Consider the following 285,658-nt stretch of genomic DNA (forward strand, 5'->3'; position numbering starts at 1 on the left):
CCTGTAAGGTGTAAAAAAAATAATAATAATAAAAAAAAAAAATTTAACCGATTAATCGAATCGAATCGAATCGTGGTGTATTCTTGAGTATCGAAAATAATCGAATCGTTGGGTCAGGAAATCGATACTGAATCGAATCGCCATGATGGATGTGATTTACACCCCTAAAGGACATGCACAAAAAGGTTCTTCCTTTGACTCCTTGATGCGTTTAAAATAATGTATGCGTGATTAATGATCTAAAGGGATTTGAAACATGTATCTTGCTGATACATGTTTAAAAGCAGGTGTCTGGTTTTGAGAAACCTCCTCTGCCATGGCGTAGTAATATAACCAACCAGAGGGTGTCGCAATTCAGTATTATCAGCCGTACAGTTATCAATGCTGTTTTAAGGTCTGGGCCTGGCAATGAATTAAAACAGTGTTTTGTTTTGTTTTTTTTGGAACGTTGGCGAGGCGGTAGCCTGAGTTTGGTGAGGCGGCCGCCTCGCCAAGATGGTGCTGCGGGAAACACTGCAATACTAACATTACGTTATCACACCGTACTCTCAGTCACCCAGTAACTTAGCCTGTCAAATTCTAGCTAGCAGTTACTAGCGTAAACAAATAGGCGCTAACGTTAACGTGTATTAGGCTACTTCAGTTGGCTTACTTAAAAGTCTATGACTTACCCTTCATGTGACTCGACAGCGCAGACTCGCCCATTGTGAAAAGCTGCACATCTTTTTTGCAGACTTTACAAGAGGCAACTCGTGGGGTTTGTCCCCGTTTAATGCATAATTTGTATTTTTCATCTTCCAGTCAACGTTCATTGACACGACAACTTCCCGGCATGGTGCAGTAGTGGTTTCATGGGGGCGGAGTCACACATGGAAATAGACTGGCAGATCTCAGTCACACATAAGCGGGCAGGTTTAATTTTCGGGCTCTCCAACATTTTCTTTCTCCATTTAATAAACACACGATTCAGTTAGATAGGTATTTGTTGCGAAAGAAATAGTTACAATTTCAAGCATTTTCAAGCATTTCATCCAAAATATAAGCACTTTTCAAGCCTTGAAAACACAACGTCAAAATTCAAGCATTTTCAAGGATTTCCAGCACCCGTACGAACCCTGAGCCTAGAGACTTGGGTAACTGTTGGCTCATTATATATGGAATGTGTAGTCATCTACTGTAGTTCTCATATTTCACAGTTTTCAGCTTTGTTTCACTGGAGACCTGCACAGGCTGCAATGCCTCTAATAGAAAATAACATATTACCCAAGAATCATGTGGTTAATTAGCTCTATGGACAACTCCATTACTTCCTGAATTTAAGGCAGCACTTTTTTTTCTTTGTTTTTGATTACTGGATTAAATAATTTATATAGATATTTCTGGTCATTGTGTTCATGATTACTGAAGTGTAACTGAGGTGAGATTTTGACCAGGAGTAATCATATTTTAGTGATTTACAAATGGAACAACATAGAGGTGAACGCTTTTAATAAATGTTAAACAGCTTGCCAGTGGTGTGAAATAAGCAGACTTCTTCTTTCTGCCTGTTGACTCATTGAATCGGGCCTCCACTAGTGATGGCTTTTCATAGTTCTTACGCTTGCGCTTAATTCCCAAGTGAATCCTACTCAGAGTTGATTAAACTAACTTACACCAGCCACAGTGAAACCAAATACTCAGTTTCCAACAAACTCAGACTTGAGTCTGAGTTTGTTAAAACTGATTTGTGAAATGTGCCTCTGAAGGCCCTAGCAGCTTTAGCTTCTCCTTCAGTAAATGCCTGTCTTCATACTGTACTCTGAGTTCTGCTCCTGGAATCAAATATTTTGTTTTTGTCACCTTTTCACACACACTTTCACACTTCACTTAGAAATTATAATCACCTTAGTCACAGATGGCTACTTCCATGTTTACCCTCTGTGTACATGTGCAGTATTATACCTCCTTTGTTGTCGATATATTTCAAAGGTTTTATTTACTTACAAAAAAAGCCTAACACACACCATCACATTATATACATATAATGTGATGGTGTGTGATGGTACATATATATACATTATATATACTTATTAAGATAAATACATAAATAAGAGTGCATGCATTATACTGTGATGCTCCACGGTCCTACCGATCACTACTTTCAAATAGTAAAATAATAAAAAAAAAAAATCTAATCAGTTGTATTCTCTCTCATGGCTCTTATCTCAGACTTAGACAGCCCACAGACTTAGAACTGAGCCCTGTGGGCTAGGCCCGCTCCTTTTCTTACTTTACCTTCTTCCTCTCGGCTCTATTTTTAGAAAACATGGGATTGCCTTTCACTGCTATGCAGATGACACACAGATATATTTACAGCTAAAGAATGTAAACTCCACCTCTCTTTGGTCTCTGTTTTTATGTCTTGAAGATGTGAAGGCCTGGGTGGCCCTAAATTTTTAAAACTCAATGAAGACAAGACAGAGGTAATGTTCTTTGGCAGATCCACTGCTGATTCCTTGACCAGTCTTGGCTCCTTGGCTCAGTACGTAAAGCCGGTTATTACTAACTTAGGGGTTAAGATGGATGCTGGTCTTAAAATGGAAGCGCACATCAGAGCCGTTATAAAGTCCAGCTTTTTCCACTTAAGGCAGCTAGCCAAAGTAAAACCAATTGTATCAAAACAACATTTTGAAACATTGATCCATGCATTTGTGACCAAACGGCTGGATTACTGTAACTCACTTTATACAGGGGTCAGTGACTTGTAAATTTCCCAACTTCACAGGGTTCAAAATGCTGCTGCACGTCTTTCAACAGGTAAACGAAAATTTGACCACATTTCCCCTGTTTTAGCTTCCTTACACTGGCTGCCAGTACATTTTAGGATTAATTTTAAAATTCTTTTATTTGTTTTTAAAACTCTTAATGGCCTTGCCCCTTCTTATCTGTCTGAGCTGTTGCATTCTTATACACCCTCCCGTTCCCTCAGGTCAGCTGATCAGTTGCTTCTGAGGGTCCCAAAGACAAAATGCAAGCTCAGAGGAGACCGTGCTTTTTCTGTAGCAGCTCCTAAGCTGTGGAATGATCTGCCTCTGAGCATAAGACAGGCCTCTTCTCTTGCTGTTTTTAAGTCCCTTCTTAAGACTCATCTTTTTTCCTTGGCTTTTGGCACAATTTGAGAGGTTTTACTTTGTTTTATTCTCTTTGTATACTAATTTGTATTTTACACTCGTTTTTTTCTTTTTTCTTTTATTTTTTCTTTTATAATTTTATTGTATTTCATGATTGTGTACAGCACTTTGGTCCTGTCCGGTGCATGAAGTGCTTCATAAATAAAGTTGGTATGGTATGGTATGGTACTTAGACAGATTTATTTTGTCATTTTGTATACACGAATGTAAACATAAAGAAATTTCATTTAAAACATCTCAACTGCAAAATATGAATAAATGAAATAAAATACAATAATCTATGGCACACAGACAAAACAATACTTCTTTCAAAGAAAAATCACATCTTGTACAAAGAAATATAAGCTGACCCAGAATTCAGCCAGAGGTTCTTTAAAAAAGGAATTTATTAAACAAAAAGCAGAGGAATACCAAAAAGGACAGAAGAATCAAAAAGACTACAGCATCAAGGTGTCAGCAGTGGCTGACTGCAGCCAAAATAAAAGGATCCTGGATGGAAGGAGAGGGGAGCTGATCCGACAGGTGACAGAGACGGACACGCTGCCGAGCGAGGGTTAAGTGGGATCTGCACGCCAGGCACAGAATACACAGGTAATGTTGCAGTAAAGTAATGCTTTGAGTGTTAAAGTAACACTTTGAGAGTACATTTGGTTCCACACTAATTCAGAGTGGGACCAGATATACTCGTGATTGTTACTTTAACACTGCAACATTTACTTTGTACCGCAAGGTGAACAGTCGGCACAGTCAGGGCAGAGATCTGCACCTGTAAGTAGCGCCCTGTCTTGATCAGAGTATCATGCAGATCCCACCTGCCCCTCGCTTAGCAGCATGTCCGTCTCTATCACCTGTATGATCAGCTCCGCCCCTCCCTCCATCCAGGCTCCTTTTATTTTCCCTTCAGTCAGCCTCTGCTGACAGCTGCACGAAGCTGCTGCAGAGTGCAGTTAGCTCACTCCGACTCCTTAGACAACTGACTTCAGCCCAGCTTGGATTGTTAAAGGGGAAAAAGCAAAACCCAAAACAATCCAAACATGCAAAGCACAACAAAAAATGTAAATAAAAGAAAAACACAATCATGTTTTCCCCTGGGAATGTAGTGTTGGTGCGTGCAACACAAACACACCAACACTACATACCCCACAATGCAACGGGAAATCACAACAGCGAAGTTTGGTTATATTTGTGATAATTCGTTGTTTGTGGAGAATCTGTCGAAGAAGGCAGCCATTGGTGTATTTACTTGACAGAGACAGCTTTTGGGAATTGGATACGACAAACGATAGTCTAATCACAGCTTACAGACGCAGGAAACAATGACAGATATTGAGTTTCATCACATTGCTAAGCAGAATCATCACTGGAAATCATGTGGCACGGTAGGGAACCTAATATTTTTATGAATTCCTGAAATTTCATGATTACGTAGGCTGGCTGTAAGGAGATGACAAGGTCTGCTCATGCACTCTTTGTTATCTGAGAACCGAGCTCGAACTGAACCGGGCTGAGCCCTACTGTTGGACTAGTATCAGTTTAGCGCTGTTCGCTTGTTTCTGGCAGAGTCTGGTACAGTTTTGCGTGCCATGTACACTCAGCAGTTATTTTGGTTAACATGCTTGGACCGATGGCACTTATGTGTGCATGGCAACACACATCTATAGAGATACACCCTGTCATGTTGGGATTTAGATGTCTAACCCACATGCAGAGAACACTCAGGAGACAGAGAAAAAGTTCAAAGGTTTATTTGCAGAGTTTGCAAATGTGCACTGGAACTGGGTTGGTCCGACTGGTCACGGGAGGATCACCACTAAGGAGAACAGAGAGTTTAGAGGATTTCCAGGGATTCAGTAGTTTGTCAGGTGATTGAGTTAATACCTGCTCTGGGACGGAACAGATCAGCAGGAGGGGGGTAACCCTGAGGGTCCAAAGGTTTGTCGGCAGGCAGAGGGCTGAGGGCTAAGGCAGAGACTGACCGAATGCAGGCAGGCAGATTCCAGACAGTTTCTGTAGGCAGAGAGAGAACTGGATCAGGCAGGTTCACGCAAACACAGAGAAAAGATCAGGCAGGTTGGCTCAGGTCTAGCTGTACCATCACTGGCTAACACTCTGGCACTGGAGTGTGAGTCTCCGCCTCCTTAAGTAGGAGCCTCCTGATGAGCAGATTGAAGACAGGTGTAGCAGTCAGCTCATGCCCCCAGGAGATCTCGTGCGCCCTCTGGTGGAGAAAGTGGACAAACCTCCAGATCCCAACACACCCCCCACACACACACGGTTGTGGGTTTCTTTTTATACAGGCGGGTTTACAGTCGTTTTTTCATTACTTACTTTTCATTGACTTACATTCATTTTAAATTTCCCTTACCCAGACCCTTATCCTAATCCTGACCTAACCCAAACTCAAAGAACACCTGGGTGACAGAACAGTTTAGTACAATGACAGAACTGAAGAACCTTGGAAACCATATTCTCAAGAACAAACAGAAGATTCTTGGGACACCTAGCTGGGGGTGGTTGAGTCTTATGACTTTTTTTGAGTAATGCTTCTATCCTGGTTAGGGAGGGCATTGGTGGGAAGTACGTAGTCAGGGGGCTCAGAACCAGAAGAACGAACAGATGATTGGTAAACTCTCGAGAGGGCATCCGGTTTAATGTTCTTTTTACAGGCCGGTAGGAGTTCATGATCCCCGACATCATTGTTCTTCTCAAAGTCAATGAGGTGACGAGAAAAGAAGACACATGGGTGTAACCGGGCATCATCTGCACACTTCTCTGCTTTAACAAACAGTTTACATGGAGTAACCTTTGAAGTACCCCACAAACATGTTGGATATGGGAGGACAGGTCTTTGGAGTAAATCAAAATATCATCAAGTTAGAGAGGTCTAGTCTTGTGCATAAACTGATTTGCAAAAACTGATTTGTTAAGCATATCCCTTAAGACATCATTAACTAATGCCTGGAAAAACTGCAGGAGCATTTGTGAGCCCAAATGGCATCAGTAGATATTCATAATGTCCAGAAAGGGTATTAAAGGCAGTCTTCGCCCTCCCTTATATGAACCAGGTAGTAAGCATTCCCTAGGTCAAATTTTGTGAACATGGTGCTACTTGAAGTAGCTCAGGGACAGATGTCAGGAGAGAAAGAGGATACTTATTCTTGATAGTGATCTCATTTAGGCCACAATAATCGATGCTGGGTCTAAGAGGTCCATCCTTTTTGCCCACCAAAAGGAACCCTGCACCTGCTGAGGAAGAGGACTCTCTAATGAGCCCAGCTTTCAGGGCGTCAGAAAAGTACTCATCCATAGTCTCCCTCTCAGGACCAGATATGGGGTACGGCCTACCCCTAGGACGGGTGGATCCTGGTCGTAGTTCGATGGCACAATCATGTTGTCAATCAAAACAAGTCAGCATCTGCTCCAGAATCAATGAAAACAGGAAACTGCTCTTGACAGAATTTAAGAAATTGGACTGTGCTCTGATTGTGAGGAGGATTCTTTGACCTTAAGTTTGGACTCAGTTAAGACTCCCTCGGCTTTAGTGAGTCTGTCCTTTTAACGGACAGCCAATGGCACGATGATTCCTCTCACCACATTAGAAACACAGGCAGTCTCGGAACCTTCTCTCCCTTTCTTCGGCAGAGAGCCTGGTCCTACCCAACTGCATGGGTTCCTCTGGTAAAGCAGCAGTAGATGCATAGGCTTGTGGCATATTGCATGAACTGACCTGGACAGTGGGGACCCTTCTTTGATAGAAAGTAGACTTCTCTCTTCTTTCCCAAAGGCGTTGATCGATCTGAGAGGCCAACTGTTCCAGACCTTTGAGGGTCTTGGGAGGATTACAGTAGAAATCTCCACCTTAATATCATCTGAAACGGCCTGACAAAAAACATCAAACAATGCCTCCTTATCCCAAAGACAACTGGACTTCAAGGCATGAAAATTAATGATGTAGTGGGTCACTGGTCGAGAACCCTGTTTGAGAGAAAAAATTCTCCTTGCAGCCTCCCTCTCTGGATGAACAGGATCAAAAACTATCTTCATCTAATTAGAAAAAATCAAAAAATGAGTCACAGCTGTCAGAATCATTCTCCCATTCAGATGTGCCCCACTGCTTTGCCTTACCTGATAAAAGTGAGATGGTATAGACAACCTTGGCACATTCAGAAGGAAAGGCTGACAGCTGTAGCTCAACAAGTAGAGAAAACTGGGTCAAAAAACATTTGCACTGTTCAGGATCCCCATCAAAAACGCTCTGGAAGGAGAATCTTAGGTTCACAAAAAGCACAGAAGTTTTTCCTCTCCACTGTCACTACAAGCATGCTTGGTGAGAGGGATTGCCTTCAAGTCAATGAATCAATGCAATTAACAGTTTTTTCTTAGATAGAAAACTTTGAATCAATTTGACTATATGATGTGGTTGAATTGTATAGTGCCTTGAGATGACATGTGTTGTGAACTGGCGCTATATAAATAAACTAAATTAAATTGAATTGATCGCACCCACTAAAGTTGTCGCTGATATACACTACCGTTCAAAAGTTTGGGGTCACATTGAAATGCCCTTATTTTTGAAGGAAAACCACTGTACTTTTCAATGAAGGTAACTTTAAACTAGTCTTAACTTTAAAGAAATACACTCTACACATTGCTAATGTGGTAAATGACTATTTTAGCTGCAAATGTCTGGTTTTTGGTGCAGTATCTACATAGGTGTATAGAGGCCCACTTCCAGCAACTATCACTCCAGTGTTCTAATGGTACTATGTGTTTGCTCATTGGCTCAGAAGGCTAATTGATGATTAGAAAACCCTTGTGTAATCATGTTCACATATCTGAAAACAGTTTAGCTCGTTACAGAAGCTACAAAATTGACCTTCCTTTGACCAGATTGAGTTTCTGGAGCATAACATTTGTGGGGTCAATTAAACGCTAAATATGGCCAGAAAAAGAGAACTTTCATCTGAAACTCGACGGTCTATTCTTGTTTTTAGAAATGAAGGCTATTCCATGCGAGAAATTGCTAAGAAATTGAAGATTTCCTAAAACGGTGTGTACTACTCCCTTCAGAGGACCTATACCTACAGTATATACAGGTGCTGGTCATAAAATTAGAATATCATGAAAAAGTAGATTGATTTCAGTAATTCCATTTAAAAAGTGAAACTTGTATATTATATTCATACATTACATACAAACTCATATATTTCAGATGTTTATTTTGTTTAATTTTGATGATTACAAATGACAACAAATGAAAATCTCAAATTCATCATATCAGAAAATTAGAATATTGTGAAAAGGTTCAAAATTGATGGCCCCTGGTGCCACACTCTAATCAGCTAATTAACTCAAACCACCTGCAAAAGCCTTTAAATGGTCTTTCAGTCTAGTTCTATAGGCTACACAATCATGGGGAAGACTGCTGACTTGACAGTTGTCCAAAAGACGACCATCGACACCTTGCACAAGGAGGGCAAGACACAAAAGGTCATCGCTAAAGAGGCTGGCTGTTCACAGAGCTCAGTGTCCAAGCACATTAATAGAGAGGCGAAGGGAAGGAAAAGATGTGGTCGAAAAAAGTGTACAAGCAAGAGAGATAACCGCACCCTGGAGAGGATTGTGAAACAAAACCCATTAAAAAATGTGGGGGAGATTCACAAAGAGTGGACTGCAGCTGGAGTGAGTGCTTCAAGAACCACCACACACAGACGTATGAAAGACATGGGTTTCTGCTGTCGCATTCCTTGTGTCAAGCCACTCTTGAACCACAGACAGCGTCAGAAGCGTCTTGCCTGGGCTAAAGAGAAACAGGACTGGACTGCTGGTGAGTGGTCCAAAGTCATGTTCTCTGATGAAAGTAAATTTTGCATTTCCTTTGGAAATCAAGGTCCCAGAGTCTGGAGGAAAAGAAGAGAGGCACTTCATCCACGTTGCTTGAAGTCCAGTGTAAAGTTTCCACAGTCAGTGATGGTTTGGGGTGCCATGTCATCTGCTGGTGTTGGTCCATTGTGTTTTCTGAGGTCCAGGGTCAACGCAGCCACATACCAGGAAGTTTTAGAGCACTTCATGCTTCCTGCAGCTGACCAACTTTTTGGAGATGCAGATTTCATTTTCCAACAGGACTTGGCACCTGCACACAGTGCCAAAGCTACCAGTACCTGGTTGAAGGACCATGGTATCCCTGTTCTTAATTGGCCAGCAAACTCTCCTGACCTTAACCCCATAGAAAATCTATGGGGTATTGTGAAGAAGAAGATGCAATACACCAGACCCAACAATTCAGAAGAGCTAAAAGCCACTATTAGAGCAACCTGGGCTATCATAACACCTGAGCAGTGCCACAGACTGATCGACTCCATGCCACGCCGCATTGCTGCAGTAATACAGGCCAAAGGAGGCCCAACTAAATACTGAGTGCTGTACATGCTCATACTTTTCATGTTCATACTTTTCAGTTGGCCAACATTTCTATAAATCCTTTGTTTTTATTGGTCTTCAGTAATATTCTAATTTTCTGATATGATGAATTTGAGATTTTCATTTGTTGTCATTTGTAATCATCAAAATTAAACAAAATAAACATCTGAAATATATGAGTTTGTATGTAATGTATGAATATAATATACAAGTTTCACTTTTTAAATGGAATTACTGAAATCAATCTACTTTTTCATGATATTCTAATTTTATGACCAGCACCTGTATGTGCCCACTAACTAATTACAAGATAGACATCTCTGAAGCTAATTCATGGATATACATTGATTTAACAACTTAATTTGGTCACTTATTTTCTGTCATTTCAAGGGAGCTGTTTCATGAGTTTAGTATTCAAAATCATTCTATTGAAACATGGTTGAAAAGCAATGTTTTACTTAAATTTCTTATTTATAGATATCTTTTATTTATTCTTAATTTTGTCAGATTCAAGTTATTTCTGTGACCATTGTGCATTTTCTTTCATTAAACAAGGGGTATCAACAATTATATCCGTGTGTATTGACACTCAGTTTTCTTCCATAGAAATAAACATCTGAAGAATCTCTTCTCCTCAGTCCTTTATTTTTTGTAAAACAATGTACTGCAAAACCAAATGCCACACAAATAAGACTTCCTTATGAAAGAGATCCCTCATCCTCCTGAGGGGTGCAGCATGACCCCTCTCAGTGTGAATGCTACACTCTCATGTCACTCTGACTTGTGCTTGAAGGAGCCAGGCGTCTTTCTGGAGGAGATTGTTAAGTAAGGCAGAATTATGGTTGAACAAGGATTATCTGTTCCTTGCCTGCTATGAAAAAGTAAAGCAAATTAAAAACACCACATAAGAACGCTCACATAATTACTTCTTCGGTGAATAAATGTACATCATTATTATGTTCAGCACATAATATTTAACAGCAGAAAATGATGCCTTTTGTGGGGTAAACATATTTAAAAGATAACGTCAGAAAAAAAGAAAATGAGGTGCTTTAAAACCATGCTGTTTAAAAGGTGTTTGCCTTGCAAAAAATGTTACTCTTACTTAAAAATACTGAAGGGGTGTAAAAAAAAAAAAAAAATGTTGTTTATTCGAACTCAAACAAATAGCAAATAGTAACAGATGTGATGTTCCATTGGAAATATATTCTTCATCTTACCTTTACAATGATGCAAAAAGATTATTGTCCCCAATAACTAGTGATTTTCTTTAGATGTGGCTTTTCAGGCAGAAATTGCTTGAAACCCTCTGGGCTTATTGTTCCATATAAGATGTGAATCGCTGCAGCCCCTCTGTAGCAACCATGGAACCCTTGGCTGGTTCCCTGATTAATTCTCTCCTTACCATGCCTGTCATTTAACGTGTACTGCCTATTCAAAGAAGGTTTAAACTTGTCATTTTTGTCAAAAACCCCATGTATGATCTTGTCCATTCTGATAACAAACCTAAACGATCCTGTCGGTTGACTTTTATCCCCTCCATTCCTCCATTCTATTCATGCATTATATATTTATGTCAGATATCACATTAAAAAAGGATAACTAGAGGAGTTTTGATAGGACAACATATATATGGGAAAATCTATGGAGTTATCAATCTGGGTAAAATTATGTTTTCGCAATTGCATGGCTATTGCTTAATCATTAAAGATAGATTTTAATTAATTGCTCTGAATGACTTATTAGTAGCTTTCTGTTTCTTAATTTAAATAAATATAAAATCCTACATCCAGTATTCTGCTCAAAAACACTGTGCAATGCTGCTGTATGAGCAAACATTGTTTTTTTTTCATAAATGAATGAAACTTGGCATGGGGGGAGGTAACCTAATGGAAAAACTTTCTTTTTTTCCCCCATCTTATTTTGAGTTAGTGTGCCACTGTCAAAACAAAACTTTCAGTCTTGATCCAAAAGCCATCTTCCCATTTTGTGACATAGCATGCACTCACTGCACCTGAATGAAAACTCTTTACCTTAAACTGCAAATGGCAAATAGCTGAGTTTATTCTTCTCTTTCAGGAAGTGAAACGACCCTAAATTGTCTGACAAACACTGAAGTTTATGTTATAGCCAAGGAATTCTTACCCTTACAAATTTATTTTCTTATACATTCTGTTTTCATAGAAGGCAGTCACCAGTTATTAAATGTAAAGTATATATTGATTTTAACAGAGTTTCAGAAAATCATAACAGATTTTAAAATGTTTAATAAGCTCATTGCAGTATGACTGTTTAACCTTCAGTTTACCTTTACAGTACTTAGAAAAAAAAAGTGCTGGTTTGCACTACAATGTGATATTCAGAGAAAACAATATAAACACAAATTAGCACAATGCACAGTGCAGCACTCTGTCGCTGATATTGATTTTATGTTGATTTTATGCTCTCTGCAGACTATGTTCAAATGTGCAGTCCATCTTGTTAGATTCATCTTTACTCAATAGCAAGGATATGAAACTATGAAAAAAAAAAAAATCAAAAATAGATATTGTTTTACTGTAGAATCTGTCCCTAACTGTGCCAGACCTGCAAACCTGCTGATTTCAGTGTGGACGGCTTGTGTTTTCTTCAGCATTTAGAAATATAGCAGCAAGCCACATTGTTTCTTTGTTTTGTTCCACGTGCAGCACATCAGGGGAAGGGCTTCCTTGGTCTTAAGGCTCCGACCTCCAGTCAGCATCTGAAAGTTCTGAAAACTCAGAGAGAAATGATGCAAACGGACTTGAAGCAGGTTGCTTTTAACTTAGCCATTAGGACTTAGCCTCTGGTCAGTTTGCAGAATACTGTATGTCCACGAGGCATGAGCAGTGATGGTGGCTTCCATGATGGTTTCCTCTCCGATGTGAACCTCCTTTTTGTGGCCTCGTCCAATTAAAGAAACGTTCCCCAGTCACTCCAGTTTATTCTCTTTGACATACACTGCTCAAAAAAATTAAAGGAAGACTGAAAATACACCAGATCTCAATGGGGCAAAAAATTATACTGTTTATTTATACTGATATGGACTGGGTGATATGTTAGGAACAAAAAGATGCCAAATCATTTGATGGAAATGAAAATTATCAACCTACAGAGGGATGAATTCAAAGACACACAAAAAATTACAGTGAAAAAATTATGTGGCAGGCTAGTCCATTTTGCTAAAATGTTGCAGCAACTCAAAATGGTATTCAGTTAGTTGAATGGCCCCCACGTGCATGTATGCATGCCTGACGACGTCGGGGCATGCTCCTAATGAGACGACGGATGGCGTCCTGGGGTATCTCCTCCCAGATCTGGACCAGGGCATCACTGAGCTCCTAGACAGTCATAGGTACAACCTGGTGGCATTGGATGGATGGAAACATAATGTCCTAGAGGTGTTCTATTGGATTTAGGTCAGGTGAGCGTGGGGGCCAATAAATGGTATCTATTCCTTCATCCTCCAGGAACTGCCTGAATACTATCGCCACATAAGGCCGGGCATTGTTGTGCACCAGGAGGAACCCAAGACCTCTGCACCAGCATAGGGTCTGACAATGGGTTCAAGGATTTCATCCCGATGTCTAATGGCAGTCAGGGTGCCGTTGTCTAGCCTGTATAGGTCTGTGCTTCCCTTCATAGATATGCCTCCTCAGACCATCACTGACCCACCACCAAACCGGTCATGCTGGACAATGTTACAGGCAGCATAATGTTCTCCACGGCTTCTCCAGACCCTTTCACGTCTGTCACATGTGCTCAGGGTGAACCTGCTCTCATCTCCTCCATGCTCTTGAGATTGTGCTGGGAGACGCAGCAAATCTTCTGGCAATGGCACGTACTAATGTACGTAATGCCATCCTGGAGGAGTTGGACTGCCTGTGCAACCTCTGTAGGGTCCAGGTAGCGCCTCATGCTAACAGTAGTGACAGTGACCCTAGCCAAATGCAAAACTGGTGAAAACGAGTCAGAAAAGATGAGTAGGAGAAAAAAATGTCAGTGGGCTCCACCTGTAAAACAATTCCTGTTTTGATGGCCGTCTCATTGTTGCCCCTCTAGTGCACCAATTTCATTAACACCAAAGCAGCTGAAACTGATTAACAACCCCCTCTGCTACTTACCTGACCAAATTAATATCCCAGACGTTCAACTGACTTGATGCTATATTCTGATTACAAGGGTTCCTTTATTTATTTATTTTTTTTGAGTACTGTAGTTTCCCAAATACTCTATAGGCATCAAAATCTGGTCATTTAACCTACATGAGGCCAGAAAAAATTGATTCCCTGAGAACTTTTCGTGTTCACCAGTTATTTATTTGTTTGTATTTCACGGAGGAGAGCTGGAAATAAAGCAAGACAGTAGAAGCGAGTCGCACAAGAAAGAAGAATAAACAAGGCACGCCTTGACAAATTATGCTACCTGGTTGTAGCCTAAGGTGTAGGTGCAGCCCATCCTGAAAGAGGGACAGCCGGTAACCCGTTACCATGAAGGCATAAAAAAACTGGATGACTCTTAAATCTCTGCATCTGAATGCAGACAAAGCAAAAGTTAGTCTTTCGACCATAATCTTGAAAAAGGAGCTAAATAGTTACTTCATTTGGATGGGATTAAATTGATCTCAGATAATAAAATAAAAAATCTTGTTATTTTTTTATCAGGACCTGTCATTTAGAATATTGCAAAAATTGGAAATATCTTATCCAGAGGTAATACTGAGAAACTTGTTCATGCTTTTTTATCCTAAATCTGGACTATTGTAACTCTTTACTATTAGGAAGTCCACCAACTTTAGTCAAAAGCCTTCAGCTGATACAAAATGCTGAAGCCAGAGTTCCTACTAAAATGAAAAAACTAGAGATCTCTTCTATCCAAGCCTCTATTATTGTCTTCCTGTTAAATCCAGAATAAAATTTTAAATCCTCCTTTTCACATATATACGTAGCCTTAAATGGCCACACTCCATCTTACATTAGAGATGTGATTGTTCCTTATGTTCATAACAGATAACTTTGTTCTCAATTTGCAGGTTTACTAGTTGTTCCACAAATTTCCAAAAGTAGGAATAAGAATGGGAGGCAGATATTTTAGTTATCAGGCTCCTCTCCTGTGGAACCAACTACCAGTTTTAGTCCATGATGCAGACGCCCTGTCTACTTTTAAGGGTAGGCTTAAAACTTAGCTTTTTGAGAAAGCTTGTAGTTAGAGTGGCTCACGTTATCCTGAGCGATCTCTATAGCAATGCTTCAGTATCATTCTACTTTATTCTGTTTCTATTCTCCTGTTCTGCAGAATTTGTTAGTTCAATCTCTAAAATTATTCTCACTGCTTTTTCTCACAGTAGCTTATCCAGTCTTTCCTGTTTGACACTGAAACCATCAGTGTCTAGAGAGAAATAATAGCTGTGCTACTGCCATAAACAAATTTTTAAACAAATTTTTTAACAATTTTTTTAATAGATGCTGGAGCTTGGCCAGTGTAGTCCTGTTTTTGTTACTGTTACTATGACTGACTTCAAGTGCCGGGCTGCCAGGCTGTGTATTTCCAGGACGGGGCCACTTGTGGAGCTGGTTGACAGTTGCCTTTTGGATCTCTGCTTCTTTCTGCTTTTGTCTCCATGAATCCCAGTCGGCCTCTGCAGATGGCTACTGACACTGAGCCTGGTTCTGCTGGAGGTTTGTTCCTGTTGAGTGGGAGCTTTCCTCTCTTCTGTCACTACAAGCATGCTTGGTGTGAGGGATTGCTTTTGAGTCAACGAGTGATGCAATCACATGTTTTCCTTAGATAGAAACTATGAACCAATCGGAATGTATGAATTGTCTTTGTAAAGTGCCTTGAGATGACATGTGTTGTGAATTGGTGTTATGCAAATAAACTGAGTATGCAGTTGGGCTTTGATTCATAAATCACATCTGTATATAGCATATAGCTGATGCAAATAAAAACATTGAAAGTGACTGAATTTCCAAACATATTGTCAATATGTGCTCCATGAAAATAATAAATTGACTCATAGTGCAGCTATATGTAAAACAGAAAAACTTAAAAGTCTAACAGCACTTCAAACATTAGAAAAATAAGTGATTCATACTAGATTTTTGTCACCCCCATCAAACTTGTAAACAGAGGAGGACATATGCTTTTGTAGTGAAAAAGAGACTCTATATGTCTTTGTTCATTTGTTTTTACATATGAGTTAGGTCCAAACAGTCCAAAAAGTTTCAAGCTCAAGGGTTTCCTAGAGTGTATGTGCTACATTTATGTCATGAGATAGTGTCTCTTAAAACCATTTATAATTTGGATTACTTTGTGTCATCCAAACAATTTAATATACAGGTGCTGGTCATAAAATTAGAATATCATGAAAAAGTAGATTGATTTCAGTAATTCCATTTAAAAAGTGAAACTTGTATATTATATTCATACATTACATACAAACTCATATATTTCAGATGTTTATTTTGTTTAATTTTGATGATTACAAATGACAACAAATGAAAATCGCAAATTCATCATATCAGAAAATTAGAATATTACTGAAGACCAATAAAAACAAAGGATTTATAGAAATGTTGGCCAACTGAAAAGTATGAACATGAAAAGTATGAGCATGTACAGCACTCAGTATTTAGTTGGGCCTCCTTTGGCCTGTATTACTGCAGCAATGCGGCGTGGCATGGAGTCGATCAGTCTGTGGCACTGCTCAGGTGTTATGATAGCCCAGGTTGCTCTAATAGTGGCTTTTAGCTCTTCTGAATTGTTGGGTCTGGTGTATTGCATCTTCTTCTTCACAATACCCCATAGATTTTCTATGGGGTTAAGGTCAGGAGAGTTTGCTGGCCAATTAAGAACAGGGATACCATGGTCCTTCAACCAGGTACTGGTAGCTTTGGCACTGTGTGCAGGTGCCAAGTCCTGTTGGAAAATGAAATCTGCATCTCCAAAAAGTTGGTCAGCTGCAGGAAGCATGAAGTGCTCTAAAACTTCCTGGTATGTGGCTGCGTTGACCCTGGACCTCAGAAAACACAATGGACCAACACCAGCAGATGACATGGCACCCCAAACCATCACTGACTGTGGAAACTTTACACTGGACTTCAAGCAATGTGGATGAAGTGCCTCTCTTCTTTTCCTCCAGACTCTGGGACCTTGATTTCCAAAGGAAATGCAAAATTTACTTTCATCAGAGAACATGACTTTGGACCACTCACCAGCAGTCCAGTCCTGTTTCTCTTTAGCTCAGGCAAGACGCTTCTGACGCTGTCTGTGGTTCAAGAGTGGCTTGACACAAGGAATGCGACAGCAGAAACCCATGTCTTTCATACGTCTGTGTGTGGTGGTTCTTGAAGCACTCACTCCAGCTGCAGTCCACTCTTTGTGAATCTCCCCCACATTTTTGAATGGGTTTTGTTTCACAATCCTCTCCAGGGTGCGGTTATCTCTCTTGCTTGTACACTTTTTTCGACCACATCTTTTCCTTCCCTTCGCCTCTCTATTAATGTGCTTGGACACTGAGCTCTGTGAACAGCCAGCCTCTTTAGCGATGACCTTTTGTGTCTTGCCCTCCTTGTGCAAGGTGTCGATGGTCGTCTTTTGGACAACTGTCAAGTCAGCAGTCTTCCCCATGATTGTGTAGCCTATAGAACTAGACTGAAAGACCATTTAAAGGCTTTTGCAGGTGGTTTGAGTTAATTAGCTGATTAGAGTGTGGCACCAGGGGCCATCAATTTTGAACCTTTTCACAATATTCTAATTTTCTGATATGATGAATTTGAGATTTTCATTTGTTGTCATTTGTAATCATCAAAATTAAACAAAATAAACATCTGAAATATATGAGTTTGTATGTAATGTATGAATATAATATACAAGTTTCACTTTTTAAATGGAATTACTGAAATCAATCTACTTTTTCATGATATTCTAATTTTATGACCAGCACCTGTACTCACAAAAGAGGGAATATTCAAAGGGTGCTGTAAAAAAGTCTGAGAAGCATACACACATATGACAATGCTTTTCCTCTTAATATTGAAAGCCAGAAGAAAAGCTTTTCCCTCATGTCCAGACTACAATTTAATTGACATGAACCAGGCTCCTTTTGTTACCATAAGCTTAAAAAGGTTACAATGTCTCTTTATTTGACTTATTCAAATTAATTGTTTTTTATAAAGTACTCAAAGAAAAAAAAAAAGAACCCTAAATATCAACTTTTCAATTCAATGCTAAGCAAAAACAGCTCTTTTTGATTAAAATACTTGTAATCCTAGAAAAAATACCCTGGTGTTTTTCCTGTTTTTCCATATTTAGAGTGTTTTTACTCCTAAATGTTACTCCTCTCTTCCAAAGCTCCAATTAGATACACAAACAAAAACAAAGAGTTTGATTTAGGCACCAGTTCAGAGCTAAATTCATGACTGAAGTACAGCTAAACTGTTTTGTTGGCCTTTCGACACAGTTTGGTTTTTGTAAAACCACATGACTGTTTTAACAAAGTTTTTACTAAGGCTGAAAATCAGCTTTGAAATCAGGACTGGGTAGATCAAAGGACAAAGGGCTGCCGAAGCAGAGTGCGGGGAGCAACGATCATCACCACTGTTTACATCCCATTGGGACCTAATGCTACTGAAGTATCAACAGAGCTGCATGACACCATTAGTTCACTGCAGGTAAAGTGAAACTAGAGTCAGTTCATTAGATTGTGGGGGACTTTAATCACTTGAAAGTGACAGATTGATTAGCTGAGAGCTCGAGGTGTTAAGGACAGATGAGGTATTAGCAAAATGTAGGATCAATTCACCATCAATGGTCCGCAGCGCGCGTGGAAGGGCATCAAATGGTCCAAGGGCTACGACATCAGAGATGCAAAATGTTCAAGGGACCCTTTATTGCCAAATGCACTCAAGAGGTTCTATTCCCACTTTGAGGATCCCAAAACTTATATCACCACCTAGTGACACACCCCTCCATGTGATCACAACAGATGTGAAGAGGACCTTCTAAGCAGAGATGGCAAAAGTACTCACTTTCCGTACTTGAGTAAAAGTACAGATACTTGTGTTAAAAAATACTCTGGTAAAAGTGGAAGTACCGATTAAACTTCTTTACTCAAGTAAAAGTAACAAAGTACAGGCTTGTAAATTTACTTAAAGTATAAAAGTAAAAGTAGAAACCACTTTTTTCATGCCGTTGCCTACATTTTAAATGGATGTCTGCCAATAGGACTAGATCTCCGTTGTGTTCATTTTCAATCATCTCGTCATCCATGCTACTATGCTAACGCCACCGCCACCAAGCTGCAATGATTTGCCGCCAATGAATACCCCCGAATCTGTCGATTCATCTTGTAGTGGTGCGTCAAATGCAACGTAGATTCCCATCCAATTAGATTGAATTTGGTATTGATGACGTGAAAAATAATAACGGTAACTCCATTGAAATGATTCAAAACTGAAGTAACGAGTCAATTTTTTTAAATGTAAGGAGTAGAAAGTACAGATATTTGTGTAAAAATGTAAAGAGTAAAAGTAAAAAGTCGCCATAAAAATAAGTAGTAAAGTAAAGTAAAAATATCAGAAAAATCTACTTGAGTACAGTAACAAAGTATTTGTACTTCGTTACTTCCCATCTCTGCTTCTAAGGGACTGTGAAGCCTAGTCTGAGGTGTTGGCAGACATCTTTATGTGTCCACTGTCACTGGAATCTAGTGGTTATAAAGTGCTTTGAGGGGATAGTCTTAACCTACATCATGGACAACATCAACTTATCTATGGACCCACCCAGCCCTCCACAACTCCTACGTCTTCTGTTCTTTCTTAATTTCTCCTTGGCCTTAAACATGATCATCTGACAGACCTTAGTACAGAAGCTCTCCTCTCTCAGATGAAGTCCCACACTGTAGAACTGGACCCTCGACTTTCTGTCTGAAGATCTCACACCATCTCATCTCCTCCTCCATCACCTTCACAAAGGGTGGATGCTGAGCTCCCTCCTGTTTAGTCTGCTGACATACAACTCCCCAGAAAGACAAATGTCAAATGTCTGTAGATGACACAGCAGTAGTTGGATGCATCAAAATTGATGACGAGTCAAAATACAGAGAGGAGACTAAACACTTGTCGGAGGGGTGCAGAGACAATAACCTCTGCATCAATGTGAAGAAGACTAAGGGTGCAGAGTTTCAGAAGGGACAAGGATGCTCTTCACACCCTGTCCTTCAGAGGGAAATATCTGTGAAGCAAGGGCATAGGTTTACAATTTAAATAGAATAACTTTATTTGCTGGATCTTTAATGTATTATTTTGCTTTGTTTCATGATACAATTCAATTCAATTCAGTTTATTTATATAGCGCCAAATTCACAACACATGTCATCGCAAGGCACTTTACAGTTCAACCAGATCATACAATCAAATTGATACAAAGTTTTCTATCTAAGGAAAACCAGTTGATTGCATTGACTTATTGACTCAAATACAATCCCTCACACTAAGCATGCTTGTAGCGACAGTGGAGAGGAAAAACTCCCTTTTAAGAGGAAGAAACCTCCAGCAGAACCAGGCTCAGTGTGAGCGGCCATCTGCCGAGGCTGACTGGGGTTCAAGGAGACAGAAGCAGAGATACAAAAAGCAGCTGTAAAAGGCGGCCCCGTCCAGGAAACACACAGCCAGGCAGACGAGCTCCGAGCCAGCTCCCATGTCAGAGGACGAAGAGAGCAAATCCAGCCAGTCACAGTCAGAGAAACAGGACCACACTAGAAAACAGGCCGATCTCCAGCATCTACTGTATAAACAATTGTGTTGATGGAAGCAGCACAGCTGATGTTTCTCTCCAGGATGGCGTCACAGCCAAACAGGAACAGACGAGGCAAAGCTACCCTGAGGAAAGGCAGAGAGAGTAGAGCGTTAGAGATTGAACTAACAGATTCGGCAGAATAGGAGAACAGAGAGAGAATGAAGCAGAATGATGAAATGGGGGGTCCCTATATGTCCTCCAAAAGTCTAAGCCTATAGCAGCATAACTATAGAGATAGCTCAGGATAACCTGAGCCACTCTAACTATAAGCTATATCAAAAAGGAAAGTTTTAAGCCTAGCCTTAAAAGGAGACAGGGTGTCTGCCTCACGGACTAAAACTGGTAGTTGGTTCCACAGGAGAGGAGCCTGATAACTAAAAGATCTGCCTCCCATTCTACTTTTAGAAATTCTAGGAACCACTAGTAAACCTGCAGATTGAGAGTGAAGTGCTCTGTTAGGAACATAAGGAACAATCAGATCTCTGATATAAGATGGAGCTTGGCCATTTATGGCTTTATATGTGAGAAGGAGGATTTTAAATTCTATTCTGGATTTAACAGGAAGCCAATGAAGAGAAGCCAGGATAGGAGAGATATGATCTCTCTTTTTCATTTTTATCAGATTCTCTGGCAGCATTTTGGATCAGCTGAAAGCTTTTAACTACAGCTTGTGGACTTCCTGATAGTAAAGAATTACAATAGTCCAGCCTTGAAGTAACAAATGCATAGACTAGTTTCTCAGCATCACCCCTGGACAGGATATTTCTAATTTTTGCAATATTCCTCAGGTAAAAGAAGGAAATTCTAGAAACCTCTTTGATATGGGATTTAAATGACAGGTCCTGATCAAAAACAACACCAAGATTTTTTACTTTATTATCTGAAATCAGTTTAATCCCATCCAAATGAAGTGACTGACTAATCAGCTTCTTTTTCAAAGACTCTGGTCCAAAGACTATAACTTGTGTTTTGTCTGCATTCAGAAGGAGAAAGTTAATGGGTTAGCTTCATCTGGATTTATAGACAGATATAGCTGGGTATCATCAGCATAACAGTGGAAATTAATCTCATGCTGTCTAATAATTCTACCGACTGGGAGCATGTATAAAGTACATGCTCCCAATCGGTAGAAGAGCATATGAAAGATAAGAAAGGGTTTTACCTCTGTTTATATCTTTGAAAGAAAATACAGAATAAATCCACACATAACAGACATATTTATACTATATTTGGTTAAATAGGCAAGTATTTACCTTTTGTCTTAGTTGCTGGTAAGTACAAATGCAAACCTTTTCAAAGTGAAAAAAAGTTCTAATTCCATATTCATCAGATGCTTCAATCAATAATGAACGGCATCTAGTGTGTGTAGTTCTTAGAAAATTTGTATAAATGTAGCAAGAAATGTTGCTTTTCTCTTTAAACAAAATGCGTCCTAATACTCACATCAAGCATAAAAAAAGCATGCATATTTTTGCAGGTATCTAATATGCATTATCCAGTGACCTCAGCTGAATGGCCAACATTCCCTTTCTGTTCAGGAAAGCCCATCAGCATCTCTACTTCCTCAAGAACATGGAGAGAGCTGCACTGGGAGCTCAGTCCTAAGAAATTACTATTGCCGAACGGTGGAGAGCGTTCTCTTCACCTGTGTGGCACAGCAGCTGCACTGTTGCTGAGAGGGTGAAGAGGATGGTTACTTTTGTACTAAAGAATGTAGGGAGCAGTCTATTCTCCACCTCGGACCTCTACACATCAAGATGCAGGGGGATGGGAGTTTGCATCACGATGGACTCCAGGCATTCTGCACATAGACTGTTAGAGCTTTTTCCCTCATGCAGGTGGCTAAGGACCATCCAAAGAGAGACCAACAGGGTCAGAGAAGTTCCTACCCTGCAGCCGTTAGACCACTGAACTTAAGCTGTGCTTAATTCATTTTCATCTTTTTATTAAACTTTAATTTATTGAACTGGGATCCCAGTCCAATATTGAAACCGCACACATGCAAATGTGATCAGGTATGACCATTGCAAATCCTTTAAAAAAAAATCTAAACGATTATTTGGATTGTAGACTTTAACCTAGCATGTTGGGCAGAATCTAAAGCACCTATTGTATCAAACTATTTACTTATTCAGTCCCTATGGCATTTTTGGATACACACATAAGAGGATGTCTCAATAAAGTTTTTTATCTGAATCTTAATATTTTGCATCAGAAAGTTGTAGAAAAAGAGGTTAGGTGACTTTTAACATGGCAGGTATGGTAGAGTATTTCCGAAGAGGAAGAACTAATGGGATTTTCTTACACAGCAGTCTCTCAAGGTCACAGTGAGCTGCATCTAGTTGGAAGAGAAAGCCTTTTTGATTGCAGGGTAGAGGTGGATCAAGACAGACTGGTTTAGCATTAAACAAGGGAAACAATCCTCAAATTACACATCTGCAGAAAAAGCAACACTTGGCTTAATCATTGCGCTTCTATTTCCATCTCCTTATGACCACAGTATTCCCGTCTTCCTATTGCTGTTTCAGGCAGGCAAATGCACCCATACAATAAACCCAATCATTTCAAATTAGGTTTTATTCTAGTGGCTTCCACAGTTACCGGAACCTAAACAAAGAACTTTGGCATGTGTCTGAATTAGAGTTTTGTATGATGGATATGCAGCCCACAAATCTGCTTCATATGTATGATGCTAAAATCTTCAAATAAGCAAGAGGTTCCTAAAAAAGTTCCACATTAATAATATGATTAGGGAGGAGTCCATGCTTAATATAGTGGTGGGATGTACAATTAGTAATGTCATTTTTTATTAAAGTTTAAGGTAACTTGAGGAGTTTTTGTTTATAGTTAAGGATGACCAAATGTGATACTGTAGGTATATTACACTTAAATGGCCAGTGTGAAAAGCTCACAGTAACAAAGGGACAAAGGGAGGACCTTGAAAGAACTGTAGAAAATGCAAAAGGGGGAAATAAAAGTTTTCCTGACGTTTCGTAACATATCTATGAGGAAGAAGATTCTCTTAACTCATGCATTGTAGATAAGAATCTAAAAAATATAATCTGACTTTCTGCCATCAGCACTGTTCCAGAACACCTTTTGGACAGGTTCCTAATTGATCAAAGTGAAGTCAAAAGCCTGACATTGTTTTACGCTAGTCTTTAAAGAACTTGCTAAGGGTAAGTATTGCATGCTTGGTCAGATTAACCTGGAGTTTCTAGTGTAGGGCAGGGATTAAGCATATTACCCATGTACCGAGACTTTGGTCCTCAACATGACCATCACAGGTTTGAATCACAGCCTTGCAATATTTGTTACATGTCATGGGATGAACATTTTAGTGTCTTATTCTCTAAATATAAAAAGTCCATAAACTGATTGCCTCTGCTTTTTAGAAATTCAATTTTCTTGAAATTGCAGTTATTTTGCAAATGCATTTAATTGTCCAGCTCTATTAAATACATGGTCGAACATGAGATTTTTATACTTTTAGTTATTTCCTGTCTGTCAGCATTATAATTTATTCTATTCTTACCCTATAGAAATCTAGATATATAACTTAATTAGATAATATAGACAACCAGGAGTTATTTAAAATTCTTCTGGGGTTTACAGTCTCTTATTTTTTCTTTGAACTAATCTGGCAGAAGCATAAAATAATAAAATGTGTAAAGCTTCTAGATACGTCAATGATTAAACTTTCTTTCCCTATGATTAATGCAAATACTACAATGTGAACTAAACTCATTCACAATGCTCAAAGTAAAAACTATAAATTTGCTAACATATATAAAGTGGAAAAAAATTTAAAGTGAACCTCCAATCATCTAGGATATTTTTTATATATAAGTAAAGAACCACAAAACATTTTTAACTTGAACTCCTCTAGTATTTGAGCCTGGTCCCCAATTTGAATAACATATTTATTTTTTAGACTGCTGAAAAAATTTTGAAATTGGAACTACTTTAAAACAATTGAAGAACACATTAGAGTAGTTATTAGCTTCAACCTCCAAGAAAAAATAATCTGTATGTATACACAGTTAAAACTTTAAGAAATGTATTTACAGCAGGTAAGATATTAAAACCCTTTAACAGAAGCTCACTTTAAGAAACTTTGGAACTGTTACTTTAAAGTGTCCTAAGCTAGCTTCCCTTTTGAACCATATGAAACAGCCCTTGCTAGAAAAAAAAAATAATTAACCTTACAGTGTTTCATTTTGACTCAAAATTAATTTTGTGTTTGACTTTGGTATGAAAGACATTTTTAATATGTTTAGGGGTGAGGATTTCATTGGTTCATAATCTCCTTAACATCTCATACAGAGAAGTAATTTTAAAAAGTAATAAAACATTTTCATTAATTAAGAGAAAAAACTTAGCAGGTTTGTGCTCTATTGTTTAAGAAAAAAAAATCCAGCTCACTAGATAAAAATAACCCTGAAAACAACAGAGCTGAAATGTAACATATAATTGTCATAGTTCACAGTCTTGCTTGACAAAACTTACTGCAAACAAGAAAGACTGGATGTGAAAAAGTTTCCTTCTAGCCAGACAATGTTTTTTTTAATAGGAAGTATCTGTGGTTGTCTTCAGTCACAGTATGTGTTGTAAAGTGAAAACACATTTTAAACTGTATTAAAAAAGTAATCTATCTTAAGTCAAGTTACATGTTTTGGTTGTTCTCATGGATGGTATATTTCTTAAAATGGTTGCATAATGTTAATTCTTTTTTATGGTAAGTTTCACTCTGACTATTTGTGCGTTTGAAGTGTCTGGGGTCAGTTTGCACTCTCTGTTTCTCTCATTTTATTTCTGTTACCTGTTATTGCCCCTAGATGTCCTCAGTACCTTTTTATTGAAATCTTTTTTTTAATCTGTTGCTTATCACTTTCCACAAACTGCTTTGGTATTCCAATTGTTTTGCAGACCTGTGTTATTTTCACCATTATATTTTATATTTTTTGAAACTCAAGCTTTGTGACATTCTGGTTCACGAATTAGCAGCTTCAACATCTGTGGTTCTGGTCTTGAGAAAACAAAATAAGGTTTAGTTTCAGTTTAACAAGTGTCAGGTACTGAAGTCACAGGCCTCGTATCTGCGTCTTGAAATATCCGGAAAGAAACAATGTCTCTTTCTCAGATTTTGCTCTCAGCTACCACAGTTCTGGCCAAAATGATCAAAATGAATAAAACAACTTTTATGGTGCTATTATTGAACATTTCAACTTCTTTTACTGTTTTTGTTGCTGTTTTTTCTAAATTTTTTTGATAGCAGGAAGTAGTTAAAACATATCTACTGTAGATGTTCTCGTAGGTGAAAGCCTTACAATTCAACATAGTGTTATTAAGGTAATTACACTCTACAGCTGCAGTGTATTTGGTCACATGTATATGTAATTTTTATTTTTTATTTTTTGCATATATCAAGAAAAAATAAAACTGGAAAAAAACATTTTTATGTTATTCATTTATGTATGTTATTTTTGTGTCTATTGATGAAAAATAATTTCTATTGAGTGATACATTTTTCCACACATCAAATGGCTAAATTAATGCATCACATCAGGTGCAGATTTTCAGATCCTCATTACATTTGGTTCAGGGGTTGATAACATAAAAATGAGTCCAGAGGTAAAAGGAGAACATTTAAACTGGAAAAAAACGCATAAAAAAGGGTATAAGTGCTGAAAACCTAAGTTGTTTTCCCTTTATGTACAGCAAATTGGTGTCTTCTCATTGAAATGTGCTACATAAATAATCTTGCCATGCCCTACAGCAGGTTTTATTGTTGACTTCAAAGTGCATCGCAAGTTACAATTACATAGCTCTAAAAAATATATATATATAAATAAGGCCACACAAACAGCAGGTAGATTATAATCAAAGAGCAGATTTTGCAAAAATATTTTTTGGACAGACCCATCGAAAATATAATTGTGTGGAACCAAGAGGAGAGGACATTTAGCTGCTGTTAAGCATAAAGGTGGAAGTGGCTTTGTTTGGGGATGCTTTGCTTCTGCAGAACCAGGACAAATCAACATCATAAATAAGATTACATGTTGTCATACTGATATATAGTATATTGTCCCCACTTTATCCGGGAGCAGTTGTGGGTGCATCAAACTCAACTGTCACCTGTTGCTCTGAGAAAGCCTGAGATGTTCAAAGGCTAGCTCTCTCTCAGATGGCTCTTGGCTGCCTCCTCCTGGATGCACCTCTCCATGAAGGCGTCCAGTGGAGATCCAGAGCAGATACCTCAGCAGACTCCTCTTAATGTGGAGGCAAAGCAACTATACTCCATACCCCATGGAGGATGATGCCTAATTCTCAAAGCAGAACTGGAATCTACATAGGACTGACTGAGATTTAAGAAATGAAATGTGTATAGGATGTGTATATTCATCATTAGTAAAAATTGTCTTAGAAGGCTGGCATTCGAAAACTAACTTGCATGATGCACATGTGACAAACCGTGGCTTTATATTATCAGGTGGCATAACTGTTGGGTAACATGTGCAGTTTACACATTTAAAAGATATACCTGGATTATTATTTCCACACAGATTTATAAATAAAAGACATTTGATCCTTTTGCAATCATTGTTTTAGAGCTGCTACAAGTAGGGATGCACATATTCAAATTTTCCACTTCTGATCCTATCCCCATCCTAGAATTTGGGTATCTGCCACTACCTATACTTTTTTTTAATGGTAATCTCATCATATTGTTTTTTGTTTTGTTTTTTCACAGTAGTTGAAAAATCTGAATTTTTATTCACATTCAAGCCTCAAAATCAAATCAGACACTAAATGTGGCCGTGACCTACAATGGTGACAAGCTTTTTTAAGCAAAATGGAAGATAGAGAAAATATTGTTGACAAAGTCTTATGGTTTTCCCTTCATGGATTTCAAGTTTTTAGTTTTCAGTTATTAGTAATTCTGTTTTGTTGATCTTTGGTTTATTTTCCATTTTAAAGCAGTATTAGGTCACTCTCTGTTGCCCCCTTGTGCCTATCTCCTTTCCCGTTCCTCCCTTAGGGTCTCTTCCATCCACATCTGCTCCATATCAGTTGATTACCCCAGTCTCTGTTCTGTCTCCAATACATACTCTCTCTGTGCAGTTCTTCAGTGCTGGTTCCTTGTTGTTAGTTGATTCCTTGTCTCTGGCTCCCCAAGTGAGATTTCCCTGATGTTTGCTGGTTTTTTGGTTGTCAGTATGTTTTTTTGTTTTTGAATGTCTGCCTCAGTTTTTCTTTAAACCTACAAGAACGCATTCCTGCCTCACTCATCTCTCCATTTGGGTCCTTAAGCAACCTCACCCCCCTCGTTGACACAAAGGAACAAGGGGGAAATGCTTTTCATGTTTTTTTTGGTTGTCTTTTCAAAAAGCTATTTAATTTAGTCCTAGAAAGATTGTTTTGTCATCCTACCTCTTGCACAGACAAACCAGCCACCTTCTCCCCTTGTTCTTCTTGAGCTCGGTCTGCTTCTACCCAGCTCCCGCCTCTCGCCACTCTGTCTCCCTGGGGAACTTCCCTGCAGTACCGCTGTCCTCATCCCATCCAGCATCAGCCTCTCCCTCCCCTTCAATCCTCTGTCTGCCCAATGGACATGTACGATCTACAGCAGTGGTACCTTAGCTTCAGAGGGGGAGCTAACACGATCACACCTTACCTTTGTTGTACAGGTGATTCCTCCAACAGCAGGGCCTCAAACTGAGTCACAGATAGGCAGATGTATTGCTAAAAGTGACCGTAAACAGCTAGAATAATCTAGATCTCATCATGAGATGCAGAAGAACCTCGGGTCCATTCCTCAAATCCTTTCCAAAGTCAGCAGCCAGAAAGCAGAGCAGCCGCCAGAGAGACTCTAGAAAGATTGCTTCTGCAAACATATTTATTAAACATTTAAAGAACGTTTCTTTTAGTTGGTTCTATTGATTACTTATATTTGTCTACTTTTTTCCTAAATATATTTTTCTTATCACCTGCACATTCTTTACATAGTTTTTTTCTACTTTTTTATACTGTGCAGTTTAACTTTTACATCTTTGTTCTTTTCATTTTATTTAGCCTTGTGCCACTTTGTCTTATGTCTCCTGTCTACTTGTTTGTACTGCTGTCAAATCAGAATTTTCCGGCGTTGGGCTGTTCAAGTATTTATCTTGTGTATATATCCCCAGATGTAACATGACACACACCTTTTAAAATGTTCTGCCTCTGTCCTCTCAGTCCTTACAATGTTTTCCAGAAAAGTCTTTGGGATCATCAAATATTTTTTGACTTATATGAATGTCCTTGTTATTGTTTTTTTTTTTTTTCAGCTGTGGTTTTGAACTTTAAAGTCTCCTACTGATGTCACTTGGGTATTTGAGTGTTGAATCATGAACTGCAATCTAAATTGAGACAAGAGACGTTGAAGTCATGTAGACGTTGTTTTGAGTTGTTCTGCAACCTCCTGGATCAGTCATTAATCTATTCTAGGAGTAATTTTTTGACTGGCTATTCATGGGAAGGGTTACCACTATTCTATGTTTTTTCCCTTTTGTGGATAGCCCTCACCGCGATATGCTGGAATGTGCAAGAAGTGGTTTTGTAACCCTCTTCTGACTCATGGAGTTAGTGAATTTAGTTCTTACCTATTATTGAATTTGTTACTTTTGGAGATGTTTTGCCCACTTCTTGTTGTTGAATAAGTCCTATTTAAGGGATTTTTCTGGTTGTTTAGATAGGGTGGTCGTCAATCTTGGTGTTGAGAGTAAAGATGAACTGATGTCTGTTTTTAATTAAAGTTTATTCTTATTTTAACAAAGTGCATAAATATGATTTCATTTCTTTTCTGGGGAAACCTAAATTCTATTTAAATTAAATAACAATAATAAGTATAATTTCTTTCTTTTTACTATCATTCTGAGAAAGAAATGGTTTGTTTTATAATCTAGAAGATACAGCAGGGATATGTTTATTTATTTTGGTATGAGCATGTTTGGAGTAAGCCTCCATTTGCTGCAGATCTTTATAAGAGTTTCAGATCCACTATGATGCATCTTAGTTCATTCTCTTTTTAAGCCCATCCTCTTGAAGGTCTGAGTTTTATTCCAGTGAGAGCAAACAGTTACAATGGCCATGACCGGCTGCCAGACAGAAACGTCCTCGATAAAACTGCCAACAGCAACATCTAACACCTGCTACACGAAGAGGGTTTTTTTTCTTTTCTTTTTTACATGTCTGCTCTGTACTGATTGGTTTTATGTTGTTGGTTCTTGATCTTCTGTTGTTATTCCCATGTGAGCAAAAAAGCTACAATTGTCTAAATTCAGGAGGAAAAGGCAGAATGTTATTTTGGAGTCACAAATACAATTCAAAATTATTTTACATCTAATTATTAAATAAATGCTAATCTTCCCGTTCCTCTTTGAGCTGCTGGTGGATGCAGATACAGGGAGGAATGTGTGTGTGGGCGTGGGTGTTTCAAGGGGTGGCGCAAGGTTTCCAAGAGGCACAATGCCAAAGTAAGACCTGCTTCTGATAGAAAAAAAAAGAGAAATCCATTAAATTAAACTTCCAAGGCTAAGACAAATCAGCAGGAGGTTCAGGAAACTTCTAACATCTTTGGCAGAGTCCGAAAGAGGTGTTTCCTTCCTTTATTTTTATAAGTAAAATACAGCACTGTCATAGCAAATTTATAGCAAGGGGAAGCTAATCCGTTCTTACTTTGCAGTCATAAAATGAAGGATCTGACAAGCCCTGATGCATTGCAGATTTTACTGCTTATGTGACAAATGATGTACGGCTTGCTATCTGCAAACCGTTCAGACTCAGTATATAAGGTGACTTTAGTCATTTTAACCATTTTTATTCCTTCCTGTGCCCATATGAGACTTAAGTGGTTGTTCCACCATCTAACTAAACTAAAGTAGTCATACCTCTTGAATTAGTTTGTTTTTACTCACTTTACAACAACAAACTTTAATTTATCTTAAAGAAATTATGTGTGGAACATAATCAGCTGAAGGATGCACTATGAAATTTTATTCTTCCCACTGAGTAAATAATAATATTGGATTTACAGCTGCAAATCTTTTTGGGATATTTCTCAACTAGGAGTAACCTTTTTATAAAAGGGCTCAATATGGAGGAAGAAGAGTCTCTGTTAATGTTAGTCTTTAGCTCTTTTCACAGATTATCCGTTTTATTAAGGCCTGGAATTTGACTGTGACATTATAACAGCTTAAGGGGCTTTAAGATGAGAACTTACATTTTTACTATGGCTGTATGTTGAGGATTGTTGTGTTGCTCAAAGATTAATCTCTAAAGTGTTTTCCTTCTTTTTATGGATTGTAGTAAAAAATGTGTCATCAATTTAATCATCAAAACTAACCAGCTCCATGACTTACTGAAAAGAAAAGATCCACCATGATATACGTGAAGATTCTCAGTCATCCAGGTAATGTAATTTTTTTTTAGTCTGAAATTAAAGTTGTTTCGCTGTGTCTGGGGAGGGTTGGCCTAGTGGTTAGAGCAGTGCTTGTACTCTGAGAAGGTTGCAAGTACCCGTTTCGATCCCCACAGCCGGCACTGTGGGTCTCTGAGCAAGACCCCTAAACCCACCCTGCTCCCTGTGCTCTGCACAGTGGCAGTCCACTGCTCCACTAGGGGATGGGTTAAATGCAGAGAGTTAATCTCTCCATTGTGAGATCAGACTTAGACAACTTAGACAATCGTCAAGCTTGAAAAATTAGTCTAAAACAAGTCTACAGGAAATCCACACAGCGACCAGTACCTCTGTTGTGACTCACACCACCCACCGGAACACAAACTAGGAATCATCTGAACCCTCCAGACATGAGCAGAAACCATTCCCACCACCAACAGAGGGAAGATGAAAGAACAGGGAAATATCAGGACATCTCTGAAGAACTGTGGTTATCCCAGAAGGGCTTTTCTAAACACCAACAAGAAGAGGTCTACTGAGAGGGAAGAAAACAGAGGAAGGAATATCATCATTACCTATATTGCTGGAGTCCCTAAGGATTTTCAACCAGCACCGGATCCCTGTGTACCGTACTTCAAACCCGGCAACACCCTGAGACAAAGCTGGTTTTACCTAAGGACAAAACACCCAGGAAACAAGACCGACAACATTTTTTACGCCGTTCAGTGTAGTGCAATGCACAGACCGGCACATTGTAGAGACCAAGCAAACGCTAGACAGGCACATGGCCCAACACAGGAGGACCAACTCCTCAGGACAGGACTCAGCTGTTCACCTACACCGGAAGGCTAAATGACACTCGTTACGGGACAACTATGTCTATATTCTTACAAAGGAAGAAAGATGATTTGAGTGAGAATATTGTAAGTGGGATTTAATATAATACAAGTATGTGAATAATTCCATCTGAAATGAATAAAAATTGTTTTTTAAATTGAAATTGACTTAAATCGAGTTAGATATGTGGTGGGTAATGTTTGGTTTATTGAAAGGGTTTTATCTGTCACTGTGTAAAGGGGCTTGGCTAACATTTAAGGACATATTCTAATATATCTTGAGTCTTGGGGACTTTAAATCCGATACAGTACTGCTGTTGAAGCTCCTTAAAAATATAAAATAAATAAATAAAAATAAACAGCAGTGAGAAGTTAAGTATTCATTCTTTTCCTGCATTGTGTGTCAACTCTCGTGGAAGGCTGGACCTGTATGAATTTACAGCCAAAACTCTTTCGGTCTCCTTATTTTTACAGACCTCGAAGGATCCAGTCCAGATAGACCGGGTCCTTGGAGGATGCAGCCTTTAAAATCGAACACACCCCATATATCAACCTACGGAGGGTTGATTAGTTTTAAGATGGAGCATTTGTTTAGCATTCGTGGATCTTTTCTTTTCAACACGTTTTGTATTTTAGGTCCAAAAGTTCATTTTTAGTCGTATAATAAAAAAATATCCTGTTCTTCATAAGACAGAAAAAAAATTTTCAGAACTTTTTTTTTTAATCAACAATAACTTTCTTACTGTAACTGTTTAAATGGGTTTGTATTTTGTTTGTTTTTATAATGTTTATAAGTTTTGTTTACTGTGCTGTGGATCTTTGTTACTTTTCCAAAGTTACTTTCACTGCATTTCTCATTAATAGTCTGCAGTATCTGCCTTTTAAAATCAATGTATCACGTTTCTTTCTCTTTATAATTATGAACCGCCTTGTGTTTAGTTTAGTATGAAAATCTAGCATAAAAATACAAGGTGAACATGATACTTTGCATTTGCAGCAGTTTATCTGACCAGTGATAGATGTCTGAGACAACATCAAGGTAAAGAAGGATAAAAATAGAGACATCCCTGACCTACATGCGCTGCTTGGTAGAAGTCCAAGGCTTGGCTCCATGGCTCATTTTGATGTAATATCTGATGACTTTTGCCAAATTCATGTTTCCAACTAGTGTTTCTTGGCCTCTTGAGACCATTGGAACATCTACAATACATGACAATATTTCCATGATGATTTGTTTGATAAATGTGTTAACAGTAGCCTGCTGCCTCACAGTCCATCACTGAAATAGTCATCACATTATAAAAAGAGTGACAACACTGTTTGTATGCTTTATTTAGATTTTAGGGCTGAATGCAGACATAAAGGAGAAATTCACTCGGAACTCTTGTGGTTTTCACAACGGCACATAAAGATATTACACTGAAGTGGCCCTGTGTGGCTTCTGTCTGTTTTATTAATTTCATTCAAAATAAATTATTTCTAGGATAAAAACATACAAAGAAAAAAAGCAACCATCAAAAGGAACAGGTATGTTCTTTGCATTTTGTGACATTTTAGTGCTGAATAGTAGAATTGTGCCAATACACTACGTACTTAAATTAAGACTGGAGGAAGAAAGTTATTACTATGTTGTTATCACACTGAAAATTGTTGGCTGGAGGCTGGGGACTTTGAATCTTAAGATCCACTCATCTTATTTTTTAAATTTTATTTCGATATTTTATTTATACTGCTGCTATATTTTTGAATAAAATTTACATTCATTTTTGGATTCTTTTGTTTTTCCAATGTTTGTTACTTGTTGAAGCCTCATACAGTCTGCAACACAAAAATAAAATATTACTATAAATTTGCAGCACTTGTTCCCACAATTTGATATTTCGATATATTTTTCTCCAATCAATACTTCATTTTGTGCACCATATACAATTAGAAAATACAGGAAAAAAATATTAATAAGCCATACAGTTTCATCATTTTTAATATGGTCATGACTTATAATAGTTTTTGACACTTCAGATTTTTCACTTGATGTTGCAGAAAGATTAGTAAATGTGATGAAGACTCAACAAAGAAAAGCATTCAACCTGGACTTGTGATTAAATCTGATGTTCCTGTGAAGCCCCATGCTTCAGCATGGTCAAAATTTATATAAACAGCCTTTAATGCAGTTTTCTGATGTTAAATTCTTCCTTCACAATATCTATATAATGTAAATTACAAACCAAAGTTAATTTTTGTTAACAGATGTACCAATTCTGCATTGTCTTAAACCCTGTGTTTTAAATAGAGAATACATTTTAACTGAGGCCATAGCTTGAGTCAGAATTAAGCGCGTATCTCAAAAATTTTGAAAAAAACAAATAAAGACCTCCTATGTTTATTTTTAAGTTAAGTTTAAAATCCAAAGCCACTACAGCACCTTTTAGATACAAACTAAACTGAATGGTTAAAAAAAAAAAAAAGATAAATCATTTATTTTACTACGTTTTTTTTCTCCACAACAGGTTATTTAATCTGAAATTACATATTTAAGAGTGACATCAGATCCACCTGAGGATGCAAAATGTAAATATCTAGAATGTAACATGATGCAGTTTCTATTATTGATGTGACTTCCCAACCAGGACGGCACGAACCACACTCATTTTTTTCATGGTGTTTAAGGTTTAGAAAAGTGTGGACATCCTCTGTAGAAGCTAATAAAGCTGGCATCTAAGAGTGGACATTTTGAGGATTCTGGACTCAAGTTAATCATGTCTAGATGAAAATCTGAAATACTCAGACTGATGGAGCCTTAACTAAAAATTTCAATTCAATTTCAATTCAATTCAGTTTTTTTTTATATAGCCTCAATTCACAACACTCAATGCACTTTACATTTCACCAGATCATACAGTCAAATTGATTCAAAGTTTTCTATCTAAGGAAAACCAGGTGATTGCATCGACTCATTGACTCGAATGCAATCCCTCACACTAAGCATGTTTGTAGCGACAGTGGAGAGGAAAAACTCCCTTTTAACAGGAAGAAACCTCCAGCAAAACCAGGCTCAGTGTGCCCAGTTCGACTGGGGTAAAAGGAGACAGCAGCAGAGATATTTTATCCAAAGCATAGATAGCTACTTGAAAATAAACCTTGAGATTTCTTAAACCATTTATTCTGTTTAAAAAAAATACTAAATTAGAACTTTCCCCCCTTAATTAGCATTAGGAAGGCTTATTTTTCAGGGGTGGTTAGCTTAGCAGAAAGGGGCACTAAGCCAAGCTGGCCTCCATCATTCATGCAAAAACCAACATTCCTCCTCTCCTGAATGGGAATGATGATCACTAAACTGCCATGGTTTATTCATATTAGTAAATCTACTCCTCAGTGATGTCTGTTCTGTGACATTTCATAACAAACCCACATAATACTATATTCCTAGTAGTGTTGTTACTTGGTAAGGCTACATTTTAATACAGGTTCAATGTTTAGCCTGTTTTTAACATGTGCTTGTTCTGACTGATGTTCCAGTTCTCTTTGTAAAAGGATATTTGAAATCTTTCCAAACTTGTAATGATTAACAACCCCCTGATATGAAAAGTTGTACATACTTATCAGTAACTTTTCAAGCAGCTTGTTAAAGAAATAAGATATAAATACATTTTTACAGATATGTCCCCACCTCTGTCTATCCTAACCTGAGACTAAGACATATTTGTGCGATGGTACCAATAATGGGTAACTATAGCCATTCTAGGAAGAGGAAAATGTCATCAAAAAGTAAATCAGCGAGAAAAGTCCTACTCCATAAAATCAAACAATAATGAAATAAAATGGAAGCTATAATTTGCTTCATTGTGTTTCTGGTCAGTATAGCACCCTAGGTAACTTTCTGGCCATGTTTTTTACTAGTAATGTGTTGTTGTTTTTTTCAATAACTCTTAGGAATTGGCTTTTAGTGATCACAATTTAGTCATTTTAAACATATTAAAACTATGTCTGCATCTCTGCAAATCTTTTTTCAAAATATTTTTTTTTTATTGCTATAGGATCTTTAAATATTCTCTACTTTTGTACTGGTCGTCTGTTTGTTTTGGTGACAATGTTCATACTCTGGAGGTTTTATGAACATTGCTGTTTTTGCCACCCCCTTCAAAACTAAAACTATGTTTCTTTAGCACCAAACATTTCACACATAACCATAAATGTTGCATTTATTAGCTTTAAACTAAGTCCGTCTTTATTCTTTATATTGTGGTTTTTTTAACGAACTGAGTTACTGAAATGAAATGCCTTATATATTCTAATCTCCTGAAAATGACTATATTCAGAATTTTTGAAAAATAACATAATGATTTTAAGCAATTTTAAATAATTCATTTAATTTAAATATTGTCTTCTAAAACATCAGTCAGGCCATGGTTAAACACAGGATCAGCAGCAGTGTTCCTTTATTTCTCTTTTTTCTGATGCACCAAATTTACCACCAGCATTTTTCTTCCCTTGATTCCTGCACACAAGATACATTTGGGTGTGGCTTTGCTTAATTATACATTGATGCCTCATTTAAATGTGAGTAAGCTGCATCAGTTTACAGTAACACTGTCAGTTTGGAAGGGCACTTTTCTGGAGCGTACTTCTAGTTTCAGATGTGAGTCTAAGAAAATCACAATCAACTTTTGCTTTAAGTTATCAACATAGAATATCTATGTACTGCACAAGCTAAAGAAAGATATTTTGACATTTAGGAAAGGAAATTTATGCATCATATGATATACATTATTGTAAATGTGAGTTTCTCTTTCTTTTGTCCTGGATATGATGGGACTGAGCAACAATGTAGTTGTGTTCTGTGACTTTTGTCACTGACTCACCCTTCTCTGATGAAACTTTAAAAACCTTCCTTGGTATTTAGGATGCTCTGAAAGTTTCTGTCAAAAAAAAAAATCACATGGTAATTTGTTTAAGAACTATTAAGGCTGCAACTTGATGGGGATTTTGAAAAAAAAAAAGAAAATGTGACTGTTTGACCTACTTTTAGAGGAAGTGAAAAATGGCTTCTCTCTTTTGACCATGGTACCGGTTCCAGTGGGTGGAAGTGTAAACACAAGCAAAGCTAAACATATTGAAATAAACATTATTTAAATCATCCTTAACCACATTCCACTGGCCAGCCAAAGCATTATGTAATGTTCTGATATTTTTATGGATGTCTTAAATTTCATGATTACAGAAGCTGACTGTAATGAGATGACGGGATCTGCTCATGTGCTCTTATGTGTTACCTGAGAAAGCCTTAACTGAGCCTCAACTGAAACCCGTCGAGCCCCACTGATGAACTTGTTTAGCACTGTGTGGTTGTGTCTGGCATGGTCCAGTGCAGTTTGAGTGCCATTTACCCTCAACAGTTTCAAAAGGGTAGTGTAAAGGCTGATTTATACTTTGGAACTAGGTGTAGGTGTTGCCTCCGCCGTATCTAGACCCACAAGCGCAGACCATGCTCAAAATTGAGCATAAATCTAAAATGTCTTCATCAAGCTCACTGCAACACACTACTGCGGGAGTATATCAAGCCCTTAAATGGGAATAGGGATGGCCGCACCCACCTGTGAAGGGTGGAAAAGAGCACCCAGATCCCCACCCATGAGGGGCCCAGTTAATGAGAAATGTGGGTGAGGGGTAGATGGGCACTTCAATCACAGTTTTCTCCAGGTGAAGCTTTACTTCTTTCAGATTATAGCCAAGGGAAATATCTGGCAAACCAAAAGAGAAGTCAATGTATCAAAAGTTATTTACGAAATTTTCGGAGCAGGAACAAATAGATTTGTATTCAAAATCAAAATTTACCAGGTCCTTGCAGGTAAAATCCTCTGCGACAGAATAGAAAGACAAAAAAAAATAAAAAAATACTTATAGAAATTATTTTCACATGTAGAACTACCACTAGTTGTAGTTTTAAATTATAGAAACAACACTCATTATTAAGGCAAACTGATTTAATTATTATTAGTAGTAATAATCTTCACTATTGTTCTCTCACATCTAAACCAAAGACATTTGAACCTGTAAGTAATTAGTTATGGTGTACTGGTAGAAAGAATATGGGAATTCTGTAGATTAATGATCCATCACCAGTGGAGACTGATCATACAGAAAATTTAGTGATTTCTGGAAATGTTATTAAAACAGAGAAAAGAACTGCAAACATTATAAGAATTCAAGTTACTGATCACAATGTCTGTGCTCTGACAGGACCCCTTCTCCCCCAGTGCCTGTCTCCCCAAAGACAATTTCTACAGTGTAATTCACACCCTGGCTTTGTGCCAATGTAGTCAAGCTGATGTCTCATATTATCTGTGTGAACGTGTTACATTTGAAGTCATTGTGCGAATCTCCACACATTTTTTAATGTTTTTCCTGGATTCAAAAAAGTGAATATGTGATTAGCTGCAGTGGGGAAAAAGGGCCCAGTTCTGTGCTATATGCATTTGTGTCTGTAATAAAGTTTTCTACTCAGATCTGATCAATTCATTAAAAAAAAAAACATATGCCAAGATTTTTTATTTTTTTTATTTTAGCATCTGTTTTCCTTTAGTCCCCTGAGATGGTTTTTTTTTAGTTCAGTATCTGAGGTTTAAAATGTTACCTATCCTTACAAAAAAGCTTGTCATGAATGCCCTAAGTCCTTAGGAAGTACTTGAATATATACTGCAGCATTAACGTTATGATAAGAGTTCTGTGTTCACCAACCCACCGCTACCTTTATTAGATGCATATTAGCAAAACTTTCTGTGGTGTCACCCCTAATGGAATTACACCCTGGATGGCAAGCTATGTGCATCTTATACAAAACTGCCACTGCTGGTGAATGACAGGCCCCTTTGCAGTACTACAACACATGACAGATTTACTTGATATTTCCCTGACAAATGATGCTTGTAAAGAAGAGTTTTATGAGGAGCTTTGAATTCCCCCGGACAAAGACCTGCAGGTATGCATGCCTGCTGCCTTACTCAAAACAAATCTCTGTATGCACAATAGTTTTTACAAGATTGGTGGTTGTTAAGCATTTTATTTTCAATAGCTTTGCTCACAACAGACTTGTATTTTGCTAAAAGCTAAAGGTTTAACTCCATAAACAGAATCATGCTTCTCTTCTGCAGCTGCAGGAGACCAGCCGTAAGCCGTAAGGAAAAAAGAATACTAGTCTTTTGCTTAATACCGTTAAAATGCCAAACTTCCCTAAGAGCGTACGTGTCAACTACATTACTGCACTGTAGGGTGTTACATAGTTTCATAGCAGCCTGGCTTCCTTTAATGCTCAGGGACATTGGACTTTTCCTATCTCTTACTTTGTGCAGTTTTTGGTGAAAAAAAATAACCAGAAATGATCCCAGTGACTAAACTAGTGATTATCTCTGGTTGATCTTGGGGTATTTTTGAAGCAGTTGTTGGCATTAACATGCAGCCCGTGTAACACACACAAGGGGATAGTTAAAGAGCAACAAACTCAGAGAATGCTGCCTCATTGCAGGACTGCAACAATGACACAAAAGCAATTGATGGCTTTAAACAGCTCATTTAAAATCATGCAGGATTTTCTACCAAGTCCTTTTAAAACCACCTGCCAGTCCCTCTGTTTTATGGATGCGTTTGTGAGAGCAGATGTCCATCTACTAAATACACCATGCAAACTATTTTTGTTTTCATCTCACAAACTTATTCAGAATGATATGAGAGAGTTGAATTATTTTGTGTACATGAAATTAATTTTGTTAAAATGTTTTTTGTAATGTATTAATTACATAAACCCAAAGTAGATAAACTTTTTTTTTTGCAATCAAAGCAATTGTGCTTTAAGGTGAGCCTGACTGTTCTTTTTTTTTTTTTAAGCCTTTAGCAGGTTATGCCTCAGCAAAGCTTACCTGAGCCTGCCAAAGTAAAGCAACCCCACAACATGATACTGCCACTCCCATGTTTTAACATGGAAGTGGCAAGTCCCAAGTTTTCAAGTCCAAACTCAGTAAGTCCCAAAGTTTGAATATTTTATATAATATATAAGTACTTAGAACAAAAAAAAAAAAAGTCTGACAATCTATGTATGACTTTTACCTTTCTTTCCAGTCACTGGCTTAGGTTACTCTGACCTGCTGCCAGGATCGGATGCCCTGGCATTTTTCCTTTTTTTCTTTTTCTTTTTAATTAAGTAAAAGGATGAGCAGTCTTGGAGAAGAAAATGCAAACAGGATTATTGATTACTAATTTCATTTATGAGTCAAACAATGCAGCCACATTCTTAAAATGAAAAAGCTTTTCTGAAAATGCTTTTCATTTGAAATATGGTAACGATTTGCTTCCATACAATACGAGCCCAAAACATTTTCATAAACCACCTGGATATACGAAATCTCGCCCAATTTGAACCAAAGTCTATTGATCTCTTAGGCCATAAATCCAAAGAAAAACTTTTTTACCATAGACGGCCATCCTAACCTGCCAGAGTAGGAAACATCCCAACCTGGCAACAGTGCACCAAAACATATTTTTGCAAAAATATTCAAACATAAATTTGACAAATATAAGAGGAACATCTTAGTTTGGTTTAAAGAAAGCATTTTAGTTTTATTATAATCTAGTTTATTGCGAGGATTTTACAGTTTGAAGAAATAGAAAATTACACCATATGACAACCGTGACAAAAATGTGCATGACAAGGAAGGGCTATACATACTGCATGCATCATTTAGGTGGTTAACATTGTATTACTTAGTTATTTACTGTCACAATTAGGTGCTTCAGCCGGAGAGTGAGTGTTGGGGCCAGTATGTTTTAAAGAGGGCCGGCCCTTGCACACTGAAATTAGGACCGGCCCACCGGATAAATGCCCGGTATAACAGATTAGCAGTCTGAGCCTGCCTGCTGCACTATTAGAAAGCAGTGCAGAGGTCCACTTATTTGTTAAGCAGGAGTCTCACTATTCGGTTTTCTTTTCGGGTGCAAACTGAAATCTAAACTAGTGGAAAATGTAACATGAATATTTCTTTAAATTTATTAAAAATATGAAAAGATAGTTCATTGTTTGGAAAAAGCTGAAATGCTTTGACCCTATTTAGATATTCAGTATGCAAACTATAATTATAACTGAACCTTTTTGGAGGCTATTACATGGGATGGTGTCCTACATTCTTTTCGTTTGATTTGCTGGGTAACCAAGCCTGTTTTGGGCATCCTTCTTGTAAAGCATTCATATTTGTCAGCTGTATTTAAAGTTTGTTACCATTTCAAACCAAGATGTTTGCCAAAGGGAAAACCAAACAAAATGTCAAACTGTCAGGATGAAGGAAAGTTTAAACATAATACTTGTTTAGAAATATCTGGCAAACTATCTGAAAACAAGCAGGCAAAAAACAAAGAATGTTGTAAGCAAACAGTCGAAATTGAATAAAATGTTTGAATTTAAACCACTATTAATACTCAAACAGAAGAAAGCGACCTTAGGAGAAGCAGTCAATGACTTCAGATGATTTAATGTAATTGATACTGAATCGAGTCTAAAGAAGAGGAAAAATGATTGAGGCTAAAATAAAGATGACACTGAAGCCACTTTTTATTTTCATGCAAGTTGTGAAGTCATGTATCATGGGTGTGGCTGTCAGAGCATGGTACAAGTGGGACTGGTGGTACCCCAGCACCCAGATTCTCCTGATACTAATTGTTGCACATTGGATAACAGTGAATATGAATGAATGAATGAATGAATGAATGAATGAATGAATGAATGAATGAATGAATGAATGGGAATTTATTTCAGACGATTTTGATAAACAACAATAAATGAATCAACCAAATACACACAAAAGAAAGTAGTTAACATCAACCAAATCAAACACCAATTTCCAAACTAACTAAATTCACCTGAACATAAATAGAAGCAAAACCCTCCACCAAATAAGCCTGTCGGTATATACAGCCAGAGAAAGGACATTGATTAAAGTAAACGGTCTGAAAAATAGATAACATTAGGCAAATAAATTAGTTGGTTAAGCATTTAATTCTTTAACAGTTTCTTAAAGTATGCAGACAAGTAAACTAAATCAGGATGCCCAATGAGAACCTGTGATTTCTAACATATTTTAACATATGGTTATTGATTAACAGCATAATTTAAGCAATAATGACGACTTTAAGGCATATAAGTAGACATTGAAAAAACATTTAAATGCCTGTTGTCTAAATGCTGGTTAGTCAGCATGAGGATGATGAAGGTTTGCTCTCTCTATACATCTAACATGTAGTCTGGTGTGCTGACTGGTAAAGTGAGAACCAATGAAAGATTGGTCTCAGGGCTTAAGAAAGAGGATTTAGTGGCTCATTAGTCTGGGAATGTTTTAATTGAAACGTTGAGCTTGAATAGTCAAAGGCAGCTCTACGCAAATGGTTTTCTAACTTTGACTTAAAGTTAGTAGAACCTGCTGTTATAAATATTGATAACTATTGTGGTGCTAGGTGCCAGCAAAAAAGAGTTAGTTACAGTTACTAGTTCATCCAAAAAGTAACTCTGTTAATTTGTTGATTACTTACACCAAAAGTAATGAGATACTGTGAAAAGTTACTTTTTATTCACCTTTTAAGACAGAAATTCTTTAAAATTAATTCATCGATGTTCTTATAACTTTAACTTTGGTGTTGCACAAAATACAGAACAGAAAGTACATTTTTAACACTGTTTAAGTCAGGCCAGTGAAAAATTTGAAATAAAGAAGAATATAAAAAAGGGGGTGAGGGGTTCGTCTCTATTTTCCTAATTGCTCCTGTTCTGTCTGTGAGGGCCTCAACAAAGCAGAGAGACAATGGAAACACATGAACACACACAAGTAACGAAATAACCATCAGGTAGCTGCATCGGAGTCAATTTAATTCAAAAGAACTGAGTTAAAATAACAGTTATTTTCTGACAATAGCAACATTGTTCATAGTCAACCAATTGTTGAAAAGCAGTTTAAAGAAATATAATATCAAATTTAACATTATTAAGCTGATATACCCTCACATTCTTAATACTGTAACACTGTAAAATTTTTGCTATACACACCACATATGGTGCAAATAAGCAAAATATTGTTACTCAGAATTTTATATGAGGTTTGTCTTTAAACCCTGCACAATATGTTTGGTGTTCTTGCCTTTTCAATTAGAGTAAAAACCATGGACTCAATGGGAGCTTTAGAGCGAAGATTGTAGCTACATATGAGTTCTTTAAGGGACCTGTTGTCATGATCTGGCCTGTTTGCTCTCCCTTAATTAGTCATTCCTTTCACCTGTCATTTTTCCCTCCCTGCCTCAATTATAATTTATTCCCCTCACCTGTTTCCTCTGGTTTATATTCAGTTCAGCCTGAGAATTCAGTGCCAGATCATTGCTTGTCTTTCTGTCAGTCTTTCTGTTCAGTTTTATTTTATGGTTCATGTCCTGGATCCTAGCTGCCAGTGGAAAGAGGGTTTTAGTGTTTGTCTCGTCTCCTGATCGTCCACTGTTCCTCCCTTGCGGAGTCCTCTGGGTTTTTGGCTCAATATGTTGGGAGGTTCAGTTTTTATCCAGTAAGCCTGGCTCCAGGGAGGAGACCAGTTTAAAGTCCTGCTTCAAGTTCCGGTTCTATGTCCTGTCTCGGCTACCCTCTTCCACTGAGCCTGCCTGTTTGCACCTGATCCTGTCTGCTTCTGTGCGTGACCACCTGGTCATGCTTCTGGTCCCAGTCAGACTCTGAACCCTCCTGGGAGCCTGTGGATGCCTGGAAGTCTGGATCCTGCCACCTGTTTCTGTTCCTGCCTGATCTAGATTCTGCCTGTTCTGTCTGTTCAGGATACCTGACCAGGTTCGGCTTCCACCTCTGGGACTGCAGCACTTGGGGACATTCTTGGTCTGGACTGTTAAACCAGGTAAGTGACCAACTCAGATAATCTTCTGTTAGATGATCGTGGTCACTTACCTGTGTTTTTTTTTTCCACTACAGAGTGTCTGTGATCGGGTGGTGCCCCACTCCCCATCCTGCAGTGTCCGCAAGCCACAGCTCCGCTTTTGCTTTGTTTTTTTAATAAACGTTTTGAACTTTCCTACTGACTGTCTCTCCTTGAATACTGGGTCCATCTGTCCTCAGTTCATGACACCTGTAGATATCTCAAAGTAATTTTCAATCAGATATGCATGTCTCTAAAAAAAATTCTACAAGTAGAGGGCAATCAAAAAATTTGCCATCAGGTCCTGATCCGGCCATCCAAGCAATGTCATCTTGATAAATATCTCCAAAAACCAAGAAATGTCAAGACTGTCTCTAAAGAAGGCTATACTGTTTGTGTTAAGGTGTTTGAAGAGATAATATGAAACACATGCCCAAGTCCCTGTTCATTGAAAGTCTGCAAGGATGATTCATTTTTCTCTTGGCAAAACATAAAAGCCAGACTAGAGTTTGCTAAAGAGAATCTAGAAAAGTACAAGAAGTATTTGAATAATTTTGTTTGGAAAGATGACATGTTGACTTTAAACCAGATACCAAATTCCACGAGAGAGACCTCGTAGCAGAGGTTAAACCATAAAGTGGAAGTGTAATGGTTAATATAATTTAATTTCCACCGTTTGACAGGACAAAGATCCAAATCATACCAGTAAATTCATCAAATAACCCAGATCTTCAACTGAATGTATGGGAGGTAGGGATACCACCAAAGGAACTTCATTAAAAAACCCTGAAAAACTTTAAAGCTCAAAATTATAATAGGGGCAACTTATACTCAGAGACTGGTAAATGACAAACCCTAGCTATTACAAGTATTACAGGTAGAGCTTCCCAACTTAATTCCCAGCTAGAAAAAAACGTTTCCCTTCATATGTATTCTTCACTGGTAAAACAGGGTTATTTAGTGGTGTGTACCTATGATAAAATGAATATCCTATATTTTTATTTGTTTTTATTCTATTATTCTCAGTGATGTCAACTTTTCATTTTACAGTGCATCTTTGCCAACCCAACAATGGTGGCCTATCAGGATGTCGGTTTGTGGCCAAAATCATTTAACTGATCAATCAAATTGAAAAATACTTTTGTTATTAAAGATGGTTTTAACTCCATCCATCCATCCATCCATCATATGCTGCTTCTTCTATCAGGGTCACAGTGGGACCAGTGCCTGTCTCCAGCCAGACTTTCGCAAGGCAACACAGAGACACACAAACATGCATCACACTCACACTTATAAACAGTTTGGAGAAGCCAGTTAACCTAACAGTCATGCTTTTTAGACGGTGGGTGGAAGCCAGAGTACCTGGAGAGAATGCATGCATACACAAGGAAAACATGCAAACTCCATGAAGGAAGATCCTGAGCCGGGAATCAAACCCAGGACCTTCTTGCTGCAAGGAAAAAGTGCTACAAGCTACTTGTAACTAATAGTCTTTTACACGTTGTAGATATCGATAGCTGTAGGCAGGAAGGATCTAGACGTCTGTCTTGCAGTGCATCTGGAAAAGGATATTCAGGGTTAATATTGTTCTTAATTTAGCAAAGAACTAATCTTTGTGAAATCAGCTTAAGATGTTCTAGAAGAGATTCTTCCTTATCAGCTTGTAGGGCTTTTTAAAATAATTTGCTATGATGCTGTCACCCCAGCAGTTGATGGCAGAAGAAATCACACTCTTCACAACAGACAGCGGAGTATCTTGGAGTATCTTTTTACAAACACTGAAGGACTTAAGGTTCCTCAAAGGGTACAGTCCTCTCTGGCCCCTCATTTAGACAGCTTCAAAAGTTGTATCTCCAGTCGAATCAGGTGAACACTCAGGTATCTGTACTCTTCCACCACCTCTACTTCTTCTCCAGTGATGGGGTTTGGCTTTTTTCTGTTTCTTCTGAAATCTGCAGCCATCTCACTTGTTTTGTTCCTCTTCAGGATAAGATTATTGTTTCAAAACCATCCCCATCTGATGCACCCCAGGACTGCAACATCATCTTAGAATTTCTGCAAATGACACGACTTTGTCCTACACTGGAATTTGAAATAAAAAGACTCTACTTTTAAAGTAAATGCTCATAGACAAAAAACAGGCATTGGCTTTTCTTACTTCCTGCAGCAGTTATTTGTGCTGCAGTGCTCACACTAGCTGGTGCATAAACATGAATAGGTAAAGATTTGTTTTTTGTTTTTTCCTACCCTAATAAAGTGATGCAGCTTAAAGAAATAAAAAAGATGCATGAATCACTTATTTAAATTAGAAAGCAGAATTTGAATATCCATGTTTCTAGGACTTTGATAAGCACAAATTTTTCGTAAGCTAGAAATTATAAATTATATTCCTTAATAATGTAAAAACAGCATATAGTTAAAATGCTATTATAATGATCTGTTTCATAAAACTTGCCATATGTTCCTGAGGCATCATATGAAGCCACAGAGGGATGTTTTCAAATTAGTAAAAGCCAACTTGCGAAGACTGTAGCTACAGCGGTTAGTTTGAAAACAATTAAACACAGAAATGTGTCTTACTAGCTTAAAGTGCCTTTACTTACAGCCATACATCCCTCTTTGATTAAATCCCATTAAAAAGTATTTGTTGCTCTACAGATATATTTTCTGTTTTAGTCACATTAAGATGTTTGGGCTCTCATAACATCTTAGTGTGATATCAGACAAGAATTGCTTGAATAATTGAATAATACCACCTAATCTAAACAGGACTTAATGGACAAAACCTAAGAGAAAAATAGAGAAATAATCTTTAAATAAAATCAGCAGAGGTAAAAGCTTGTCAAAGCATCACATAGGAGGAGCCACAATTAATTAGTGATGTCTGGGCTTCAGGCTAGACATCACTAATCTGCATGTAATTCTAAACAAAGCCTTAAAAAAATAAATATATTATTTCTGCTTTTGAAAGTGTGTATAATTACATTTATTTTGCTGATAAACAGGCCCTACGTATTAGATTTATAATTTGTCAACCGTCACTCTGTTTTGGTTGTGAATAACAACAGCCCAAATTGGATTAAAGCAGACATTCATTATGGGAGACTAATATGAATAGAGTGTTTTGGCAAACAGACCAACACAAATTGTGTCCGTCAATTCTAATTCAGAACATCTTTTGAATGAAAATGCATCTAGTCTGACTTAACTTGCATTGATTATTATCATCATTTGGTTAACCATGTTTTTGTCTGCTTGGTCTCCGAGCTGAACTCTACTCGTACGACTGGGTCAAACATTTTAGGCATTCTCCGCAGAGCTTCTGTACCTCTACACTTTTCTCAAGCACAATTTTCTTCTTTATATATGAGCCATAATGCAACCAGCCTCTGAAGTGGAATGAAATCCACACATCTCCTCTGCATTTGGATAACATTTTTTCTAAATGCTAAATCAAAAGTACTTTTTTGATCCCAAACTTAGATGTTGTAAATTTTATTGGCATTTCTTCAACAAGTTGTAGATGTCAATAGCTGTAGGCAGGATCTCCTGTAACGGTCTGCCTTACAGCAGCTCTGGATATCCTTCTGAGTGGAAACATTGCTGTATGACAGATGTCTGATGTAGGTTTTTCCATAATATTGCTAACATAAAGATATTCAGCAACCCTCTGCAGCAGTAAAGTCTGCTCTTTCCCTTCTTGCAGATGGCTCCACAGCTGTATCTCCATGCAGACCAGTCTGTTGTCCAGGTGAACTCCGAGGTATTAATACTCCACCACCTCCATTTCTCTCCTATTATGGTTATAATGTTTGACTTGTTTCTGTTTCCCCAGAAAATCTTTTTCTTTCTTTCTGTACTCAGCTTCTTGATCATCTCTAATACACATCGCTTGAAGCTGAGTCCAACACTACTCCAGAATAAAATAATTTGTCCTCTTTATAGCCAGAGAAAACTACAAAGTTTTACTTCTTTTTTTTTTTTTTTCAAATAAACCTACTATGATTACTACAATTAGTAATAATTTCTTAACTATGGTTTGGGATACGGCCACATCTCCAACCCACCTCTCATTATCCCCATACATTCTTTACCTTCCTATAAATCATTTTCAACCCACTCATTCACTGTTTTATCCCTGATTAAGAGCCTTTTCATACCACTCTTCGCCATTAATCCCATCTTTGATTATTTTAGTTTTCCTCCTCCTCCTCTTCTAAACCATTATGCATACATCCTTTTTCCATATTTATAACCCTTTCCCTCATTCTCTTCCTCCAACTTTTATCCTCCTTCTCGTTATCTACAATTTCTTCTTAAAATTCATCCTCCTCATCGCTCTGTCCCTGATCTTCCTGACCATTTTTTTATTGGCTTGTCTCATTATTCTCCTTCTCATCTCTATTTATGATCCATTCTTAAACTCATCCTGCTTCTCTGTCTCAATAAAACCTTTTTATCTCAGGTTGTGATTTTAGATCTAGTAAATGCCTGTCTTGGTAGCCTCTGAATGATCTTTAACCCTAAAGGCGTTTAAGTTTCATCCTATTGTTGCTTTTGAATATAAATCTGCATATTAGCACCAAATCCCACAGCATAAGGGCATCCATACTGTGCTTCTGTGCACATGGTGTGCTTTTTTTCCTCACCACAGAGCTTTATTTTACACCTAAATGAAAAAGAGCTGGTTTGTATCTGGAGGTTTTGCAAACTTGTCTCATGCATATTATTTTCAGTTCCACTATTACCCTGTGTCCTATTGTGCAGCATATATATATCATGTTCAAGTGCCAGCTTCAAACAGTACAAGATCAGCCAGAGACTATGCAAATGTTTGTTTAGCTGTTTGCAAAAAAAAAAAAAAAAAAAAAAAAAAGAACTTGCCTCCTTTACAGCAGTGCCACATGTTTGGTGTAAAACTGCAGTTTTATGACTGTAAAAATCTTTTATATTACCAACCACTGAGATGGAAACCATAAAGATTTCCCCCCCCCGACATATTACTGTGTCATTTTTAATAGTGGAACAGTTCATCTTCTCCATTTATTTTGGTGATATCTTTTTTAATTTTTATTGCGTTTTTCCTTTTTTTTGTCTTCTTCTTCCACTCTTTGGGCTGCTCTCCTCAGAGGTCGCCACAGCAGGTCACCTGCCTCCATCTCCACTGCCAGTGTTTAATTGCAATGTACCTTAAGATGACATGTTTTCTGAATTGGCACTATATAAATAAACTTCAATTAAATTATAAACTATAATTTAATTATAAACTGATTTACTTTAAAACAGAAAAGCTGCTCTCTTGTCGTGACATTTCCAACAGAAATTTTATGTGTTTTGAAACAGCCCAACAATCATCCATTGATCCCTTGATACTGTAATAAAGCATCAACAAATCTAATAGGAGAAGATCCATACATGAATTGATGGTAATGTAGCTACAATGTAAGTGGTGCAACTATGATAATAATAATTCATAATAATAGTAAATCATGTAATCAGATCATTTGAAATTGACTTTAAAAACATGCAAACATTAGACAGTTTCGTGCGTGGTAAAACTGGAAAAACCCTCGTTGAATATTTATATCCTGGTTATTTCTCAGTAATCTTGGCAGAAATATTGCCATGAGCAAAACATACAAACTAATCTGGTGACGCTCCGGAAAAAATGGCATGCACACATGAAAGCCTGGTGTAAAACGACCGCAGGGCAGGGAGCATAATCCATGATAATAGGAGACTTGTTTTGGGTTTAGTCTCTTAGAAACGCGTTTCAAACTATCACTTCATTAAAGCGTTTATGTATTGGCTGTAAATTAAGAATCATCCATTGACCTTTCTGGTCGTTAAATAACACACCAAGACTGTTTTAATGCTGCTGACTTTTATCAAAGCGCATCCGAGTTACTCCGACTCTCAGTTTAGGAGGAGTTTGCAACTCCTGTTGCTCTGTGAGAGTTTTACCAAAAACGCCTTGCCCACGAAGAGATACGGCCGATCCACATTTCCAGGGGATCCGCTGGTGATTTTCTGTCGTGCAAAGTCCAGTCTCGTGGCCAAGTGAACTCTTTCTGGGAAATGAGCCAAACCGGTCGACAGTTATCCTGCAGCTCAGTTTGGCCCCGGGTTAAGAAAATAAAGGCAAGCGACGCAGGGAACGGTGTCGGAATGGCGCAAAGAAGCGGAGAAAGCTGCGCAGGAAGCGGCAGGTTTGAGGAATCCGATAATAACGCCAGGAGCTGCGGCTCTATGTGCGTTAATCCGCCCGCCCGCGACATGGAGACGCGCTGCTGTCAGACAGCTGCTGCTCCTCAGGAGGAGTTGTTGAACGCTGACAGCCGCTCCTTTTCTGCGTGCGCCACAATCTCAGAGACAGCCAGAGAGCTGTGCAGAGCTGTGTCCGTGTCTTTGGGTCTCGCCATGGAGTCCAGTGACATGAGCGACATGGACGCCGCTCTCCCCCCATGTGCGCCAAATGACCAAATCAGCGGAGAGTATTTCTTCGGGGTGGACGCCGCGGCTCTGAGCTGCCCCAAAGTCCAGAGCCAGATCACTTACAGGTGTCCCGACCGGGATGAGCGACCGCTTCACGGCCACAAACCAGCCGCAAAGATGTTTAAAAGTTCAGAGACGCCTGCGCATTTTCCTCACCTCGCCGGCCGGACGCATGCGAACGCGCAAAACTTCACACCGTGCGAGGCTGATGCTACGGATCACCTGACGGCCAGCCGCACCGTCGCCTGCCCTTACGCCCAAGACCACTTAGCGCAGTACAGCCAGGAGCGGCACGGCAGGTCCGCTTACAACCCGCAGGAAGGAGCGCAGGACTTCGGGGAGGCTGCGGAGAGCGAGCCCGGCGGATATCACCCGGAGCAGTACAGCGTTAAAATCAAGTCAGAGGGAAATGAAGGCTGGGGGTCGTTCTGGGGCGGCGGGTACACCTTTAACAAGAGGTACAACACGCACCTGTGGGGGTCCCGGCAGTGCATGAACGCATACGAGTCTGGAGCGAACGCGGCGTTCATCTGCAGCCCGTACGAGGCGAGCGTGGTGCGTCCGGAGCAGTGGTACCCCGGCGGCATGCTGAAGACCCCCTATCCCAACACCGGGGAAATGAAGAGTCAAGTCGGTGAATGGCTGGATGTAGTCTACAACGACACCAGGTATTATTATCATTATTAATAATAATATTTTTTATTATTATTACATCTTCTGATCTTATTAAAAATTACATTTCTTTTTTAGTTTAAGATTTCTGCTCACTCTAAGTCATAAAGATCTATTAAAAAAATTAAATTAACTATATAGGCCTATTTGAGCTTGCTGACTAGGTGATCCATCAAATCACCCAAAAATGTGTTCTATTTAAGACCACGCGATCTGAGCAGCTGTTTTGGATTGTCAGGATGTAGGAATTAGTGAAATGACAGCTTTGACAAACTGTTCAAGTTATATGCTAAAAAAAAGAAAGAAAGAAGCAAAAACATGATCCAGAGTTTTAGAGTTAACTGAAATAGAAAAAAAAGTATCCTATTCACCATGTCAAAATAATTTGAGCACCTTTGGTGGTCTGTCCTATTGTGAACATTCTCTAGGATGATTAAAATAATGGTTTTAGTAAAAAATTAAAAAAAAATATTTAAATCTGAGTCCACAATAAAAAAAAAGCGCCAGTTGATTTATTCCTAATTGAATGGATCTTATCTATCATATGTCTAATTTAAAACCATGTAGCTTAACCAAGGCTACATGGTTAGGCCACTTCATGTCTGTGACTGACATTAAATGGCCACAAAAGAAAAAAACCTTAGAAAGCATCAAACCTATAATGAGACAATAACATGTGTTTCATCTTAACTTGCATCCTGTTTATTCCTTGCAGACAGCTGTTTTTAGTGTTGCAGTTACATTCCAACTACACGTGTGTCTTCCCATTAGAAAACCAGACCATTCTTAATTTCTGTAAGGTTTTTACAGCTTTAACTCTGTTCACACAAATGAATTAGAAAACAATGAACAGATAGATGCTTAAGCAAAAAAAAAAAAAAAATCAGATATATATCTGAGTCACATAAATATGTCCTTGAATAAAGATTTGTTAACATCATAAAAATCAGTCAGCATGGGATGAATTCTTTTTGCAAAAGAAAAAAAGGGAAAAGGGGTTTTATTGCCTAGGCTGCTTTACCATTAGAGATCAAACAAAAAGATGACTGTTAAGTCTCGTAACTCTGCTGCTCAGGTGATAATCATTATTATCCAGGGATCCGATCCTTCAGCAGCTCACTCAAACAATATTCGCTAAAGGCGGAGAACACATTCAGAGCAATATAATCAGCAAAAAAAAGTATTTCATTGTATTAAGAGGCTGTGTTCTTTTAAAAGTCAACCAACCAAAGACGGGGAAACAGTAAAAGGTTACATGCCTTAGATGAATTCTGATGATCTAGCAGTTTAAACATCCCAAATCCAGTAATTTGCCTGAATTTTTAGCATTATTAATGAGGACTGGGCCATAAATGCATTCAAATACAAAGATCCAGAACAATTTTGAGGTTGTTTCTAATTGTCTTCCCTTTTTTTTTTCTTGTAGGGCAATATTTTTATTTATTTATTGAGAAGATTTTAGGGGGGAAATCTATCACTAATATGTTACATGTTTAGTTTTAAATGCATTCATTATTTTAACTCAAAGTTACATCCCGGGTGTCCTCCTGTGATGTAGTCTGGTTTATAACTCTGAATGAACCAGATGTGGGTATGGGGACCGACTCTAGAGTCGTATATTACACAGCCGAGGGCTTTTCTCCAACCGTTCGAGTTCACTAAAGGTAATGACTCAGAGTTTGAACTCTGAGACTTTGGTTTTTCTTAGAAACTCTGCATGAAGGTTAATCATGTTTTTTTGATTTGCCTTTTATTTGAATGTTTTGACTGCAGAGGGCGACAAGAAACATTTAACAGATCTCTCTCAGTGTGGTGTTTTTTTTATTTGTTTGTTTTTCACTTTATTTTTTTTAACATTGTCTTGTTTAAACTAGGAGGTCATCTGAGTTCACCAGACGTTGCTATGGTTTAGCGGTCTGATCCAAAAATCTGTTTACTGCAATACTGCTATTTCATGTGGTTAAACATTCAAATCAACACTAACATTTTCGTCAAACTCCCTTAGCTATTCATTAACAAGTGCAGCAATGATCTGCTGTTCATCTGTATAAAAGCTACCCTCCTATGTATCTTTTCTTTAGAAAAATAATTGCCAAAATTCCCACATCACATAATTCAAAGCAAGCACTAAGTTTTGATTTGAAAGAAAAATCATCTGCAGCAGGATAATTTGCATTACACAGCCCCATTTGTTGTTGAAGACATGAGTATTTAGTGCAGAAGAAGCATGTTTCATAAATTTTCTGGAAATTTAAACTGTTTGATCCATTTCATGGAATTAAAGAAACAATTCGTCCAGAGGTGAGGCTTAATAGAGCGTGTGGCTGCCAGGCTTGTAAGTTGGAAGAAGAGTAAATATAAAGACATGACTGCTTGTACAAGGCATGGGATATCTTTATGTTCATAGATATCTGGTATTTCCACTGGGTGGGAACAGATGCTTTCCAAGCTGTAATAAAAAGAAAAGTAAGAGTCGGACACCTGGAAATGAGCTGCGTAAATGTTTTACAAGTAGTCGAGATGGTTGTGTCTCATGTTGTTGCACGGAACAATGCTACAAATGTTTTTTATTGTAATAGGAAATGCTAAAGATTGCAGGTAATATTTTCAGCAAATGCATGTTTCTAAAAGATTTGATTTAATTCTGCATTCAGCTTTTACTTGGAAGTGGAAATACTCAAGTTACATCCTGAAAGCCCTGAATTTCAAGTGGGAGAGTTGTAACTTTTTAACTAACCCCAAGATCCACTCTATCTCCAAACAACAGCTGCAATAATAAACTGTTTATTAACGCTACGTATTTTTGTGCCCCACCTGTTAATGAGCATGTTTAAATAAAGATCATGCCAAGTAATGGACCATTACAATATGCTATTGCTATTTGAAAATGTATTGAGGGTTATAGTGTTTTTTTTTAAATCAATTACATCCAATGTAAGGAAAATACTGTCACTGCAACTCATTCTGCTGCTCTTTGTCAAAAAACTGTAGGGTTGTCTAGAGGCAGGGGGAGTAACTTAAGATGCATTCATGGTCTGATCCTGCAGTTGGTTTGTTTGTGTCTTATTGGCTGCTCCTTTTAGAGGTCACAATAACCAGTTATTATGATTCATTCAGACATGGAAATGTTTTTGGTGAGGGTTACCTTCCCAACTAAACTGAGATTTGAACCCAGGGCCCCTGTATGACAGTAAAGATTTAAACAATTTCTACGTGGGGACTTGTTTGGTCCAGTGATTGGTAAAAGGTAGAAAATGTACCATTTCTACAAGGCCAAACCAACTGCAGGTGTTACTAATTGTCTGGGGGGTAGTATGGCTGCAAAGAGATCAAAATAAAACAACAACCAAAAAAAAAGCACGAAGATGAGAGTCTGCCTCATGGGGTTTATTTTGGTAATTCAGCCTTTAAATCTCCAACTGTCCTTCTAATTGCTCTTATGTCAAATCCTGGCTTTCTGTTTTTGGTGCATTGGGACAAGCATGCATTCACACTACACTATGAGGGTGTTAAAAAATGTTCCAAAGGTTTGGTGTGGAATTTCAGAAATCTTTAGTAAGATGAATCTGCAAGTATTCTTTGTCTGCTGTAGTCCCGAGTGAACTTTATTTATCAGCATTTTTATGAGGGACTTAAATCTAACCCTGAAAAGACAAGCAAGGGACATGTGTAAGCAGGTCTAACTCAGGCTGCAGGATGGTTCAGCATTAGGAGAAAGAAGAAGACAGAGGGACAGATTATGCACTGGAGGACACATGTTTGCAAAGCAACACTACTCTACTGCACTTTAGACCAATTAAATAAAAGACATTCTGTAATCACAAAAACATAAGATATAGATAAAAAGTTAAAAATAGATTTTGCCTTCTCAGATTAAAAGACAAAAAACTACAAGATGTTCAATAAAAGAAGAAGCAGCCTATTGACAGTGAATTTGACATGACTATGACAATAACAACATTTATGTAGAAAACACTAATGGAGCAGGTAAAATCTTTGCAAATGAATGGGATAGAGTTTCCATTTTTTAAGGGAGGGGGGCTTTTGTTTCTTAAATATTTAACTTCAGGCAGGAGCCACACTAAATTCTCCCGAGGGCTTTGAAGGTTCCCTGGCGGCCTTTTCCCCCAAATACTATAAGAACTTTTGCTTTTGATTAAAAAAAAAATCTGCTACTGATCCATAAAAAAAACAACATATACTTCTACACAAATCCCACTATTGTTCCATCTTTTAAACCACTAAATAAGGAGCCACTATCCCTAATCCTTGGCTCACTGTCGCTCATTTAAACCCATTCTCATTCAAATATTTTTTTCTTTTGCATTTCGAAAGTTTCTGTTTGATTCAAGTACATTTTCCTTTTTGTTTAACTCACAGTTTCTGTCCTGTTTTGGTTGTACCTTTGTAAAGTATGTGAGAACCACGTCAATGCAGCATGCCAAATATGAAAACACTGCACTAATGATCTAGAACGAAGTAAAAAATTCATAAATCAGGAGTATCTTGCCTTAATTTGAGCAGTTCAATCAGTTTATTTGCCAATGGAATGAGTATTTTTACTCTTCAAATTAGAAAATTAGATAATATTCACTTAAAATTTGACAATAAAATTGTTTTTTCATATTTTAAATTTAAATGTTCTTGTTCCATTGGCAGAGCATCTCACTTATCTCCTCAATTCAAGAAAAATGCACTTATTTTAAGAAAAGAATGACTTATTGAGATTTCATTTTTATGCAGTACAGAGAAGGTAGTGAAAATCATGCTCTGATACATACATTAAATCCGACTGAATCTGTGCATGGAGTTGCACACACCTGCAGGCTTTATTAATGTAATGCCTCTACAATAACAGAGAAAACTTTCCTGTGGTATAGAGCAGAGTCACTTTGCGTCCTGAATTGTCTCATAATCATCCCTGAATGCTTGTAAATCTAGAAACTTCAAGGATGGACAAATCTTAAATGCTCCATTTTTAAACTCATTATCAAAAGATTCAGAAAGTGGAGGGTGTTCTTCTATTGAAAAAAATAAGCATTAAGATTATCCCTGAGGTTGCTAAAAAGGATTGTTGTTTTATTTTAGATGAAAGAGTTGGAAACATGACTGCTTAGCCACGACTGCTTCCTGTTTTTAAACAACAAAACACTCTGTGGTTGATGTCATCCTGGATTGTCTCTTCTTGGAGCTATCATGTGTGCATTGTTTAAGAAATGGGATTTATTTACAGCAAAATATCCCTGTCAAGATAATAAAAGGGAAGTTTAATGCGTCCAAATAGTTGCTAAATGACAATCACATATCTTGTAATTTTCTGGGAATCAGGACGCTTCATCTTTGTCACCTTTACACTGAACCGTTGTATCCATCTGGCACGTTATGTCTGTGTTTTCTCTCTTATCGCTACCTTCAAGGCTGCAGCCGACCCAGCCTTACCCACATCTCATCCCAGGGCCACAGTGCGGGCCCTGCGGGCACTCCAAGCCTTCTTTAAATCATGCCCACCTCAAACACAGACAGTCATCCATATAAGTTGCACCTTGTTTGTGGTAAGACATTGGGAGTTATATTAGGTGTTTTGTGGTGCTCAGCTTTAAGCTTAATTTGTCCTCAGTGGGTGATACTTTCACAAGGAGAGAAACATGGATTCTGCAAACAATAGTGTTTATTTACAAAGGAGAAATGAAAAATTACTGGAAAAAAAGGGAAGTTGTGCATCTACTCATTGGGAGATCACTGCCCGAAGTTGGTCACACCCTTGTCTATTTTTATGTTTGTCTGCAGGTTTGAGGCTGGCAGAGAGCACATGTTCCCCATGGAGTTCTTCTTCCCGCCTCAGAGAACGTGTCTGATTTGCTCCGATGAGGCATCTGGCTGTCATTACGGCGCGCTCACGTGTGGCAGCTGCAAAGTTTTCTTTAAAAGAGCTGCAGAAGGTAAAGTGTTAAAGTTCTTTCTTGGATTCAGAATTTGCCGAGGCACTAAAACACTCCACACGGTATTGACTTGCACACGGAAACCTGCTTGTGATTTATTTTTTTCTATGGTCGACATCGGGAGCTTTCTTCCATTTCTGCTGGAGCATGTTCAGGTTGTTCAGCTAACCCGTGGTTTCTCTGTGTAATCACACAGGTAAGCAGAAATACCTTTGTGCAAGCAAAAACGACTGCACCATCGACAAGCTAAGAAGGAAGAACTGCCCCTCTTGTCGACTGAAGAAGTGCTTCGAAGCAGGGATGACACTTGGAGGTAGGACAGGTTGATGGACTAAATGAGATTCCATCTCTTTCCTGTGAAAGTTTTATCCATTATATGTGAAAAAATGTAATCATAGAGCAAATATAATGTGAACTTCTATTTTAGTGAGCTTTTATGTTAAAGGTCAATATAGAGTGGTCTGTAACTATGAAAATAAAAAGATATAGAGTGCACTCATAACTTCTTTTTCCTATTTAATTAATATTAAATCAGACCAAATGACTCCTGTTTTTGTTCATTTAAATTTGTCAAATCATTTGAATTTACCAAATGCCAGAATAATTAGAGAGGCCTTTTTCTTAAGTTTTAAAAAGCCCATTCCTAAAAATCATGAGATTGTTTGTTAAAGTTTGTCCCATTCCTCCTGGATAAAAAGCTGCATAATTGAGTCAGGTTTGTTGGCACATGTTTTTCACACACTGCCTCTCTTTATCTGCTCCTTCATAAATTTGGTGTTTAGCTCAGGGTCCTGTTCTATTTGGAAGACCCGTTTGTTCCAAGGCTTTAACCATCGGTCTAGGAACGGGAATGTTTTAATTTGAAGGTTTGTAATTCATTGCAGATCTCAATATTGATTTTTTGTTTTTGTTTTTTTATAAACACTTAAATGAATAGACAGAATCCTTTATGAAATTTGATTTTTTACCACCTTTCATATATAAATATCAAACCTGAGAACTTATAGTATAAGTATAAGTATATGTTATGGTTTATTTTAAACATGGGTATAATTTCACAATAGATCTTTATTTCTTACAACCTCAAGAATTTTTTTTTAAAATATGTCTAGTTTTTGATGCTGTAGTTACCTAAAGAGTACTGCGAGCTCCCACTAATGGTTAGCTACCTTAGTTTTGCTATAGTATTATTTACTAGTTATTGGATAAATAAAAGAGAGCAGCTATCTTGACTTTTACATTAGCAGTGATATTGAAGTAACTTCATTACTTCACCTCAACATCTGTGAGAATACCTGTAAATATACATTGTGTATAGATGCTGCTTCTTAAAATATTTATCTTTTTCTGGCATTTTCTGGCCCTTCTGAAATGAATAATTTTTTTTTTTTACAAATTGTGCCAAACTATGAAAAACTTCAGAAATGTTTGACAGCAAACTGCTTGAAGATAGAAGCTCTTTTAGACTTTTTGGCTATTATTGCACAAGTCAGCTCTTTTATAATGTATATAATTTTAATAAATTATAATTTTTTTTGTTTCCCATTCGTGATCAGTAACAATATGTAAGGGTTTATTGTGTCTTGCATGTTGAAGCAAATTCTTTTAAACCAAGGGAACAGATTATTTGAGGGGAGCTGAATTTTATTGCTAGCGCATTTTTAAAATGTTTAATTGATCACAGCCTTAACTTCCACAATCTGCATTCAGCAGATCGTAGCTCCTAGCTCCTCTCCCTTCTCCTTTCTTGGGGTCAAAGGTAAAAACACTATCATTGGTAGGAAAGGAGCTCCTTTTTGCTGTACCTAATTCAGACAACATTTAGCCTTCTGGACATTGTTAGGTAATAGATGGATGATTGTCAAACTGGGACTACAGCAACTACAGAAAGAACTACAGGTCCCAGTTAGGCTAGGAATTGGTAAGATTTTCACAATTACGATTCTCTTATCGATTCTGTGAAACAATGATCTTGGTAAGTGCACGATGACATTCGTCTACCTTCTCCTGGGACTTTCTACTCCTGCCTGCCTCGGTGAAAACAGAAGGCAGCGAATGGGAGCTGCCAGCCTCTGAGCCAGCCAGGCTACACGTCTCATCACAGACATCTAAATCTAATGGAGAAGGCATCTGTTTAATGAAAAAGGATTACTGTACAATTTCAGGAAATAAACTAATCTCCCCCTGATTTAAATAAACGAGCGTCACCTTTCTCTCTCTCCCTGAACTGCGGAGCAACTTCGTAGCATGTTTAATAATCCCAAAGAGAGGTAGGAAACTGGTTTACTTCTAGAAATGGCATATGAGTTACTAGGAACCACATTAAGCACAGCCAATGATATAAAACTAGCTATTTACCACCAGAGTTGACGGCGTTCGTTAAAATGTATGCCATGTTGTGTGTGCAGGTGTTTCTGCATAATTGCCACTCTGCAGTGATTGCAAAGAGCCTCGTTGCCATCTTTCTCTTCCTTAAAATGATGCCAAACTTTTGATTGCTTTACTCGATGGAACGCCATTTTTTAATGTTCTGCTTTTCCAGACTTAGGCCTGGTCACGTCGTACTTGCTTACTGAATGCCGTGTGCGTAACTTACGTAAAAAGCGTGACGTAAGTCATGCTGCCCAGCGCTAGGCTCTGGTGCTGCCTGGAACCGTTAAGAGAATCGTTAAGCGAGTTGCCAAACGGTGCCATGGAATTAGAACACGCGGAACCGGTTCTGAACAGGATTCCAATCCCTAGTCCCAGTGCTAAATAAACTATCGATAGGAAGTGCCCTGCTTCGTTTTCCAACCTCCTTCCTTGCTGCCAGTACTATTCGGATAGCACTTAACATGGCAGCCGTTGACTGACATTGGCATTGAGAGTAATTACCGATGTGTATTCAGATGGAACCCCTATCTATGGATGCATCTGCACTTCCTGTGCTTTTTTCTTCATTGTTGTTCCTGAGTTACTGCTTTCAATCAGTAGATTGAATCTAAATAATTATTTAAGTCGTGAGACCTCCTTTGCATGAATTAGCCTCATGAAGAGGGTTACGCTAAGCAGACTTGTTATTTCTTTCATTAAAGTTAAGTCATTGCTGTTCAGTCGCTTTTTCTTGGGTTACTGGGTCAGTGGAATCGAAACTTGGAATATAAAAAAATTAAATCAAGAAATTCTGGGAGAATCTCGGTTGCAGTTAATTCTCTAGACTCAATCCCCAACCTTCCTGCTGGCTCATGTCTTGAAATATTGCTTTCAGTATTTCCACATAATTTCCTTTTCTCGTGACTTTCAGCAAAAAGTCCTTAGCCGCCTTAGCAACCCCCACCCCATCCTGGCAATATGAAGATGGTTATGTACAGGCATTTCAATCTTAGTTTCATCATAGCACTGATCATGCCTCCAAAGGCTATGGGTTGTATTCTTGATGATATTTTCAGACTGTACTGTAATCCAGCTTTTTGTGTTCCAAAAGGAGTCAACGCTTCCTCTTTTCATTCTATTTCAGCACAGGATTTATTTCACTGCGCTCTCAGCAGCTTCAGTTAGCATTTCCACTAGTTATTTAGCTTTTGTTCTGGGGTTAATATACCCATTTCACACAAAAAAACACTCATCCTTGGGAAATAAAACTTTTCTTGGTCTCCACAAGATGACAGCTGGGCATTCCTGGGGTTTTTCATTTCAAAAGAAAGCATTTCAGTTGTCTTCAATCAACAAATGTGCTTCTAATTAAAAGTATTTATGTGAATTAGTAATCTTAATTCATCCAAACTTCTAAAGTTTAAACAAAAACAAAAAAAAGGAAAAACATTTACCTTGTTGTTTTTGCATTCAGTAAATAGAAATTATTGTCGTATTCAGTAAAATAGCTTCTTCTCCTGCTTTTAGTATATAAGATGGTAACACACACAAATAAGACAGTAGAATGACACTACTCCATACCTAAGCATAGAAGGGACACCTCAGCAGGATTAAGTAACTTTAAAGCGATTATAAGTGGGAGCCATGCAGTGAGACATACAGCTTTAAAACGCTAAATAATGCATATGCCTATCTCTGTCATTGTGAACCCACCCTTCATGTTGAAAATCTACTGAGGTTTTACCAGCTTACCCGCTGTGACCATATTATAAATATAAATGTCTAAAAAGTACTATAAAGACCTTAACAGATGCTGCGCAGCAGTTCCTAAATGAACAAAGACCACTACAAAGAAAGTGAAGTCCTAAAAGTGAAACTATTAGTGGTTTTCCAAGACCAAGTACTTTATTCTCTGCACTGCACATCTCTGCTGGTTCTCTTCAATTGCAGCATCATCACAATAGGGGATGTTACTGATAATCAAGCCCCTGGCTGAGCTGCCATGCAATTTAGACCTCTTCCATTCACTTCTCCTTACTGTCACCCAGACCTGTTCGTCAAATTAGTCTGTAAAGATTGACATGTAGTGGACTAATTTTGGTCTTGTGTTCAATTTTCACTCTCTGCCATTTTCTCATTCAACTAACGGTGAAAATTGTGCTGGAGGCACAAAACTGACACGAGACATGTGAATTAAAGCTACAGACATGCTGGTAATTTCACCACCAGTCACTGACAAACCCTGTGGAGGGAAAATGTGATCTAATGCTGTGATTGTAGTAAAAAGGCGGCCCTTTTCCAGTTTTGGCTTGAAAGATCCTTTCACTTATGTTCTCATCATGGATGTATAATTGACTCCCAGCATTTTACCGGGAAATTTAAGGATATGAAATTGGGAAGTGACAGCTTTAAACGCTTTGTGTGAAAAAGATTTCTTATTTAATAACACGGAAGGTTAATAACTTAAAATAAGACCCCTGATCTTTTGTTGGTTTCGGTTCAATGAATTATACACTGGATAAAAATGTGATCCTATCATTGACAGCTCTGGTTTCTGTCTGAGGATGAGCAGAAAAATCTTTTATCATCATTGCCATCAGTTTTAGACCAAGGCAGCGATTTTAGGAGAGATGTCTGAACTATCATTTTAAAATTTTATCTAGAAAATTTTTATCACTTCCACATCTGCTGAGCAATAAAAAAAGTTAATGCAAGATGTGCATATCAGCTGTTTTTTTTTTTTTTTTTTTTTTTTTTTTTAGTGTCTATATTTTATAGATATCTTCATCCTTCTATACATACATACAGACAGACAGATAGCTTATAAATAAATAGACAGACAGACAGACAGACAGACAGACAGACAGACAGACAGATAGATGATAGATAGATAGATAGATAGATAGATAGATAGATAGATAGATAGATAGATAGATAGATAGATAGATAGATAGATAGATAGATAGATAGATAGATAAATAGATAGATAGATAGATAGATGGATAGATAGATAGATAGATAGATAGATAGATAGATAGATAGATAGATAGATAGATAGATAGATAGATAGATAGATAGATAGATAGATAGATAGATAGATAGATAGATAGATAGATAGATAGATAGATAGATAGATAGATAGATAGATAGATAGATAGAAGTCCCTTTGTTCATAAATAGATCAGCTTGTGTACGATTTCTGTCTAACAAATCAGCTGTTCTGTTAAGCCTTCAGTGGTTTGGCCTTAATGGAAAAGTGGCAGAATAGTAAGCCATTGCTAAAAGAAAAGTGCAAGAAATCCACTTTGCTGTGCACTGGGCACTACAAGCACATTACAGTTATTCAGTCAGATGAAATCAAAATGTAAATAATTGACCCTTAATTAAAAAAAAATGTAATGCAAGCAGTTCAAAACTAACACTGCTCAGCCCCCATTTAATGGTTTTGCCATGATAAAACAGGGTGGATATGCAATCATACTGTTGGGATGCTTCTACTTTAGCCGGACATGAGATTTGGACAGAGTGGATGGGGATAAATAAAGGTCTATCCTTAAGACTGGGATGGAGGAGTACTTCCCGGAAGAAAACTGTGTTACGAAAGGGACAAAATTTGTTAAGGTATAAGAAGTGTTAAGATCTCCCCTTTGGATCCTATATAAGTATGTGTTAAAACCCCAATCCTACATGTTAGCTTTAAATCTTTTAATTACCCTCAATGCTTTTCGTTTAATGGTCAACAAACTACATTGTTCTGTCAAAGCCCTGCAGTCTGATTGCTGTCAATGTTTCTCATTTTCAAAACAATTATGATGTTAAATAGTTATGTCGTGTTCTGAAGCTACTGTGCAGTTGCTCCTCTGGCTCTAGTCTAAAAATCGCGAGATTGATAAGAGTTTTGCCAAAAACAGCTTAATGTGTGCCAGTTTGTGTTTATTTAAAGAACTCTTAAATCCACATCTGGTTACTCCTTGTGTCTAACATTTATTAGCTCTTAGCTCATGAATTATTGCTTAATCATTTGGAGTTTGGGTTACCTTTTAAAGATCTGGTTTTAACATTCATGTTTGTCTTTCAGATTCAATTCTCACTGTTGACTTTAAGGTTAACGTGGAACTGTACAGTGCAGAAAAAGTGTCCCACTGTTGACCAAATTGTTTCTGTATAAAAACGTTTTTGGTGTGCGTTTTGAATATAATTGTCATTTTCTTAGTTCCGCTTCCTTGCTTCTATCCCCCGAGCTTCTAACATAAAAGAACATACTGTAAGAGCGTTGTAAATAAATCCCTACATTTTTACCTTTTAGTGGATTAACAATCCACTTAAAGAGCACAGGAAGTTGGAAATACTATAGGCCAATCTGACATTAATAGGAATAACAGAAATAACATTGATCCAACTTTTAACCTGCCCTTAAATGCTTAACCAAAGAAAACCCTGGCTATATAACCTTTCCTATTTCTTTGTTTCCTGTCTGAATTATTACCCTTAAAAGATAATGTATACTCAGCGTCTCTCCATATCGCTGTTAAGAAACATCTGCAACATCTGCATTTAATATAAAAGCAAGATGTCACAGCATTTGCTGTCATAAGAGACAGTGAGACAGTGTCTTACATTTGAGAATAAACAAAACTCCTCCAGCTAAAGGGAGATAAATCAGGAGCAATACTATAAGAGTCTCTCCAGATGAAAATGTCCAGCAGATGTTTGAGCTGGCAACAAGTTCCTAAAACATCATTAATGCAGGAGAAAGAACTCTGGTTTTGACAAGCTGAATTGCTTTGTGGTGTTATGAATATGGATCACTGCACTGTGGTTTTCTTTTCTTATAAATGCAAGTTAGGGTTAGGATCATTGCTTTCTTTCTCCTTGTAAACTAATTAAAAAGCGTTATGTTATAGAATGCTAGATACATTTGTTATCTAAGGTGAAAGAATGAAAAAGGTTAAGTTGGATCAAATTTCTGCAAGCAAGTCAGGTAAAATTTATTTGCATTCATTCAAACCTAAGATAATATGGCCAAAATAAACCAATTACATAATTTTTCTTGCTATGAAAGCAAAGACCAGCAATTTATCCAAAGAAGAAATAAAACGTTGTCATAAAATGTGGCAGCTGAAGGTAAGGTTTTTCTTTACAGTACACAGTGTGGGCCATCAATTTTTCAAAATGGAAATTACCAGTTACACAATTACTATTATTTTCAATATCTCTTTAACATAAACTGATAAATTTTTTTCTTTGCAAAAAATCAATTGTTACAGAATTTTTGCAATAATAATAATTAGATTATAAAAACAGACCTGTCATTTATTGCATCCCAGTTTTACCAATGCAAATGTAAATGTGAAATTTGTTTCACTCTACAGAGACTTTAACTGTAACTGTCTGCTTTAGTAAAGTGAGACTTAAACTGAGCTTTTTTGCAGCAAGTAATTCACATAAGTTTGGTGTCCATAAAAATATGTATAGAACCTTGTTAAACTGCATGACACCCTGAACTTTTTAAAATACTAAAAGAGTAAAAACAGCAAAAGAAAGACTATAAAGAGCCCTATACTCTTTTTAATGTTGCTTGAAAAAATTCTTGCATGACTGGAGAATCGGCCCGAAAAGGGCAAAACATTGTACAGTATATGCCCAGCTTTAAGGGTATGGTAAAAAAAATTCCAAGTCTGCAGCTGTAATTCAGAGAGTTTGATGGCTGTCCTATGGGCAAACGAAGGGGTGGGTGGGTAATAAAGAAATTAAAAAAAAACATGTATTTCCTACTGTAGATGCCCACTGAATAAACCTACTAATATATAATCAAGTCAAGTTTTTAAAGGACAAGTTGAGTCAAGAGAACATATTATTGTGGTGTATTCAAGTTTTTTGCTCATGTTTTGAAGCAACGGATCGCTGCTAATAGCAACACTGTTTTTTTTCAACCAACAAAGCTTTCCATTTTTCACAGCTTTTCACTTTCTTGTAAAACTGATCTAAGTAGTAAAAAATGACGGGGTAAAAAAAAAAAAACAGAAAAACATCTAAGACAAATTTTCAAGAGATTAAGAGATAAGATTATGAATTTTGAATGTGTTTTTCTAGTCACAATGAACACTCACAGCACTTAACACTAGAGTCACATTAACTTGATTGCAATCAGTTATGCTTGCAGTGCACATAACAGGAGGCAATGTCTGGAATGCCTTGCCCAAGGGTCAACTTACACCAAGAGGATCTACAATCAAACATAGAACTTTTGGATTTCAAGACACCTGCACTAACCGCTTGTCATTTGCCAAGGTTAGAGAGGAACATGCTTCATTAAGCAACAGTCATTTCCAGAAAACAACACCTCAAAATGTAAGAATTAGTGTTGAGTTTGAAACTTTATATAGTAGCCCATAGAGATAGAGTTGATTCCTTCCCGATATAATTTCAACCCCCCACCCCCATGCAGGGGTTAAAATATCTCACCTGGGCAGCCACGCCAAAATACGCCCCTAAACACCCCCCCCTTTCAGAGGCATAGCCCAGTATCAGGTATTGCAGGCTAACAAAGAATCCAAATGACTCCGCGTTCCTAAGGGGAGGACCCATTCTTCTGGTTCAATTTGCATGTTTTCTAATCCAAAATAAGTTTTTGGGCTACTGTATAAAGCTTCGAACTCAACGCTAATTCTGACATTTTGAATCGAAAAAGCTTCCTGGATGGGAAGCGAAACATCTTCAAACTAGGGAACCAAGTCCTGTGGATTGTTTTTTTTAAACCTTTTTAGAATGTCTATGGAATAAAAAAAAATAAAAAATTCTGAATGTCCATGTTAGTCATCTTTAATTATATGTTTAAGTAGAATGTCTGCCTGCCATGGCGTTTCTGTTCTCTAGTTGCTTCCTTGACCCTATGGATTAGGCCTGTTGTTCTATTTTCATTTGGTATTACTTCTGGTAGATTTCCTCCCTGTGTTTCTCTCTACTTAGATCCAGGTCATTTACCTGAGTGAAGTTACCTCCACCCCTCCTTCCTCAAATCAAACGAAAATGGTCTCAAATGTTTGTGCTACGTCTGTGGTGGTTGGTTAAGAACAAGTTTCCAGTTCTGTTTTAAAGTTTTTAACAAAGGCTCAAAGGTCAAAAGCTTTACCCCGCCCCCCACCCCCACACACACCCACAGTAGCCAAATCAAACAAAAATGGTGGCAAGTATTTGTGTTCATAAATTTAAAACAAAAGCAAAAAAAAAAAGACACAAAAAAAGACGACACAATTCATTGACTATTTTTGGTCAGCAATTTAATACAAATGCTCATTACCCTCCTCCTCTCAGCTCCCTCTGCATTATTTTTTCTAATTCATCAATTTTTTGTTTTCTTTTTCTGATCTTATTAATACCACCTGTTCCATGGCTTTTTCCACTGTTTGTAATATGTATAAGCTCCCTGGTTGCCGGTCTTATTTAGTTCTTCCATTATGCTCCCTCATGCCTAATGCCCAGTTTTTGGTCACTGTTCCATGCTTTTGCTGTATTTATTTTTTATTCTATTATTAAGAACCTGTGTTTGCCATTTTGTTTGTTATTGGTTCTCCCAAACAAACATAATTGTTAGAAATTGATTGAATAAATTATCATTTTTTCTGATGTAAAAAGATTGTAGTTTATTTTGTTGCAATATTCAGTGGAGAGATGGTGTTAGGGCACAAAACATAGCTTGTAAACAAAAATAGGGTCTAGTAAGAACAGTTTAGGAACCTCTGGCGAACAAAACAATCAGGATGATTGTGCGAGATGTTTGGGTGACTGATCAGCACATTATTAACAGCTAAATAGATTGAAGTAAATTACTGTCTTGGGGGAAATGATGTGTTCTATATAAACTCTTTATTGGTCATCATTGGAAATTTTTGGGAAAGAAACATAAATTCAACAAAAGAGCCTAACAGTGAAATTACTCGAATTTTCACACTTAGAAGCCGGGAAGAACTCAACTTACTGGCCCTGACCAACTATTTAGCCCTGAGATATCTGTTTTGGTAATGGTATTTACAAAAGCAATCAATTAGCCATGGTGCATAGCGACTGGCATTTGGAGGAAATGAAAAGTGTCATGTGGCCTGATGAAGCCTGTTTTTTTCTAGTTCTAGGACAATGGGCACATTAAGTAGGGCATCTGGCTTTTTCAAGGGTTTTGTGTGAAGTGTTTGGTAGTGATCATGTTAAGAAAGATTATGACCTTAGAGAAATTAGGAATTCACGGATAACCAGGAGTACCCATCATCATGTTTTTTTTTTTATCGCAGACGGTTTAGGATTTTTTTTAGCGTGACATTACAGATTTTAGTTGGGACCAAACTAAAAGACAATGATATAGTGAAAATTATGCTTCTTTTTTTGAACACTTTCTAAGCTGAACTCCATTACTAAAGCCAGAGTTTGCAGGGATCATGGTCCACATCTCATTAGTAGAACATCTTTATGAAGCTCCCCTAGAAACCTTTGAAAGACGTAGATTCCATTCCAGTTCGTTTTAACAGGTTTTTAAATTCAATTCAGTTTGATTATATAGTGGCATTTTACAACACTTCTTCTCGAGGCACTTTACAGATACAGTTAGATCATACAGTCAGATTGGTTCAAAGTTTTTCTAAGAAGAATTAGCTATTTGCATCGACTCTTTGATTCGAAAGCAATTCCCTCACACAAAGCATGCTTGTAGCAAGAGATGAGAGGAAAAACTCATTTTTAACAGGATGAAAACTCCGGCAGACCCAGGCTTAGTGTGAGCGGCCATCTGCCGAGGCCGACTGGGGTTCAAGGAGACAGAAGCAGAGATAGAAAAAAAAAAGCAGAGACAATAAAGATGACTGTCAACCAGCTCCACAGGTGGACTGGTCAAAGAGAGAAAAGCCAGACAGATGAGCTCCGAGCCAACTCCAATGTCAGAGGATGAAGAGAGCACATCCAGCTAGTCACAACCAGAGAAACATGACTAAACTAAAAAAACAGCCCTTTCACATTTTCCCAGCACCATTCATCACTCATCTCTGCAACAGAACCACAGTCCTTACCTGAAGAATGCGCATCAATAGGACAAAGCATGATTTATTTATAGTAATTTAAGTCAATTTTTCACAATTCTGAGAAAATAGCATGAATAATATGAATAAAAATAACTTGGCCTTGTTTCGATAGAGGTTGTGATCACCTTGTTTAACCCAGAGGTAATTTTATCATTAGATTAAACATTACCGTGTCCCTCGGGGGGGTCCTTTGGGGGGTACCACGGGAGTATGGAGTACCAGGCCCTTTAATAAGGGCTGTTCGGTCTCTGTAGGACCGGTGTCTGAGTCTGGTCCGCATTGCCGGCAGTAAGTCGGCCTCTTTTCCGGTGAGGGTTGGACTCCGCCAAGGTTGCCCTTTGTCACAGTTTCTGTTCATAACTTTTATGGACAGGATTTTAAGGTGCAACCAAAGTGTTCAGTGGATCTGTTTTGGTGGCCTTAGGATTGCATCTCTGTTATTCACAGATGTTGTGGTTCTGTTGGCTTCATCAGGGTATAATCTACAGCTTTCACTGGAGCGGTTCGCAGCCGAGTGTGAAGCGGCCGGGATGAGGATCAGTGCCTCCAAATCCGAGACCATGGTCTTGAGCCGGAAATCGATAGAGTGCCTTCTCCAGGTTGGGGAGGATATATTGCCCCTAGTGGAAGAGTTTAAGTATCTTGGGGTCTTGTTCACAAATGAGGGGAAGATGGAGCGGGAGATCGACAGGCGGATTAGTGCTGCATCTGCTGTGAAGCGGGCACCATACCGGTCTGCTGTGGTGAAGAGAGAGCTGAGCCAAAAAGCAAAGCTCTTGATTTACCGGTCGATCTACGTTCCTACCCTCATCTATGGTCATGAGCTTTGGGTCATGACCGAAAGAATGAGATCCTGGATACAAGCGGCTGAAATTAGTTTTCTCCGTAGTGTGTCTGGGCTCTCCCTTAGAGATAGCGTGAGGAGCTCAGTCATCCGAGGAGGACTCAGAGTAGAGCCGCTGCTCCTCCACATCGACAGGAGCCAGTTGAGGTGGCTCGGGCATCTGGTTAGGAGACTCCTGGACGTCTCCCTGGTGAGGTGTTCCAGGCATGTCCCACCGGGAGGAGGCCCAGGGGGAGACCCAGGACACGCTGGAGAGACTATGTTTCTCGGTTGGCCTGGGAGCACCTTGGGATTCCCCCAGAAGAGCTGGCCCAAGTGGCTGGGGAGAGGGTCGTCTGGACCTACTGAAGCTGCTACCCCCGTGACCCGACCCGGGATTATCGGAAGAAGATGGATGGATGGATGGATGGATGGATGGATGGATGGATGGATGGATGGATGGATGGATGGATGGATGGATGGATGGATGGATTAAACATTACATTTGTCTGTCCATATATCAAGCACTGCTTTATACTTTTTAAGGTGTGTCTTATAAAGTATAGAGCAGTGCTTTATACCTTATAATAAAACCTCTAATCTCCTTCAAATAAAAAAAAAATACAATTTAACGTTTAGTTACCTGTTTATTTTACTGTGTAATAGGGTTTCACATTACTTTCAATAACGGGTAATAGTTTTACCTCCAAACAAAACTTTAAGGCTTTAAGATATTACATGTACATCATAATAATATATATATATATATATAAAACTTATTTAACCTTATTTATATTCAACCAGCATTCAGATGACAATAGCAACTGGGGGGAGTGGCGGCCTAGTGGTTAGGGCATTGCGCTTGGAATCCAGAGGTTCTGAGTTCGAGGCCCACTTCCACAGACTGCCACTCTAGGTCCCTGAGCAAAGACTCTTAACCCCACTTTGCTCCCGGGGCGCCAAACAATGGCAGTCCACTGCTCCCCAAGGGGATGGGTTAAATGCAGAGAGTTAATTTTGTTGCTCTGTACTTGTGACAATGTAATGACAATAAAGCGCTGGGGAACTTGACAGCATTTTGTAGGAAAGACTTCGTTTTCACAAGTAATATAAAGTTGCTTCAAAATCCGAAGATTAGGAGCCACAAGATCTGTTCTAAATAGGGATTAGAGACATTACGCCTAACCTTTCTTGCTTCTCGCTCTTTCTACCGGACCTTTGAACAAACTGCTCCTCGTAGCAACCCAATTTTTATTGCAGAAATATTGAAATAATGATGTCTAGAATCTGGAAACTAAAGAGACCTTGAGATCATGCAGAGATAGTAGATAGACAAGGCAGTGCACATTTTTGTGTGTTTTCTTTTTTTTCTTTGAAAAATCAACCATTCCAAAAAGACTGATATGTTAAAGATGTTGATTATAATCGTGATGAGTCTGGTAAAGGCACAGAAAATTTGCACCTGCTGAGGAGAAAATTGGAGATCAATTTTACACGTGGAATTTGATCTTGCAGCAAATTGGGCTCGTAATAGATCACTCTGCAGTTCTCTCACTGTGCAGGTAAGCTGTCCACAATGAGTCTGACTCCACATATAAGTTTTCTGTTCAGTTAAGACACACCTTGACACTTGATAGTATTTCATTTTTCTAGGTTAAAATGTTATACCGAATTTGCATAAGAAAAAAAAGAAAAGAAATTTGCCTTAACCAGACTTTTTGGTCCTTCTTTGTGTCTTCTTTTCGCCTTCCTCTCGTCTACGGTGAGCTGATGTTTAGCTTAACCAAACCGATTCACACTCTGCTCTGCAAAGATCACACAATTGTCTGTGTCACAGTTGGAAAAGACCTGAGAAGATTTTAATTAACTATTTGCACCTGAGATGTTTGTCATTGGATCAGAGAGGAAAATGAAAATCTTATATAATCTGCAATTTTCCTTTGAAAGATTTAGTTTGTGCCTGAAACGAGCAATTCAATATTTATCAAACCAAACAACTGAGCCACCTACAGCTTTATAATGAGACAATTTTTCACATCTTCTTCTAGAGGAATTGCATGATAATGAAAGGTTATTTGCCCCTTTAATTAACTGATTAGTTATTTAACAATGTATAATAGGAAAATTCACCTATTTCATTGTTTTTAAATTCTTCAGCAGATTGTTTTTGAATTATATCAGAAGGCTACGGCCATTTTCCTCTACTTGGATTTAGAAGCATTAGAACAACAGAAGTGGTTGTTCGTAACTTGCCCCCTGGACATAGTAACCATTTTTATTTTGCTGTTATTTTCATTCATTCCGAAAAAGACAGAAAACAAAAAGAAGCTGAATCTGTCTGCAGTTGGTAAAAAAGCTGTCACAGATTGCATGTGGTGAATCATTGTTAGTCATGAATACTTACTTGTGAATGAGTATTTTCCAAATGCTAAGCATCTTGTTCTGTTATTCCCATATAGCTCTTACATAATGATAATCCTCTTTATTGCAAAAAAAAAAAAAAAAAAAAGTGAAGTCCAATTAGGTTCTTGAGTACCGGATGTCATTTTCAACCAGATGCTGCAGGATTTTTTGAATTTTTTGGAAATAATTTGATTCCTGATTATAGCTGGAAATGGAAAACACTGTTTTTTTTTTTTAAACAAACAAATGTGCCACTGTTTTTCAAGCCTTCGATACATGCAGTTCAAAGTCTAAAGGAGTAAAAATGTGGGACTGAAGTGGTCAGAGTTTTCGCTGATAAAGCTTTTAACAAACATAACTGACAGAATGATGTTTGGGCCTTCTATTAGATGAGGCCCATCTGTTCAGGAGGTTTCGGGCAAATTAAATATGATTAATTACCTGAAAACATATTACTTGATCCCTACTGTGGATTGATAAAGAAAACTGATAGTTCTTTTAAAATTACTTTAAAGGCCTTACAGTCCACAATCGAAATATAGTTTACTAAGAAATGGAACATGCTGTTTTACGATAAAAAAAGAAGCATAAGACCAGAACACAGATGTGCAGGAGGCAGGATCTGGATTCAAACTGATTAGTTTAAAGACAAATCCTAGGATAAACAACTTACAACTTTCTTTCAGTAGTATAGATTTTCTTGGCACCCTTCTTTAGGGTCACATTTATTAAAATTTGCCTCTAATATTGAATATTTGCAGATATATCATAGCATTGCTGTCTGAGTACTTGCTTGGCAGTAGTCAATAAAAAAACAACGTATGTGTGGCAGTCTAAGAGAAGGAAAGACATAGTCATAAATACAATTAGAGTGAGAAAAATTGAGATTGTGGAAATAAATGCAAATAAGACATTTGTATTTATAGTGAGATTAGGCGAAGCTTGGACCAATAAGTATAAAATAATGCATTTAAACATGTCTGTATCTGTATGAGATATTTATTTTTCCTTCTGCTTTAATCCTCAAAGCTATTCAAACTGACATTTTATCTTCTAATAACCAAAACTAAACCATTAACCATGCCTTTTTGTAGTACTTTCTGGTGACACATCACATGCTTGTCATAGCAGCGTATTAATAAAACAACATCCTAGGCATGCCGTATGAAACTTATTTGCCAGAGGATAGGAATTAATGCTAATTCAAATCTCTGCAAATTAAAAATAATTTTTGAGGTAATGCCATGCATAGCCACCCATGGAGAGATGTATTACTGTGTTAAACAACAGGTTTATTTCCTGTGGTTGTCATTTTAACCGGTTCTACATCTTGAATCGTGCATCTCTGCGGCTCCTCCAGAGGAGGCGTGTTGGCTACTGTTTTATTTTTAATCTTTGCTTTGATTTATGCTTAAACTAATGTATTTTCAAATGACATGATGTGGGATACTCAGAATTGAGATAGTGTTTTATAACCCTACCCCAAACAAAACTTTCCTTTATTCAGCTGTGCTGTTTGAACTCTGATTTTCCCAAAAATTCTCTGAGGATTTCAAAGACTAGCTGAGTTTATTCTGAAAATAAGTGAATGATTTGCACATAAATCTTTAAAAGTTGCAACAAGGGTCCTGTTTCTTACTTTACAAACACCCCATATCCCTTCTTATTCTATGGCAAGAAGCGATACATTTAAAATTTGGACTACGGAACATATCAGAAGATAGGTTGTGAGTAAGTAATAGGGAAAAAAGACATATAAAGGGAGATAACTATTATAAGAGATAAAATACTTAAGAAAACAATACCTAAAAAAGATATTTCTAAACACACAAAATACCCTAAAACCATGGCAAACTATTTATTGCAAGATTGTGATTTTAATAGGAAAGATATGGGTGGTTTCATCATTCTGGTGGTAAAATCCCATTACCAGTTTTGTTCTCCACAGTTCACCAGTGTGGCTTTAACTCTTAAATAAATAATACTAATATATTATTTGAATTAAAAAATGTCTGTGTTTAAAATGCAAAATCTGTCACATTATTTTTGATCTGAATTTAGATGGCTAAATTTAGGTCAAATTCTGCGGTTTGAAGTTTTTCCTGTAAATTTGTTTCTTTTCATAAAACAATTAAGCCTACTGTTCTTCCTTTTTCTGCTTGTAGCAAGAAAACTAAAGAAGATTGGACAACAGAAGAGCCCAGAAGAAGATCATCCTGTACAGGAAGCAGCAGAAGTACCTCCCAACATGTCTCCTAAATCAGGTCCGAACATGAACTCCCAGATGGTCTTCCTGAACATCCTTGAGTCCATTGAGCCTGAGGTGGTTAACGCCGGACATGACTGCGGCCAACCAGACTCAGCTGCTGGCTTGCTCACCAGCCTGAATGAACTGGGGGAGAGACAGCTGGTCAAAGTGGTCAAATGGGCTAAGGGATTACCAGGTAGGACACAATTATTCATACAGAGATTGTTATGTAGTTAATTGTTACCCTTGGACAAAGTTCTTTACCCAGGGGGTATTACTGAAATTATCGACATTTGGCTTTGTGTTTTTTAAATGATCACTAAGACTGAATAACACCACAGCTGGGAATCATGAAATACATTTTTTAAAGATCCATGTAGTAATCTGTGTATATTTACTCTTGGACATTTAATTCCTCAGTCTCCTCTCATTCTTCCTCTCATAATCCCTCTTCATTTATCACATTTCTGAAGCTTCCCTCTTACACACTGCAAAAAACCATTTTTTCCCCTTTAAATAAGCAAATTTTTTGTCTTGAATTGAGACAATTTGCCAATAAGATAAAACAATTTACACCTAAAATTAAAAATAAAACATCTTCAGTCCCTTATTTCAAACACATTACGTGTAATCATCTTATTTTAAAGGAAAAGTCCGGTCACATTCAGAATACAAACTTCTGAAAATACTTTAAGTATGAAATTATCACATACTTTTCAATAAATGACAAGTGTTTTTAATAAAGAGTAATTTCATTTAAATTCTCTTTACCGGAGACATCCATGTTTGTCAAAGAACACTACGGCCACCTACCGGTTTATGATGTCATGGTGCGGTATCGGCTGTTAAGCAAGTCCCAGTGCCGCGCTGGTGTTTGTCACAATGCGCTATTATCCATGATGGCGACGACCATCGCAGATCAGAAGCAGAGAGTAACGGATTAATGATATATTTTTTGTCTGGCCAGAAGTTCGATGGCAACTCCTCCCTCTTAAAGCTGTCAATCTAACAACAAGCCCGTGGAGGATCATAAATCAGAAAGGTGAAATAACCATTTTTTCCCCCCACTTTTACCCGATGTATTACAACATCCAACTGCCATGCACATGGGCAATGTCAGTTTAACTATAGCTCTCGTAAATTTCAATGGTAAAGTCCTCCCCTGAAATCTTAAATAATTGTGGTTGATTGCAGATGTGTCTAGTAGTTCCCATTGATTTTTCTTGTAACGCGGGGAGAATGACCTTTGGCTTACCGCACCGTAACGTCACTGCTGGAAGATGTCATTATATTTGGGCAAAAATGGCCATTCCAGGACTCAATGATCAGAAAGAATTTTTTTCTTATTTTTTTTTTACTGATGAACGTTAAATTAATTAAATCACTGTGAATGTATTAGTTTTAGGTATAGATAATTACTCACTGGTTATTCCTCGCTGACCTGACTTTTCCTTTAAGGGTGAAAATACTCATTTCATTGGCAGATCATCTTTTTTACCTACTCAAATTAAGGGTAATTACACTTTCAAATATTTTTACTCATATCTAGACCGTTTTTGCAGTGCAGTGTGACCAATTGTCAGGATTTGTTTGTGGATTGTTGACCCAAAGCAGAGGCAGGAAGGCAGAGGTGAATTGTAAATAGATTTAATGATGAGTAACTGAAAAACAAAGTCCAAATGAATAGGCAACCAAGAATCCAAAATCCAAAATGAAAACAAAGTCCAAAAAACAAACATGAAACCAGGAGTCCAAAAATCAAAAATTCAAAACATGAAAAAAATAAGAAGAAAACAAACCAGAAAACCATGGAGACATCAGGGAATCAAACTCAATGAGGAAGGCTCAGAGAGACGAAGTGGAGGAAGATTGAAGAGGTTTGACGAGGACTCAGCAAAGAGGAACTGAAGAGAGAGGGCTTTTAAAGGAGACCGAGACAAAGAGAGGACTAATGAGGAAACTGGGAGCAGGTGTGCACAGAGCAAGAGAGGAAAAGAGCTAGGGAAAAAATGAGAACATAAAAGCGCAGCAGAGGGCAACAAATAAAAAGCTGGAAGACTGGAAATAACCAGAAAAACACAACTAAATAATAATTAAACCCTTTAAACAAATAAACCCTTTAAGCAAACATGGATACTCAAAGAAAACAAAACAGAACCAAGACTGAAACAGTAACTAAGAATTAATCAGAGAACACAAGAAAAATAAAAATTAAACCACTAAAAACTAGAAAACAAGGAGTAAAGCAAAAAACTGTACACCCCAAGATAACATAACAGAACCAAGACTAAGACAGTAACTGAGAAAAAACCATAGAACACAATATACTAAGAATTAACCCACTTAAACTAGAAAACAAGGTGCAAAGCAAAACTAGATACTCAAAAGAAAAAAACATAACAGAAACACAAACCTGACACCAATATATTTACATTCAAACTTCAACCAAAACAAATACTGCATTTATTTCACTTTCCTTGCACTCAGGCTATGCACAATTTGGTGTTATGTGTGCTTCTTCCCTTGCGGGTATTTTCTTCCACTGAAATCCTTCCCCTCCCTCACACTTGCTAAATATGACAATATGACTCCAAACTTCCTTTTAACAGAATATATATATGTCATGATCTCAGCTAGGTCTGAGACAATTAATTGGATTAATTGTGATTAATCAATTATTGAAATAATCGTCAACTAATTAAGTGGAGTGTAGAGACTGTAAAACATGCCTTTAGCTGACAGAGCAACCCATTTAGACCCGTAATTATACCAAGATTGTAAAAAAAATATATAAATATTGTGAATTTAAGATTTTTTTTTTCATCTGACAGTATACTCTCGCCAGAATTCCTCAGGTGAAAAAGTTTGGGTTTCATCTGGTTTATTTTCATAAAGAATCTTTCGCTATCCAATTATTAATGGATTAATCAAAAAAAAGATTTAACAGATTAATCGCTTTCCAAAATAATCGTCTGATCTACCTGAACCTATCTGCATATAACCAGCCTTCAGACCAAACATCAGTGCCAGATTATTTCAAGCCATTGGTGAGATCTATTCCAGCATTCTTATTCCCAACTTCCTGCCTGTTTGCCTGACCTGACCTGTCCCTATTTCTGAGCCTGCCTCATCCCTGTCTGACTTGACTGCCTGCCTGTTCTGTCTGACCCTGATCTATTTGTGTGCCTGCTCATTGTCTAACCTGCAACTGTTTCGCGACCTCGTCCTGGATTGCCCTCTGGTGCTTCATTGGACTTCTCGTCACCTGGCTCTGACCCTGGCCTTCACCCCCGACTATGGATTCTGGTTTGTCCTCTTGTACCTCCTGCCTGCTATTGTCTTGACGGTTCTGACCTTCTGCCTGATCATGGATTATTGTAACTCGGCTGGAGTTAATCTCAGGGACTTGCTGACCTGTGACAGCAACATCAGTGCTACTGTCAAACGGCTCAAACCTAACCTCATGGTTCTTTCCACACTGAGGACTAAGAGAAGGTTAGTGACCATTATGTTTGTGATTGATGCACATCTTAAAGCTAACCTGGTTACTAACCCTCTGTCTCTGTTTCCAGAGGTTCCTGCCCTAGTCGCTGAAACTACCTGAAGCGGCTTTGTTTTAAAAAAAACTGTTAAACTTTCACACTGGTTGTCTGGTTTGAATTCTGGATCAGTCTGTTCTGATCATTACAGAATAAACTGAGCCAACATGGACTCATCACCACACAATCAGTTGTGAGCAGGTGTAGAACAATCCATTTCACAACTTGAAACTGGCATCCATGTATTCTTATCCCACTTACATGGCCAGGCTTTACCCATTAAGCCACTTCCACATATGTTCGCCTCTGTTAGCACGCCACTTCATGTTGCTCAGGCTAGTCAAGAGCCACACCTATCACTGTCTGAATCATTCACATGCTAACCTGATCAATGCAGGGCTTTACTCACTCAATGTGAAATTGACTTTGAGTCACAGCCTCCGTGTTATCCCTCTGAACGCTGTAAGATCGCCTATGGGATGTCCCTATTAGCTTCCGAGTGCCAGAGCAACTCTAGCATCTGTCACTCTTACCAGGCTTTCTCTCAGGAACTAGTGCGTATGTTCAGCCCTGTTTTACCTTGTTGTGTTGTCCATCTAACAGGGGAACAATGAGTGGTAGAATACATCATAGACTATCATCTCTTATCATCTGACAGTTGATGGAACAAAGACACCTTGATGGATGTTTTCATCATAGGACTGAACAAGAGGATTAACGATGAGTTGACTTTCTAAAGACTTCAAAGCAGCTAGAGGACCTGGCCACAAGGATCGACCTCCGGCTCATGGAACGTTGCAGAGAATTGAGGCAGATGACATCAACCAACTCCAGACCGATCACACCTGCACCAGCTGATGTTTCTTCACCCACCCAGGGGACTGAGCCGGAACCCATGCAGCTTGGAAGGACACGTATTTCCAAGGAGGAGCGTTTTGACAACATCAGCTCAACTTATGTCTTTGTTGTTGTGGTGATGGTCACCACATTAAGAACTGCCCGTTAAAAGGCCAGCTCAAAAGAGGTGGGGGAGAACTCTACTGAGTCGTACTAAACTGTCTATCTCCCCAGAGTTGTTACCGATCATTCTTATTTTCCTGCTAAGTCTCAAACTTTTTCCGCATTATTGTTTGAGGAGCACATACTGTGTTATATGGATGAGGGACTTGCCAGGCACTTAGGGGTAAGCTTCTTCCCTCTCTAGCCTCCCGCCAAGTCCTTGGACTAGATGGTAACAATATCTTGATACCCACTGTCTCTGAAGGCAACTCAGTCTTCCTCACCATCATCGGCCATTTCTCCAAAATGGTCCATCTGGTTCCGCTGCCCAAACTTCCCACTGCCAAGTAGATGGGAAACATTCTGGCCAGAGAGTTTTTTTGCTTGCACGGTCTCCCTATGGACATTGTGTCTGACAAGGGTTGCCAGTTCGAAGCTCAGTAGTGGAAGGAGTTCTGTGCCAAGCTGGGGATCTCTGTCAGTTTGGTGTTGGTTTTCCACACAAAGACTGATGGGCAGACAGACAAGGCCAACCAGAAAGTAGAGACTAATATGTGCATTTTATGTCATCATGATCCAATGAAATGGGCACACCAGCTGCCATGGATCAAACATGCCATAAACTCTTCTCCATCCCGCACCACTGATCTCTCTCTATTTTACTTTGCGTATGGGTTTCAACAGCCAGTGTTCACTGTCCAGGAGAGGGATTCTAAGCTGTCGTCTGCCCGACTATCTGCCATGAGGTGCCAGCGAGCCCGGAGAGATGCTAAAAAAGACTATTACGCAGATGTCACCAAGGCCGTCAATTGTCTGAAGATTCCTGCACCTGATTAGACTTAGACAACTATTGTCATTTTGTTAACACATAGTGTATACAAAACTAAATTCCATTTTGTATAGCAATCAGACAGTAAATGAGCAGCATCTTATCAGTGAAACAAAATTTCCATTTCATAGAGTGCAGCTGTGATCAAATGCAAACAGTATGGAAGAAAAAACATGGTGCAAAACGCAATCATATGGAAGTTCAGAGCATTTCAAGACAAATATATATGGTGCAAATATGCAGTATTTTGGTTTGGTGTTATCAAAGTGATGCAGAGTCTGCGACTTGATTTAGAGATTTTTTCTAACAGTTCAGCAGTCTGATGGCAGTGGGGGAAAAGCTGTTGCAGAATCTGCTGACACTGCAGCGGACAGCAGGGAGAACAGTCCATGGTGGGGTTGTGAGGGTTCACTAATGATGTTACGACCTCGGGACACACAGCACCGGGATGAAATGTCTTTAATAGAGGGAAGAGGAGCCCCGATGATCCTCTCTGCTGTTCTCACCACTCTTCTTACTTTCTTCCAGTCTGAGGTGCTGCAGCCTCCACACCACACAGTGAGACAGCTGGTCAGAACGCTCTCTATGGTGCTTCTGTAGAAGGTCGTGAGGATGGATGGGGGCAGGTGGGCTCTCCACAGGAAGTACAAGGGCTTCTGTGCCCTTTTGACCAGTGAGGTGGTGCTTATAGTCCATGTGAGGTTGTCTGTAATGTGCACCCCCTGGAATTTGGTGCTGCTGACCACCTCTGCACCTAAGCTGTTGATGAGCACTGGAGCGTGGTTGGGTCAGTTCTTTCTAAAGTCGATGATGATCTCCTTAGTCTTCACCACGATCAGGATCAGGCTGTTATCTCTGCCCCAGTCCACCAACTGCTCCACCTCTCTGCAGTCATGATCGTTGTCGTCTCAGGCCCACAATCGTGGTGTCATCTGCAAAGTTCACAATCTGATTGGTGGTGAATCTAGGGACGCAGTCATGTGTTGTCAGAGTGAACAGCAGGGGGCTCAGGATGCAGGCCTGAAGGGAGCCTGTGCTTAGGGTGATAACGCTAGAGGTCTGTTTGTGAGGAAGTCTGGCAGCCAATTGCAAAGGGGTGTATTAAAACCCAGCTGTTTCAGTTTGCCTATCAGATGCTGTGGGATGATGTTGAAAGCTGAACTGAAGTCCAGGCACAACATCCACACGTGAGTGTTCTTCTACTCCAGGTGTGCTAGGGTCGGTGTGCTAGGGTCAGGTGAAGAGCAGAGGAGATTGCATCCTCAGCGGTTCGTTTCTGTTGGTAGGCAAACTGGAATGGGTCGAATGTTGGGGGGAGACTGGGGACAATGTGTTCTTTAACCAACCTTTCGAAGCACTTCATTGTGATGGGAGTCTGTGCAACAGTCCGGTAGTCATTGAGTGAGGTGACCTGAGGCTTCTTTGGGACCGGAATGATGGTGGCAGACTTAAAGCATGTTGGCACTAGGGATTGGTCCAGCAAGGTGTTAAAAATGTCTGTAAGGACACCAGCCAGCTGACTTGCACACCCCTTGAACACCCAAGTATGCCGTCTGGGCCTGGGGCCTTTCATGGGTTGGCTCTCTTCAGAGTCTTCAACACATCAGCTGTGTCAAGACTGAGTGACTCCTGTACCAAATGTGGAACAGCTTTCACTGCTGGAGTGCTGTTGAGTGTCTCAAACTTTCCAAGAAAAGTTGTTTAGCCCAGGTAGGAAGTCAGCATCAGCTACACCCACCATAGGGGAGGGTGTGTTGTAATCTGTGATTGCTCGTGTTCCTTTCCACATCCTCCTGGTGTTGCTGGCATCGTGGAAGAGATCCTCGATCTTCCGGCTGTGATTCGGCTTTGCTGATGTGATAATTCAAGTTGGCACGGGATGTCCTTAGTTCCTCTCTATCACCAGACTTGAAAGCTGAGTTCCGTGCTCTAAGCGATTTCTTAACTTCCCCATTCATTCAGGGTCGTTCGTTGGCCCAGGTGGTGATGTTCTTAGTGGTGCTGAAGTCCTCAATACATTTATTGATATAGGCTAACACAGTCATGGCATACTCATCAATATTAATCTTGTTTTCATATGAAGCTGCAGCTTTGAACATGTTCCAGTCAGAGCATTAGCTGCGGCCTGTATGCAGGAATTAACATGACAGATAGGTGATCTTATGACCCAAGATGGGGGCAGGGGAATGCTCTGAATGCATCTTAGATGTTAATGAAGGCTTAATCCAGAGTGTTCTGTCCCAGAGTTGCAAAGTCCCCATGTTGGTAAAAATGAGGGAGCGAGGTCTTCAAGTTAGCCTGGTTAAAATCCCCAGCCATGATAATAATGCCCTCTGTGTGTGCAGATTGAATCTCAGAGATAGACTAGTAAAGAATCTTCATGGCCTCTTATGTATTAGCGGTGGGGGGGACACAAACAGCAATGATGCTAGCCACAGTGAACTCTCTGGGGAGATAGAATGGTCTGCGGTTAACAGTCAGAAACTCGAAGTCGGGAGAGCAGAAGCTGATGACCGATATAGCATTTTTACACCAGTTGTTGTTTATATAAACACAGAACCCCCCTCCTCTACTCTTACTGCTGAGTTCGCTGTTTCACCTTCTGTCCTTCATGAAGGTTTGGCTCTCTACTAAGGATCTGCCTTTGAGAATTGACAGTCGGAAGCTGGCACCTCATTTCATCAGCCCATTTCCTATCTTCAGCTTCCTTGCACCATGAAGGTCCATCCGACTTTCACGTGTACTGTGAAACCAGTTCCCTCCTCCAGATTTGTACCTGCCTCCAGACTCCCCTCCAACCACCCAACTGATCAATGGTGACCCCGTCTACAATGTTAGAAGCATTCTGAGGTCCAGGATGAGGGGGCACCAAATATATAGTAGACTGGGAGGGATACGGACCGGACAAGACCCTGATTTGTGAATTTTGGAACATCCCGATCAGCCCAAGTGGTTTTAGATCCCTCCCTTAAGGTTGGAGGGTCTGTCATGGTCTAGGCAATGACGCACTGATGCAGGTGTGATTCCTCACAAGACACATCTGCTCAGCTCCGCCCCATTCTCACTACTACTCATCTGATCCACCTACAACTATCTGTATATAAACAGCCTTCATACCAAACATCAGTGCTAGGTTATTTTTAAGCCATTGGTGAGATCTATTCCAGCATTCTGACTCCTGACTTCCTGCCTACTTGCATGACCTGATCTGTCCCTGTTTCTGAGCCTGTCTGAACCCCATTCTGACCTAACTAGCTGCCGGTTCTGCATGACCCTGATCTATTTGTGTGCCTGCCCATTGCCTAACCTGGAACTGTTTTTCGACCTCATCCTGGATATCCTTCTGATGCTTCATTGTATTTCTGATCACCTTGCTTTGACACTGGACTTCACCCCGACTACGGATTCGTGTTTGTCCTCTTGTTCCTCCTGGCTGCTATTGTCTTGACGGTTCTGACCTTCTGCCTGATCATGGATCATCGTAACTCAGCTGGAGTTAATCTCTGGAACTTGCTGGCCAGTGACAGCAACATTGGCGGTACTGTCAACCTGCTCAAACCTAACCTCATTGTTCTTCCCACACTGAGGACTAAGAGAAGGTTAGTGACCATTATGTTTGCAATTGATGCACATCTTAAAGCTAACCTGGTCACCAATCCTCTTTCTCTGCTTCCAGAGGTTCCTGCACTAGTCGCTGACACTACCTGCAGCAGTTTTGTTTCAATAAACTGTGTCAAGCTTCACACTGGTTGTCTGGTTTGAATTCTGGGTCCACCTGTCCTGTTCTGATCGTTAAAAGTAATGTATATACTATATGCAGTATATATATATATATATATATATATATATATATATATATATATATATATATATATATATATATATATTAGTGCTGTCAAAATTATCGCGTTATTATCGCGTTAACGCGAGGCTATTTTAACGGCGATAATTTTTTTAACGTGAGATTAACGCTATGTGGTTTTATGGTACAATTTTCCATTTACATCCCGCTGCAGCCTGCGGGAAGACGGGGCTATTTTCCCCCAGTCTATGCATTTCTCATAGGCTTCGAGAGCGGAGCTCCTCAAGGAAAAAAGACGCTCATACACTGGGTGACGCTAGTGCCTTTTCTTTAAGCCCCACCACCAACAAACAAGTTGAGCGTCTGGTAACTAGTAGCAACCTGAAATACGCTGAGAAAACAGATTACTGAGGTGAAATGGAATCTGCTACGGCACTATTGCTGTCTGTGTACGCCACAGGTCGGTATCGTGTGTGTGAGTGGGTGTGTGTGTGTGTGTGTGTGTGTTCTCATTTTTGTTAAGAGGCTGAAAAGTAACTTTCTAGAGCATAGACTACCTCCATCTAGTAATGTCGGTCTATTGATTTTGATGTATTGATTGAAAATTGTTCATTATTATCTTGGTTAATTAACATCTAATGTTAACTGTACTACATTTTATAGCAGTAGGGTAAAATGCTTGTCTTTGTTCAAAAGACTGTATTAACTGTAAAGACTGTCTTTTACATCAGCCTGTTTTCAGGGCTACATATTTGTTATTTTTTGCTACATGCCTCCCCATCTTCTTGCCATATGTTTCTATGGCATAAATCAGTGTCTGTGACCTGTTTTCATTTTAAAAAAAGAACATTGGCACAAACCTAGCCTGTATGTATTTATGTCATCGAGAGTATTTAAATGATTTTCAATCAGAAAAAAAATTTGCGATTAAAATGCGATTAATCGCGAGTTAACTCAGGCATTGATGCGATTAATCGCGATTAAAAAAATTTAATCGATTGACAGCACTAATATATATATATATCAGTGACAACTGGCCAATGGAGGGCGCTAGAGCTCTCCCCCACCCTGATTAAGACATTAAAAATATAATTATTTTTTGTATAATCTAATTTGAAATGAACATTTATAATATTTCCAAATATATTAATATATATTTCTTAGATCTGCAAGATACATATTTGATCTTTAATGAGTAGTAAAGCGTCATTCAATTTTTCGTTGGATTCATGACGTATTTCCCCCCTGGGGCATAGATATCTGTGTCCATTGACCCTTGTTAAAAGTTCTACATGCACAGTAGCTCCTCTGCAATACAAAGGTATAGAAGATTTTATTTTGAATTTATAGCCCCCCATGGAGAAAACTCCACCAGCCGCCACTGATATATAGCCTATGCTAAACCAGGTTAAGGTTGAGGTGCTACGATGCAGACCATGGTACATGTAATGGATCTCATAGATTGTTGTTTTGTTTTTTGTTTTTTTGCTGTTTGGTGAGATTCTTGTGGCTACAGCCAAAGCAGCAACTGAACACAATGCTCATAGCAGCGCCAAGAGCCCCATAACATATTTAAAGGCTCCAAACAAGTGTGGCCAATTTTCTGCCTTAGTATGTTTCTGGCAGATACAACTTCACATTCTCTGATAACCGATATGGGTCAATATACATGGGTCATGCATGTGGGATTTGATGCCACCATTCTGAATTTGGGTCCATATACACTGACACCTCAAATACAAACTGCCATTACCACTCTACAGATTTTCTGTGCATGCTTAAGACAGTGGGGAAAGCTTCATGGGCGTACAGCCGTAAAATTGAACAAGAAGCACATAGAGCTCTCATTGCCACTCAAACCAACTCTCTGGTTGCCTGTAAAAACCAAACCACCAAACTAAAATGTCAAGTAGTTTTATCTTTGATTTGAAAGCACAATGTCCAACACTTTTTTTTTTTTTATTAAAATCAGTTAAAGTAACAGAATTCTTATAGATACTATTGATTTGTGTATTAACAAGAATACACTGAGGTTCAAGACATCGCAGTTTATTTTTAGTTTTCTTAAAATGTTTTTTGCATTTTAATGATGTGTTTCATTTTGTCTCAATGTTTCCTATCTACCCCCCTCTGTGACAACAATCCTACATTTTATAGTGTTTTCTCCACTGTGTAGTATATTTATGTCTTTAATTGCGAGCCTTACACAGCAAACCCTACAGGGTGCCAACCAAATTAATTATGTTTTAGCTTGCTCAGTAATGTAGTACAAATTATTTAATGTTATGTTGTTTGGATTTTTCAGTTGATTGAATAATGCCAGTTACAGTAAGAACAAACTGTTTATTCAGCTGGAAGTAGCTCAATAACATTCTTTGCTAACATTACTCTGGTTATTTTCAAATACTTGTATTTGCCAAATTTCTATTATTTTAAAGATGCACAACCACATATTTTCATAGTTTTTACGTAAAAAGCAAGAAGCTCTCAGGGAAAGGCTTCATGTGTCACCTAGAAAATTCTCTTCCATTTGAGTTTATTTTTGCTTTTAACTAAACTTGCAAGGAACAGCTTCTACAGGTGCTGGTCATAAAATTAGAATATCATGAAAAAGTAGATTGGTTTCAGTAATTCCATTTAAAAAGTGAAACTTGTATATTATATTCATACATTACATACAAACTCATATATTTCAGATGTTTATTTTGTTTAATTTTGATGATTACAAATGACAACAAATGAAAATCTCAAATTCATCATATCAGAAAATTAGAATATTACTGAAGACCAATAAAAACAAAGGATTTATAGAAATGTTGGCCAACTGAAAAGTATGAACATGAAAAGTATGAGCATGTACAGCACTCAGTATTTAGTTGGGCCTCCTTTGGCCTGTATTACTGCAGCAATGCGGCGTGGCATGGAGTCGATCAGTCTGTGGCACTGCTCAGGTGTTATGATAGCCCAGGTTGCTCTAATAGTGGCTTTTAGCTCTTCTGAATTGTTGGGTCTGGTGTATTGCATCTTCTTCTTCACAATACCCCATAGATTTTCTATGGGGTTAAGGTCAGGAGAGTTTGCTGGCCAATTAAGAACAGGGATACCATGGTCCTTCAACCAGGTACTGGTAGCTTTGGCACTGTGTGCAGGTGCCAAGTCCTGTTGGAAAATGAAATCTGCATCTCCAAAAAGTTGGTCAGCTGCAGGAAGCATGAAGTGCTCTAAAACTTCCTGGTATGTGGCTGCGTTGACCCTGGACCTCAGAAAACACAATGGACCAACACCAGCAGATGACATGGCACCCCAAACCATCACTGACTGTGGAAACTTTACACTGGACTTCAAGCAACGTGGATGAAGTGCCTCTCTTCTTTTCCTCCAGACTCTGTGACCTTGATTTCCAAAGGAAATGCAAAATTTACTTTCATCAGAGAACATGACTTTGGACCACTCACCAGCAGTCCAGTCCTGTTTCTCTTTAGACGCTTCTGACGCTGTCTGTGGTTCAAGAGTGGCTTGACACAAGGAATGCGACAGCAGAAACCCATGTCTTTCATACGTCTGTGTGTGGTGGTTCTTGAAGCACTCACTCCAGCTGCAGTCCACTCTTTGTGAATCTCCCCCACATTTTTGAAGGGGTTTTGTTTCACAATCCTCTCCAGGGTGCGGTTATCTCTCTTGCTTGTACACTTTTTTCGACCACATCTTTTCCTTCCCTTCGCCTCTCTATTAATGTGCTTGGACACTGAGCTCTGTGAACAGCCAGCCTCTTTAGCGATGACCTTTTGTGTCTTGCCCTCCTTGTGCAAGGTGTCGATGGTCGTCTTTTGGACAACTGTCAAGTCAGCAGTCTTCCCCATGATTGTGTAGCCTATAGAACTAGACTGAAAGACCATTTAAAGGCTTTTGCAGGTGGTTTGAGTTAATTAGCTGATGGCAGGGGCCATCAATTTTGAACCTTTTCACAATATTCTAATTTTCTGATATGATGAATTTGAGATTTTCATTTGTTGTCATTTGTAATCATCAAAATTAAACAAAATAAACATCTGAAATATATGAGTTTGTATGTAATGTATGAATATAATATACAAGTTTCACTTTTTAAATGGAATTACTGAAATCAATCTACTTTTTCATGATATTCTAATTTTATGACCAGCACCTGTAGCATGCGACCATTGTGCTTGATTGTAAAAGCAGGTTATGTTTGGCTGCAGGCCCGCTTTATTAAGCGGAACAGAAATGGATTTAAAAGTTTGCCCAAATACGGATTTCAAAGAGTTCACATGCATATGTACAAGTGGGGCTATGTATCTATATAGTTTCGGCCTTTTTTCTCTAGAGAGTGCCATGTTTGTCCAGTTGTTTTGAGGAAAATTACAGGAACTCAATCAGATTTTCATTAAATATTCAAGTTTATATATGACTTAGCAATTCAATTCAACTCTTTCTTAATCATTTGATTGTACTGCCTGTTGTAGTTTTAGTCTAAATGTCCAGTTTAACAGTGAACCTCACACATAGGTTTTCTTGAATGATTGTCCTCCCCTAGTCTTTTCCCAACTGTTCGATTCATGTGGAAGAAAAGTTCCCAACAACATGATGCTGCCACCACCATGTCTATAAGCAGGGATAGTCTTTATAGATTTATGGGTAAAGTTAGTTTTTGTGTTTCCTGTTTGACAAAAATGTTCTTCTTGTCTAATCTAACCAGACCACCCCCTTCTACACTATGTATTTGCTTGACTAATGGCAAATTGTTAACCGATTTATGTAGTGCATAACAGGCAATTTTCCTACCAACACAGTCCCCCAGATGAGCTGTGGATGCATGCAGCTCCTTCAGAGTTACCATGAGCCTTTTGGCTGCTCTTCTTCAAGAGAACATGCTCTTCTGTCCAGCCTGCTAGTTTAGGTGGACGAATATGTTTCAGCAGGTTTGCAGTTGTGCAATACATTTTCAAAGTACTGTACTTCTCTGTAACTCTTTCTCTGACCTTTGTGGTGTTCCTTGGCTTTCACGATGTTCTCTAACAAACCTCTGGGGCTTTTCCACTACAGCTGCATTATTAATTTTAAGATTAATTTTGACACAAACATGGCTATATTTACTAATTCTCAGTAGATTCTCAGTAGAAACATAATAAGTGCGTCATATTGTTTATTTTGGGGTATCAAACCGCAGTTTGAATCATGCTATAGTATACTGTTCCTTACTTGTTAGCTTTTTCTTTCTACCTCTTAACTAGATCCTGCAGGGGAATCTTGGCCAGAAGTGTAGTAGTTCCTATGAGTTTACTAGTAGAAAAGATTTCCTTAGCCATTCAGTATGTGATGAGATGAAGATGGTATATTAGAGGTTCCAACTTATTTCCTCTTTCTTCTTCAATTTTCCCCACTGTTCTTCTCTTTTCACAGTTTTGTGTTCATCCAAAACCGTCTCCATTTGTTGGAGGCAATAGGCAAGCAGTCAAAGTGATCCTGCCCAACTTTCATGGCTAATTTATGCAGGAATGAAGACGTGACACTAATGCACTAAAATCTGAGACAAATGATGATTACATTTTCATCAGCCAAAGAATTAAGATACAGCATTACAGCATTAAAATCCACCCCTGGAGGATTCCAATGTTTTTGTTTTTTTGTTTGTCTTGCATAGTAACTTGTTGAAGTTGGAGAATAAATAATCTAAACTGGTTTAAGTATGTAACTGGACTAGACATTAATAGGTAGAATACGTGTAAAGAAGGTGTAACAAGTATTTCTTAAAAAAAAAATACATGACTTAAACATGGTCCTTCAATAATCTTTCTGTTGACCTGTTTTTATAATGTTCCAAAACAATAATTGTTTGCAACGTTTGTCCTAAGGTTTCAGAAATCTCCATGTGGATGACCAGATGACTGTCATCCAGCAGTCGTGGATGGGGGTGATGGTCTTTGCTCTGGTATGGAGGTCCTACAAGAACGTCAATGGCAGGATGCTTTACTTTGCTCCTGACCTTGTCTTTAACGAGTAAGTAACAGTTTTTCACCCAAAAGTAAAAGCTCTGAAAATTGTCCATAATTATCACTTTTTATCAAAGACAAAACATGAATGCTGTGTTACAAATTTCTGGGAATTTATTCTGTTGAATTAAAAAGATTAAATATGTGGCATGAAGATTTTTCTATTAAATCTGCAGCCAGGAGTAGAAACTAAGTGGGTGCGCCTGCTGACTTGTTAAAGTCAAGTCTCATCTTAACAGCTCAAACTGAGGATGGAATTAAAGGTTGTGGCTTTATCCAGGTTTAGAAGATGGTGTTTGTGAACAGCCTGCCAAATAAAGATATATAGGAGATAAAATGTTCATAGAAAACACTATATGTTACACATCTGTGGAAGAAATATTAGAAAGAAGCTCAAAAGTTCAAGAGTTAGCAGAGGGGGATTTGACAGTTTGCGAAAATGTTTTAGGACTATTATTATTTCCATTCATCTTGGATAAAAAGTTTTTTTTATAAAAGTACATATTAGGTACTTTTTCTACATGTACATCATACATTGTTGTTTTCTATTGATTTCTATTAAATTCTAATATACTAATCGTTAAATACTGATTAGTATATCAGAATTATTTGCTAATTGGCAGTGTTTTTATTTATCGTCTGTTTTATAAAAACTACCAATTAGATACTGTAAACCAATATATTAATGTTTTTGCTAACTATATTGTAGTATTTTACGGAAGCCGAGATCGGCCGTTCTCCACTTTTTTTTTTCTTTGTCATCTCGAGATAATGACATAACTACATATCGCGTTATCACGGTCAGATAAGATAATAATTATCTCGTTATCAAGAGAAAACAGTTATTGATTTCTCAAGATAACGAGATGATTAACCTGTATGAGTAATGAATGAGGCTGGCCAACAGCCTTGGATTCCCAGTCCATCCATGCCTGCGGTGCACATAGTTGTCTCTCATTGTCAGGTTGTGGTGGATGATTGGATTGCATGGAATATAGTAGAAACAAATCTGCCTGCCTTTTTAATGAGAATCTTAAATCTGGACTCATTTTTGGGGTTAATGCATCTTATAGTTTTTACAGGCATAACACCGGTGCTGTTCAGAAAACACCCAGTGCTAAGGCGCCACAGGCATAGGTCTAATTGCTTATGAATCACAAGTGTAAACAAATCATCAAACCAACAACGTTGCCTCGTTACCTTAAAGTTAAACACGGGATTCTTTACAGAATTACACATAGGCTGCCATTACTTATACTTATAAATCCTCTCTGTTGTGGTATTGAAGGATGTAATCAGTTTTAACACACACCAATCATCTTGTTATCATGAGAAAATGGCTTTTGTTATCTTTAGATAATGAGAAAATTTACTTGTTTTCTCAAGAAAACCACTGTGAAAGAGTATCAGAGGGACACAACTGCTCACGGCTTCCATAGTTTTGATTCATGGCTTACATTTTTTATTTATTTTTTTATTTGTTTTATTCATCTATTAATTAAATGAAAGCAGCATAACGAAACCTGTGCAGTTGACAACTGAAATCATGAAGGAAAGAAAAGGAGCAAAAATAAGTAAAAAAACGTATATTTTCTGCCCTCATTTTCAATAATGGATTACTTATTCAACTCCGATAATTACAGCCATACAAAAATAAAATAAAACAACAACAAGTTCACAAATACACAGAAAACACGTAACAACAAAACAAAAATTAAAAACTATAATAAGTTCATAAAGGAATCATAGACAACATTCGTGTCATCTTTATACATTTGATCCCCTTTTTAAGCCTTAGTTGATCTCCTTATAGATATTGCTGATGTCATGCTCTATATTATCACATTGTTCATTATAAATATCAAATACAAGGAGATGATCACTGACTGACATCCATGATTGAAATTCCTCCTTATAACATTCTATACTCTTTCCTAATATTGACAAAAATGTTGTAAATAATGGTTCCACTACAAAATGTAATTCTAGTTGCTTTGGTTATCAAAGGAGAAAAATCTCAAGCTGTGCAATGAGTTCATGAAATGGCCCCAAAGTCTCCAGATGAATCTGTCAATCAGCCAAGCAGCAGAAAATATCACAATTTATTTAGAGCTGAACTAGAATACATACTTTCACAGTTTGCAATTTACATAACAAAAGACAATTAATTTTTGTTGCACTAAAACCATACCTAAACATTGAATAATAGACTAAGGTGTTCATTAGGGTTTTAGACAGTTTGCTATTGGTCTGGACCTTAATGAGCTGTCACAGACGAGTTTCCACAAACAATGAACTGCAATGATGTTGTACACTGGTCCAACAATTCTCAAATGGTAATTAAGAGACAGATTAAGTAATGCAGAAGACAATTACTTATAGTTTAAGCTGGATATGAGAAGAAAATGCAAGGCTGATGCTGAATTTTACTGTTAACTCACATTTTCCTCACAACTCCTTTTTTCCATTTTATCCTTGGAAATTTTTTTATGTTTTCGCCAATCTCTGTGAGCATTAGGGTCTCTGTCACTAAAATCAACAGCAGATGCGGACATGTAGCGCTGTGAAAGTTAATCCAACTGGCCAAATAAATTATTTGACGGCTCCCGTTAATTCATGACACTTTAAATAATATAGCCTGCCAAATGTTTCTGTGATTTTGCACATAAGAATATTGCAATAGGTGTTCTTTATAGTGCTGACAGCCCTGTTTAACTTAAACCAAATTTATAAATCCTTTAGGAAACTGTAGTTTTACTCAGCATTATAAACAGGATGTTTAAACACAGCTGGAGAGGGTTCATAGTATCAGCTAAAAACAGAAGTTGTGAATCCAGCCCTGTTTGTTGAGCATCTAGTAACTCTATTTTACAGCTGCTAAAACAGTCAGTGGTAGAAATAAAGAGAGCTAAAGACGACCGGAACCAGCCTGAATTCCTTTTACACAAACTGCCAACACAATCATTACAACATATCTTAGGGAAACAGCCATAATTTATGAGAGCAAGAGCTTTTTAGTGGGAGGTTTCTCCTCAGATATCAGGCTTTTCAGAGTTTTTAAGTCTTATCCAGACAGAATGTTTCTATCCTAATATAAACACATGTAATGTACAGCATGTGGTCCACTTAAACTTGAGATGGATAGTCACCCCACATTAATTTAGGAATTTCATAGCCTGGTTTGTATATTTATGGTGACTATTAAAAAAGACCAATGGGAAAAAAATCTAGCAGTATTTTAAAATTTATTGGTTCAACAGGTTGTGCTTTTATGCTCAATAAATAAAATATGTCCCACAGAAGTAGACCCCCACAAAGAAGGAAGAAAGTCCGTGTTGTGCAGATTCCAGTATTTTTTATTTTACTATACTTGCTGAACCTTAGAGGCTTTGATGCAGTCTTCTCTGTAACTCTATAAAGTTAGAATTTTATACCTAACTGCGTTTTCTCTCACTTTTCGACATTTTGTCTCACTACACCCCAAGCCTCTGCTGAAAGTCGTGCAAACTTGTAAAGTGAAAGGAAAACAAACACAAGGGGTGTCCGGATACAAGTTTTTTATTTTCAATACAATACCGACGTTGACCTGATACAATATTAGTATGGATCATATCAGGCTTGATCAACTAATATCACTAAAATAAGGGAAAAAAAGTCAACAAAAAAGGTATGAAAACGTCTGACCCATTTAAAATTAACCGATAAAACTTTGAACAGAAGCAGAGTGTTTCGATCATAATGAAAATAATGATAGAAACGGATATATCTATCTGATATTAGTTTTAAGGCTAATATCAGACATGATCCTGTTTTAATATTGGATTGGGACATCCCTAACAAACATATTCTCATTATCGGTTCGTATGAAATCGTACGAAAAGTTATGCACACTATTTCGTACGTTTTGGACGTTTTTCCTAAAAAAAACCACATCAGTGCGCATGCGCTGGCAGACAGAAAAAAAAAGCAGATCCGCGGACGGACGTAAAACTGGGAAAAACAGTGCAATCATCACTTATTCATGTCTCTAACTACGTTGCTTTCTGTTTAATATCTTAGGGTTAGGGTCAAGGTTAGGGCTAATTGTTATTTATATTCTATATTCGTGAATGGTGCGTTAGATGCGAATGTGCATACGACGAAAAAAACGTCCAAAACGTACGAAATTACGGTGCATAACTTTTCGTACGATTTCATACGAACTCATAATGAGAATACACTGCCCTAACATATACACGTTCTTCTAACTGCACATCAAACTCCAACCTGCTGGTGGGTATCAATTCATATTTAGAATGGATCTTGAATATAATCACTGATAGTAAAGAATTGGTATATAAGATAGAGATATCTTTGGGAGAAATTAAACAAAGTTTTAAATAATCTTACATGAGGTGGAAGGAATGAAATTAACTATGAGCAGAGTTTATGAAAACCACACCGCGATTGAAAAGCAAGTGTGAGGTTTAAACACAGTGTAGCTGTCTCACTGCAATGTGATTGGTAATTGTGTGCTGAAGTTGGTGTCTTCCTGGTGCTACGAGATCTGCCTGTTTTCCAGTGTAGTCCTGTTTCTCTGACTGTGACTGGCTGGATGTGCTCTCTTCATCCTCTGACATGGGAGCTGGCTCGGAGCTCGTCTGCCTGGCTGTGTGTTTGTATTTCTGCTTCTGTCTCCTTGAACCCCAGTCGGCCTCGGCAGATGGCCGCTCACACTGAGCCTGGTTCTGCTGGAGGTTACTTCCTGTTAAAAGGGAGTTTTTCCTCTCCACCGTCGCTACAAGCATGCTCAGTGTGAGGGATTGTATTTGATTCAATGAGTTAATGCATTCAACTGGTTTTCCTCTGATGGAAAACTTTGAATCAGTTTGACTGTATGATCTGGTGAACTGTAAAGTCCCTTGAGATGACATGTGTTGTGAATTGGTGCTATATAAATAAACTCAATTGACTTGAATTGAATTGCTACGTTTCGCTACCAGACCATACCATCACCACTTACCAAATGGCTTTGAAAATGTGGAAACAGCTGCGTTTTCTACTTCTACAAGTTATGCTTGGTCCGTTTCCAGCTTGACATCATTTTGTCATCATGAATGAGATGCCTGATATTCGCATAATTTTGATAACTTCTTTGTTTGCCTGTTCCATAGTGGCCCTTTTCTGCCCACTGCCAGCCACCACAGAAATATTATACTCTTTCTTTCTCCAACTTTCTTTTTTTATGACCCTAAATAATAGCAGCGCTAATGGCCAATAAATCATGGACGAGTGTCCGATTTCACACAAACTCCTCTTTGGTCATAGCGTTGTTGCTTGTGTTGCATTCATCAGAGCTTGGAAATTACAAAACTTCTTATCATTTAATTACATAGGAAGGCTCAGTTTTTTATTATTTCCTAAGTAAAAAAAAAAAAGATTAGCTTGATGAGAATCATTAGGAGTTAGAGTCGGGAACGTCCAGGCCAGGCGATGCCACTGGTCCACACCTGAACGTAATTCAGAATCTGGAAAAAATGTCTTTTGACAAATAATAACTATCTAAATTTAGTGTGTTTCTTTCTTTTTTTTTTTTTTTTTTTTTTTCCAGAATGCAGGAATAATCTTAAGATGTCTTAATGTGTAAAGCTGGTATACAACAGACTTAATGTTGTAAATGCAGCTAATTGTTTTTCAGGAAACAACTAATGCAATTTAACTTTTAAAGATTGCTTTATGCTAGTCTGACATGCACTGAAGTTAGTGGTGTGAGCTGATCAAATCTAAGGAAAAGGCTTTGAATACTTTAAAATGACTGTATATTGGTTTTCAGAGAGACAGAGCACATTTATCTTTCATTTTCTTTCAGCTGGATTTTTTCGCGTGACATTTCTATTCCAATTACTATTTCATCTCATTTTGCTTTTGTCTGCACAGCTTTATAAATGTGAATGAAGTTTGTAATAAAGACTGAATAGTTTCATTTCAACAAAGCTAACAAACTTTGACTGTAATGTATCTGGTGGCTTGTTGAGATGAGGTGAACACTGAAAATTCTGTCATTTCTCTTTCACTTCATGCGAATGATAGATGATGGGACAGTATGGTAATACTGTGTGTGGTTTTAGCCTTTTTACACTAGATGTCAAAGATTACAGTATGGGAACCTGTTCCTGTAAATTTGATTCACAATCTGTGATTGGTATGGGTTTAACCTCTGACATGCTTTCCTTTCAACAGTTATTCATTATGGAGAAAATGTCCTAACCTCTTGTAAATTGAGCCATTCCCATTAGTCGCTGTCTCTCACTCTCTGACCTTTTTACTTCTGCAGACATCGGATGCAGATCTCCACCATGTATGAGCACTGCATGCGGATGAGACATCTGTCCCAGGAGTTTGTGCTGCTGCAGATTACACAGGAGGAGTTCCTCTGCATGAAGGCCCTGCTACTCTTCAGTATCAGTAAGTGTTGTTGTTAGCTGACTATCCACACCATTTACACCCATACAGATTTCTCATCATGCAGCTAATATTAATATCAGACAAAGTTATGCCTTTACTATAGAATCAATGAATGAATAGGACAATTTTTTTTCCAACCACCAAATCATGTCTTAAAATAAAGAAATTCAGCAATAGATAAAAAAAAAAACAACAAATTTACATAAATCAGTATGACAAACATTTCTGCAAACCACAGTGGGAATCATTTTCCAATAATTGGAAAAAACACAGAACAGCAGTAAACCTTCCCAAGATTGTCTGGAATACCTAAATTACTCAAAGAGAGCACCAATAACTCATATACTGTAGGAGGCTGTAAAAGAACCCCAAAAACATATAAAACAGTGCGGGCCTCATGAGTTAAAGTCAGTGTTCCTTATTTAGACGTTAGAAAGAAACAGGGCAAGGATGACATTCCTGGGAGAGTTGTGAGACACATCTGAGCACCTCACAGAGGTGTGCCGTTAGATCCGTGCCTCGAGGGGCTTTACTCATAGATGTTTTATGAATAGTCCTGCATCTCATGTAGGAAGACATTTGGTAATGCATTTAGGTTAATTTAGGCCTCAAGTTTAAACAATAAATAAAAAAAAAAAACATACAGATTTGCTTCTGTTTACTTTATACTGCCTGATCAATCTAACCTAGCAATGAGTCAAAGGAAAAATTAGATATTGGAAAAGGATAATATCCTCAGAGGTGGCATAGCGAATGGACTAGTTGGGACAAGTTTGCAGTCTTTAGAGGTGCAGAACGGCCGTTTGACACGGATCAAGGCCTGCCTCGTTCATTACACTGAAAGCAACACTGAGTGCTTAAACAGTAGGGAACATGGCTCATAAGAGCAGTTACTTAGTCAGCAATGGGGGAAGCCTGATGTGCACCGCAACAGGTGGAAGCAAAGCGGCAAAAAAAAAAAAAAAAAAGTAAAAGGATAGCACTTAAAAATGTGAATGCTGGTTTACAAGGACTGACTGTATGTTACAGAAAATCACTTTTCACCCATCAAGACAAAACGTGTAGGTTTACCCCAATGAGCAGGATGAAGGTCCTTTCTGAGCTTTTTAGCTTGATTTACATCGTGATGTGATGTGGGCTGTCATTTATCAAGTCTGTTGACACAAAATGGCCTGAAACTTGCATGCGCCACGTTCCACGCAAATATTGTGATCTAATAAAACAAACTTTGCTCGACAATTGCGTGAAAACAACTGAAGGCCGACTGCATCATTATTCCTGTCAGACATTCTATTTCACTTTACTTTACACACTATGATTTCAACCTGGAGAGACTCACACAGAGAAAAGCTGCAAAAGTATTCATTGTATGTAAACAGGTACTACAATCATATTCTTCAAAATATTTCTATCTAAGGAAAACCAGCAGATTGTAAGGACTCATTGGCTCTCTGCAATCCCTCACGCTGAGCATGCATGTAGCGAAAGTGGAGAGGAAAACTCCCAGGCTCAGTGGGAGCGGCCTTCACCCGAGGCCAACTGTGGTTTGAGGAGACAGAAGCAGATAAAGACATTAGTGAAATAAGTTATTTGGCGCTCGACCCCCCGGCAGAAGACTTTGATACTATGAATGAACATTCGCTTGGATGAGCAACCTCGAAAAGGATGAGAGTAGTCTTCCTCTAGAGCCCGGACACTAGTTGTAGAATAAGCCAGAGGATGAGTGAGACTGAGAATATTCTGAGAACGGGGGAGGAGATGGGGCGGAGGTGGGTGAAAGTTTGCTTGTTTGCGGGTGAGAGAAGCTAGGCCAGGAGCTGGATAAAGGGGTTCTTGAAACATGATTGGCTTTGGAGAAGGTGTGGCCCCCAGTTGATTGGATGGAGCTGAACAAGGGACATCATAGGTGGTTCAGGTGAAGGGGATAATTTTCACTTCAGGCTTCATTTAAAATCTTTTCTATATATCAGGTGTTTAATAATAATAATATATATACAGTATTTCAAAAATGCCATAAAATGCTGACAAGAAGACAGTAAAACGTAACATGGTAATGAAAACATATTTAGAACAACAATTTTTTTGTGTTTAGAAATCTCTCAGCATAGTTAAAACAAATATGTCTGTTTTTAGATCTCACCATCTGAATAAGAATAATTAAATCAGCTTTGTACCAGTTCCTGTTATTAAATGGAAGAAATTATGACAATGGGGCGCCAGGAGTTAAACGCTTTGATTTGCATGTACATTTTTAAAGGGCGATTGATAAAGTTGGACTTTTATTTGACTCTCAGTGAACATACAGTATTTTATCAAAGTTGTAGGATCAAGTTTTTTTTTGTTTTTGTTTTTACATCTATTAGGTAGAAAAGTAGTTTAGATTGGTATCTTAATATTATAAAATTTATATTAATCTGCCTCTGCAATTTTTTTTTTTTTATAAACTGTTTCGCTCAGTCCCACTTTTCAGCTATGAACAAAGCAATAAGGGCCAATAGGATTGCGTGTTTAAAACCCATTCAAACGGGTTTTCACACACAGAGCATATCTTTAAGGAAGGCGAAAAGTGATTTGTTAATAAAATCAAGTTCCCGGCGGGTACAAACTTATTTTACTGGTGTGCCTTTATCAATAAGCAGATCAAATTATGGGCGGGGATATGCAAATGAAACATTTAACAAGTCCAGAACGATTCTTTTAAATCTGGAAAATCAACTGTGGCTGAAGTTCTTGCATCATTTTGATCAATTCAGAAAGTCAGGTAAAAATATTTCTGCACTAAATATTACTGTTGCCACAAAGGAGGCATTGAAACAATGATAAATGATGAAGAGAGATTCTGTATATATTTGGGCTTTTATAAATAAGAGTATTGGAAAAATATTAATGAAGAAAAATATGTGCCAACTCAAATGAATGCACCGGAACAGCAGATGATCTTCATAATTAACAAAATAAAACAATGACTGATATTAAATATTTGGCATATCTACAAGAAAAATATTATTAACAGTCACCGGAAAACCTCTGAGCCTAAAGTTGGTGGTAAATCCAGCTGTTTAGAGTGTAATCTGCTTTCAATCTAATTTTTGTTTCTTTTCTTTGATGGGGTTGGTTTTGGTCAATCAACAGATAAAAACAACATTACCAAGTGTTATGATATTTAACATTACATTTGAACTTTTGTCATTTTCCTTTCTTTTAGTTTTCATAGCACTTTGAAATAGTTTCTGGCATCTTTTCCGTTTGATGCCATTTTACTATTATATATATATATTTTTACTATTACTTTATTTTCTAATAATTCTTGTTATAATCACCTCCATCTACATGGCTCGGAACCTCATCTTTTTTTACAGCCACTCACAAACTGCCAGTAGAACATGTGATACATTAATTTCAACAGGGTGGAACAAACCCGTTTGCTCAAATTATTATTCGTGCGAGTAATGAGTGCAGGTCACCCCCATGCACTTATTGCATGCACAAAACAAAATTAAAATAATTACATTAATTATGCGGTTTTGCACAAATTTTTTGGAAACTTTAAAGATCAGGCCATGGCATTAAAAAATAGTTGTACACCTTTGACACTTAACCAGTCATACAAATCCAGCCGATGCTGACAACTGGTACATATCCTCTATTATATTTAAATTAGGATACTTAGAAATGGCCTTACAGCCACTTAGGGCCTGGGCTAAAGCCCCCAGTGTTTCAAAACCTGAAAAGCGTCCTTCGTCTCAGATTTAGCAAAAAAAAAAATAATAATAATAATGATCTCCCAATGAGCTTAACGATTTGTAGAAAAATAATAATAGCAAAGAGACAAAAGTGGAGCTTTTTAAAGGTGCACACCTAATTTTATTTCTGAGAGGAATTAAAACAGCATTATACATAAATGTTTATGTTTTTGATGATCTGAAATATTGAAGCATTGCCACAAGCAAAGTGAAAACAGAAGAAACCTGTGAGAAGGCATTTCTTTATTTGATCTTCATGCAGTAGATGAAATGCAACCTGTGGGTCTGGTTTTATTTTTTTACAGTTCCGGTGGAAGGTTTGAAAAGCCAGAAATACTTTGACGAACTGCGGCTCACCTATATAAATGAACTGGATCGCCTCATCAATTACCAGATGACCACAAACTGTCCTCAAAGGTTCTACCAGCTGACTAGGATCCTGGACTCTCTTCAGATGGTAAGACCAAAGTCCTTCAGGAAAAAGAATGGGTGCAAATACTCGATAAAAAACAAAAAGGGGGAAAGAGCTGTGACTGAATATCATTAAGAGATTTTATGGCAGCAGATGCCAAGGAATCACATGAAAAACATGTGAAAGCAAGCAGGATCTGCTAACTTCAAATGAATCACACCTAGTAAATTTCATTTACATGACATAACCAGTTGCGTGCTTTCCTCTCTTTCAGACCGTAAAGAAGCTCCATCAATTTACCTTTGACCTGTTTGTTCAGGCTCAGTCGCTTCACACCAAGGTCAGCTTTCCTGAGATGATCGGGGAGATCATTTCTGTGCATGTTCCAAAGATCCTCGCAGGTTTGGCCAAACCCATCCTGTTCCACAAGTAGAAGGAGTGTTTTGTTTTTTTCTCTTTTCATCTAAAAAAATGAATTAAGTGCCGCCTTCATGAACTTTAACAAAGGCTGTGAACTGTTCCCCAACATCTTCGCTCTGATTGTTTTCAGGCCTGTCCTGTTAACGCTGTTAAGGTTTTTTTTGGGGGGGGTATTTTTGCTTCACATTTTGTACATAATATTTTTTTTCTGAACTGTTCTGGCTTTTATCTAACGAGCTGAAAAACCTCATCTCCTGACAGCTCACCAGTTTGTAATTGGAGTTTGCGTCTTCTACATATGGAGAAAATATGCTGTTTCAGATGGTTGTTTTAAAATGAGATTAGTCACAAAGTTAAAAAAAAACAAAAAAAACATCAACACTGAGCTTTTTTACTAGTAATACGAATCAGAATATATATCCCAACAGGAAACTGGTTTATAAATGATACAAACATTAATACCAGGCAAAAAATATGTATAAAAATAACAAATCAACCTTCTTTTGTTGCAGCCAACCATCAAAACCTTGTTCATAATCCAATAATTATTTTAAAGTGCCACACTTGCTCCTTATACCTCATGCAACCTCTGTTGACAATAGAAGATTCCTTTTTTTATTTCTGACATACAATTTATGTTACTAACATGCTTAAAGACTCAGTGAAGAAATGTTTTAATATTCCTGGTAGAACCCACCAATGTTAATAGCAAATAACAACCCCCCCGGACCCTACCCCCCACACCCACCCCACACACACACACAGACACACACAGGATCAGTTATTGCACATTTTTGTCATTTGTTTCACACAAACTTTTGTCTGGAATAAGCTTTTATTTTTTTGCCATGTTGAAGTGATGGTAGATATTAGCCAATTCAAAATTATTAGTCTTTTTTTTTTAATTAACAAATGGTCCATTTGACTATTGCTTGTTATGTTGACCTTGTCAGCTTAAGATGCCGCTCTAAAGAGCTTTAGAGCTCTTCTGACATTCACATCTGTTAAATACAATAGTAACATAAACTTCAGATCTTGTTTGGCTCACATTAGATCGTCTTACTTCCAAATAAACTCATTGGTATCCCCTTCCCATCTGTGATTCACCATCTTTAGAGTACTTCACATTGTTTTTCTTTCCTTTTCCTAAATTTTATTGCATTAGATAGGGATAAACGCGTAATAAACAAGTCAGCATTTCTTTTCCACAAATACTTTAGGTTTTACAGCATTTTAAACACAGGATTTTTTTTTTTGCCCCACATGTTCATGGTTGTTATTCTTGAGATCTGTCACGTCTTATTCGGATGTCATCAGGAGACATCAGAGGTTATGACCGTTAGCCTCGAAATGATTCAGTCTAAATTTGCCGTTGTTGAGGTTGTCATGGTTTGGTTGTGGCTAGAGGACCGAAATGCAGAGGCAGGGAGGCAGAGGTGAGTTTCTTGTGGATTTAATGAAGTGTTAACAAACAACTGAGGCAGGTATCCAAAAATCAAACGTGAAAAAAGTCAAACAAACCAGAAACCATGGAGACATCAGGGGAAAAACAATCACGGCGAGGAATACTCAGAGAGACTGAGTTGGAGGAAGTTAGATGAGGAACCAGCACTCAAGAACTGCACAGAGATTGTATTTATGGGAGACTGAAACAAAGAGAGGGCTGACGAGCAGATTGGGAGCAGGTGTGAACAGAGCAGAAAAGGAAAGGAGCTAGGGAAAAAGGAGAACACAAGAGGGCAGCAGAGGGCAACAAATAAAAACCTGGAAACTGAAAATAACCAGAAAATACAACAAAATAAGAATTATACCACTAAAACTAGAAAACATGGAACGAGGTAAAACTGAATACTCAAAAGAAAACAAAACCAAGACTGTGACAGAGGTCAGAGTCTTGTTAAAAAAACAATGAGGTGTTTCCTAAAGGGTACAAATAAAACAGAAACACTAACACTTTACGTCTTTGCTTTACATAAGTCCAAAAAGTTTGCATTTAGGCTCAATAACTGCGGAGATATGAGTGACTTATTTAATTAATGTAGCAAAAATAAAAAATAAAACATTTGGGCTTCACATATGAAGTTGCCTTTTTTCCATTTTTAACATACACTATGAAACAGGCCTTTGAAATAATGTTCTATAATTAGAGTTTAGATTATTCTAAATATTTTTACTTTGAGTGTATGCTACTTGAAATTGATTTCAATGATCTTTACATGTCTTTACCAGGAGTATTAATAAGTATGAAGAGTGTTGCATAACATCTTTACAGCAATGTTTAACATAAGTCTTAAATCTACCAGAGCGGTCAAAAGTATTTTAACACCAGTGTATAGGACTGGCTCAAGAGTTGAGTCCTTCAATAGAATAGAAAGCCTTGATGGTGCATTTTCTAAAAATTGAATACATTTTATTTGCACTAAAGAAAACCACTAAAGGAGACGATAAAAATAACTATGCTATAACAGTTCATATTGCTGATTTAAAAAGTTCCTGCTGGTAAATAAGACATTCCTGCCTAATTTTAGGAGCAATACCTCAGTGTCTGACATCACTCAGTAAATATTGGTATTATTTTTGATAAGCTAACTAAATGAGAACATAACAAGAATATGAGCCCATTCAGCAGCTATTATGCTTTTTAGTTTGTACCCAACATGGGACATTAAAAGTATACTGTTGTTTACAGTTATTCTGAAATTCGCTTTAATCATCTGAAAACGCTGTTGTAAATGGTCAGGGTGGGGGAAACGCAGTGCTTCATGGTTTTTGGCTTGGATTTTTTTCCAGTACCTTAAGTAGGGTTCAGCAAAATTGAAAAAATATGTAAGACATTCTTTGAAACCCAAGACTGTTAAAAAACATGTTTGATGTGTTAAAATATTCAGAGTAGCATCCCAGCTGTTGTCATAATGAGTCTCATTCATTAAAAGCTGGTGTGGATTTGGGTTGAGGAATGATTGAAGAACCCTGGGATTTAGGAAACTGTGCGTATGCCTGGCCAATCCCAACGTACCAACAGACGGGTGTTTATTGCAGATTTATTTGTTTACCCCTTAAAGGGCAATTTCTTTAACAATCTGGATTTGCAGATTGCTCCCCAATTTATCTATAGTTTAGGTGGCCTTCACCACAGCATATGAGACATAAATGAATGTCAGGTTGTAAAATGTTTTGTTTACTCTTGTTTTTAGGTCGGCAAGCATACAACTTGGTCTTTTAGCTGAACTCCCATAAACTTAAAAAGAAAAAAAAAACTTACATGTATTACACCTTTATGCAATCAACCTCTCTGATCTTTAGAATAAAGTAATGAAGGAAAATATTAGACATAAGCTGCTCAATTTTGCACTATAATGAAATAATTATCCTCTGACACAGCTTGATTTAGCTGCTGCTCCCAAAAGACCAAAACAAATCCACCCTGGTAACTGTTTTTGAGGTAGTTTGTAGATTTTTTTTAGCTCTTACTGGTTGTTTTTCTTTTATCCCAGAACATGTTTACAAAAAGGAAAATAAAATGGTTATTGATGCCATCTGTTTGAAATCTGTGGAATATGTTATTGAATTGATTAGACCTACCTTTCCAATAAGTTGTGCCTTTTTACACAAATTACGATGCAGCCGTTGCTGCAACTGAAACTTTTTGTTTGTTTTTTTTCTGCAGTCAGTCTGTCAGTAAACAGTAGATATTTTTAGTAGATCATGACACAGCAAGAACTAAACAAAAAGTAATGAACAAAATATAAAAGGGTAAAACAAAGTGATAAGAATTGTTACAGAACAATGTGCACACACCTTTACAATCAGTGCTGTGATAAAAAAACGTTAAAAGTGTTGCATCCAGCACAGATACGTGGTGAATTAGAACAGGCATGGATCTGAAATGTTGCTGTTGAGGCCTCAGCTGGGGTAACTGATCTAAAGCCAAAACCAAGCTGAAGCTGGAAGCTCTCAGATGGAGAGTATGAGGGACCTTGACCAGTGCAGCTGAACCTCTGGGGATGAAAACTGATAGATGGAATGAGTGGAATGCCTTTAAGATAAGCCATCCCAAATGCTCAACTTAAACAGAAAATGGCCAATCAAATGCATACAAGGTTTCATATTTTGTTTTATCTAAAAGCAACTCAAGCAGTGACTGACAAGGCATTTTGTACATACAACTCGGTCAAAGTAAATCTCAGTAGAAATTTAACTGAAGTATGTATTTATATAAGTCATTCTTTTTAAAATTCAAAACCATTATTGTAGTTTTTATCTTCTAGAGTTACAGTACAGCTTCTTTTCTTTCTTTTTGTAGAAAATTCAATTAACAAAAAAGGAAAGTCTTATATTATTGCCATGAAGTACACTGATGGAAAATACAGTGGAAGGAAAATTGAGCCAACGAAACATCTAAAAGCATGAATCAATACAAACTTCACCGTGGAGACCTAATTACTGGCATAAATGAGACTTTTTTTTAAATTATATTCTTATTTACTGCTGTGCAACTTTATGCTGAAAAAAATAGGATTACAATCCAAGGTGGGCAAATATATCCAGCTTAACTGCTTTCATTTATCAACCCACATGTATAACAGGTCATAAGTACTCTATAACGTCAATGTTTCAGCTTATTTTGCAGTTTTTAGTGTTCTAAAACCAGGACCCTGTAAATGAAACACTTTTCAGTTCCACTTTAAATTTTCTAAGCTAGTCGTGCATGCCTTATGTGTTTTTATAAGCATTTCTGTAACTTTTAGCTTTATGGACGCTCAGACATCCATACAGTATCCGTCCAGTAATCTATTTATTGTGCTCTTACTGGTTGTGTCTTCATTGTTCTCAATACCAGATATTCATGAGAACACGTTCTTATGAAGAATGTCCAGAGGTGAGAATGACAAAGTTTTACCTTTTGTTTTGGGGTTAGATTCACTGAATTGTCGAAGTAAATGGTTGTTTTATTAAAATATCTGTCCCAAACAAATGTGTTCTTTTCATTAAAGGTCTGATTTAATGTTATGCCTACATGAGAGAAACCTGATGAGGATTCTTTTGAAACATGTGTTGTTGTTTTTTTTTATAAAAATGGCGTCAAATGGAAAGATGCCAGAACCGAAGCAACAGAAATGGACCGATTACAGAATTTCCTGGATGCACTATATTGTTAGGATTTTTGCAACAAATAGCTGTCATAAATTTGCTTTTAATGCTGTTTTAGCTTTGTCATGTGTAATGCAGGCGGAAATGGAGGCATAAACTGTGTATTACAAACAAGCGCCTGGGAATGCATGTGGAAACCTTTAATACAAATATGGTTTTATCAGTCGGGGAGGGAGGAGGGTTCGTATTTTTAATAGTTGGGAACTGCCCACTGTACTGCATTCTGACAAAGCTCTTTGTAAATGCTTTAGTAAATGTATATATTGATGACTTTATCGTGTTCTGGTGTTCATACACTTTCCAAAGAAAGCTCTTGTATGATTTATATCCTTTGTGACCTGTGTTTTTCAGCATGTTTCTTTTCTAAAACGTAAAGTTGCATCACAACCTGAAGTCAATTAAAAGAAGTTGGTCTCTAAATGTGGACTCTTTGTATGTTTTCATCTGGAAGCTTTTCCACTCAATCCAAACTGTAAAAGTAGATCCATTTCACGAGCCATTAAAATCCAGAAGCCGCTGCATTAGTGAATAGAGTGCACCTGTCTGTAATTTCACCACAGCATAATTCCCTTTAGCTGTTCTTTAATGGCCATAGAGTATTATAAAGAGCAGCAAACACAGCAGACAAGTCAGAGATAAAGTTGTTTAACATTTTTACACCATCATCTGAGAGACCCAGAGCCCAGTTGGGCTAATCTGTCCACAGGACAGCTGTTCAGTGAAAAAACATGTTGGCTTTATGAGAGGGCTGCAAGAATAAAGTTATTTCTAAAATAAATAAGAAGTTTGAATTCTGCAAAAAAACACACACAAAAAACAGTAAGGAAGGTGTTCTCGTCAGATGAGACCCATTTGATTTACACACAACCCTGACTACACCCTCCTAACCATAAAACATTGAGCTGGAAGCATCTGGTTTTGCTGAGCTGTGCCTGTTTTACAATTAGCATCTTTCTAGATTTGCAACGCTGTTAGAGATGTGCTAAAAAGGTGGTTCTAGGATACATTGTTTTAGTAACAAATTGAAAGGACCCAAAAAGATTATTCATGGGGTGTGAATATTTTTGCGGCTAACTAAATGTTTAGTGAATCTAATTTATTGGGTGTTTATTGATAAACACTGACCCCGTGAGAATAATTAAGCTGTTTCAATCAATGTTTTTATATCACCAGCTTAGCATGTGCTCCTTTCTGATAGCCACATTTGCTAAATGCACTAAATGCGCATTCACTTTACCCAGTTCAGTGGCGAGGTAAGGAAGGGAAGGATATCAGGCTTGCGTTGGCAGTGGAGTCTGGAATGTGGAGGAGGAGTGGATACCAAAATAAATCCAAAACCTGAATGCAGGCAGGATCTTTGAGCAGACTGATGCAGAATGAGGCTGTAAAGTAGTGTGCTGCTGGTTTCCCTGTCTAATTTTACGCTTTGAACAGTCAACACCTCGTGAAGCCACATGAACAGCTCAAAGCTGGCTGGATGCTTTGGGAGGATCTTTGTTCCAGTTGGTCTGTACAACCAGGTGTCCTGTGTGAGCAGCTCTGCCTTGGGCCCAGATAAAAGATCCTCTATTTCGATGTTCTACTGATAAACTCATTCAGATTTATTGTTTTACCCCAAAGGATAAAGACATTACACTCGTAATCCCTTTTTCACTCTGGCGCCACCAAAAGCCATTAAAGGCGGGATGGACATAAATTCAGTCTCAAAATCGTCATTGTAATGATGAGCGTGCAAGCATGTTGGCACTGGCAGTCTCTGTGAACACAGCCATCTATTTTTATGGCCTAAAGAAGAGGCTACCACATTTTATTTCCAAAAGTAGCAAGAAATCTGCATCATTTAGTGTGTTTGCATGAGTTTCTGTACTGTGCGGTACTTAAAGGCCAAAAGCATTGTTAGCAGACAGATTCAGGTTTTTTAGACTAATCCAGTCTGGCAACCTGAATCTTTCACAAGTTATCATTAATGTTAAATTATGTTAAAATTAAAAATGAGTAATATGGTAATACAAGTTGTTTTTCCAGTTATTATCCAAGTCAGAGAATCAAAGAGAGCTGAGAAAATTATATCCCCAATAATAATTAATAATGTTTCAATAGACTTAACTGTGAAGTAAGGTGGTGGAAGAGTGAGGCTATGGGACTACCTCTCTCCAAAGCAGTAAAAGGGAATCTTCCACTGTCTAGGCATGTTAAACAAAAGAATTCAACTTATGCAAGAAGAGAATTGGATCAGCTATCTGTCTTTAGACAAAATAGTAACACAAAACATATGATTTAATCACACAGAGATCGTTTGAGGCTTTTCTTCCTGTAATTATTTAATATAAGAGTGTAACTTGACCTTTATTAGTTGAAACTTTCCTAATTTTTATTGTTTAAATAATGCTGTTAAACATTTTGTTTCAATACATTTATCAGTTTTTAACAGGAAAACTTATTAGAGGGTTTGGCATTAACACCTTTTTGAATAACTCAAGCTTTTTACAGATTAAATATACTCTAAATAGAAATTCACAACAACAGGAAAACATTAATTCAATCTAAAGCTTTTAAAGCTATATTATTTACTTCATCATATTTTTACTCACAAATGTGGCCCATATAAGCAAAGATTCTAGGCTTATTTGTGGCCAAACCAAAACAGCTATAACTTTGTTAAGTGTCTCATTTGAAGCGACACTAAAAATCACACTATGAAAAATAAATAAATGGCTGTTTTTTTTCAAACCTCAGCAAGTATATCTCTCCCTACCAGCAAAAGCAAAAATACTTCCAAGATGGCTTGCACATGTGGGAAATGGGTCTACCACATTATTTTACAGGCCTGTAAAGACTGAAAATGACTTGAGCTAAACTGAGCCTGGCAAATCTGAAAAGCAGCCTAACTGATAAACGACGTAGAGGTTGTGAGGGAATCAAGTGAAAGGACAAGTGGACCTTTCAGCAAAGACATCAGCACATGATGAAACAGCTCTTCAGAAAAATAAACTGTACCTCTGAGTCATTTGAAGATCCTTCTCTGTTCATACTTTATTTTCTAAAAACAATTTCAATTCGAGTCATCAAAAAACAAATGAAGTAAACATTAAGAACAGAAACAATAAGACATTGGAGTGCTTTTCTCACAAACTCACATTCTGCATGATTACATTGGATGTAATTCTAATCATTTCACGTAAAAGAAACATTTTGGGGAGTCTCCCCCACAACCTGACATACCTAAAGCAGGTAAGAAGTTAGAAAATACACACAGGGTACCCAGTTTTTCTATAAAACTGTCAGTAAAACAAAAAAAACCCATCATAGCTTCTCGATTAATTAGATTTAAAACAGAATTTTTCCCCAGCTTTGAGCCAGAAGTTAAAAGGTTTCTCATTATTGCCCTTTCAATGATGCATGTTTTAATACTGACGAAAAAAGAGAAAATTAACTTTCTCGCCTAAAATCGCACCAAATAACTTTGATTTATAATTTTATAAAACATATAAAATAATACATTACATTACTAATTGACTACGGTTTAGATCACGTGTTCGGATCAGCTACTTCACACTGCTAAGACCGACTGTTAGCATTGCAAGTCATATGTGGCTACTTTATACAAGTAACAGCGGGGGGAAAAAAAGGAATTAAAGCGAATCACAACTGTGAAAAGGAGTAAATGGGATGAACAACTCGACACTTGTGGAGAATGACGACCAAACGGAGGCTGTTGTTCTGCCAACAGTGTTTCCTTACAACACCACTCACACCTCTGATATTCAACTGGAACCCAAGCAAATCCATTGAGCTCTGACAGAAGTTACTTTCTCTTACAATCAAATTTTCTCAGCAGGGACTCTCCTCTGCCCGCTGTGCAGCTATGTGTCGAGGTTCTCCACCGTTCCACATTTTTAACTTCAGTTCTGGGGGAAACAAAACAGACATGTCTCAAGTATGAACAGAAGGCTGTATGTTTTGCAGATTATGAGATAAAAAGACACTCTTGGTAGGACTAAAGCATGGCTGGGCAATAAATACATCACTTCATGTATAATGATTGCTTTGCAGCATACGGAGAGGATATTCCTTTTTTAAAGTTAAAAACAGAAAAAGCACAAACATGTGTCAAGGGATCTTTTCTCGCCACGTTTCAAACCAGTCTTTATCAGTAGTGGTGGCTTCAACTGCAGACATTACAGAGAGCGACTCAGATTGCCACAAACCACATTAACAGTGGTTTAACTAAGCATGAGCTGGTTTCAAAGTCCCCAAACCACTAGGACTTTGCGTACTACCGCTTTTGCACTTTAAACTCCTTTTATTGACATGTTGGTGGCAGCGAGGAGCTTTATCCGGTTGTATGTGAAGTAGCTCTCACTCTTTTTAACCTGTTCCTGTGGAGGTGTGATTCAACTGTCAGCTGTTGTTCATGGCTAAAGGAAGGGAATCCCCCCCTGCTTATAAAAGGGAATACATAGAAAAAAAAACAGCCTGTTTGTAAATTTGTCCACCAGTAAAAAAACAAAAAAACAAAACACTTATATAAGAGAGGGACACCACCTTTCATGCTTTTAATCCAATTCTGGTGTGACATGTTTGTAACAAACCCAGATAGCTTCTCTGTCGTTTAACTAAACACGCAATGAAAGTTAGCAAGTCAACAATAAACACAATATTTTGTGTTCCCCGGAGGTCTCATATCGAGCTTTTTAAATTTACGCAAGTCCCTTTCCATGCAAAGTAGGGCTGATGTGTTGATAATTTTTTTTATTAATTGATGGAAAGAATTTTTTTGCAAAGTTAAACCAGGTGAAATGAAAACTTTTCCACTTGAGGAGTTCTGGATAGAGCATTTTGACAGACGAAAAGGTTTTTGTTATCTTAAATTAAAAATATCAATATCTTTTCCACATTTTTTGCTATAGTTACTGCTCTAAGTGGGTTCCTCTGTCAGCTAAAGGCATTTTAGTCTCTATACTCCAGTTAACGATTAATAGATTACTAAAGGGCTGGTTATACTCCCGCAGCAGCGTGTCGCAGTGAGTTTGTCGCAGGTATGACGCAGATATTTTTGATTTATGCCCAATATTGAAGGGTGGTCTGCGCTATGTTATTCCATGCCACAACGCAAGAGGGACAATCAGGAACTAGCTGTGGGTCTAGATACGGCCGAGGAGGTGAGGAAGTGGAAAAACGCATAGGGGAAGTTTGTGCGACAATGGAGGGACATGAGGGCGAAAAAGAGCGAGGATCCTCACGCACCTTGCTCTTCTAGCTGGTCGTTTTCCACAATGGCGGTCGTAAAAACAAAACAAGCCAGTAAGGTACCAAACAAAAAAAATACACATAGGGCCGGATCTATCAAAGGTTTGCGTGTATAAAAACGTGAGATATTTCACTGCGCACGCTTAAAAAATATACAAACTGATCTATCAACAGCGTGCTAAAAGGATTTGGTCTTTAAAACGTGCTAAATAGCGTCTCTTATCCATTTAGTACTTTTTCTGCAATGAATATGCAATATGGGGCGTTTACACGCAAAAGTGCGTCTTGTGGGAGGAGAACATGTAAATATATTAATTTAGCACTCGCAAAGTGATTTATTAAACCTGAAAGCAATTTTTCTAACGGTATCTGAATCTGTATTTAACACGTTTCAAAAGAAGGTGCAAATGGTCTGTATGCGTAATTGCGCACACATGGCAGCGGTTATTGTCGCAAGAAGGAGACATCGAAATGAAAAGGGAGACGCAGAGAACGCATTTTTTCACTCCGTGTGAATATTTTTGGAATGAACGAGGAAACGATCATCAAAACATATCATTTATCCAGCATTGCCATTTTGGAGCTGTTGGGGGAACTCCGAATGGATTTGGAGCCAGCCACAAGGAGGACCCACGCAATACCAGATATCACAAAACTCCTTGCAACATTGCACTTTTTTGCATCTGGGTCATTCCAGCGCACGGTTGCAGCGAGAGCTGGGATCTCCCAATCTCGTTTTTCAGAAGTGCTGTCCGACGTTCTAAATGCCATGTCGCCCTGAAGCCCTACCGGAGAACCCCGACCTCCCTCCTGCGCCTGTGGAGCAACATGCCAATGCTGCGGGGATGCGTATGCGCAGTAATCTCATCCACAGTCACTTCTTGTGAGCTATTTGGTATGTGCATTTTTCTACAGGCCAATACAAAACACCAGTTTTTTGGGGGGGGTGTTCTGCAGTGAAGTAGAAATTCAGCCACATATCACCTTAGGGAATACAAACCACAAAACGCGCAAAACCATCATTTAAATAGGGCGTCTCCAACAGTTTTGCACCTGCCACCAGTTACGCAATCGCTCTTGTTAAATCACTCGCAAACCATGGTTCAGCCCCTCGCGAAAAATTCCAGTTTGCGAGCGCAAATAACTGCACGCAAAATTGATAAATCCGGCCCATAGTGTGGAGTGGATGTAGGTTTGACCAATCAGAGCCCTCCTTTTTGCTGAGCTGTCTGTGGTCACCTACAATTTTGGAGAGGTGCACCAGAGTGTCTGCGGAAGGGGGGGCATATCTGCATAGACTGCGACACAAAAGCGGATGTCCTGGTTTCTGAGTATAAACCAGCCTTAAATTACTAGACGATTATTTGAATAATTAATTAATCATGATTAATCGTTCCAGACCTAACGCAAAGGTTGAGATAAATCCAAAGCAAACTGCGTGAAAAGGTGCATCCCCCTCAGGCCACCTGTGACCCCTGCGTGGACATATTTTGAAGAAAATGGGAAAACTGCTACAGAGACGGCGAGGAGAATAATGGAGGACAGATTAATTCCCCTCAGACTCAGTATCACTTTAAATAAAACATCATAGATTGACGTCATCATAATCGTCCAATATCGAAGTTTAGCTCATGCTAGCACTGAACCACTGAGACGTTGAGGACCTGTCATATTGATAAGGTCTGAATAAATCAAAAGCACATAATAAAATGTTTTCTCACCATCAGCGCTCTTTCCAAAGGGTAACATGTTGAGTCGTATCACAAATACACACATAAATGTAACAAGGTGTGTGAGGCATTTACAATGATTGCTGTAAACATTTTAATATCGCTGTGACAGTCGTGCGAAACTGTGCTCGGGTGAATCCTGATGCCGTTTCAGGGATCGTCAAGATTTCCTGTCCCATGATAATGACTAGTTTATCAGCTGATCAGACTTCATACATCATTGTGCCCAGATCTATGGGCTGAATGGGGCCGAATGTTTCACGCACCAGATTCACGCACTCACCTCCTGTTTATCAGCATTTAATGGTATGGATTAAAACTTAGGGGCACTAATTATATAATATGGGTGAAAAATTCAAAAGCCGCAGTTTATTGAAGCCCAAGATAATCGGAAACATCTACGTATAATAGGCCATTTTTAGCCATATTAAAACTCATAGATAGCTGCATGGATAGCTTATCCACATTTTTGGCTCTTCACTTTATTAAGTAATAAAAGCTTTTAATCACTCTCTGATTCCTTTTTCCACTCTGCCAATTCAAATTCCCCCACAGCTGTTACACATAGTCAACAATTTATTAACTCTTTGCCTGAAGCAACTTTTAGGAACTAAATAATTTAGTTAATTTATTCATAAAGCTTAGATAATACAGGCTGGAAGAAGCGCGATTGGATGCCTGGTCTTGGACGTCTTTGTTAATATATTCAGTCGATATCACACTCTGTCTCAGTTCCTATTTCTTTTTATTTACTCACGCCACCACTTTTGCTAACAAGCATAACTATCCAACTCTCTACCTCACTCACCAGCAGATGGATTTTATGCCTGTTAAACAGTTTTTTTGTTTTCTACACACTGGTTGTCATTGGTAACCATTAAATAAAATTGATCAGTGACCCCTGGACTTCAGACGGCTAAAAAAGGAAAAAGGATCAATAGATCAATCGACTGATTGATCGATTGGAAAGCATTACTAAGGCTGCTTACCAGGCTAATCAATTAGTTAAAATTAACTTGTGTCACTAATGTTGTTCCACAATTTCTGAAGTGATAGAAAAGACTTATATTGTGCACATTAAGCTTTAAATGAGAAAGAAAAAAGCAGTGAAACCTTTGGAAATTGGATGGGTGGAGTAGAACCAGGCTGAGTGGAGCCCGCGGAAAACGAAAATGCTTTAAAAACCTTACAGCTTCTGACCCACAAAATAGCACCAGAATTGACTCTTAAACCGAATGCCATCAACAATTAAACTATTTGGTTTTGTCCTTTGAGTGATGATTTTATATATTGCGGTACTTTAGTATCAAAATTTATTATTTCTGTGAAGGATCCCATCATCTCATACTGGTTGATTAGGAACCCCGAATTTGGTAATACAAGCTCTGAAGAATGGGATATTCTTGACAGTATAAGCTCACTGGAAAAACGATCTAGAAATAAGTAAAAATGTCTTAAATTAAGTTTATTTACCCTTAATTTGAGTAGGTAAATGAGATGAGAATGAAAGTTTGGCAATGGAATTAGTATTTTTACTCTTAAAATAAAATAATTAGATAATATGAACTTGAAATAAGGAAATACAATTGTGTTTTTTTTATTTTAAGTGTAAATTGTCTTGTTCTATTGTCAAAATGTCTCTTTTACCTCCTCAATCTAAGAACAAGTGCACTTATTTTAAGAAAAAATTACTTATCTAGATTTAGATTTTTTCCAGTGTGATGAAAATAGATTCAAATTTGTTTTATTGCATTTATGGCAAATAAAAAGAAATCAAAAATACGATGAAAACAATGCCATATAAATTTTATGCCAGCCCATCAGTGGACGCGAATGAAAATCTGTGGAAAACTCACCTCTTTTTTCACATTTGTCTTTGATGATGATGGTGGAGAATTTGGAGGACTAAAGTAAAGAAGCAGAAAAAAAAAAAACATTTGAAAGGTACAGTTTTCAGCAAAGAAAATTTCGTTTAGGTAGAAAGAGATTTCTGACACCATCTGCATATCCGTCGTCTAAAATCAGAACTTAATCGAGCCTATGCTACATTTTTTTCGCGGGGGAAAGGTTCGCGTAATCTTTAGACAACCTAATTAAGGGGAATACCATTGAAAGAACACCAAAGACATGGGCTCTCTTTGATAAAACTCCCACATTCTTCGTTTACAGCATGCATCGGTGCCTGCACTGGGCAGACAGCAGGGGCCTTGAATTGGCTCAGCCATGCAAATCATAAAAGAGCAGATGTGTCCATTTCCACATCACACAGACTCCACTACATCATGAGCAAAGGGATCTTGCATGAGTCAAAAAAAAGGGAAAAGAAAAAAAAAAAAATCAAAGGACCCATGTGTAAGGGAACACTTACAATGCACATAAAACTACCTAAAGTGTTATGCCGTTTCACACGCACACCAGGCCTAAGTCATTAACTCAGAGAAAACACTGCTTAACAGAGCTTTAACTTAATTTTATTCTTTCCCTGAGAAGCCGAGTCCTAATTTGAAATCTGCAATCTGGACCTACATAGACCTCTGCAGTTATAGAAGGTCTCAAGGGGCTGGTGTGCAATCAGTTTTAATCTCCCATTAGGATATCAAACCGACACGCACACTCCTATCACGTGGGAGTCTGGGCATCTAAATAAGTCCAGAATGAAGACAGATTTTATGCTCTAAACAACAGCCCCTAGCATGGAAAATCCTGATAATATGGGGCAATTAGCATTTATGCACTTAGTTAAATGACTTAAAATCTTAGTGCTGATGCATATAATAGGAATTCAAATCCTTGACAAACATAGATACAGTGAAATCAACAAGAAACATATATCTGCTAGGGCAAGTGACTTATAAAATTGAAAGAAAAGGTTTTTTATTTTATTTTATTTTTTACAAACCTGACAACTTTTCTGGAGGCATTCTCAAAAAATTTGGTCTTTGATGCAACACTGGAAAACAAAAGGGAGATGGCGTGTTAGAGACTGAAGCAGAGCGACAGAAAAAAATAAAATGTGCGGGTGCAGAACAGTGGGAACCTCCTGATATAAAATCTTATATCCAGAAGATAAGAAAGTATCTACAGTAATGCCGTGTTTAAGGGGACAAATGGTGGGAAGAGGTCTAAAAATATATTATTTATTAAGGTCCATTTAACATCCCTTGCAAACAAGAAAAAAATTAAATCCAAATTTTATTGCAGGAAAATGATTCCAAACTGATTATTTTAAACAATTCCAACTTTGATGGGAAAAAAATCCCTGCAATTTAAAAAAGTATTAACTCTAAAAAAAACTGAGTGAATCTCATTATTAGGGCCATTAATCATAATAGTCATCTTAAAGATATAAATGGGGATTTTCCAGAATTTTTTAAGAGTCTCGCACTCTCCACTTGAAAAAATGCACATGCACAACCCTGTACCCACTCCCGAGAGGGAACGCATATTGAATACGTGCGAGAGCATGAACAAGCTCATTTCTCCTTGTGCACCCTCTGTTTAGAAGTCACTGTATGTATTGCTCAAACAAGCTTTCCAAAAGAAGATTTGCGATTTTTTCACTATGTCAGACTCACCACCGGTAAATGAAAATGGGGACGAGCACATAGGACGGCCTTACGTAAACATATCACCAGAACGATTGACAATTAGGAGGAGCACTTATTTCGCTCATCCACAAGAAAAAAAGAACCTCCTCCACTATACCTTTAAGAAATTATTTGTTTATGTGCAAGGAACCTTTTTTCCTTTGATTTGGCCCCATGTTTTAGATCATATAATACAGACGGAGTTTTTCATTTAATGTTTGATCAGGTTTTAATGTATTAATCTATGCATTTTCATTTTTATAGCCAAAGGACATCAGTTTTTTTGTTGTTGTTTTTTATCTAAAATGTCTAAAAAAGGTTTTCAGCAGGGTTTCTCTAATCTTAAAAAAGGCCCACAGTATCACAGATCCATCACTGTACTTTACAGGTGGCATGAAGTTCTTTTGAAAACATCTTTCTTTGAAAACAAAGAAACAAAAAACAAACCCTTAGTTACCCTTAACTGACCAAAGCAATCAATTACCTGCACTAAACTTGTGGTCATAATTCAGCTTTGTTTTCATAGTTTGAACGTTTCCAGACTTTTTTGGCATTATTGAAGAGGAAAAAGACTCCTCTTTATACCTTAATCATAAAATAGAATATTAGAATATTCAAACAATATTTATGAAAGTAACATGGAAAACATAATAAGTACGATAAACTGCTCAAATAAATTGACTCTAAATATTTTAGTAAATATGCATACATACACTGTGGTTATTAAACATTCTCTCCAAAATGTAAATCCAGTTTAAAAAAGGATACCGTTGTTTTTAGATCTAGATAATGAAAAAAATCTTTGAAATGTTTTGATTCTGCAAAACCAGAACTTCCATGTAGGTGAGTTTAATGTGTGCTCCATCAAGCTTTTCATGCTAACGATTTTAAGTCTAGAGTTGAAGTTTTCTGAGACTCCTGTTTTTAATTAACATGAAAGCATGAGGGCGGGGATTTAGTGAAGGTACTCACTAGGATGTAGGTGTGCTCTCACTGCTGGCTGCTACTGGGACCTTTTGTGGAGCGGGGCTTCTGGAGGGGGGCTCCGGGGGCCTGATAGGGGGTCGACAAATGGGATGTTTGTCTGCAGACTTTGTTCTGACCAAACCATCAGAAGGTCCTAAGAGAGAACACAAAAACAACACAAATCGTCTGTAAGCGTGGAAATCAGCAGACAATAAAAAAAGAAGTAGTTTGATATGTACAGCAGACGCGTCAGAGCTTATTTCACTTCCTGACAGGGATGATGATATGAGCTACACCGCTGATAAGAGGCAAAGGTTCAATTAAACCATGAGGGTGAAAACCGCAAAAAAAGCTTCATAGCTTTTGGCTTTTTGTGCTCAGAAAAAATAAATAAATACACCTGCAGCTTTGGCGCACTTTGCAGTTTTGGGAGGTCTCCTTGCAAATTAAATGAGAAGAAATCAAGCAATCGTCCAACCAATCAAAAGGCTAGATAAATGAGAAATATTGCAAAGGCTGCAAAAAAATAAAAAATGAGAAAAAAAAGTGGTTGTCTGTAAATGGATAAATATTTGTAACTTATTTATAAGTGCTTTTATTTTGAAGAGGTTATCTTGCGTTACACCATTAAGATAAGGCCAATGCAATATGACAGGCATACATTTCTATTGGTTTGCTAATTATCTTAACTTGTCTCTGCTTATTTCACCCTCGACTTTAACAAAGAAAGTTTACCACGTCCAAATGAGCCAAGTCTAAATAGAGTCTTTGTTTTTCAAGGACTCAATGGGTTTGTATTGTCATTTCACACAAGTAAAAACATGAGGTGGAACAAAATTATCTTAGCAGGGTGCCGCTCAATAACAAAATCAAAGAAAAGAATTAAAACTAAAATTAAATCAAAAATGCAAACAAAAATAAATACAGAAAATAAACAAATTACCTTTTCAGGGTTACCAGTAGTGCAAGGCAAAGAGTCTAGTCAAAATCTTTGATGCACACAAAGAAATCAACCCACCAAAAACAGAAAATCATAATTACAACCTTGGAGCTTCTTAGTAAATATGTTTAAAACAAATGAAAACTAATAAAAGCATGATTTCCAAGGTGTTGATAATGTTTTGTCATTAAATATTTTTTGCTCTGATGATTAAAGATGGTATTAGTATTTTTGCAAAGCCTTTACTTCCATATATTTTTTATTGATTTGAGGCTCATTTTACCATTTTTTTAAATTTTCCAAGAGATGCCCGTCATGTTGCATAAGACACAAACTTAAAACTAATTTTAAATCTAAATCAGGTCAGAATACTTTGGAGCTTAATCGCAGTTCTCGAGTATATTCCCTCTGTTAGATAAAAGCAGTCTTTGCAAATCTCCATTTTCAAAGTTCTCCAGACTTACAGACGAAATACCTGAAGGAAAGATGAACCTACAATCTCCACCTTACAGGGCCAAAAAAAAAAAAACAACAACTTCAAACTGTTTACAAAAAAAACAAGGAACCTCCTAAACAATCATCAAACATGTGGCACAGACCAGCTGTTAACTTTGTGATTAACAAAGTGATGCAAGCCTACACATCGGGAGAGGAGTCCCTACATCCAGATGTGTTGGTAGCAGCATAGTGATGTAGCCTCAATTCACAGCAGCGGGGCATCGCAACTCCATCCAAGAGGAAAGCCTCCTTTTGGCTTTCCAGTAAAGTAAAGAAAAAATGTTGAGCAGTTGGAATGACAACAACGTGAAAGCACCAGATGAGGTGGAGCCTAAACAGATGAGCTCCAAGTTATTCATATCCATGCCAGGTTTAGATTTCATTGTCTCTTCACACCGTTTGACCAGCCTTTAGCTTTTTTTGCGCTGATATTTTGACTATTTTTCTTTTGGGCGTGAGCAACAACTCTGTAAAGGCTGGAAGGCCTCCTTTCCATGGCCCTAAACTTTAGCTCCCTCCATGTCAGAACTCTGACTTCTCTGCCCCAATTATTACCTCCAGTCAGAAGAAGCATGTTAAAAAAAACTGTTACTTATACGATTACAAAAAATGTGAAATCCTTTTTTTTATTTATTTTTTTCTTTTTAAATCTAGGATTAGAGTTTGGCCTAATTTTCTTTTAGTGCCCTTATAATAGTTATAAGTTGTTGTAAGTAAATAGTTACATAATGAGAAATAAGATTATGAAAGCATTACTCACATACAACACAGGGAAGGTAATCTGTTATCTTTAAGGGATAAATGGGATAATATTCTCTATAAAACAGCTTTTATAGATTCATTTAGTCATAATGAATGAACATTTTAATGAAATGCAGGCTCTTTGTACCTTCTGGGTTGGCTTGTGTTCCCTTCAGAGGAGCTTTTTGGCGTTGGAACGACGGCACCCTGTTCAAGCGGACCCAAGAATCCCCGTTGGCTGCTGGGGAAGAGTCTGGCTTTTGCCCCGCATCACAGGACCTCTCAGCATCCGAGTCGGCTTGCCTGTCCTGGCGGTTGGCCGGTCTCCGCATCCCTGCTTGCCTCGAAGGAGGTTCTCTGGGGGGGAGCGGGGCACAGCTCACAGGTTTCGCCGGCTTTATGGGCTTGGGGCTCGCCGAGACGTCCCCATCCACGTTTGAGGTGTCTTTCTGACCATCTGTTGCAAACAAACAGCTTTAACAGCCCTGCAGCTTTACACCGCCGTTAACTGTGAATGTTTACTGCTGGGAAGCGCACCTAATGAAATGTAAAATCCAGAAATTACCTTGGGTTGGGACGGACGGGTGTAAAGTTTAATGTAAGCAAACAGTTAAGCACTGTAGTGCAGGGAAATTATTTGCACATGTACAAAATACCTAAACTTTAAGTCCAGGAAAAGCTGCAAGTAAACAGTAAAAACGCCAACAAAGGAAAGAAGAGCAGCATTTCTGTGCCAGAATGCGAGCAAAGGGCAACTGACATTTTCTTTCAGTTTGAAGCAACACAGGGAGTTCAAACCGACAGAAAAGGACATGATTTACTCTGTAGGAAGCAAAAAGGACTTTTTAGGGATAAAAATGAACAGTGGATATCTTTATTTGTGTGACAAATGAGCTATTCAAAAATTCCACATGCTTTTCTATTAACATTAAAAGGAAACGGGGAAAAAACGAATTTCAATTGGCAAACTGGTTCCATGTTTTGCAATTTGTGATAATTACTGGAACAAATAAACACACTTCAATGAATCCCATTTATGAAATGTCAAGAAATGACCCTGCATTTAAGCGGTGGTCTTTACATAAAAAAAAATGAAAATAAAAAAGTTGGGAGAAAAACAACAAAACTTTCTAAACAATCCACTGTACGCTCAGCACAGGGAGGATGGGATAAGGAGGAGGGTGACAACAATCAGGTCGGATGATAATTACTCTCTGCGTGCTGCTGCGGCGTGTGACTAAGAGCTTGGTAAACGCGAGCCGGCCGCTTGGAGATGGTGATTGGCTGCCTCTTTCTTGGCGTGATCCGTGGAGGAGGGATAGGTGGCGAGGTGCTGTCCTCCGGCATGCAGGTGAAGATCTGCAATCATATAAAAGGTTAAAGCAGCTCCTTGGATCAGGGGCTGCTTTTTCAGCTCCTTCCAGCTGGAGCACAAGGTAAAGGGCTTAAACATAATGAAAACTGCTAAAGTTTTGCACTTTAGTAATATATTAAAGGCCTTGGCCATAGACTTTGGTTTATGTTGAGATTTAAATTAAAAATACAAAGCTGGCTACATCCAAATTGGGCAAATTGGTAATGGTTCTTAGGCCAAAGGAGAAGAGCATGAGCGGTAACTATGGTCAGTCCTGTGTGAACATGGCTGCATAGTAGTGCTTTTCTGATAGGGCTGTAGTTCTAATCTGACCAGCGTCATCTACCAGCATGTCTGTCGCATAACGATGTCTGTAAAGCTGATGGCGGTCTGGAAATCAATTAAGCACAGCATTGCAGAGCTCCTTTCCTAACCTGCATAGAGTTTTTACTATTGACCCTGGGAAGGTAAAGGGACACGAGTTAGGAAAAGGAAGTAGGAGCTACAATTTGCCCAATTCAGGAGCCCACATGTACCTTGTTACATTTAACATAGCTAAGTCCAAAAAAGTTGCATAATGCTGACTTTGCTTTGCATAATGCTACAACTTTGAGGAGTAGTTTAGAAATGCTATAGCAGTAAATATGGAGAAACTGCTACTTGTATTATGTGTTCTACTGATGGTTTAATGGGAGTGGCAAGCAATATCAAAATGTTTAAAATGTAATTAAATACAGTAATTGTGCACAGATGAGAAATGAAACTGCCATCTCATTGTCACTGTTGTCCTACGGTGCACATTATTAACAATGTAGATTTTAAGTACTATTTTTATAATTAACTATAACAGTTATCTGAATAAATGCCACAAAATGTTAAAGGATAGGAGCACCGATGGCAGCACTCTGGCCGAGCATTGATCTTTAAAAAGTCTGAGGTGCCAATTCCAAATCTGGTTTATACACATTTTTTTGTAAATGAAACTCAAGTTTTATAAAGGTCACAAAATCCCTTCAATGTTCCCATTGTATTGTATATAAAAAAAACAATACAAACTTGTTTCAGCAATAAATTAGGAAGTGCTCTTAAATATAAATAAAAAGTTTGGCGCTTTCACATTAGCTGATTTGCAGGGATCAGTTGATAAGAACTGGTTTCCCACGTGTGTATCGGTTGATCGCCCTGGCATGGACCTTCCCTCGACGTACAGTTATTCAAATGGACCTTAAAGTTTCCTCTTTGTCTCGTCTGACTTGATCACCTTTGTCCACGTTTGTCAAAAGCAAACTATAAATGAGTCTTTGTGTTTTAACAAGCTGTTCATGCCATAAAGAGCAGATTTTTGGAGCAGAGTACCTGATTTTATTTAAAGACTTATTTGTAGAAATGTTCAAAACCTATTTCTCTTAATTTCACAATAGCAACCTATAAAAGCCATTTAACAGATAGAAAACAAATGTGGGAGAAATTCCAGGGGTGTGAATACTTTACCAAGTCAAGACTTTAAAACATTTGGAAATATTGATAAAACCTAAAGAACTCCTCTGAATTAAATATGATTTTTTTTAAACGATATAAATCTTTGAAACATTTCTTTAATAATCGAACTTCACAAACTGAACTAAGCTGTTTTCCGTTTTCAGTCCTGGCAACTGCTTGGACAACAATATGGCCACCAACGGATCCTCGTTAACCAAGAACAAACCACATGTAATAACAGCTCTAATCTTCTAACAAGATTTATCAAACACATATGGAAGCAATAAAAAAAGAAAGAAAAAAAACTAATAAATAAAAAAAAACTGAATAGTCCTTGTTAGTTGATCATGTTTGCCTTGGTTGTACCTTTTTGTAGTCCTCGATCAGAATCTCAACCACAATGTTTTGGAACTTGATATCAAGCATGGCTGCCACAGTCTCCTCCTTCGCTCTCATGAGAGTGGGCCCGAAGATAACGGCCATGTTGGAGGGAGTCATCAGGTTTTCATCACTGTGGCTGCACACGCTGTCAACATCATGCCAGAGGGGGGTTAAATACACTGTAACTCAAGCCAGGTGGTGACAAAAAAATAAAAAATATGAGCTCACTTCAGAGAGAGAGAAACTGTTTCCCTGGAAACGGTAAAAACAACCCAATGAACCCAGCTTGGACTTACTTTACTAAGTGCTTAATAAGTTTCTCCAACATGTCACGGTTCTTCTCTGGCAGTTTGTAGACGAGTGAATGAATTTCACTAAGTCGAAAATCCAGATTATCAGATTCTGTGGCACAAAACATAAAAGTAATTTCAAATCATTATAAAATGACTGGAAGGCTAAGTGCAGCACTTATTTAACAAAATAATAATTAAAAGCATTTCTTTACGGATGGAACGCTCACAAAAAAATACAAATTAATATTAAAAAAAGAGAATAAAATAAACAAGCTTGAATTTAAAGTGGATTTCCACTGAAAAACCACTGGGCTAAATGTCATAACAAGGTTATTTCTGTCCTGGATGGTTCTTCCACCATATAACCAGCTGGGGTTGTTATAAACTGTTTTGCTACCTGACAAGGATCCAGTATTCAGGCCTAAGTAATGCATTTAGGTTTAGGTAAAATCAAGAAGTTTAAAGTAATCAGATTAAGTCAAACTCAAATCTCTAATTGCTGATGTAAGGTCCAAGTCTCAATGCATTTTTTCAACATAAGTCTAAAGTCATAATATGAATGACTCGAGACCAAGTCAAGTGACTAGAGTCCCCACCTCTGTAACAACACATTTAATTCTGGTGCGTAGACTAAAGGGAAACGTCTAAAAGCTAAAGGACACAGGTGTAATTATACCATTAATAAGCCAACAGGTTATAATATAGATCCTGTCTGGATAATCTGTATTTCATTTAGTTTTTGTTCTAAAGCAGCACAGTGGATGAAATTAAAATCAATGCCACAATGTCTGTAAAACAGCTTTGGATGGCAGACTAATACATGCTGCTCCGACACCTTGCTTTAAAGTTCTGTTGAGCAATGACATCATTTTAGATTTGATAATTTTACATTATTTAAACCTATGTTTAATGTCTCTTTAATATAAAATATGAGTATCACCCTTCCAAGAATATTCTAAGTTAATCAGATGCACTAGTATTGTGTCTGAATACGTAAAAATTATGTTTAAATGATTAGTTTCTCTAATAAGTAATTTACAACAACTGTCAGCAAACTCCATGTGCTTCCTAACGTTTTGCATCCACCCATGAATAGATTTGTTTACTTTTTAGCATTAGCTGTAATGCAAATATAGTACATGATAATGCTTTGTTTTTTTTGTTTTTTTTTTACAATCACTTATTCTGTCTTTTATATATGGTTTTAAAATATACTAAATCTGTTGATGTGGTCATCCTGATAATGGTAGATAAGAAAAGCCAATATTATCATACTGTCAGTATTCAACATAATGTATTGTTTTGCCATGTCATACTACTGTTTTTTTTTAGTAATACTCTGACTTTGTTAATTGTATAATCCTTAAGTCATCAAAGAAAATAAAATAAAAAGATCTGTTATTAAAATTCTAATATCAATTCAGCTTTCAAACGCAAACTTATGGCTTGAAATGAAAATATAGATTTTTATCTATCTCTGTGTTTTCTGCAGGAGCTAAAGCCAACAGGGATTCACTGAACTATCTGTGTCTCTTTGACCACTGTTTTTAGAGTGAGGTGATGATCTATCATGAGGGGAATCATGTGCAGCACAGCGACTCATCGAAATGACATGACTCTACAGCGGTTGCATGAGTTAACAGAGCACTGCCAATACATAAAGGTACATTAAAAAAAGTCAGTTTTTAGACACTAAATAATAATGCCAGCTTTAAATAACATGACAGAAAAAGCAAAAAAGTAGGTTTGGGTCTTATTTAAATTTGATAAATGATATTGAAAATATTATAAGCCAGAATCCCAGAGGTCTGAATCTCTGTTCAAACTGTATAAAACCCGTGTAAGCATCAAGCTCTCGCCCGACACCCCAAATACCTTGTGCCAAATTCTGATAAGGCTAAAATCTTGGTGAAAGAGGTTTAATCCTTAAAAAAAGCTCAGTCAGGTAAATCATACAGTTTTCACTTAATTGCTAAGTTAAATGTAGCACAGCCTGACCACCCACTGTAACAGTATAAAGCCAATAAAATAAAGTCTTCAAACTGTCAGGATACGTAGTGAAGAGAGCCGTATGTGGGTAAGGAAGGGCATTCCCCTGTGCCTTTAACGCAACATCCTGACATAATGAGGCTGATGCCAATAAACCTATCTTGTTCTCAGGTTCACAAAAATGCAGCAACAGACAGTGTAAATAAAGACTCAGATCTCCTCATCCTCAGCCTGCAGCACGCACTGTATTGATTTACAAACGCCTCTTTTATTTCCTGTCTTGAGTTTCCACCCTTTCTATAAACTGCGAGATCAAATATTTTGCAGAGAAACAGTTGGACTGTACTGGTACTATGCAACATAATTCAACTTTAGGGCTTTAGAGGCTGTAACCTCTTCACACAGATCCCAGCAAAAGGAAAAGCTCCCAAACATGTCTTACTTGCAGCGTTCATGAGTTCTCTGTGCAGATCGTAGGTCATTAGGGGTTCGGAGAGACTCCTGCAGATACGATGTTGGGGGGGGGCAAGAAAACACACGGAGAACGTCAATCAAACCATCAAAGTGAACGAAAGACAAAAATAAAAAAGGAATCCACTCATTAAATAGTCAAACTAAAAGTGAAAGAGCGAGCCCTTTGTAAAACAGATTCCTGGAAGAAATCTAATTTATTAGCACCTCCAACGGCTCGCAAAATGCACAAGTGGAAACATTTTCAAATGAGGTGACACGTGTCCGAATGAAAGGTAATTAACCAACAGTAAACCTGCGTGGATTTTAGTTCTGGTCGTACACAAACAAACGCACCTCAGGTAGAACTTCAAAGCACTGGTGATGGTTTTATCGTCCCAGTCGCTGCTGTGGAGATCCACACTTCCAGGATTTAAGGGATCTAAAGGGAGCAAAAGCCCGTTAGTAAGTTCAGAAACGTGGAAGGACTTGCTTTATTTTTTTTTATTTGGATAAATAACACCTATTAAACAAACAATAAGCAAATGAGACAAAGGGCATTTCTTCCTCTTCTATAGCTTTTAAGATGAAAGAAAGTGTAAGAGGGACCAATGGGATATCATCCTCTATCAGGCCTTTTTTCAGTTTGGTGGCTGTGCTATAAAAACTGATATGTCTTTCCTGGGGAGAAGTTAAAGATCACTATTAGAGAGAGTTAAAGTTGAGTCGTCCCCCTGAAAAATGACTTCATCATCTCCCAACTAGGAAAAAGTTTCCGTATTTCACCGACCGCCTATGAAATCAGAGGTAATGGCCGTCATTTCCCCTTTTAACCAGATATCATCTTCTGTTCGTTTTGTCGTCAGACGGTCGCCTGTTTGTCCAACACAGATCAGTCCATGAACATCAAACTCACAGAGCCTGGATAAAGTTCTGTGCCATTAACTTCAATCTACTGGATGCGGTTTTATGTGATACATAAAAAAAAAAACCTATAATAAGAGTGGAGGGAAAGGATGGAAGGTTTTCCCCATTAAAAAAAAAAACCTAAACATCTTAAAAATGTGGAATGAATTTACATTCAGCCTTAGAGTTTGTAGATTTAAATTTTTTTATTCATTTGCAGCTGCCGGTTTTTTAGGGTGTAAAATCACGGAGGACTTTGATCGGGCCTGATGTTTTGATCTAAACACTCTATATATGATCCCGAACTAGCAGCTCCTGCAGTACGTTTAGGAATGTTTTCTTCAGTCTCACGTCTGTCTCATACAGGTATTCTTCCTCTACCACCTTTATCCGTCTCCTAATTGTCTCTTTAGATCTTCCCTGTCTCACTAATACTTTCTCACAGCTCTATGCAGCCACCACCATGTGTCGATATGGAGTTGATGCACATTTTTGGTTATCTATCATAACATAATTTTTTATGTTGAGGGGAAAACATCCAATTTCGGTCCACAGCACTATACTCTATTATCCTGATGGCTTGTGACAAGCTTTAAATAGAAGTTCTTATGTCTTTTTGTCAATCTTCCTTAAGAACTAACGGTTGTTTGCCTCTTGGCTGCTTCTACAATGACTTCTCGGGATGCCTGGCCTCTCAGGTTGGGTGGATGGATGCCTTGGTGCATCTACCATAAACTTCTCTCCAGTTTCTCTCTGACCTGTATCAGTGCTGCTGTTGTTTTTATTTTCACATCTTTCCCTGGGATTAAAAGCAAAGTGGGGTAAACAGAAATGCATGCAGGATTTTTTGCAACTATTTTCAGTAATAGCATTTGAGAACCAAGACTCATTTATCTTTCATAATCATCATTTTTTACTACTTTCTATCAGTGAACTAGAGAAAAATTGTCTCCATGTACAAATTCACTAATTCCTGATCTTATGGCAGCTCCTGTATTTCCTGTCTTTCATTACTAGATGAACTGATTAATCGAGATGTGTCTGGTAACTGAGGTCGGGCACACCTGGCTTCATCAGTTCATCAAGTCTGACAGGAAACAAAGGAGCTGCCTTAAGGTCAGGAATAAGTAGAGCTGTGCATGGAGCCCATTAAACGCAACTGATTCCTTTGAATTTGTTGATGACAGGTGATGCTTGATATCATACTGGGACCATTTTCTGTCTATGAACCAGGTGCAAAAGCTTTATAAGGTCTGCAAGCATTTCTGTTAAATGTACAACAGGGATCTACTGCAGAATAACTGCAAAATGATCAATAAGATTCATCTTCTTTTGCGTTTCCTAAATCTAACAATCCTTTCTCCATTTGAGCTAAAAAGCATTCCAATAAATTGAAATTTATTCCATAGTATTCTGAGCGTGATTTAGAAAATACAGCGTGATAAACTGTACAAATCAGACTCCAGTTATATCTGGGATCGACGATGTCTTAATGTCTTCTTAGGGGCTGATCCCCGGTAATTGATTAAAATTATACCAAGCTAAACACCTGTTATTTTGATTAAGTTTTCGGATTATCTGTTATTTTCTGTTGTTTTACCAAAAGTTGAACTCTGCCGTCCAGTAAAGCAGCACTGATCCAGGAGCAGCACTAGGAGGCACACTCAGGTCAGCCAGTTTTTCTTTCCATTTCCATCATTAGAACTCCAAGCAGGCAAGCCAGGGATTTTTATGGAGGGTGTTTATAGGATCATTTGACGCTCCTTTGCCTCCAACACCTCCTGATCACCAGTCACTTACATAAACCAAGATGGATTGCTGATTTAAGATGGAGAAATGTGTTCATTGATGTGGCAAAGCGGGATGCATGAATGCTTTCTGCTACTGTACCTGCGGCTTCACTCTTTCTAACATTTTTACTGAGCGTAAAAACCTGTAGTACTACTTTTAGTTTAAGATAAAATCAAAAGCAAGTAAAAAGTTCAGCGTAAAGTTAGAACAGATGCAGTTTAATTAGAGGTCTAAAAAGGAAACATCCGCACTGCATTGACAAGCTGTGCACTTGTTTCTTGTAGTTAGGCAACAGCTACTAAGATTAGTTCAGTGAATTAAATTCACAAATCTATTAGCTATGTTTTTTATAGAGACTCTGTGTGACGAAGGTGATCGTCAGCGGGACGTCAGAGGGTCAGCTGTTTTTCACAGCACTGTAAACATTTTGGAGTCCAGCTCTAGACAGAGTCATGTGATTAAATCAAGATTATGTTTGCAGATTAAGTAGAGCCTGCCGTCAGCTATTCAAGAGACATAAATCCCAGCTCCTCACTTCCAGATTTCAGAGTGATATGGGCCTTTTGGTACTTTTCATACCATAACTCTTCCTCTTGTTTGCGGCAAGATAATCTTTCCTTACAGCTAAACATTTGTGCTTTTTTGTAAGCAAGAGCTGCATCTTGTTTCAGACCCTTTAAGCTCCTTAGAACACGCGCCAACTCTGGCAACTCATTACATGGACTTTATTAGCACCTAAGTGGCACAAAAAAGTTGCAGATTATCCTAAGCGTGACAGGAGGTTAATGTGTGTAACAAAGCAAATGGACAGATGGTGCTCATGTTCAGAGAGGTTTCCTTACCAAAGAAGGCGTTCAAGAGCTTTTGCACTTGAATGTTGCTGCCGACTGTCCTGTATACTCCTTCTTGTGTGGCTCCTGGACAGAAAGGGAGACGTGAGACAGATTCAAAATGTTCTTTCCTGCATTTAAGAGCTGACTGGAACTAATCAGAGTCTATTTACACACTCCGGTCTACTGTAATTAATTCTGTTTCCTTAAGTCAAGCCTTGGTTTGCAGGGTTATAACCAGTAAAGCTGATTGTTTGTGTTGGTTGGGTTTATTAGCATGAACTGCATGTAAAGCAAACATGTTTAAAATTATATAAATACATAATCTTGGAGTAAATATTTACTTTAATAAATAATGCACAAATATTAAATGTGACAATGAAATTGTGAAATAAATACATGCAAATATAGTTGAAATATATAATTTTTTAAACAATAATATAAATTATTGTTGAGGCATTTTATGTAATTGCAGGAGTTTAGTAGCATAGGAAGGAAGGAAGGAAGGAAGGAAGGAAGGAAGGAAGGAAGGAAGGAAGGAAGGAAGGAAGGAAGGAAGGAAGGACATTAGGGAATAAGGAAGGAAGAAAGAAGTCAGAAAATGGAGGACATTAGGGAATAAGGAAGGAATGACATTAGGGAATAATGAAGGAAGGACATTAGGAAATAAGGAAGGAAGGACATAAGGGAATAAGGAAGGAAGGAAGAAAGAAGTCAGAAAATGGAGGACATTAGGGAATAAGGAAGGAATGACATTAGGGAATAATGAAGGAAGGACATTAGGAAATAAGGAAGGAAGGACATAAGGGAATAAGGAAGGAAGAAAGAAGTCAGAAAATGGAGGACATTAGGGAATAAGGAAGGAATGACATTAGGGAATAATGAAGGAAGGACATTAGGAAATAAGGAAGGAAGGACATAAGGGAATAAGGAAGGAAGAAAGAAGTCAGAAAATGGAGGACATTAGGGAATAAGGAAGGACTGACATTAGGGAATAATGAAGGAAGGACATTAGGCAATAAGGAAGGAAGGACATAAGGGAATAAGGAAGGAAGAAAGAAGTCAGAAAATGGAGGACATTAGGGAATAAGGAAGGAATGACATTAGGGAATAATGAAGGAAGGACATTAGGGAATAAGGAAGGAAGAAAGAAGTCTGAAAATGAAGGACATTAGGGAATAAGGAAGGAATGATATTAGGAAATAATGAAGGAAGGACATTAGGGAATAAGGAAGGAAGGACATAAGGGAATAAGGAAGGAAGAAAGAAGTCAGAAAATGGAGGACATTAGGGAATAAGGAAGGAAGAAAGAAGTCAGAAAATGGAGGATATTAGGGAATAAGGAAGGAATGACATTAGGGAATAATGAAGGAAGGACATTAGGGAATAAGGAAGGAAGGACATTAGGGAATAAGGAAGGAAGAAAGAAGTCTGAAAATTAAGGACATTAGGGAATAAGGAAGGAATGACATTAGGGAATAATGAAGGAAGGACATTAGGAAATAAGGAAGGAAGGACATAAGGGAATAAGGAAGGAAGAAAGAAGTCAGAAAATGGAGGACATTAGGGAATAAGGAAGGAATGACATTAGGGAATAATGAAGGAAGGACATTAGGGAATAAGGAAGGAAGAAAGAAGTCTGAAAATTAAGGACATTAGGGAATAAGGAAGGAATGACATTAGGAAATAATGAAGGAAGGACATTAGGGAATAAGGAAGGAAGGACATAAGGGAATAAGGAAGGAAGAAAGAAGTCAGAAAATGGAGGACATTAGGGAATAAGGAAGGAAGAAAGAAGTCAGAAAATGGAGGATATTAGGGAATAAGGAAGGAATGACATTAGGGAATAATGAAGGAAGGACATTAGGGAATAGGGAAGGAAGGAAGAAGTCAGAAAATAAAAGACATTAGGCTAGGAGGAGGCAAAGAAGCGAGGGTACAACCCAAAGGACAGATAAAACCAGGATTAAAGATACATAGACAGAAAAAAGAAGAAGGTATGACAAAAGAAGAAAAAAAAAAAAAGAGTCCGGAACAACATTCAGACAGTAGGACACAGGATAAATCTCTTCTACTCTGATCCAGATCTAAAAAATACTGCAATAAAATTTGAGATTTTTCCAGGCTGCGTAGGAACCCTGGATCTGCTGAGTGAGAAGCTTTACAACCTGAAGCATGTTTCAGATGAGCCTTAAACCAGCTGTTAGTGCCGCCAGTGGATGACTCAACTACACCCCCAACAGGCGAGTAAGATACCTTTACCTTTAATTTCAATGTAGTTGATGCACATTTGCACAAACTTGAATCCGGTTTCATTTAGTTCCACTGTGGGGAAAAGAAAACAGAAAAAAAAATTAAACACCCCAAAAAAAAAAACAAATGAGGTCATTTCCCAGAAAAAAAAATAGAGATTTTATCTCGACTCCTGGCTCTCAGGATACGGACGACTCACTTACTTTCCGCCTGGTTGTGAATCGGGGAGTGATAAATCTGAAAGAAAAATATAAAATGTAAAAAAGAAAGCGGGGATGGTGGAGCATGTGGAAAAATCTAAAGCTGTGATTAATGACCACATCCATTTTTCATTTAAAGAGAGGAGGAAAGTATGGTTGAAGAAAGCAAAACTAAAGAATCCAGCTTCCTCAGCGCAGAAACAGCCTTCAGCGTGAGTTATGAAGTGATGAGCTTCATTTTCTGGTTTAAGTTAGCTGCTTCATTGCATTTAACAGCAGGAGGAGGAATTTCAACTAGGAGGAGAAGGTAAACAAAAATAAAATTAAAACTGCATTTAGTTTTTAGGAAATTTTGGCTCCTGTATTGCAGGTACAGTTTCCTGGAACTAACTTGACTGTGAGACCTGTTGTTATCAAATGTGTTATCTTCAATCCGACTCTTCCTGTAATAGCACACTGCTCCTCCTCCTCTTACCTCTAATAGCCTTCATACTGTAGGTCAGGGGTAAAGTACAGAGCAGCTGAGAGAGTGTGAGACAGTAGAGCTGCAGGTAGTACATGGGGGGAAATGTATAAGTCAACTGTTTCTGAAGCTGCTGTCAATGTAACGTTATTCCCAGTGAAATTTATTATGCATCAAGATGCACGAATTTAACATAAGAGAGAAAAAATAATTATAATGGGGATGCCAGAGTGAATAATTACTTAGAGTTAAAACCAAACCTCCTTTTTCCAGTTATTTAAATGATTGATTTTCTATTTGGGCCAAACAAGAAAGCTGCCAACATATCCAGTCGCTTAGGAGACTCCAGAGAGAGACGTGAAGGCAAGAATATAAAAAAGTCTTTTAGTGTGGAATAACTTGTTATGTCGGCATGTGAGATCAAGCACGTCAACATCTTGGGCGTGAAATGAGCAAAACGCGTCCAAAACATTCACAGAAACTGTAATGCATCAGTCTAGTGGTCAAAGTCAAGTCAAAGCGTAATTTATGGCTGTTTTTACACGTGCAGCAGAAACTGAAAAGAGAGCCAGTTTGGGTTTACCAGGGATGTTGGGAAATAAGAGGCTTCTTCAAGTTAACTGCAGCATTAATTAGTGGAGTAGTTTTGGAGAGTGGAAATAAAAAGTGTTAGCCAAAAAAAAAAATTAGGTGAGACATTTAATTTGGCCTTTTTTTTTTTTTTTACGGGTCTATCAACGCATTAACCAATAAATATCTCTGATACTAATTAAAGTTTTTTCTAGATCAATTTTGAAGACATAAGACTTTATGCCCATGTCTGATTTTCCTCCTTTTTGTAAAAACAGTCAAAGCATTTTATAGGGTTTTATCTTAAAAACGAGGAGAAAATACCACAAAATTGTGAAGCTGAAGGAAAATTACAGTTTTACCTTTTTTTCCTCCTTGAAACCTAATAAAGTGACAGGTATTAGTGTTAAGCCTCTTTGGAGGCAACACTTTCTCCATCAGGTTTCTTGGGCATGTGTCTACCAGCTTTGCACATCTACAGTCTGAGATTTTTGCCAAATCTTCATTGCCAAACAGCTCAAACTTCATCAGATTGGAAAGAATTTTTCAAGTCTCGCTGCAGACTTGCAGTTAGATTTATTGTTCAGGTATTGAACATGCTTTGATCTAACCTCTTAGGTGTGACTGTACGTTTAGGCTCACCTTGTCTGCTGGAGGTTAACCACCACATCAGTCTTAGGGCTTTGAAGCATCAAACAGGTTTTCCCTGCAGGACTGATCCAACTTTTCTTCATCTGTTTGCTGTGTCCCGTTATGGCTTGTAGAACAGCTATATATTTTAAGGGTAGCTTTCAACAAAAGAGAATTTATTTGTGGTGTACACAATTTATAATTGTGTTGCCAGATTCTACCACTTGGATTGTGGATATCTGCAGCTCCTCCAAAGCTACCAATGGCAGTGCGCCTGTCTCTCTAATTATTACTGTCCTTCCAAAACATGCCTTTTTCTTCTACTTAACCTGAAGTGATTGTTTGAGCTGCTCTTTCTTATAAACCCCAACATTGACAGAATAAAGACAAGAATAAATACTTCTTTAATGTCAATGTTGTGGCTTATAAGACTAAATCTTTTTTTTTAAAGGGGTATGAATATTTTTAAAGGGGTACACTTAAAGAGTTTATGAATGTTTTTACTAAACTCTCCAAGCAGAGTTGATAATGTTGCAATCCACAAATTTTAGTTTGACTCTTTATTTTTACCTCTGTTAAAGAACAGTTTAAGAGTTGTAGACTAAAGAAAAGTAAATTACTAATTTGGCTTTAAATATCCAAAGAGATTCACACTCTGCAAAAAGACAGCATAGTTTTGCTCTAGTTGGAAATTATTCACCATAATACTATATTTTTTGAGGACTCAAATAGGATAAAGTTTAACAGCAAGATAAGATTCTGGAGAAATTTCTTTACAGCTTATTAAAAGCATTTTCATTTTTTTTTAAGTCAGGATCTGAATGATTTCAAAGCATTTTAAATAACATGTATTGAGCCAAAGATTCAGGGGACTATGTGGTTCTAGATAACCAATACTTAACAGTTTTTTTATTCCTTTTTTTTGAACAGTTTAAACTCTAGCGGTGCTGAAAAGAGGTCTTTATAATACCCCTGAGAGGATTTCTTTTCGGATCTAAATGATTTCAGATAATCCTCTATCCTTTATTCCAGGGTCCCAGTCATTTTCCTACTGAATGTTTGCATCAGCAATGTTCTTAGAAGGCAAAAGTAGCGTTTCTATATGTACACAGTAGATACTCAGGTTTATGTGCCCTGAAAAAAAAGCTTCACTCCTATTTTCTAGCAATAAATTACAATCTTGAGGATGTGTAGCTTAGTATTAACCTGGCAGTAGCTAGATTGATATGTGTAGAACTGACTTGAGTTTTAGATTATTAACCTGGTATGGCTGCTGTTCAGTCTGTCCGTGAAAATGAGGGACGTTTAGTGCAATACTTTGAGCTGATTGGGTGACATGCCAGCTAGTAAATCTTTTCTCTCCAATCGGCTGGAATGTGTTAGCCTTGGCAAGGCCAAGTCCCAGGCTGTCTCTGTCTCCTGTGGTGTCCCACAAGGGTCAGTATTAGGGCCCCTGCTGTTTTCCCTTTACATGCTGCCTTCGGGTCATTTTATTAATCGATAAAACATCTCCTTTCACTGCTACGCCGACGATATACTGTTGGGATCTGGAGCTGTACCACCTTTCTCCAGCAGAGTGCGCCGTGGATCCTCCTGAGCTGAGCCTCCAACACACCTGAGGCGCATCTCGTCATCAAAGGATCCTCCTGTATATAACCTGCCTTCAGACCTTGCCTCAACGCCGCAGTGTCGATCCAGTTTGGAATCCTGTTTCCCTTGGGAGCTCTGGATGAGCTTAACCTGCCAAGCCTGCCCTCTGAGCCAAACCTGAAGACTCTTCTCTGGATTCCATGCAGCTCTTGGCTAAGAGCTGGAAACCCAAACCAAGGTCTGCCCTCAAGTCAGATGTAAGACGCTGAAGCGGTTATTGGACTCTGCTGAACTAAACAGTCTCTGGACCCAACAGTTCCTCTCTCAAAGTGGAAACCCGGACTCCTCAAGGTATTCTTCTGAAACTCTCAAACTCAAACTCTTCAGTCCCAGAGCTAACTGAACTGTCATCCTCACAGACTCCAGTGAACCTGCCCCCCGGCCTGAACCAGTTCCAGTGTTATCTTGCATGTGCTTGTGCTTCAATAAACTCTGTTAAACTTTTCATCAGTCTCCGTTGTGTTCTGCATATTGGGCTTTTCTGAACCCATCATGACATATACAACTTTATATTAGAACTGGAGCATCATCATCACCATCTTCACTTAATGCTTTCACTACTTGCCTGGAGGAGATAAGGAAGTGGATGACTCAGAATTTCCTTCAGTTAAACTGCTCCAAAACTGAGGCCATGCTGATCGGAACACCTCACCAGGTTCAATCTTCAACTATGACGACAAGACATCCCCTTTTCCACCATAGTTACAAATCTTGGAGTTAGAATGGATTCTCAACTTACATTTGAAAATCACATTAAGCATCTGTTTAAAATCTGTTTCCTTCATCTTCGTAATATCTCCAAAATTCATCCGTTTCTTTTTCTGATGCTGAGACTCTCGTTCATGCATTTGTCTCCTCCAGGTTAGACTACTGCAACTCTCTGTTTGTTGGAATCCATAAAAAACATCTTCAGAAGCTCCAATACATTCAAAACAGCGCAGCCAGGATTCTCTTGAGGGCCCGCAAATCTGCCCATATTACACCTATTCTGCATGACCTTCACTGGCTTCCCATCACCAGCAGAATTCAATACAAAATCGCGCTCATCCCCCACCAGTGTTTAAACGGATCCTCACCGGATTATCTGAAGGACCTTCTCACTCCACATTCATCCACCAGATCTCTTCGATCACAAGACTGCAACTTCCTTCATCTTCCTCGCTCCAGATTAAGGTCCATGGGAGATCGGGCTTTCGCTGTCGCTGCCCCCCATCTCTGGAACTCTCTCCCAGATCATTTGAGAGCTCCACAACCACTGATTGATTTTAAAAGAGGCTTGAAGACTTTTTTATTTAAGCAAGCCTATTCTGCCACCACATGATTTTTATGATGTTGATTTTTATCTTTGATTTTATTTGCACTGTGCAGCACTTTGAGATTTTTGTTAATGAAAAGTGCGGTACAAATTGGATTGATTATTATTATTATTATTATTATTATTATTATTACCGGCCTTCCATAATATGCTTTCAGCCAATACGAACAGCGAATGACGTTTCCAATCTACAAATGTACAACGTGCTTCTCTTTGCTCCTTTTTTAAGAGGGAAAGTGTTGCTATTTTAGCTAAAACCAGGTCAATTGTAGTATTGACAGGGGAAGTCCTCCAGCGTAGCCATGTTAGTAATGCCCCGGCAAGGCCCTTCTGACTGTCGTCATTCCTACATGTCCCACTCCAAAAAACACACTGCTGGCATGTCATTGGTCCGACTCGCTGGTTGTAACGAGACGGACATATTAGCAGGAGTCTTTCAAGATTTATTTGTTGTGAGACTGAAAACTCATGACGATCCAGCTTGTAGTGCTAGGTTAGCTTAGGATGGGTCTTCAATAAAAAATTATTTGAGTTTTTATTTTGTTTCTCATGCCGCTCGGGTTTCTTTTACAGTAAATTTGGGTTTAAAACTGATAGCAAGTTTAAACCAGTTGAGTCAGATAAATGCAGGAATCTATACTAATGTTAAAAGAAAACTTTGAGAATCAGTTAGACTCATGTCAAAATAATCTGAATCGGCCTTGGAAATAAAAGCTAAAAAAGCTATCAGTTGATCTCCACTCCTCAGCATGCCTACAGGTCGTACAAAATGTCACAAGGCTTTCCACTGGGACTCGGAGGAGAGAGCATGTTCCTCCTGTTTTATTACACAGCTTGACTCCCCATACTAGAATTTCTTCAGAAAACATGCAGAGTTTTATATTTTCAAAATGTCCTTAACAAATCAGCTTTCTGTCAGAAACTTAAAGTCTTGTTTCCGCTGTGGAGATGCACCTCTTTGGTTTGGTTTATAACTCTATACAAGAAATGATTTGCATTTTGATCTTACTTTGATTCTTATGTTGCTTATTGCTCCTGCGACCACAACTCTAACTATACTCCTTTTTCTTAAGATCCTTATTCAGACCTCACAGCGTCTTTATGATTATAGTTTGCTTGGCAATAGAATGCAATTACTCTTGTTTTTTTTGGGATAAACTTCATGAGCTGTCTTTAAAAGTTTGATGACTCTGACAGGGAAGTTACACAGGAAGAAGGAACTAAAAAAATGTGTCGTGTGTAATTTTCACATCCTCTATTTGTCTTTGTAATAATAACAAATAATAACAGACAGATCTGGCAAAATAAGACTCTTCTCAGAAGTTGCAAAACTGAAGGAAATCTTCTGCTTCAAGAAATATAATCCCAAGACATCCCCTCTGAGACCCAGAATACAGGCAGCTTCTGCAGGATTTGCTCCATTAAAACCAAAAATATTTGGCTTAACCCCTTTTGACCCAAGTTTTTCTGCTTGGCCAAAAAACTTTTTGCAACTGGTTCTGACTCCAACATTAAAACAAAGTTAAAAGAGAACAAAACATTTTTTTTCTATTCCAATGGAGGCCACAACAAGAAGGGCATAAAATGCAATAAAGAGATTAGGCTGAGATTTTTCCATATAGTAATTAATCAGGTATGATATAAACATCTGGAACTGGATTTTTGCATGCTTTTCAGTCTGTCTCATGCACTTCATACTGTAGGTGCATCACATTGAGGGTTAGGATGATTTTGCAACAAGAAAGGCAAATGTTATAGTACAATCTGGACATATAGATGAACGCAATAGATGTATGATTGTATTTGAGAAATACCTGAAAATATCAGTTTTGCCTTCAATAATCAGTCATGGAAGTTCCAACGTTTAACTCTAGTTTTTATAGCAGGCTAATGAATTCACCTGGGATTCACCTGGGACTTGTAATTGAAAGAGATTCGCCTGGGAATGTTTTCATTTATTGTCATTTTTTCGATGAACAGCAGTGTGGCACAAAGCACAGTTAGATGTTACCCTTATCACAAGACTTCTCTTTTTCTTGTACAGATTTGCATCCTTCATTTAGTAGCCTCTTTCTTTCCATTATAATTTGGCATGTGGTCAGTGCTGTCATACTGCACAAGGTGCAGGCCTTGCTTCCTAAACTGATCTATGAACTGGTCTGCAGGGCACATGCTGTGGTTCTGAAGACTTCATGGGTCTTCCACAGTTTTATGGACTCCCACCAGATATTGGGCTAAATTCATCTTGATGTTTGCCCTCTTGGTGTCCAGCATGTACCCCAACCAACAATTGGCCACAGCCAAGTCAAAAGCATCTGATTTAGTTTATCTATATAGGCCCAATTCATAAAACATTCACAATATCCAGGGACTTGACAGAATTATTACACATCATGCTTGTGTGATTATTCTCAGGATCAATTTGTTCCATCAAATTGATCCTGAGATTGATGATCAGCACCGGTTAGCACTGCCTATTGCTTCGTCATATAGCTTCACCATCAAAAACTGGGCAAGATTTTGTCCCAACTCTGCATTGCCAGTACTATAAAAGTTGGAAGTGTTATATAAATGTTAGCAACACTCGCCCAACTTCTGAGTCAATTGCAACGGACATTAGACTTTGAAAAACTGTTATGAATTTATTATAGGATATATATTCAAAATAACTTCAACTTATATTAAATTCAACAGTTTAGATCCCACTGAGAGTAACTTTGTTTGACAAGCATGAACATAAATTTATATGTGATTGAAAAGGGGCCCTTACTCTTCTCCTTCCTGGGGCATTCTGCCATGTTTGTCTTGTCTGATATCTGTGATCAAAGCCCATAGATGATAAAAGGGTGGATGCTTAATTCAGAATCAATATATATACACTTTATATTAAATACCTGTGACATGACATTTCTGGTATCTCAATATACATCAACGTCTATGATTACAGTATTTGTCATTGAATGAAATTCTGTTTTTCTATGTAGTTTCTAAATATATAACATTTCGAAAAAGCTTTATTGTAATAAAGAAATGTAACCTACGTTCTGGCCATATTCTCCAACCCTACTTTTAATTATTTACATTTTAAACATCCTCAAAAGTAATCTGTTTTCATTAGAATTGTCTCAAGGTATAGTTGTGCTTGATTTATAGAAGTTACAGCACAGTACACTTATGCCCAGCATGAAGTCACATTCATATAAAGGCTTTTAATGATGTGATTGCTCTTTTTCTAGGGGGATATAAATAATCACTGATGTCAGTGAAAATTTAGGGAGGTTTAAAATTATCCTTACAGGTTTAAACTAAAACAAACCCTTGTTAATTGATTTTTTTTACCTCCAACATGTGATTCTGAACTTATTGGTTTGCTTCCCAGGACAGAATGGGCTTTTTAACAAAGCACATAAATTCTTAGCAGGGTTTGGAAAGAGCATTGCAGAAACCTACAATAATGGTTCTAAAACCGTTTATTTTATGTGTCTTCGAGAACATTTTTCGTACTGAAACACCAAAATATATCCAAGTTTAAACCAATCTGACCAGAACTGTAATCTCAAGGGGAAAAAAAAGGAAACTTTTGAGGATATTTAGAATCAACCTGGGAACCATCAAGGCTTAAGGTAGCCAAAATGAAATCCAAGCTCCAAAGTCAACTTTACATCTTCCCACATGGACAGAGTCAGAACGGACAAAGATGAAGCTACTTCACTGCAATGCTGGGAAGCAGACTCCTTCGAATAAATTAAATCACAGTTGTTATCTCATTATCAATTAGATTGAAATCATTAAGTACTCCCTGCAATAATCAATAACACTTCCCTATTTCACATAAGCATAGATATATCTGATATGTTGGATAGATTTTCTTTGCCCTTTAAAAGAAGTTTTGGGATTTTTTTCCTGAGCCAGTTATGCTTATCCTTGTCCAGAATGGTGAGGACATATTGATTAAGGAAAATAGTGAAAATAGTTGTAAAAACTGTCAGTAACTGTAATCTTTTTGTTATGAAAAGCAAGTAGAATCTAATCACATATAAACGAGGGTGTGTGTTTGTTTCCGTACCTGCATGCATACTTGTAAGCATGCATAAAATCACTGCCAATCAAAGTTGTTTAATGTTTTTTTTTTAAATAAAAATCCAAGCAGAACAGATTCCAAACAAGCAGCACAAACTCACAGGCTCTTTTCCATCCATGGCCTCCATCCACAACTTCCTGTCCCCCTCCGAAAGGGCCTGGAAAGTGACGGGACCGTTTCTGTGGAAACAGTAACAAGAGCCATTAGGAAGGCAAAAGGTTGCAATTTAATTATTCAGCTAAAACGATGCACTTTCAACAGCAGCCAACCACTATGAGCCGTCCTTTTAAATTCACACATCGCACTCATTCTGGTAAAGCCAAGTGGAGTAGATGGAAAAATAAAACGGATAAGAACACCCCGGGAGGAAGCGTCTTTGATTTATCAGACTGCATCCTGGAAGCTAAAGGAGATGACAGTGAGTAATAATTTAAACTCATTAGAACGACAGTTGTAGAAAACGCCATCCAGTTCCAGGTTTCACAGCTTACAGGCAGGTGGATCAATTGTTAACAAAGACAACTGTGCAATGAGATGAAAGCTTCCTCTGGCGAGCTAAAATCCTCCACAAACCATTGAATACATTTATGATGCAATCAGCTCTCAGAGTTAAATGAATGCCATTGTTGTATACTGTACATGGAATATGTTAGATATTTAAAAAAAAGATGGATTCACCTTTGTCTTTTATTCACATTCAGTAGAATATCTGCTTTAAACCCAGGAGCATTTCAGAAACATTTAGGCATGTTTTGTCCTTTTCTTTAAAAGGCTTGTTTCTTTCTACATTACACAGCACTGCCACCTTGAGTTTACCGAGCAGCCGACTACCAGAAATGTTCAATTCATCTCTTAGTGCATAATTCATGCTCTGTTTAAACCGTAGAAAACGACGCTGGCATTTAAGTATTTCCACCGATTTCAAGACCTAAAAAGGCCTGCGAGGTGACAAGGAAGCTCATAGCTACAGCAGTTATTAAAATGCATTTTGTTCCAAATGGCCTGCTTATATAAATATGAGCTTGCTGTGTTCCTCACCCCCCCCCTTGCAATCAGTAAGTTTGCCATCTGTTTCCAACGCCAGCTCGTTGCTCAGGGATTGTTTGGGCTACAGTCCATTTAGCCTTCACAATCTGTCCTTGCAAACCACCTGTTCACCTCGCTGCCTCAACCTGTTTATCCCACAAGGCCCTCGCGTTGCCTCGTCAGGTCGTGTCTGCACTAACCTCTCGACGGCGTCTACGTCAAAGCAGAAGCGCTTGTCTATGGAGTCCGACTTGCGGCGGATGCAGGATTTCAGAGTGAGAACCGTCGGGGCCTGTAGGGAAAGAGAGAAGTTGGAGAAGCTGTCGGTGACGGAGTCCTCAGCACTAGTGCAGACAAAGAATCACTTTTTGTAAGGTTTTAGTGATAAAGCACCTGTTTTGTCACAGGCTTCTGTTCACACGGCACCATCTTCAGCCTTCTTCCCTCCTTATGGTATGTGCAAAAATATTTTACCCATGATGCACCCAAAGCCCCTGGTGTGAAGGAAAAAATAATAATAAAGAGTTCTACTTATATTTAAAACACAAATATATATATATACACTCAGACAAATGAAATAGGGCTGAAACAATTAATTAGACATGATAAATTGATTGTTGATTTAATTGGTAACTAATTTAGTAATCGATTATTCATTAACGGGAGCATAGAGACTTTAAAACATGCTTTTAGCTGACAGACCAACCCACTTAGAGCAGTAGTTATACCAAATTTGTAATACAATATATAAACATTTGGCATTAAAGATAAAAAAAAAAAAACTTTTCCATCTGTCAATATGCTCTAACCAGAACTCCTCAAGTGGAATGGTTTAGTTTCGCCTGGTTTAATTTTGTAACTAATCTTCTTTAAGATGGATGTTAGGCCATCCGATTAATAATCGATTAATCGAAAAAATAATTGACAGATTAAACTATTTGCAAAATAATCGTTAGTTGAATTACTAACATTAAGTATTTATAAGTCAATTTAACTTTCACATTTCCTCATGTTACAACCACAAACCTGGATGAATGCAAGTGGAATTTTTGAAGTTAAACCAACATTGTGAGGTTGTAAAAATTGCATACAATCTGAAAAGTGTACCACACATTTGGATGAAGCTACAGTTTTTTTTTTAGTGCTTTGCTAACAGTCTGGTCAACAGATTTCCAGAACTTAACGGTGGATCTCTGCTAATCTTAACAGAGTCTCTGTTTTTGAATGATGGCTTGTTGGGCTATCCTGAGATGTTCAGAGCTTGGATCATCCTTGACCACCTCCTCATGATGCCGTTTTCTGTGGAGTTATTTTGTTGACTTACTTAGAGAGAACCTCAAAAATATTTCCTGGCAAGGGATTGGTTTATGGGCATGAGAATAAATGCGAGACTAGTACTTTTTCCTGTTAAATTCATTTAAACACATTCAAGTTTGTTGTTTAAATATGAAAAAGCTAAGCATTTTTTATCTTTTATACATACGCTTCTCCTGACAGTATAAATAACCCTCCATCGGCACGAAACTTTGCATCTTTGAAATTTGAGATGGATGCTTCATCCTCTTCATCAGCTCTTCCAGCTCCTCGCAGGTGCTCTCATAGTGGTTTCTGGTCTGCAAGCAAAAAAAAAAAAAAAGCACTAAGTGAAATCAAGTTAGAAGAAATTAAAAACCCCAATAATGGCCGGATACACCACTTACATTCTGCAAGCTGAGCTGCAGCTCCTGCTTGTAAGGCATAAAGTCCTGAGTCATCTCCACTGTCAGGTTGTTGAGAGTTAAAACACTGTGAAGGAAGGCCAGCACCTGTCAGACCAGAGAATGAAACATATTTTCAGACTGCGGCTGAAAGTACGACCGTGGAGGTAAATCAAAGACCATCTTCCCCGTGTGTGTGGTGACAAAGAGGAAGAGTGGGAAACCACTCAGAGCACTCACCGGCTCCACAACATCAAACTTCTTCCTGTCCTGAACTTGGTGGATCTGATATACGTACTCCACTGATGATTCATAGAAATTCACCCTCTGACTGTCGAGGAGTTCATCGGCCTTCAGTGAAAACAGAGAGCGTTGTTTATCTGACTGACCAAAACACTGTCCCAATAAGATTCACATTTCCATAAAGAACTGAAAACAACTTCACCCACCTCTTGAAGCTGACTCTCCTTCTTCTTCGCAGAAATGCTCAAATGTTTATCTAGCAGGGAGTAGTATTTTTCACTTTCTTTCTCAAACTTCTTTCTCTTTTCCTGTAAGATTTATGAGCAAAACCACATCAAATGTTGTAAGTAAGATTATAGGATATGCAGCACATTAAGACCTCAATAGAAATAAAAAAAAGAGAACTATCAAGTATAAAGTCCCACTGTAGAATAAAAAATTCATGAAAACACATTATTATAGTAGTATTTTGTAGGTTTAAAACATTTGTTAAAGCGAAATACAAAAAAATCTATTTAGATCTAACATTTAAAGCATTGAATACAGTCAGCATCTTACAGATTCCAGTTAATAAAAGGAAACTTCAAAAAGAAGAGTGGGTGATTGTGATGTAAACCATTTCTGTAAAAATGCTCAACTAACAAAAATCTTTGGCAAAATGTCTAAAATTACATAACAGGTAATATGCCCAGTCACTTGCTATCACTGAAACTTAAAAACTTGTTTTGTTTCATGGATAAAAAGTTTAAAACTTGAAAATTCAGCATATTTTTTGTGGTACAGTGTAAAAAGCTCAAATAAATTAGCGTATGAAGAGTAACAAGCTATTCTACACATGTTAGCACAGAAAAACACCTTTTTCAAAAAGTCTTCAATGTGTTTTTTTTTTTATATATGTCTTATAGAGTGGCTCTTATCTCTGCAGTTATGCTGTTATATGCTTAGGCTGCTGGAGGACATAAATACATTTTTTCCCCTCACTCTGCAACACTCTAGCTACTCTCCAAATGTGCATCACTTATAGCTGCTTTTGCATTAACTATGTGTTCTTGTTTGTTCTTTTAAAGTTTGGCATTTCTGTTTAGCCAATATACCTTCAAGAGGAAGGCCTTCAGGTGAGCTAGCTCAGCTATTAAAAGCATTCCTGGATCAGTGCTTCTATGTGTCTTCTCTGTCTTCTAAAACCAAGGCCTAATCCCAGACCAATCTGCAAACACTTTGCCTAAGCATTAACCCTCCGTTTGTGTTTTCCCGCTGAGGGTTTGATACATTAAGGGCTGTCCCAAACCACATAGTGGGTAGGGTGAGTGGACCGTTCAGCCCTCAAATAGCTAGTCTGCGCCTGCGCAGAATCACATGAATTCAAATGTACTTTCGGCTGGTTTGCTGAATTTTTGTCCCACCAACAGAAAATCAAACGTTAGGAGAAAAAAAAAGACATAATAATTCCAAACGTGAAGATACTCTATGAAATATTTCTTTTGACGTAAAGGAGCAATTGTTTGATGTGGCGTCCACCTGCTCCACAGAGCTACAGCCAAGCACATGGGGCATCAATATGTTACCATAGCAATGACTGCTGTCCTTTTCCCTTGGACCTCAGTAACCATGACAATATTGGCCAGACTCACCTGGATTACTCAGTCTGTCCAATAACGAGAGACAGGACAGAAAGGAGCTGGCTGAAGTTTAGGAAGTCGTGGCCCAATTTAAGGTTCCTACCTATTAAAGGGGAGTCATCCCTTTCTTTTGTCATTAAATATATACTCAAGGAGACAGATTGCTGCAAACTCAAAGACTGGATTTTGTTAAAAATAGTTGTTCATATAGAGTGTAAACATTAAAACCAGCAGATCTTTAACTTTTAAATCCCTCTAGGGTGCGGCACAGTACGTCATTTCTAAGCTTAGAAGTTGATGAGCAGGTTTTATGGGCTGTTCAGTGTCCCTGACAAGTAGAACATCCAAAGTATTTGTACTTAGTCATCGCCTTAAGTGAAAGCTCATAATCTCAGATGTCTCCTCAAAAAACAAATGTGTCATCAAAACTCAAAGAACCGAAGAGGTTAGTTGATTTTGTAACTTTATGTCTGGGGTTTTAGAAGCAAATATGTGAGAGAGGAAGCCTTTTAAAGAGGAATTGCTTCTGGTGGAGCTGCAGTTCTGTCTGGTTAGAACATTAGATCAGCATTTTACCAACAGCACGGCATACCAGTCATCTGAGAACCCGGTGTCAGGCACAAAATCTCTCACATTAACAGACTTGCATTACTGTCTAGTTTGGGCTCACTTGTTATTGCATCCTGTTTTTGATCAGGTTCAAATGTCTTTCTAAAATCAGCCAAGTTTCCAAACAAGTTTCTCTCAAATCCTAAAATACATCATTAAGGTATATTTTTTTTTAATCAAAGTATGTAAGAAATAAATGTGTGGAAATAAAAAAAAATAAGCTTATCATAACATCATGTTTAAAAGCAAGCGCATTTTTAATACAAATTATATTTACACTATGACCTTTTTTTTTTTACTTTTAAAAAATGTTGTAACCCACCATTCTAATAAGCACCAAAGCTTTACATAGAACATGTTCACAGACTGGGTGTATATATTGTAACATTTTGAGGAAGTAACCTAAGACACCATAGAAGTGGAAGTAGCTCAGAAAGGGTCTATATTTATGCGATGTTGGTTCACAATGACAAGAAATGCATCTGAATATGAATGTCCAGAAGCACATTTTTATAAATAATACCCTCTTTGTTTGACATAAAAAAGGAATTCATGACAGTACTCACTTTTGTTGCTCCTATTTGTTCTTTTCTGAACTTCTCTAAGGGCCTGATGAGGAGATTTGATGCATTCTGGACCTGGACATGAAAAAGAAAATTAAAATATAACCTTCTCTTTACATAGCAGAAAGCGCTTTTTTGTAGCGTTAGGAGTTTTGAGATTTTTAGACTACGAGAGATAAAACGGCACATTTATAATAGTGTGAAAACCTAAAATACAATGAAGTCAAAGTGTTATTATTGTTTTTTCAAAACCAGGTAACAATAATGAAAAATAAATATTGTTCAAAAACTTAACTTTAAGTCATGTCATTCATCAAAACACTAAAATGGAAGAATGCTGATCCTGCTTCTGTGGACATTTTGAAAGATTATAGCTTGTTTTCTTGACAAACACAAATGACTTAATTCTGATCCATCAGTAGTTTTAACAATGGAAAAACATTTTATCACAGGCAACTGATGGAATATGTGACTAAAGAGAAGAAATAATCCACAATCAATGATCCACAGACAAAGGATTAATTGATTGAAGGTGAGCATAAAGTTTAACATAAAGAGGAAAATACTTTCTATAAATAATAATTATTTCCAGCTCTAGCTTTCCTGTGTCAGAGCCTAATAAAGATGAATCTTTGAAAACAAACGCCTGACCTTCCCCTCCATCCATCTCATAAGTGGCATTGCCTTGAAGTGATATTTCATGTCAAATGTTGAAATGTTGACTGCCTGATGTTTCTGTAAAGAGTGGCCTGGCAGGAGGCTGCATTACTGTAGTAAATGCTGGTATATATGAAGGAAACTGAGGCTTGGACCGTTTCTCAATTTACAATAACGCGAGCACGGAGTCGTGATCTCGCCAAATATGTTCTTGTGAAGAACACAGGAAGTATAGACTTGGGAAGAACGAGAGCATGCAGCATAAATATGGGTCAATTGGAACAGAAGCGTCCTCGTGACGTCACCACACGCTCGGCTCATGTGGAGCTGCATTTCACCTCCTGTTATTAATAGTCTCTAGATCAGGGGTCACCAACGCGGTGCCCGCGGGCTTCAAGGGGCCCTCAAGGACCACATGGGGTGCCCTATTCAACTTCTGAAAACAGAAGAACTCACTCAGTGGGTTAAGTTTTTTTTTTTTTTTATTCTGTTGCTCTTCTTTTTAATCATTTATGTATTATTTCAGCATGTTAACTATTTCATCATATTTCAGTGTTTTCAAAATGACAATATTAAAAAGAAAATTAGAAATGAATAAAAGAATAAAATAAGAATAAAAATGAGTTTTTATGGTTGAGATTTACTGTAGGTGAACACTGATCCCTCCAGTTCATAGGTCAGTATTGGTAGCCCTTCCTATGACTCGGTAGCCATGAAGTAGCCCTCAGCCTTAAAAAGGTTGGTGACCCCGGCTCAAGATAATAATAAATTCTTACTAATTTCTTTCAGTGAGTAAATAATAATTAACACAGTCAGATAAACACAAATCAAATTAATATTTTGCCAAATACAACCAAAAAAAATCACCATCAGAGCCAGCGGTACTTCACACACGGCTATGCTGACAGAGGGCTGTTGGCTGCGGTTAGCATCGGAGGTCTGCTGGTTTCCACAGTTCTTTCAATATCGGAACTTTTTTTTTAATAACACACTTAATCAGAAAATGGGCCATATAGTGATGCTTTAAAGTATAATATTCTCGCCTCAAATGATCTTAAAACATACTTTTATAGAACAACAGCAACAGAAAAGTGAACTTTTAACTTAATACTATACTCTCTCTTAATACTCTCCATTGGAAGCTGCTGTTGTCGCAGTGCATGCTGGGATAGCGGTCAATCTCTAGAACAAAAAAGTCTGCTATGATGCATACTTGGTAAAGTGGGAGGGGCCAGAACAACATTGGGGGACTTTGTCTGTTCTCAGTCTACTGTTCTTGTGAATTGGAACAGTATTAGGGCTGAGGATGATGACGTTTCACGAGCACAGGAGAACGCACAAGCACACATATTGAGAAACGGCCTTGGACATCTGCTTTATGGCTGCCCAGCAAAGCAGTTTGGTGGTTAAAGAAAAAGGTGTGGTGATACCAGATGCCATGAGATCTGCTGAGACCCGGAGCACAAATGGTGATGGCTTTACCCGCAAAAAAATCTGCTGTCATTTGATTCTTTATCGAGGGATGAAGCAACACTGAGGTGAATTACAGCTCACAATGTATTTTACAGAAAACTTTTAAATCCCTTTACATGGTGCTGTTTGTTAAGTCTCTGAGCAACATCTCTTCTACCTACCTTAAACAACAATTAATAACATAACTCCTTACTTTATTAAATATGGGATTATAGACATAAGCCATCACTATTCAACTAGTGTTCTCAGATGACTAGAAAAATATGTAAAAATACATTTTTATCATTATATAATAGAGATCTAAAATTTGCCTACAAGGAAATGTTAGAAAGATATGACCTTTAAATATAGTAATTAATGAAATATTCTGTGCTTCCACCATCACACCATTTGCATGTGTAAAACAGGTCTGTATTCAAACAAACCCAGTTTAACCAGCATGACTTCAACTAAAAGTTTATGTTACTTCTAGTACAGAGAGGCTTTTAGCAGCGGGGAGCGGCAGGCATCAAAACCTAATGAAAAACACTAACATATAGCCACATTGACTAAAAAAAAAGGAACAAGAAAACTAAAGGGGGAACAGAAAATAAAATTACCAGCAATGCGCTAATCGTTTCTGCATGATGCCGCACAGCTTCTCTGTCTGAACATGTTCTGAATAAAGTTATTTTCCAGAATTAAACTTGGAGAGAGCTTTATAAAAAAACAAAAGATGAGCAGCAGGGTGAGGGGGTTGTTTATTGGAGGAAATACTTATGCGGCTTTATATCTGAAGGGGTTCAAATAGGATGCAGAGGAGGATTTGCAGGAAGCTGATAACCTACCAGCATCATCCTGTCGTGCTCCACTTCCTGCAGGAGGCCGGCAAACTCCTGGAATGACTCAGCTGGGGAAAAACAACAAAAAGACAAGGACCGGATCACACATTATTGTATTTCACACACCAATGTCGGAAACACTCTTGTATAATATAAGATGGGGGAAAAAAGAACTTATCAGCATGCACTCTGTAATAAAAAACGTCCTCGTAATGACATAAGAATAGGCTTTACATTCTGGTTACTCAGAGTCAAGAGAAGTTCCCCTACTTCACAGGGTTACGTAAAGGAGGAAGTTTTTTTTAATCAAATAAAATAGGTAAGAAAGTAGATTTTTTGTCAATTATTGGACTACTTTATCCAGAAAACCTCTCAAGGTAAATATCTGGTGAAAGTACTTACCTGTTAGGAGCCTAAAGATCAATAGTGGTATCTTACCTATGTTAATCTCATCATCCGTCAGAGAGTCGCCAATGAAGTCGAACTGGAATGCACTGAGAGTCTGGGAAAACTTCTGCACTGCCAAGGAATAGCCTGTTGAAAATAAGATTTATTCTTATTAAAGCCAGACTCCTTCTTCCATTCACCAACGTCAACAATACAAAAGCTTTTATTAGCCCTCCAACTTTTTCTATTTTCTCTAATCTTCCTTCCACATTTGCTCAAGTTACAACCAAAAGCTTCAAAGTTTTATTTGGGGATTTAATGATGTAAATCAACGCGGAGTGCAATGTAACTGAAAACTGATACGAAAATTCATCTTAAAATAAATCTGCAAAACAAAACAAAAAAATGGGTCATAGGTTTATATCCAGCCACTGTTAGTGCAAGAGGATGTTTTAAGTGTGTTTCTACAGGCTTTACACACCTACAGATAGTTTTGTTTTTTATTTATTTATTTTTTCCTTTTTTTAGGTATTTAAAGCTCAGTCATATTTACTGGAGAGCCAGACACGTGCAATGCAGGGGCGGAGCTAGATGGGGGGCTAAGGGTGACCATGATCACCCCTACCATTTTTTTTCGCTCTAATACAGATCGTGGCAGCAGTAATAGTCTCAAGTGGAATATTCAAAACATTAAATTTTTTTGTAGTTAATTACAGACATCAATATACTAATATCAAAGATGATAAGTACAGAATTCATGCTCTTTTCAGAACAAGATTTCTGTTATATGGGATAAAGAGAAAAAAATGTGTCTCTGCAAGTCATCTAGGAGTCTAATGTGAAATCAAAAATAAATAACCATTAAATAAAAACGTATCAAATAACCAATTTATGTAGATATTAGTGCTTGTAAATATCAATTGTATGCAGAATGTTTATTGATACAAGTAGGTAAGTATTGACGATGGAAAAGATTTACGCATCAGAACTCAAAACTGAGTTTTATTCATTATACCTTTTATCTAGAAATTACAGATGTTTAAATATATGCGTCTATTTGTTAGCAAAAGATGTAGGAAAGTATAGTTAGTCTTTATTTAGGAAATATGGATGTTTTGCTTGTTAATTTTCCTGTTGGAACAGTGTAGATTGAACCTGAGGTTCTGTTGCAGACCCGCTTTCGGTGTGTATATTGGTTATTGCCTGGCCACCCTTATAAAAAATGTATAGCTACGCCTCTGATGCAATGCAGGACTCTATTGTATCTTTGACAAATGTTCCCATCTGAACTGGGATCTCTGCACTTCTTTCAGGGTTACCATATACATTTTGGCTTCCTCAAAGATCAAGGCTTTCCTTTCAGGAGGACAGCCATGTCTCTGTATGTTTGAGTTAGATTTTAAGCTCGCAATATTAAAACAAAAATCACAAATAACAAACTTAAACCCTTTATAGGCCAAGTTACCATTTTTGATCACTTGCATACCCCTTACAAATGGAGACCCCCTCGTCCCTCAGTGAGGTCTAGAAGCACAAGATCTATATGCAGCCATTCAGCAAAGATCCTGCCACATAGCTGTACATCTTATTTTGGTATTACTTTGGTATTACCTACTGCAAATGAAGTTAAATCAAGAAAAAAAGTGAAAAGCTCATTGAAAAGTTAAAAAGTAAAGTTAAAAAGCGAATAAGCCTGGTTAACAATTATATTTAGGTTTATAAACTAAAAAATGTAAGTATCAGCATTAATTCCTCTAAAGTTATGTTGGACCAAATAAATGTGTTTCTTTCACTCTCAGAGTGTTTTTTCATGAATTTCATTTAGATGCACTTTTGTTATTTTTCTTAATATATTTGGGCAAGTTGGCATTTCTTTTTATTACATTGACATTAATTTTTGCCATCCGAAAATACTTATTTTTTTTAATGTTACAAAGGTAATGAGATGTTGTCCTGGATTCCAATAATACTATAAGTGCCCTATAAAAGGTTAAGGTCTGTGAAGGATGTAACTATTTCAATAAACATTTGCATCCATCGCAAAGAAAAGATTGCCTGTGTGCAAAAGTTCAGAAATGAGATGATGCTCTCTCTGCAATAGACCAAGCATAACTTGCAGATTTCATAGCATTCAATGCAGCTAAAGTGCATGATATAATGCAAATAAATCTTGGATTATTTGCTGCAGTTTATCCCTTTCATAAACACTGGTGACCTCTTGTCAATGCCTATTATCTGGGCTGACAGCTTCTGTTGTGGAGGTGATAATAAGCCTGTCATTCAGGGTTCCTTAAAGGGGCAGACACTGTGCCTCTGTGGGTGTCACATCTGCAGCACTGCTCCACGTATTCCAGCTGTGGATCCCACCCCACACAGAGTGGAAAACTTGCAGATGTTTTCAAGTTGCTCATCTGCATCAGAAGAAGCATGACCTTTGAAAAGCAGCCTGAATGTGTCTCTCCCACTCACCGACATTCATTGTGACCCAGAAAGGCCCAAGTGATGCAACAGACCCTTATTGTTTCCCAGGAAGAAGGAGAAAAATTAAAGCATGCTCACCCTTGATCGCAGTAATAACACTGTTGCCATCTTTGATCAACTCTTTGAGGAATTTGCTCGTCCTGTCCAGCTCCAGTTCATAACACTTGAGGGTGTCTCTGAAGTCTGGACTGTCCTTATAGCACTCGCTGAACTCCAGAGGAGGATGCCCCATCTTCTACACAAGCTGCTTTCACACAATACAGTAGCGGGGGATTGCTGCTCTATAGCTCCCTGCTCATTCAGCTGCCCAAAGGAGCGCAGACCATGGTGTCCGGGGTATCCTGCTGCTGCTGCTGGGAGGCTACCGAGGAAAGGAAGTCCGGTTTCAGCCTCTCTGACCCCTGCTAACCACTGATGGACGCGTTGTTTACGCTTCGGTCCGGTTATCCAGCTCCTCTCTTTTCCTTGTCGTAATATCTGGATAAGAAGAGCGGCCGAACCTCCTTTGGCCGCTTTCCATTCAGAAAGATTTCCCACTCTAGCAAAGCCGCCGTCCGTCCTTCGCAGTTTCAACGGTTTCTTACTGTTTGAAGCCAAAAAATGTCTCTCGGCACCAATTGTTTTCAATAGGTTGGGTGTTTTTTTGTTTTGTTTTTTACAGAAGTGGTAGATTTTATAAACAGTTAACCATCCGGTTGTACACTAGGGACGCCACATAAAGAGCAATGGAACGAAAGCAATTGGCTGCAGTGGCAGAAGAAAACTTCCTATTTTCCACACCCAGGAGGTTCTTAAAGGGGAACTGCTGCTTTAATGTTCCATAATAGATAGATAGATAGATAGATAGATAGATAGATAGATAGATAGATAGATAGATAGATAGATAGATAGATAGATAGATAGATAGATAGATAGATAGATAGATAGATAGATAGATAGATAGATAGATAGATAGATAGATAGATAGATAGATAGATAGATAGATAGATAGATTTAGGGCCGCTGAAAAAAGTTAACTGATTTTTGAATATTATTTCAGTTTAATAAGGGGGGACTTTTTTTCTCAGAACTTTGACTTTTTTCTCAGAATTCTGACTTTAATCTCTATTCTGATGATTAATCAAGTAATCATAAGGAAAATTGGAAATTAACGCTGATATTTCCTTTAGATTCTCATGTACTTAATGAGTAACTAAAATACACAAAAAAGAACATGCAAGTAAAAGATAACTTTTTATATATTTTACATTAATTTAATTGTTTAGAAAGATCTGTCTGTAGGGTTTGCTTTTTCATTTGTAAGAAAGGATATATTAATAGCTAAAAAAGGTAGGTTGTACAACAAAATGTCAAAAGCTCAGCCTTTTCTGTTTGACTTAATAAAAAATAGAAAACTAAAAGTGCATGGATGATGCTTTTTACTTTATTTTGAGTAAACAGTGCAGAAAAATAAAGATTTACATCTATTTATCTATCTATGGAAGAGGATTAGGGCCACTGAAATAAATTTAAAAAGTTAATGATTTTTAAATTTTATTTCTGTATAATATAAGAAAAAAGTCAATCTCAAAATTCAGACTAATCTCAAAATTCTGACTTCTTTCTCAGAAGTCTGACTTTAATCTCAGAATTAAGACTTTGATCTCAGAATTTAGATTTTGGATCTTAATGTAGATGGGCACCATGAAGGAAGAGATGTGGAGCACTCAGCTTCACTGACAAAGATGTGAGTTGCTTGTGAGGGCCAGTGACACATTAGTGGTAATTGATGGAATTAGTCGACTTTTTACATCAATAGCAAGTAGCATCACTGGGTCCCCAGTGATGCTACTTGCTATTGCTATTATTTGCTATTATTTAATTAATGGAAGAGCAGAAGGTGATTAAAACCAGAAAGCTAGTCTCTAAAACAGACATGGCTGCAGCTTGTTGCTAACATGTCTGTTAGCTGTCAGAATTCAGTCAGAATTCTCAGATTAAAGTCAGAATTCTGATTTTTTTCTTATATTATACAGAAATAAAATTTAAAAATTAGTTAACTTTTTTAATTTATTTCAGTGGCCCTAATCCTCTTCCATACATAGATAAATAGATAGATTTAAATCTTAATTTTTCTGCACTGTTTACTCAAAATAAAGTAGAATAAGTGAAAAGCATCATCCATGCACTTTTAGTTTTCTATTTTTTATTAAGTCAAACAGAAAAGGCTGAGCTTTTGACATTTTGTTGTTACAACTTCCCTTTTTTTAGCTATTAATATATAATTTCTTACAAATAAAAAAGCAAAACCTACAGACTGATCTTTCTAAGCAAAAAAACGCATGTAAAATATATGAAAGTTATCTTTTACTTGCATTTTCTCTTTTGTGTATTTTAGTTACTCATAAAGTACATGAGAATCTAAAGGAAATATAAGCGTTAATTTCCAATTTTCCATATGATTAATTATCAGAATATATATATAAAAAAAAACATAAATTTCCAAAGTAACCCTTTGTTTTATGGTAAAAATATAGATGGCCTGTACTTATATAGTGCTTTCTCAAATCAGGAGACTGGACCAAAGCGCTTTACATTACATTCAGTCATTCACACAGATGGTTGCTGCCCTGGGGTTACTGACCAGGCCCTCTGAGCACCATCCGCAGGCAATGCAGGGGAAGTGTCTTGACACCAACACTGAAAGCCAGAGCCGGGGCTCGAACCTACAACCCTCCAATTGTAGGGCAAACTCATGCACCAGACGGCACTGTTGCCCACTGTTAATGGTGTTTGCACACATCTTTACAGGAAATGCCTTTCCTTTGGAGGGAGTTGAACTTTCGGTCTAGCTTGGAATATTTCTTCCAGCCAAAATGGACTTTTAAAAAGGGAGTTTCCTTCTCCACTGTTACTACATGCATGCTCATTATGAGGGATTGACCCCAAGCCAACGACACAATCCTAACTATTGTCCAATGCTGCTACATGTTCAGGACGAGTGAAGCTCAGGTTCATCAGATAAAACCTTTAAACCACCTATCTGTGTAATATGACTCTGTAAAATTCCTTCAGATGACATGTGTTGTGACTTCGCACTATATAAATAAAAACAAATGAGCTGAATATTTATTTTAGCTATTGTTTTAAAATGAAAAAGACAAGAAAATATGCCACATGAGTATGTGTGGTGATGGAAGTTAAACCTGGAAGTCTCCTCCATTAAAAAAAAAAAAAACTTAAATGCTTATCAGAGAAATAATGCATGTCTTATTTTTGCCAAAATTTCATAGGGGGAAGCACCTGTGGTCAGAGATGATTTTTGGAAGATTGCAGCAGAGATTTGCACCTTAAGGTAACAAATTCTCCACAGCAATAATTTCTTTGAAGGCTTTCACCAAAATGGACATCATGCAAACTTTACAGTAATACTAACAATGATGAAAAAGTACTATTCGAGGTGGTTAAGGATGCAAACACTTGGAACATCACAGCTGAATAGTTACATACTACATTTGAGATAAATTGTTTCATATTTTATTGACATTTTGATTCAAAAGTGGTGGTTAAATATTATAAATAATGTTTTCCATGAATATATTAGACTTATGATTTAAAATACCTCATTAATACAAGCTTAATAGATACAATAGCTTTAGTCTTATTTTTTGACTAGTGCCGGATGTTGTGCCGTATTAACTATGTTACATAAACATTTCAGAGGATTCCAGGTCTTTTATTACAACTATGTATCAAGTTTTTTTTGTTCTAAAACTATTTGTGCATTGTAAGTGTGAATTTGAAGTTTTACAGTTGTAGAGAGAGTTATATTCTAAGTTTTGTATTTGTAGGATTTAAAAACAATTCACAAGTACATTTTTTTATATTTGGTCAAATTTTAACTACAAGTACACAAATCCTGTTCTACAAGTTGCACATCAAAATCCTCTTACATTATCAGTTTTGCTTTAAATGCTCCAGAACTATTGTTGCAAAACTATTGTAAGCATTGTAAGTTTGGTGTTTTGTAACTGTAGATTTTTTTCTAATCTGTCACAATTACAAAATAAAGTTACACTTCTTCAAATTCTTGAGTACAAGTACACAAATTGTGTTCTGTTGCATGAAGACATTTTTGATGTGCAACTCACAGAACATCATTTTTATATGTATGTTGTTTGTTTTGAAACCTTCATAACTAACATTTAAAGACAATGACATGAAAGAAGTTAACTTTTCTCCAAATAAGAAACAGTTTCATGTACATGTCAATAATCAGATTTAGATATGACGTGCTTATCTGAGCCATTTCAAACTCATAAGTTACGTCACACGTTGGGAACAAAGACTCCTGGATAAGTGTCAAAAAGTTTGCAAACTCTGAGTGAACGACTTGTTTCAAGCCTGTTGTAGTTTGGGATTATATGACTTTAAAACCATCGGTGTACAAAAAAAATCATCCAAAAAGTGTAATCAGAAGAAGTAAGCCATAACTTTTTTTGTTCAACCAACTCATAGCTAACATACTGTATGTCCTGTTGTACATCATGTATGTAAACTGGAAAGCAAAGTACGCAAAATCAATACACACCTATTTTTAAAAAAATGTGGCACACCCTCAGACCTTTTTTTACCATGCAGCACTGAGTCAGACAGAGGCTATAGTCTGCAGGTTTTGTAAATCACACGCATCTTATGTGCTTTTTGGTGCTGCCTTGATGAAAGAGTTTAGATGGGTGTTGTCTAAGAAAAGGTTATGATGAGAACTGTCAATCACTAAAAAAAACTGATGTCAAACTATGGCTTTCCAGTTTCCACACCCAGGTCTACTGCTGCTGTGAAAGTTCAATTCAATTCAGTTTATTTAGTTTAATTATATAGCGCCAATTCAAAACACATGTCATCTGAAGGCACTTTACAATTCAACCAGATCATACAGTCAAATTGATTCAAAGTTTTCTATCTAAGAAAAACCAGTTGATTGCATCGACTCATTGACTCAAAGGCAATCCCTCACACTAAGCATGCTTGTAGCGACAGTGGAGAGGAAAAACTCCCTTTTAACAGAAAAAAGCCTGCAGCAGAACCAGGCACAGCGTGAGCGGCCGTCTTCCGAGGCTGAGCTGGGGTTAAAGTTAGAAACATTACACTAATGTCCATGCCTAATGCAACCACATCATGTCTCTTAGTGACAGTCTATGCATGGGACGAGAACTGAGACGTGTTCAATGCCTGTTACAACATGGTAGGTGCAGATATCATGGGGTACATTACGTATTGTTAGGAGTTTGAATACAAACATATTTGCTTCATGAAAATGTGTGGTTAACTTTACTTACACATTGGGTCAGTGATAGATCTGCATTAATCACACGGTTGTAGATCAGTTTACAGACATCTTGCAAACTCCTGTCAGTGCTTGAAAAAACGACAATAATGAACTTAGACATTTGTATACAGACGGTGTATACAAACTGAAATTTCGAATTGGGCAGCTTCCATGACATTTCCTTTTCTTAAAGCAAAGCAGTGACCAAATGTAAACAGTGTGGGAGAAAAAAACATAAAGGTGTTTGACTTTTATGAATGAGAAATGCCATTTATGCACAACACACAATATCTCTTCATGAAGTCTACTGCGTTCCACTATCCATCACCTTTGGTTTGGTGATGCTGGATTGCCTGTCTTCAAAGCAACATGACAGACATTTCTGTCAAAGAGGCTTTTTTTCTAGAGTTAATTTAGCTACTTATTAATAAGCTGTCAATTCCGGTGAGACTGGCCAATAGGAACACAGGCTCACCCATCCCACATTTTTCACTTCCAGAGTGAGGTCTTCAGTTTTGAGAGAGAGAAGAAAAAGTTTTTTGAAGAGAAATTTTTTTCACTCTGATTGCAAAAAAACTATATTTGAGAGTAAAAGTATATTTTTGAGAGCGCTTGTTGTCAATTTATCTTCTACTTATATTATGACAAAACATTTTTCCTCAAAACATTTCTTCAGCTTTAAAGAACATCAGCTGTTGCCATCAGTGTGATAAAATATGTTTCTCTCAAATACAATTATTTTCCCCTTTCAGGTCACTTTCTTGGATTTAATAAAAACACCAAAATAACCCTATATATGCGGTGTATGCGGCGCATAGAAGCGCTGCTATATCAAGACGCCCCAAAGCAACGAGTGAAAAAGAAGTTTTCCTTTTTGCATGTGTAAATTACAGACGTTAAATCCTTAAATCTGCAGATTGATTGTTTTCTGACACCTGTTAAATCTGTTTAACCCCTGTTAAAGATATTTTAGGTTCAATAAAGCATGTTTAACAACTTCTGAGAAGTTCATAGAATCTATAGAGACAGATTTTATTTTTTTCTTTAACTTAATTTCATAATGATACTGAGGAGGCTTTAAATATATTCTTGGAAATTAAAAATTATCTTTTAGAAACTTTGTATCATTTACTTATATGAAGGCAGAGCCAAGTGTCCTTTTTTTCCAAATCACAATGTGCTCACCCTAATTCTAATATGACACTACAGGGCTGTTATGATATATCAGATAAGTGTCCAATCCATCAAAATTGTAAATTGAATTAAAATAAAAAATGTATATGTGGTTTTGCTGCTTTAGTTTAGAAACGACTCAATTTTACATTTCATTTGTTTTTCTATGTTGCACAGCTGGGATATATGTAGCTTCAAACATGTAAGCCTAGAAATGTATCTGGATGTGTCAATCATTTCCATAAGGGACCAGAATGCATTTCATAACGTATGTTGAAATCTTCTTAGGCTGTTTGATGTCATCCTTCTGATACTGGCCAGAAATGATTAAGACTGCTATATTTAACTAAGTTCATGATGCTCAGGTGTGAGGATGCAGATAAATAAAGGAAGAATAGCAATAAACAAACAGGGAAAGGCAGCAGGTTGTACTAGTAGGTGGACGTTTAGGATCAATCATTTGATACGAAGCGATTCCTCAAAGGTTGTTATATTGAAAACCTTAACAAGATGTGTCTAAGATCTGATATCCTTGTTGTAGTTTTCATTTTTATATTCCTTGTGCTCTTGTCTTGAAATGCAACCGATAATGGAGCTTGACTAGGATAGCTGAATGGCTTGCAGTAGCTGTCCAAAATGTGACAGATATGCCCATATCCACTTGCTGTCCCTGCAGTGCCTTTACACACAGAGTTAAAGCCAGATGTAAATGTATATTTGTCCAAGATCTACCCAGGATGGGTGCTTTTATGGAAACATGCCAGTGGGCTGCAGTGCAGACTGACCTCTGCTGTACATCTATGTGAACAACCCATAAGTAACTGATCAGTTCTGCTCAACTCCTGTGAGACATTTGTAGCAAGTGAAAATCAAGCTGTAACTTCTAAACCTGAACTGTAATTCACAGCAGCCGATTTGTACAGTTGATATGTAGTTGTGTTAGGTAAAAATAATATAATTAGAATGTTAATATAGGTGCTTGAATTTGTTTTGCACTATTTGTTTTAGATCAACTGGAGCAAAACTGAGAAAGGCGCTCAAAGAACTTTGTGTATACTTAACAGTTTGAAGAGGTATTTTGTACTTGTGAAAATTAGAAGGAAAAAAAATGACAAAACTTCCATTTTATTTCTCTCTGCAACTCCAACTTAACAGTTACCATGCACAAATACTTTTGATTCAAAATTACTTTCCTTTGGTGACCATCTCAAGTTATTTTAACCTTATATTTCTATTAATGCAGGACCTTTTCATATAAATATTGGCACAATATGCCGGAGTAAATATTTGTATATTTCAGATTCATAAAAATTGATCAGTTAACAGTTATTCATCTACAATGATTTTTTCTGGGAATTAATTTTTTTCTAAATTAATCCTTTTGATAAAAACCTTGTAGGTATGACCTTTAAATGTATACTTTAATGCAGGTGACTTACTATAACAACAGGTTATCTGATAACTGAAAGAATCCTTTACAGAAATAAATAGCCAACCTAAACATTATCCTATTCTTCAGTGAATACTGGCCACCTTGATCTAATGGCTGAAACAGAGGTTGATTGTCTGGTGGGCAGCAGCAATGTGGATATAATGACTGATAAAACCATAATGAGCCATTCTTTTCTTATCTTTAGTTCTGTGACTCATTTCTACTTTTGACCTTCCATGTTTTACTCCACATTGCGTCAAAAACATCCTCCACACACTCTCCAAACACAGCACAATGAGGACAAGAGGACAGACAGTGGTCCCCCACTCAGATTCTTGTGCAGAAATGAAAATGTTTGATCTGGACTCTGTGGCCGCTTGTTTTGTCCTCCTAAATGGGAGCATTGTATGCAAATTCCTCGAGCAGAAGCATATGACCTCCTCTGTGCAGGGCAGTGGCTAGTGTGAGCAAAATCATTAGCAATGCAAAGTCATGGTGCTCTGATACTCTTGTTCACGGTGCCAGATTAAAAAGGAAATCTGCTTAGACCAATGTTTTTGGATGAACTTGGTTAGAAAAAGCAGCTGACGGTAAGCCATCTATTTTCTCATATGGTTCACAGATGCTTCTCAAATTCCTACAGAGGTATTTTTATAGTTTTCAACAGATTTATTGCTTTTTTTCTGTCACATGAAGAGCACTAGAAACTGTATGAGAACAATTTTTCAAATATTCTTATGAGATGTGAAAACATAAATCAAGAGTTGAACGAAATAAGCATTTTTTGTGCAAAATTTCTAATATATCTAATTAACGATTTATAAAAATGTGAATGATCCTAAAGCTTTAGCTGTCAGAACCTCAGGCACCCCTCTATGATGGGCACAGGTGCCTAGGAAGCATCATGACGTCTGGTTAACTCGTGTCACATGATGTGTCTGTGTTGCTCATAAATGATCGGCAGCTTGGCAGAGGGGGCAGAGAGGTTTCCTTCCTTCTCTGGATCCACATCCATGCCAAACCAGCAGGTCAACTTTTGTTCTTCTCACTGCCTCCTATGCCTCTGACGCCTCCTGCAGAGCCTGGTAACAACTCTCACATTTACAACTAGGGAGGGAGTGTTTTTATGACGAATGAACTTTGTTCTAAAAACTTTGTGATCAATTAAGTAACAATCAACAAGTGTGTGCAATCTGATCACGGCCTATAAAATCTAGATTAAAACAAAAGTCCTCGTTTCTAACTGGCCGTGTATGATGTCATCTTAAGTGTTTTTTTTATGTAAATAATAAATTTGCATATTATCATTGTTGGAATAAGTTTAATATGTCAAAAGAACTACATCATAAATCAATTTTAAAACTTTTATTTTCAGAATATGTCTATTTTACAAATAATAGATATAAAAACAGAAAACAACAAAAACTCAGTTTTGACATTTGTCTTGAAATGTCAATCTTCTAATAATATTTTTAGCTTGTGTCAAAGGTCTGGTTTTATCACATTGTTTAATGATGTTTATAAACAGAGAATCAGAAGATTTTTTTTTTTTATTCATTTAAGTTTTATATTTTATTTCTGTTCTGAGTGAGCCGTGTTTTATTTCCACACCTTGGTCCGCTGAGGTACTTTAAAGTTCCCTAAAAATGATGCTGGGCACAATTGGATTGGAAAGGATTTTCTAAATGATCACTCATATAATATATAATTTTTTATGTGAACCAAGCAAATGTTTCTTTTTACTCAGTTATACAATTTGTTTAATGGAATAATGTTTTTTTTATTACCTCTGTCATTCTTTAAGTGTGTATGGATTGAATAATCAGAAAGTAATAATTACAAACAACATACATAAATCTAAAATTGTATTTTTCTTTCCCCTGATTTTTATTTTTAGATTTGCCCGGGGCAAATTATTATTCCATAAAGACGTTCATCTCAAGAAATACCTAGAAAATTTAGCGTGTAATTCGGTGGGGTCTGAGGTTTTAGTCATGGGGGCCAAAATTGTCTTTCAGGGGGAAAAAAAACACAACCTTTGAATAAAATATTTTGTAATTAAAATTGTAATGAAATAAGTAAATAATTAAATCATTGTAGATAAAAATAACTAGTCAGCTGGTTTATCTGTTTCAAAAACAGAACAAATGCAGCATCCAGTGGCCTAATATCTTAAACATTATTTATAAGTTTTGTTTCTAAATGATCAGCAATGAGAACAGGATAAGACATACTCTTGCTTCATTAAACCAAACTTAACAAATTGGTCCCCTAAGTTTATTTGGATGCTTATGGTCCTTTTTACTATTAAATTAAAATATATTAAATTAAAGGAATACATCCAGTGCTTTGGGTTGAACCTTATGTTGCCTTTATGTAGGTTTTAATTGGTCTTTATCCTGCTCTAAAAAGCCCTCAGTGGAAAAGGCACATTAATATTTTATAAATATGCATCTACATCAGCTCCCTGGGCTTGATAACTCATAGGGGGAATTGAAGTGCTGATGATGATTTAACCTGTCAAACTCAGAAGGTTTTTAATTAATCTCTGCCTGAAAATATACCACAAAAATCCATACTTTCAGAACATGTGTAAAGCTACCATATACATTTTTTCCCCAGCTAATGCAGTATTGAATAAATTACTATTCCTGATTTATTGGGGGAAAATGCATTTTTTAAGCCTGTTTTATATCATAAAGTTTTATGATTTATTGTAGATAACCCTTTGATTAATTAAAATATATGTCTGAGATGTATTTTCTTCTGTGTTTATTCTGTTTTCTTGTCAGGAATTTATTCATCTCAATTGATTAAAATCATTTAATACTCATGTCTGTTTTTCATTTATTCATAAAAATGTTAAATATACTGGGGTATGGTGTGCAGGTAGAGTACATTACCCGTACACCAGCTGTCACGGGTTCGAGTCAGCAGGACTGAGCTTTGTCAAATGTCTTTCCCCTCTCTTGTATCCCACTTCCTTTGATTTTCCCCCCCAACTATTATTGTCATTACACTGTCACAAGTACAGAGCAACAAAATGAACTCTCTGCATTTAACCCTTCCCCATTGGGGAGCAGTGGGCTGCCATTGTGTGGTCTGTGGGAGTGGGGCTCGAACTCAGAACATCTGGATTCCAAGCTCTATGCCCTAACCACTAAAATATTATATTGAAATAATTGGCAACTAATTTTGTAATCAATTAATCGTTAGCTTGAGTATAGAGACTCTAAAACATGCCTTTAACTGAAAGAGTAACTAACTCAAAGCAGTTATAGCAAAACTGTGAAAAATATCCAAATAGTTTGAATTCAAGATGAAAAACCATTTCTGTCCATCAATACGCTCTATCCAGAAATCCTAGAAAGGGCCCCGTTTTGGCTTCACCTAAAATCATGTTTAATGAACCTTTTCCTATCCTTTTACTAATCGATTAATCGTAAACAGAATCGACAGATGAATTGATTAGCAAAATAGTCATTAGTTGCAGCTCTGCATACCTGTGCATGTGGATGGGTTCTTTTTCCTGTGGGTCATTGGGTGTTGAAGAGGACTCTTTTTGGGTTTCTTTCTGGTTCCTTAGTGTGATATTTTTGTTGATTGTTTGATTTTGAACTGATTGATTAACTGTTTTAAGATGATAATTAAATATAGTTTTTCTACTTTAAGAACAATGGCTTGTGTGTTGTGTGGATGTTCCGTAATCCCTTGTGTATATGTCTAAATATATATATAAAATATAAATGTCTAAATATATATATATTAATATCGAAAGAAAAAAAAAATATATATATATATATAGCCAACATATATTCTATAGTTGTAATAACATTTTTTTTCCCGTTAAAGGATTTTCAGTTTTAAATCTTTTTCTATGTTTCTCGCTGCAGACCCGGAACCAAAAATGAACTGGGCCTCCTTTTATGCTGTCATTAGCGGCGTTAACAGACACTCCACTGGCATCGGCCGCATCTGGCTCTCTGTCCTGTTCATCTTCCGCATCCTGGTCTTGGTGGTTGCAGCTGAGACCGTTTGGGGAGACGAGAAGTCTGGCTTCACTTGCAACACCCAGCAGCCTGGTTGCAACAGTGTCTGCTATGACCACTTCTTCCCCATCTCCCACATCCGCCTCTGGGCCCTCCAGCTCATCCTTGTCTCCACCCCGGCACTGCTGGTGGCCATGCATGTGGCCCACCGCCGACACGTCGACAAAAGGCTCTACAAAATGTCCGGCCGGACCAATCCCAAGGACCTGGAGCAGATAAAGACCCAGAAGATGAAAATCACAGGGGCTCTGTGGTGGACATATGTCATCAGCCTGTTGTTCCGCATTGTGTTTGAAGTCATTTTTATGTTTCTGTTTTACATGATATATCCTGGTTACAAGATGATCCGGCTAGTGAAGTGTGACTCCTACCCCTGCCCCAACACAGTGGACTGTTTTGTGTCGAGGCCCACAGAAAAAACCGTCTTCACCGTCTTTATGTTGGCTGTGTCTGGGGTTTGCATTCTACTCAACATAGCAGAGGTGGCATTCCTGGTGGGAAAGGCCTGCGGTAAACACCTGCACAGTGCTGGAGACTCAACCATGGGAGCTTGGATCCAACATAAACTTCACTCCTTCTAACCGAGGCAGATTTCTGCCTATTTTTCACAGGGATATCAGCTTAAGGGCATAAGAAGGACTGTATTTGTGATACTGCTTTTAACAATATGAAATAAATGAGAATTAATGCTTAATGAATAGATCCTGGGTTCAAAGCGGACAAAATATATTCTTCCAAGAATTCATATATATGCTAGTTAGGTTGCAAATTATAATAAATAATTGTTGTGTTGGAAGAAGGTACCTACATAATGTTTCTGTATTATATTTACTATCCCTTTTAATGTCATTACATATGATGTATGTACATTATTTATTTTTATTTATATTGAATTTAATAGATAAGAATTCTGACAATGACTTGAACCTAACACACTTTACTTGATATATGGCAAGAGGATTTATCTTAAAAGCATGGATTTTATATATATATATATATATATAGATATATATATATATATATATGAGCAAACTCTTATTACCAATGGAAGGATTTTTATCCTTTTTTCTAATAGCCACCAAATGTTACTTACTTTATTGTGATTTTATCTCATAAACAAAGATGTGTATAACTCTGATAAAGGAAATGATTTTGCACTTTCCAGTTTCTTCAAGTAGAAAACAAAAAAAGTATTTCAGGTCTCTACCAGTTTTGGGAATTTAGGAGATAAATGGATATTGTGGCTTATCCTTTTGCGTCTGAAGTGTTAACTTTACATCCAGGACCACCTTCTGTTTAGGTTCATTCGCTTTGACCGGGTTCAATCATCCCCATATCATGATGCTACCATCCCCATGTTTTAATGAGGGGATGCTGTGGTCAAGGTTATATATGGGGTGAAGTTCTCTGCTGCCCAAAGTATTTTGCTTGTTGTCCACAGGCCTTTGGTGTTAATCTGAGGAAAAAAAATCCATGTCTGCTTTGTTCAGGCTTGTGACAAATTGTTAATGAGACATCTTTCTTTTCCTTCAGTTCAACCAGTTACCACTGGTTTCTTTGCCTCCTTCATTAATGTTTTCCTCAGTTTAAATAAACTGTCACACCCTGGCAGATTTGGAGTTGTATCCTGTTTGTGCTTTGTTTGTTTTTTGTAATCTTAGAATGTATTCTGCTAAGGATAAAGTGTGGCATATTTTTCCCCTTCTGGATGATGGATTTGACAATTCTCCAAGAGATGCAAAAGCTTTTAATTTATCACCTAAATCTGCTTCAAATTTGTCCACATCTTTCTCCCTGACCAGTAGGACTTCATACAACAAACTGATTTTCCATAAGTTTCATTTACACAAAGATGTTTTCTCTTTAGGTGACTTACTAAAGTGTTAAATTGCATATTAGTTTCTTAAGAAAATCCATGGTTTTAAGATTTTACTTTTAAAACATTTTCTAAACCACATGTTTTGTCTTCCACCTCACTATTATTTACTTGAATAAAAATATGATTAAATATCGCTTGAGTAAAATTTGGCTTGTTAGAATAATTATCACTGATGGTGGGTGAGTTTATTAAAGCTTAATATTAGCTGCATGTTGCATTTCAGAACTGATGTTTTCCCCAGTATTTTATCTAATTAGGCCAGTTCCTCGATGTAATAAAGTGTAATATTTTGATAAGGCTGGAGCAAAGGACGTCTCCTCATCTGCAAACGTGTGACATGATGATGTGATAGACTGGGATTGCATAAAATGCTTTTTTAACTGTTAAAAGTGGCTGCTTCCCCCTGAGAAGTGAGCCCGGTTGGTAAGAAGCAGCCTTCTGTAACTCTAAGCAACTTCTCTGATAGCCTATGTATAAGATTACGATTTCTATCAAAATGTGTTGTCATGTCTCCTGGTTATTTAATACATAAAAACTATGAAGTGTTATCTAAAGAGTTTGTCCCGAGTGATCTCTTTTCAGGAAAATGAACCGGAGAGAGAAACCTTCAAGACAGAGCTTACTTTTAACAGTCTACTCAATAAAAATGTAACTTCACTTCAGGAAAATAAGTTAGTTCTAAACAAATATGCACCATTGAAAGAGACGCTTTGTTCTTTTGTGTGTTCAAGGCTTATTGGTTAATGTTTTTTTTTCTGTCTGCTGTCTCATTAAGAGGTTAAGTGAAAATACAGTAAACCATAACTTAACTTATTCTACAAACTGTAACTATTGATTTTCTGAGTTTTATAACTCAGAAATATTAAATCAGTAGTTATGATCATGGGTAGTCTGTAGATTAGTTACTCTGTGATTGAGTAGCCTTTATACCAAATACAATGTTACTTTCACTCAAGTAATTTCTTTAAAGTATATGAGGAAATATTGCTATGCTTAATGCTTAAATACCATTTTTGTGTACTGTACCCATCTCTACTAGTGTTTCATTTCTATGTGCCAAGAAGGGACGGATCTGAAAAAGCTACCAAGGACTAAGGTTGGGTATTCCGTGTTTTTAAACATTAAAACCTCAATAAAACACATTGAAAAAATGTTCATGGATCCATCAATATAACTTTTTTTGATATTTCAAATTGCTGTTATTGAAGCTGTAACACCAAAAGCAACCAGCGGGCAGCAGTGTTGCATGCCTTTGGTTGAGAGTTGTGATCTGATTTTGAGGGTGTGACTCACAGCGCTTAGGGTCATCCAAACATGTGCCACATGCCATCCGTCTCAGCTTTGTTCTATTTCTGCAGCAGGACTCACTCATGGTCTTTATTAAGCAGCTGAACACACTCACACACACATACACTCTGAGGAATGCCTCTCGATCTTTCCTCTGGTGGCGGCTGCTGAGGGCGTGTTATAAGGGTGGGGGTGGGTCAGCTTATTTAAACAGTGGGTTGGAAGGGCATCTCTCAGACAGAGCAAAAGCAGGAGATCAGAAATCTAGCTTCCAACTGAACGACTACAGGATGTTGTGTCCCAGCTTCTTCCAGCCGACCCCAACCGCCATGAGGCCTTTCCTGGACCTGCACTGGCCCATCCGCAGCCTGTGGCCCGAGACCAGACCACTCTTCTACCAAATCGAGCAGGAGATGATCCGGCACATGCAGGAGATGAGGCAGAGCATGGAGTACATGGAGAGGCTGCACCAGAAGATCTTTGAGGAGATCGACCAAACCTCCAGCTCTACTGGGGCCTTTAAGCACATCGCCTTCCAGGAGCTGGGAAAGGACAGAAACACCTTTGCCCTGAGCCTGGACACAGCCCAGTTCGCCCCGGAGGAGCTGTCAGTCAAACAGGTTGGAAGGAAGCTGAGGGTGAGCGGCAGGACGGAGAAGAAGCAGGAGGATGGGAAGGGTTCCTACTCCTACAGGTGTCAGGAGTTCAGGCAGGAGTTCGACCTGCCAGAGGGCGTCAACCCCGAGACCGTCAGCTGCTCGCTGGTGGGAGGCCGGCTGCAGATCCAAGCACCCCGGGAGAAACCACAGAGTGACGGGAATGAACGGATCGTCCCCATCAACGTCAGTTCTGCCCCAGCGATCACCCCTGCTTCATCCCCCTCCGAGAATCAGGAGGGGAACAGCGCCTCCTCAGAGAGCCCGACTGAGAAAAACTGAACAGATACAACTCAACTAATAATCTATCTAAAGGAAGAATAGAAAAAAAAATGCACCTTGATTTTAAACACATTAAGCCTACCTTGTTTTGTTGTTTTTGTTGTTTTTAATAAATGCCCCCTAGTTTAAATGCAATCATATTCAATAGAACTTAGTGTAAAATTCAAGTTTGAGCCAACACAATGTGTTTTAATGTTTTGATTAAAACGTACTGGTCTTTATGGATTTGGACATCTAGTCTAAAATACTAAAAAAAACATTGTGAAGCATGTGTTAAGAGTAGCAGGTCTATTAACTTTTTATTCTGTTCTTATAACATTTCCCTCAAAGTTTTTTGTATAAAGCATTTGTTATAATAAAACTTAACATTTTCTTTTCTCAATCATTTTCTTTCTGGAGCTTACCTTTAAATTAAGAGCATGACAACTTCAGTACAACTATCAAGTTCTCCTGCCATCTTCGCTTTTCTTTATAAATAACTATACTGTCATGATTTATCATTTCCCACAAACCTGTTGATCCGCTGACCAAAAATAAGACGGAAAAGACATCAGCAATGATGATGATGCTACCATCAAACTGGGAAAGTGTTTACTGTGACATCTTTAAACCAATGGATTACGTCATCCTGCAGGAAACATTTAACAACTACCGATTTTAGCGGGGGGGCATCTAACCAGATGCAGCCTTAAACTAGAGAGTGAAGCCAAAAGAAATGATTGAAACCCAGTAGCTCCATTTCAGGTCCTATAGACTTTAGTCAGCAGGTTAAAAGTCATGGCGGTGAATCACCCTGGCCTTTAGGAACAGTTGAGGAAGAAAGAATATTTAGAAACAAAAATGGCAGCAGGACTTTGGTTAACAATGTGCATCCAGACAATGGTGTCAGTACATATGACACTAAGGCTGAAACAATTAATTGGATTAATTGTGATTAATCGATAATTGAAAAAATCATCAACTAATTTAGTAATCGATTAATCATTAACCAAAGTGTAGAGAAGCTAAAACGTGGCTTTAGCTGAGCGACCCACCTTGAGCTGCAATTATACCCAAAAAAGTAGTTAGTATTTAAGATAAAAAATAAATAAAAATAAAAAAACTTTGTCAATATGCTCTATCCTACAGAGCCCCTAAAGGGACATGGAGGAAAAAATAAACTTTTGCAAGATCCCGCAATACTTTTGCGAGATCTCGCAAAAGGTTTTGGCATGTCAGTGAACCGGAAGTAAAACAGACACACAACAGTGGAGGTGCAAAGTCTACTGCTATGGGAGGATAATACGCCCATGTGTCAGCTACAACCATGGAGGATGATTTGGAGAGGTTCCTAATTTCTAGATAAGTCCCAAAACACGACATTACATGAACGAAGAGAGACAAGGTCAGTATGCAATCCTACGGAGCCCCTAAAGGGACATGGAGGGATAAAAATTAACTTTTGCGAGATCCTGCAAAACTTTTGCGAGATCCCGCAATACTTTTGCGAGATCTCGCAAAAGTATTGCGGGATCTCGCAAAAGTTCTTTTTTTCCCCCTCCATGTCCCTTTAGGGGCTCCGTACTATCCAGAACTCCTCTAGTGGAAACGTTTTAGTTTTACCTGCCTTAATTTTGTAAAAATAATCTTTAAGGAACCTCTGGCTATCTGATTAGTCCAAAAAAAAAAAAAAAAAAAAAAACCCTAGATGCAGCCCTAGATGAGAACAAAGTAGAGATAGTAGGAAACCAAACCCAGCATCTTAGTATAAACACCTTCACCCAGGAAATGCTTGTGTGATAAAAAATAAAATACACAACACCAGTTTTTCTGTTTCCTTGTAAAATAATTTTCAGTAAACTTAATTTATTCACAAACTGCTTTTCAAATTGCCATGTTGACATTGTATTTTCTGTTCAATCACATACAATAAAAAAACATTTCTAAAAGACAAGAGATGTCTGAGACTCTTCACTAACTATACATGAATACTTCTCAGCCTTATGGAAATGTGCCGTCTTCCAAACTCGATGTCTTCATGTCCACACCTTGCTGCGTTCAGACATCAGATTAGAAAGGTTGAGGAAATGAAATAAAACCCGCCGAAAATGATCAACAGAAGGACTGAAAAAAAAAAAACAAAGCAGCTACAGTACACCTTTCCTTTTGTTCGGTTTTATTTTTCTCCCTTTATTATTATTGTAATGCGGTTACAGAATATGTTCAGTTAAGGCTTATGCTGCACGCTCTGCGTGATGTTCAACAGAAACAAACCAGGAGGTGGATGAAGAGAGCAGCAAATGCAACACATGTAACTACAGAGAACATCTGCATCTCTGGTGGGGACCCTCTCAGCTGCTGTTAGTTGTGAAATATCGTCTTGGAGCTCCTGTTTGAGTTCATGAGGTACCAGGTTTTATGGGGGCATTGTGCTTGTCTCCTGTCTTGCTTTAACCCCCCCAGGTTCTGCATTTTCAAACTGCGGTGAAAGAACCACCTCTGGTGGTCAGAAAATAACTGTGACACTGACTTTGGATTGAATGGACTACGTTCTTTAAACAAATTGGATCAGTTTCTTTCTTCAGACGTTGGTTATTGGGAACCAGCTCCATATAAATACACCAAAAATAAAACTGAATTAGTAATAATAGTCCTCATCAAAGCTTATGGTAGGCGTTCCCCAACAGCACCGTTTGAATGAGGCCTTTACCATGGCTCAATCTTATTCTGGCTCCTATTAAAAACATTGAACAGCAAATGGTGAAGAGGCAGACGAAGTGAAAAGACTGCAGCAGAACCAGATTATGACCTGGAGAAGACCAAGCTAAACGGATGTAGGAGTCTTTACTTCATTGAGACAACCTGTAAAATATGTATTTAACGACAGGTTTAGCTGTGCGATCCTTGTTGGCAGTATTGAAGGACTTGACTATAAAATTCTACCTGGTTAGCTAGAAAAAAGTAGGACAGTTTTAAGAGCCAGAGACGTTCAAGAAATGTTTCTTTTCTTGTTTCTGAGTAAAGACGACAGAAGATATTTAAAGAGTACTTTAGTGGAGCCGTCTTAGTTTTTGCACTGTTAGAGTTACAGTAGCTAACTGAAAATGGACCAGCCTGGTTTACTTAAATCTTACTATTCAACATGGGTTAGTTTGATCATTTTATACAGTATTCAAAATAAGACGTACAGATCATTCTAGTGTGAAATGGCATAGCAGGTGTGGCTATCAGTTTAGCATGAAGTTTTAACATCCATGTGATTAAAAGAGAATTAGGAGTAAATATATAATGGAAAATGTTACGTGTATATAAAAGTTTCCAGATTAGGTTTGGTTAGGATGGTTATTAAAAACAAAAAATATTCACAGGTGTAATCAGAATGAGTGGTGGAAAAAAATCTGAATGTCTGAAGAAATAATTTAATGCAATAGGACCCTTTTTAATAGAGCTGGAAAACGGTTACCAGCCGGTACTATGAGGAAGTAGAACTAACAGGCTTTCATTTATTTCAGTGTGAGCCGTTACTCTGCACTGAAGCTCAGTAAAGTCTGACTTGATATTATTGTGTTTATGATTATCTTTAGCAAATCATCTTTGTGAGCATTAGAAGCTAATAGTGGAAGTGCATTTTCAGCAGGAACGGTGATATCTGAGCTCTCAGCTTGTTTGATCTATAAATCCAGGCTTAGTTTAACATAAATAATCTCCTCTAGAAATTAAATTGCATGTTTGAAAGGTGAGATGAAGCTCTGAGGTTTGAGTTAATAGGAGAGTCGATATAAGTTTAGATATTTTTACAGGGGGAGGCTTCACATTTCTGTGTTTTATGAGGACCCTAGGCGTTCCTCTATCTATCTGGCGGGTATTTTGTGTATTACAGGGACAGCATCATCCGGGGATCTTTCATGTCTTGATATATTTTTGGAACAGTCATGTTACGGTTATATCTTAGTGTTTATTTTTAGCTTTTGTCCATAGGGATCCCAGTTTCAGAATATAAATATAATCCATGGAAATGCTTTTCATTGTAAATATGCATTTACACTTTTTAAATGACTTCATAAATTCAGTTAAACCATCTATATTTCACTGCTGCCTTAACATTTACAGCATTCCATTTTCACAGTCAAATACAGATTTAGCGTTTAAATGCAACATTATTTTAAAGGAGTACTTAAATAATCATATTTATTTAGATTTGCCCCAAATGCTAATCAAGTTACTTTGGATAGAAAGTAACAATTTGCAACCTTCTTATGCACATAAAAAAAAAAAAAAAAAAATCCAAGATACAAAAAAAGCCCAGACTTTACTGATCACTTTTTTTTTTTTTTTTGCATGAATGGATGCGAACGTATATATTTTCCGTCAGTTCTGCTAAGTTTAATTAGCAGACAGGCTGATCTCTGTAATAATACTTTCAAGTCACATCGTTCTCTCTCTATGGTAGATAAAAAAAAGTTCGTTAAAAATGTTAACTTATTACTATATAGGCAGCATAACTTACAGTTTATTATCTTTCCAATGTTTTTTTCCAACTTCTTATCTAATACAAGAACTTTCTCAGCTAAACTAATCTTTAAATACTGCAACAGGGTTCAGTAGTATCTGATGAGGGGTGCGGTTGAGGTGATTTCATGTTTTAAGTTATGGTTTGTTTCATATGATAAGAATGCTGCATGATAACTCATCTGCCAAAGTTATGGAAGACCCTCCAACACTGCCGACCACATCTCAATTCCAGTGTTCAAACCTTAGGCACAAACATGAGGCTGAATTTTAAACGTGTTCCCAAAAAAACATTAATTTGTTATTTTGAGTGTTTTAAATTAGCCAACAACGGGCTGTAACAGGTGAAAGAAAAAAGGAACAATGTTATCCCCAGAAATAAACACACACACACACACACACACTCATTCATACATCCAGGTAGCAACACTGCCCCCCAAAGGATGACTACAGCAATTGCATTTTCAAAATGTTTCCTTATGAGTTATTACTGCTTCTATTGGTATAAAAGCTGCTCTTAATAGTATAAAAGCCATTAAACACAGTAAAAATGATGATAGTTAATTTAAACATTGAAACTGAGTATTTTAAGCACAAATTATTATCAGTTTTAAAACCTTTAATCCATCGCAACAGACGTTATTTTTGAAACTAAAGCAAAAGAGTAAGATTAGACACTCTGAATAAAGTCTGACCATTAAAGTATGATGCACTGTGAACGGAAGTGAACTTGTAGCTGCTGTATCGGACCTTTGGCGGGCAGAAATGCTCTATAACACAAAGACACATAGCTGATGTTAGGTTTAAATCCTTTATAAAAGTTTAACAGTAAAGTAGCCACAGCAGAAAGCAGCCTTTATACTGCTTCTGGTTTAAAATGGTATAAAATCCCTTTTTTTGTTAATTCATTTAAGGGCATTTCCTAAACTCAGATGCTGAAATAGACCATCCCTTGTCCTTCATCAAAAATCATCTTCATAGTTGGATTTTTTTTTTTGTGGGAGGGGGGATATATATATTCAAGAAACAAAATCTTGACGCCACTGTGACTTTTGTATGGAACAGAAAAGCTGATCAGCGGCTGGGTTGGATTATTTGATATGGAAAGGTAAAGCAATGTTAATCTGAAACCTGATGGATGTAAATCAATCAACAAGAAAATCATCAGCTCAAAGAACCAGTGGAACTAAATGCTAAGATATTTAACAAGCATTAGGTTTAGATAATCATATATAGCGTCTCTGTGACTCCTTCATGTTCAGATTGAATCCAGTTTAAATTCATCAACATAATTAATCAAAGTTCAGCGATCCTTTATTCAGCAACATGTAATAGAATCAGGGTCAAATGTTTTTTTATGCATGTGTGACTCGTACACTGAAACAGGCCTAAAAATAATAATAATTAACAGATTATTGAAACAATCAATTAATTTTATGAATCAATTAATCATTAACTGGAGTATAGAGACTCTAAAAGATGCTTTTAGCTGACAGACCAACCCACTGAGAGCAGTAATTATATTCAAATTGTAAAAAATGTATTTAATTCTGCGAGAAAAAAAAATTTTGCTATTCGATTTTTAATTGAAAAAAATAATAAAGCAAAATAACTGTTAGTTGCAGCCCTAATATCAATTAAACAAATCTGCTTTTTCCTTTAAATGATGATAAGGGGACAAAAATGACAAGAAACATCATTATTGCCCCCTACTGGCAGAAGCTGGTATTACTTTAAGGATTTTTACCAGCAAATGGAAAACAGATCAAACAAAAAACATAAAATCTGGTTTAGCATCCTTTCAGCTTTATATAAAACAGGTAGTACTTTGTTTATGCAACAGGTAGATTAATTGGTTCAGCCTGTGTCTAATGATGGAAGATAACCATGGTCTGTTATAAAGTAGCATAAAGAGAATACCGGTAACCATTCCTCCTGTGAATAAAGCAAAAGAAGGAAAATGCAAGATGTGTTTTTTTTCTGCTGTTGCATTAATAGCTTGAACAGGCTACTTATGCTTAATAATATGTTCTTTTGTTTGCTTATGAAAAAGATTTCAGGGCTCCAGACTTGGAGGTTTAACTCTTCAAATGGGTTAACAATCCCACTGGATCAGTACAGTTTTGTCAAAAAATTAAGTTGTTTTGCAAAATATGCTTAACTCCAATTATATTTCATCTAAACTCTTGGAACAGAACTTGAGAGACTTATTTATGTGTTTAAAGAAAAGCATTTTTCCAGTGTTGTTAAAAACTGTGCATTTAGATCCCAGGCGAAGTATTTTTGTACCATATTCATGGATCTTCAGTGCATTACAATTTAATCCTGCAGTCTTTTTTTGCCATCTGCTTTAAAGGCAGATTTGTTTTTGACAACCTTTTGATCAGATCTGCTGATGCATGGTGAGATCAGAATAATCGCAGAATGATCTGGATCGCTAAACAAAAAATAACTTCTGCTTATAAGGAAATGCGTTTTCAAATATTTGAAAGCCTTTAGTCATGATGGCTAAGATTTCAAACTTTAATTTGAAACATGTTTTGTTCTGATTTCAAAAGAAACTTTGCAAAACTTTAAGGAACTGTTAGCATAGCTTTTTTTATGCTGTCAGTGGATCAGATGTGGATTCAATCTAAACACAAGTTACATACATAATAGAGTGTGATGTTACAGCCACACACTAACACACACCCCCCACCCACCCACACACACACACACACACACACACACACATACACAGTTATAATGTTTTTAGTGACGGTTGTATACAGCAGAAATGTGCGAACACTCGGGTGAACAACAGCATCAGTGGCGTTTTGCCTCAGTGAAGCCCGACAGGATGCCCTGCATAAGAGCAGCGACCCTGAACGCATCACCACGACCAGGTCACATGATTGCGGCAGCTGTATAGCCAAGGAACTGAAACTAAACTGAAAGTCATGTTTACATTTTTGGAGAAATAGTTTAAATCCTATCCTCTGTTTTTCATAAAGAATCCCTTGATAACATTTAAAAGTATTAAACATGTCAGTTATTTTTATAAGACTTGATTGTCGTCTGATGCAAAGCTAACATTTCATCTCCAATCAAAATCAGAAATCATCTAGTTTCCTTTTTTTTTCTTTAATATGAAGTTTTCTAGTTTTTATTTTGTCTTTGGTGTAAAGATTTAGTTTGGACTTTTTTCATCCCAGGATCTAAAGTTACCATTAAATAATCAGTTTGGTGACAGCATCAATCTTCACATGTGACTCAGTCCGAATGTGTTCCTCTCTGTTGGTTTTAGGAGCTTTGGATGCAGTCATGGAGCTGGAGCTGCTGATTTGGACCTACTTTTTTCCTTTCAGGAATGTAAAGCCGGGGTGGTGATGCTGTTTTCGGGTCGGACGCAGCGGCGGGACGAACATCTCGTCAGACATTTTTTGTGCGTGTTGGAAGATACCTGGACTGCAGCTCAAACTTGTCTGCATGAAACGAGTCGGAGCCTCCAGGTGCAGCCACAGCTTTCATTTGACGCGGGCAGCCACATCATCACCGTTGTCAGTAATAAGCTCGTCCAATGGGAGTAGATGTTGTTCCTGAGAGCTCTGCTGATTGCTGGCGAGGAGTCGCCGAGTGTTGAAAAGATGGTGAGACAGTAGGAAGGGCTGGGGTCGGGTCGATTCAAGATAAACTCAGAAAACAGAAACAGAGAACAGCCTTCATTTACAGATAAGTCAGTTTTCTTCTATTAAATTCAAGTCCAGTTCTGTACAATCCCGCTCGAACACTGCCTGCTGGGCTGCCTCACGCTCCTCATTGTCCTCCTCTTCATCTTCATCGTCTTCGCGGCACTCCTCGTCGCTCTCACTTAGCGGCCCGATGCTGGTCCTGCCCAGGCACTCGGCCGGTGAGCAGGAGCCCCGAAAGTCGCCCATAAAGGCCTCCATGCTCATGCAAATGTCACCACCACAGGCTAGCCTTCCACCGCCGCGCTCCAGGCACTGCGGGTCGATGCTGCGTGTCTGCAGAGAGGAAAAAGAACTGGTAAGCAGAAGAGATCAACACGAGTAACCAGAGAAATCTAAAATAAAAATCAAAGTATAGAAACAATACGTCATCACACTAAAATGTTTTTTAAGCCAATTATCTGAGTAAATCCAAAAGCAATCCAATTGAATTAAGATTTGTTTTATTCATTGGGAACAGCTACAATATACTGCAAAGAGTACAGCAAATGTTCGTCTACATTTACATGCCTATAAACTTTGATAACGTCCTCTTCTTTACTCCTAACAATAGAAAATTGTACTACTTTTTTAAGTTTTTCCCCAAGATCAGGATTCTGTGAAGATCTGTCAAGTTTTCTGAAAACCAGATTTTTACACGTGTTCCAAGCAGCGTTAATTTCGTCAATCACCACGATGATGAAAATATTTCCTCAACGCCCCTTTTCCCCGTGACGATAACAAGACGAAAACACACAAAATTGTTTCCAGAAAATAAAAATATGACGAAAATAAAAAATTATTTTTGTCATTGAGACTAAGAGAGACGGAATTTACGATCCATTGACGATTGGACATTAAGAAATGTAATTATTTATAATGAATTTGTAATTGTTAATATACAGTAAGTGCTTCTTGAGCTTCAAAGAAAATTATGGGTTTTTGCTCTGTTTGCCCCTACATGGCGCCTGTCCCACAGTGCCTCGCGCCGCTCAGTCAGTGGTAGCTGAGGGCTAACTCATAGCTCAACTTGGCAGTCATGGCAGATACCGGTGTGGGGTTTGTTAAACAACGCATGGATGTATTGAGCCATTTGGTTTACAACTCGAATGAAAACACCGGAGGAAGGACGCCACCAAAGAGTCTACGGCTTCAAAATGGCAAGACTAAAATTGATTTTTGTCATTTAGACTAAGACTAAGACCAAACTAAAAAAAAGCTGATGAAATTAACACTGGTTCCATGTTTAAAAACCAAGAAAAATAAGTACATGAATTTACATAGAGTACAGCTGGTGCCAGTCCAGTTTATGAAATGTGGTCTGATTGTCGGTGGGGGCGTTTTTCTGTATGTGTGAAGGTGGAAGTGTGTGGCTGGAGCGTGTGGCCCGGGGTTTAAATTCAATTCAAAAATACTATACTTTAAAAGGGAAATTAAACAATTTAAATGGGCCGGGTAAAATAATATTTGGATAGGATGTGAGCATCGGGCTAAAGAGGAAACAACCGTTTTCACAGCTCTGGGAAAGAAGCTATTTCTAAGTTGATTTGTTCTGGATTTAATGCAGGTGAACCATTTTTAAGGATTGGTATAAGCATACATTGACCAGGTGGTCGGGATCTCTTCATAGCCTGTACCATGCAGCGTTTAAACCATACTATCACACGAGATGCTTCTTATCATGGCGCTTTAGAAGCTTACTACTCAGGAACATTAAGTTGTCCACATGCTCCATAACTGTACCTTCATGTAGACGCAGATACCTCCTTGATGGAGCACCTTCTCTGTAGTGGGTCTCCTTGTTTGTTATGGGTGATATGGACGTCTGTAGTGCTAACTAGGCAGCATCATTTGCAGAGTGACTGTCCTGGTAATAGCTGTTAAGCATGTGACACATGATGGTCCCACTGCATATACACCTTATGATGTATGCTCCCTTTATGCATAGCTCGTCATTGTGTTTTTTTCAACCATTTTTGCTTCTCTTCAGGCCCTGTTAAAGGCCATTCTTTCTATTCATCTGTATGCTTGTAAGCTTCAAAGACGTTCTTATCCAGCCAGGTTTCAGTGAAGATTGCCATCCAGCTTCCCCTTTTAAAAGAGATCATCGTTGGTCCAATCTCATCCAATTTAAGAATATGTGATGCTCGCCCCGTTTATGTTGTCTACTCCCAGTCCCCCATTTCCTAGGCCACAGAGGTGGAATGTTAAGATCTGCAATAAGGGTAGAATAAAATCCAGATTAAAGTGTCCATAAACTTAGGGTTTTTCCCCCAATCCCAGGAGATTAGTTCATCAGTCCCAGATTAAGGCTTCAAGTCTCTGAAGTCATGTATGAATATCAATCTAAATCAATGGATGTTATTTGCCAAATTTTTGTTTGAAAATCGAGATCAACTTCACAAGCTATACATCCACCTGATCAAAGAGGCTTCTTCAGTTCTAACTAGTGTTGGGGAGCATAGATAAATATACTGTAGGTGTAACAAAGAATTAGGGGGGGCAAAAGGTGGCTCTGATCCCTCCCATTGGACTGGACATACTTACAAAGCCCTTTAACAAACAAGATTCCCCTCCCACCAGCCCTCATCTGACACTTCAATGAGGCACGTGACTGAAACCCCTCTGACGAGGGATTTAAGGATCCATCAGAACCCCCTAACGACATCCCCCAGGAGACCTCCATGCTCCTACTATAAGAGCGCGAGAGCTACGCGAGTCCATTTGTCCTCGTGCACGCTCTGTTTAAAAGTTGCTATTCTCATAGTTCATACAAGCTTACAGTGTCTGAACGTCCACCCTAACCCCTAAATCACTATACAGAGCGGGGACTATATGGTGGACTTTATATCGAACCCTGTTAACTGAATGTTTAGACAGATGATCATTGCTTTTTGCTCCCTGCTGGCCACATAACTCCTCCTCCACCATGCAGTGCCTGTGCCATCTTTTTTCTTGGTCGCCGCTGTTGGATAGCAACAGCCTATGGCAACAACAGGTCACTAAGACGGCGAATCCCATAATGCTTTCCAAGGAGAGCTCTCCGTGCAAAGCCTTCTGGGATATATCTGCCTCAAATGAGGCCTTTCTGTTCTTCTCGTGCACTTCGTAGACACTTTGCGTATACTCTCAGCCATTTTCAAAGAACCACGGTGAGAAAGGTGAGTTTCAATGACTGTTTGAAACTGTAGCTCACCACAGATATGCGCCACTGAAAAAGCGAGTGCGCAGAAAAAGATAGCTAACGGGACGAGCACATAGGACGGCCATACGTAAACATATCACCAGAATGATTGACAATTAGGAGGACCACTTATTTAGATGATCCACCCGGAGATAAAACATTGTCCTCTATAGCTATAATTCGATTTTTTTGTTCGAACAATTTAAGAAAAAGTAAATAGATTTTTTGTATAACGGCGCAATTTTGGCTCGCTGGAGCTTCCGTAGCTGTAGTATTACTCCCACTGTGCAGTTTGGCAAGAGATAATCCTCGCTACCATGAGAATGGGAAGTTAGTTCTGAAAAAAGGAATACAATCATCCATTGTTTGGAACTGGTTTAGTTTTACCGTGACAGAGATGGAATAAGAAACCTCACGATGCAACATTAGCATAAAAGCAGTCCCAGTTAAAGGTTGCAACCCCGAACAAACCAACAAACCTCAGCTATAAGCCTAGGCTCGAAGGTGATGAAAACAAACATACCAAACATCAACCGAAAATGTTCCTGGAAGCTAGGGTAATTATTAAGACAGTTAGCATTAGCTATAAGAATGGGACTTTTCTGATGGTGAAAAACTGACTTTATTTTGCAATTTTCTCATCATAGAATGTTTTTGTTACAAATATGCTGAATTACTTTTTTATCTGAGGCACCTTAAGGACAAATGGAACATAAACAATCAAAGATTGGACTTATAGTACAGCCTCAGGCATGCTTCAAAGATAAGTTGAATCTGTATTTTAAAAATTCTGAATTATTACACTGCTATATCTTTATTAATTGTGCTTTGGTGCTCATGGTGTCCATAAAAGGAACTTGGTGCTTGAATTGTGGATAATGTCTAATGGTAAAAGTTTAACCGCTGGTATTTTCAACCGTACTGCTGTGTTATATCTAAATATGCACAACGGAACGCCGGCAATTGGGTTGATGTTACAAGGTTTTGATAAGTAGGGGGGAAATTACGTAATTCGAATTAAAAATAAAAAAAATCTTAGGTGTTATTTTTAGGCCAGCCGCACCGCAAACATTACAAAAAAATTGCTGGTAAAGATTCTCAGTCATCCAGGTCATAGTCATTCCAAGAAAATAAAATGAAAAACCATTCACTTGACTTTGTTTCCAAGTTTTAAGACGTTTTGCTTCTCATTCAAATGTCAGGAAAAGCGTTGAATCTGAGGTTTTGAGCTATTGTATAAAACCTCGAACTCAACACTATTCTTGACGTTTGAATTGAAAAAGCTTCCTGGATGGGAAGGCAAACGTCTTCAAAATTGGAAACAACGTCCAGTGGATTGTTTTTCCATTTTCTTTTTTGGAATTACAAAAAAAATCCCAGAAATGCTGATATTAAAATAATGATGCTTGAGCCTTCAAAGAAACAAACTCCTTACCTGTGTCATCTTTGTGAAGTCCAGGACAGGTCGGGCGCAGGGCCGGTCTGGATCCCGGCGCCTCTTCAGACCCGGTTTAAGCAGTAACAGATCGCAGGGCTGAGAGTGGCACCGCGGCAGTTGTGGTGGGAGGCAGCGCCGAAGAGAAGACGGCGTGCTGCAGGCAGAAGAGGGGGAGGGGGGAACCGGCCCCCCTGCAGCTGCTCCAGCAGTTGTGGCGAAACCCTGTGAAGGTGCCGTCACCTGGCTTGGTACAGGAGGCGGAGGGAGGAAGGTCGAGGCTGCAGAGTCTCTGATGAGCACCGGTGAGAGGGAGAAGCGCCTTTGAGGAGGGGGAGGCGGATGCAGAGGGGAGGGTGAAGACGAGCAAGAGGAAGGAGATGGGAAGAAGCAGCAGCAAGCTCCGCCCCCTGCCGCTGCTTCGCTGGGGTCCCAGGGGAAGCTCCATGGCAGTGGGGAGTCCGGGGACAGCGCTAAGCTGAAAAAGGTGGGGCTTGAAGAGGAGTGCAACGACGAGTTCAGAGACGAGCTAGGAGCACGTAGCGGACAGGCTCCGCCCCCAACCACTGCCATTCCTATACCCCCCGCCCCCACTGCCACCCCTCCCCCTGTGACCCCTCCACCAGCTCCACCGTGGCACTGCTGGCGACTGACTGGGGTCCAGACCCGAGAGGCACTCGGCCGCCATGTATAGCGACACCGCGATAGGTCCTCGGGCACCGACAGGGAACGGCAGTGCCGTTTAGGGGGCGGTGGAGGAGGTGGAGGGAGTCCAGGACCTGGGGGGGGCCCTGTCGCTCCAGAGAGGGACAGCTCGGATGCTGAGGTGCTGGGCACCAGGGGCCGCTGATGCTGAGACTGAGAGGGGCCCCCCTCCAGGGGGTCGCTCCCCTCCTGCAGGTGAGCATCGGGGGGCACCAGGGGCACAGGGCCTGGGGGGAAACTAGAGCTCAGTAACCCCCCCTGCAGGCTGGTCTTAGAGGGAGGGCAGAGCTGCCAGTAGCTGCTCTCTGAGGAAACACAAAGAAATCTCATGTGAATAAATATCCTCCTTCTAAATCCACATTTAATCAGAAATATTCGTCCCCAGATCACAGAGGCTCTGCTTTAGGAGAACCGGGTCAGAATCATGTGTTACCCACATAATGTTGTGTTTTTAGAACCCACTATGGAAAACCAACTAGGAATAATCCAAGGAGATAAAAAAATAAATAAAAATTTTCTTAGCCCATAGAAAAAAGATAAATCAGAACAGCATGAAGTGCCTTTGTCCAAAATAACAAAAACAAAACAAACAAAAAAAACAACAACACTAAACACTCACCAGGCATCAAGCCATCTGGGGGCCAGCACTCTGTGAGGGTTTTCGGGTCCAGCAGGGACTAAAATAAAAACAACAATGTGATATTTACCTAAGATCTCACAAAGATCTGAACGTCCAATTTTGAACTTGTTGAGACACTCACCAGGTGGTAGTCCCCTGGCTGAGCAGGGTCGCCAGCCAGAGTCTTTGTCCTCAGGCTCTCCACCAGCAGCGAGACCACAGCATGGTGGCAGGGGGTGAGGTGGGAGGGGGGCAGGGAAAAGGTGGGTTCAGGAGGGGGTAAGAACAGGGAGGAGAGAGGGGGAGGAGGAAGAGGGGAGGAAGAACCGTGGACGTCTTTTTTTAATTTCGGTTTGGTCTGTGGCAGTAAAAAAGGGGCGGGGCTTACAGCAAAGACTCCGCCTCCCTACCCCCTCAGGTCCATGCAGCCTTACCCACTAGCACAAGGGCATTATCAGGAAGCGGTTAGCCTGAAGACGAAAGAAGAAGAAAAGGTAGGAACTTAAGAATCAATCTGGAAGCTTATAAGAGTATCTTAAAGGCCTAGATTATCACATTAAGAGTACATGGTAAGCTGAAATTGCTAGCTTAAGCTCCATTACAGTCACAGGTAACAGAGCCCTGGGAGCCTGAGACAAAGGCGGAGCTTAAAACAAAGGGGTAACAACCAAAACTGGCATCAAAGGGGAAGAAACAGGGGGGACAACCCTAAAAGAGGTTCTCACCAGGGCCAGCAGTGTGGTAAACTGGACAATAGGAAGATTAATGATGCCTTCATGTGGCATCGTAATTATGGAAAACACTAAAACCTGACATGAACACCTATTCATGTCGTAACTTATAGCGGAAAGCTGGGGAAATTCTATGATACCAGAGTTGCTGAGACAAGGTAAACTTTCTTTGTGGCGACTACTGTGTTGTTTAACATCCTCTCCAGTTGGGTTTGGAGCCTACACAATGTGACACAATTAAAAAGGTATAGTGGAGGAGTTTCGCAATTATTTGAAAAGATCAACCCTCTCCACTGTAGAAAAAAAAAATGCACATGCACAATCCTGTACCTGATCTCGAGAGGGAACGTCTATTAAACGCACGCTTTGTTTAAAAGTTGCTGTTTGCATCGCTCATACAAGACTACTTTCCAAAAGAAGATATGCAATTTTTCCGCTATGTCAGACTCACCACAGGTAAGTCAAAATAGGGACGAGCACGTAGGACGGTCTTAGAGAAACATAACGGCAGAATGATTGACAGTTAAAAGGACCACTTATTTTGATGATCCACCCAGAAAAAGGACATCCTCCACTATACCATAAAAAAAAAAAAACACAATTTAAACTTGTGTAGTTTATAAAATGACTGTTAAGGGTGAATTATACTTCTACATCCGTATACATCAAATGTCACTTGGGTGTGGTTGCGAACCAGTTTTGCTGGTATGCTTCTGCAACGTCGGTCTGGGATTTCTAGGGTCGCACAGCAGTTTACCGCCAAAGCGATAGGGGAAGCCTATTCGAGAACTTGCGAGAACTTCTTCGGCGTTGGGAGTGTTTATTTTCCAAAACAACATGTCGGAGGCATCATACAAGTGGTTGTACTTCTGAACCTCCTTTCAGCGTGGTTATCCATTGTTATTACTCCTCGGTTTTTAAAAATGGCGCGCCCCGGCACCGAATAGAGAAGGACAACCACACAGACAGCCAGAAAGGCATACCAAGGACCAATCACAGCTGCTTTTTGTCTGTGTGGGTTTGCGACCATCCGACATGTAGTCAGGATTTTTTTTAGGTGCCAAGCGACGGTTGTAGAACCTCTGCGTGGGGGGTGTGGTCGCGCACAGAGACAGATTTGACGGTAGCAGAGGCTATGCATCAGAAGCATAAATTGGCCTTTATTGTTTGATTTGATCAAATTCTCGCCAGCAGTCAGTCAATGAATACCCTTCTTCTTGTAGAAGATGAACCAGGAATTCTGTTACCGTACTCTTGCCCAAGTAGGAGGTAGGATAATCTTTTGAGCCAACATGTTTCTCTTCCCTACCACAATGAAAGCACTTGAACACAACGCGCTGGTAATTTCCAATTTACAAGTGGTAAGGGTCATCTTTACCTGAACAGATGAAGGCAGCATAACAAGAAGCTACCACAGACAGGGCTAGGGGGCTGGCTTAAAAGAGGTCATCATCGACCAATGGGGTCAATGATACCAGGGTGGGTAAACGGGGGTAATTAGGCTAACAGGGTAGCACAGAGGTCTTCAACAGGGAGTCCGCGGTCCCTAGGGGGTCCACGGAGGTACTGCAGGGGGGGGTCGCGTAAGTTTTGGTTGATTAGACTTCTTTTTATATTCCCCCCTGCAATTTTTTCCACTAATCTAAATGTCTTTAAATCCATATTAACATGAATTCCACACACTGTAGTAAACAGATAAATGGAGGCAGGAGATGTCTTTCAGTCATCAATGCACACATTCAGTGACACACAGGAGCTCTTTCAAGCTGGACACCGTTTCATTCAAAACACCTGTCCCATCAACCAGGAATCAGAAATACTTGAATAATCCCAGGGCCAAATTACTTTCGAAAACATTACTCTATCTGTAATAGAGTGACTATAGGACCAGTTTTATACAATATATATAATTAGGGGGTCTCCGCTCTATCTCGCCATCGGTTTGGGGGTCCTTGGCCTGGAAAACGTTGAAGACCCCTGGGGTAGCAGGAAGAGGGGTAACTGATCGGAGAGGAAATCACTGCAGGGGCAAAGAAAGGGGCGACTAGAGAAGGGGTAACAAGGGTTGACGGGGTGGCTGAAAGTGGGGTATTGGGGGCCGGTTTAACTGGGGGTAAAAAACATAGTCCTTAAAGAGAGTGGGGGAGTGTTGTCCTAGTGGTCAGAGCAGTATAACCGGTTCGATCCCTGAAATTTGCACTCTGGGTCCCTGAGCAAGACCCTTAACCCCACACAAGGGAGTGGTTTAAGATACATAGGGTCAATTTCTCCATTGAAAGTCAATTTCTATTCTAAAAATGGGAGGAGGTAACAGGGTGGTAACAGGTAACAGGTTTAAGAGATGTTACATTGCATTAGATAACACAGCTAGAAAAGTAGTAAAAATGGGGGTAGAGGATGATAAGCTCAGTCACAGACAGTGAGAGGGGCTTTCTGGAGGGTATCAGGGGCTAATGCTAGTGGTGTGGGGTGGATTAATGTGTCTAAAATATATATGTATATAGGGGGTAATAGAAGGGGTACCTTCAAAATGGTAACTAACTAGAGACTAAAGGGGAGCTAACGGTGCTGCATAGGAGGACTGATCGGGTAATGGGGGTCTGATAGGGGGGCTATCTGGGATTGGGTAACATAAACATGGAAGCTAACCGGACATAACGGCAGTAAACAGAAGCCTGCGGGCTAACAGCGGCACTGATTGAATAAACAACCGGCCGACATGAGGCGGAGATGTCTGGGTGATGATCAGCTACAGGCCTGCTCCCCCTCAGCCAGCCTGGATCATCACAACGGAGCCGCTGGCACAGACAGGCCGGCCTGTGAGCCCCCTGAGTGGGTGAAGGGGAGGGAAACACGGCTGGATGCTGCAGATGGATCTGAACCAGAACCGATCATGCAATCACCCCCCCCCCCTCCCTGTATGTCCCAGCGGCTGCTTACCTGATGCGGTGTCGAAGTGAGGCGGTTCCGGTCTGGTATTGACCCAGTATTACTGAAGAGCAGCGGAACCGAACCCTCCAGGATGAATCAAATAACGGATCTTTGTCGTTCTGACCTCCCGGTATCGCCCCACAGATCTGCTTTGGTTCTGGCCTGATGTTTCTTAATTATCCAACATATTGATGGAAACCCTGCGCGCACACGCCCGTGAGCGGCGGGCATTCATAAATAACATTTACGGTGCCAGGAGGAGGATGAGGAGGTGGAGGAGGAGCGATGCTTAATGCTTCATCGTCGACACCTGCTTCATATTTATTTATTTTTGCACTCATCCACCCTGCGCGGATCGCAAACAGTCGACAATCAAGTCAAAAATCCTGCAGAAACACGAAAAATAATCCAGCAGAAGGGAAAACAAGGCTGCGGCGCAGGGGATTATGGGGGGTGTAGTTTCTAGGCTGAGAGAAGCTTGTTTACAGCAGCAGCTCTGCTGTTTCTCTCTAACCTGCAAATCACAGTACAGCAGATTTACCCTCACCTTCCTGAAGCTGCACACCTCAGCCTCCAATGCAACCAAAAATAAACACTACAGGCAGGGAACATCCTATTATATATATAATATAAAAATAAGTTTTAAGAAGTTAATTGGGGGTTCTAAACCTCAAAAACGCTTGGACTAACATTAAATTAACCCCTCAGTTATTTTAAAAATTTCTTTTTATTTATTTATGGCTAAAACAAGTGAATAAGTGAGTTAATATATATATATATATATATATATATATATATATATATATATATATATATATATATATATATATATATATATATATATATATATATATATATATATATATAACTCCTGGATCTTTTTTTTTTTACCATCTGGAATCACATCACCAGTGCAGAGCTTGTTTAGCACTAGCTGCTCACAAATGCTTAGACATGAGCAATGGCAGAATACAAGTCATTTTTGGGCAAAAACCCTCCAGGACATCATGAAGTCATGTAGTAGATTGGAGTGATTATCCTCTTTAATAAACCCTGATGGTTTGGGACATCTGGAGGACAGAGGTACAGGGCGGCCAAGAGATCAGTCATCTTGATTCACCGTCTTTATAGAGTTACCATAATTCAGAGCATTTTATTTTGAGCTTTTTTAGGAAGAGCTTAGTGATGATCTGAGGATGTTCCACCACAAAGAGGCAGCTTTTCAAAGGAAGATCTGGGTCCGTACCTCTTTAAAATAAGTTATTCACAAAGTGCCCAATATAGCTCCTATAGTGAACTGCTGGATTATTCAGGAGGGCCTATAGTGACCAATAGTATGTGCTTTTTTAAGAGAGAAGATGGCAGAAATAGCTGTTTCAGTAATCCAGCACCCTAAAACGTTGAGTAAATGAGCACATAAACCTGTATAACATCATACAAGTATCATTACAAAATAAATAAATAAATAAATGTATAATACCCATAGGAGGAAATTCAATAGTTTTAGCAGCCTAGTAAATGAAAGTTGAACCTCTAATAAGGTACATTTTAGAAGTATTTATATTTAAAATTGTATTGATATAAAAAAAAGATCTATAAAATAGTATTACAAAAAAATGTAAATATTTACTGGCTGTAAAATGCTTTCGGGAATAAACATTAAAATATTGGAAAAAGTCAAAGAAAAAAGTATTTTTAATGAGTATAAATGAAAAGTTATATTCTATACCAGTAATTCCCAAAGTTGGGGTCCCAAAACCACTTCAGATGGTAGATCAGCAAGTATGGGGTCTCAAGATCCTCTAAAACATCACAAAGAAATGGACAAAACCAATTAGAGGTGGTCAAAGCGGTTTAGTTTAATACTATACCCATGGTTAATTGATTTTTTTCTAATGTTTGTATTTCAACCAACTGTTTGTCAATGAGTCTATCTGATGCTACTTTGTGGGTCAGAGCAGTAAAGTTTGGAAACCTCTGCTCTAGACAAGATAAACACTTTATACACAGAGGTTTAAAGAAGTTAAAGTATTTGCTGTTTTGTACATTGTGCATGCAAACCTGTCTCTTTGATTGCAGCGCTTCTCACATTCCAGATTTGTGTGGGAAAGCAGCAAGATTAACTGATCTTACTGGGCAAGACACCCCTAAGTCTCTGGTCCTGCTCTAATAAAGGTTTGCTGGTATAAAACCACTTGCAAACTAAATAGTGTAAAGCTAATCTACTGACCAGGTGCACATGGATTTTATATCTGTAAAATAGGTGGAACATCATGAGCAATGATGTTGCGACTTTGCATTATGATTATGGAGCATAAATGCTGTTCAGAATGTGCAAAATCAAAATCAAAACCTATTTTTACCAGCAACGTGATATACCAACCTGGAAAAAGATTGCAGGAACCATTACTGCAATCATGTTTAGCTTCTGTGAAAGCAGAGTAAAGTTGTATTAAAGGGCCTAGTCACATACTATGATCTTCAGACTTTCAACAATAGTTTGCACTTTAATTTGTTAATTTACAAAGTACTTTTTATATATTATATATATATAAAAGACCACATGAATATAATATTGCTCATCAGTGCGAGGAGCAAACGAGCCATAATCGTATGTCTATGAGAAAAGAAATTAAGCCGAGCCCGTTGGCACAGCCCAGTGGGGGTGCAAAAATAAAAAAAGAAAGGTCCCAGATTAAGTGTGAAAAATTACAGACCAAATATATGTGATGCCAAGAATCATAGGGCACAGGTAGTGCTTGGAGCACCATGCAAACACTAGTGTTAGCTGAAGTGGGAGCTAAAGCTATGGGAGCATTCAAACTTTGCTGCCAAGTTAATGCTTGCATACAATGCCTAATTAATGCAGATACCAGTGATAGCAACGCTATGCTTAGGCTCCTAGTTATAGTGATTTAGTCATTTTGTATACACAAGTGTAAACAAAAAGAAATTTCTTTTTTTTAAGTGCAGCCTTGAAAACAGTAAAAAAAAATGTATAAGTCAATATAAATCTACGACTATATTTACAGTTCAGACATTTTCAGTTTTTTATATTATATAATGCTTTATATGCATTATACTATTTTATATATTATGCTTTCTATGCATTATAGTGTATAAAGCTCGTGATATTCACTGTTTTTTCCAGTTTCCAACTTATAAGCTCTCAGCAGATGGCCCACAACAATGTAATTTTTTTCAAGCTAAGAAAAGGACAAAGTGAACACTATCAGAACAAATGAAATGGTGTTTCATTTGAAGATGAATATACAGGTGCTGGTCATAAAATTAGAATATCATGAAAAAGTAGATTGATTTCAGTAATTCCATTTAAAAAGTGAAACTTGTATATTATATTCATACATTACATACAAACTCATATATTTCAGATGTTTATTTTGTTTAATTTTGATGATTACAAATGACAACAAATGAAAATCTCAAATTCATCATATCAGAAAATTAGAATATTGTGAAAAGGTTCAAAATTGATGGCCCCTGGTGCCACACTCTAATCACCTAATTAACTCAAACCACCTGCAAAAGCCTTTAAATGGTCTTTCAGTCTAGTTCTATAGGCTACACAATCATGGGGAAGACTGCTGACTTGACAGTTGTCCAAAAGACGACCATCGACACCTTGCACAAGGAGGGCAAGACACAAAAGGTCATCGCTAAAGAGGCTGGCTGTTCACAGAGCTCAGTGTCCAAGCACATTAATAGAGAGGCGAAGGGAAGGAAAAGATGTGGTCGAAAAAAGTGTACAAGCAAGAGAGATAACCGCACCCTGGAGAGGATTGTGAAACAAAACCCATTCAAAAATGTGGGGGAGATTCACAAAGAGTGGACTGCAGCTGGAGTGAGTGCTTCAAGAACCACCACACACAGACGTATGAAAGACATGGGTTTCTGCTGTCGCATTCCTTGTGTCAAGCCACTCTTGAACCACAGACAGCGTCAGAAGCGTCTTGCCTGGGCTAAAGAGAAACAGGACTGGACTGCTGGTGAGTGGTCCAAAGTCATGTTCTCTGATGAAAGTAAATTTTGCATTTCCTTTGGAAATCAAGGTCCCAGAGTCTGGAGGAAAAGAAGAGAGGCACTTCATCCACGTTGCTTGAAGTCCAGTGTAAAGTTTCCACAGTCAGTGATGGTTTGGGGTGCCATGTCATCTGCTGGTGTTGGTCCATTGTGTTTTCTGAGGTCCAGGGTCAACGCAGCCACATACCAGGAAGTTTTAGAGCACTTCATGCTTCCTGCAGCTGACCAACTTTTTGGAGATGCAGATTTCATTTTCCAACAGGACTTGGCACCTGCACACAGTGCCAAAGCTACCAGTACCTGGTTGAAGGACCATGGTATCCCTGTTCTTAATTGGCCAGCAAACTCTCCTGACCTTAACCCCATAGAAAATCTATGGGGTATTGTGAAGAAGAAGATGCAATACACCAGACCCAACAATTCAGAAGAGCTAAAAGCCACTATTAGAGCAACCTGGGCTATCATAACACCTGAGCAGTGTCACAGACTGATCGACTCCATGCCACGCCGCATTGCTGCAGTAATACAGGCCAAAGGAGGCCCAACTAAATACTGAGTGCTGTACATGCTCATACTTTTCATGTTCATACTTTTCGGTTGGCCAACATTTCTATAAATCCTTTGTTTTTATTGGTCTTCAGTAATATTCTAATTTTCTGATATGATGAATTTGAGATTTTCATTTGTTGTCATTTGTAATCATCAAAATTAAACAAAATAAACATCTGAAATATGAGTTTGTATGTAATGTATGAATATAATATACAAGTTTCACTTTTTAAATGGAATTACTGAAATCAATCTACTTTTTCATGATATTCTAATTTTATGACCAGCACCTGTATCATTTTCTAGGCCCCTTTAAATAATGGGCATATTATGGATTGTAACATTTTGGGTCAAATGCAGATTGCAAAGGGAGTTGGCAAACTATTCCATTTTAGAAAACTGAAAAACTTAGTTTCTGACCAATGTTTAAAGCTACGATTAAAGAGCATCCAATGGTTCGGCTTGAGGGTGTGCAATAGGAGCTGCACAGGATTAAAAATACTCTGGTCTGGTTGATGCAAACAGCACAGGGGATTGTATGCTATCGGATCTGGACGGTTATGTTCCATTAATCCAAGGAAAAAAAAAAAAAAGGAGTATTGCTAAAGAACCCACCCACCTGGAGAATGCACCATGGATGCAGTTTCATCACAAAAACAGCATTAAATCCAGACCAAATATTTCACTGAATTTTTTTACCCCCTCCTGACAGACTGCTCTGGCACTTGCTGTACTACAAGATGAATATGAACAATTTTTCCTTAATCTTGTTTTTCCTGTACGTTAATTTACATTCTAAACCAGGCGTCTCCAAATGAATCAAACAAAATCCTTGACAGATTCTAAAATGCTGGCAGTTGAGTGTCCACATTTTGAACTGATGAAATTGTGATTTGAGTTGTTCAGCGTTTGAGAAATAATAAAGTTCTATAAAATAACTATGAGTAAACAAAATGAAGTGCATTACATTTAAGCACGTTAAATTTTGGCAATTTTAATCACAATTTACACAATTGTATCCATTTTAGATATTTTCTCTGTGGATGAGCATTGTATGTGTGTACGCATAAATAAAAAAAAACAGAATAACCCTAGCAAGAGTGTCAACTTAACATTTTCAGTATAAAAGGTTCCATCTGGTTAGAGTTCTACTTTAGAACCAGCTCTGGAGCTTAAACTCCTTTTTAAATTTTAGCCACTTTAACTCTGAAAGGTTGTACATCTTTGACCTGCAGTCAAGAACGACAATGTAATTTTAATCAAAAATAAAGCTGTAGAAGAAAATACTAAACTTGGGTTCAACTCCAAGTGCTCTGTAGGAAAAAGTCAGGGAGGGGGAGCAAAAAAAAAAAAAAAAAAAGAAGTTTAATGGCAACCACATTCAAGGTCAATTAAAGAGTAGATCAGTGTCTGGGTTTCTAACTTTTTATTTACATCTTTATTAATCACATTTCACTTTACTTAAAGCAGCAGAGAAGTAAAATAAATCAGAAAACAAAGTGGCAGCACCCCCCCATCCAATCAGGAGCTTTGTTTTTTAAAAGGAAACATGACAACGAGTAAAGGTTGTAGGTGAGGGACCGAGGAACAACCAAGTGACAAACAGGACAAGTGCGTGACTTTCCCCTCAGTGCAGGACTTGGATGTGATGCAGGTGACAAGTGCTCAGTTTGATAGTTAAAGTAAAACAAGTGCAAACAAAGAGTCCAGCTCCCTCCCGCTGCCAGAACGGGTCAGAAGGGCAGACGGAGCTCAGATCAGGGACTGATTACGTCCCTGCTGTCAGTGAAGTTGGTGACGTTAAAAAGACGAGTTGGATGCTCCAGAAACACATTGAAAAATGTTCAGAGTCAGCAGATAAAGACGCCACGGCCAATTATGTCAACAACGGGTCAAACTGGGCTCATGTTGGATTGGATCACTAGTACGGATTCCAGAAGAGCTGGTCAGAAAACACGGGAACCTGCTGGTCATCTGAGCCGAAATCTAAGGGAAAAAAAATAAAATAAATGACCAGAGGAGATGGGGTTGCATTTAAACAGCAGAGGTGGTGCTGATCCAACTTAAAACTGGAAAAAAAAAAAAAAGGAAAATTATGGAAATCATTTTTAATCTGCTTCTTGAAAAATCTAAGCAGTTTTATCATTTGTAAAAACGTGTCCAAGTTAAACTTCAGTTTTTTCCAAACCCTCAAAACCTTCTCTGCTGCCATCTAGTGTTGAAAAATCCTAACTACAGTTTTTAATTCTTGGCAAAGGGTGAAAGAACAATTTGCCCATTGGTCCAAACTTGACATGTATGCATCATTTCTGGATCTTGTTATAGAAAAATAACCTTTATAGTCATTTATATTAAAATAAAGGTTACATCTCCATTTAAGCGAAACTTTCAGAATCAGTTAAACAGGAGCCGTTTTGTAATGAGCGTCACCTCACCTGAGGTATGGTCGGTTTCCATCAGGAGCCGGAGCCAGTCATTCATGCCATCATCAGGGGTCAGCTGACTCCTGTGAGTGTAGCTGAGACCAGGAGGAGAGCGAAGAGGCCGGCGGCTCATCTCCACCTGCTGATGAAGGAGAGAAGCTGGTTGGTCATTCAGACCGAACAGTTAGATATGAAGTCACTCAAACCATCTGTATGCCTAATCTGCTACAGATTCAGACTGGATAAAGGAGCAATGACAATTTAAAACACAAAGAATCTGATTTCTAGCTGGGTGCAGCAAACAGCTCAGCTGAATACAGACTCAAAAAAAAAAAAAAAAAAAAAAAAAAAAAAAAAAAAAAAACACACCACACAGACCAAAATTCATGGGGGACAATATGACCGATATAAGACATGAATTAGCAGGTAGCCACAATTCTAAGTCTATTAGAGGTTTAGTTCTCAAGCTTCTCTGTAGCATTTAAACAAAGAAACCACAGATTCTGACGTCCTGCTCTGATATGTTGGTTACTGAGCAGCATTACCGGGGACAATGGGATCATCCAGGATCCAGGAACCTCAATGGACAGAGGAGACACCGAGGAGGCTTCTGAGGCTGCAGGAGTTTCCTCTCTCTGCTCATCTCCTCTGTCCTCACACAGGTCCGAAGTCATCTTGGCCAGCTGACTCTGCCTGCACAGACGAGTAAATGGGAGGAATTCATTTCCAGAGTCTGGCTCATCGCCATGATGGTTCTAGATAAGCTGCATTAGACTGCAGCTTTAACAGTCCAAATTTCTGGGAGAACCAATAAGACAAAGTTTTAATGGTGAAATGTTTCAACTTAATATTCAGTGAAAGTCTTTAAATGAGTTCAGGAGCACTGAAGGCATCCTGGATCTGCCACTAGAGGGCAGCAGACAGTCAAGCTGAAACAGCTTGATCAGAACCATGAGTTAACAGCAGGCTCCACCTACAGCTGCTCCACTGGGTCTGGCGTGTCCGGCTCATCACTGGTTGGTGGGTCCCACATGTGCAGTGCCCGCCTCCACAGACGGACTTGCATGTCCCAGGAACGCCGGCTGTATTTGCGGTACTTGTTGGGAGTGGATGGGTGGAGCTTAGGATCCCGCAGGTGTCTGAGGGTAAGAGCAGTTCATCAGTGGGGGGGCCTATGGGCTGTAACGCCAGGTGCAGATCAATCATCTTACTTGGGGACCTGTTGCACATAGTTCTGGTAGCCGCTGGTGTTCTTGCCATACTGGATCTGTTTCTGACGCCGCTTCAAGACCGCCGCATTGGTCTCTGTGTTTGCTGGATCTGGCAAGCGGCTATAGCAGCGAGAGAAAGTTGGCCTGAAAGACATCAATATCTAAGCTACAGAAATGTTGAGGAAAACTTCAGCACAGCTTCAGCTCTGACCAGTCACAGTAAAGGCCAACATTTCAGTCAGGCTGATTTTAATGCATCCTGACTGGAGGATATGAAGATAAACTCTTTAGTGTCTGCTTCTCCGGCAGAAATGTCCTGAAGCTGATCAGTCAGGATCAAGAATAGATATGAACTTCTCACTGACCTTTTACCATCAACATCATCTGTCCCCACAGCCACACTGCTGTGGGACACTTTGAGGATGCAGCGCTCCAGGATGGATGGCCTGCAAGAAAAATGCTCTATGAAAGGGATGAAAAACTGCTGTAATTAGACCAAACATCGTCATTCTAGTCATTAATTCAAACTAGGGTGTGAAGACTGTAAGGTTTGATTTAAAAGTTTGTGCCAAGTCCTGATCTACAATCATTTCTAAATATTGAAGGAAAACCAGACTTCAGAAAAAGGTTTATGAAACCCAGAGGACCTGTTAATCCAGACAACTTTAGGAATTTACAGATAATTCTGGATAACAAAGAGAATGTCAAGAGCTGAGATATTAATTTGGAAAGAAAGTTCTCAGTTATCCAGTTCTTGCAGAAAAGGTTTCAGCTGTTCATTTAAATCAATGAAAAGAAACCTGCGCGGTTTGCTCCCTGTTCGTTCTCGTCCTCGAGGTCCACTGGTAGCAGGAGGAGACGGGATTGGAGATGCATTACTGTTAAAGACAGAAAGCTGTTAATACATAAATACTCAATAGTGTTTCCAAGTTTTCAAATCATTTAGGGGAGCAAACAAAAAACGCATCCTTTAAAAATGACAATTTAATAATATGAAAACGTATTAAGGTGTGCCGCCCCCTAGAGGGGGTAAAAATACAATAAAGACTTCCCACTGGATCTAGACCTGAGAAAAAACACTGCTCACACATTTCCATCTCACCCCGATCCCTTATAAGGCAGGGGATCAGTGACCAGGTGCTCCACCCACCTGACAAGGCTGTCATAGACAGAACTGCAGCCGGGGAGGAGCCATGGTTCAGGGGCGGAGCATCCTGAGGAGGGGGGCAGCAGGTCAGGGAAGCCGTTCCACATGGCAGCCGACCAACCCTTGGCACAGACACACGACCAGGGGCTGTAAGAGAAACTGGGGCAGGAACAGGACATCAAATGAGAGTTTTAGACAAAAAGTTTTAGAAAAGAGTTGATTATTCTGGTCCTTCAATGTCAGCATCCTACTTAGCAGAACTTTGCGACTGACTAGAGCAAAGTCAGCCTCTTTAGGTCTTGAGTAGAGGTGCATAAAAATGTGTTGGGAGTGAACCTGACTCCTCTGTTTTAGGTCCAGGAAACACCAAGTTTTTGATGGACAGCAATGAAAATATTTGCAGAGCACGCCCCACGGCAGAAGTTTTCCTTTATCAATCAAATAACCAGAACTCAACTGTTCAGCCTCCATAAACACAACTAAAGTCCAGTTAAAAACCATCTCCCTCAAACTGTACAAATGAAATTCAGATATTTGGAATTATGGAGAGAAAGCAGTAAACATTCAGAGTGCTGTTAGATCAACTAAAAAAGCCTGCCTTTTAAGATTTCACAAGTCTCCCTACAGGTCAGCAAGTTTAATGGATTTGTTTTCTTGCTTTAATGTAACGAATCCCTGATAGAGCCCTTTGAGGTTCCAAGTTAAAATATATGCAACTGCAGTCCAAGAGCAAAAGTTATGAAAAGGTTCATGGCCCTGTTATGACAAATGTATGTGTTAGTAGATCATTACAGTGCCTTACGTTTGCTTATTGTTTCTCTTTTGTAAATTAAGCATTGTGTGCATTTACAGAGCTTTACTGGTGGTACGATAGATCTCGTGTTCAGCAAAGCAATGGGCTAAGTCAGCAGCTCCCAGCAATGTTATGAAAATATTAAAGTGGAAAATTCAGTGTGATAAAAAAAAAATAAAAGTATTTGATTCCAAGGGACAAGGCAGATAGGAACGATAACAGTATGAACGTTGCTGTTCAACGAAGCAGAGCTGTGGAAGTATTGGATTGAATTCAGATGAACATTTGAGTAAAGCTCCCTACCATTACTTATATTAGCAATAATATCGTCAGTCTCTACAGACCAAGTTCAAACATATGTTATAGAACTAATGCTTCAGTAGATTTTTTATTTTTAATATAAAAAAAGTATGGGTTGGTCTGATCACACCCAATTGTCACTTTTAGGGCCACAATTAATAATGTAAATCGATTAATGTCAATTTTTTTATGAGACAATAATTTGATAACAAAAGGTTCCGTAAAAAAATATTTTTTAATTAAATTAAACCGGTGAAACTAAAACCTTTCCACTTGAGGATATCTGGATGGAGAATATTGATAGATGAATTTTTTTTTTATCATCTTAAAATGCAAAAATGTTAACTTTTTTCCCCCCTTAAAATTTTTGTATAATTACTGCTCTAAGTGGGACACTCCAGCAGCTAGACATGTTTTAGTTAACCAGTCGCTCCAGTAAACGATTAATCGATTACTAAATTTGTTGATGATTTTAGTAAATCAATTAATTGTTCAAGTCCTAGTCACTTTACCATGAGGCATGAAAGTCAGCTCCATCATGTAGCTGGGGTAAATGGAAAAAAAAAAAAAAAAAAAATGCTTTCTGGTTTTTTCCTCTAGTTCCAGTAGATGGCGCACCAGTCATGTCTACTCATTGTGCCAGGTGCTAGAATTCTATTTGGGCTCATTAAGGAATATTAAAAATGGTATTAGGATAGAAACCTGATACAATCACCCTTACTTTATAATTGTTTCTTTGAAGGCATATGAGAAAATGCCCCTTTAACCAATCAAACACAGACCTCCTGTAGCAGAGACTGAACAGGGTCTGCATACTTCCCCATCTACAAAGTGTGAAACCAGTCTGCAAATCTCCAGAAATTTTAATAGTGCCAAGTTGCTCTCACCACATGAACCTCCCGCATACCCTTAAATGAAACTTTATCTCAAGACAGCAGTTAGTCTTTTGTTGTACAGTTTTTCCTTCCACTTAACTTTCCATTACTGCGCTTGGAAGCAGCACTTTTCAGTGATGTCCATTTGGAAGTTCCTGCTCTGAAGGCTGTCAGGTCAAGTCTTCCTCATGATTGCATTTGTGTCAATTTCATAGATCCAAGATAAGATAAAATTTTTTGGTAAGGATCCTAGTTTAGCTTGCTCTTAATCCACACCCCAAACCCTAACAGCAAACATAAGGAAAAATCAAACAATATGCATATATCTGGACCAACAGGTCAGAAGTTGACAGTAAAACTAATATCTGGGTTATAAACAGATTTTCAAGAGCAGAAAAAAAAATGCAATTTAAAAAAAAAAATACTTGTGTGTTTAGAATATTGGCTGCCTGTTTGTTCTGGTTCCTACCTGCAGGACATCAGCGGACTCTGGGCTGCGGGTTCCACTCCGCTGGTAGACATTTCTGTTCTTCGCTGCAGATAGACACGCCATCATTCGGCTTTCTCTGCCTTATAATGAGGAGCACCTGTGGCAGTGGGGGCAAGGGGCGGGGCCACAAGCTCATCTATCATACACCTGGACATTTCTAATTTAAGTGCCGTTATTCTTCTAAAACTAGAACAACACATGCGTTGTCTTTGTGATTCAAAATAAGAAAAAAAAATAGCACAGAGACTTAATTTAAAAGAACTAGACACGAAAACATATTTTCAAAATAACTTTTTTTTCTATTTATTTATCATTTTCTCGCTGCAGAGCGCTTGCAATCTGCAGGGGGCGTTGTTCTTCACAAAATTAAATTTTCCCTTTCAGCCATTTCCGGTAACAGATCAAACAAGATGGCGTCTAGCAGTGGGGTGAGTTTTTTTGTTCCGTAGAATAACGGGTTTATAATCATAAATTATCAAACACTTTCCGGTCTCATAGTACAGTTAGCGTTATTCTTTTAACCAGAGCCGCTTGTAGCTCCAACTTCACCCTTTTAAACAACCTCAGCGCGATGATGCTACCGGCTAACAAGCTAACAGGCAAATCCCCCAATATTAATAACACAGTATTATAGGCTATTATGAAGAATATATACTTGTCAATACAGGTCGTAGTTGATATAATAGTCGATATCAGTTGTTTGTGAGTATCTGTTTTCTAGAGAAAACGATAAAAACGCCTTTGTTTATTAGAATAGATTGTACCTCCTACAAATAAACTTCCGGTCTGTCAAAATAAAGCTCGTCATTTGTACTAACGCGGCAACATGTTTTCCAAACTAGTTGTGCATTCCGATGGGGAAACCTCACGATAGATTGTACATCATTTAGAAATTATAAACCGTATCTATTCTTCTTATTTAAGTGTACTTTTTGTAAGAAATTTCACATATACAATCAACGAACAAGCTGGTTGGAAAATTATAAGTAATGTCCAGATGATTATTAAAACCTTTGACCAAATTTTGTTGATATAGTTACTTTTCTAGGCTTTGCTATTGTAATATTTTTTGTACTTTCTCCTATTAATAATTATGGCTAATAATGAGCTATAATGAAAACCTAAAATTCTCTGTCAGAAAATGTCTGTTTTAAAAGGAGAACTAATATATATTAGATCTTTAGGCGTTTCAATAATCATCTGGACATTACTTATAAATAATTTGTCAACCAGTTTATTAAACGCTTGTTCCTAGATCTAAGATAGTTGCCTTGTCACTGCAAAATATTTTTTTTTGCCAAACTGTACCCAGCTAAAATATTATTGCATATTTGATAAGAATTCATCTTTTTCTAGTAATTCACAGTAAATGTAATCTAAAGAATAACAGATCCAGTGTTCTGTCAGATGGGCATATCCATAGTCAATACGCATGCACAAGATGTCAGATTTGCATTTATCCCTTTATTTTTGTACGAAAAATACACTTTAAATTACCTCAACGGTCATGTAGGAAAAAAAGTATTTAAGGTCAGATCGCAATAAAAAAAACACAAAGTATGTATTAAAAAGAAAATGTCCATGTTACTAAAGGGATACATGCCCGTTGAGGTAGTTTAAAGTTTATTTTTCGTGCTAAACTAAAGGGATAAACGGATATTGACTATGGGTATGCTGGTCTGACCGGGTATGCTTATCTGACAGAACACCGGTAAAGAAATGTAAAAGCGGGATACTCGGTAGGCTTTTGGTGTTTTACTCGTTTTCTATTCAACAGTCTGGAATCTTTTGTATTTTAAAATTTTGTATCTTCTCTTCCAGTCAAATAAAAACGACTTCCGTCGAAAATGGGACAAAGACGAGTACGAGTCCCTCGCTCAGAAACGTCTGGCAGAGGAGAGGGATCTCGAAAAGAGAGATGGTGAGGAGAACGAGGAGAACCTGCTGAGTTTTCATTTAATATAATAGATTCTACTGATTTATTTGATGCATCTTTTCCAGGTTTAATATAAATTTCTATTTTGTTTTTCCTGATGAAAGCATAATTTCTTATAGATTTTTATATTTGACAAGAAATGAGTGAGCTCTAAAACTGTAAGTCTATTTATCAGGGTTGCGGTTAAAAATGTATGATATTTTAATCTGCCGTTCCTCTCAGGAAAAATTGCTCCACCGGTCAAGCGGGAACTCTTGCGTCACCGAGACTACAAGGTGGACCTGGAGTCCAAGCTGGGGAAGACCATTGTCATCACGAAGACAACTCCTCAGGCGGAGATGGGCGGGTATCTAGCTTTCTAACAAAATAAAACAAATCTGAAACTGTTTTTAGAGATGAGCCTGTTTTTGAAGCTGTCTGTAGGAAATGAGGCTCAAAGCTAGGATCTTCTCTCATTTCCTCCTCTTATGTTTCAGGTATTACTGTAACGTGTGCGACTGTGTGGTGAAGGACTCCATCAACTTCCTGGATCACATCAACGGAAAGAAACGTGAGTCCTTATCTATCCTAATATTTAACCAGCTAACTGGTTTCTGCGCTGCTGTTAACCTGGAAACAAAATTCATTTTGTCACAACCAAAATACAATACTGATTTTTTTAAAACATGAGTTAATGAAACACATGTTGATAAAAAACAAAATTAACATAAAAGCCATAAAGACGATTTTTAAACATCTAAACTGAATACATTTGTTTTCAGATGTTAGTATGGAAACACCTTGAATCATTTATTTAGTGGTCTATTATTATTGATTATGTGGTCACGACTATTTGCTCAGGTAGAATTAAACCAAATTCTCAGTGAAACATGAAGGCAGCAATAAAATCACGATCACACAGTGAGGGGTCGTCCAGACTGGGGAATAAGGGGATCTAGATGTTGTAACAGGAAGTTCTGACCTTTGTGTGCAGATCAGAGAAATCTGGGGATGTCCATGCGAGTGGAGCGATCATCTCTGGATCAGGTGAAGAAACGTTTCGAGGTCAATAAGAAGAAGCTGGAGGAGAAGCAGAAGGAGTATGATTTTGAGGAGCGCTTGAAGGAGCTGCGGGAGGAGGTGAGGAGGGAGGGAACTGCTGGTCACTAGGTTGTTTTCTCTCTACTGATAATTGTGGTTCCTAAAGCAGACTTCTTTCCCAAAATGTATTTATTTTCAAACATTACATACATACTGTATAACCACTGGGACTCCAAACAGTCCCAGACCTTACAGAAAACTTCTCTTCAATTCAACACAAATAATAAATATGAAACATTAATGTAAGGCAGGAATTTAAATATTTCTTTCAAAAAGAAAAAAACAACAAATTGTGTTAAAACAAAACTTAGTATTGGGTGATTAAGTTCGAAACCAACCATACACTACTCATTCTCACTCAGTGTGAAAAATTAAGTTTAATCAATCAACACCAGACAATTAATATTTCTTTTTCCCATATGATGTGTAGGAGGTTATTTATAGGTCATCCCTCAGCATTTCCTCTGAAACCACACAAGTCAAGAAAGGCAGTTTCTAACTGGGCCTTAGATGATGTCAAAAGTAGAGTGCAGAGAATTTTTTTTAAACATTGTACTTTCAGCATACAACAAAGGCCTTTTGTTTTTTTTTGCAACATCTCTACAAAGAGCAGTCACTATTATAGTTAAGGTTGGATTATAGAACCTGCAGAATTGATATATGTGCTCTATAATTCCTTTGAACGTTTTGCTTTAAATGTAGAAAAACATGTTAGTTTATGTTACTTTTTTAGGACCTTTTGTCATATGGTTACTAACCTTCTGAGGACCGATAAGCCTTATGAGGCCAAAGTCTGGTTCTAATTTGGTGAGACCTCATTTTTAATTTTAGGTGGGTTTTAAAGGTATTGCAGGGTCTCCGCCGGTCATTAAAAACCATTAAAAGTCATTAAATTATGATTTTTTTATTTTTATCGAGGCCTTAATTGGCATTAAAGTTCATATTATGTGATTATTGTGTCATTTAAAAGGCTTTGTTTAAAAAAAAAAAGTTTGGTCAGATATATCAAACACAACCTCTGGTTGATCGTAAGCCTGTATGTTTGGAGAAGAAGCTTGAGGCGCAGAAAATGGCTATATATATATGTATATATATATATGAGAGAGTTTTGGGTACTTGTTGATGGAATTAAAATTATTTCTAAGAGCATTAAAAAGCATAAAATTATAAACCCTGTGTTGTGTGAATTACACTCACGTTAAGGTTTGGAATTTACTGGTAAGGTAAATGTTGGGTTAGGTAGAAATGCAGATGAACTTAAATAAATGGTAGTCAATGTAAAGCGATAATATGAGTAAAAAGACAAACTACAGTGTTGTGTTTATTAAAAGCTAGAGGTTAAACAGGGTGTTGTGGGTTTTGCTGAGAACATCCCATCTTGCTGGGGAAAACGACTGGAGATTTGATTTCATTTTATATCGCTTTACTTCTGAACTGCGGCAACCCTCACATACACATAGAGCTACATTTTCTAGAAGAGAAACGCTTGACTTCTTCGCTGGTCAGAAAAAAAACAAAAAAACGAAAACGATGACTGACATATGGCACTCACGCCATCTGGTGGAGAATTACTTATACGATAAAACCACTACAATCTTAACCTGAATTGTATTTATTAAATTTTATTTATTTAACCTATGAACAATATCAATTAGCCATATTACAACAATATTCAACACGGGGAGTTTGATGTTGGTTCTCTGCCACTCAGATGCTAATAAACAGTCCAAACGAAGACCTTGTTACCCATGAGGAACCCTTAAAGGAGTTTATGACCGAAACAATTATTTGAATTTATCGTGACAACAGAAATAATCCTCAACTAATTTGGTAACTGAATGACAGTTACCAGGACAGTTAACAGGCTGTAAATTTGGAAATTTTCTGCCATAAACCTTCTTTTGTCTACTCCTAAAGTGGTAATAAAAGAGATTTCTATTAAGTGCCCGTTACTATCCAATTATTAATCCAATTTTTTTTCAAAGTAATATATTGAAGCCGCAAAGAGACGAACATAAAAGCTTAAGTCCATGAGTGAAACCACAACGATGGAAGTGCACCATCAGATGAACCTCCTATCTGTACGCAGATATGGATCAGACCAATGACAGTCATGTTATCTGCAGACTGAGGAGTTTTACTGTTGGTCAGCTGAGGTTAAGTCATTAGTGTACAGCGAGAAGAGTGGAGGGAGAACAGACCCCTAAACAGGAGATGATGATACATTCAAGAAAGCCTGTATTATTTTGTTGTTACAATTCTAAAGGACAACCTTGTCTGAGAAGCTCCTGATTTCATGACCGATGCTGTTTTCTGGACTAGTTTTTTGTCACAAAGTGTGCATCCTGTCCTTTATAACTATCTCTGACTTATATAGACACATGACCTGGCTTTAGATGACTTAATTGTTGTCTTTCCAGGAGGAGAAGGCAAAGGCCTACAAGAAGGAGAAGCAGAAGGAGAGGAAGCGGCGAGCCGAGGAGGATCTGGACTTTGAGGAGGACGATGAGATGGCGGCTGTGATGGGTTTCTCTGGTTTTGGATCGTCCAAGAAGAGTCACTGATGCTCACCTGCAGACCGGAAACCAGTTCATCGAGACTTTGTGATGTGGAGGAAACTGATAATAAAAACATAGAGAGGAGGGGTCCCAGTGGAAGCATCGCCCTGCTCCAGACTTCATTCACAGCCAGACTCTTATTTTGGTAATTTGACCCGTGTTTCTGTAATGGGATAAAGAGTCTTTAGGTGTCTGTTTAAAGCAAAGCTGCAGCTCACATGTGAGACAGGAAGCAGCTCTGAACAGGTGATGGATCAGCAGTGGAGCTGAAGGAAGAGACTTAGGAGGGAATATGGACCAAGATCTACAGAACTTTCCTTCAAGACAAAAGTCTGACTGACTCATCTCCGTTTATCTGGCTGTAAAAGTTTTACTTTGATCGACTGCTTTGCCGCTGACTGGGTTTTTCCACTTCTGGATCAAAATACAACAACATTTAAAACTGGTTTGAGCAGTTTACGATTTGGGTGTTTTAAAAATCGGAAATTAATGAATCTTCAGAAGGAGAGGACCTCAGACAGCTGCTGCAGTTGATCTCAAGGTCATATTTTAATAAACGTTAGATTTCTCCAAGCTTTGTTTTTTTTTTTTTTATCAACCACGCTGTTCACGTACAGATTGATTGATTATTAATCTCATATTAAAACCTCGCATTGATAAAAATACATGACTTTTGGGTTCTGAGAGCAGACGTCACATTTTAACTAATAGTTTTATTGTTTAGGTCCAGTGTTCAACTCGCTTCACTACTTGAGAGCGGGGAGTCGTCATCCTCTGATCTCTTAGCGATTGTAATATTCTGATCAGATGAAATTAAAACCAGAAGCATTAAAAAGCAGCTTCTTTTACTTCAGGGTAGAAAGGTGCTCTTATTCAGAATCTTTTGGGGCCGAACTTCATGAAGCAAAAGGAGGAAGTCATGTTGAGCTTCCGTCAGTGATGCCACGGCTGAATCGACTTTTGATCAACAGGAAGAAGACGAGGAAGTTTGTTTCCTCAGAGCTGCTGATTATTGACCAGAACCAGCTGAAACCGACTTCACTGAGGTTCTATATTTGAAGCTGAAAAAAAATGCTGATCACTTGATCTGAAACCTGCATATGAGAAAACAAATAAAAACAACCTTGCTGAAAATATAAGTAGGCTTGAAGTATTTTTTTTTTCTTTTACGTCCATTTCACAAAACGATTCATTACACAATGAAAACAAAATCTCAGAAAATTGGAATTATAAATTGAGAGTTCAGATGTTCAAGAATATTTCAGACAGAAATGTGGGTTGTTTGAGAGGTACGTTTATTTCTCTGCTACCTGGTCTGTGCTCCTTTTACATGAACCTGCTGCTGGTGTTACCAGCAGTCGACCCGCCTTTGGTTCTGCTGTTAAGTAAAAGCTAAATTTTCTTTGACCGCAGCCTTCCGTTCATCTTCCTCTTAACAAAGTTTATTAGATTCTCTATGGGGGCTCAGGTCAGACCCGATGAGCTCAATATTATCACAGTCATTGGACCAACTTCTGTTTCCTTTGGTGATGTAAGTGCCGAGTCCTAAATAATCATCCCTGTAAAGCCTGTCGGTGTAAAGTGATCACACAGGTCCTGGTAGATGACTGGGTTGACTTATATTTAGAAAACCCAGAGGAAGAGATCCAACCGATGACACGGCGATCTAAAAACTTCACACTGAACATCCAGCAATGTTGACGCTGCTCATCTCTACTAACCCTCCAGACTTTAAACAATCCTCTTTAGGCTGTGGGTATCGCTGCTGGTGGCGCCCCCTTTATAAAACACTTCTTCCTTCCTCTCAACTTTCTATTGATCCAATTGGATACAGAACTTTGTGAACAACCAGCTTCTTAAACAATGAGCTTTCATGGTTTAACCTGTGAAAAATTTCAATATTTGTCTTTTAGGTGACCTTGACCCCCATTGATCTGAAATGAGACCATGCAGAGGCTCAGGAAACCTTGGCAGATGAATATAGAAAGTTATTTGATAGGCATGTGACACCATGAGTTTCCATTGCATAACATTTCTACAATATTCACATTTCTGACCATGTTTTTGTGGGTTTTCATGGTCTATAAGCCATAATTATCAGAATTTTGAGGAAATAAAAGGCTGATATGCTATATTTCCTGTGCTGCAGTGGAGTTGTTGATAAGGTTCAGTTTAGCAACCATAGTTGCTGACGCTCACTTTCAGTAAGGATGTGGGCATTATTTGTGGTCCAATGCCATTGCTGAAACAGGCCTGCAACTTATTAAGTCAAAGTTTAACTCGGTATTTACGTTATTTACAGTTTTATTTAAACATGTAGAATGTGCAAACCACTGGAGATGATTTTCAAAGATAAATTGTTAAGAAACAAACCTTTAGCTGGTATTAAACACACTTTTCATTGATTTAGCATTTTCTAAAGTAAAAATTAAAATGAGTTGTATTCATCTTTATGCTTAAAAACATCTTGCAATTATTGTCCCAAAACACAGCAGGTTTAATGGCTCCAGGTGATGTGACAGAGGGCACCTTCTTGTTCACAGAGCTAATGTTAGGGAAGATCATCATCATCACAGGATGTTGTGTTGTTCCACCACATTATCACACTCCCCCCTATATGTGCTAATTTTGTCCTTAACTCTTCTAAAGATGAAGCCTGACGGCACAAACCAAAAATTCCGATCCAGTTTCTAAAATTATTTTGGGTTGCAAACATATGTTCCTATAGTCTGTCAGATTAGTCTTTATAATTTTAAAAGCTTTCTTTGTGTTTTTTTGTTTAATTTTTGATTGGGCATTGCTTAACCTTCATGCTGTAGCAGTGTCTAACTGATCTGCCGCCAACAAGCAGAAAAAAAACCCAAAGTACTGATAGAGAATCAAAATAACTTACTGATCATTATCTCCTAGAATACATTATGAAAAACACTGACATATTACTAAAACACATAAGATGCCCAAAGACAATTGTAGAGAAAAAAACTAATGTGATTCATAAAGTGATCATTACACTTCAAAAGCTGATCTAAAAATATTATCCAAGAAAGGTCAGAGCGGATTCTTCCTGCTGAGGCGACTGAGGTCTTTTTGAGTGCAGAGGGCACTCCTAAAGACTTTCTATTATCCTGTTGTGGCATCAGCCATCTTCTAATGAGCTGTCTGTTGGAGCAGTGGTTTATCTGTAGCTGAGAAAAAGCAGCTGGATAAACTGATCAGGAAGGACAGCTCTGTGATTTGATGCCCTCTGGACTCAGTGGAGGAGAGAAACAAGAGGATCCTAACTAAATAACATCTCTGTTGGATAATGTCTCGCCCCCATGCATGAAGCTGTCACAGAACTGGAGAGCTCCTTCAGTGGCAGACTGCTGCACCTTAAATGCACCTGTGAGCGTTATCACAGATCCTTCCTCCAAGCAGCTGTAAGACCTTACAACCTCAGTAAGTTGTTACATTCTTGCTGATTTTTTCACAGTTTCTATCTTAGTCAGTTATACAACATGCAGCTGTTATTTTGCACATCTCTGATGTTGCTGCTATTTTCAAATATCCATTGCTGTAAAAATGTTCATAGCTGTATATTGGTTATTTATTCTCCAGGTGCACAGTTTTATATTGTTAAAACACTTTACAGTAGAGTATTTTATTTGTTTATCTTTTAACTCTTCACTGTTGTGTTATTTTTATGCATTCTTCTAAGAATGCATAAAATCCACCATAAAATAGTCCACATTGGTGAGACCATTTTTTCTATAATCTTTTTTCTGATGTAACACTAGAATCTCCCCATTGTGAGACAATAAAGGGATTTTCTATTCTATTCTATTCTATTCTATTCTATTCTATTCTATTCTATTCTATTATCCACTTGAAATAAGGGATTAGATTTTTAAAAATTATTTTACACATACATTATCTCATTCAATTGGTAAATTGTTCTACTTACCCATTCAAATCAAGAGAAAACACTTATTTTAAGAAAACTCCACTAACTTAGATAACTTCGACAATGTTAGTCTAATTTTGTACTATAGATCGGTCTGTGGGGGAATTCTGCCAGCGAGGTCTGATAGATATACAGGTTTTGGGTTTTATGCTCAGCTAAATTACAATCTAGTTGTGTTATGTTCCTTTCCACATTCCCAGTCTCAAAACAAAAATGATTTCTTCTCATGTGTAACTGAGAAAGTTGTATTACACAGATTAAGTATCCAACAGGGCTGTATAAATAACAGCATGAAGGCTGCCTGTAAATCAGGGTTAATGCTTTGATAATATCTTTGTGGGTGGTGTAGTATCATATTTGAATTTAAATTTACATGTTTACACTTCAGCAGACCTGTTACTGTAAGCTGAAACCACTTCTGTGTGTTAAGACTCCTCATTGTCTGCAGTCCCAGAATGCACCTCTCTCTCCCAGCTGCAGGTTTCTGAGTTATCACCCACAGGAAGCATTTGTCTGTGATCCAGCTTCTATGATCCTGCTGCAGATTCCCAGTTCTGATGTAACAGTAGAGTCACTCAGAGTGTCGTTTGAGTGGCAGCAAGCTCAGCATGACTGTAAGAGGTGGAAGTAACAGTGAGGTTCCTGGGAAACTAATTAACAATTAACCATGACCAGTCATTTAAACACTAATTAATTAATTAATTGTAACCATAACAATAAATAGATAAAAAAAAAACTGTTTCAATAATATTTAGTAATGTAGTAAAGTAATGTTATAAACAATAACCGTATATATTTATGGGAAACCAATTCAAATAGAGCTGAAGCACTGAAGAAATAAACAAATCATCTTTTAACCATATGGCAGTGTTAGATATTAATGTTTTTTTTTAAATTGTAGTAAAATAACTTTACGGTTATAGTTGTTTATACTATTTCAGGTCATTTCTAACCACCAGCTTACCAAAGGAAATGAAACTTTTACAGGCAGAAGTTTCCTGATGCAAACTTTCTGATAAGCGTTTCTGAGGGCTGGTAACTTAAAAGTTGTTGGTCAAATTGTTACGTAGAGCTACCCTACAGCTTTAAAGTGATATATATATATATATATAAATATATATATATATATATATATTTTTTTTTTTTTTTACTTCCTTTTTTTGTGTCATGTGTTTAGTGGGTTAGCATAATTTATGTGTTTGTAGTACATTTGCACTTTCCCTTTATCTGTGATGGCAGCATTTATATTTAACCGCAGGTTTTTTGTATGTTCGCCTCATTTTTGTATTTGCTAACCTCATTCCTGCACTGCAAAAACAATCTAGAAATAAGGGAAAATGTCTTAAATAAAGTGTATTTACTCTTAATTTGAGCAGGTAAATAAGATTGTTTGCTAGTAAATTAGTATTTCACTCTTACAATAAGATAATTAGATAACATGCACTTGAAATAAGACCATGCAATTGTTTTGTCTTGTTTTAAGTGCAAACTGTCTCATTTCATTGGCAAAGTGTCTAACTTACCTCCTCAATTTAAGAAAAAATGCACTTATTTTAAGAAAAAAAAAGACTTATTTATATATATATTTTTTGCAGTGTGTTTTGTCATGGTTTGGTTCAAGTTTCTGACCTTCGTGCAGAGATAAAACTCTCAGAAGACTCCTTACATATCAAAATAAGGAAATTCTAGCTGCAGAAAAACATTTTCTACAACTGATGAAAGCAGTACTTACAACATGTAATGTTTACTTGCTGGAACAGAGTAAAGTACTTCCAATGAAAACCCAGAAGTGACCAAAATCCATAGATAATGCTGTCCGGAATATGAATATCAAGCCCAAATCCAGCTATTCCACATCCTCTACGAGGTTTTCCTTCAAGATTATCCTTGATTTATCCTCCTTCCCATCAGCACTGACCAGCTTCCCCGTATCCCCACAGCATAATGCTGCCGTCATTGTGTTTTAATGTAGAAATGATGTTTTCATGGTGATGTACAGTGATTGTTTTTAACTGCACAGTGATTTGCATTCAGGCCAAAATGTTAGATTGTCTACTTCTCTGATGAATGCTCTCCTTCCAGCAGGTGAGTATAGATGTATAGTCCACGCCATCCTGTTTATGTTTATGCATTTAGCAGCTTTTATCCAAAGCAACTTACAAAGTAGATACAAGTATGAGATTAATTTGATCAATCTTGGCTAAGGATCCACACTGACAGCTCATTCCCCCCCAGCAGGGATTCAAACCGGGACCTCCTGTGTGCAAGTCATGTGACATACCACTTGAACTAGCCAGCCTCTTCACATTTAGATTACGTATTGAACAGTTAATTCATAAATGGTTTAATAGTGATTTATAAACCACATTACTTATTAAAGGGTGTGAAACCATTAATAATATTCCTATTTTTCTATTCCCCATTTTCTGCATTACTGCTGAAAAGGCAGTTTTATTAATTTCTCACTTGTATCAATGATGTTCTGTTTTTAATATTTCTTGTATCTAACCTAATTTAATATACCTTTTTTTTCCACCCCCGATGTCTGTCAATGTTTATTTACATTCAGACTAAATCGAACTGAAATAACAGTTGAATAAAGTGACTTGTATATAATTGATGGTTCAACTGGTCTAGATAACTTCTTTAATAAAGTCTTTTTCCCTGTATAAACACATTGCCGGTGCAGGTCTGCTTCCCTTAATGTGCATCAATTATCCACAGAAATGATCCTGATGGGTAGTGGAGGCCTAGTGGTTAGGGCATAGAGCTTGGAATCCTGAGGTTCTGAGATTCTGACTCCCACGCACTGCTCCCTGGGCGCCCCATGATGGCAGCCCACTGTTCCAAAAGTGGATGGGTTGAATGCAGAGGTAAATTTCTCAAATGTGAAATCAAAAAAAGTTTAATTAATTATATATTTCCTTTGCATTGAAGATGCAGTTTGACCTTTAGGATGCTGAAATGCTGAAAAAACTTTCATTTTAAAGTAGGCGTTGCAAAAATGGTACAGAGCATTAACACTGATCCAGAGTCAGTCGTCACCTCTTACTTCCTCTGATATATTTTCTCAGCAGCGCGTCTTGACGGCGGCCAAGTTGCAGCAAGTGGGTGCAGCTGCGGCGACTGTTTCGCTCTGTGGTCATACAGGGGAAGGAGGATGATGCTGCTTCAACCCCCCTCTGCAAGCTCACTTCCTCAAAGAGGGAGGGAGGGAGGAGAGAAAAGAGAGGCAGACAGAAAGAAGGAAGCCATCTTGAGTCTTTTTAGTGACAAGTCTGTCCTATCTTTGGAACCTTCTTGTTTCTTTAGAAGAGGTCTATAGAATAAAAGGTGGTGGGTTGGATTAAGGAAGTGAAAGCTGAAGAAACTTGGCCGTTATTTTGTTTTTCTGAGTTCGGTTTTGCATATCACAGGAAGACGTGAAGAAACCAGGCATTCAAAGTGGTTGGAAAGACTGAAACTGTGGAGGACTGACTTGCAGCAGAGGAACGGAGCGCTGCAGAAGCAAATATAGAAACCAGAGAAACCTTCGGGGTGATGTTGGTCTCCTGTCAGTAGACCGTAAAAAGTGTTGGCTTTGACATCAGCTGGACAGAAGTTGTGTCTTCGAGGGTCGGAGGAGACTTGAGGAGGACGCAGGATGAGTTCGGTGCCCTACAAGACGGAGGTGTTGGGGTGGAACCCCCAGCAGCTGGCTGACTACCTGAAGCGGGTGAGGAAACAGGGAGCTTTCTTTCTTTGTGCAGCACACGACTTCAGCCTTCTTGGACTTAAAAGTTGCCTGAAATCAGCACCTGTAGAATCAAGGACAGGTTCTGAGTCCTACTGTGACAGATTTATGGCGTTGCGTGAGACTTGGATTCAGTTTTACTTTATTCCAAGAGTAATTTCAGCTCCATAAAGACACAGTAAACAGAAACTGCTTCCTGCTCATTGAACTGCTAACACTGAGCAAAATGTTCTTTAATGCTGAACCCAGCAAGAACAAGAAGTACATTTATGTAAGGGCAAGGCAAAAAGGAAGCAAATCGGTATTCTGCTTCAAGGATTTTAAGGGTCAAACCATAAAAATAGAACATCCTTCAGCAGCAGGTGGAACCCTTTTCTAAAGATTCTAGAGGCTCCTTCTTCAGAAGGTTGTAAACCTCATTCCTCTCACCGACTTTTCAGTCTCTCACATCAGTGTGGAAACTTTTTGCAAAGTCTTCTTTTCAAAGCGGCCTCAGCTTCTCTGAAAGTTCCAATACAGGGTTTTTTTTGTTTTTTTTTTCAGTTAGGTTGGTCTTTGACCAGACCATTGCATCTCCTTGATTTGTTTTCTCCTATTTTCAGTTGTTCTGTTAAAAATCTGCTGCTGTGTTTGGACCCTTGCTCTGTTGAAGAACCAGTTTTGACTATACTTTGGTTGTTGGAAAGACTGACTCACATTTGGTTTTAGAAGGCTCTGGTACACAAAGGAGTTTGTGGCGTCCCAACTTATGATGTTTCCGACCTCGCAACCAACATCTACTAACTTTTAGTTTGTTATGGCCAAATATCTCTGCATTTGTCCTTCCAATTCTGATAACGTATTCAGCATAATGATAAAAATGTAGCTGTGTATTTAAAGGTATGATTGTAGGATGTTGTTGGATGAAAGGTCAAATACCAGTGGGATTTCCCCTATTTTGTTTCATGTTTGCCTAATCATCCGTCTCCTATGAAGACAGAACCAGTTGAAGTTGGTTTCTTGAACGTTCGTAATTCACAGTTTTTTTCTTTTTTTTTTTTTTGCACTTTACAGTAAACGGCGGAGGAGTAGCGTTACTTCCAAAAACCATCAGCCATCCGATGGGTTCTGGAAATGGGAGATATTTAACCTACCTTAACTTAATGTAGATATTTGAGCTTCTATTATATGAAAAAAGTCTAGTCCGATTCAGTACAGGGTGTTATTAAAGTCGTACGATATGTATATTAATGTCCAAAGAAAAAGAAAGCTTGAATAAGAGCCATAAAATAAAGATGCCTTTGATGTAAATTTACTGCAGCTAATGGATGAAGAATCGAGTGGATCAAGGGTCACCAATTTGTGGCTTGGGTGCACCAGGTAGCCCTCTAAAACCACATGAGATGCCCACAAGCGTGCATGAAAAACTGCATCTCATTCCATTCTTTTTTTTTTATGACACTTGTATTTGTGCAGATTTTAAAATGAAAATGATAAAGCATAGGCAGTTAAAATGTGTATAAATTAACCTTCAAATGACATAAAGGTCACCTAGAGAGCTGTTTCCTGGGACGCCTGCTGTTACTGCCTGCCTGGATTAATACCCACATATAACTCCTATCACAAGGCTAATTTTTTATGATTATTATCATTATTATAAAATATTAGTTCGGATCTTTAAGATTGGTCCCTCCAAACACGTTCCTTTATTTGGCCCTGGTATGGTCTTTTCTTCATTATGTTCAGAACGGGAACAAGAAAGGGCAGGCTCGGAGGTCCAGGAATCCGAAGCCAGGTCAGGCAAACCGTTAGTGATGTTATGAGATCAGCTGAGGCTTCGAGGCGTGCGTTGAGTAGGGGAGGGGGTGTCTCCGCGAAGCACATAACAATGCTTGCTTCATTTAGTTCAGGCGCCAAAATCGGTGACGTCTGATGCCTCGCCACCCCTCCATACCACTTGACCACTTCGGGAAGTGGTTCAGCTCGCCCGGAACTTGGACAGGCATCTCACAGCTTCAGTATTCATTCAAGAAGTGGGAGTTTGTGGGACAGTTGCGGTCAGTTTGATAGAGTTTGGATATATTCAAAGAATAGATTGGTTTGGAAAACATCCAATCTAGTTGGTTAAAACAATTTTGATTAGATTAAACAATATAACGATCAAAATCTGAGCAGGCCACTGGTTGGTACAGTTGTAACATCAGTATTAAGTAGTATTGCTTTCCATTGTGCAGTTACCATTGCTGTTAGCTGCTGTAAGACATTGACTTCCATTCCTAAGGTTGTTGGGTCAACATCCACCTTAGACTTTTGAAAGTTGCGATAATACTTAACAAGTGTTTTGGTCAGTATGTATTGGTTTGTCCTTTTATCAATATAGATTGGGTAAAAACACTGCCAAATTAGATTGGTTGGTTTAATCAAAAGGTTGGTGGAACACATAACTTCTAACCCAATTAAAATAAAAAAGTTGATGAAAAACTATTATTTTTTGATAGAAAAAGACTAACACCTTTCATTTTGCTCATCATTGCCCAAATTGCACTTTGACTGTCTGCTTGAGTTTATTTCACTAAAAAGACAGATAGATTAGATCAATGAGGTGATTTGTTATTTTAGATATTTTAAAGTTATATTAGAGACTCACAACCAGCTTTTAAGATGTACTATCTTCATCATATTTCAACCCTACATCACCCCTATTTTTTATTTTTAGACACTAAACACAACGTGTTCATCGTGATTACATAAGGCTGTACTTTGGTCTAAAAATATAAGCACAATCTAAACTTTTGTTCTAACAAAGCATGTTACGCTGACAAATTTACCAAATGATCACATTAGTTATCTTCAGAATTATGAGTAACTATTATTTAAAATACATTAGCCTGCATGCCTCACATTTAAGTTATTAATATCATTTTTGAATAGCTAATTAATTGTGAATATGTATATTGAATATGTATTTAAATGAAACGTTCAACAGACAGAGCTAACTTATCTCTTGTATTTGTAATAAAATACATATACCAGAGGTGGGGAGGAGGACATTTTCCAAAAGATGTGGTTTACTGGTAAAACAGGCTATTAGATTCAGAATTTTTACTTTTCCAGATGATATATGCAGCAAATAAATAAAATGAAGAAGAGGAAGAAAAAAAAATGACTTCAGACGGGCACTTTTTTGCACAAAAGAAAAAAGCGCAGGTGCTACAGCCCCACATAGGGTCTTATCTGTGCACGTCGCTGTCCCTAAATATAGACCATCCGTCTATTATTTTGATCTCTCATTTCTTTCAGCAGCCAGATTTTTCTATAATTGTTTGGTCTTTATCATCTCTTCGTAGGTTTCTTAGGTTTGAGATGGAAATCAAATGTTTTTTTGCTTTTAAAGATTTGAAGATTAAACCGTGTTTGTTTTTCAGATGAATCTTCCCGGCTGTGATAAAGTTGTGTTGAAGAACTCCATCAATGGTGCGAGATTTGTGGTGAGTTAAAAACCAAAGATCAGAAAATCCTAGAGTAACGTCCTTTGTCAGGCAGCAGAGTGGAGAAAGAGCGATGGATGATGCCTTCGGTCCAATCTTCTTTACAGTAGTCTTAGATTTAGCATCAACTTCACAGTTTTTTTTTTCTTTGTTTATTTTTTTCACAGAATCTGACAGATAATGACCTCCAGAAATTTCCTAAGATTCATGCTCCGTAAGTATATACCTCAAAATAAATAGAAACTTTCTTTCTGCTCCTTGGTTTCTTTCTGTGAAGGTATTTGGATTGCTGTGTTTCCAAGAAACTGTTAGGAGAAAATCTTTAAAACCTTGTTTAAGCAACAAACATTTTATGGACCTTTAAAATATAATCTGATATTTTTTTAATAACCATAATGTTTGTTTAAAATATTAACAGCATTTACTTTTATTTTATTGTTATATTCATGTCTACATTCAGTAGGGGTGGGTATTGGCAAAGAAGTCACGATTCGATTCGAATCACGATTCACATGCCACGATGCGATTCTATCACGATGCATCACGATACTTGAAATATTGCGATGCATTGTGATATTTTCACTGAACACTGTAAGAAAAAGATACAGCCCTTACCAGTGGCTGACTGGCTGGGTGTGATCTGGATCAGGTCTTCAATTGATACATAACTGAAAGCAACTGAATTCATACATAGCTGTATTTATTGAAATTACTTTTGGAGGTGTTGCCATGAAAACAAATACTGGACAGAAATATTACTATTACTGGCATGGACACACCAACAAAAAGATCTTAGGATTCATCAAACTTAAAATAACAAAATGAGGATAATCAGTCCGGACATGCTTATGACACAAAGCAGCAGGCGTCAACACATCCGCAGCGACATCTGCTGGACTGGAAGTTGTATTCCACTTGGTTTGATTGATGTGCGCCAACCATTAATGTATTTTATTTGTTCATTTTTTTTTTAAATAATCGATTCTTGCCTTCAAGAATCGATTCAGTAGATCACAAAAATTAGAATCACGATTCATCGATTTGACGATTATTTTGCACACCCTTAACATTCAGTATGTCCTGCAGAGCTCAGTCCTTCAATTAAAACAATTTCCTGTCTAATGTTTTTTCTGAGGTGTTTTTGACTGTAATTTGTATGTTTGTGTTTTCGCAGAATGATCTCTAAGCTCAGCAGTGAAATCAGCAAGAAAGTGCCCAAATCAAGCATTTTTGGAAAAAAGTATGTAACTATGTTTCACACAAATCGAGAATATACAATGAAAAGTGGCACTTTTAAAGCTTTTAGCACCACTCAGAGTTTCCTCCGAGTGTTCAGGAGTCCAGGTGACCTGCAGAGAAAGCTAATTTCAGCAGATTGTATCCAGGATCTTGTTTTTTTAAATGCATGATTTATAACTCACGGCCACTGAACGAAGATAGACCAGTAAATCCTGACTTTCACTTTTCAGCTTAGCTCCTTCTTGTCACAGAACTGACGTTTTGGCATTCACTTGGTACCTTAGTTAAAGGCTCAAACCTGTTCCAGGGAGTTCTTTGTGACTCAGATAGATGTAAACACCTGCTGAGGACAGCAATTATCCAGGACATATTCACATTTCCCTCTACTGAGAAGCCTACTTGGTTAAGAATTTGTGATTTTTTTACTCTAAACATAATTTGCTCTTTACTGGGACACATGCTCCAGCTCTGATCTTATTGGATCACTGTGTTCAGCTGTTAAAGGAAACAGTTTTCCAACATATTTGATTATTACCCAACAATACAACATCTTCTATGCTTCTGTTGTTTAATTCATTTTTTATTAATTTTCAGATTAATATTCTACACAAAGATTAAGCAAATTTGCATAATCCCACTCAACCAGTTAGCCCACTGAGCCTACTAAAACATATTAATAGCTGAACAAGATTAATAACTGAACCTGATGAATAACTGAACCTGATGAATAACTGAACCAGAATAATAACGGAACCTGATTAATAACTGAACCTGAATACGTCACGGCTCAGCACAGAGGACCCAGTATTGAAAGTAGACAGACTGTAGGATTACTCAAAAGCGTTAATTAAAAACTTTGGATCTGCAGTTATAGCAGATAGGGCGTCTAAGGCAGGAAACTCTGCAGGAAAGAAACACAGGTTAGTGACCACGATAATCTGAAGGATGATTATGAACACGTGAGGCACTAACCTGGTTTTATAGTTCAGTTCGTGCCCAGAGAACGAGGTTTATTCCAGCCGGTCAGCTGACAACAAGACATGGTAGGCACCGCTCAGACGCTGTAACCCCAAAGAACTTAGAACAAGCAGGAGCTCAAATCCAAGCAGACAAAGGAAGACAGGCTAATCCAGATGGCTAAGCCAAAGCCTGTGCTGAGGATTCAGACCCAGAAGATCAGAAGATCAGAAGACAGGTCAGGCAAACAGATCCGACAGGAACAGGAAGGCTCAGTGGTTGAGAGGTAGAACAGGAAATCAGAAACACTAAGGTAATGCTGAAACCATCGCACCTTTGGCTCATGAATAATCTTCTCACTGGCTCTGGCTCAAGAATGATCTAGCGCTAATGACTGGTAGCAGTGAGCTTAAATAGAGGCAGGAGCAGGTGGATAGGATGAGCAGTAATGAAAAACCGGGCAGAGTTAGACAGGTGAATGAAATTAGTAATTAAGTCAGTCATTAGCGCCAAGATCATGACACAATAATATCTGAACCAGATTAATCACCAAACTTGATTAATACCTGAACCAGATTAATAATTGAACATTATTAATCAATGAACCTGGTTAAAACTTTACCAGAATAATAACTGAAATCAGACTTATAACAGTACAGGATATGACAATTAAATTCAATTTATCACTGAACCAGACCAACAACTGAACCGCATTAAGAACTGAACCAGATTAATAATGAAACAGATTAAAATAGCTGAACCTGATAAATAACTACACCAGAATAATAATTAAACCAGATGAAAGCTGAACCAGATTAATAACTGTGCCTGACTGACAACAGAACCTAATGAAATCCAACCCTGTTGTTCTCCTCCACAGACAAATGACAAAGTATAATGAACCAGGTGAGCTTGTTTACTTTCTCATGTTTCTCTCATGAGCATGAAAACTCATGATCTGTTTCCTGATAAGTAAGAGATCCAATATTAACATTGGATCCTTGTATTTGTTCGCTTTTTTAATGAAGAAAACTAAATGCACACACAATTTATTATAATATATCTTTAATAAGTGAAGAACTTTGTTTCTTGTATTTGGGTCCAGTTGGATTATCACAATTTTATGAGCCCACACAGAAAAAAATGAAAGATTTTGTGAAGGTGATAGGAGTAGGATGTTGCATCCTACTGCTCATTTTGACTAATATTACACTAATCCTGCAAACTAGGACTATAGAAGAACACTGTTAGATTTACTGGGCTCAGAAGCCAGATAGACAGGAACCAGAAAGTATCTAATTCCCAGTTACTCCACTTGGGCTCATATTCAGCTATGCAGTGCTCTTTCACTGGGCTTCAGAACCACAGATCTTTATTCCAGTCTATGAATACAGAGAAAGTTAGCGACTTAATACATGGACTAATGTCTTTGTAGTCACATGGGAGCTTTCTAAAGTGTTTTGTTTTTTTTGCTATACAGAGATGACCACAGATGGAGGATGGGGCGAAGACGAGTTTGTGAGTCCTACATTTATCTGCTCTCTTTTTACTTCTCTGAGACTGATTTATCATATTTGGGTTTCTCTGGTGTTTTTCAGAGGTCATTCAAATCTCAATGAAGAATCCTTCAGTCTGAAGTAGAATATGAGGTTGTGAGATCTGCTACTGGAAGAAAAATAAAAGCAGTTTGATTTCAGACAAACTGCCTCTATTTTTCTTCCAGTAGTAGTAGAAATGGTCCAGGAGTTTGTAGATCCTACTTTACCCTGCTTTATTACCAACATACTTTAGCACAGGGATGCTGAAAGTCGGACCGCTGTCCTGCAGGTTTTAGAGATTTCCCTGCATCAGCAAAACTGATTTTCATTGATTGCTGATTAACAGGTTTTGCTGAATTGCAATCATCAGAATCAGCTGTACTAAAGCAGGGAAATGTCTAAAACCAGGGACCCTTGATGATCGAGTTAGGGCATGCCTGCGTTTAGCAGAATGTCTGTGAGGAACGGTGGACTTGAAATAGTTTTAAATTACCTTAAAATTCTTCACAGGTAGATAAGCAGAAGAAGTTGCTGCTCTGAGATCCTTGACTTCCATGAAATCGTGCAAAAACACAACTGTATGATTTAGGATTACTTGGCTCATAGAATGAAATACATAATGTCATTTACTCTAGTTCTTATGATAACCTGGTGAGATTTTGTTTGCAGTGTTTTGTTTGAATCATAGGTGATCTATTCTAACAGGATGATGAAGACTTTGATGACTACGAGAGTCCATACAGCGATGAAGATAGAGACTACGAGTCCCCAGACGAAGAGCTGGACTCGGGTAACGACTACGAGCCTCCTCCCTCTGAACCTGCAGATGATCTGACTCACAAACTGTGCCCTTCTCAGCCCATTGGGGACGGGGATTACATCGGTACTCATACCACTGCTACATGCATGTTAATGGGGTTTAGGTCAGCAGCTAAGGAGGTAGTTGGGTTTAAAATGTTCAGGGCATTCTTCAGCTTCCAGCATCATCAAGAGTTCAAAACAAACTAACCCAAATCCAGCCTGAGCTGCTCTGGAGTCACCGGGCTGAATGTGGATAAACTAAACGCTGTGTGTTTTGTGTGTGTATATAGATAGGAGGGATAGCAACGTGCCAACCAGAGGACAGCCCCCTGCTGTATCACCTCGCCCATCAAATTCTACACTTTCTGCACCCAAAGGCCATATGGTGAGCATGAAAAGCATCAAACTGAAGCATCATAACCTGCAAAATCGAAAAATACAAAGAAACATAAAATACTAATTTAGAAAAGCACATTTTAAAGTTTTTTTAATTTGACTTCTTTTTAAATGCAGACAGTCAAGCGTCAAGCGTTTATGGATTCTTTTATCTTTGTTATCATGTTTTAGTCCAGCTTGTTTATTTTTAGGATGTTCCTATTCCTTCCACCAACACCTAAAGTTATTCACAGAGGACAGAAGGTTGAGGTTCACTGGAAAGCTGAATTCTCAGGGCATTTTTGCGTTCACAAAAACACGAAACTCCATCTTGTCCCACTCCTGCTTCTACTGTTCGACTCCAACCCAATATAGGTCAGCCAGTCAGTTTAATAATTATAATTTAACTTTAGTGATCTCACATTGGAGAAATTCACTCTCTGCATTTAACCCATGCCCTTGGGGCGCAGTGGGCTGCCACTGTGCAGCGCCAGGGAGCAGTGTGGGGGTTAAGGGTCTTGCTCAGGGACCCAGAGTGCAGGCTGTGGGGATCAAACCGGGTATTTGCAACCTTCTCAGAGCACAAGCGCACTGCTCTAACCACTAGGAAAACGATTTAGGTGAGACATATGAGCCCCTAGCTGAACCAAAATAAACATGATGCCACATGAGGACAGATGCCTAGCTTCTGCTGACACATGCGTTTTGTCACAATTCACATCTTTGAAAGCGGAAAGGCAAAAGCATCACAAGCGTACGCGGTTGTGGTTTGTTGTAATGTTTGCTGCTATTTCTATTGTTACGCTAAATGGGTAAAACCAATCTTTGGTAGGCAATGACTGTCGCTTCACCTTATCAATTTGGAAAGCATTACTGAAGGTCTACCTTTCCCCAAACAGATTTTAATCGGAGCAGTCCCAGATTAATAATGTGTAGATCTAAACCTAAGTACTAAACAATCAGACCAGTCAGGTTAGTAATGTTTTAGTATTGCTGCAATATTATCTGTTGGTCAGATTCACAGGCAGCCCAATCCTCTTTCTCTGCCAGGCCTTTCCAAAATCATTTTTCATTTTTTTTGGTATAAATATGTAGAGGCCCTTGATAAAGATGTGGTGTTAAAGTAAAATATTTATCTGTTATATATCCACAGGACTTTCTTCTATTACAGCCTTATCAGAATACCGGTACAAAACAATACCCTGATAAAACAATGCAGCACCATGGAGACGAACAGCTCACAGTATATATGCTGTGATATGATAGAATTATGATTTATTTGACCACATTTATGGTAAGATGGAATTGGATATGGTCAGTAACAGTGTTCTGTTTAATGCAGGTGGACCAAGCTTTTCAAAAATGATTCCTGCTTCATTCGGTTCAATCAGCTTTAAATGACTAAAAGTCCCTGATGCAGAGTTTTCTAAAGGATCAGGCATCAAGGATCTCCAGCTAATTTTCCTCCAGATGTCGCAATGATTTCATGATATTCTACTCTTTACAGGGAATCACAAACAGTCTCTCTTTCAGAGAGATATTTTGATGATTTATTGATACTTGAATTCACACTCAATCTTATGTTAGAGTACTGGCGCTTTGTTGGCTTGCTGTTCCTTTTTTATTGTTTTTAATTTGTCTGGCTTGAAGTCCCAGGTTTCTATGACAGGCACTTTTTTATTATTTTATAATATTATTTAATTTTTTACCATCACAACAAAACTTAAAGATCAGTTTAATCTTTAATTGGGGTATTTTAAAGCCTGATCTGCATGAATTTATGTATTTTAGGAAATGACACGAATGCTGATAAAGTATCTTAGCTCAAAAACATTTTCATGATGGCTTGACTTCACTGACCATCGTAATTAATACAACAAACAAGAGAACAACAAGAGTTAATATGTATTGATCCATCCGGCTGGTGATAAATGAATTTTAGCTGGAAACGGCTGATAAAAAAAATCTTCTCATCATGTTTAAGCATATTTTTTCCTGCTTTCCTCCCCCCAATATCTGCCTTTTTGAGTTTAGGGGGAATAAATATAGCTTAAACATGTGCTTATCTACAAAAAAAACAAAAACTTTTTTTGAAAGGGGGTTTGGATATTTATGAGCTGTGAGTTCTTTATGGTGTTTTTATTTTTGTGTTTTTGCAGTCTTTAGAGTCTCTGTCCAGACGAGATCCATCCCCCCATGCGCCTGCACGACCATCAGGAAACTGTAAGTTTCACAGATCAACTTGATCCAGGGCTTTTTTTTTTGTCAGTTGGAGAACCAGCATTTTGCATTTATCAGCAGATTTTTTAGGTTGGTTCAGGTCATATGATTCTTGAAAACCAACAACAGGCGTTTATATAACTGCTGTTGTTGACATATTCATGTTTAGTTCCCCCAGGGCCGCCAAGGGTTTGCCGTGACAGCAAACCTGGTCGTGACACAAGAAGCACTCACTCCCCCGTCAGAGGTAAAAACCCTGAATCTAGACTGTAGGCTGATTTCAAGTCTTCCATATCCCATCCTCTACTCTGTTGGAGCTGAATGTTGATCTTCTTTTTCTCAGGACATCAGTTAAATTCAGCAGACAGAGTAAGTTTTATTTCAGTAAACTTAATCATTTGATCTCATAAAGCAGCTAAAACATTTACCACCATTATTCAACTCAGTCTTTATAAATGTAACATTATCAATCAGTCCAAAAACTACTGAAGTCCTGAAAGGCAAGTTTGAAAAAAAGGAAAGTTCTAAGTTTTCCTAACTCGAAAGGCAAGTGGAAAAAATTAAAGGCTATTTTTTAAGTATTTGTTCTCTTAATACTTTTTTTTTTTTTGCCACTAGAGACACTGAAATAAAACTATAGACCTATACTGACAGCTGTATTCTTCAAAGTCAGAGGCCTGGTTTCCAAGAATCAACATTCGTATTTAGACTAGTTTTTTGCAAACAAAATAAGGTACAATTAGAGTAAAAAAAAAAAAAAATTTTAATTGTTGCCGATGGTATGTGGGTATCATTTGGACCTTGGATATTTATGAATAATATAGAATAAATTACAGTGGTGATCCTGGATAGGACAACATCTACAAATTATCCTAATCTTAAATCACCTCTAAACTCGCTGTCAATAAATGCTTATCATAACTTGTTGCAATAAATTAGACCTTGGTCAAAGAAATAAGTAGGAGCAATTTAAATATCAATGCTAATGCTTTATATGTAGTTATTAGTTTATTTATGTATATGTCAGTTGATTAAAAGGTCATTGGGAAATAAACTATTTATAACTTCAAAGAACAGTGGGGGGAAAAAACCCCCGCTTGATTTAAATGTCAGTCTTCTATTTTTAACACACTTAAAAGAAAATGTTTTAGAGTTTTAAGTCTAAAACAGGAAAAAAGAAAAGAAAAACTAGAACTTCTTTTATCAGTTTTTTTTTTCTAACTTGCCTCCGTAGAAAACTAAGCTTTAAGTGACAAATTTCCTGGAAAAAAAAAAAAAGGAAATATGGTAACTCAACCCCGAGGAGCCTCAATGTTGCACACAACAAATGCAACACCAAAAATTGCTGCTCTGTTTGTAACTTGATATTTTTTTTTCTTTCTTTCTTGCAGCCTGGTGGGCAATCCTGGGGGTTTGTACATACACACACACACACTTGCACACACCAGTTGTGATTTGCTATCTTTACAGACACATAAATTGCAAAATACAAAAGAAAACAGCATAATTAAAAAAAACAATCAAATTACATTCAAATAATGCAGTAACAGACTATGTTTTAATAGCAGGTTAAAGACCTGAAGCTCAGTAATAAAGAAGCAGAAAAACATGTTCTATATAAGAAATCCAAAGAGCTTGCAGCCCAGATTAGTCCTTATGCTTTTTGTAATACTTTGTTAAATTTGAAGTTCACAGGGCAGGAGTGTAAAATTATATCAGTTTATATGTTATTTTTTGAAGCGTGCCATTTGTTGATAGGTTAGCTGAGCAGATCGATGTTTCCTGCTGGTGTTTAGTTTTATCACAGTATGAGATCAGATGTCAAGAACCACTGATCATGTGTCTTAATATTCTGGTCCTCTCAGGCCTCCGTTGGATTCCTCTGAACCACTCAGGTCCAAACCACCTATTCTTCATCCTCCCACCTCTTCAGTAGGAAGGAGCAACTCCTCTGCTAGAGGGGCGCCACCCAGCAGGTCCTCCTCCGATCCAGCTCTGATTTAATCTGTTCAGAGTTTTGTGTAATGATAGCCTGATGATAATTTGATGTTTCTATGTTTGTTTGTTTTTTTCAGGTTTGATGGACACAGAGAGGTAAGCTTCATATTAAGACACACAATTGTTAAAGTTATCCACAGTTACTGATAGAACTTTAAGATTTTTGATAGTAAATCTTCGAAATTTTATTTTTGTGTAAGGAGACCAGGCATTTCATTTTTGAATCGTGCATAAAAACCAAAACCTTTGTTCTCTAACTGATTAATTCCATCATGTTATAATCATTGCTTTCTTCATCTGGCACCCTGAGGTTATCACTGTCCTTGCTGATCTCACAAATGTTCAGACTCCTCGTGGACACCCTCTTCTAGCATCTTAAGTGTTTTTTTTATTATTTTATATGTATTTATATATATAATTATTATTTAAAAAGGGACTATGTAAAATTAAAACCTTAATGTTACCATTTGATGCATTGTGTTAGAGTTAGCCAAAGGCCAATTTGCATATGCGCTCCCTTTGGCAGTGCACAATTCATTTTAATTACATTCCACCTTCAACAAATAAAACAGCAAATATACAAAAATAGTTTAATGAGACCCTTCCCCGTCCCCCATAAATAATCTTACAATATTAGTTAGTTTAAAAAGAAATCACACATAAACAAAGGCTTCTGCCATGGAAATAAAAAAATTATAATTACAGTATTGAGAGCTTGTTAGCAGTTGGTTGAGTTCATTTTTAAAATTTCTTATGGAAACACAGATTTTAATATCAACAGGAATCGTGTTCCACTGTGGCCTTTATTGAGAATACAACAAGTAGATCTTAATGAGCCTACAGAACAGATCAGTTGGAAAAATGTGATGAACTTCTGTGACGAGGTTGAATGTTATACCTTATCTCTAGGTTCTTAGTTTGACCTGAATCGATAAAAGTTTCTGCACAGAGTATAGATATGGGTGCAAATAAACGATCAGACATTTACCAGTAATGAAGGAGAATGAACTTTGATCAATTTCTTTCTTTTTTTCTCATCAGCAAGCACAAGACGGTAAGTTTCATAGATCAGTTCTTTCCATTGCTTTAAATCTTAATTTCTTGAACTCTAAGCTTTGGATGACTACTGAGTTAATAAAGGACGTTTCTTTATTCTGCTCATTTTCCTGTAGTTTCTAAACACAATACGTTTCCTCTTCAAAAAAGTCTGCCTCCCCGCCCTGGGATCCCTGGACCTGTCCCACAGCACAGCAGGTAGATCTTTATATTAACTGAGACTATTTGGTTTCTTTTAATCTCTTTATTGTTTCACTTCTTATAGAAATATGGATGAAACAAAGAGCAGTTTGCCCAGGATGGGCCCCTGAGGCACTCTGCTGTGCAACTGAATGTTTAATGCAAATGTTCTCAGGTTAACAGTTGGTCTGACTGTCCAGCTGAGGTCAAGAGTACAAAGTTTCTCATCCAAATGATCTCTGACATGTTTTTTTTTTCCTGTTGATCAGTTTGCCTCCCAGCATTCCTTCTTTAGGCTCTCTGCCTCACAAACTTCAATCGGGTAAGAAAATCCTAAAAAAAAAAGTCCAAACATGTTCATTCTATCTTCTGATTAAAGATTCATAGAACCGCTTTGTTTAATGGTGTGTTCTCAGGCTTCCTTCAGTAATAAATAACAAACCTTTATTTTAATTAGTGCTCTGTGATTTTAGAGAAGAAGAGCTGTTAGGTTGTTGTTTAGCTGGAGATATGTATCTGAAGTGCAGCTGTGTTTTTTTTGCAGCCATTGCCGAACACAGAGGCAGCATTGTGGGACCCGGTCATGCTGCTCCTCCTGCAGTTGCCTCCTCCGGGGTGAGAAACTCAGATTCACAGTTTTTATATAAAGATCCATTGATTTTAAAAAAGGAGGGTTGCCTGAAATATAATCCTGTGTTAATAATGTGTAAAAAGTGAAAAAAACAAAGTGTAATAGCCATTTAATTAGCTAAGTGAAGTTGTGAAATAACAAGATAGTTTTATTCTTATTTGAATAAAGCTGGGTTTTTGTTTTTTTCCTCAGCTGATCTGATGAGATAATATTTCTGCTCCTCTGTTTGAGCAGTAGGGGGTGCTGTTGTATTAGTCTAATTCAGCCTAAGGAGTTTTGTGTGTCTGTTTGCAGGGCTTGGACCCTAACTGGTATGTAGGTAAAGTGACCCGGGGTCAGGCTGAAGGATGTCTGAAAAAAGTTTACAAGGTAACAACAACTCAACATCTAAATTATGTTTTATGTATGAATCCAGGACACTTTTCATTAAGATGCTGAAGAACAATTTAGTTTAGATATTTATGAAATCAGTAGGATCTAATTTCAAACATTTTAAGAACATTTCAGGAACCCCCCCATTTTTATTTTTATTTCCGATTTCTAATAACAGAAAAACCTGAAAAACAGAGAGATGGAGATGCAGAGATTATTAAGGATTTTTTTTTTTTTCCATTTCAAATTAGAAAGTTTATTGCATATATTTGTAATAAAAATCTTTATCCACCTGATGAAGGAGGCTTCTAAGTTAGTTTTTTTTAGGGGATTTTAAAAGATATCTACTGTCTCTTGTTGTCTGTGTCTAGGATGGGGCATACCTTGTGAGGGACAGCACCAAGCAGCTACCCAACCAGCCCTTCACTCTGATGGTCTTCTACCAGGACAAAGTCTACAACATCCAGATCAGGCAGCAGAACCAGCAGTTCCAACTGGGAACTGGTCTCAAAGCCCAGGAGGTGAATATAAAATCATGCTTATATGAGAACTTCACAAGTTCACAGAAATGTTCTGCTTTATTCAATATTGGATTTTCATGTAACAAATGGGACTTAAACGTATAGTGAAAGATTTTTGAGAATTTCTGAAAAGACGTCTCCACTTTAAAAACAAATGCACATGCACAACCCTGTACCTGCTCCCAAGAGGGAAAGCCTATTAAATGTGTGCCAGAGCCCCATTCTCCTCGTGTACACTCTGTTTAAAAGTTGTTGTTTGCATCGCTCATACAAGCTGAGTTAAAAAGAAGACTTTTTTTCACTATGTCAGACTCACCACTGGTAAGTGAAAATGGGGACGGCCTTACATAAACATATTACCAGAATGATTGACAATTAGGAAGACCACTTACTTTGATGATCCACCCAGAAAAAGAACATCCTCCATTATACCTTTAAGGTGAAATAACCTCCAACAACATTAGAGAGCTGTAATGAGTGGATGGCATTAAATGAGGGATTTGGTGAGGTTTTTTTGCCTTATGCTACGTTCACACCGGACGCAGCAGGTGCAGCAAAATCGCGTCTGCCACTTCATTTTTGCTGCTTGTACTAGTTAGTTCTGGCGCGGCTGAAGCAGCTTTGCTGCTCTGGCTGCGCGGTGCAAAAGTGTGTCTGACGCGCGTTGGGCGGAGCTTCACTATCCTTTTTCTGCCTTTCAGCTATATTTGCTGTGATCAGTGGGAATAAAGTAGTTTTAATATGTTTTGGGAATATGATTAATATGAAGTGGGAAAATCCACCTGAAAACTTAATCAATGCAGTCAGTTCATCTAGATTACAATCCTGCCTTCCAATATTATTTCTATGTCGGAGACGCTCAGACCCCCACATACCAGCGGTGTGCTGTCAGTAGGATCCCATTCCACAGCAGCCTCTGGCCCGGTCTCCTCCTCACGGTGCGGCGGCTGGTAGGTGTTTTTCATCTAAATAATCCAAACCGCAGGCACCAGGATAATAAAAGCGAACATATTCTGCCGGCAGATTTCTGCATTTTAAGTTGATTTATGCATCAATAAACTGTTTCAGAGGAGTGATCACAGCGCTCTGTATCATCAGCGATGTGTCTTTCTCGCTGCCAGCTCCCAGATCAGCTTCTCTGATTGGTTTACGCGGGGCGTCGAGCAGCAAAAGTTACATTTTTCCATCTTGAGTAGCAGCGCGTTTGCGGTGCGTCACACGCGTCAGATGCTTAAACGCGCCCGACGCACTGCTTCAGCTCAAAACGCGCTGCGGGAAGTTTTGTTGCGCCTTGACGCGCGTCAACCATTGACTATGCATGTAAACTTGCTGCTTCTGCCGCGCCTGCTGCGTCTGGTGTGAACGCAGCATTATAGGCCAACTTTAGGGCAAAGATGACTGGCAAAAAATTTACTCCTGAGTTGTACATCAGGCCAGCATTTTTTCAAGGCCTCTTGGACAAATTAATTTCCAATTTTCCTGCTGCTAGAAATTCTCTCGCCAATTCTCTCGCCAATTTCATCTGATTTCAAACTGACTGTAAATTTACAGTTCTAAGTTAGAACAGTCATTTTATTTATTTTTATATATATATATATATATATATATATATATATATATATATATATATATATATATATATATATATATATATATATATATATATATATATATATATATATAAAATTATAAAATATAATAAATATAATAAAATACAATACAATAATCCATTTTACGAAACATTCAGCAATCTAATGGCAGTGGGGAAGAAACTGTTGTGGAATCTGCTGGACCTGCATTGGATGCTTCGAGGTCTCTTCCCCGAAGGCAGCAGGGAGAACAGTCCATGGTGGGGATGTGAGGGGTCACTGATGATGTTACGGATTCGTGACACGAAGAGCTGGGATGAAATGTCTTTAATGGAGGGAAGAGGAACCCTGATGATCCTCTCTGCTGTTCTCACCACTCTCCTCACTTTCTTCCAGTCCGAGGCGCTGCAGCCTCCACACCACATAGTGAGACAGCAGGTCAGAACGCTCTCTATGGTGCTTCTGAGATAGTGTTAACTCCTCAGAGTAAAGACCAAATACATACAACCACAAGATGCAACATAAACCTTCAATGAAACACAACTGTGAACACTGGTTGGTCAGATGCTGACAAATGTTGTGGAATGATTTACAGGTTGCCTAATGTCAGCTTGTCTGCATACTTGTAAGTTTCTAGCGCACTGGCCTGTATAAAGCAACACAACTATCTGAGTGTGCTGCCTCCTACAGGTCAGTACAGAAATATGCTGACCTGTGAGGAACACACTCATTTGTAGTAGTTGTGTTTCACCAGCAGGAGGAGGCAGCACTCTACTGTATAGTTTCTGTGTTTTACCTCTAGTTGACTAATGTGATTTCAGTTTTCCTCTAGGTGGCAGCACTCTTATTTTTTTTTTTATTGTGTTTCCAGTTTTTCCCATCCGTCTGTGACATCATCAATCATTACTCCCACTCCCCCCTGGTCCTCATTGATGCCAAAAACAGGACCTCCAGCCACCAGAACCAGTGTCTGCTGTCTGACCCGGCTGGATACTATATGACGGGACAGAACTGGTCCTGATAGACTGATCCAGTTTGAGGATCAGTCTCCAGACAAACCCAGAGGGAGAATTTTAACGAATGTTCACTTCAGACAACACAATCTGACGAGTGGAAAATGCTCCATCTTTGCACATGTTGCTTTTTTTTTTGTACTTTCTACATTTCAAACCTTAAAGAATATTTGTGCTGGAATATTTCTGTACAACGTCGAAGCTAATGTCAGATCTATTGCATATGGACCCCAGAAACAAACTATAACTTTAAAACGTAAGCAGAGTTTTTTCTTGCCTCCGCTGAAATTCTCATACCTTCCAACCTTTAGCTCAGCTTCTTTTGATTCTGTCAGTTTGCCACTCAACTGATCTCATTAAAACATCAGGAAACACCAACTATGTTCTTGAGTTTTATTTAAATCACAAAGATTCTTCTATAATAAACCCGTGTTTTACAATCACACAATATTCCTTCAAAGTCAGGTTCAAAGACTGGACTCAAACTTGGTGAATACTGATAAATATTACTTTAAAGGACTAAAGGTACTTCGGCATCAAGGCATGGTTAAAGGAAGGCTTAAAATGGAACACCTAAACTAATGAGCATGTCACCTGAGCTGTATCTTTTGCTTAAATCCTAATTGAATGAAGGTATTGACTGGTTTCCCATGTCTCTGGTATAGCAATAAACCCGCCTTGCCTTACCATATAAAACGCAGCATTAGTTTTCACCTTATAAATTACTTTGCTGACCTGAGAACCTTCATCCACCTGTTCATTTATTGTAAGGTTAAGACAGGAGTTTGTCTTTCTTTTAATATCCTTCTTCTGGACCATTTTCCATAAGGGCCTGATTTGCAGAGTCTTCCACTAATAGCTCCTCCAGAGATACCTGTGGCCATTCCATCTTGTTTTCTAACATAAAATCCCAGAATGTGAAACAGTCCAGGACATTTGAATATTTTCAGAAAGTTTTTGTTAAACTCTTTATTTCAACAATTTCTGATGTTTTCTAACAGTAGGTTCTCTAAATAAAGAGAACTGGAAAAAAATGAACTAATCAAACAAACAAAGATGAAAAATAAGAATAAAATATTAGAAATTTATTCAATACATAATGAAAAAATATATTTCATATGTAAAATAAAAATGAAAAAGGAGTTTTAAATTGAAAGCGGCCACTACAGGTGCGACAGTTGAAGGTGTTTGGTTACCTGTTCCCATGCAGAGAACCGATCAGCCCCCTCCCGTATAACTGCACTGATCCGTCGGTTGCCTCAGATGCTGTTGTTTTGACTTCCCCCTCCGTAAAGGCACCGCAGGGTGGAGATTATTGCTGCAAACCTCCAACTGCCAGCAGACTGAGAGGATCAGCGTGCCCTCGGTGCCAGGATGTGATCAGATAAAGAATCGGTTAGCTGCTGCTGCTCTCACACTGATTGATGAAGATGAATGAAATGATCTCTGAGACTTCCTCACTGTGTGTGTGTGTGTTTAATCTTTAAATCCACTCTGAAAGCTCCCTGATGACAGAGTGACAGCCCATTTATTACAGGTCAGAAACTGTCCTGGAATCAGATGTTCTTACACAGGTTTGTGTGTTTTACGGCTCACAGAGCACATTTAACCTCAGCTGAAAGAATAACTGGAAATATTTGCTGAATGTGAAACCAAAATCCAATGGCAACTGAAAATAAATGTAAGTAGTTATAAAACTTGATAGCGAGGAAAAAGAAGTCACCTAAGGCCGAAAAAATACAGAAAAGTTATCCCTGCTAACAGCTTGTTTCTAAAAAAGTGGGTTTTATAAAGTTGTTCTGACTAGTCAGTACCCTCCCTACAGTGCATGACAGCCAGAGTGATCTGCTGCTGAAATCCTCCAGAGCTCAAGTTCTTTCTATTTAATATCTCCGAGGTACCACACCTTACAAAAATCAGCCACTGCTGTTTTTCTGGTGTGAATAAGCTTCCTGTCACACAGAGAGCACACCTGTGAACATTTCTCAGTCATGATACCTAGCATGTATAAGAGGTGAAGGATCATCTCTTTTTCCTGGATGATTACCCCTGAAGGTATTGCAGGCAAAGACCTAAACCAGGAATATCTTTCCTGTTGAAATTTACAACCAGTGAACCTCTGTTTGTCTACAATCTTCATAGAAAATCTCTTACCTATGTGAAGCAGGTCTCAGTTTCTCAGTCTCACTCGCATTTTCCTGGGTCCCTGGGGTACAGTCTGCAAAGCCCGCTGAATTAAACCCCTACAGATCCATGCTAGCTCCCCTTTGTCTCTCAAGTAACTAAAGCTAATGTTAAATTGTGCATTTTTTCAGTCGTTGCACACAGCGGCAGCTCATTGTACGATGAAATCCTGCAGTTTCGTCGTACAATGTGAGTTCATAGCTCACGATGCGTATTCAGCACGACGCTCTGATCCGATCCACCTGCTCACACTGTACGTCTAAAAACCATGTCGGACTCAGCTCCGGAGAGAGATGGCACTACAGTAGAAGAGGAATATCAAGCTCACTATAGAGAGAAACGTGCTGCCTTGGCAATCTTGCATTTTAGTGCTGAAAGCCCTAAAAAGAAAAAGGTGGCGACATATTTGGACAAAGAGATGGCTGAGCAAACGTGGCTACTACGGTAAATTTTACAGAAGGAACTTCATTTCACTCGCATCGCCAACATGCTTCTGTGGTTTTAATCTGAGAGAAAGAAGAAGAATCCTTGTTTGCTCAATGAGCGATTTGCCCATGACAGTCGACTGAAAATCAAACATGTTTGATTTTTTCCTGACCTCACGATTCCTGATCAGGAGGTGGTCGTGAGAGGCTGATCGCCCCTCGTTACCCCCTGTACGCTACATGACCCACGATCGGGCTGAAAGCCAGCCCGATCGAAAAATTATCACAGGACGGCCCAAAAAGGGCAAAAGAATTGCACAGTGTAATCCCGGCTTAAATCCATCGGTCATCAGTTGTCATCAACTAACTCCTGCTTTCTGCTTTCTTCCCTCAGACCAACCAGAAAGTTCTACTCACTTACTGCAATTCTCCACTTCCAGATTTTTCTTGCCTTTGTAAATAAAGCATTAAAACTCTTTGGTTTCTGTAATATTTGGATGTAGGTCAAACTCCAAACAACCATGACATTGTGTGGTGCATTTTATTCATAGTCAGCCAGCTGAACCAAACTCCCCCAACCCTAAACATAACAGCATTATGTTGTTAAACTGAGGACTGTTAAAATCTGATACATCCCACTAAAAATATAATTTTCGGTTTGAGAGTCTTCTAAAGGGAACATGCAAAGGCTCTACATTTCTAAACAGCTGTGTCTCCAACAGGTGAGGGAACTTCACAGAACATCTACACAAACCCTTTAAAATATGAGAATGCTAGTTTTTAATGATTGGTACAATCATTGCTCCAGATACGAAGCACAGAACCTCAAGGAAATAGGGATCCAGCTTCTGACAGGGTCACTTTTTTTTTAGTTCAGTAGTTTTTAAATTTTACAGACTGTTAATACTTCTTGGTATTTGATTCATCAGATTTACCGCAGAAATGTTGATTGAATGAATGTGGTTTTGTTCTCAGCATTAAGTTAAAAACAAAACTAGCACTAAATAGTTTTGATTGTTTGTATCCTAATTAAATAAGAGAGAATTAAGTTTGACTTATAAGCCAACTGCAGCTAAAGGTATTTTTAATATAAAGATAAAATTTGAATAATGTTTATTAATGTTTTTCCCACAATGGGGTTATTCATTCTCTGCATTTGATACCTACCCTTGGGGAGCAGTGGGCTGCCATTGTGTGGGGAGCAGTGTGGGCTTCAGGGTTTTGCTAAGGAACCGGTAGTGGAGGCTGTGGGGATCAAACCGGGGACTTGCAACCTTCTCAGAGCAAAAACGCACTAGGCCAAGACATTTACTGCATTAACTCTACAAAAATGTGACTTTAAATAAAATGGAAGTGAGAGTCTAATAGCTAATGTTCTTTTCCTCATGGTTGTTACTCCAAAATTAGATGTATGCCAAAAAAAAAAAAAAACTGTTAAATATTAAAGGAATCCTGAAGCTTGATTGTGCATTTTAAGATTAGCTGATCCCAGTTCTGCACAGCAGAAACCAGTCAAGCACACAACTCCAGTTTGTTGCCACAGACAACCTAACTTAGTCACTGATGTAGACTGTTAAATGTCCTGAAAATAAAGGCAGCCTGCTGCATCAGCGTCTGTTTCTGCTTCTAATCCGATTCCTGGAGGTTCTGTCTGATGGCTGCAGATAACTGCTGAATCTGATCTGGTTTTAACTTTTATCCTGCAAACATCAACAACAGGAATCCTGTGGGAATAACACTCATCTGTACGTCTGGGATATGAAGTAGACGCTGAAAACAGCATTGTTGATAAAGCATTAAACTTTACTAAAGTAAATAAATACATCAGACTCATTATCCATGAAACCCTACTGAAGGCTGAATTATTTTCTTTTTTTAACCACCTAACATCAGAACTTAAATGAAAGGGAGGTGATGACTTGGTATTTTCTTAGATTTAACATTAATATGAGCGGGAACCCCCCCCCCAAAAAAAACATAATAATAACTGAACTTTATTAATCTCACATTGGAGAATTGTACCTCTGCATTTAACCCATCCCCTTGTAGAGCAGTAGGCTGCCATTGTGCAGTGCCTGGGGAGTAGTGTGGGGTTAAGGGTCTTTGCTCAGGAACCCAGGGTGGCAGTCTGTGGGAGTATTCGTTTTCTTGGCTGATCTTATGTCTACTTCTATGGAGGACCAACTCTGCCATATTTAAAAATAAATACAGAAATAAATATATGCTCAATTCACAGCCGAAAAGTCCAACAGAGGTTTCGGAGCAACATCTGCTGCTTTGGTGTTATATTTGAACCAGACAATATTTAAATCCCTTCTTAAACAGGTTTCTAGAACCCCTTCTTTCACCACCAGAATAAATGTTTAGTGCCCAGAAGTGACGCTGAAAGATGGATGTTTTTTTTCTCTCAAAATTCAGTTAAAACCTTTAGCTGATCCAAAACACAGTGAGCCTAGGTCACAGGTGTTAAACCCAAAGCTTGAATCTGGCACATTACAGCAATTTATCTAAGTCTCAACAGCCAAAAAATGCAAGTCATGCCAAAGTAGAAGCATTTGCTTTTTTAACCTCTTAACAATCAACCTCAGCTAAAACTTATTGCCATTTTATGCCTCTAGGGCCCACTGGTTGGATAGGACAGTTAGTGCACAAAGTGGCTAAAATTACGAAATAAATGGGGTTAAGCTTTGTAAAGCAGTGTGCTCTTTGTAAATAAAGTGACAGCATCAAATATTTCCAGAGATGGCAAAAGTACTCACTTTCCGTACTTGAGTAAAAGTACAGATACTTGTGTTAAAAAATACTCTGGTAAAAGTGGAAGTACTGATTAAACTTCTTTACTCAAGTAAAAGTAACAAAGTACAGGCATGTAAATTTACTTAAAGTATAAAAGTAAAAGTAGAAACCACTTTTTTCATGCCGTTGCCTACATTTTAAATGGATGTCTGCCAATAGGACTAGATCTCTGTTGTGTTCATTTTCAATCATCTCGTCGTCCATACTACTATGCTAACGCCACCGCCACCAAGCTGCAATGATTTCCCGCAAATGAATACTGGCGAATCTGTCGATTCATCTTGTAGTGGTGCATCAAAGGCAACGTAGATTCCCATCCAATTAGATTGAATTTGGTATTGATGACGTGAAAAATAATAACGGTAACTCCATTGAAATTATTCAAAACTAAAGTAACATTTTTTTAAAATGTAAGGAGTAGAAAGTACAGATATTTGTGTAAAAATGTAAGGGGTAGAAGTAAAAAGTCGCCATAAAAATAAGTAGTAAAGTAAAGTAAAATTATCAGAAAAATCTACTTGAGTACAGTAATGAAGTATTTGTACTTCGTTACTTCCCATCTCTGAATATTTCATCTCCACCACTGCAACCAGCCCTTTTAAAGACTTAAAGATGCCAAAGTAGCCGGATGTAAAACTGAGCTTGACACTCCTGGTCTAGGTTATCTGAACTATCTCTGTAGATATGCTGCTATAGGTTTAGCCTGCTGGAGGACATAATGACCATTTTCCCTCATTCTATTTAATTCTCCAGACTTGTAGTTTCACTACACTGCTATTTCTCTGTTTTTTTGTGTGTTTTTTTGCTCAAAGCAGCTACATGTGGCCTGTTCAGCTGTGACAGAGTGAAGGAGAGGAGCATTGGCTGGGATTACTTCCCAACAACGTCCATATTTTTCTTCAACAGATGATGAAGAACTTCCTGTCTTTCAGTTTTTAATCAACTTAACTATGTTTCTGTCCTAGATGATGCCACTAAGGGATCTACTACTGGCAACTTTTTTGTTTTTCGCACACATAAAAAGCACTCTTGGATCAGTGATTCTGTGTTCCTTTTATGTGTATGCTTTGTTTTCTCAATCCTTTTGTTGGTCACGGAACACTGCTGTATATAATAAGCTTAGTTTTGATAGAGGTTTTTTCCTGTTTAGTGTTTAGTTTTTCTTTTCACTGTGGCTAAAGTTCGGCTCAGTATGATGGATTGTTGCAAACACAACAACACAAGCTGTAACTACAAGTTAATCCAAGAGGACTGAATACTTCAAGTCAGTGATTCAATGCAAACTGCACTGTTTCCTTAGATAGAAAACATTTTTAATCAATGTAAATAATAAACTGAATTTTACTGTAATGTTTGATGACTAAGAAAAATGTATATAGACTTTTTATTTGTATTAACTCTGTGAAAGCTATATAGGCATTTCTCCAACCTAAATTCTGTTGCACATGTTTCCATGTAAGAATATTGACAACAAAAACTATCTTAAATATTATGTAATTTGAACCTGTTGGTATTGTTGGATTACAGTTGTTGGGAGCTGGAGAAATCCCATCTTTCTCCAGCAGAGTCCGCCGTGGATCCTCTGAGGGAGCTTCCTGCACAGCTGCAACTCATCAAGATCATCAGAGGATCCACTACATAAGCTGTCTTCAGACCTTGCCTCAACGCCGCAGTGTTGTTCCAGTTGGAAGCCCGTGCCTCCTCTGTGAAAGCTCTGGGAGAGCTAACCTCCCGAGCCGACCCTCTGAGCCAAACCCTGAAGATTCACAGAGAACCCCCAAGCAGCTCAGGACTTGAGCTGGGAAATCCAAGCCAAGGTCTGTTCAAGCTAAGACATGAGACGCTGAAGCAGCAAACGGACTCTGCTGATAAACTCTTCTCCAGAACCAACAGTGACTCTCCCAAAGTAAACCTCAAGAACCCTCAAGGTTATATCAGTGAACCTTTGGAAATCAAACCCTGTCAGCAGTCCCTAACTGTGCTGTCTCTCACGCAGACTCCGGTGAACCAGAATCCAGGCCCGAACCAGAATCAGTACATTCTGTGTGTTGTGCTTAAATAAACTGTTAAACTTTTCATCCTTGTGTCCGTCAGTGGTGTTCTGCATAACTGGGTCTCCTTTAGTGAACCCATCATGACAACAGTAAGTTGTTGATATATTTCTGTACAGGAGTAGTTTTTTTTGTGTGTGTGTTTGTTATTTAAAGCCCACTAAGGCAACATTTACTATGCACTGCTGCTCTTTGGGTCAACTGAATATGTTCCCATGATGCTGATGTATTTTTCATTTTTTTTGCCACAGTGGCCATTTTTTAAATCAGCTGCAAACAGAAGACAGATGGAAAGAGAAGGGGATATGCCATGCGGAAAAGGTCTCCCCGTTGGGATTTGAACTTGGAACAGTGGCTGCTGTCAGTCTATATAGTAATTAGATTTTTACATTTCTAAATTCTTTTATTTTTTTTATTTGAATTTTTTGTGTATTTTGATAAATTAAGTTCTGTTCATTTTTCAAAGTGTATTCCATTCTGTTTGGTTTAGTTGAGGTCTTTTCTTTATCCAGACGCGGTATTATAATTAGTAATCATTTTTCTTGTTTTGTGTTTTCAATGTTAATTGATCCAGGCAGCACTATTTTGCATATCATGTGTTTGAAAGTGCTTTATAAGTAGTAGTAGTAGTCTTTAGTTAGTGTCTTTTTTTGCATACAGATCTTGCAAGTACTTACAAACTCACTTGATTCTCTGTCAGATTCAACTCTTACTCTCAGCTTGTCTCACTGGGCTGCTCCCTGTCGGTCCCCTGCTGTAACAGTTTTATAATCCCAATTATTTTCAGTTTTATGTTACTTTAATCACTGTCCTGCCTGCATCCTGTTTGCACTGGAGTCCAATGCATCCCTGCAGTCCCGCTTGCACTATAAAAAAAAGTGTTTACAAACCTTAAAAAGAATGTACCTGTTCTGTTTGATATCCATAGATGAGAGATAAAATAACACCTGCAACTCTTCATTGCTTCATGTCATCTATGTTTAAACAGCTTCAAGTGTCAGGAGAAGGAATGGTATCATTTAGGAGGAAAAACATTTCCAGAAAAACATTTTGGAACTTTCTACAAGCTGAAATGCAAAAAAATGATGGAATTAAGATAATTGCAGCATTGCCCTCATGAAAGCAGAAATACTAATGTTTAAATTACCTCAAGATTTGTATGTTTTATTTATGTTTGAAATTTCATGGAAAGCTCCAAAATATAAAACACAAAGAAGGCATAATATGTCTTAAACTTTTCAGTGATTAGTTAATTTTGTATTTACTTCATATTAAAAAAATATCATAAAAATAACCGGTCAACTTTCTGTCAAGTAAAGTATTAGTAGCAGGTTAAAAAAAATCCCAGAACCTGAGGTACCATCTCTCTGATTAGGACTTGAAGGGGTTCTCTGTGGTTTAGGGTCTCTATAAGGATGAATGTCCTTAGAGATTAGCTGTGGCTGAAGGTTTAACTTTATTCTTTTAGGCTGAATCAGTGACTCTGCAGTCCTTAAACTGTTGACATACCTCTCCATCAGATCCTGGGGCTCTGAACAGCCTGGGGCAGGGGTTCTACCTGTTCTTATTCAAATCATCCCTCACCTCGCACACTCACTCCCAGGAGCCAATCAGCCGCCTTGTGGGCGGGGCTGCAGGGTATAAGAGTCTCAGGTGAGCAGCAGGTGTACAGACATCATGGCCTCCTTCATTCTGGATCAGGCTCTGTCTTCCTTCCTGCCCGAACGCTGCCCCCAGCAGGAGCTCCCCTCTCTGGACTTGGATGGGTCTGACTTCAGCCTGTATAGTCCTCCTCCTGAAGCGGACCCCTCTCCAAGGACCCCATTATCCTCCTACGGCAGACAGGACATGGGCCTAGTCCCTGAAGGGCCCCCAGGAATTGTTCCAGCTATCCAAAACTTCTTTCCTCATCTCCTGAACCTGGATCCTGGATCCTGGTTGTCCTCTGAGGAGCTGATGAGTCTGGTCCGGCCCCCTTACTCCTACTCAGCCCTCATAGCCATGGCGATTCAAAGCTCGCCCAACCAGAGGCTGACTCTCAGTCAGATTTACCAGTACGTCTCTGAAAACTTCCCCTTTTACAGCCGGAACAAGGCTGGCTGGCAGAACTCCATCCGGCACAACCTGTCGCTTAACGACTGCTTCCTGAAGGTTCCCCGGGATGACGGCGATCCAGGTAAGAGCTACTCCTCATCCTCAGATTAGTGTTGTTGAAACTAAATGACATCACATCATTAACTTTCCTCCTTCTTCTCCTTCTCCTCCTGTAGGTAAAGGAAACTATTGGACTCTGGACCCAAAATGTGAGAAGATGTTCGACAATGGAAACTTCCGCCGAAAGAGGAAGAGGAAGTCTGATCCCAGTGACAGCAAACCACCATCATCATCCCCATCACCGTCAGAGCCCAGCACCAAGCGTCCCAGCATGCACTGCAGCAGCTTCCAGGACTCCCTCCCTCCTCCTCATCATGAGACTATTTCCTCCTCCTGCTCCTCTGTGAACATGCTGGCTCCTGAACAAGCCTCCCCTCCTCTTCCTGCTCCTCTTCCTCTTCCCCAGGGGTACCCCTACTCCTTCTCCCCCAGTGCTGTGGTACCTCAGTGGGACCCCTGCAGCCACTCTTCTCCTCTCTTCCCCTCCTCTCAGTGGACTCCTTCCTTCCTGGGCGACCATCAGGACTACATTGAGCTGCAGGCGGCATCAGGTCCAGAACCTGGATTCTCTGGGGTCTTCAGTGAAGCACTGGACACCTTACACCTCCAGCAGTGAAAAGGACTGAACAGACTGACCCATATTTATCCATTTAGAATTAATTTAAACATTCATCATACTGTCCTGTTACTGTATATATGTATACTGCTGGTTTCCCTAAAAAAGTATGTGACCTGACTGACATCCAAGCATTTGTTCTGTTTTGTGCATTTCTAACTGGTTTCTTTGTTGAAGCATCTGGTGATTCTTATATCCAGTTTGGAGCTACGGGAAACTCCTATTTAAATCAATAAAATGCCAATAATGCTAATAAACAAATCACAATCTTTTCCATTCATAATGCTGTTCCTTATTAGACCTTTTGCTTTTGCATGACCGGTTTGCCCCATATCATTTTGTGTTTTTTGTAAATTAGTCACAGCAATATTTTTCTGTTGTTTTAATAATTTGATAATTAAACTTTATTAATTATAAATTTATTTAATATACAATTAAGAAGACTAAGCATTACTTTCCAAAATATTTTTCTTGTTGCTTGCTGTCATGTTCCTGATTCATAATCAAATTTTTATGGTTTAATTTTTGTTTAATCTAGTAGCATAACTTCTGAATTTTCGGCATATCTGCTAATCTAATTCAGAATAAGAAAAAAAAAAATTTCGACCTCATTACTTTATAACATCCGTCTCTGAGTTCACTATAAATGAAACCACTTTTCTAACTGTTCACTTTTAAAGAGGAGCATGATTATCTCTTACTTTGGAAAACAGCTTATTGAAGAGATACAAAACATGAAGAAACCCACTGACATCTAAACTTGGGTAAAAAACTGTTGGGTTTTGATTATCAAATGGGCTTAACTGGTTAATATCCTCGTCCTAGCCTAATTTGGAAAGTCAAATCTAAACTTGGACATTCAGGACCACAGAAACAGACATTATTGCATCTACATTCATATCCATTGAAAGATATCACTTACTGATTAACTCCGGACTCTCTGCCACACAATTAAATACAAAATATAGATTAATTTCACAAAGACAGATGGTTCAAACCTCTTGTATTATTATTAATGATTTTGAGCTCACTGCTAAATACATTTAGGATTGTAAATAAAACATGTGTTACAGAACAGCCTGTTCTTAAATGTTGTAATTATCATTCATTATCAAAAAATACCTAAACCCCTTTCAAAACCCAGACTCTAATGTAATAAACATGACTGTATTAAATAAAAGTAAAGGCTGGTCAACCTAAAAATTGAAGGGAAATCTGTCCATGAACAGAAAAAATGCATAATGCTTCTGCTTGATCAAACCGACTCAAACTGGTCGGGACCAGTTCTGATCAACCAAGACCTGCTGGGTTATTGAACGCCAAATAAAAACAGGAAAACTGTTCAACAACAATATTAAAATGGATACTGTGCTTGCTAAACAGACTTTTGAAATAAAAAAATAGTAGTAATATTAATAATTGAAAGTTTTCTATTTAAAAACTCCATTTATTTCAATAGTTTTCATAAAGCAATAAAAACACAACATAAACAACATATGCCTGTAAACTTTTTTGAACAGATTGAGCATATTTATAGAATATGAAGATAAACAGTGATGTAGTTTAATACGTATTACGTTTAGAACCTGTATCTTTACGGTATAAGCCTCTCTCAAAGTAAGTAGTTTTTAGTTTTCTTTAAACCTGTTTTGAGTTGTAGAGCAAAATTTCAACCATTACTAACAGGTATTAAAAACAACAAACAATGATATTATCATGTTACCTATTGTTTGTTCTCGTCTGAGGTTGCTATTGTTTGAACAGCTAAGTTGACTGAACCTTTAGAGCCTTCAGGCCTCTAAAATAACAAAGTTAAAATTATTAATGAAAGATTTTCTAGGTTTTGGTAAAAAGTTAACTAAGACAACAAGATACCACAGATGCCTAATAGCTTGGTTTCACGTGACGTCACAGTGCTGCTTCGCGACGCCGCGAAACTTAGTTGGAGGGCAGGAAGTGAAGTAGCTGAGGATCTGCCGTCTGAAATAATGCCTATGTTTTGCGTAGTTTACGGCTGCTCCAATCGTTCGAACCGAGAAAAGGAAAAGAGCTTTTACAGAGTACCAAAGATTGTCGTTCATAAAGGTGAAAAATGTAAAAAGCTCACAGAACAACGCCGTAAAAAATGGATTTTAAACCTAGGTCTGTGGTCTGGAGGAGCAGAGTCTGCCAATGCCCGTGTCTGCAGCGACAGCTTCGTCGGAGGTAAGCTATAACGTTATGTTAGCTAGCTAACTTTTTTTTTGTGGTTGTGTTTATATAGCATAAGGTTGTCGTTAAATGCTCATTTACTTAGTAATGATTAATAAGTTACCGGTAGTCTAATAACGGCCTCCACTGTCGCCAAATCTTTAAGGTCCACCGAAAACTCACTCATCTTCATGAGGTACGGGTACTGTCAATCAACTCCTTGTATCGTCTTGAAACAGGCTCTAACTCCATACAATACGGGCTCTCGGTAACGGTGTCCTCCATGTTTACGCTAACTTCATAGACTTCCTGCCCTCCTTCTGAAATTGCGCCCCCTAGCCGCGTCATAATCATCACGTGACTGAAACCCGCCTATTGAGTGAATTACGACTCATACATCAGAGCAACGTTTTAACACTCACATAAGATAAACTTTACCAATGTTCTGTCGGTACTGATGAGGATTCACCCGCCTCAGTATGCTGATCGCTTGTTATTGACAGGCTCTCATAGAATATTGACATTTGGAAAATTCTGTTCAGTTAATAAAATATTTTGTATAAAATGAACACAAATTATAAGAAAGTGATGTCCCTGCAAGCATAGTGTATCCTATTTTGACTCACCTATGATTCTAATACACATGCACTATTTAGAACAGGAGTGCATCAAGCGTGACACAGTCATTACAAATGTAAAGTGATGTAAAGTTCTATAAAATCCTCATTGTTTTCCTGATCTGGTAGGTTTGTTAAAATGCATGCCTATAACTGCAACTTATTTAATAGGAACTGACCTCAGTCAGCTTTAGTCTGATGATCTACTTTTTGGTGAGGAAAGGCATCTTTTAATTTTTAGTGATATTTAAAATGTTTAATAACTCTAGTTATCAACTAATACACATATTAATTAAATGTTAGGTGAAAAAAAAAATGTAAGATTTGATTGTTGAATAGTTCAATGTGGGGTGAAGCTGCCTTCCGTTTGCTGACTTCTCTTATTATGGAGAAGCAGACAATCTACACTTAGGCCCCGTCCACACGAAGTCAAAACGAACACGAAACGCTAATATTTTCCAGAACGTTTGTCGTAAAGACGGACACGTAAAATAAATGTGATCGTCCACACGAATGCATGAAAACGCTGCAAAATGTATGCCAGGCCTGTAAGTGGCGCTGTGGTGCCAAAGCAAAAATAGGCGACGAAATGTTGGGTATGCGCACTAATATTTATACATGGTTGCCCTGCGGGTCCATTTTCGTGGTTCAGTCAAATTCAGGTGCTGAACTATGTTGTCGATATTGCTCTGTTCTTCCTGGAGATATTCCAGAAGAAGAAGATTCTGTTGTAAGCCCGACAGCAGGGTGAGTAGCATGAGCAGCAACCATTCACCACAGTACGGCGCCATTGTTGTTGTGATACTGTGTCGCGCATGCGTGTTTAGAGGCGACGCTATGACGCAAGCGTTTAAGAAAAAAAATGCGGTTAGAGCTTAAAGATGGAAACGCGAAAACGGCGTTTCAAAATCTTCCCACTCTGAAGGCCTAATAAAAAAAAGATTGTTTACAGACCCCCGAAACGCCGGCTTCGTATGGATGAGTGGTTTGGTGAAAAAATTGTGCGTTTAGGCCAGGGTTCAGCTTCGTGTGGACGGTGCCTTAGATCCAAACATTCTCTCCAACTCCTGAGCCATTCTTCCCACGTAGCCTTGAAGCTAATGCAGAGGTTCAGTCTACTATCAGAGGTTTATTTTATTTAAGGCTTAAAATTTTAACCACAATGATTAGATTCCACACGAGCCAAAAAAGAGTCTTCTGGCAACAAATGTAATTCCGGGGACATCAGTCTGTTATCTCTTTGTGGATCAAAAAATCTTTTGTTTTAATAAAACTTAAATGTGTAGCTTGTTGAACCTCATCAGTAAAACTATCTGAACTTTGACGTATTTGAAATGAAATGAAAAACTATAAGGAATTTAATCAAAGGTAAGAACGAAAATCAGCTGAAGTCTGAAAGACCTTAATAAAGTCTGGAGAGCTTCTGATCCAAACCAGGATTAGAGTCCATTTTAGATAAAGCTGTGCTCTGTAAACGGTGTACCAGTGTCTGTGAGAGATAAAATCACATAAGTGTGGCACGTGTTTACACTCAACACGTCATCACACACAGGCACACAGCAGCTATCAGTTGTATCAGGATCAGATAGTTTTCATGAGAGCGTTATTGAGCCAGGAGCAGGAGGAGGGTCAAAGTGTGCCGTGTGTTTACCGCCTCATGCCTCATCACACGCTGCACTGCAGGCACCAACACCCCATCAGCCTCCCTGACCCCACAGTTCAAGCACAGCATTTGCATGTGACAGCGGGAGGTGAAGACGGAGCTGGACCTGGATGAAGAAGCGGCCTGAAGCAACACATCAGCCTCCTGCTGGGAGGTCGTTGGTCTCCAGCTCCAGAAACTCAATTCTCTGATTCTGGGTGTAAAAGGCTTTAAATGGCCTGGTTTATTCAGGTTCTGTATATTCTGTGTAAAGTTTGACTGGACTGGAATCACCCAAGAACATGAGTTTTTAAGTCTTGCCACATACTTTCATTTAGATTTTGGTCTGGACTTTGACCAGGCCCATGATAACAGGATAGCCCATGAATCTTACCCACATTATCTCTTTAGGATGCTCGTCACAACAGGAATAAGGTGCAGTTGCAGTTTTTTTCTACATATTTTGCATTTTGCCTGTAGGTCCTGGATATTAACTGCCTGTCTCCTTTGATCAAAATACCTTCTACATATCTACTATGTCTCATACATCATTTGTACCAAACTGGATAAACATATTCTCTGATTTTCTCTCAATAATTCTTTTCTTGTCATATTGCATTTGTGGAGCAAAGACTCAGTAGTAGTTTTGTAGACAGGTTCAGCCACCTGTTCACCTGACAAGTAATAGTGGGCCTGTTACTATAGACCTGCAGACTATAGATCTGCTTCTCTGCTCTCCTGTCAGTTTAAGTGGACATCCTTTCTGAGAAGATGGATGGTCTTGTGCACCAGATGATATGGGTTGAACAGTTTAGCTCTGTTTGATTAATACATTCTGTAGTAAGCAGCTCAGTTTGCTCATCTTCTTTTATTCATCAAGCTGCATGAGTGACTAAACATGATTTCATAGTCTTGGCAGCCGTCTCTAAGCAAAAATATTATTAGACTCTGTTGGATTCCAACTATTCTGAAGCCAGTGGTGTTATGGTTAGGATGGATTTGTTTTGCTTTTCAGATTAGTTTAAATACTGAACAGAGTTTAGTGGAGATCTGACCCAGAAATAATAAACAACGGCAGATGAACAGTTAGTGAGACCAAACATGCAGGAATCACACAAACACAATGGATGTTAACCTCCTGTGAAGAGACGTGTCATCAGGTCTCATCAGGCTGGAGGCTCCGTCAGTAAGCGGGCCTGCAGTCTGTCTGGGGGTGGATGGGTGGTTGGGTGGGTACGTTATGCAAATGTTATGCAGTCAGTATCATCCTGGCAGTTAGCTTGACGACCACTCAAACACTGCAGTGAGTGCATGTGGTGAGGAAGAACACATTCCTCACACAGACAATAAAAACTACAAGAAAAAAAAAATGGTTTCCCTAAAATAACTATAATCCACCCATAACTGTGTAATGACCCAATTCTGACTTTGACCCATATGAACCAGTTTTATTAAGTTATTTAAAGACTTATTAGATGAAGAGACTGATTGCTGCACACACCCTAATGTCCCCATAAAGACATTACATCTCATGCAGCAGGTAAAGGTGAGCAGGTGGTCGCCTCCTCATGCTGGTATCCTGACAGATCCACTGAAACCGACCCGTATGCTTCCTGTGGAGTCCGTTACATCAGAGGACGTCAGGCGGAAACATCAGGGCCTGCCTCTTGGAGCTGTTCGTTCTCAGAACTTCAGTTTCATTACTGTTTCACATGGAACACCACATATATACAGTAGGGCATGTCCACCACCACCACCTCCAGCCCAGAACCCCGAATTCTCCTGAATTATTGAGTTAAGGGTTCCCTTTACCAAAGAGTGATCTGGGTCAGAGGTCAAACATAAGCTGGAATGATGTGGTAAACCCAGAGCAGCTGGATGTTGAATTTTTGTTCCTCTGGAAGAAAAAAACTGTTAAGATATGATAATTGGGCCAAGTTCGGCTTTTAGTGGAAGAATGTCCAAAAATATTTGAGAACTCAAGAAAAGCAATAAGAGCACCTGAGCAAGAACTTTTTGGGGAGAGCTTTTAGAGAACCCTCCTTAAAACCTGATCAGACAGTCTTCTTTTATGAACCAGAACCCGTTATTAGCATTTTACAAAAAGAAACATTTAGGACTTCCTGGATGAAACAAAATTAGACTTAGACAGATTTTATTTTGTCATTTTGTACACACAAGTGTATACAAAACGAAATGATGTTTTAGTACAGCTCTTCTAGAATTTTTTATTTTTTAAAGTGCAGCCTTGATAAAGGTCAGCAGCCTTGATAATAAACACTGTGGTGAAAAAAGTGATGTAAACATGCGACTGTATAGTTACAGTTAAACCTTAACCCCCTTTTAACCAACCCATAAGAAGAAACATCCTGAAACCTCTTTATGGCCGAACATCACGTTTATTTGAAGTAAAATATATCATCTAGCTGTTCTGATTAGGACACAGAATACAAAGCACCCATGAGAGCATTGTTCTGAATGGGAAACCATTCAGAACCCAATATTATTTTCCTGGCTCTGTGAAGGACTAGCAAACCAACCCTTTACCGACCCTGTACAGACATTGGAAGATAGATTTTCTACTTTTAATCCCAGAAGCTCTTTTTTGACCAGAACATCTCCGAAAATGTTCAATCTTTAAAACAAACAAATTTTGAAGATATCTAGAATCTAAAAGAATGGTCACACACTGTTCCAATACATTTTATGATCCTTCAGTTGCTCTTCCAAGAACCCAAAATTCTCGTTTCCTGGTAATTTCCTGAAGAAATCCAAATGTTTCATAAACACCAAATGGTGTTTATGTCGTAAATCATGAAAGACAACAAGAGACCTTCAGCATTTTCACTGAGGTTCTGTCTGCCTATTTAGGAGATCTTTTACCTTCGGTGATCACCTTATGACATCTATAGTGGGAGAACTTCTGGGAAATTTAGAGAAAAGCTACAGAACCCCCCAAAGTGTTTGTAAAACAACCGTAAAGCCATTGTGAAGAACAGAGTAAACTCTTAGATAAACTCAACAAGACGACATGAGATGCAGCTGCTGACAGACGGCCCAGTAAAACGCATCACTTTCTCCTCTGGGCCCTGCTGGCTCTGCAGTGGAAAGTTCCTGTTGCCTCGGGCAGGACAATGACGGGGGCTTATAAACATCACAGAGGAGACGGATCGGATCGGGAAGACGAGCCTGAGCAGGCCTGCGGGAGGAAGGAGGAGGGCCGGTGGAAAACCTGTTAGCTGCAGCTGCTCCAACAGTTTAAAGACTGACCCAGAATCAGACGAATTTACCCTGAACACATTACTCCCCACAGAGAGGTCAGTCCAGGGGTCAAACGGACCCCAGGATCCCCACAGGGGTCAGAGTTCATGGCAGAAAGCGTCATATCTGAAGAAACATGGAGGTGAAACAATTACAGCAGTCATTTTAAGAGATGGATGTAAAAGAGCCTCCAGACTGAAACCATTTAGGAAGCATCTAATCCTCCTCAAGTGGTTCTTCAAGAACCACTTAGTTTCTGACAGGTGTTATTGTCAAATCTAAGCTGGTTCAGGATTTAAAGAACCTGTGCTTATAAATTAGGAAGTTGTATTATAAATACAAAGTGAATTGAACGAGGAAGGGACTAAATCTAATCAAATGTCACATGATGTGTGGACGGTTGAATAGAAAGAACTAAACCTACCCAGGCAGAGGTACCAACCTGGAGATATGGACGCAAATTAAATGTGTAAATTTAAAGAGTTCTTAGGAGGTCCAATCAAATCTCTTGAAGGTTCTGTAAATAATGGGATCAGAACCTTCATTCTTGCTGATTTCTTCTCACTCTAATATTGTGTCGACACACCTGTATGCTGCAGGACTCCTGCTTCAGTGAACGTTCTGACATTGATGGATCCATTATGGGTGGATGCTATGGATGCTACTCTGCATTTAGAAACCTTAGAAGCAGGAGGGGTGTACTTACTTTATACCTGATGTCTCTACATGTCGGTGTAATTATGGGGGAAAAAATTATCTTTAAAATGAAGTCGGCAAAGCGCAGAATCATGACAATTTCCTGTCAACTTTTATCTGCTTGTTGATCCTCAACCAGCCAAAACAACCTCTCAGTATTGATGTCATAACTGAGAGAAGAAGACGCAGTGAGAAGCTTAAATAAAAGAGTCAGAGTGTGGATTCATCTAAACAAAAGCTAGATCTTCTCCAGGGGTGGGATGGTTTCATCAGATTCTTGCAATAGAGCAGAAATTCAGTAGCTGATCTGTTTTTTGGTTTAAATGATCCAGAGCAGTCGCTCTCAGCAGATATTATGAAGCTTAACGTTATTTTTGTTGATTGTTTATTTTTTGTGAATTTCATCAGAAAGAAGCAGTCCATTTGGGTTACGTTCAGCACAACTAGGACCAGTTTGTTTAAAAAAAGTAATTTGTCAAAAACTGTTTTGTCAAGAACTTCATATAATTGAACAAAACAAAGGTGATCAACTGTAAAATAAAATGTTTTAAGTTATCTAAAAACATTATGAGTCAATGCTGTCATGAGGCCGTTTCCAACAGGAGGAATTAAAAATTTACATAAAAAAATGCAACTTTAAAAGACTTAGAACATAGTAGCCAACAGCCATTAAAGAATATCTCCATATATTTTACAGCAAGAGAATTAAGTTAAACACAAGCAGACAAAAAAAAAAAAAAAAAAAAAAACAGCTAACAGTATGAATTACTATAACAATTAAACAAATCATTTGGTTTGATGGTCTTTGATGACTTGATTAATAAAAGATTAAGATGTAGAGGATTAATGGTCTAGATAAGAGGGAAATGTCTTTTTAACAATAATCAAAATAAAAGAAGACGGTTTGATAAAGCGGCAGTTATGAAATGGCATTGCAGCACCGTTATTACTGGTTATTAATGGTCCAATGAACATACAGCACATCCTGAAAGTGAAACAAACTTTAATCTATCTGAGTATTTACTGTACAGGAGCTTTGAATAAAGCCAAGGTGAGTCATTTTCCTCTGTGAATTCAGCTGATTGAATGTGATCTGGAAAAGGAAATATTTGGCTTTATATTTAAGATCAGTTGGCAGTGAATGTTAGAACTAGAGCTGCCAAGCTGTTTAAAGTGAGTGATGGGGGGAGAAGGGGGCCAAGAACCTCACTCTAGAACAGGGGCCATGACCCTGTGGCTCTAGAGCCATATGCAGCTCTTTGATTCCTCCACAATGTCTCTAAATAGTGGCTAAAAATGATATAAAGAGCTAACTAATGTACTATAACCACAAACATCAGTCTGACGCAGTAAATTCCACAGTGTTGAATGTGCATTTTCAAAGTAAATGGATTCTTTCAGAGTTATTACAAGAACCATTGGAGTAAGATATGGACTATATAGAAATAGTTAACAGTAATCCAGAGTGGGATTGGTTAAACTTAACTCTAGGTGTTACTGTTACACTTCAAAATGTACTAAGAGGTTGTTAAAGGAGAATTCCGGTTTTTAACACTTTTAGCCCATTTTCTGTAGTGTCCAGGATGAAATCGAATGATCGACACCAAAATTTTGACAATTGCTCCTGTCTCTGCTTTTTGGCTCATTTAGAATCCACCCCTGGCTGCTTCAGAATGGCTTCCATAGTGCATGTCCGATAATGTCCTTAAAACAACCTTAAACGTTCTTTTTTTAAAATATGCTACTCACCGGGTCGTCAGCGCTGTTCAATGACGTTCCAAAAAAAGTTTCGTAAAGAAAAAACGTTCCTGTAGTGTTTTATTTAGCATTTTGTAAATCCCATTGAGTTCTGTTGGAATAGTCAATATTCCCCTGCCACCGGAAACGGAAATGGGGCCTGTTTACACAGTTGTAGTCTTTTCGCTTCACTCTGTGTACTCCGACGTCGAGGTGCTAATGTCTCTGTTAAACACTTTAAAAAACTCTGAAAATGGAATACGAAAGGTGGATTCTTGATTCTCGACGTCGGAGCATTCCAGCTATTCAGCCAGATGAAAGCCACTTGCTAATGAAAGGCATAAAATGGCCCACCTGTAGTTGACCAAAAGGCCCAGAAATGACTCACAGACCATGAGGAAAAAAATGCTCTGTTTCAATGAGATAAAAACTTAACTCTTTTAAGTGAATATCATGTCATTACTAAGTATATATCACCCCTACAAAAAAGCATGGTGGTGGAAGCATCATGTTATGGGATGCTTTTCAGAGGCTGCAACTGACAGACTCGTAAAATCAAATTGTACGTACTATAAATGGATGAATGCAGCAATAAAGAGAGCTAATGGATAAAAACCCTCTACAGTTTGTTTAACTGCAGACTGAGGAAAGAACCCAAAAGACCCAGACAAGGTCTGAAAGAGAGGCTTCAGAATCACTTTGTGAATGTCCTTGAGTTGCAAAGCCAAAATCCAGACTTGAATCTGTGAAGAGATAGGAAAATAGCTGTGCACTGATGTTGAAACTTGAGATGCCCTGCAGCTGAATGACCTTTTATTCAATAAGACTTCAGGTCATATTTGCTAGCAAAGGTAGGTCAAGAAAAGTTTAGCAAAAATTGTGGAATGAAGCATTAATAATTCACAGCAAACATGTAGTTTAAACTGTGATCTGCTGACATCTAGTGGTTAAATTCAATAATTGCAGTTATTTATCAATGAGCAACTTTTTTTCAGGGACGATAATGTAAATAATAAACATTGCTGTAAAAACACCAGAAGTAGCCAACTGGCTATAGTGCATCTTTTTTTGTTACACCATAGAAACAGGTAATAATATAATGGGGAGACGCAATATTATGGGGAGTGGCTGCCTAGTGGTCAGGGCAGAGAGCTTGGAATCCTGATGTTCTGAGTGGGAATCCCACTCCCACAGACTGACACTGTGGGAGTGGGATTCTGAGCAAGACCATTAACGCATGATTGCTCCCCCGGGTGCTGCACAGTGGCAGCCTACTGCTCCCTAAGGGGATGGGATAAATGCAGAGGTTAATTTCTCCAATGTGAGATCAATAAAGTTCAATGAAATAATAATAAAATGTTAAAATAAAAAAAATGTGTACATAAAAGCGCATAAAAATGCGCCGGCGTCCGTAGCGTCGTGAACGCGCATGTGCGCGCTTTCAGGAAATCCTATACACTACTGTTTATGCTCTAAAAACATTCTAAATGACTTCGTTTCGAGTAAATTCGGGATGCTACCCACTCAGGACACTTGGAATACATTGGACGAGCAGTATGGAGGAATATTGACACGTTTTTTGTGGACTTTTATGGACCTTTCTGTCTCGGGCACCATAGACCTCCATTATTTGAATGTCAGCAGACAGCAAGAAGCCTCCCAGATCTCCAGATGCATTTGAGATATCAAAAAAGTACTCCAGGGTGTTGTTCAGCATGGGGGTGAGTAGAAAATGAAGGCTAATCATGTTTTGGGTGTACTATTCCTTTAATAAGGGGTTGAGGGTAATCATTGCTGAGTTCTGTGATAACATATCTGTTTCTTAAAAGAGCTTTAGTTTTCAGGACAGAGTTCCCTTATTTTGCAGCTGTAAACAGTAAAGCAGAGGTGTTGCTTTTCATTTGCTCAGACAGGTTCAAGCTCCAGCTTTAGCAGACCAGCTGGCAAGCAGTAGGCGACAGGAGGGTGTGTTTGAGTGCACCACTTACTGACCAGGAGGAGTTAAACCAGGAGCGATCAACTTTAAATGCATAAAAGCTTAAAAAATAAAAAATAAACTCTGCAAAGGCAACAACAAGCAAAGGCTTTATTATCTGTTGGGTTGGATGAAGTCAACACCTGCTCTAGGCCTACTAATGATAAAGAATATTTATAGAAAAATATGAGGAAATGAGACAGTTCCAAAATAAATAGCAAGAAATCACACAAAAACATGAACAAGAGCAGAGTTTTCTTCAGTAACAATTTAAATATCTGATGACTGCTAAACTGATAGCCTACTAGATATTTAATTAAAAGGAAAATCCAGCCGAACCAACCAGGAAAGTCTACAGGTGACTATAAAACGGTGAGAAGGTTCTGCAATTCGGAGACGCTTTAGAGAAGTAATGAACAGGTAGAAAGTTTCTGATCTGGAAAAGACAGTTAAACCCTGTGATGGACTCGCCGCCATCATGTTTATGACACAAGGGGACACTTACATGTTTCTCACTAGACGTCTTTAGGTTTAGATAGGAATCTTAGTAGACAGCAGGTGCTTGAGTCACAGTATATGACGGGTCACAGAATTTGTCCTAAAACCTGATTGGCATATATATACCAGATCCTAGAACACTGTCGACTGTGCAATCCCAGGAATGGGACCTTTTGGCATAGGGTAAATATTACACTGAAGCTGCACCAATATTAATGGTAATCGGTCAGGAAAAACAAAACAGAAGAGAGAACCGGCTGTAATGTTCCTGTGAAATGGAACTTTGATCATGTAGAGCAGAAGTGTAGGAGACTGAAACATTTAACATGAAAAAACATTAAGGCATTTTTTTTCACATTTAGGGCTGCATTTGGTGACTTTCAGCATTTTAAAAGCAGAGCAGGTATTTAACTATCTGTCCCGCTGAGTTCTGACATGGATCTATAATCAGGATTACTTTAGACTGATCACTTCGTATTAATACGATGCAACTGCGGCATCAGCTTCTACTTTATTGTAGCCCAAACATTGAATTAAAAAGTCCAGCTAACCAGATGAAAGTGGGTTGTATTTTTGTCTGCTCCCAAATCCTCTTCACTCCTGAGGCGCTGGTGATTGGGATGCAGGCTGTGGTAAATGTCACTGATGTGCAACTTTCATATCTACACAGTCAGCCATCCTCTGCCGGGCTATTTGGCGTCTCTGTGTTTGATTTTTCATTGAGAAAAGATTTTTTTTCCTCATTTCTGCAAGATGAGTTTCTGTACACCGCGCTCCTTTCTGCGCTCATGACTGTGATCGTTCTGCTGCCTGGGATCTGCACCTTTTTCCACGTGTTCAGATTCCTGATCAGTTTAAGCTGGATTAAGTTAGTACATTGATAACCAGCTTCCTGGTACCACTGATTCTGATTAACAATAGTATGAATGGGTTTAACTGGATAGGCTGAAAGTTATCCCGCTACGTTCAGCTCGCTTCGTGGCACAGATCTCTGGTTAGATGAAGCAGAAGAAGAATTCTTGTTTAGCAAAAAACTTATATTTCATTCAAAGAAATGACTTCAGACACTCAAGCCTCTTTAAATGTTTTTAATAAAATACGACAAGAAAAAAAATTATTCAAATGTTGCCTAACCATTCGAAACAAAAGGAAGTCCATTAGAGCTTTAACTGTTCAGGGATCAATAACTGCTCAAATTATGTAAAGATCAAAATTTCAAAATCAAGGTTTCATGTGTCCAGCAGGGGGCAGTGTCTCTCAGCCCTCATGTCCAAAGAAGTTCCTCTCCTGCCATCCCAACATCATTAGCTCAGATTAACACAGATGTGGGAACAGGGAGTTTCAGGAAAAAGAGGGGCAAACCGCAGCCTTGCATCAAAGATCAGAGCTGCATCCTGATTGGCTGTCTCACAACGGTTTAGGGAGGCTGGTTACCTCCTCTAAGCATTCGTTGTAGGCGTCCTGGTAGTCCTCGTGAGGTTTGATCAGGATCACGCAGGTTGGCCGTTTGGATCCAGCAGATGAACCCAGATCCTGCAGAGGGATTTCAAAAAGTACAGCCATTCAGACAGGTTTAACATAAAGGAGAGGGAGAAGGAGGGGAAATGTTTTTGCTTGAGGTAGAAGAAATTAAAATAAGAGAAACGTCAGCTACAGGACAAGAATACGAGAAAATAAAAGTTGCAGAAAAAGCTAATGCATACATTCTAAACTGAGAATCTGATATTGCAAGCTTTTTACTATACATTTGACAAAAACATTAGAGGCCAATGAATAGACATAAGAAACTCTAAAACAGGTCAATTCATATGGTTTTGGGTTTACACTCACCACTTTGGACGGGATGTAGGCATATGGCAGGCTCCTGTCCTCACACATGACTGGCAGGTGGCAGTAGACGTCTATGGGCAGCGTGTCGCCGGCCAAAACCACAATACTGCAGGGGAAAGACAGCATCACAACCACTGTGAGCATGGAGGGAATTATCTGAAACGTGTTAATAACTAATTCTACACTGCTCAAAAAGTACAATTGTGTTTAAAGTCGTAGGGAAGTGGCTGTTCCAACCGTTGCAGTTCTGAATTCTCCAGAGTGGCGCCCGACTTTACACGAGTGAATAAAGTGAATGGGATTGATTGTTTATCAAGGGGATGGGATTGTTGTGGTGGAAGGTTCACAAGCAAGTTTGCTTAGTGACTGATTTTAGTCCATTTTTTTCTGTAAATATCAGACCCTGTTTCATCAGTTTTAACCATTTTTAATAAAGACTGTAGGGTCTCTGTTGTGTTTCTATGTGGAGGTCTGTGTCTGCTTGTTCTAGTCAGTGATCCAGCTGCTTCATCCTGGAGAGCTGACAAAAACCTTGAAACAAACACACCCACAACATTTTTCATTTAAGGGTGAATTGAAAGGATCCTAATGGAACCACCATTAATGAGATCTCAGTGTTCCTTTTAAGTGCAGTCTTTGAATAGGCCACTTTAAAGCACAGACTTTAAGGGTTGGGTTTACTGGTGAACGTGAGATCGCTATGCTATTGTGAACTGACTCAAGGTCACAACCCAATGATCAGGATTTCTAGTCTTAAAAAAAGCAAAACGTATCCATAACATCACTTTCACATTAAACTATACGAAGCTATATATATATATATATATATATATATATATATATATATATATATATATATATATATATATATATATATTTATATTAATTAGGGTTGTCAAAAGTATTGATACCCAAAAAAGTATCGATACTGAATAGTTGTGTCCGGATACAATACTCATTTTCAAAAGTATCGAAACAGTGCTACCATCAGTGGCACCTAAACAATCATTAATCTTATGCGCAGATTAGAGGAAAATGCACTTTCTGAGCACTGTGTGACTGAATAATTCTGTGCACTTTTTAGTTTCAGACTTTTTTCTGTAACAGGTGCAGCTGCTGGGAATTATTTTTGTTTTTTAACTGGTTTGGCTAGTGTCATTGTTATGTGTGTAAAGCATAGCCAAGGAAGGAACACTTAATTTTAATTTTGTAAGATTTATTTTTTAATCAAGCTTGCTTAATATTGTGCACAGCATACAACCTCAAAATATTGTTTATTGTATTTATTTATCTATTTATTGTATTTTATTTATTAATGAAAAAATTTGTTGAATTTTGGAGTCGTTTGTATCCTTGTGGTATCGAAAATGACATCGAGTATCGAATATTTTACTTAGTATCTGTATCGAGTTTAAAGGTTTAGTATCGTGACAACCCTAATCTGTATCTTTCTGTCTTTCTACATCGATATCTCGTGAATTGAGAAATAGCCCTGTCGACTGAAAACGGTTGTTTTGTTTCGGAACACTCTCCTTCTTCTGCTGTCGTTTGAAAATGGTTGTTTTGTTTCGGAACACTCTCCTTCTGCTGTCGTTTGAAAACGGTTGTTTTGTTTCGGAGCACTCTCCTTCTTCTGCTGTCGTTTGAAAACGGTTGTTTTGTTTCGGAGCACTCTCCTTCTGCTGTCGTTTGAAAACGGTTGTTTTGTTTCGGAGCACTCTCCTTCTGCTGTCGTTTGAAAACGGTTGTTTTGTTTCGGAGCACTCTCCTTCTTCTGCTGTCGTTTGAAAACGGTTGTTTTGTTTCGGAACATTCTCCTTCTTCTGCTGTCGTTTGAAAACGGTTGTTTTGTTTCGGAACACTCTCCTTCTGCTGTCGTTTGAAAACGGTTGTTTTGTTTCGGAGCACTCTCCTTCTTCTGCTGTCGTTTGAAAACGGTTGTTTTGTTTCGGAACACTCTCCTTCTTCTGCTGTCGTTTGAAAACGGTTGTTTTGTTTCGGAGCACTCTCCTTCTTCTGCTGTCGTTTGAAAACGGTTGTTTTGTTTCGGAGCACTCTCCTTCTTCTGCTGTCGTTTGAAAACGGTTGTTTTGTTTCGGAACACTCTCCTTCTTCTGCTGTCGTTTGAAAACGGTTGTTTTGTTTCGGAGCACTCTCCTTCTTCTGCTGTCGTTTGAAAACGGTTGTTTTGTTTCGGAACACTCTCCTTCTTCTGCTGTCGTTTGAAAACGGTTGTTTTGTTTCGGAACACTCTCCTTCTGCTGTCGTTTGAAAACGGTTGTTTTGTTTCGGAGCACTCTCCTTCTGCTGTCGTTTGAAAACGGTTGTTTTGTTTCGGAACACTCTCCTTCTTCTGCTGTCGTTTGAAAACGGTTGTTTTGTTTCGGAGCACTCTCCTTCTTCTGCTGTCGTTTGAAAACGGTTGTTTTGTTTCGGAGCACTCTCCTTCTTCTGCTGTCGTTTGAAAACGGTTGTTTTGTTTCGGAGCACTCTCCTTCTTCTGCTGTCGTTTGAAAACGGTTGTTTTGTTTCGGAGCACTCTCCTTCTTCTGCTGTCGTTTGAAAACGGTTGTTTTGTTTCGGAACACTCTCCTTCTTCTGCTGTCGTTTGAAAACGGTTGTTTTGTTTCGGAACACTCCTTTTTTTTTCAAAACGGTTGTTTTGTTTCGGAACACTCTTCTGTTGTTTCAAAATGTTTGTTCTTAATGTATCTTTGTGTCTTTCTATATCTATATTAGGGTTGTCAAAAGAATCGATACTCAAAAAAGTATCGATACTGAAAAGGAGTATCCGCATACAATACTCATTTTCAAAAGTATCGATTCAGTGCTACACCAGTGGCACCTAAACAGTCATTTATCTTATGCGCAGATTAGAGGAAAATGCACTTTCTGAGCACTGTGTGACTGAATAATTCTGTGCACTTTTCGGTTTCAGACTTTTTTCTGTAACAGGTGCAGCTGCTGAGAATTATTTTTGTTTTTTAACTGGTTTGGCTGTCATTGCTATGTGTGTAAAGCATAGCCAAGGAAGGAACACTTAATTTTAATTTAGTAAACTTTTTATCAAGCTTGCTTAATATTGTGCACAGCAAGCAACCTCAAAATATTGTTTATTGTATTTATTTATCTATTTATTGTATTTTGTTTATTAATGAAAAAATTTCTGTTGAATTTTGGAGTCGTTTTTATCCTTGTGGTATCGAAAATGACATCGAGTATCGAATATTTTACTTAGTATCGGTATTGAGTTGAAAAGTTTAGTATCGTGACAACTCTAAAATATATATATATAATTTTTTTTAGGGATGGAACGGTTTATGAAAACCGTCCAAACCGTCCGGTTCTTCTGTCTCGGTTTGATTCGCGTGTGTTGCGTTCGGTTCACGCACTGCTCCTTTTTCTCATAGGTGAAGCGGTTACACTCCAGAGCAGATGGTGGCGGTAATGTGACCAAAGCCAACCACCAGTAGACAAGAAGAAGAAGCGAAGCCGCGTGTAGCAGAAAGAAATCAGTTGTTGTGGAGAATGCCTACGATGACGGCGGAAAGAAAGTTGTGGATAAAAATGCAACAGTGTGCAAGCATTGTGCAACACGTTTTGTTTATGCTAACAGCAACACGGCCAACATGTCATGCTAACCCCCGAAATCAGAAATCAAAAATCACACCTACTCCATCGGCGCCCCGTCCCGCTGTGCTCCAGACCGCCTGCACAATGCAAAGCATACAGCCTCCTCTGTGGCTCCCGTCCGCTCCCCTCTGAGTTCCTTTGGGATCGTAGAGGGCATGCGCGAGATGATTAAATTCAAAGCAGCTAAACATGCGGAAATGATTCATGGTTTCCGCGAATAATTAAAAATAATTACAATTCATAATTTTTTGGGGATTTTTTCATTACAAAAATTTTTTTTATTTTATTTTATACCGAACCGAAAACCATGACCACGAAACCGTGAACCGAACCGTGATTTTTGTGAACCGTTCCACCCCTAATATATATATATATATACACAGGTGCTGGTCATAAAATTAGAATATCATGAAAAAGTAGATTGATTTCAGTAATTCCATTTAAAAAGTGAAACTTGTATATTATATTCATACATTACATACAAACTCATATATTTCAGATGTTTATTTTGTTTAATTTTGATGATTACAAATGACAACAAATGAAAATCCCAAATTCATCATATCAGAAAATTAGAATATTACTGAAGACCAATAAAAACAAAGGATTTATAGAAATGTTGGCCAACTGAAAAGTATGAACATGAAAAGTATGAGCATGTACAGCACTCAGTATTTAGTTGGGCCTCCTTTGGCCTGTATTACTGCAGCAATGCGGCGTGGCATGGAGTCGATCAGTCTGTGGCACTGCTCAGGTGTTATGATAGCCCAGGTTGCTCTAATAGTGGCTTTTAGCTCTTCTGAATTGTTGGGTCTGGTGTATTGCATCTTCTTCTTCACAATACCCCATAGATTTTCTATGGGGTTAAGGTCAGGAGAGTTTGCTGGCCAATTAAGAACAGGGATACCATGGTCCTTCAACCAGGTACTGGTAGCTTTGGCACTGTGTGCAGGTGCCAAGTCCTGTTGGAAAATGAAATCTGCATCTCCAAAAAGTTGGTCAGCTGCAGGAAGCATGAAGTGCTCTAAAACTTCCTGGTATGTGGCTGCGTTGACCCTGGACCTCAGAAAACACAATGGACCAACACCAGCAGATGACATGGCACCCCAAACCATCACTGACTGTGGAAACTTTACACTGGACTTCAAGCAACGTGGATGAAGTGCCTCTCTTCTTTTCCTCCAGACTCTGGGACCTTGATTTCCAAAGGAAATGCAAAATTTACTTTCATCAGAGAACATGACTTTGGACCACTCACCAGCAGTCCAGTCCTGTTTCTCTTTAGCCCAGGCAAGACGCTTCTGACGCTGTCTGTGGTTCAAGAGTGGCTTGACACAAGGAATGCGACAGCAGAAACCCATGTCTTTCATACGTCTGTGTGTGGTGGTTCTTGAAGCACTCACTCCAGCTGCAGTCCACTCTTTGTGAATCTCCCCCACATTTTTGAAGGGGTTTTGTTTCACAATCCTCTCCAGGGTGCGGTTATCTCTCTTGCTTGTACACTTTTTTCGACCACATCTTTTCCTTCCCTTCGCCTCTCTATTAATGTGCTTGGACACTGAGCTCTGTGAACAGCCAGCCTCTTTAGCGATGACCTTTTGTGTCTTGCCCTCCTTGTGCAAGGTGTCGATGGTCGTCTTTTGGACAACTGTCAAGTCAGCAGTCTTCCCCATGATTGTGTAGCCTATAGAACTAGACTGAAAGACCATTTAAAGGCTTTTGCAGGTGGTTTGAGTTAATTAGGTGATTAGAGTGTGGCACCAGGGGCCATCAATTTTGAACCTTTTCACAATATTCTAATTTTCTGATATGATGAATTTGAGATTTTCATTTGTTGTCATTTGTAATCATCAAAATTAAACAAAATAAACATCTGAAATATATGAGTTTGTATGTAATGTATGAATATAATATACAAGTTTCACTTTTTAAATGGAATTACTGAAATCAATCTACTTTTTCATGATATTCTAATTTTATGACCAGCACCTGTATATAAACACACCATGCACCTTTTCCTCCTTTTGGCAACTTCTTCTTTTTGACTTTTGAGCCAAAGTAACGGGTAAATTTCTCCACTGTGAGATCAATACAGTCAACCAACCATTCTAGGGGTGTAAATAATAATCGTTTTGTATCGATGCATCGATCCAAAAGCCGACGTTCCGATGCATCGACACGTCCGCAAGATAATCGATTCATGTTTTTTTTCCCTCCGGTCTATTTTTATCCATTTGCTCCTGGGCGTAGTTCTCCCTCCCGTGCTGCGGTGGCGCTAAACCTATTTTGCCCTCCTACCTCACTTCCTGGTTATACTCTTACAGCAGTTTGTTGCAGCAAGCTTCACACAGACATTTTTAAATTATGCTCAGTATTGAAGCGTGGTCTGAGCTACACACTGTGGGTCTAGATACGGCCGAGGCGGTGAGGAAGTGGGGACGAGTTTAGTCCGACGACGGAGGGACATGAGGGCCAAAAAGAGCGGAGATTCAGCTGGAAAAAGGGTCTCAGCGGTCTCGCTCACCTCGCTCTTCTAGCGGGTCAAACTTCACGAGTTGTTTTCCGCAATTTCGGTCATAAAAACAAAACAAGCCGGCCTCCTGTCTGCTGCACTGTTTGCGGTCAGCTACAATCTGGGAGAGGTGCAGCGGAGCGTCTCTCAAGGGGGCGGTGACGTTGACACTCTGGAGCCTTCTTCTTCTTCTTCTTTTTTTTAATGGCGGTTGGCAAACAACTTATAGGTGCATTACCGCCACCTTCCAGAATGGAGTATGGACCAGACAAACTATTATATTCTCCCTAAAATACCCGTTCTTCTTAGAAAATTAAAAATACTACCAAAAACTACATCCCCAGATGACCTTTGAAACAATTCCCTTATATCTAGTTTATTTTTATTCCTGTCTAACTCTCTAAGCAACATCTCTCTTTCCTGAGTATATTTATTACATTCTAAAAAAAATATGTTGGACAGTTTCTCTGGAACCGAGGTATTGCATTGAACTCATTACACTGATATTGTGCAGTATTTTTGCAGTATTTTTTGATGCAACTTTTCTACTTCTGTTATTTGCTGTTGTTTCTAATGAAAATGCATAATGATATTACAGCTTTCATTTATTTATTTCAAACTTGAAACTTTGTTTAGCCTGTAAGGTGTAAAAAAAAATAATAATAATAATTAAAAAAATTAACCGCTTAATCGATTAATCGAATCGTGGTGTATTCTTGAGTATCGAAAATAATCGAACCATTGGGTCAGGAAATCGATACTGAATCGAATCGCCATGATGGATGTGATTTACACCCCTACAACCAACCAGGAGTGACTGTAGGTCAGACCTAGAAACTGTGAGTCAGGCATTTTTCTCCTTATGGGGTCTGCTCTGAAATGCTCCCATAGAGGCCATTACTGTCCACCAGTGGTGGATCTAGGGGGTGGCTACTTGGGCACCAGCCCCGGATGTTTTCCTAAGGCCCGGGATCTCGCTTCTAAGTTGAGCTGAGTAAAATGTGCAGCACTGGAATCAATCAGAGAGTGGCAGCATGCACAGGAAAGCAGCCTGTAGCATTCCCATGCATAAGAAGAAGAGTTTCTCTCACTGCTGCCACTTTAGCCCAGCCCAGTCCAGGTGGCTAAAATATTGGATTTTCCTCTCATAACTCTGGTAAATAATGATCAAATGTCACCAAATCCACAGGATTTGTTGTTGATGAAGAGAGGAATAAAACAGTTAAAGACTTGCAGGTAAATTAATTTCTTCCCATTTTATGTGGGAGGGACTGATTATTTCAGGCAGCTAAAATATCCATTCATCCATCCATTTTTTGAGAAATAAAGACCAACTGCTTCCAAATTCTCAAAAATTGTTATGTGTGATAGGATGTTTTATGCCTGAAATCCAGTAATCTGTCATATTTTGCATTATAACAGGATTTACCAGAAAGCCTACACTCTCATCTTCGCCCTCAGGGCTTAGCCCCTGATCTCCTAGAATCCTAGATCTGCCCCTGCTGTCCACTGTCTCCTAATGTTGGATTTGACCTCTGATCTTAACTGAGGGGGGCCTGCAGAGCAGTAGGGGGTCCAAATTCTTCTGTGACTTCCTGGACAAGTTGTGTGGAAGCTTTTCAGTAAATCTTTCTGCCTGAGAGTATCAAACGTTCCATTTATTGCTAACTTTCTCTGTCAAATATTTATTTCAGACTTCTGGCGTTCTGGCAGTAACCAGGCCTACAACTGAGGCAGTAGATACAGCTGATCAAAACAAAGGATTCAAGGTTTTGTCTGAATATAAACAGTTCATCTGAAACATTTAAGCTGCACCAAAAAGTAAAACCCTGCTTTACTCTTTAAGGCCTCTGAGCCTCACCAAGCAGTCAGGATGTTTCTAACCCTCTCAGCTCCCCACATGTTCGCCCAGTTTCTCCTAAAGCTGCTCTTCTACTGAGGTAACCCAGATTATAACGATATGCCCCAGATTATCTCAGTAACTCACCCTTTCTCTCCTTTGTTGATGAATTTCTGAACTTCTTTCACTCCTCTCCGGATGTTCTTCACTTTAGCAGCTGCAAAAACACAAACACCTTCTGTAACTCCAGGCATAAAATAATGTTATAGAAGCAGAAACTAAAGCTCCACCCGGTAGATTAAATATCACCGATGGCTTCTTTTGGTGTTTCTACCTTTTTTCACGCACTTGTAGAGCTTCTTGCTGAGCTTCTTGGAGGCCAGCGGCTGAGCGATGGGGTTGAGATGAGCGATCAGCTCGGTGTAGCTCCGCTCCGTCCCTCCGGCCTCCGCCGCTGCTGGTTCCTCTCCATCCGCAGAGACTTTCTCCTTCTTTATTTTGGTCATTTCTGATCGATAGTTGGTTATTTACCGCTCGTTTCTAATCTCACTCAGTCACAACATTCACTTCAATCAGTCCACCAGGCTGCCGCACGTGTTGCCCTTCTTCTTCTTCTTGTTGTGTTTATTGGCGGTTGGCAACAAACTTAATAGTAGCATTACCGCCACTTACTGGTATGGAGTGTGGCTCTCGTTGGTCTAACGCTCTTTTTGTATATATATATCTATATATACTCATACATACACCTACCAACCCACACAAACAAACTTACATCCATATTTATATTCTACTCATCACTATCATCCACACATTCACTCTTATGTCTACTCTATCAAATTCTACTGAATATCTTAGTTTTCTTTAAGAATCTAATAACTATTTGTATATGTTTGCTCTCCAAACTTTCCCTCAAAATATCTATTAACATAAATTTTACCTTAATACTTTCAAACTCTTTTATCATACATCTTCTCTCTCTTTCATATTTATCACATTCTAGAATAACATGTTCTACTGTTTCCCATTCTCCACAATATTCACATTTACCAGTTGCATCACGTGTTGCCCTTCTTCTTCTTTGTGTTGTTTATTGGTGGATGGCAAACAACTTAATAGCACATTACCGCCACCTACCGGCAAGGAGCCAGGATTCTAACGTTTATTCAAACTTAATAGAATACTACAGAAGAAGATTAGGGCGACTGAAAAAAAGAAAAAAGTTAACTGATTTTTAAATATTATTTCATTTCTGACTTTAATCTCAGAATTCTGACTTTTTTTCTCATATTATACAGAAATAAAATGTAAAAATCAGTTAACTTTTTTATTTTTTCAGTGGCCCTAATCCTCTTCTGGTGCATAAAATTTAATGAATACATAAATAAATAAATTATAAGAAATAATCAAGCATTCGATATCAGTAAAAATGTTAATGTATAGCATTTCTTAAACCCAAAACGTAATCTTTTTAAGGTTTCAGTAAGGTAGTTACAGTTTTAACTTTTCCCGGACAGTAGGTGTCGCACTAGTGCTTCATCACTCCAATTGCAACCTTCGATTGTGCTTTTTCTTTCTTTTGTTTGTTTGTTTTTTTAAATTGCAAATTACAAGATATAAAACATAAAGAATATACAATTTTTACATGTATCACAAATCCATTCATCATCAGGTCAGGTTTAGCCAGAAAATAATTTCTATCAAAAATAGGACCAAATGCTATCAAACAGAACACCCAAAAAAGACACACTAAAGCAAAATAAAATATATTTAACTAAAAACAAGTAAGTAGAATTAAAAACAAATTACATTCTGGGTTAATATGTCCCAGCTGTGATTTTAATTGAATCACGTTTAACTTTAAATAATCTCAGAGATTGGAAATATACATCAAAATTGTTTCTTCAATGACTAAATATGAGCTTAGTTTTGAAATACCTACAGATATGAGAGGGGAAATAATCCATAAGACAGTTTCTAAAATACTCCAAGGACATGTTTTCATTTTCTAGTCAAAATAATAATGTTGTTTCAGAAATTAAAGAGAGTTCAGTATTCTTTGGGGATCTGTCCAAAAGTGATAAACTAGATTGTATGAAACAGAAATGTTTCATGAGCTTAATGCTTCTAAAACAAAATACATACTTTTCTTTATTCAAATTGAACTTAGATGCCAAAAACTTGTTAACTGGATATGGTCTATTGATTATTTTGAATTGTATCACTTTAGCTTTGGAAGGAGTGTAATTACAGGTATAAAGATACTTTCTGATGAAACTCAGACATTTTGACTTACAAAGAATTACAGATAAAGTTACAGCAAAAAAAGAGAATCCATTCGAGCTATTTTCTGGAAAATATGGTGACTATAAAGGAAAACAAACCTGAATTTTAAGAAAAGCTTTCCGCGAATTTAATTCAAGGACTCCGTTCATTATATCATAATCAATCAAATTTAAGCCTCCTTCTTCCAAATTCTTGACAACATGTTTTTCATTATGTGACACCATTTATTCCTTCAAATTATCTCCAATAGAATTTCAATAATTTTCATGATTAAATCCTTCAAAGCTGGAAAAGATGAGGCATAGCAGATTATAATAAAGAGACCCTATATTTTATACAATAAAACTTTTCTGAATATTGAGATACCTCTTATCATTTCAATTCATTTCAGTTCAATTAGATTCAATAAGATTTATTAATCCCAAATGGAAATTCTTTCGGTACAGCCCGTCCAAGAAGACAAATACGCAGACATTAATCACTGTATCTGAGGTCTTGCTGCCATGAAAGGCACTGTCCTCACAGTTAGGAAAAAATCCCATTTCAAACTTTATCCTTAGCAGGATACTGTTTGAGAAGTATGAGGAGTGCGTATGGATGAAAGTAAAAGTTCAGAATGGATGAAAGGGAACGTTTTAAAGAATAAACATTTATATTTTTATTTTATTTAGTTTATATCAGGAATTTTAGTCTTGATTCTTTGTAATTAAAGCATGATCTTTGTCTTTGGTTTATTTTTTTTCTCTATTTCCATTGTGTAAAATTTAAGGATAATTTTTTATTTAGGTTTTTATTTGAGCCTAAACTAAAATAGTATTATTATATCATTCCTCAATTTGTTACATTCTTTCCTTTGCACAGTGGTCTTTCTTTACTTTGGAGAAAAAATATGCAACCTTCCAGTTAAAGGTGTGGGTTTGGTCTCTTTTTTATTGCTCTGAGACATTTCATCAGAAAAATGAAATGTCAATGGCTGAAGATTCAGCCATTGACATTTCATTGACATTTGCCATGCATGGACATTGGGTTCGGTTATGTAATTGCCAATGTAAATGGCAATCCAAATGTAGTAATTCTTAAGCGATGTTTGCGACTATTCTAACTTTCATGCTCATTTTCCATATTGTTCTACTTTACATATAGAAATGATTATTATCATGTATAATGATCTACATCACTGAGCAAAGCTAATAAGGAACAGCTGCAATATGTTGATGAAAAACCATTAGACATTTCAAATAAAAAACAAAACATGAGCTGTTTACATAAACCTCAGAATGATGAGTGATGCACATCAGAATCAAAAAAGGTGTATTGTCCAGCAGCATTTAACATATACAAGGAAACTGATTTGATGGTAAGGTGCTAAATATAGACAAACATACAGATGACATAAGTGAAATTCAAAATGTGTAACAATCCAATGAAATTTATAGAAATTATGTGAAAAAAAGGGAAATAGTGCAACTTTTTGTGGAGCACGAGCTCCCTGACAGATACTAAAAAATATAACAAAATAATGCAACTAAATCAAATAGTATTTATGTCAAGGTGACATTCATATAATTTGCAACAGAGAGTGTCAGTAAAAAAATTGGGCCTTGATAATGAGTCTAGCTACAACCGGGAAGAGGTTCGATTTGTGGCAAGAGGTTTTGGAGCTGATGAGCAGAGAAAAGAGTGAAACAGTTTGATTTCACAGTGGGAGGGGTAAGCTGCAATCCTTCCTGCAGAATGCATTATCTGAAGAGAAGGACAACTGCAGACAATCACCCTTTCTGCAGAGCAGATTATGCAACCTGCTCTTGTCCCTGGTGGTGGCAGCAGCGCACCATATCATGATGGAACAGCTGAGGATGGACTCAGTAACGGAGGTTTATTAGAAGTGCTTGTTCTAAACAAGCCTAAAAGGGAACTGGTACTGATATTCCTTAAATCAGAGACCATCTTCACATTTTCCCAGCTTCACATGCTGCTTCTAGGCTGTCAGAAAATCTGTGACACAAAGCAGGCTAGAATCAGGCATGCTCAGCTAGGAGAGCCTGTCCTACAGGAGGGACGAGAGCAGAGGGGAAGGCCTCAAGCAGGATCCTAGCATAGGTTCCTGGGGGCCCAGGTGCTGCAGGACGTAGTGAAGCCTCATGTCTACTGCATCTACAGACCTGTTGGCTCTGTAGGTAAAATCAATGGATCAAGAAGTGGGTCTGGGATGGATGTCGGGTGGGTCAGCAAAAGACACTCAAAGGACTTTATGGGTAGATTGTATGAATCTGAAGTAATTTTGTTCTGTGTTCTTTTGGGAGCAGAAATGATTGGGGGAGCTTTGACGAGGGCTGACACATGGCATGTATGCTAGACAAACGAAAGCATGCATATAAACACACAAGGGTAAAGATCACAAAATCATAAAAAAGTGGAACAAATGGGGAAATTACATCTAAGAATACTGTGGAGCCAATTGTTAAAAACACCATCATCAAAACTATCAAGTGACTGTGCAACTGACTAATGTGATTGAAAAAAAGATCTGTAAAATGAGTATGTATATTTATGCAAAAAAAAAAAAAACAGTTGGCCATTTATAAAAATGAAAATACTGTGCAAAACAAGATACATAAACACTGACTGAGTTTGGATTGAGCAGTGATGGTAAGATTTCAACAGCTGCTGGGAGGAAGGATCTGTAGTAAAGCTCCCTTGTGCATCTAGGGTAGAACAGTCTTTTGATGAATAAGTTCCGAACCTGCTGTCTTCCACTGCTTGCACTGGGTCCAGGGGCATCCTCAGACAGAGCTGACCTTCATACTGCTTCTTCACAGCTGCAAATAAGCTGTTGCTGCGTGGGTTTTCCTCATGGTGATCACATAATTCATGAAAAATGTTAAACATATACATTAAAAGAGATGCCCGAGGCTCCTTTGGAGCAGTGGCATCACTTGCTGCCGATGATGTCACTCAGAACAGTCGGGAGTTCCCTCTTCTTCATTTCTGTGGCCATCTGACACCAAACGCAGGGAATACAGAAGGTGGAGCACAAGCAGTCATTGCACAAAGTGCCCTAATGAGAAAACAGAAAACAAAGAGAGATTTTAACCAGAACCACAACCAAAAGAGCCAGAAAGGACTTTTCTAACCAGAACCCCAAACAAGACAACAGTTATTGATAATAATGAGCATTTAAATGCATCAAAGATACATTTTCCCATTTATTAAGTAGTAATAAAGCAAAAACAAAAATGAAATTAGTAAAGGTACCAATTAAAGCTGAAATCTCTGAATAAACCATTAAAAAGACTCATCTACCATTCAATTGGGTTTTGGTTAGTCTATTATTTTTCTGAGTCATTCAAGTAATTATGTGGGTTTAACAACTTTCTCTAAATAAAGGTCTGATTTGTTACAAAAAAAAAACAAAAACCAAAAAAACCACATAAACCAAGTGCATGATGAACTGAAATTGAATATTGATACAGTACTCAGCTGTTCTTCTGTCAGTTTTTTTTTTTTCCCTAATAGAAACTTATATGGAGTTGGATCTGACGTTTAGCTTCATGTCCTTACTTTGATCCCGTAGCGGTGGCGCAGGGACACCCTGATGGTAATGGTGATGGGATGGACGAAGCCCAAAACATCAATCAGGGGGAGACACATACACTGACCAAACTGTTTTGTGGTTTTACAGGCGAAGCAGGGACAGCACCAGAAGCCGAAACAGCCTGGGAAGAAAGGAAAAGGGTCAGTCAGCGGAATCCTGAAGAAGTTCTGATCCCAATCGCTGGAAAGAACTATAGGGAGTGTGGATCACAACTCTGAGAATCAGCTAAGTTTAAAATAGTGATACTTTACATTGTTTCTTATCTTCACAACAGTCGCAGATCCCAGAAGACCAATCATTATCAGAAGAAACAACCACCATCTGTGGCTGTGTAGACACTGTCCAGCTCATGCTGCTCCCTGCAGGAACCCAAATCAGATCAGATTAAAAAGGTCTACTCCAGAATCAGTCCAGGTTCTGAAGGCTGGGGAGGATAACCTCATCTGGTAGAGACTGACCCCGGGTCTCTGAATGTTAAGGTTTCAGGTGAACCTGATCAGCGGGTCCGGTTGGTTTCGTCACTCAGTCAGTTATTTACAGTCAGACTCAGTGTCTGTTATTTTATTCGTCTCTTCTGTTCTTCCTGTGAAATCCAATAATACAGGGAAGTCTGATTCAAGACATCTGAAAAAAAATTTATTGAGTGTAGTTTAAACTTTACTTACCAGCAGATTAAAAATAAATGAAAGATAAATAAGTTTTGTTCTTCAGATATTTTGCTGCAGAATGTTCTGGATCCAGTGAAACCAGCAAAGCGGGAAGCAGATCTGAAACGTTTACATATGAAGCAGAAGGAAAAATCCTTCAGTAAATCTGGTTTTGTTGCATAATGACACACTAAGGTTATTTAGGATCTGAGAGAAAGGTTCAAATAATTTTTTGAATATTTCCTTCTTTGTCCCAGGATACAAAGGTTCGGTCCCCCATCTGTAGCGGCCATTGGTTTAGAGACTGGGACAGCCTGGACATGCCTCCAGTTTATCAAAGAGACCCAGAGGATATATAACCATGCATGCACTCATCATTGGGAGCAAATTACAGAATCTAATAAGCCTATAGCTATGTTGTTCCTGCAGAAGAAGGTAGCTAGAGTAAACAGAATACACCTGACCTGTGCATACAGAGTGGAGAACAGAGTGCATACAGAGAGGTAAAATGGCCCCTGCTAATGTAGCGTCTTTTCAAGCCAGGACACTTCACACTAGATTTGGTCAAAGCTACGTTATAGTCACAGCTGCCTGGAAGCACACTGACAGAAGAAAGGCTGCCCTATGCAGGGGCCACCAGGCCCTCTGACCCCCATAGGTAGGACATGAGGTTGAAAGGTCTTGCCCAATAATACAATGATTAAGACGAGTGGAGTGACAAAAAAAGGAAATCTCCATCCAGAAGAAGTTGGGATATGAGCCCCAGATCTTCTTGCTGCAAGGCATTTGCTGCTCCACCAGGCAGCGTTCAAGAATTATAACCTTTAAGAAGTTGTTTTTCCTTTATGAATCTAAAGTAAATGTCATAGCTTAGAAAAGTTGATAACAAATCATGCACCCTTTGAACTAAATGTGTCTAAAGAAAGTTGTTTGTGTGTGTGTTCTTGTTTTTAATACATTGTGGGGCACATTTTATGGAAAATAGCTTATTGTTGGGACCGACTGCACCTTGTGGGGCCCAATGCCTGCACCCTACAAGGGGAATTGCTGTTTTTTGGTCAGGGGTCACATTAAGGACTAATGTGTGAATGAGGGTTAGGGTTAGGTATGAACCTGTAATGATTAGGTTTAGGGTAAGGCTCACCATTAGGCCCCATAGAGAGATATTTTTTTTTAAAACAGCTTGGATGTTATTTTAATTAATTGTGAGTTATTTTTGTTGTGAATTTGTTGTGATATAAATAAACTGAATTAAAGCCATTTTAAACTATGATTTTTCCCCCCGTATACTTCTAGGGGAAACATCTATCAGAATCTGTGGAGTTTTGTAGTGCAGTGTTTCCCAACAGGGGTAAGCAAACCCCTAGTGGACTGCGAGTGCATTGCAAGCCGTACCTAAAAATATTTTATTTCATTAGGTAGTAAAATTAGATATGGCTGGGATCTGTTTCGCTCTTTAGGACTCAATCAGTCTGACTATAATGTGTTTTTTGCTCAGTATTTTTTCCCTGTTCATCAAGTTTAAATATTTTCATAAGGGAGCTCCAGTTTTATAAATACAGCTTTATAATATTTTATTTTGTATTTATTTAAATTCCTTACTAAGCTGCAGGCAACATGTTTATGTTGTTTTTTTTTTATTTGAGATGGAAAGCATAAAATGATAATAAATGCTCAAATTAAATATAATCAGTTATTGTACATTCCACTTTTGGACAATCATCCAATACTTTTGAATGAGAGGGGTACTCATGGTGAGACAAAATACCCAAAGGGGAACACAAATCAAAAAAGGTTGGGAACCACTGTTGTAGATGACCCAAATGCAGAGACGGATGGCTGAGATGGTTTTTTGCATATTTAATGGAGGCAGATGGTACAGACGTAATACATCCAGAAATGACCGGCAATGAACCCAGGAATCACAACTAGGAGACACTTGGCAGAAACAAACAAGAATGAAGAGAAACCGGCAATGGGGAATTGCACAGGAGGTGTATGTATGGGAGCTAGAACAATGAAAGGCTAATTAGCTGATAGGGAGCAGGTGTGGACAAAAGCAACTAGAAAAGGGCTAAGAGGAAAGTAAAGGACCCTAGGGGACAACAAAGAATAACGGGAAAAACAACAGGATCTAACTGTGAATAGAAAAGAACTTAAATAAAGCTAAAGGGAAATAAAACAAATTATTTCAACTAGAAATAGAACAATGAATAAATAATATCCAAAATGCTTAAAAGAGATAACTGAAAAAAATTACAAGGGAAAGTAAACTAATAATAATTCAACAATGATAAAAATCTTGAAAAACACAGGCTTAATAAAAATTAAGCCTGTGTCAGAACCCCAAAAGAAATCGTAAATAGAACCAAAAAGAATCATGACAGCATCCATCTAAAATGATAAAGTACGAATGTCATATACAGCAACATTATGTATTTGGATATATACAGAAAAAATGCACTCCTAAAGGAATTTGTTGGTAATGTAGATAATTTTAATATCAATATTGGAAAAGAGAAAGAAATGTCTCAGTGGGCTGTAGAATATGGTGGCTAAGGGGCCAAACCTGCAAATAAATGAAGTCACAGCAAATATAAAAAGTACTGCAAACACACGCAAATTAAAATGCTGCAAAGGGGAAAAGATGGAATTACAACTAACAGAGAGCAGCAAATGGCACACATGCTGCCGATACAAAACTCATGCAAATGATAAATTATCTGAACACACAAAAGGCACAAAAAGAAAACGTTGCAAAAAAAGCTGCATGTTAAAAAAAGCTAGCACTATATAACAGAAGTGCTGCAGACCACAGGATAGATGATAATCATCACACAGTCCTTCCATTGTGAAAACAGTCCACAGCTTCCTCTTAATATGAATCACTTATCAGGTTTTAATTCAAAGGAACCAGCAGTTTAACATGTCAGGTTTTTAGGTAGTTTGATCCAGACTCAGAAGCCTAGAAGCTAAATGTCTCATCCTGGGTTCTAGAAACACAAAGTGAGCAAATCTCTATTGACTTAAGAGATCCAAAACTATGTAGTGCTTTACTGGCCAATAACAGAATTTCAAAGCTGGTTGTTTCACACACAGTAAACCAGAGGGTTTTACCAGCTGGTTTTCATATTTTTTTTTTTGGTTAAAACTCCAGCAGAATCATTTTGGATGCATTGCCAGAATAAAGTGCAGACCCTTTGGCAGTGATCCAACCTTTAAATCTACACCCAGTTGCTTACACCGGATCTTGACTCTTAGAATTGTGAGACTAGATTAGAACGTTTAAAAAAAAATCCAGTTTGCATCCAGATGGACGTAATTTTGACCCACCGACTTATTGAAAATGTTGGAATACAGAGTCAGTGATATAACAAAACTTTTAGCATAAAGTGTCCCTTAAATAGAATTACAAACCACTCCTATTTTAAAACCAGTACAGTTTCCTGTATTTAATGTTTTTTTCTAATGAAAAGGTTTCCGGTTTGCTTCTCAGCCACTGATCCCTCCCCTTCAGTCAAATGTTGTTATTCTTGGCTCCTATACGTCCACCATCATTCTGTTTCACCTTTGCAAGCTGGTCCCTGTTCAGCATTGGTGAACCTGTCTTTGGAAATTTTATTTACCAGTTAAAAAAAAGCCAAACATTTTAGACATGAACTGGTTATAAAGACCTTCAACTACTGGATTTAGATGGAAAACAACAAAGTTTGTTCTGCCATTCAAATGACTGTTCACCACGTTGGAGAGACTGTCATAGCAAATAACATAGTACACATAGATATATACATATATCATGTATTTTGTCAAAATCACATTATGAACTGATGATTTTATCTCACAGCTCAAAATAATATCTAACAGAAGCACAGTTTGTAAAAGGAGGAAGCCGTCACTGTTTCCTGGTGTTAAATCTGGGCCTTTATTGTTCTAGCAGGGTATGCTTGTTTTAAAACCTCCTGCTGGGTCTGGCCCAGTTGGGTTATAATGCGGTCCTATGTAATCTACTCTAGTTTAATGCCACAGGGAAAACCAGAGCAGTTTCTAGACATTTCTTCTGAGTTTATCTGCTTCCAACATCCTCTGATATGAACCTTAACCTCAGAGCTGATGTTCTAATTGGATGATCCTCAGTACACCTCTCTGACTGAAGATGATGCTGCTTCATTTGTCCCGCTACATGTTTCTATGACGCTGCTGCATTAAATGATGTCAGCTGTAAGGAAAAGGGACCCAGCCTCAGAGCTCAGGGGCAGACCTCGTAGTCGCCTCCCTCAGGGCCTCCGTCTATTTGATAGATGTTCTCTATCGCAGAGCCTCGATGGTGCAGCTGCAGGGTGGAAGAGGTGGAGGTAAACTGGTCTGGCTGCCGCCGCTGTTGTAGAGTCCTGAAACAGAACCAAAACCAATCAGGTTTGGCTGTTCCTGTACAGATTAATTCCACACACTGATTTACACTGTGTTAGATCAACCCCCAATTGATCCCAGGTTAGAGGTTAGAGCGGTTAGAGTTAGTGGGTAGAGCAGTGCGCTTATGCTCTGAGAAGGTTGCAAGTACTTGGTTCAATCCCCACAGCCTGCACTCTGGGTCCCTGAGCAAGACCCTTAACCCCCGATTGCTCCCCAGGCACCACACGGTGGGAGCCCACTGCTCCGCAATGTGATCGGTTAAGATGTCGAAGTGAATTTCTCCATTGTAAGATTAATGATGTTCAACTATAGGGAATAAAAACCAAAAACACAGTGTTCGTGGAAATTTAATTAAAAAAGTACAGAGGAACAGAAAGCCAGTCATACCAACACGACTTCCTTTGCACCACAGCAGAACCACAGGCTGATCGCCTCTATGCCACCTCATGTTGAAACAGGAATTCATGCAAATGGACATTTCATTACATACAGAACAAGGAGATGCTGCACCAACTTATTTTTATGGTCCACTTTGTGGGCCTTCATGACTTGTGAGCCATACAGTTGAAAATGGAAAGGAAACACTTTAATAAAAAGATAAATATTATAAAGATTGATCTGCTATCAGCTTCTCGGTGGTGCAGTGGGTAGCGCTGCTTCCTTGCAGCAAGAAGTTTCTGTGTTAATTTATCAGCCTGGGGTCTTTCTGCATGGCGTTTGCATGTTCTCCCTGTGCATGTGCAGGTTCTCTCCGGGTACTCTAGCTTCATCCCACGGTCTAAAAACATGACTGTTAGGTTAATTGGTTTCTCTAAATTCTCCTCAGGTGTGAGTGTGTGCATGAATGGTTGTCCTGTGTGTCTGTGTTGCCCTGTGATGGACTTGTGATGTGTTGATTGATATGATATTAGCTACACAAGCAACTGGCTGTTAATTATTATGATAAAACAGTATCTCTCTGTTTTTTTACAAAACACATTTTTGTATTTTTAGCTCAAAAACCTTTACTATTTATGAAACCATGAGCTCATTGTTAATTTCTCTTTTCCCTTCATCATGACAACCTTTAAATAAATGTGAAACCAGCAAAAAGGATCTGGGGCAGTTAGTGGCTGATTTCAGTAAAGCTGCAGTGAAACATTAAAGGTCATTTGCTTGCAGAGACAGCAATGCTGCAGCTTGCTGAGACCGTGTGGTTACCTAGTCATCTCCACGGTGGTCTCGTGACACCTCGGGTCTTACCAAACACTTAAACAGTGACATTTGAAAGATGTTTGCATCAGCTAAATGTTGAGGTATTGGCACCAGTTAGTGAGAAAACCTCTAAAGTTTCCATTTCTGGTAAAAAGGAAATCTCTAATTCTAAAGAGCTTAGGAACTGAAGGTTGTGATTCAGAGAGAAAAGAGGATGGCGAGGAGTTTTACTTCATTTTATGTAATTCAAATACCTAGTAAAACTGTATTTTTATCTCTGATACAATGAGTAAGGATTTCAAAACCTTTGCAGAAATTGTCAGCAATTGACTTCAAACCAAACAAAACCTAATGTGTCCCTTTTCTAACAGCAATCCTTTTGGATGTATAATAAATAATGATGGACATTTGTGTTGTAAGTCCTAAACTCACCATATAAACCTCTACAGCTGACCAAAAGACAAATACTTTAAATTAAAACTGCAAATAAACAAATATTTGGGTTGAAAACAGCCAAAGTCCAGAGGAGACCCCTGACAGGACATATGGATCAGATGAGATTAAAAGATTGGATTTGAGTTTAGATTAAAGGAAGTTCTGAACATTTATACAATTTTGGCTCAGAGTGGTACGTCCTGTAAATTGTCTGAATAAAACATGATTAAATCTAAACAAAGCCGCTCAAAGGTGTAAGGAAAATAAGTCTCTCTATAGCAGCTTGACAGGCTTCTATCAGAAACAATTTGGTGTTTAATGTTTTGTCTGTTTGATGAGGGGTCCGTGGCCCCTGTTTTCTTTACAGGAACAACTGAGCATCATCAGCTGAGCATTACTCCTTACTATGTGCCTCTGAAACCTAGTGTGAGGTTTGTGGTTTTTAAACGTATTCTGTAGTCTCCAAGTTTCAGTCTGAACACACCAGGTTCCACTGATGTGTGGGAGACCATGACTCTTAAAGATTCATCATCAGTTTCCCGGAGGAAAAAGCTGTAATTAAGTCAAGTCATGAATCAGCAGCAGTTTAACAAACCAACAAGGTAACAAACTGCATGGAGGATTTATTGTAACAGATGAAGAAACATTAAGACACTCACAGTTTCAGCTGCCCCCATCTTCTGGCTGCAAAGACACAATGACATCAACATATATTAAAGAAATAAAACAGTTTTATTCATGATCAACAGTTGAAAAAGAAAGAACATCCTCTCTCAGATCAAGAACGTTAACTTCAATAATCATTAGGTTCTAATATGCATAATATTAAAGTATAAAAACACCAGTGGTAGACTCTGTTCTGCAAATCAGATGGCTGCTAGAACCAAAGCCAATTTTTCTTCTATTAGATTAGCTTTTACGCTAAACTCTGAATCTGCTAACAGACCAGTGGGCTTCCATTATATTACAATTGACATACTGTAGCAGCAACCAGCTGAAGGAGCCAGTAAGCAAACCAAATATCATACAGAACTAAGTTTATCATAATTTAAATGAGTTACCTAATGTCATAAAAGTTACTATTACATCTGTCTGACATAAATTGTTATGAAAAAATATTTGACCAACCCATTTGTCTTAACATTTTGTTTATTTTAATGAACAACCAAATGCTCATATCAACAGCTACGCCATTGTACTGTCAAAAACTATCCATATAGACATCCCATATTTATTTATTTTTTGTTCACTTTAGTCACAAGATACAAAGGGGTAGGTTTTTGATTTAATTACCAATGTTTTTTTGATGTTAAAATTGCTTCAATAACTTTCCTGTGACTGTATGTCTTTAGTTTGGTTAATTTAACGTAGTTTATTAAGCTAACACTTAGGTTAGCTGTGCCCACAACTAGAACGCTACATTAGCTTTTAGCAAAACTATGATCTGAAAGGCTGTATTAATACCTTTAACTGTACAAGGTCTCAGAAGTTGCCTCCATCTTCAGCTGCTAAACAGATGGTTTAACATGAGACTCTAAAATATGTTGGTAAACAGTGTTGGTCATGGTCACCTTAGTGACTGCAAATGGCCCAGGACCTGTGGAGACAGAACTAGCCCAAATCATCACATCTCCAACACTGTACCTTATAGCTTAGCAGCTATGTGATATTTAGGCTTGTCTTCTGTCCATTACGGTCAAATATCTCTGCTACAGCCTGATCTTTCCAGAGGACATTGTACCTGGGGTCTGTTTCAAAAAGGTTTACTGAAAACTCTATTGAGTTTTTTAAACCTGAAATAAGGGAAACTATGACCTTTCCATTTCACAAAGAGAGTTTACTCAACCTCAGTTTCTGTTACCATAGTAACATTCTCCCTAGAGCTAACCTGGTCGGGAGCAGGTTTTCTTCAGTAAATTTAGAGTGTCCTCTGTCTCTGCTCTCCTTACAGCCATCAAGTTTTTTTTTTTTTTCCTGATTAAGTCCGATTTTAGTTGAAAAAAAAATATTTACTGTCTTTTAGACACTGTCTGTTAGACAAATTGGGTTTTAAAAAAGTGATGTAACATGTCCTTTTGAGGAGGATCTTATTCAAGACAATAGGCATTAATTAGATAATTAAATACACTTAATAATTAATATGAGCAACATGTAGATCATTTTTTACAGTATATGAAGACCTAATAAAAAAATTCAGATTACACATAAACAAATTAATAAAAAAATATATCTTAGCGTTAGGGTAAGGATCCATTCAGTGATAACAACTTACTGAGCCATGTAGAAGTCTATAATCATAGTTACTCTAAAACAAACATCCAGAGAATCAAGTTGTCTGATTTATAAATGATTATTTTGCATGTTATTGCATTAAACAAGTAAAACACACACAAAAAAACTTAAAAACACCAACCTATTGAGTGCAATTACAGATAAATATTTTTCTAGCTCTTGACAAGGTTTGCAAACAGTGAAGCAGGGATTTTGAATAACTTCTCTTTAAAGATCCATAGATCCTTCTTGTTTTGGGGCTGTAGCTGGGTAAAATGGACTTTATGCTGCGTTCAAAGGTTTTAGATTTAGATCAGGTCTGGAGACTAACTAGGCCACTCTAGGGCCTTGAGATGATTCTTGCAGTCACTTCCTTAGTTGCCCTTACAGAGGGAAGAAGGTTATTGGCCAAGGTCTCCAGATACATGGTCCCATCCTTTAAGGCCGTTGGCTTTGTACTGCTGTGTTGTTCTGGGCTGATCCTCACCTTCCTCACTATTTCCCATAAAGGTCAGATCGTGCATGGAGCCCCAGACCAAAAGAGGTTGACCAGTATCTTGAACTTTACAATCCTAAATTAGCCCATCCTAGCTTTCTGCATATTAACTGTTTTATCCGTGACACTGAAACAGCTCTCTGGCCTTTGCCATTGTGGAGACATTTTAGTTTCTTTTCATTTAGTGTATGGAAAGGTGTATTTTCTAGTGATAACAAATTGATGCATCTATTACAGGTAATGAGTGGAGAACAGGAGGGCTTCTTAAAAAAACAAAATTAACAAGCCTGTTAGGAGCACCATTCTTACTGGTTGGTAGGTGATCAAAAACTTATTGCATGAAATAAATTAAAAATTTACCACTTAAAAATTATCCTATATGATTTTCCAGATCTTTGTTTTAGATTCTGTCACAGCTGTAGATTACCCATGATATAAAAATGTGAGTGGGAAAATCTGCAAAGCCAGCAGTGGGTTTGATATTTATTCAAAGCTTGTTCTTGAATTAAATTTTTAGTGTTACCAAATCAGTCAGAAACAACTCACCCATAATGAAGAGTCCGATTATAGTGACAAGAACCACCAAGAAGAACAGAACGCACACCAGAACCACCGTCAGCATGTTGCCCTTCTGCTGAAGCTACAAACAGAAACATGAAGCGTCTGTCAGCTGAGGTGATAATCATTCAGGAAATTATCTGCTCAGTCATGGTTCAGAGAGATACTTTAGATTGTTTTACAGCAGTTGTTCATCTGAGACACAAATCATCTAGACAAATACACCTGGTGCATTTATAGAACAGAAACCAGAACAAAACTGAAAGAAGAAAATGGTTCTTTTAATGTAGGGTAATGCATCCAAGCATATCAGTAGAGGTGTAGTGGTAACCAAGCAAACAAATGCTTTAATTGAGACCATATGTTTTATAGATACTGTTTGAAACAACCTGACTCTACTTACTGGATTTAGAAAACAAAATGTTTCCAGTAGCAGGAAAGAATGAAGTGAACAATAGACTGAAAAATAAACTAGCTTTGAGGTTTAGACCTCACTGTATTTTGATCAGTTGCACTGTAAACTAAGTAAAATGTATAGAATTTTACATTTACCTAGAAGAAAAGGTTTTCTGACAGAACAACGTCCTGAACCACCTCACCGGTTGAAAGTAACCAAACCAGCTCTTTGACTGGGTTTAAAAAAAAATACCCTAGTATATATATATATACTGATACACAGTGCTCCATTTGGTCAAACATGACCTGGTTTCTTAAAGGCATAACTGGAAAATGATTATAGGTCACACTAGTGCTACCAGCCTTAAGGGCTTGGTAGTGTTAGAAACCTCAGTTCAGATTTTATTTCAATTCTTTGTGTAATAATTTGAAATACTTTCATAATTTACTCCAATTTTGAACAATGAGACATCTGAAAATAAAGCATGAGAACAGCAATATGCTTACTGAATATGGATAGAAAAAGCATTTCAGTAGGGCTGGACTAGGGGAGAAAAGTGTCCTGGGAATTCCTGACATGAACCGAGACACATTTAAGATGAGAGATGAACTTTAGATTTATCTCTTAAGTTATGTATCTGTTGTTCCCTAAATGTTTATTTGATTTTTTTTTTTTAAGTTCCATATCCTACAATATTTTTGTCACCTTGTATAATTTTATGGACATGATGTTGTAACGCCCAACAAGGCAAGACTCCTGACTAGTTCGTAGCAAAGGCAGAAGTAAGTTTGATTATAGAGCCTGTATGTGTAAATAAGCAAGCAAAGTATCTCTTAATAAGTCAAATGAATCCTAGTTTGCATGGGGCTACGATAGACTAGCGACCTGTCCAGGATGTACCCCGCCTCTTGCCCATTGACAGATGGAGATAGGCACCAGCACCCCTTGTGACCCGAGCCGGGAAAAGCGGGACAGAAAATGGATGGATGGATGGATGGATGGATGGATGGATGGATGGATGGATGGATGGATGGATGGATGGATGGATGGATGGATGGATGGATGGATGGATGGATGGATGGATGGATGGGTTCAGGGCATATCAGACAAAGTGGGTGAAAAAGGGTTCACATACAAAAGAAGTTCAAATCGAACAATAGAGCACCCCTTTGATCAAACAGTAGAAGATCTGACAAGACTTAGAGCTGTTAAATCAAGAAGTCTAGATGATTTAGGTGTTAAAGAGAGTGTAGCTGGTTTAACTAAAGCTTTGAATCAATTTGACTGTATGATCTGGTGAACTGTAAAGTGCCTTGAGATGACATGTGTTGTGAATTGGCGCTATAGAAATAAACTGAATTGAATTGAATTAAGATAAAAAAAAAAAATGATCTAAATGCAGCTGTTTGTTACTGCCACATCAGGGAACCCATACACTGGGATATACGATGTTTAGTTTTAAGCCTTCAAAACAACTTTTAATTGAATTTACTTCCATTTCTATGCAATGAGTGAATGAGTTACAATTTAAACTAGGTGACACATTTTAAACACCAACATTAATATGTAGACTTGTAGACTTGGAGTTTAAACAAACATTTCTATGTCGATCACTTTGTGTCTATAAACAATAATTTAAAAAAAACAAAATGAAGCAGGTAAAACTGTGTTGTAAAGAGATTTGATTGCACCTAAGAAAAAAAAAATGCTATTTGAACAAGTGCAACCAGAGCAAAGCATCATTTCAGAGCCATTAAACAGGTTTGAGAAATTAAAAACAAACCCAGGTTTCAGTGACAGTCACTACATGTTGAATAGCAGTGGTGGGCAAAGATCAGTTAATTAGCTAAAAGGGGAACTAATGTTTTGTTTGTTGTTTTCATGAATTTGGAAAACCAGGGGTTTGTTTAACAAAGCAGGTTCAACAAACTCAGTTTTAAATTCGAAAATCTACATTGATCTAGCTTAAGGTTGGAAACTCTGAGTTTTGAATAAGGCTGCTGTGAGTTAGTTCAGTCAACTCTAAGTAGGTCCTCGCAGAGTTGAGCACGTGCAACAAGTATGAAAATTATCAGTGTAGCCGCGATTCGATGAGTCACCATGACAAAAAGCAACAAGAAGTGACTAGAGATTTTAATGCCGAAATAAAATAACAACTTGGACAAACTGTTAAAAAGACAGAGCTACAGCGCTACAGCAGCAAAGGAGAGGGAGATGACGAAGGAGAAGATTGACGCTCGAGATAATGCATAGGTTTAGATGAGTGCCCAAAGACAGGCCTTTTTCAATAACATATTTTCTAAATAATATTTTCCCAGCAGAAACTGGATTTCAGAAAGTAAAGAAAAACGAAATTGTACTAGTAAGAATTAAGTTTTATATATCTAGAAATGTCGATTAAGCATTTTAAGTGGCTGTTTTGACTTTTTATTTGATCAACTTGAACGTGTAATGCCTGAATGAGAAAGAGAAATGTTAGATAGATCCTAATGTTGTGTGCGTTTAAGAAATTTATGAGCTTTATGAGTTTATGAGTGCTGGTGTTTTTTGGTTGCCTGGTTAAACAATGTGAGGAGCCCCTCTGTGCAATCTTGGAAGTCAACCTTACCACATGTTTGAGTTTCTTCAGGTTTTACAAGATAAAATGCAAGAAAACTAAATAACATTTTAAAAGCATGAAAGTAAAAAATAGATGTGAAAGCATGGTAGAAACCGTTTCTGGTTTATATAAACAATACCAATCAAATTAGAAATAGAGGTTAACTGAAAATTAACGATGCATACATATTAAGAAGAGATTAATTTCATCATTTAAAAAAACATAGAAAACAGACAAATTTTCAAAATTGCAGAATATAGAGAGTAAAGCACACATTGTTCAACATAGACAATGAGGCAAAGGGATCTATAGGGTAGAAAGCAGGTTCCAGATGGGAACTAGTCTATATTGCCAAGAAAGGCATGATGCGCTGCAAAAACAAACAGTGGTGCATCATAAATGAAATCTATTAGGTGCTACTTTAGCTCCACAAAGAGCCAAAAAATGACCTGTGATGTTTGTGGGAGAAAAGTGAGAAGTTGTTGCAACAAGACAACATCTTCAAATACTCCAGGTTCAACCACAACACAGAATGTGCAGACCTGATGATGAGGACAGATGAGAAGAGCACAGGCGCTGCTGCTGCTAGAAGGCAGTGCAGTTAAAGGCTAGAATATGTGGAACTTTACATTAGTGTTGTACCAATACAGATACCAGTATTGGGCAGGGCCCCTGATCCAGCACTAAAATGGTGGTATCGGTATCGGCAAGAACCAACAAAACCGATACCATATTGAGAGCCAAAAGGTTATTCAACTTTTGTCACCCATTTTAGGTAGGCGATAAAAAGTTCTACTGGAATACTATTTTACATTAGTCTTTTTCCAGCTTCATAAAGGTAGGCAGCAGCTTGACAAGGGGTTATTACACAAGCTAATGAATAAATACATGCTTCCAACAAATATCTACTTAATTGATCTTTTAACACAGGCAAGAAACTGTTCTGTTTAAGCAAGATTTTTTGACAAGTTAATCATTTTAAGTTGATAATAATGATCATACAGAGCAATTCTAATAAAAAAAGCTTTGGTAAAATGTAAAAAGAAATAAAACAAAATAAGTCCAATTAGTTATAAGTTTAATTCATATTTAAAATATGGGTGTTAACAATTTACTGCAATAGTGATGGATTTATTTATTTCACTGATTATTTCAAAGTTTTTTTAATTAGAGCCACTTAATATTATACAGCATTGGTTTTGCAGCATAGGATTCACTTTTTTCTGTTTCAAATGTCTTTCTGCTCCTGCAGATTATTTCATTCCTACTGAGCATCTACTATAGACTGTTAATCAGCCATTTATTAAGGTAGGGAAACACCTAACAGAGGGTCCTGAGGAGCAAGTCTGAAAACCCCTGTTATAGAACACACGTACAATAGGTTTGTACATTTATTAAATATATCAGGGGTAATTTAAAAAAAGTACTGTATCACAATTGGCAATATCAGACTTTATTTTATTCAGTATATAAAATAAATTGGTAGCATTGAACATATTTTCGGGATATGATTAAAGGGATGTGATCTGTTAATTATCACACAAAATAATTATGATAAGGAAGTTAGAAACAGGCTGGAAACAGTTATTGCAACAGTTGTCTTAGCAGTTAGCTTTAGCCTTCATAAGCTTATTTTTGAGAGTTCAGCAGTTGAGAGAAGCTAATGTTTTAGATAGTGTAATATAGATAAGTGAAGCTAACTTTGTGGTTGGGTGTGCCCACCACTACTAAACTAGTGTGGAGGGCAACACATTAGATCATTAGATGACAGTCATATTTTTCTGACCTCCATTTTTAGACTCTTATTTATAAGTTTCATATCACAAAGTTGAAGGTTACATAAAACTAAACAATGAAAATCGAATGAATCTGCAGGTTATGATGGTTGTTATTCATGCTTTTCTAACCTCAGCTGTGTTGCTGCTGTTGGTGTAGGGAGTCAGGAGGTTGTCTGTGGTCATGAGATCTGATAGATGAGGAAATGAAAATGGATTATTTTAGAACAGCTGCATCAGCAGCATGATGACAGAGAGGAGCTAAGGAGCTGCACATGCAGAAACAAACAGGTTACAAAACTGGACAGACATTATTCAGTGTTTCCTTCTCAGCATCAACTTCCTTTTTTACTCTTTCATTAGACCTAATCAGCGAACATTCAGAGTTTATTAGATGGTTGTTGGCTCTTTCTGCTATTACTGTAAGCTGTGAATGAACTGTGGGTTTCCCTACCTGTTGTCTGAGAAGCATCTGTCCTCTGTGTTTGCGTCAGTGTGCCTGATGGCGCTGACGTTGACAGGTCTGGAGCTGGAGATCAAAACAGATAATTATAATAAACATTATGAGAGAATTAGCCAGTTCAGACTAATTTAAAATGAAATGAAAATGTAAATGTTTTAAGAGCTTCAGAAAATCCAGAAAACTACTGAAAAGGACCTTTTTTAAAGGTTGTAGGAGGAGATCTGAATAACTGAAAGTCTAAAAGGACAAAAGAAAGAAATGGAGTTCTGGTCTGGACCAGATCTTCAAAACATAAAAGTGGAAAAAATGATGTCTAAAACACTTTCTTCTGGTTCTGGCTACAAAAATATTGATGGTTTTAATTAGCAGTAAACTCTAATGGTGACTCAGATTTCAGTGTTTTTAACTCGAAGCTTCAGTTATGCTGCTTTTAGAGAACTAAATAGGTCTGCCCTTTTCTAACGCTGTCAAGTTCCATTGGCCTGATGTGTTTAGTGCATTTTCTGTGCAAACATCTCTTAAAAAGTTGGAGAAAAAAGATGGCATAAAGAAAAAGTCAGAAGTTAGAAAAAACTCTGTACCTGAGCAGGTAAAGAGTTGACACATGGTCAGTAAGAACCACCCAAGAGTAGAAATTACCAAGCAATCTACGCGAGTCAATAAAAAACTACTAATGGCATAAAATGATCTAAATGGGATTTAACACTCTTAATTCACCTATACCATGTCACAGTCTTCTAGTTCCTGCAGCAAAGCCCCATTAAAACTATTTATTATAATCATTAGATGAGAAAAGATTTGAACACTTTAACATGTTGGAAAAAAAAATCTCAGAATTAGCACAAAGGCCCCTACAGATTGATACATCACACAAAGTTTAAAGCTCAAGAGCTCTTTGGGATGCTCCAGCTTTTAAACCAAATGTAATCACTTTATTGAGTGCTTCCTTAGTTGATCAGTGGAGGAAAAACTATGTAACAAAAATGGTCATATTTTTTATCAATAGATTTTTCTTATTTACTTGTACATATTGTAACAACAGCTTTCGGTTTACTCAGGGGAACAATGTGTGACAACTCTCCAGCACCCCACAGTTTCCATTTATTGAAGAAGCTACAAGAACTCATGTCAGCAAACACTTCACCATGAGCTGATGCTGGTGATCTTACAAGGCAAAAGTTGAAAATTATGAAATATTTAACAATGAAGGAGCAAAATGACCAGGGATAGCAAGAAGCAGAGTTAGGAAAGCAAAATCTAGTCAATGAATTTGTTTGGGAAAACTGAATCTAAAGACAAATACAAAACCTTAGTTCTCTTAACCTCTGGACTGGGAGCTAAAGCGTGTTAATCTTCAAGGGTTAGCATTCAAGGCTCATTGTTCATTCACAACTACAATGATGGAAAAAAAAAACACTGATCCGCACAATATTTCCAGCCTATAAACAGATTTAAATCATTTTGCATTACAAAGTATAACCGGCTGAATGTAACTTAAATCAAAAAGAACTACTGAAACAGTCAATGTTGAAAATTTCAACTACTGTTGATGTGATGTGGCCATCTCATAGCAAATACCAAGATAGATTTGGTCATGTTTGATCTGGTGATTCTGACTTCTGAGTACGGACGTAACGATAGCATAGATGAGAAACACTTTATGAGAAAAATTTGCTTATGGGATTTTTTTTATAAGCAACAAGATCTCTGTTCAACCACTGAAATTTTAAATTAAAGCATAGATAACATTTCCCTAATCATCCATCCAGTGTTTAAACACACTAATTCTTGCTGGGTCTTAACAGCAAGGATTAGTCCAGTTCTGTCCAATCCAGGGTATCAGAAAAGCACACAGGGCTAACATGTAAAAATTTACTCCCAAACAAAATCTAGAAAGGCTGATTAGCATTTCTAATGTCTGACTAGAAGCTATAGTACCTGGAGAGAAACCATGCAGGCACAAGAGAACAAACTAACTCAAAAAAGGGTAAAAAAAAAAAAAAAAAAATACCCCAAAAAAAACAAAACAAAAAAAAACATGTGAAATCAAGAACCATCTTGTTGTAAAGCAACATATCAGGCAACTGCACCATCGTAACATGAATGGGATTTTTTGCTGCACGAACAGAGTTTTTTTACATTTTAATTAATGCTATGCTAAGTTGAAAAAATGAAGTTTTGCTCATATTAGAGTTATGAATTATAGCTATTACTATAATTCCCTCATTCAAAGATGAGCAAATTATTGGCATTAAGGTTCTACACTAATCAGAAGGCTTTTAACTAAATGTTTTAAACGTATACTGTAAGTTCTTAATTGACAGTTTTGAAAATAATCTAGATGAAAACTCACATTTCTCCATATTAAATAACTAAGAAAAACTTGGAAGAAAAACTGGAAAATAACATTAGACTAATTCAAGTAAAAAGTGTTTCTCCAATAAAACAGATTTTCAGAGCAAAAAGGGACATTGATTTACTAATACTGGCTTTGGAAGATAAAGAATTTCTCTAAATATCTGTATTTTCTCACCTTTTTCAACTTTCAACTCAAACTGATGTTTCAGATCATTGAACCACCCAGGTATCTCCACTCTGCATCCATAAAGTCCAGCATCTTCCTCAGTGAGGTTCAGGATCGTCAGAGAAACGTCTCCTTCATCCAGTCGTCCCAGTAGCTGATACCTGCTGGAAACTCTGGTTTTCTTTATAACTTTATATCCATCTGTAGAGATCAGCTTATTGTTGCAGCCTCCCGTTGCTGGTATCTCTCCTTTATTCCAGCAAGCATGCGACGCTCCTTCCTTTTTGATATCATATGTACAGTTCAGAGTCACATTCTGACCTGTTTGACCAACAACTCTGATTCTTTCACATCCTGACACTGAAAAACAATAAATAGAGTTTAGTTTCACAGATGTCAGTTCTAGAATCTAAAATCTGAATATGAAATATGTCATGTATCAGTTATCTGCCACTCTATAAAACAATCTTTGGCACATTTATACAATACCATGTTATATACATGTTATAAAAGACGTTTAATCATAGTTACACTGTTTGATGTAATTTACAGCCACTGCATGGTGATGATTGACCCCAGCATTTTATGAAGTCTCAAACAAAAGTTAAATACATCAAACTGAAGCATCTCACAGATTGGTAGAGCTTCTCAACTCAGCTCAGATATTTATGTCCTGCTTCAGCTGCTTTAGTTCTCTTAAAAGGATTCATGATTCAGATCTTTCAGACAGATAGCATTACTTTATTAGAAACTACATATAAGTAAAATGAGGGAACCACAAACATAAAAAAATCTGTAGAAACAATTAGAGCTTTAATATTCCTCTAAATGGCAGCACAGTCTATAAAGATTATGTTAATGAGCCATTTTTTGTTCATTTTAGCTTAAGAAATAATAACAGAACATAAAAGTACCTGTGAGGAGCACGAGCAGCAGCAGGACCTTCATGATGAACCAGCCATCATCACCCAGCAACATGTTTTTATTCACAGCTGCTGAAACTCTGACCGTCACCACAGCTGCAAACTCACTGCATTAAGAAAGGCGTTCACCAGAGCTACAGCTGAGAGGAAGCACCAAACTGAGGACATAAAGAGGAAGCCTTCAACAGCGTCTCTGTCAGAGAGTGTGTTGCTGTTAAAACCACAGATAATGTTTCTCATTCTTCACATCCTTTAATAAAACCCTGAGGACAGAATCAGGTGGTCTTCTTAGTTTCTGTATTTCTCTACAGTTAGCAGTTTTATTATCAGCTTTAATCTTTCAATGAAATGCTCAAGGTTATCACAAACACAGCTTCTAAAATTTGGTGCAATTTAAAAATATTGAGGAAAATGTATTTAATATAGATCTTTTTTTCTTTATGAGAATCACAAGCAGTTGTTGCTCATTAGATCAGGAAAAGTATTGTTTCAGGACCAGTTTTCCTTGTTCCTTTTTTAGATAAAGTAAATTAATTGATGTATCCTTATTGCATCTGTGAAACAGCATCTTTGGAGCCTTAAAAAGTTAACTACAGAGTATACATGAAAATATCTGATAAAGCAGCTTTTGTTGGGATCCT

At 38.1% G+C, this 285,658-nt stretch overlaps 12 protein-coding genes across 13 annotated transcripts; 6 read left to right on the top strand and 6 right to left on the bottom strand.

Moving 5' to 3' along the window:
- The first annotated feature begins 49,696 nt into the window (after positions 1–49,696).
- On the top strand, positions 49,697–101,521 carry LOC119785693 (androgen receptor-like). The gene is made up of 8 exons (XM_038288460.1): positions 49,697–50,781; positions 56,573–56,724; positions 56,921–57,037; positions 73,533–73,811; positions 88,658–88,802; positions 95,109–95,239; positions 99,288–99,439; positions 99,669–101,521. Exons 1-8 carry the CDS (start codon positions 49,697–49,699, stop codon positions 99,825–99,827), a joined length of 2,220 nt encoding a protein of 739 aa, XP_038144388.1. The 3' UTR covers positions 99,828–101,521.
- Positions 101,522–107,969: 6,448 nt separating this feature from the next.
- LOC119785690 (oligophrenin-1-like) lies at positions 107,970–151,611 on the bottom strand. The gene is made up of 24 exons (XM_038288458.1): positions 150,967–151,611; positions 148,459–148,554; positions 148,027–148,088; positions 145,073–145,144; positions 142,485–142,586; positions 142,276–142,386; positions 142,039–142,143; positions 141,822–141,951; positions 140,732–140,832; positions 140,539–140,630; positions 139,413–139,491; positions 130,607–130,640; positions 130,413–130,475; positions 128,163–128,237; positions 124,981–125,065; positions 124,616–124,674; positions 122,188–122,293; positions 121,877–122,036; positions 119,889–120,036; positions 118,826–119,134; positions 116,505–116,652; positions 114,845–114,895; positions 113,802–113,850; positions 107,970–108,873 (listed from the first exon to the last, which is right to left on the bottom strand). The coding sequence occupies exons 1-24, from the start codon at positions 151,118–151,120 to the stop codon at positions 108,868–108,870; spliced, it is 2,397 nt and encodes a 798-aa protein (XP_038144386.1). The 5' UTR covers positions 151,121–151,611; the 3' UTR covers positions 107,970–108,867.
- A 7,660-nt stretch (positions 151,612–159,271) lies between these two features.
- Positions 159,272–163,824, top strand: LOC119785686 (gap junction beta-1 protein-like). 2 transcript variants are annotated; one of them, XM_038288450.1, is made up of 2 exons: positions 159,272–159,391; positions 162,695–163,824. In XM_038288450.1, the coding sequence occupies exon 2, from the start codon at positions 162,709–162,711 to the stop codon at positions 163,429–163,431; it is 723 nt and encodes a 240-aa protein (XP_038144378.1). In that variant the 5' UTR covers positions 159,272–159,391; positions 162,695–162,708; the 3' UTR covers positions 163,432–163,824. The 2 variants fall into 2 exon arrangements, with proteins under 2 accessions (XP_038144378.1, XP_038144377.1); XM_038288449.1 differs by lacking the exon at positions 159,272–159,391 and adding an exon at positions 159,797–159,886.
- Positions 163,825–166,245: 2,421 nt separating this feature from the next.
- LOC119785681 (heat shock protein, alpha-crystallin-related, b11) lies at positions 166,246–167,339 on the top strand. Its single transcript, XM_038288445.1, has one exon. The coding sequence runs from the start codon at positions 166,307–166,309 to the stop codon at positions 166,952–166,954; it is 648 nt and encodes a 215-aa protein (XP_038144373.1). The 5' UTR covers positions 166,246–166,306; the 3' UTR covers positions 166,955–167,339.
- A 7,215-nt stretch (positions 167,340–174,554) lies between these two features.
- On the bottom strand, positions 174,555–181,564 carry fam53c (family with sequence similarity 53 member C). Its single transcript, XM_038288461.1, has 4 exons — positions 181,235–181,564; positions 181,093–181,150; positions 179,769–180,778; positions 174,555–175,446 (listed from the first exon to the last, which is right to left on the bottom strand). Exons 2-4 carry the CDS (start codon positions 181,097–181,099, stop codon positions 175,159–175,161), a joined length of 1,305 nt encoding a protein of 434 aa, XP_038144389.1. The 5' UTR covers positions 181,100–181,150; positions 181,235–181,564; the 3' UTR covers positions 174,555–175,158.
- Positions 181,565–190,760: 9,196 nt separating this feature from the next.
- On the bottom strand, positions 190,761–197,337 carry slbp2 (stem-loop binding protein 2). The gene is made up of 9 exons (XM_038288462.1): positions 196,563–197,337; positions 194,129–194,284; positions 193,779–193,856; positions 193,344–193,424; positions 192,979–193,122; positions 192,745–192,906; positions 192,313–192,460; positions 191,780–191,909; positions 190,761–191,330 (listed from the first exon to the last, which is right to left on the bottom strand). The coding sequence occupies exons 1-9, from the start codon at positions 196,613–196,615 to the stop codon at positions 191,266–191,268; spliced, it is 1,017 nt and encodes a 338-aa protein (XP_038144390.1). The 5' UTR covers positions 196,616–197,337; the 3' UTR covers positions 190,761–191,265.
- On the top strand, positions 196,966–202,730 carry zmat2 (zinc finger, matrin-type 2). Its single transcript, XM_038288463.1, has 6 exons — positions 196,966–197,011; positions 198,405–198,504; positions 198,742–198,865; positions 198,996–199,069; positions 199,493–199,638; positions 202,020–202,730. The coding sequence occupies exons 1-6, from the start codon at positions 196,994–196,996 to the stop codon at positions 202,161–202,163; spliced, it is 606 nt and encodes a 201-aa protein (XP_038144391.1). The 5' UTR covers positions 196,966–196,993; the 3' UTR covers positions 202,164–202,730.
- A 6,561-nt stretch (positions 202,731–209,291) lies between these two features.
- On the top strand, positions 209,292–228,168 carry lcp2a (lymphocyte cytosolic protein 2a). The gene is made up of 21 exons (XM_038288443.1): positions 209,292–209,815; positions 213,238–213,300; positions 213,468–213,514; positions 214,475–214,540; positions 216,377–216,402; positions 216,977–217,014; positions 217,740–217,917; positions 218,126–218,220; positions 220,370–220,433; positions 220,600–220,677; positions 220,774–220,799; positions 221,822–221,841; positions 222,296–222,406; positions 222,506–222,524; positions 223,470–223,482; positions 223,601–223,682; positions 223,934–223,986; positions 224,209–224,279; positions 224,590–224,664; positions 225,039–225,188; positions 227,649–228,168. Exons 1-21 carry the CDS (start codon positions 209,744–209,746, stop codon positions 227,796–227,798), a joined length of 1,497 nt encoding a protein of 498 aa, XP_038144371.1. The 5' UTR covers positions 209,292–209,743; the 3' UTR covers positions 227,799–228,168.
- An 8,755-nt stretch (positions 228,169–236,923) lies between these two features.
- Positions 236,924–238,059, top strand: foxi3a (forkhead box I3a). Its single transcript, XM_038288446.1, has 2 exons — positions 236,924–237,422; positions 237,517–238,059. Exons 1-2 carry the CDS (start codon positions 236,924–236,926, stop codon positions 238,014–238,016), a joined length of 999 nt encoding a protein of 332 aa, XP_038144374.1. The 3' UTR covers positions 238,017–238,059.
- A 13,646-nt stretch (positions 238,060–251,705) lies between these two features.
- nhp2 (NHP2 ribonucleoprotein homolog (yeast)) lies at positions 251,706–261,081 on the bottom strand. The gene is made up of 4 exons (XM_038288472.1): positions 260,782–261,081; positions 260,595–260,664; positions 252,463–252,568; positions 251,706–252,165 (listed from the first exon to the last, which is right to left on the bottom strand). The coding sequence occupies exons 1-4, from the start codon at positions 260,951–260,953 to the stop codon at positions 252,040–252,042; spliced, it is 474 nt and encodes a 157-aa protein (XP_038144400.1). The 5' UTR covers positions 260,954–261,081; the 3' UTR covers positions 251,706–252,039.
- Positions 261,082–263,423: 2,342 nt separating this feature from the next.
- On the bottom strand, positions 263,424–266,784 carry LOC119785704 (cornifelin homolog B-like). Its single transcript, XM_038288473.1, has 3 exons — positions 266,577–266,784; positions 266,292–266,446; positions 263,424–265,788 (listed from the first exon to the last, which is right to left on the bottom strand). Exons 1-3 carry the CDS (start codon positions 266,674–266,676, stop codon positions 265,663–265,665), a joined length of 381 nt encoding a protein of 126 aa, XP_038144401.1. The 5' UTR covers positions 266,677–266,784; the 3' UTR covers positions 263,424–265,662.
- A 6,741-nt stretch (positions 266,785–273,525) lies between these two features.
- On the bottom strand, positions 273,526–285,148 carry LOC119785705 (hepatitis A virus cellular receptor 1 homolog). The gene is made up of 6 exons (XM_038288474.1): positions 285,009–285,148; positions 284,104–284,454; positions 281,562–281,636; positions 281,240–281,298; positions 276,325–276,418; positions 273,526–273,695 (listed from the first exon to the last, which is right to left on the bottom strand). The coding sequence occupies exons 1-6, from the start codon at positions 285,070–285,072 to the stop codon at positions 273,667–273,669; spliced, it is 672 nt and encodes a 223-aa protein (XP_038144402.1). The 5' UTR covers positions 285,073–285,148; the 3' UTR covers positions 273,526–273,666.
- Between the last annotated feature and the right edge of the window lie 510 nt (positions 285,149–285,658).

This window comes from Cyprinodon tularosa, unplaced genomic scaffold, assembly GCF_016077235.1.
Source record: "Cyprinodon tularosa strain WSP-4 unplaced genomic scaffold, ASM1607723v1 ctg256, whole genome shotgun sequence".
NCBI lineage: Eukaryota > Metazoa > Chordata > Actinopteri > Cyprinodontiformes > Cyprinodontidae > Cyprinodon > Cyprinodon tularosa.

What these genes read in the sequence shown, in the direction of transcription:
- LOC119785693 (XM_038288460.1), top strand. Translation starts at nt 49,697, where the DNA reads ATGAGCCAAACCGGTCGACAGTTATCCTGCAGCTCAGTTTGGCCCCGG. An exon ending in ATGGGCTAAGGGATTACCAG is followed by an intron (nt 73,812 to 88,657) that starts GTAGGACACAAT and finishes GTTTGTCCTAAG; the next exon opens with GTTTCAGAAATCTCCATGTG. An exon ending in TCCTGGACTCTCTTCAGATG is followed by an intron (nt 99,440 to 99,668) that starts GTAAGACCAAAG and finishes CCTCTCTTTCAG; the next exon opens with ACCGTAAAGAAGCTCCATCA.
- LOC119785690 (XM_038288458.1), bottom strand. Translation starts at nt 151,120, where the DNA reads ATGGGGCATCCTCCTCTGGAGTTCAGCGAGTGCTATAAGGACAGTCCA. An exon ending in AACAAATAGGAGCAACAAAA is followed by an intron (nt 142,587 to 145,072) that starts GTGAGTACTGTC and finishes TAAATCTTACAG; the next exon opens with GAAAAGAGAAAGAAGTTTGA. An exon ending in CAACTACATTGAAATTAAAG is followed by an intron (nt 128,238 to 130,412) that starts GTAAAGGTATCT and finishes CTTTCTGTCCAG; the next exon opens with GAGCCACACAAGAAGGAGTA.
- LOC119785686 (XM_038288449.1), top strand. Translation starts at nt 159,859, where the DNA reads ATGCCTCTGACGCCTCCTGCAGAGCCTG. An exon ending in GACGCCTCCTGCAGAGCCTG is followed by an intron (nt 159,887 to 162,694) that starts GTAACAACTCTC and finishes TTCTCGCTGCAG; the next exon opens with ACCCGGAACCAAAAATGAAC.
- LOC119785681 (XM_038288445.1), top strand. Translation starts at nt 166,307, where the DNA reads ATGTTGTGTCCCAGCTTCTTCCAGCCGACCCCAACCGCCATGAGGCCT.
- fam53c (XM_038288461.1), bottom strand. An exon ending in ACTTCACAAAGATGACACAG is followed by an intron (nt 175,447 to 179,768) that starts GTAAGGAGTTTG and finishes TCCTCTCTGCAG; the next exon opens with ACACGCAGCATCGACCCGCA.
- slbp2 (XM_038288462.1), bottom strand. Translation starts at nt 196,615, where the DNA reads ATGTCTACCAGCGGAGTGGAACCCGCAGCCCAGAGTCCGCTGATGTCC. An exon ending in GTCTATGACAGCCTTGTCAG is followed by an intron (nt 193,857 to 194,128) that starts GTGGGTGGAGCA and finishes TGTCTTTAACAG; the next exon opens with TAATGCATCTCCAATCCCGT. An exon ending in GATGATGTTGATGGTAAAAG is followed by an intron (nt 193,123 to 193,343) that starts GTCAGTGAGAAG and finishes GATGTCTTTCAG; the next exon opens with GCCAACTTTCTCTCGCTGCT.
- zmat2 (XM_038288463.1), top strand. An exon ending in CCTCAGGCGGAGATGGGCGG is followed by an intron (nt 198,866 to 198,995) that starts GTATCTAGCTTT and finishes CTTATGTTTCAG; the next exon opens with GTATTACTGTAACGTGTGCG. An exon ending in TCACATCAACGGAAAGAAAC is followed by an intron (nt 199,070 to 199,492) that starts GTGAGTCCTTAT and finishes CTTTGTGTGCAG; the next exon opens with ATCAGAGAAATCTGGGGATG.
- lcp2a (XM_038288443.1), top strand. Translation starts at nt 209,744, where the DNA reads ATGAGTTCGGTGCCCTACAAGACGGAGGTGTTGGGGTGGAACCCCCAG. An exon ending in TCAATGGTGCGAGATTTGTG is followed by an intron (nt 213,301 to 213,467) that starts GTGAGTTAAAAA and finishes TTTTTTTCACAG; the next exon opens with AATCTGACAGATAATGACCT. An exon ending in CACTCACTCCCCCGTCAGAG is followed by an intron (nt 220,678 to 220,773) that starts GTAAAAACCCTG and finishes TCTTTTTCTCAG; the next exon opens with GACATCAGTTAAATTCAGCA.
- foxi3a (XM_038288446.1), top strand. Translation starts at nt 236,924, where the DNA reads ATGGCCTCCTTCATTCTGGATCAGGCTCTGTCTTCCTTCCTGCCCGAA. An exon ending in CCGGGATGACGGCGATCCAG is followed by an intron (nt 237,423 to 237,516) that starts GTAAGAGCTACT and finishes CTCCTCCTGTAG; the next exon opens with GTAAAGGAAACTATTGGACT.
- nhp2 (XM_038288472.1), bottom strand. Translation starts at nt 260,953, where the DNA reads ATGACCAAAATAAAGAAGGAGAAAGTCTCTGCGGATGGAGAGGAACCA. An exon ending in CTACAAGTGCGTGAAAAAAG is followed by an intron (nt 260,665 to 260,781) that starts GTAGAAACACCA and finishes GTGTTTTTGCAG; the next exon opens with CTGCTAAAGTGAAGAACATC. An exon ending in ATCAACAAAGGAGAGAAAGG is followed by an intron (nt 252,569 to 260,594) that starts GTGAGTTACTGA and finishes TTTCCCCTGCAG; the next exon opens with TATTGTGGTTTTGGCCGGCG.
- LOC119785704 (XM_038288473.1), bottom strand. Translation starts at nt 266,676, where the DNA reads ATGAGCTGGACAGTGTCTACACAGCCACAGATGGTGGTTGTTTCTTCT. An exon ending in TTGTGAAGATAAGAAACAAT is followed by an intron (nt 266,447 to 266,576) that starts GTAAAGTATCAC and finishes CTTTCTTCCCAG; the next exon opens with GCTGTTTCGGCTTCTGGTGC. An exon ending in GCCACCGCTACGGGATCAAA is followed by an intron (nt 265,789 to 266,291) that starts GTAAGGACATGA and finishes TTTTCTCATTAG; the next exon opens with GGCACTTTGTGCAATGACTG.
- LOC119785705 (XM_038288474.1), bottom strand. Translation starts at nt 285,072, where the DNA reads ATGTTGCTGGGTGATGATGGCTGGTTCATCATGAAGGTCCTGCTGCTG. An exon ending in TGAGTTGAAAGTTGAAAAAG is followed by an intron (nt 281,637 to 284,103) that starts GTGAGAAAATAC and finishes TTTGATCTCCAG; the next exon opens with CTCCAGACCTGTCAACGTCA. An exon ending in ACAGCAGCAACACAGCTGAG is followed by an intron (nt 276,419 to 281,239) that starts GTTAGAAAAGCA and finishes TTCTGTTTGTAG; the next exon opens with CTTCAGCAGAAGGGCAACAT.